General features: G+C 49.4%; 1 protein-coding gene and 1 long non-coding RNA gene across 3 annotated transcripts; one reads left to right on the top strand and one right to left on the bottom strand.

The window, feature by feature from the left end:
- Positions 1–77,180: 77,180 nt before the first annotated feature.
- Positions 77,181–224,210, bottom strand: LOC138473172 (uncharacterized). Its single transcript, XR_011268730.1, has 4 exons — positions 223,392–224,210; positions 172,169–172,234; positions 170,982–171,086; positions 77,181–77,533 (listed from the first exon to the last, which is right to left on the bottom strand). It is a non-coding gene; the product is annotated as an uncharacterized lncRNA (long non-coding RNA).
- On the top strand, positions 110,284–160,929 carry LOC138473171 (calcium homeostasis modulator protein 3-like). Of its 2 annotated transcripts, none has more exons than XM_069611717.1 (4): positions 110,284–110,505; positions 122,436–122,719; positions 156,304–156,559; positions 157,845–160,929. In XM_069611717.1, the coding sequence occupies exons 2-4, from the start codon at positions 122,442–122,444 to the stop codon at positions 158,220–158,222; spliced, it is 912 nt and encodes a 303-aa protein (XP_069467818.1). In that variant the 5' UTR covers positions 110,284–110,505; positions 122,436–122,441; the 3' UTR covers positions 158,223–160,929. The 2 variants fall into 2 exon arrangements, with proteins under 2 accessions (XP_069467818.1, XP_069467817.1); XM_069611716.1 differs by having other exon boundaries at positions 110,284–110,518.
- Positions 224,211–288,358: the final 64,148 nt, after the last annotated feature.

Genomic DNA, 288,358 nt, shown 5'->3' with positions numbered 1-288,358 from the left:
CCAACAGTGCACAAGAACATTAACGCTTTAATTAATGTAATGCTTTGCTATTACAAATGCCATGCCACAATGAAAACATGTCCAACTGGCTGCACAATGTAGACCAGTCTAGACATGTAATAACATATTACAGTAAAGCATGCCAGGTCACATTTAGACATACCTAGACTGGTTGCACCAAATGCCAGTCGGAGCAATAATACTTATCATGGTTATTTTATCAAGGATGCCCAGAAAAATATACAATGCTGCAGTAAGAAACGGCTGGACTGGTAGCATCCAAAGGCCAGTCTAGCCAGGTAATTCCACTTCGCAGGACTGCATTACCAGAGATCCCCAGTTAAAAAAGTCAAGCCAAACTAATAAATGACTTCAGTGGCTGCACCAAAATGCCTCTGTAGTCACTAATTTGTCAGATAAATCCTGTTTAGGCTGGACTTGGATGACATTACATTTTATCACACAATCCCTGCCCCGCCCCACCCCCACTCATCCCCTCTTCCTCCCATCCCCTTCCCCAACCCTCAAAATCAGCTTCTCGCCCCAGAATTACCTCCACATCCCTTTTCCTTGTCCCAGTGCTTACGTATGGGGCTACTTGGCTCATAGTTAAGTACTGGTATGAGGAAGAATGGGACTAGGAGTAATGAAGATTACAGGTAACTAAGCCAGGCATTACCCCCATGTCCCTCTACCTCATCCCAGTACTTCTGTATGAGTCAAAGTGCCTCATACACAAGTAGTGGGATGAGGAAGAATAGGGCTATGAGTAATGAAGATTACCAATAGGTAACCAAGGGATTAAACACAAGTAGTGGCGCAACACAATCGAGCTGACTGGGCTTCAGCCCTCCCCTACCGCCCCCCGCCCTGAAATGTTGGGCTATGTTGACTCGACCTGGCTAACCTACAGAGCCGTTGCTGGACAGAACAGGACACAGATGTTAAACGGCACCTGGGTTTCGCTGTTAAATGCCCAGCAATTACTTACCTAAAGCATTTCACTGTCAGTACCTGCATTCAAATGCATAATTATTTAGGCAATTGAAATCTTGATATGGGTTTAGTACTTGCATGCCAGAGAAGTGATTGGAAGGGTAGAGAGGGGACAGGAGCGGCTTATTCTCACAGCAGCCCATAAGTGATTGCTTTCAGACTTAAAGGAGAGAGTTAACTGCTTGTAACATTGAAGCAGCAATAGACTAGTCTCATTAGAATGCCTAAAGAAGTTTGCCCCTCCCCACCGCCCGTGAAGTTAGCATCTCTCTCAACATTTGAATGGTTAGCACCGCCCCCTGAAATGTAGGTTCATTACACCCCTGAACACAAGCACACACACCATTCAGCATACACACACATGCATACCCAGCCACCCACCATACATTTAAGTGTTTACCCTTTCACCATACAGGCACACACAGGCAGCCACCCATACATTTGAATGTGCACCCTTTCACCATACACTCACACACGCATGTGTCATAGGGTTGAGGGGAGCCCTGTTACTTCAAAAAGAAATGTTTTCTTTTTGAAGTCACTCCGTCTTCATAAAGAAATGATTATCGTTCAGGACCGAACCATAATGGAAATAATTTCTTAATGAAGGCAGAGTGACTTCAAAAAGAAACTATGGGCCTCATTACCAGTGTGGCGGTCCGGATACAAGGGTGCCGGTAAGCTTACCAGCACCCTTGTTTCCAGGCCACCACACTACAAGTCTGCCTGCAGGGGCAGTTGCGCCCGGCTGGTCTGAACCTGCCGGGCGCAACGGCCCCTGCAGGCAGAGTTGTCACAGAAGCACCGGCACCGTTAAAAATGGTGCCGGTGCTTCTGAGTCCCTAGTCCTATAAGACTCCACAGGAATGGGGACTTACCAAATCCGACGCTTGACTTCCTGCACCGCTGGGACTTGAAATGTCCCAGTAGCACCGGGCAGTCAGGCAGCAGATTCAGTGTTTCGGAGTTGGCGGCAACCCGCCAGTGGCACCAACTGGTTACAGCCGACCTCATAATGAGGCCCTATTTCTTTTTGAAGTCATAGAGCTCCCCCACCCCATGACCTGGAGGCCTCCAGCCTAGAGGCTTTCATGTCATGGGGTGGGGAGAGCCTTCGGACTTCAAAGAGAAAGTTTATTTTTGTAGTCTCTCTGCCTTCATAAAGAAATTATTTCCGTTATGCTGTAACAGAAATAGTTTTTTTATGAAGGCAGAGTGACAACAATTAGAATTTTTATAAATGTTTAGTCCAGGTGGCCCCCCTCCCAGACATGTGGTGGCGGGGCCCCCATACAGTGGGAGGTTCGGGGTGGCTCATTACACCAGTGCTGGGAGGCGTGGAGGGTAGCTCAGGGCAACGCGCTCGCCTTGGAAGGAAGACGATGCGAAGCAACACAGGTTCGATCCGTGGGTCTGTGCTTAGAAACCTTTGTGACCTCCGTCAAAACCGAAGCAAAAGCCACTGCCTGCCCGTAGTGAGGCACCACCATTCCATCATTGCAGCCTAGCCAAGCTAGACTCAGAAGTGCTGCCTGGAGGTGCCCGGTTACTCGTTCGGGGCACAGCAACACAGGAAAAGAAAAGAAAGGACACAGACGAAAAAACACAAGCACAACCACTGCAGCATGCAGTGCTGAATTTGTAAAAAGAATATGTACCATGGCCCAAATATTTTCGAGCACATCTGGAACACATAGAGGCGGGCAACTCCTGGTCCACTCTAGCCACCATCCACAGCAATTCCCCAGAGTGTCAGCATATTTAAGGTATAACCTGCAACATCTACTGGCTATTGCGGGTGATGGATACACTACAAATGGCAAATGTGCAATTTATAGATTCCAATCGACATATACTAACATAACATGCAAGTTTAAGGCAAATGTTTGAGTGATTTTCTAACTTCATCATTGTTAACTTTTTGCTCGGATTCAATAATCGGCAAGTGGAACATGTTGACCATCTAACCATAGAAAACAAAGTAAACATGCTTTGCTCTTATGGTAAATTAATTGACAAATACAGGAAAAATCATTCCTGAACTGATGAAAACTGCAGGAAAACGTTGTGTATAGTTTGGCGCTCTTGGCAGACACTCCTCTTAGGCAGTGCCTTTTTCCCTGGCTTTGCCCATTATTAAATAGGTAAGCTGTGAGGCTGCAGGTACAACAAAACGTCTTTATTGTTAATCTTCACAGTCCAATCATGTAATATGGTTAAAGCAGCTCCAACCTGCTTTTAATTCAATAACAGTTTCTTTTCATAACTAAACCTTCCAATCTAATACTGCAGTAGATTGGTTCTAGAATACAATGGATTGTGCTATCTAATCCATTTACATAAAAGCATACACAATGAACATTGAATGTATCCCTATATGCACATGGGGGTATACAACAGACCTCTTTCCTTTCTGTGAGGATAACTATCTATACCCCCCATATCGCCACCCTTTCCTTGCCCCACTTCTCACCATTGCTCAGCAGCACCGTATTCCCAAGATCTTTCATCACCAGCATGAGACCTGAATACTTCATACACCGTTTCTGCACTCTCCTCCCACACTTTACCTTCACCTCCGCTCCCTCTTGTATCAACTGTTCTTTCACACAATTTTTCTTATCATACCTTTCTTTTGATTTGACTTGATCACGCATCACTCTTTCCTGTATAACTTCTTGGGGCACCACGATCACCACCAAACAAAAAGCCATCCAACCTGGCTTAAGCCTCGAATTTGGCAGCCTCCTTCTCAATGCCTCAAACAGAGAAACTCCTGTATCCTGATGTGGTACAATCCTGTATTGCTTGACTCTCTCCATCACAGCCCGTGACCAGTCCCCACCCATTGCTATTCCAATGTGTATCACCTCCATGAAAGTCCTGTTGAACTTTTTCACGGTCGCATTACATTTTAGGGGTATCAGGTATTAAAATTGCGGCAAAAATGTCACCAGTAAAAAAAATCGCTGCAAAAATGCTGTGGTTTGACCTGGTAAAGATGTACCCCATTATACCATTTAAGGGGAGCGGGGGTTGCAGAGGTGTCCCCCGCTCCTCTTAAATGGTATAATGGGTACGGGGATTGCGGGGGTGTCCCCTGCATCCTTTACATGATTGTGGCAAAAAAGACACAGCATTTTTGCCGCAATATTTTGTATTCACAGCCAGTTTTACTGCAATTTTAAGACATGGAACCCTTTTAGGTTATACACTGCCGTTGTGGTATGCTCCACCCCGTTCTCCTTCAGAAATTCTTCCATTTCTCTACACACAAATTGCGGACCATTGTCTGAAACCAGCTTTCTTGGAAAACCTTCCCTCCAAAATACTCCTTACAAAAGATTCACAACCCTATGCACACTTATGTCTTTTACAACACAGACCTCAGGCCACTTGAATAACAGGTCCACAACCACAATTACATGAGCACTCTGATGTCCTCTTGCAGATATCGGCCCAAAATGTCCCCTGCTACCACATCCCAAACTGAATTGGGTGGTTCAATAATGTTCATAGGTGGTGTCCTAGCAACACGAATCTTATCACTATTTCTACAGCCCTCACATTCTTTTAAAAATGTCTCCACTTCCTCATCCAATCCAAGCCACCAGAAGTCCTGACAAATAAGATCTTTCGTCCTACACACACCAAGATGCCCCTAATGAGCTATCCCAAGTACAACTTCTCTCATTCCTTCCGGCACCACCATGTGGTCTCCTCGAGTCAAAATTCCTTTCTCCACGTTCAATTCATTCTTTATTCTCCTATATCCTCTCAACCGCTCATCCACACCTTCCAACGGCCATTCCTCCAGCACTTACCTCACAACCGTATTGTACAGCTCATCCCTTCCACACTTTTCTCTCCATTCCTTGAATTGAAGCTGTTTTTTTCTGCCACAAAGAAGGTGGCGTGCATGATTAAAGAAATGATGATTCAATGAGCTTATAAAAGAAATAAAGATATATTCTTTCTGTACCCCAGGCTGGTTCTTGGCTCGCGGTGGGCATGGGTGGGGGGGGGGCGGGATTTATGTGGCTCTATATTAGTTTTCAATAAGGCCAGCACTAAAAAATAAAAAACGCAAGTGTTATAGGGTTACTTGATTGGGGTTGGGAAGGAACCCCCCCCCCCCAGGTAAAGGATGGTCTCTCAATGTAACGCTACACAAGACATCCCAAACTCTTCTGTCTAGCTCCTTCTCAAAACTTTCACACTGCCAGACCAAGCCTGTAGGATTGCATAGCCATGTGCTCCCCCCACAAACTGCTCCTTTAGAGGGTCTGCAGCTGTTTCCTAGAATAAGAGCGTGGCTGAAATTGGCTGACCCTTATAGGCTCACCTGGGTCTGCTATGGTGTTTATGGGCCTGCCCAAGTGTTTATTTGGCCTGGCCCCAATCTTGGAAATTACCCCCTCCCCACACCCTTTTGCTGGAAAACACTGTCTGAGAAGTGCACAGCCTGAGAGAATACAGTTGTTAGGTATTTAAAAAGTGGTTATGAATTATGTGAAAACTATGCCTCGATCTCTTGAAATTGCAGCCTATTTCACTCACAATGTAGAATGCTGTATTGAGACGATGCTTTGGTAATATGTATCCAGGGGCGTTGCTAGGTCTGGAAAAGACCCGGGGCTACGCTCATTTTGGCACTGTCGGGACTGAGGGCTAGCTAGCCTTTTTGGTGGTAACCTCTGAGCTTCTATCACTCACACCTGTGAATGCAATTGGGAGAAATCAATTTGCATTATTATATCACTTGCGAATGACCTCTCTGGGTCTGTGATGTGGGTTCTGGTTTACCTCGGGCTGTTGGTCACAGTAACAGAGTATGTTTGATCAGGTCCTTTATTGCGAAGCAGAACGTCGGAGAGAGTGTGTGTTTGTTCATGCTGCCTGGTGATATAGGTCTGGCTACTAGGAGCTTCCAGCTCTTTAACATGGGTTGAGGGTCTGCGTAGATTACTCCTAAAGCTATAGTTTTGCTCAGAAGGGAGGTTTTTGCTTGAACCCGAGGAGACAGGATTGGTGGGGCTGAGTGGATGGGGTGCCCCACAGGCCATAGTGTTTCCTCTTCATTGGCCACTGTCTGGAGTAAAGCTGCCCTAGTGACTGCACTGTGCCAAATGATAGGGGATAAGGGTGGGTGACCAAGGGATCGTCTCCATACCATCCCCATGCATATTATCAATTGATTTAGGGAGGCCCCTAACCACTTTAGTCCCTACCCTGGAAGTCCACAGAGTCAAACAGGGGACTTCGTCAAACCAGACAAACACCTGCAAGGTCATGCCTATTGTGCAGCTGCTTCCTACACTGTACGCTGGTAAGCAACAGCCACCCCACCACCCTCTAGCACTAGATTTTCCAAAGTATCTCCTCACCCACAGACCAGTACAGCAGCCCAGGCAGAAAGGGCAAACCCCACAACAGGGGCAATCATTTCTTTTGAGCGATTGAGCCAGTATGATGAGTTGTCTGAGAGCCACGGGTTCAAAGGCCTTCTTCCATTAGTTTGATGTCATTAAAGTGAGTACTGTTGGTAACTCTGATTACTAGAACACAATAAGAAGGTTGACCAGCGGCAACATCTGGAGCAGGGCTCTGCGGCATAGGTCTTTGTAAAGATCTGACACATAGAGAATGCCAGAAAGTACTACAAATAGTCTGGTTCATTTTGAACTCGTATGGAGCATTCGGTGATATTTCGCCTGGACCTCCTTTCCTTGATAACATGTAGAGATGAATTACTGGATATGCTGCTCTTAAGAGGGGGTAAATTATAATGTACCTGTGTGACCCATGTCAAAACATTGAATTAATCCAGGGTTGTCCAACCCCAGGCTTTGAGGGCCGGTTCCATGCCTGGTTTTCCGGATACACCTCATTGATATTCATGAGACACATTTGCATTAAATGATTCTAAATGTATGCACATTTTTCCCCACAAGGAATATCCTGAAAATACGTCAGGATTCCTGCGCTCAAGGTCTGGAAATCGATTGAGCTTCCCAGGTTTTGGGAGGATCCTAACTCATTAAGCAAAGCCTCAATAAATACCATTACATTTAATGCATACTGATAAGCTAATAATACTAATAACAATCTACCCTTAGCATGCGTTTTTTACTCATGGAAAATGGCTGCAGATACATCTATGTGATGTAGCATTTCTTGTTTCTTGGTACCTTATACCGAGATATAAGAACACGGCATGTACAAGCCTGCTCGAGGAATCAAGTCTTGCGATCACTGCTGCATGCGGAAGTTATGTGCAGAACAGCCATACACCCTTTGACCCAGTTTCTTCATTTATGAATGCAGCCTTGCATCGTACAGAGAGAGTCATGCAATGAGTGTATTACCATACTTAATGTATCCAATTTTTCGTTATGCGTCTATCAGGATTGCTCTCTGCTAGTAATACTTTGATTAATTATATTGTTCTAGGTATGTTGATTATTTACTTTATATAAAAATGTCTTTGTTTTGTCTTACTAGGAAACAGTCGTTACACAGCCAAAGAGAACAAACGCGCATCACGTTTCTAGCTAGTAACGATGGTTTAATGATTTAAGAATATATTGTGCTTTACTGCCCCCGGGTGGTGAAATTAAGATTTGCATTGCTGAAACGAACCATTTTCAGTAGCTACAAAAACCGGGTTCATGACAAATCGAGCATAAACAAACATTGCTAAAGCCAATCGATCTGCTGGGTGGCTGAATGTGTGGGTAGGGATATGTTTTTATGTCAGCTTTTTTTTAAAGGGTTTTGCGGTTTAAGTTCCGTATATGTGTAGTTTTATGAGGGTATGTTGACGCATTGCGATATTCTCAGTTACTCTCACCATATTTCCAGCTAGTCCCAAAATAGGCCATTTATTGGCATGATGTGATTATACATTCCCACCAGTAAGCAGTCATAAATCCTAGCTTTAAAATGGGATGCCCAACACGTAGGCGACGGCCTCCTGTTCTCCCCTATGCCGAGCAGAACGAGGCAGGCAGGTGTAAATGGTGTGCCTAGGGCGACCCTATACCGAGCAGAACGAGGCAGGCAGGTGTAAATGGGGTGTCTGGGGTGACCCTATACCGAGCAGAACGAGGCAGGCAGGTGTAATGGTGTGTCTAGGGTGACCCTATACCGAGCACAACGAGGCAGGCAGGTGTAAATTGTGTGCCTAGGGTGACCCTATACCGAGCAGAACGAGGCAGGCAGGTGTAAATGGTGTGCCTAGGGTGACCCTATACCGAGCAGAACGAGGCAGGCAGGTGTAAATGGTGTGCCAAGGGTGACCCTATACCGAGCAGAACGAGGCAGGCAGGTGTAAATGGTGTGCCTAGGGTGACCCTATACCGAGCAGAACGAGGCAGGCAGGTGTAAATGGTGTGCCTAGGGTGACCCTATACCGAGCAGAACGAGGCAGGCAGGTGTAAATGGTGTGCCTAGGGTGACCCTATATCGAGCAGAACGAGGCAGGCAGGTGTAAATGGTGTGCCTAGGGTGACCCTATACCGAGCAGAACGAGGCAGGCAGGAGTAAATGGTGTGTCTAGGGTGACCCTATTCCGAGCAGAACGAGGCAGGCAGGTGTAAATGGTGTGCCTAGGGTGACCCTATAACGAGCAGAACGAGGCAGGGAGGTGTAAATGGGGTGTCTAGGGTGACCCTACTGAGCAGAACGAGGCAGGCAGCTGGAAATGGTGTGTCTAGGGTGACCCTATACTGAGCACAACGAGGCAGGCAGGTGTAAATGGTGTGCCTAGGGTGACCATATACCGAGCAGAACGAGGCAGGCAGGTGTAAATGGTGTGCCTAGGGTGACCCTATACCGAGCAGAACGAGGCAGACAGGTGTAAATGGTGTGCCTAGGGTGACCCTATACCGAGCAGAACGTGGCAGGCAGGTGTAAATGGTGTGCCTAGGGTGACCCTATACCGAGCAGAACGAGGCAGGCAGGTGTAAATGGTGTGCCTAGGGTGACCCTATACCGAGCAGAACGAGGCAGGCAGGTGTAAATGGTGTGCCTAGGGTGACCCTATACCGAGCAGAACGAGGCAGGCAGGTGTAAATGGTGTGCCAAGGGTGACCCTATACCGAGCAGAACGAGGCAGGCAGGTGTAAATGGGGTGTCTAGGGTGACCCTATACCGAGCACAACGAGGCAGGCAGGTGTAAATGGTGTGCCTAGGGTGACCCTATACCGAGCAGAACGAGGCAGGCAGGTGTAAATGGTGTGTCTAGGGTGACCCTATACCGAGCAGAACGAGGCAGGCAGGTGTAAATGGTGTGCCTAGGGTGACCCTATACCAAGCAGAACGAGGCAGGCAGGTGTAAATGGTGTGCCTAGGGTGACCCTATACCGAGCAGAACGAGGCAGGCAGGTGTAAATGGGGTGTCTGGGCTGACTCTATACCGAGCAGAACGAGGCAGGCAGGTGTAAATGGGGTGTCTGGGGTGACCCTATACCGAGCAGAACGAGGCAGACAGGTGTAAATGGTGTGTCTAGGGTGACCCTATACCGAGCAGAACGAGGCAGGCAGGTGTAAATTGGGTGTCTAGGGTGACCCTATACCGAGCAGAACGAGGCAGGCAGGTATAAAAGGGGTGTCTGGGGTGACCCTATACCGAGCAGAACGAGACAGGCAGGTGTAAATGGTGGGTCTAGGGTGAACCCTCCAGCAAAAAAAGAAATAAATATGCTATTGGTGCCTTTAATTGCCTTTGGCATTTTGAACTCTGTTTTTATTGCATATAACCAGTTCCACTATATTCACACATGCCAAAACAACCACATATGCAGTCACAATTACGCACACACACATACACACACTTATACATGCCCATGAAGCCACTTAATAAAATATTTCTGAAAGAAAGAAACAAGAGTCAATAGAAAAACAATGGGATATTTTAGCACAAGTGGTGAACACCAATAATCGCCGGCTATTTTGGAAGCTTGTAACTAAAGGCTGGGAAAAGGCGGGATTCCAAAAAGTGGGTTTTATAGATAAAGACAGTTGGGTGACGCACTTCCAGAACATTTGTTTTACACGGACATGGGGAAGGAGAATTGGTACCAAGTGGTGGGTTTGAAGGATACAATCACCTTCACTGAGGCAGAGAGTTCAGTGGCTATTGACCAATTGCAGAAGGGGAAAGCTCCGGGCCCTGATGGGCTGATCTCAGATGTGTCTGTGGGGTATGCTAATAGGTGGGTACCAATACTGGCAAAACTGTTTGAGGCAACTTGCGCAGTCACGATAGTCCCGACTCGGTTGAGGCACTGTTTAATAGTCCCAATTTTTAAGAAAGGTGAGGTGTAGGGTCCCCACTGCTACAGGCCTATTTCGCTACTGGATAGCTCAGCCAAAATGTATGCTAAGTGTATTCTTGGCAGGCCAGAAGATTGGGTTATAGAGAATAACTTCTTGCAGCCATCACAGGCAGGCTTCCGGAGTGGGTTTTCAACGTTGGACCACTGCTTTATTTTGTCTTCAGTTATAGACAAATATTGCAGACTCCGGGGCGAATCTGTGTATGCTGTCTTTATTGCAGACTCCGGGGCGAATCTGTGTATGCTGTCTTTATTGCAGACTCTGGGGCGAATCTGTGTATGCCGCCTTTATTGCAGACTCCGCGGCGAATCTGTGTATGCCGCCTTTATTGCAGACTCTGGGACGAATCTGTGTATGCTGCCTTTATAGATCTTGAAAAGCCCTTTGAAGCAATCAATAGGGGTACAGTGTGGAGGAATTTAGATCCAATATGGATCTCACCTAATTTATTAAGACAGATTCAACTCTGTTATGTTCAAACCACAACTGCAGTAAGCTATGGAGAAGTAGGAGCAAAGATACCCTGCTCGGAGACAAACAGTGGGGTAAAACAGGGGTGCCTGCTTGCTCCTCTCCTTTTCATACTTTTCATGTCAGACTTTGAGCCAGCCAGACACAGTAACACGGTGTGTCCACCCAGGCTGGATAATGAGGAATACAGCGCATGACTCTATGCTGATGACAGTTATTTTGGTGCTAACTCCGGCTGGCTTTAATCAAGGGTTCCAGTGTGCCATGGACTTCCTGGAAGCTCACAAATTAAAGCTAAATAAAAGTAAAACTAAAACCTTAATTTATGGAAAAAAGGAGAAATCTGTCGGGTGGGAAATAAGGGGGGAAGCCATTGGAGTAGTGGACTCATATATTTAACTGGGCCTACAGTTCGCAAGGAACGGACTTTGGATGGATCATATTAAAAATCAAGCGGACAGAGCTAAGGCTAGACTTAAAGGGCTACAAAGATTTAATTTAGAATACGGAGCCAGCAGACGAGACAAATGTATAGGAGTCTTTAAAATCAAGGTGACATCTCAGATATTGTATTGCAGTGAGATATGGGGCCACAGCAACTGTAATCCTTTGCAGATAGTCCAGACAAAATTGGGGCATCAAGTTTTCGGCTTACCACCAGGGTGCCTGAGCAGTGCGTTAAGAATCTAATTTCGGACTATAGAGTATTGCTTCAATGGCACAGACTAGACATCTGACATATGTCTCCCAGTTAAAACTGGGGCTTTCAAATGACCCAAACATACAGCTGGGCTTTGTAGTGATGGAGGCTGTCCTGGGTGTTATGTCATGTTGATTTATACCATGCACCGATACCACCGAAGGGCAGTCTCCAGGCGCTCACATGGCTCTGCAAGGAAGAGGACGGGGTTGATTAGTGAGGGAAGAGTGATAGGATAGGTCCAGAACCAGAAGAATCTGGCGTCTGTGTGTGTTGGCTTGCAGATGGTAGGTTGCATGCACTGGCTTGTTGTATCCATATGGGTAAGGTCCAATGCCTGGGATGTTTTCTGTGTGGCTGTTGTTGTGTTCGGGTGTGTCTGTGTGTTTTATGTGTAGATTGTTGGTATTTAGTGTCGTGCGCACTGGCTTGTTGTATCTGTATGGGTATGGTCCAATGCCTGGAATGTTTCTATGCGACTGTATGTTATGTTGGGGTGTGTTTGTGTGTTATATGTGTAGATTGGCAGGTGTTTAAGGTTGCGCACACTGGCTTGTTGTGTCCGTACGGGTAAAGTCCAGTGTCTGGGTTTGTTTGTTATAAGTGTGTGTTGCTTGTGTTGGGTATGTGCTAGGGTATAGGTTGGCTAGCCCAGTGGCCGTGTATAGTGTTTGGGTGGTGTGTTTGAGGAAGTAGAAGCGGGGTGGTTAGTGCTTTGGCTACTCGCTAAATTCTTTTATGTAGCAAATCTGTGCAGTCCTATCTGTTGTGACAAATTACTAATCTCCATAGTTCTATATAAATGTGACGCATGGTAAATATTCTCAATTCTATCTAAATGTGACTAATGGCTAAACTTCACTATTCTATCTGAGTGGGACGCGTAGCTAATCTTCACAAATCTATCTAAGTGTGGCGCATGGCTAAACTTCATAATTCTCTCTAAGTGTGATGCATGCTTGATCTTCACAGCTTTATCTGGAAGTGAGGCATGGTTGAACTTCACAATTCTATCTAGGTGTGATTCGTGGCTAATCTTCCCAATTCTATGAAAGTCTGATGCCTAGCTAAACTTCACAATTGTATCTGAATGGGACGCATGGCTAAACTCCACAATTCTATCTAAGTGTGACGCATGACTAAACTTCACAATTCTATCTAAGTGAGACTCATGGCTACACTTCACAATTCTATATAAGTGTGACGCATGGCTAAACTTCACAATTCTATCTAAGTGAGACTCATGGCTACACTTCACAATTCTATATAAGTGTGATGCATGGCTAAACTTCACCTGGACAGGAGGATGAACTCCTAAATTGGAGGCACAACAGTAAATGCAAAACACCTAGATATGAGATATCTGGATAGAGGGAGAATGCCTAAGTATGGGACACAACAGTAAAATAAAACCACCTAAAGGTTGGTACACAGCAGTGATAGGAATACTATTTACTAGCTGGCTAATTTTGGTATGCTAAGCTATGTAGGTAAGAAGAGTGGAAGAGCTTTTTGGAATACAGTGATTGCTGTACTCCCCACCCAGACCACACTTACCTTGTCAGTCGCTGCTGGGTGATGGCTGTCTACTGGCTTCACAGGCGAACACGGGCAAACGCGGATTGGAACTGCTTCTTCGGGAGCCGCCCTTTGCCTTGGGGCTCTTAGCTGAGGGCTGCCCATGCAGTGGCTGCCCTGGGGGTCGTTCTCAAAAGGGTTACTCGGGTAATCAGGGCTCCGGGGCGGGCGGCTACAGGAATAGGAAGCAGGGTGGGGTGCCACATGGGAAGGGGCTAGTGCACAAAGGTACACCTGACTGCCTCAGCCAATTGCTAAAGGGCTGGGTGAGGAAAGTAAACATTCCAGAAACAAACAAAGGTCTACAGCACCTAGCCAGGCCACTCCACAGGCACAACAGCAGACAAAACGGGTTGGGAGTGAAAGGGTGTGCATAAATCGGCATGGGGTAAGATAGGGTGCTGCCTTTGGGACCGCTTCACAGCTGAAAGTGGGACGGTCAACTCAGTCCAAGTAAAATTAGCAATTAAATGCTGGTCTAGAGAAAGAGCGTTGGTGACGGATGCAGATAGCGTTCAATCACTGCCTTCACTCGCAACGTGTGTAGAGGCTAAAGGGAGCCTCCTAGCCACTGGTCCTATTATCGGCCTTAATTCACCTGCAGGGAGAAGGTTATTGATTATGACCAGGCTAAATCTTCTTCCGCTTGCTAAAAGAACTAGCTGGAATAAGGCCTATTCAAAATGCCAATGTGACATGGGGTTCGATGAAGATCTGGTACATTTTCTTTTGATCTGCCCATTTTATGAAGTTGAAAGGATGGTGTGGTTAAAACCATACTTCCTAGGTTACAATATTAGATCTTGGAAGGAAGCCATGGCCTTAATCTTTTATTGTATTGACCCCAAGTTTCTTTATGATCTGATTACGTTCCTAAAGATGACCGAAAATATAAGATTGCTTAAAACACAATCTGTGCGTAGTGACTAATGATAGTCTTTGAAAGCTGATTGCGACCTATGGGGGATATCTGTAGAAATGTGGTTTATACTCAGTCCGTATATTATGGTTTTAATTTTGACTGTAAATAAGTTATCAGTTTATTTGTTGAATAACTGATCTTAACATGGATTGATTTTATTACGTATGAATTGTTAATGGAATAATCTGAATAAACTTTTAAACTGAAAACCCACTTAACTCTCACGCTTACATGCATACAAATGTGCCAGCGGCTGCACACACACAAATACAAACGCACACTAAGGCACATGAACACAAGAATGCATGCACACTCCCTGGCACAAATAATACACAAAGTCATACACTTGCATAGAGACACACACTACCATACACTGTAAATTACCATAATAAAGCCATGTGGCACTATGTTACTCCAAGGTACTCACTACATATGATTGACGCTAGGTGCTTATCACTCGCATGCCAGGTATTGGCATACCACTCCCAGGCATTCCCACCGTATGTTCACAGTGCCTAGGTACTCTCCTCATGTGCAATGTGTCACCAACTATGCTGAGTGTTCTCCCACTTCTCCTTTTTATATGCCAAGTACTGCCATGAAATCATCAGGTTAGAACAGCATATGCCAAGTATTTCCATCACATGACTTGTGCAAGACCCATATGCCAGGTACTGCCATGATATACCCATATTTTACATCTATGTTTGCTGAAGGAATGCTTCATGACAGACAGAGAGTACGACACACACGTTGGGCTGGCAGAAGCTTCCTTTCACCGTCTGATCAGAGGCTTGGTCAGCTCCTTAAAGGTTACAGATGTGCAGGAGGAAGCTTTCTTACACCGTCTGCTCAGAGGCTTGGTCAGCTCCTTGAAGGCTGCAGATGTGCAGGAGGAAGCTTCCTTACACCGTCTGCTCAGAGGCTTGGTCAGCTCTTTAAAGGCTGCAGATGTGCAGGAGGAAGCTTCCTTACACCGTCTGCTCAGAGGCTTGGTCATCTCCTTAAAGGTTGCATATGTGCAGGAGGAAGCTTCCTTACACTGTCTGCTCAGAGACTTGGTCAGCCTCCTAAAGGCTGCAGATGTGCAGGAGGAAGCTTCCTTACACCGTCTGCTCAGAGGTTTGGTCATCTCCTTAAAGGTTGCAGATGTGGAGGAGGAAGCTTCCTTACACCGTCTGCTCAGAGGCTTGGTCATCTCTTAAAGGTTGCAGATGTGCAGGAGGAAGCTTCCCTGCACGTCTGCTCAGAGGCTTGGTCAGCTCCTTAAAGGTTGCAGATGTGCAGGAGGAGGCTTCCTTACACTGTCTGCTCAGAGGCTTGGTCAGCTCCTTAAATGCTGCAGATGTGCAGGAGGAAGCTTTCTTACACCGTCTGCTCAGAGGCTTGGTCAGCTCCGTAAAGGTTGCAGATGTGCGGGAGGAAGCTGCCTTGCACGTCTGCTCAGAGGCTTGGTCAGCGCCTTAAAGGTTACAGATGTGGAGGAGGAAGCTTCCTTACACCGTCTGCTCAGAGGCTTGGTCATCTCCTTAAAGGTTGCAGATGTGCAGGAGGAAGCTGCCTTGCACGTCTGCTCAGAGGCTTGGTCAGCTCCTTAAAGGTTGCAGAAGTGCAGGAGGAAGCTTCCTTACACTGTCTGCTCAGAGGCTTGGTCAGCTCCTTAAAGGCTGCAGGTGTGCAGGGGGAAGCTTTCTTACACCGTCTGCTCAGAGGATTGGTCAGCTCCTTAAAGGCTGCAGATGTGGAGGAGGAAGCTTCCTTACAGCGTCTGCTCAGAGGCTTGGTCATCTCAAAGGTTGTAGATGTGCGGGAGGAAGCTGCCTTGCACGTCTGCTCAGAGGCTTGGTCATCTCATTAAAGGTTGCAGATGTGCAGGAGGAAGCTGCCTTGCACGTCTGCTCAAAGGCTTGGTCAGCTCCTTAAAGGTTGCAGAAGTGCAGGAGGAAGCTTCCTTACACTGTCTGCTCAGAGGCTTGGTCATCTCCTTAAAGGTTGCAGATGTGTGGGAGGAAGCTGCCTTGCACGTCTGCTCAGAGGCTTGGTCAGCTCCTTAAAGATTGCAGATGTGGAGGAGGAAGCTGCCTTGCACGTCTGCTCAAAGGCTTGGTCAGCTCCTTAAAGGTTGCAGAAGTGCAGGAGGAAGCTTCCTTACACTGTCTGCTCAGAGGATTGGTCAGCTCCTTAAAGGCTGCAGATGTGCAGGGGGAAACTGCCTTACACCGTCTGCTCAGAGGCTTGGTCAGCTCCTTAAAGGCTGCAGATGTGCAGGGGAAAACTTACTTACACCGTCTGCTCAGAGACTTGGTCAGCTCCTTAAAGGTTGCAGATGTGCAGGAGGAAGCTTCCTTACACCATCTGCTCAGAGGCTTGCTCAGCCCCTTAAATCTTGCATTGGTGCAGGAGGAAGCTTCCTTACACCGTCTGCTCAGAGGCTTGGTCATCTCCTTAAAGTTTGCGGATGTGCAGGAGGAAGCTTCCTTACACCATCTGCTCAGAGGCTTGGCCAGCTAATTAAAGGTTGCAGATGTGCAGGATGTTGTTGCCCATATTTTTGTGATCGATTCCCACCTGTGGCTTCTGTTAGATGAACTGGTCTATTATTATGCGAACAGAGCACTCGAGTGGGAGCACGGTGCTTTCCCACAGCAGCAGCAGCAGCCATGTTGGCGTCAGAAACATGGAACGCTTGCAACATTGCTGTCACCAAGTCTGCTCAACACCAACATCGCAGTCATACTGGACATGGATTACTTTGGCCGATGAATGTATCTTGGAAGATACAATCCCACCAATCAGAAAGCCACACTAAAATGGACTAGTCAAAAGCATATGTTCTTAACTGAGCAACACAGCACTATTAAGATAGTTGCAATCATTCTGCCAGAGAGCTTAAGCTCTTTGTAGCGTACCTAAAACAAAAAGCTGTTTACATATGTCCTTGGCACTGTTGCATAGAGTAAAATGGTATCCCATAAACCGTAGAACATCTCTGAGTGCAGCATATATAGGAACACATCTCCCGCCCAGACCCTGTCACCTGCTCTACCTGGGGAACAGCACGTGTCAGAGGATGGATGTGGTGACCTCATCAGAAGGAATGAGGAGGTTGGCAGTGGAAGTGCAGAACCACCCAGCTGCTGGTTTGGCGTGCACCCCAAATCAGTTAAAGCACCCTGAACCAGAAGCTACAGCCCTGCCAGCTATGACAAAAGGGTCCCAAGTGCATGGACCACATTTCATGCACTGCTCCTCTTCGGCACCCCCTGCTTCAAGATGAGACACTTTTCCCCTCCAAGAAGAGGCTTTCTCAAGGCAGCATGTTACCTATGTGAAGTGCTTAATTCTTAAAAAAATAACCAGGACCCACATAATTTCTAGCACTCGTGTGACACTGCGGGTGGGCAGTTCCCCACCAGTGCTGCCACCACCCAGAGCTGCTCCGCACAGTGTCGACATATTTGGGGTTACACTACTGCTCACACCTGCTCATTGTGGTTGATGGATGCACTGATTATCACCACTTCATAATTAAAGTGAGCATGAGACAATAAGTGCCGGGGCTCAAAAATAAGTTCCAGTACTGAGCCCTGGCAAACAGCTCCAGCACAGCCTATATGTGGAGAGTAAACAGTCCACAGCTCTTAAAGAGCATGTGCGCATTAACACCCACATCATTGTATGCAATTCTTAGATGGAACACATAAAGTGCCTAAAGTATACTAAGTATGTTACCTATGGTTGGAGACTAACTAGGCAACAGCTCTTAACGTGCATGCCTACCCCCCTCAATGTATCTAGTTATGAGATATGTGCAACATCAATGCATAAAGCGCCTAATGCACACCAAGCAGCCACTGTATCAAAATGAAAGCAAAATAAATAGCACTTCCACAGAAGTGTGAGAAGTAACGGCTCAAAGTTGTCACATATCTAATATATGCACATTCCCAATGGTCCCATGCATTAATAACATCAATTTAAATACATAATCCTACAATAAACCCGTGACAAAAATATACATCATCTCTCACAGGTGGACGCTGATTTAGGCTATCCCATAGGCTGCACCAATGGTGACAAGATAGTATTCATCACCAGAACACTTACACTGATGGTGAATGAATTCTTATTTTCATAATCACCAAATGCATCAAATTAAGAACATTTCTTCGTGTTCTTGTTCTTTTCTTTTAACCAATCTACCCACACTGATTCTTCCAAAAACATATATAGCATGGCATTCAAGGCAGTTAATACAAATTAAATATCTACATTTAAAAACCTTTTGATATAATAAGGCTACTAAGGTCAACGGAAGTAAAAGGAAAGGAATGGCCAGGACCCTAATTGCACATATTATTTCGTGAGGAATAAATGATAACCTTCGGCAATGTTATGATCATAAGGATTAATGTGTTAAATCTCATTGGCCATCTTGAGACTGGCCTCCTCCTGGTTAATTACTGATTTCCTCCCAAAGGGTTACATCGATTTCTCTTAATCGAAAGAATCTTAACTGGCTGTGATCACCACTGTGAGTACCTCTAAAATGCAACGGCGTAGGATCATGGTGTCTAGATTCTTAATTGCGCCTCTATAATCCCGACCCTGCAGTTTTGCTTTCCCAATGTGGAACTTCCAATGCATTGCCTTCCACTGGGACGCAGTTACATATAATCCCAGTAGTCAATTACAATACAGGAAACCCTTAAGGACACCTTGGAATTTCTTGTCCCTATCCCAACATTCTTGTATGCTATTAAGAGCATGGGGGCAGCCAGTTTCCACAACCATGTATTCACAATTCCCTTCCAAATTATCTCACCAACAGATCTTGTAGATCAGGGGATTTTCCAAAATTGATATTGGGGGGGTTCCCCAATTGAGGATTTGATGTCAGCATCGAGTTGTAACCCTCTCCAGAGTGAGTCACAATTTGTGAAAATCTGATTTGAGTGGTTAGAATAGTTGGTCAGGAATCTCACAGGAGAAACCTGTGTTTTACTGCTGCCTCTTTGTGTTTCAGCAAATCATCTCTTTTAACATTTTCAACCTTGAGTAGAGGCCTATCCAAAATCCACGAGGGGACAACCGCTGGCAGGAAATTAACTACTTATCCCCTTACATTGCATTTGAAAATCATAGTCTAAGATGCCATTCTTTGTCACGTTGAGCCATTTCCATACAGACGTTGCATTTTAAAGTCGGCCGACGTAGGCTACCTGGTTATAGAGCAGAGTTACCCGAGGTGGAATTGCTGTAAACCCCACTATCAATTTGTTTGTTTCAAGTGCATCTTTAAAGAATGGAAGCATGAGCACATCTCTTAATTTAGGGGGATTGTCCTTGCATTGCTGGTATTATGACTAATAATGATTACGTGTTTCCTTTAAGGTGGGGGCGGGGGAAGGTAAATGAATTCTACTGTGTGAATATATAGGACAGGAATTCCTCAAGGATGTCACCCACCAAAGCCATCAATTTACTGGTACATGATGTCAGTCAGGTAAGGCTGGAGGATTTTTGTAACCAGGAAATTAGTTCTAGGTGTTCTGCTTGAAAGGGATATTAATTCTGATGTGTGCCAACCTCGTGGAAGGCTGACTCCATTTGGCAGGATGTTCCCTCCAGGCTATTAACTTGGAAGCACCTGCATCAGATTACATTTAAGTGGGAGGAAAATGTGAAATGTTAGTTAGCCTCCAATGTTGGCTGTATGCCATCTTCTTAAGTCTCTTCCACTATTAGATTCTTTAAATCCCAGCTTCTCCTCTAGAACACAAAGTGATAATATGAAATAGGGCAAATCATTGAATCGTTCTTCTTTTCTTTACAAGCACCAGCAGCGGAGGAATGCCAGGCAAGCTGCAAGGCGAACATGGTGTTGGGAATAGAAAGACAAACGGGCTCCCCGATTGACATGGGATGGCATGCAGTACAGGTAAAGCAGGTGAAGGTAATTAAGTGGAGGACCTTCACGTGGCCGCCTACTCTCTAAGAACCTTGGGACTCCCGGAAGCCTATGATCCACCAGGAACTGCTACTTTCCACACCTCGTGTAAATGTCCCTCAAGGGTTACCAGCGCACCTCTGCCACATTGCCTAATGTCAAATCTAGGTGGTGTTACTCACTGCTGCTAGCCATATTGCCTCATCTAATCTAGATGCTACCACTGCATTTCTGCCTTATCTAATCTAGGTGTTACTAGTGCATTTCTGCCACATTGTCATTATTGCCTGTCAAATACAGGTGGTGCTACTCACTGCCGCTAGCCATATTGCCTCATCTAATCTAGATGCTACCACTGCATTTCTGCCACAGAACCTGATGTCTAATCTAGGTGCTATTTATTGTCTCTAGCCATATTGCCTCATCTAAACTAGGTGTTACTACTGCATCTCTGCTACACTGCCTCTTCTCAAATCTAGGTGTTGCTAGTGTATTTCTACAACATTGCCTGATGTCAAATCTAGGTGCTACCTATTGTCTCTAGCCATACTGCCTCACCTCAAACTTAGCTGTTACCAGTGTGTTTTTACAACATTGCCCAATGTCAAATCTAGGTGCTACTCATCGCCACTAGCCATATTGCCTCATCTCAAATCTAGGTGTTACTAGTGCGCCTTAGCAACAATGTCAACGCATGTAACCGGCCTAGGCTTGATTATATGCACTACTACTCACCCATCCAATCTGCTCGCTAGCTCACCTAATGCAATTGATATTAGCCTACCTGTGCAATTGATATTAGCCTACCTGTGCAATTGATATTAGCCTACCTGTGCAATTTGATATTAGCCTACCTGTGCAATTTGATACTGGCCTACTTGTGCAATTGATATCAGTCCACCTAATGCAATTGATATTAGCCTACCTGTGCAATTGATATTGGCCTACCTGTGCAATTGATATTAGCCACCTGTGCAATTGATATTAGCCTACCTGTGCAGTTGATACTGGACTACTTGTGCTATTGACACTAGCCTACTTGTGCAACTTATTTCTTTGCCTACCCTAACCCACTAGAGCAATTGTTGTACAATCAACACTAACCTGCTACTAGCCTACTAAGTGAATCTCACCTGACCCAAAACACCATCTGAGATCCCACGGCATAGCCCTGAACATGCTTGACAACCTGAGAACCCTACCTCTAGTATTTACATTCAGCCTCCTAGTCACTATGTCTCTAGCCACCCCCCTAACGCGCCCTCCTCTGGATAGAAATATGAGACTTAGATCCAGACTATCCCGGCTCTATGATCCTAAAAATACCAATAACCGTACAGTGTTACCCTCGCCTAACAACCGGATCCCGTCCAATATAGTAAAAAAAAACCTGGCTAGTCCCAATAAACCTGAAACCAAACCTCCCCCCTATCCCACAAATAAAGGCACACTATCCCTATCTGGATCACTTATCAACGCCAGATCCCTATTAGCCCATGCCTCTGAAATTGCAGATACATTGTACAATGAGAATCTAGACCTACTAGCCGTAACTGAAACTTGGCTCCATGAGGCGGCAGGTCCTGCCCTCATGCTAGCAAAACCCGAGGGCTACCAGATACTCAGAGTGGATAGGCCTAACTCTTGCGGTGGCGGCCTAGCTATCATCGCCAAAACTAGCCTCTCCATTAGACTTGCCACTCCAACTACATGTCCCTCATGCGAAGTTCTCACGGCTAAACTTCCCCTATCTAACAACCGTACTTTAACAATCCACCTGATATACAGACCTCCTGGCCCACTAGGAACTTTTGAGGAGGACCTCACAGATATCATAACTAGCAACACTAAAATCCACTCACAAACCCTGCTACTGGGGGATTTCAACCTCGACTTCAATGAGGCTGGAAACAAACACACCCAAGCTATAGCTGCACTTCTCAAAGATCACGGACTCTCACAAAAAGTACTATCCCCCACCCACATCAAAGGTAGAACCTTGGATTGGGTGGCTGACTCGAACTGTAACATTATTATTACAGATAATGTACCACAATTATGGTCCGACCATCACCTAATTACTTTCTCGGCCACACTCGACCTCCTTAGTCCTAAAACCATTGAGATGGCACCCCCACTCCCCAAAAGAAGCAAAAAGGACAGCACAGCAGAAAAACTACTCCCGCACCTCCTCCCTTCTCTGAATAACGTTAACAATAATGCTGACCCTAAATCTCTAGTGGAAATCTTCAATACTGCCATGTCCCAAGCCTTGGACTCCGCCTCCCCACTAAAAATAGGCAAAGCCAAACAAAAATCCCACCTCAACGCATGGTTCACACCTCAACTTAAAGAGTTGAGATTACAGAAAAGAAAATTGCAAACGATCTGGCGCCACTCCCTGACTACTGTCAATAAGGCTAAATTAACAGAACTCTCCAAATACTACAAAAAAGAAAGCCAACACAAAAAAAAATATATTCAATGATAGAATTGCAAAAGCTAGCTCCAACACTAAGGAACTTTTCTCCATCCTCTGTGAAATGGAAGTCCCAACTCCACCGCAGACACTGTCCCGAAGGACAAGCCATGGTGCACTGCAATTCGAAAAGCCCTCCTAAACAAAATCACTACTCTCCAACAGAAAATAGCAATCAAAAAAGCCTCTCTGCCCCCCTCCGAGCAACAACCATCCCCTGACACAGGGTGTAACACAACTACACCATTTATCTTTAAAGAAATCTCTATTCTTGACACGGAAAAAATCATTCTCTCTCTAAAACCATCTAACTGCAAGGGCGACAGTTGCCCGGCACAAATCATAAAGGATGCGGCTAGAGACCTTGCCCCATTTATCTCCAAGCTCATAAACGCCTCCTTTAAAACCAATACAGTACCTAATAACCTCAAAGAATCCTGGGTCCTCCCCCTGCTTAAAAAACAAACACTAGACCCTACCATCCCTACCAATTATAGACCAATTACCACTGTCCCCATTCTACTTAAAATTATTGATAGAGTAGCCTATATTCAAATTCAGGAATACCTAGAAGCTAATCACCTTCTAGGATCACGACAGTCTGGCTTCCGCCCACTCCACGGTACGGAAACTGCCTTGCTAGACCTTAAGACTCAAATTGGCAAGTTGAAGGACAAGGGACAAACAGCTATGCTACTTCTCCTGGACCTCTCTGCAGCGTTCGACCTAGTGGATCACGCAGTCTTATGTAACCATCTTAGGTCGGCGGCGCACTTCTCAGGGGAAGCCATAGCCTGGGTCCAATCCTTCCTGGCCAACAGGACAATGCGAGTCTTTTCCCCACAAACGGCTGCTGACCCAACTCAAATCTCCTGTGGAGTACCCCAAGGATCCTGTGTCTCACCCACTATGTATAACATCTTTACTAAGCCTTTGTTCGACAAATTGGACAGACTAGGTATCACCTACACAAATTACGCAGATGATACCCAGATCCTCATTCCCCTTTCGGGCAACTTTTTGGAGGACACAGCCTTAGTAAACAGAGTATACCTCCTCATTCAGGCCTGGATGGCATCTCACGGCCTCTGCCTGAATGACAATAAAACTGAGATACTAATCCTAGGCTCTGAAACTGACATAAAAAAACTTAGCCCTAACTATACCGCCTCCAATATCGACAACAATCTCATCAAGGTGATGCCAGTGGTCAAAACACTAGGCTTCTATCTTGATGCCACTCTCTCGCTTAAGAAACAAGTCAACTCACTTGCATCCTCCACAGCTTATACCTGTAAGCTTATCCGAGCTTGCAGACCATTCCTCTCTACCTCGAGTTGCATCACCCTCGCCAATGCCCTTGTAATGTCGAGATTAGACTACTGTAACGCTCTCTACTCAGGTGCCAACAAAAATATCATCGACAAAATACAAAGAATGCAAAATAACGCCCTAAGAGCAGCACTGAATATCCCTAGGAGAGAACACATCTCTGCTGCTAGAAGAGAGGTTCACTGGCTAAAAATATCTGACAGGATACTTCTAAAAACAGCCTCCCTTACCTCCAAATGCTTGAACAACATGGCCCCACCCTACCTTGCTGAAAGGATAAATAGAAGATCGTCCACACGTCCAACGAGAACAGCCAATGCCCATACCCTGGAAATGCCTACATTTAAACGTGTCACAGCTGGAGGATCTAGCTTCCCAGTTATTGCAGCACAAACTTGAATGCACTACAGTATGACCTCAGAAAGGAACAACCATATCCTAAATTTAGACTCAATGTAATTAAATGGCTACGAACGAATGACTGTTAGCTTACCTCCTCGGTACCTTGCATTCCTGTCTCTGCTGCATGTCTCTTAACTTGCTTCCTTCTGTATGCCACTGTATCCATCCTGGCAACCTATTTTCAAACTGTCTTGTATATTTTATGCTTCTTTGTACACATTATGTAACCAAGCTTAAGCTTTCTTAACCTTTACTGCGCCCGGCTAACTAATGGGTTTGGCGCGCAATACCAAATAAATAAACAAACAAACAAACAAACAAACATGTGCAGACTTGAACTCTGCTGGGGCAGGAATGTAAGAACCAGCAGACAGGCCTTCTCGGTGTACACCCCTAGAACCTGGAACCTCCTCCCCATCAACACAAGACTTGGCACTTTGCTTCTACATTGCAGGAAGGCGCATAGGACACTCCTCTTCAAAGAATGCCTCCTCTCCAACACCTAGGCCCACAACCCTTCTACTCCCCACCTATCCTGAGACAGGGTCAACTGCTCCCCAATGTTTCCTCCCTGGATGCTTGTAGATCCCTTCCTGGCAAACTGCCCGCCCTCTCCCCCTGTTGTCAGCTCCCCACTATCCTGTATTGACCTTTTGGAATCTGCTTCCCTTGCCATGTTCTTCCCTCTTTAACTTTTAAAGCGCTCTGTTGCTTCCCGAAGCTCGGGCCACATTCAATAAATATCCTAATAATAATGATAATAATAATGGCCAATGGATGTTCTCTTATGAACAATTACTTTACATTAGGAAACAGTGGGTCTCATTCTAAGCGACCTGGTATGAACAATGACTTTACAATAGGAAACGATGGGTCTCACTCTAAGTGATCTGGTATGCTAATACTGCCAGTATCTCTGAATGCCTCCTGTTTTACAGCTCTGCATAATTATGGATTTAGTAACCCATACAATTGAAAACCACACAATTTTGAGGGAATACTTCCATGAAAAGAGGCAGTAACAGTCCAATTAGAATGTATGCATGCAGTAATTCCGCCTATCCCCAACAGAGTCCTGGAGGGTATAACATAAGCCCTAAATTATAAGGCAAATAACTGTTCCAACTTGCGGTAATTGTTATTCATGTTGGCAGTAGGCAGTATTAGCACAGCTAATACCAGTAAACTTGTAATAAGTCCAAACAACCTCTTGCACTCTCAATGTTATTTAGGATGACATAACCCACAGCCAGCAGGGGGGTAGAGGGGGGGAAGGAACACCAACCAGAAACTTAACAACACCACATTCTCAAGCCATCCACATAGAATTTACCACACTCCCAATGAAACTCTTACAACAAGCGGGCATTCCCCCCATCCTGTGGCAATGACTGAAATCAGAATTCATCACATAGAAGAAAGAAATACTAATGCACTCTTTCTGCTCTGATTCACGGCACCGCCCCCTTTCTGACGTCACATGTTATGGGCTTCGGCGCCCCAAGGTATTCCTTTCTTCTTGCCATGAGTGTGGTGTGTTTGTGCATGCACGAGTATGTATGAGAGTGTGTGTATGTGAACATATGCAGGTGTGTAAGTGTGTGCATGCATATGTAATTGTGTGTTTGTGTGCCACTGTAGTTCTATATGAGATTGCATGTGTGGTTGCGTGGGCATGTGCACATATGGTGCTTGTGGGGAATGTGTTCTTTTGTGTGGGGGCGCACCACTTCAAGCAGTACCTATGTGTTGTGTCCTTTACATTTCGCATGAGGCATACGCCTCTGCTACAGGTCCTCATTGCTGAGTGTTGCTGTGGCTTGCTATGTTCTCATCCAGGTCGGTGGGGGGCGAGCCGGGCGACCGCCCGGGGCGCCACGCCCCCAGGGCACCATTAGCCCCTGCCATGCCAGCTTGGGGGAGTCTTTCAAAAGCTCCTCCAAGCTGGCGTAGCGGGAGAAGGCTCGGCAGGCGGGCTGTTGCTATTGTAGGGGAGGACTGGTCCAGGAGACCCCTCTCGCCTGCGTTTCTTCCCCAGGTGAGGGCTATGGCCCATTGGGCGTTCCCTCATGCCACCCGGGCCCAGGTGGTGGAGGGCTCACCCACTGGAGACATTGCCCACACGTATCGAATGCCCACATGTATTGATTACAACACAAATTTAGCTAGGCCCAAAAACCATTCTTTGCCCGGTAAAGATGGTGTGAGCTCAGCGCACTGCAGCGCGGCCCCCACCCTTGGAGAACATCCCTGTTGCCGCAGCACCCTGGCAGATCCGCTGCGAGCATGTTCCCACGAACAAGACGGACATGAGCTAGCGCAATACGCTAACATTGTAACAGTTCACCTCCCGCAGTGTACCATCACTATCAGCATGACCCGGCCAGCAGGCCTGAACAATGAGAAGAACAGTAAAATGGTCCTCTGATGGCAGACAGTCTTTATATATATGTATATATTAATGTCAAGACCTCTTGCATTATTTCTTTCTTCCACAAAATACAAATGCCTGTAGAATGTATTAAAATGAGAGAGTATGCTCCCATGATATAAGCTATGGCGAGCTCGCACCATTGCAGGTGGATGCCAATGATAAAGGAACGCTCCAGGGATCTGTTCGTTGCGTGTATCACTGGGCAGCCTACCTCACGTGGTTTCGCGCCATAACTAAAGCTAATGCTGCTAGAGTACACGAGAAAGCGGATGCAACTATACTATGAACTCATTAAAGAATGCGCGAGAGTGCACGTATCATGTGTGAATGTCTGAGCCCCTCATATGCCACCACCGTCACGAATGGTGGCGGGTCGTTTTCTATGTACTCCACTGATCTAACCACTACCTCATTTACTGCGAATGTATATGCATGTAACTGAAACACTGTAGCTGCTAGAGTGTAATGTACAAATATGATGCTCGAACTGGGTATAATCGAAACGCACCCAGCAAAGGTTAAATGCATGTTTTGACGTGATTTTAAATAAGTATTATAGAAAGTGTTCAAATGTTTGCGATGTCTTTACTTGTATTCAGCAACACACGAGGGAGATACCTTTGTGAAAGCGTACAAGGTCTCGATGTATCCCCCTCCCTCCCTCAGAAGGCTGCCAAGACATGAGAACAGAGCCCCGCTCTGCGTTATCACGCCTCCCCCGACCCGACTGGAGCCGCTTCAAAGACTTGTAGCCCCACTGCAGCACCCAAGGCCGCGGCCAGCCACCTGCATTATTTACAGCACAGTAGTAAACCTTAGTTTAAACTCAAGCACCCCCTCGTTAGCCCCACAACCCACCGGACTGTCTCAGACTTATGGCCCTGTGCAATCAGGACACCCAACACTTTGACAACACACAGCGAAACATCCATAACCACTTCTAACAAGACAGAAAGACCTGTACCACCAGCCCCAGTCCCCGAAGCTTAGCCCCTCGACCTACGGTCCCGGTCAACAGATCACGAGTAACCAGGCCACGATATATTATCTCCAGACCCCTCACAAGGTGCATTCCTCCTGTGTTGCATTAACCTATTGAAAGTTTTACTAAAGAGAATAGAACTGTAAATGACTGAATGACTGCAGTGTGCATGGCAGAGGGCAAGTAAGTCAGAAAAGGCATTCATCTCTGCCACAGGCCGCCTCGGCACGCCAACACCGCCCGGATGAACTCAAGCCGACCTGCCAGGCCCAGCCCAACCCACGAGGGTGACCAGTGACGTCCTCCAGCCAAGACCAACCACACCGCAGCAGCACCTATAGTTAGTCGTCGCCACCCAATCCCAAAGAACTTGTGCCCCCTATAGTATGTAGGTTTTGATGACGTTTTTTGTAAATATATACGCCTGTCTTTGCTATTGTCAGGCAGAGCGCTCTCGGAGTTTGCAGAGTTCTTTGCATGCCCAATTCTGATTGATAAACTCCCATTTACGCTCACCCGCACTCTGTCTTGGCCTTATTCCCATTTTGGGAGAGTCCTTCATTGTCTCTCATTGCGGGGAGGATCGTGCTGTCTGGGGACGCTTGCTTTCAGTGGTGACCCCGATAGCGTGATTTTTATTTCTTCCTAAACTCCTTATAACCGTCCCCGTTTGGCACGAGAATCTCCGGTCGAAAAGGGATACGCACGGTGAGCCGGCTCCGGGAGGCTGCCCGCCAACGGCGACCGGTACACTAAGAAGTGCGCACTCAATAGAGAGGGGGTACGGGATCCCGGTTGAAAAATCCCCTTTGAGTACCGCTCGCCGGAGCCGGGGCTGACTGTTGAGCTGACGGCGACACTGCCTGGACAGACCCAGTTTCGGAGAGTATCGGTTCAAGACGGGCACGTGAGTACTGAGTGCGAGCGATCTTAAGGGGAGCGGGAAGTGAAGTGTAGAACAGGAAACGAAGAGGGGGTACGCAGATCTACTAAAGATCATCTTAAAATTTCCTTGCTTTTTCTTTGCATATGGCCATTAGGATTAAGAGGTAAATAAGAGATAAAAGTGACGGGAACCTAGCTCCGAAAGGGGGTGGAAGGCGGCGCCGCATAGTGCTATCTTGACTAGTACTGGGAATATATGAAGACGTGGAGTATAAAATAAAAGTGTTCAGCAAAAGGGGACACTGAGAGTACATTAGTGACCGCTATTACTTTCTTCCTTTTTCTTAAGGGTAGGGGGGAGAATAAAAGAACTGTGATTAGCACAGACTTGGGGAGACAGTAAGAGAAACAAAGTCCTAATAGAAGGAGGGGAAAACAGGTTAATATCTATATATATATGCGCGCATCTAGATATTCAAATAAGGCGATTAGGGACAGCCGGCTAGGGAGGAAAGGGAGGGCAGCTTGAATGGTGAATGGTGCCAAGAGGTGTGTGCACCTCGTATGTGCTAGAAGAGATTTTGACGTTGTGAATGTGTGAACGATTATAAGTGCATAATAGTTAAATGGTCATGATAAGTGTGGTCGGATAAAAGTTTTTTTTTTCCTCTCTTCAGACAACGCCAATATAGTGGAGTGAGTGAGTACCTTTTTTGATTTCCAGTCTGACATTGTCAAACCAAAGGATGGGTTGCTCTTGTATGTGCCCCTCAAAAAGAACATAATAGACATTGTGTACGGCCAGTTTTGTATTGTACAGATAGGGAGGGGGAGAGCCCAAAGGGACCCAGCATTGAATGTGAAGTAAAATATAAAGAATAATATTTATACGACATTTACATTGTAGTTGCAAACACACTAGGCACATCAGCACTAGGAGGGCATAGAAATGGGGGCTGAAACACCCTTATCGCATATTTGTAAGAATCTCCCGGGGTACGTAGAGCGGATTAAAAAATATCACGACCAATGGGTGACCGAGCTAAAGGGGGAGGGGTTACCTCAGATTTGGCCCGAGGGAGGGTCATTTGATAAAAGTGTCCTGGATACAGTGGCCACATGCATTTATCTAAAATACAAAGGAAAGCAGCTGCAAAATAGGAGGGAAATATTAGATCTTTGGAGGTTATTTGGAGAGATACCACCGCCTAAGGCACCAGCACTAAATCCTGATCTCCCGTCCACCACAGACAATCCACTGTTAATACAAAGAGATGTCAAAGAAGGCTCAAGTGTAGCGCCACCAGTAGAGGTAATAAGTTTGTACCCGATAATAAAGAAGCCTGTGCCCGCAGAGGGGTACAGTGATCCCGCTTACATACCTCCCCCGAGAGATACTACACCCCTCCGGCCCACGGCACCTCCGCCATACGAAAGCACGAGGGAGCGAGCCCAGGCAGGCGCACAAAGGGTGGATATAGAGAAGCTCACAGATGATTTAGAATCAAGACTGACGATAGCAAAGGATGAGCTCTCGAGGATAAAAGACATATGCGAACGAACAGCACTAGATGCAACTAGATCAGGGCGTACGTCTAGAGCGCTAGGTGAAAATAGAAAGCCCGAAGAGGGGTGGAAAAAGGGCAAGATTTTGTTCAGAATTGAGGAAGAACCAACGCGAATAATAGAAGTAGGGCCCGGAGAAGGAGATGTTGTAAGTGAAGAAAGGAGGGGGGGAATTAGAGAAGAGTTGCTGTGTGATATAAGGGACGAGGTAGAAGAAAGCGAGAGGTTGAGTATGGCGATAGGAGGGGGAAGCGAAGGGGAGGAAGGTACGTGTTCACTGAGAACCTTGAATGATGAGTGGACGGGCGACTAAGGAACAGAGTGGGAAAAATGGCATCACTAGGGACATCAACAGCTCAAACGGGTCCGGACGGAACGACAAAAGCAAGGCTACAGCTCCCGTTGATACACAGGGGAGGAGGGAGGCCTAACTATATCCCATGGGCACAGATGGATAAAGCCAATTTATTAAAGCTATTGCCCCCGTTGTCAGGAGGGGCAAGTAAGTGGATATACGCCTTTGAGAAACATACTGCCGGGGTACCCCTAGCCATAGGAGATGTAAAAAGTCTACTCGTATCAGCAGTAGGTGACCAGGCTGAAAGGGTATGGGTTAAGGCCGGTTTCCCGGGAGTAACGTTAGACTGTGACCGCCATGATGGGGCATCCTTCAACACGGTGCGTGCCAGGGTGTGGGATGCCTTACGCGAAACATTCCCAGACACACCGGACTTGCAGTCAGTGATGCAGTGTACAATGAATGACGGGGAAGAGGCTATGGATTATATTTTTCGGGTCCAAGAGATGTGGAGAGCAGAAACGGGCACGCCCTGGTATCAATCGACATCTTTATTTTATTTTATTATAAAGAGAGGGCTCCCAAAGGAAGTGAGAAGGCGCTTGACAAGATAGCAGGTATTGAAGCAAAGGGATGGCCAGAAATTCAGAGCATAATAGTACACCATTGTAAAAGAATCAAGGAGAGGGAGAAGGAGGTGGCGCAGAAAAGATTGGCAGACGAGGCGAAGTTAGTACAGTCAAAGTTAGTGAAGGTTGCAGCAGCAGTAGCCGCGCTCCCACACAGTAGAGAGGGAGATGAGGAGGAGGAGGGGCTGATAGCACTCCAAGAAAGGGTGGCAACTAATTGGGCAGGACCAGCACAGCGGCAGTGGACTGAGCAAGAGCAAGGTGGAAGCCCACAGTGGCAAGAGTGGACCCCTCGAGGGGGACGAGGTGGGTACAGGGGCCGGAGAGGAGGCGGACAGGGGTATGGGGGAATGGGAGGAAATGGATGGCAGGGCCCTAGGGGCCCCCAAGGGAGTTGCTGGAACTGCGGACGATGGGGACATTACTCCAGGGAGTGCAGAAGTAGACAAAACAATGGGTTCCAGGAGGGGGAGAGTTATGGTCATCCACACCCGGGAAGCCCATACGGTCTCCCAATGGGACAGCAGCAACTAAGAAACCCCGGCCAGGGTACCACGGGCCAGCAACAAGGACACCAGTATAGGACACAGAACCACCCCCAAAACAACGACAGCATGCAATACATACCAGGTAACCCTTTCGCGACAACAGCAAACGGGGCCCCCGCGCCAGCGCCTTACAGCGGCATGTCGGTAGTTTCCGGAAATGTCTTTAATGAGGGAGGGGCGACGAGATACCCCGCATAGGACAGCCCACAGAGAACACTTGCGTGTCCAGTTCTATCCACCACCTACAATGCAGCAGAGGAACCATTGGTAGGGGCGCAGATAGGAGACAAGCAGTTTATATTCATGGTTGATTCGGGAGCGGGGAAATCATGTATCAGAGAGGGCCGATTCCCGTTATCTAACAGGAAGTTAGAGACGCAGGGGTTCTCTGGGGCTGTAGTTGAAGTTCCTTACACAGAAGCTTTGGATGTAACAGTGGGGGGTAAGACCGTGAAGGCACCCTTATTGTATTACGAACATTCCCCAATTAACTTGCTAGGGAGGGATCTCCTGAGTAAACTCAACATGACCATATCATTTACCGAGAGAGGGATAGTGTGTTCCACACCCGGGATATGCCCCTTGCGTGCAATGTTGCTAGTGCAAGCCCACACAACCACGCAGGAAATACGAGGACTGCCACAAAACGAGGAAATGTTTATCAAAGGGCTGAAGACTCTGGCCCTCATAATTCCCGAGCTGAGAAGCATGGACTGGAGGATCCCGGCGGAGTTCCTCTTCCGCCCCATAGTATGCCCCAACACAGCACCAGGATCAGTGGTATCGTTAGATTTGCACGCTGTGCAAGTGTCACCAAAAAGAATAGCTGTGATCGGAGTGGACGAGGAAGGGTGTGAGTGGCGCACAGTGCTATGCACAAACGCCAACATCGCCCTGCGAGAGGTAACAGATGAGGATCTCTTTTCAGACTCAGAAGGGGATGGTGAAATAGTGATGGAAATAGCGATGCCCTGTGATATTTTAATACAAGCAAGGGAGACTCCCGTCCAATTGATGACAGTGGTAGGTGCACCACCGTCGTTTTTTGATGATGACATGAGGCTCGTACCAAACAACTTATGGACAACAGGCCCCCATGATGTGGGACTGTTGCATGGAGTACAGCCTGTGGTAATAAAGCTAAAACAAGGAGCAATTTTACCACGAGTTAAACAGTATCCTCTGTCTCGTGAAGCTGAAGAGGGGATAAAAGAGACAATAAACGCCCTACTAGCACAAGGGATAATAGTGCCTTCAAACTCCCCATGTAACACTTGTATTTATCCGATCAAAAAAGCAAAAGGGGGGTCTTGGAGGATGATACAGGACTTACGCCCCCTCAATGATGTAATTCAGAAGGAGTTCCCTCTAGTCCCGAACCCCGCATCAATACTATGCAGCATCCCGAAAGTGGCATCACATTTCACAGTAGTGGATTTGAAGAACGCATTTTTCTCTATACCCCTGGCTGAAGAGAGTAGATACCTTACCGCCTTCACACTGGGGGGTAAAAGGTACGAGCATTGCAGATTACCACAGGGTTACTGCGAGAGCCCGAGCATCTTCAATCGCGTATTACATGAAGACCTAGGAAACCTATCAGTTGAGAGCACCATTATTCAGTACGTAGACGATTTACTAGTCTGCGCACGAAACGAAGAGACATGCAGAAAAGATTCCATAACATTATTGACTTTGCTGGCCAACAAGGGGTACAAAGTGGACAAGGGAAAGCTACAATACTGTCTGACAGAGGTCCTATACCTAGGACAGCTGATTTCGAGAGATGGAAAAAGAATAATACCAGACAGGGTGGAAGCCATAAGATTAGTACAAGAACCCACAACAGTAAAAGACATGCAGAAATTTCTGGGAATGTGCAATTACTGCCGAGCATGGATATTAGATTATGCGGCATACACTAGGCCCTTATTACAAGCATTAAAGGTGGCTCAACAGGAGAACAGGAAGGTGGAATGGACGGAAGAGATGAGTTCCTCCTTCCAAACACTAAAAGAGTTGATTTCAAGCGCCCCAGTACTCGCAAACCCAGATTATGGACGCGAGTTTTACCTATTCTCCCACTGCAAGGAACCACTGATGACAGCAGTCCTGACACAAAAAACATCCTTAGGACACAAGCCACTGGCTTACTATAGTGGCACTTTAGATGCCGTGATGCAGGGCCATTTCGCGTGCGAGCAATCACTCGCTGCAGCCGCGTTCGCGATTGAGAAAAGTGCCACAATAGTAATGGGCTGCCCTGTGACATTGTTTGTGGAACATTCATTATTTGCAATACTCGAGAGATCAAAAAGCACACTGACCACACAGCGGGCAACTGCCTACGAGATTATACTGTCCAGTGCCAACATCCATATAGTGAGATGCAAGACAGTGAACCCCGCCACATTCATTACAGAAACGTGCACGCTCGAAGACATGCAGAACCACGATTGCGCAACCTACACAGGAGGAAGTGGGGAGGAGACAGTGGTGTGTGAGAACGCTCTAAGCGAAGGGGAAGTGTACTTTGTGGATGGGTCCGCATCTATTGACACGGACACGGGAGAGAAACACGTTGGCATGGCAGTGGTGAGGTTAGAAGACGGCGAGTATGAAACACTGGTACAATATCGTCTCCCATCACATTACTCCGCGCAGGCAGCAGAACTGGTTGCACTCATAGAAGCACTACATGCAGCAAAGGGTTGTGCAGTGACAATATACACAGACTCAGCTTACATGACAACGACAGTACATGGAGGCCTAGCAAGATGGGGGCGGAGGGGCTTTAGGAGGGCAGATGGAACACCTGTACAGCATGCAGAATTGTTAAAAGAGTTAATTGAGGCCCTGAAAAACCCCACTGCAGTAGCAATAGTAAAGTGCCAAGCACATACGTCCAACACAGATGTTGTGTCTTTAGGGAACGCGGCAGCGGACGCTGCCGCCAAGGAGGCTTCCTATTTTCAGAAAAATGACACAGGTGAATACATGCTTAAGGACAAAACAAACGAAGAGCCCCCAGAGGGATATAATGTCATGCCCATACCACAAATAATAGAATTGCAGGAAGGAGCCAGTGCAGAGGAAAAACTATTGTGGACAAAGCGAGGGTGCAGCAAGTCAGGAACAGACCTGCTGTGGAGGCAAAATAATTCGGGGAAGGTGGTAATGCCAATTCAGCTACTAGAGATTGCATTTCAACAGCTACACTTCCCTGCACATAACACCAAACAACACATTGCAGCAGAAATACAGGAAGAATGGTTCGTGCCCTGCCTTCAGGAGCATGTGTCTCGATTGGCAATGGAATGTACAACATGCCAAATATACAATTCAGGGATGACATTACGCACTCTCCGGGGAACAATCCCTAAACCCATTGGCCCATTCAAGGAACTACACATAGATTACGCAGACATGGGGGAAAGGTGTAATGGTGCACGGTACATGATTGTGGTCGTGTGCCCATTTTCAAGGTGGGTGGAAGCAGGACCCTGCGCGCGCCCCAATGCCAAGAGCGCCGCCAAGTTCCTAGTAAGGGAAGTATTCCCGCGCTGGGGAATTTGTGACGTGATCCGCTCAGACAATGGCACTCATTTTGTGAATGAGCTTTTTAAGGAAGTGACTACATTGTTGGGAATAAAACATAAATTATGCTCAATTTATCATCCTCAAAGTAATGGCGTAGTGGAAAAGATGAACGGACTGTTGAAGGGCAGGTTATCAAAACTATGCTTTTCATTAAAAAAGAATTGGATTTACTGCCTACCGCTTGCGCTATTTGAGTTACGAAACCAGCCAAGCAAAGACCACCATTTGTCCCCGCACGAGATCGTGACCGGGAGACGGATGAACACTGCACATTCACCACTGCGCGAACACTCAGACGCTCACAGAAGCGCCGCGATATTGGGGGATGAGTTCACAGACTATTTAAAGAAACTGACAAGGGCAGCGCGCGTGATAGCAAAGCAATTGTCCCCACCCTTCACTAGAGAAGAGGGAAATGTAACAGGCGCTGTCACGGAGCCAGGGCAACAGCTACAGCTAATGCCAGGCGACTGGATATATGTCAGAAGTTTTGTGCGCCGGTGGAATGCACCACGATTCCATGGCCCATATGAAGTAATATTTTGCACGCCTACGGCGGTAAAGGTCAAAGGGTTGAGGTACTGGGTGCACTTGACCGATGTACGGAAGGCATATAGCAACGTACAAGAGGAGGTAAATGGGGAGGCACAGACAACAGCAAACGCTGCAACTGAGCAGAATGACTGAATACGAACTTGCGTGTATGTGCTGGTACTGAGTTTGAAGAAATGCACAACTGATAAAGATGCAAAAAAAAAAAAGAGGAAAATTTTGTTTTAACTTTCATCTTGTTGAGTGTGTATATATATATATATATATATACATATATAAAATGGAATGCTGAACTATGAACTTATATACACCCTTGTCTGTGAATACCCCTCCCCGCATCCCCACCCGCTCCCACTCCCCGTCACATGTATATTGGCGCTGATGGTGCCAACAAAATGTTTACATGTATGCACTCAATGCACTTTTATATCTTAAAACAGGAGCTTCCATGGCATCTAACGGGCGGCCTGCAACGGATAGATTTACTAGAATTAGAGAATGGTTAACTGTGAAATGTATATATTCGTATGAATGTGGACTATCTGCGTGCATTATATTGTTTTTTACATTATTATTTGGTCTGGTTACATACTGGTTCATAGCGTTCATCTCTATCGAGATGAACGAGGGGGGAGGGAGTAACACAACTACTGGGACCAATACAACTGCAAGTGTCAATGCAACTACAAGGGAAGGTGATTTTTTGATATGGGATGGAACTAAACTTGTGTGGGGCTACTATACTACGTCATCCAATGTTGCCATCTCACACGATGGAGGGCCAAAGGGTGAAAGACAAAACAACACACTGTCCCCACCTGAGATGTCCAATTACAATGCTCACAGCTTAAACGACCGAAATCCCTCTGCCATATCCTGGTTGTATAATACCCCCACCAGCCAACCTGCCCCCACGGCCATAGAGAATCAAAGAATGAGAGAAACACATGAAATATTATATGATGACTGGGTGAAGGGGGGCGGGAATGAGAAAGGGGGGTCTAGTTTGTCTCTTGCCCAGGGAATCGGGAAGAATATGAGGAATAAGAACAATAGACGGAAGAGGGAAGCAGGAAGGAGGAAGTATGATGAGTACTATGGGCTAGGTCTAGATAAGATGGAAGACCCACGACACCCCCACCAAACAAATAAGTGGTATGCAGACATGAGTGCCACAGCTAAACAAACAACAAACGAGAGCTGTTATGTTTGCTCCCTCATCCCTCACGCATCAGGTACACCCAAAGTACTGTTACCCAAAGAGTTGCCGATTATAGATGCCCAATGTCTCCTTCATCTCACGTTATGCAGGATTAAGAACACCTTCCAGGCACATGAAGTGACTTTTCAAATGCTGCAGAACGAGAAAACGTGCTACCCAAACCCGTCAGGGGTTATATGTCTGAAAGAACCATTTTTTGCAATCGAAGGGACACTTTTTTCTGACAACAAGTGGAAGAATGAAGAAGTAATGTGTAAAGCTGAAGCACTGAGGGGTGTGGCACCGGAGAAATTGCAATGGATAGAAGAAATATGCACACCCGTATGGAGAGAACACATTTCAAAACTAACCTGGGTTACGCCCATCGAAAAGCCTTTCAAGTTGCAGAATGAAATAGACTATGAACTATGTTTCAAAGGAGAGGGGAAAACGTCCATGGGGACAAACAAGAAGTGCAACAAAACCCTCACTATCCCAGACCTAAGAAAAGGGACTGCGGCCCTTATGGACACGTATTGGGTATGTGGAAACCAGGCATACCTACACCTCCCCCCGTCGTGGAGTGGCAGCTGCTCAATGGCCACTCTGCACTCAGCTCTAATGGTGATACCAGAAAGCCACATCGATGGAAGCAAAAGGACACAGGAACGCACACAACAGAGTGTGGCTCAACCAACTGCAGAACCACAAATGTATGTCCTGTCTTCTGGAAACAAGGGAGAGGTGCTGACCCGCAACAGACGAGCATCAAACTATATATCAAAGGCATCATCAGAATTATTGGCCCAGATCCCAGACAAATATCGATTATTCAGCTCAGCAGAAACATTCTTTGCCTCGCTCATATCAAGTGTCCAAGCAAGGGCTAACGCAAAATGGCTCCAGATAACCCGCTGGGAATTAATTCAGCAGGCGAACGACACCGAAGAAGGTTTTAACATAATAAAGGTCGAACTAAGAGCCTTGCGACTGATGACCATGCAAAACAGGTATGTCCTGGACCTGTTGACGGCGATGGACGGCGGTGTTTGCCGAAAAATAGGAAGTGCCTGCTGCACTTTCGTACCTTCTGAAGACGCAGAGAACGGCTCCCTGTCCCATGTGATCGAAGCAGTCCACAACCTAGGAGAAAAAATGAAGATGGAAGGCGGAGCAGAAGATAGTACATGGTTCGATAACCTCTTCTCCTGGGTCCCCTCATGGCTTGGAACAACGATGAAATTTTTGATGCCAGCTGTGGTGTTCCTCCTTTTGATTTTCTGCCTATGCCAGGTGGGTCTTCGAGTCTGTGCTAACGCAGTACCAAATGGTGCAATGATGATGGTGACAATGGGCAACTCACACGGTACAATAAAAACGGTGCAAGAAGCACAAGTGCAAACAGGGGTAGACAACACACCCAGGTACCAACTGGTGCCCATGTACCACGACAAGGATATTGTAGATAAGCTTTGGCACACCACCATCAAAGAGCCCCGCATACTAGAATGGTACGAGGAAGTGTGGGTAGATTTGGAAGGAGATGGTGGGTGCATATATCTTACGTGTACTCCAGATGAATACGCCAGGAGAGGTGAGAGTTTAAGGGGGGTGTGCAGAGCATGGATGCCTATCAAAGGAACTCCTGCATGGGATGAGGCGGTGATGGACGAAGCAGAATGTAGGAGGATAGAGGAGTTAAAGAATTCGTTACTTAAGTAACGAAAGGGGGGAAATGTAGGGGAGGACTGGTCCAGGAGACCCCTCTCGCCTGCGTTTCTTCCCCAGGTGAGGGCTATGGCCCATTGGGCGTTCCCTCATGCCACCCGGGCCCAGGTGGTGGAGGGCTCACCCACTCGAGACATTGCCCACACGTATCAAATGCCCACATGTATTGATTACAACACAAATTTAGCTAGGCCCAAAAACCATTCTTTGCCCGGTAAAGATGGTGTGAGCTCAGCGCACTGTAGCGCGGCCCCCACCCTTGGAGAACATCCCTGTTGCCGCAGCACCCTGGCAGATCCACTGCGAGCACGTTCCCACGAACAAGACGGACATGAGCTAGCGCAATACGCTAACATTGTAACAGTTCACCTCCCGCAGTGTACCATCACTATCAGCATGACCCGGCCAGCAGGCCTGAACAATGAGAAGAACAGTAAAATGGTCCTCTGATGGCAGACAGTCTTTATATATATGTATATATTAATGTCAAGACCTCTTGCATTATTTCTTTCTTCCACAAAATACAAATGCCTGTAGAATGTATTAAAATGAGAGAGTATGCTCCCATGATATAAGCTATGGCGAGCTCGCACCATTGCAGGTGGATGCCAATGATAAAGGAACGCTCCAGGGATCTGTTCGTTGCGTGTATCACTGGGCAGCCTACCTCACGTGGTTTCGCGCCATAACTAAAGCTAATGCTGCTAGAGTACACGAGAAAGCGGATGCAACTATACTATGAACTCATTAAAGAATGCGCGAGAGTGCACGTATCATGTGTGAATGTCTGAGCCCCTCATATGCCACCACCGTCACGAACGGTGGCGGGTCGTTTTCTATGTACTCCACTGATCTAACCACTACCTCATTTACTGCGAATGTATATGCATGTAACTGAAACACTGTAGCTGCTAGAGTGTAATGTACAAATATGATGCTCGAACTGGGTATAATCGAAACGCACCCAGCAAAGGTTAAATGCATGTTTTGACGTGATTTTAAATAAGTATTATAGAAAGTGTTCAAATGTTTGCGATGTCTTTACTTGTATTCAGCAACACACGAGGGAGATACCTTTGTGAAAGCGTACAAGGTCTCGATGTATCCCCCTCCCTCCCTCAGAAGGCTGCCAAGACATGAGAACAGAGCCCCGCTCTGCGTTATCACGCCTCCCCCGACCCGACTGGAGCCGCTTCAAAGACTTGTAGCCCCACTGCAGCACCCAAGGCCGCGGCCAGCCACCTGCATTATTTACAGCACAGTAGTAAACCTTAGTTTAAACTCAAGCACCCCCTCGTAAACCCCACAACCCACCGGACTGTCTCAGACTTATGGCCCTGTGCAATCAGGACACCCAACACTTTGACAACACACAGCGAAACATCCATAACCACTTCTAACAAGACAGAAAGACCTGTACCACCAGCCCCAGTCCCCGAAGCTTAGCCCCTCGACCTACGGTCCCGGTCAACAGATCACGAGTAACCAGGCCACGATATATTATCTCCAGACCCCTCACAAGGTGCATTCCTCCTGTGTTGCATTAACCTATTGAAAGATTTACTAAAGAGAATAGAACTGTAAATGACTGAATGACTGCAGTGTGCATGGCAGAGGGCAAGTAAGTCAGAAAAGGCATTCATCTCTGCCACAGGCCGCCTCGGCACGCCAACACCGCCCGGATGAACTCAAGCCGACCTGCCAGGCCCAGCCCAACCCACGAGGGTGACCAGTGACGTCCTCCAGCCAAGACCAACCACACCGCAGCAGCACCTATAGTTAGTCGTCGCCACCCAATCCCAAAGAACTTGTGCCCCCTATAGTATGTAGGTTTTGATGACGTTTTTTTGTAAATATATACGCCTGTCTTTGCTATTGTCAGGCAGAGCGCTCTCGGAGTTTGCAGAGTTCTTTGCATGCCCAATTCTGATTGATAAACTCCCATTTACGCTCACCCGCACTCTGTCTTGGCCTTATTCCCATTTTGGGAGAGTCCTTCATTGTCTCTCATTGCGGGGAGGATCGTGCTGTCTGGGGACGCTTGCTTTCACTATTAAATGCGCCTGCGGCGGCGGGCGCATTCGATGACAATAGGGTGCTCAGCAACCCATTGTCACCAAAGAAGCCCATCTGCCGTGAGCACCTTCAACAACAAAAGGCGCCATTAGCCCCTCCACCACACCAGCTCAGGGGAGTCTTTCAAGGGCTCCACCGAGCTGGCATAGTGGCAAAAGGCGTGGCAGGCTCCCCATTGTTAGTCAATGCGCCCGGGGCAGCGGAGCGCATTTAATAACAATACGGTGCTGATGCACATATTCATAGCATTACCTCCTCGCCGGAGCGGGGAGGTTTCTAAAAAAAAAAAGTGGCACTTCCTGGCCAGCCCCTGTTGACCAGGGGCGCATGGGGAAAGGGGGGGCGCCCATTTGCCCAGGGCGCTGCTGCCCCTAAGGGCGGCCCTGAGCACAACTACTGTGTAGAGCACAAGTCTGGTGAATGTAACAGCATATGTCCTTCCCCGATGGCCATTTCATTTTAAAACTCCGGGCGATCTTCTCTGCTGTTTCGGCTAAGGAGAGGTCATACCATTATCTTTGAGCAATAGTGCTTTAATACTCTCAGGCCATTTGCAATATGTGAAATGTATACACAAAAACATGAGTATGATTCAGAAATAACACCCATTATAAACAATGTGATAGTAACAAGTACGGGGGAGAAGAAGGGGGATCAGGGGGTGGGGTGACCAACGGAATCAGGATGAATGCAAGTGAGCTTGAGGATATACTGAGCAAAGTGGATTTTGTTTTACAGAACACGTGGCTCCCCATGAAGCATTCGCAAGAAGATGTCAAATTATACCAGAAGGTAGCACATTTAATTATTTGTATGCAAGGGCATAGTATGGAGAGTTGATCGGGTCATTCCATCTGTGGGATCAGGGCCAGGGGTTGTTACGTGGGGCTCACCTTAGGATTACTTTAACAAAGCTAATAGTTAGATATTCCTTCTGTTGGCCAGTCATCGAACGCAATTTGGAAGGTTTTGTGCTTGAATTCAGAATGTGTGCAGCGTGTGACTTAGTGATCAAACATGCAACTTTGTCACCAATAGAAGTCGCCGAGGGACCTTTGAAAAGGTAACAAACCATTCAGAATGTGGGTCCATAGTATAAGTAGTCAGCTGACAGGTATAACGCACTGTTCCAAATGGACCATTTTTCAAAATGGCGAGAAAACAGGGTTGTGAGTTCTGCAACAAGCCAAAACATGGTGATCAAGTTCATGAAATAATTTATATGCATCAAAGACTATAAAGAAAGCATAATAGGTAATGGAGTACAGCCTGTTTCTGTGTCCACGTTGGATCCGGAGAACTGTGCCATTTAACCTACATCCAATGTCCCCTTCCTTTTAAAGGTTCTGGACAAGGCTGCAAAAATGCAACTCCAGGATCACCTGGAGTCAAGGCAGTTGTTAGGAGATAGGCAATCAGGATTTCGCCATCACAGAAGCAGGGATATGTCACTGATCAAAAGTAAAAGAGAAGGACATGGCCATATAGGATGGTGCTGTAGCACTGTATCATCCCCTAAGTACCAGGGTGGCAGAGCGTTTGAACAGAGTCCAGAGGGAGAAGATGCAGACTGCGTTACACAATGGGGAAGATTTTCCAGATGCCGTGGGGCAAATGATGTTCATTTACAGGATCTGTCAAGAAACAGCCACTGGACTATCCCTTTTTGAAATCGTGCGTTGTAGAGTCACAACTATCTTATGCAAGCCCTGGTGGTCAATTAGGCAATGGAAGCTCTCAACGATGTCCATAATTGATGTAAGAAGGGTAAGAGCTATCTTTCTGGGAAACCAAAAGCTCATGACGTCCTATTATGTTGTGAGTAGGAGCACCAAGTCATGGTAGTCAGGGCAAGTGAGGTAGTCAAGATCAAATTGCCTTGACATAAAGAGGAAGTGTCCGCCAAGTGCAGTCAACTTGTGAGTATTATACATGTCTTGAAAAAGGTCATAAGAACTATTGATGGGTGCATTTGGAAAGTGGAAAGAGTTTCGAGATTTCCTGGGGTCACCTGTCTGAAGGAGATGGCAGGAAACCATAAGGTTCTGAATGTACTGGTTGGTGCAGGAAGTACTAGTACAGCTAAGAGAGACCTTCAGCCCTGGCATGTTTACCTGCCAAATGTACAGTGCCATGTTGACGGAGAAGTAAATGAGTCAGCTGAGTCATTTGACCTGCCTAGGTGCCTGGAGCATCTTCCTGCCCTCGAGAAGTTCCCTGATTCTTTCACAGGCATAGTCAAGCTGAGAGATCGTCCATCCAGGATTCCAGGCATTCCCATAGGTGAATCCTTCTGCAATGATGGTCGTGTTGTGTCATTTTAGGCATTCTAGGCTGAAAGGTCGGATGGGTGGTGTTATCTGTATTATTGCTTTGTTAAATTGATTATTGTTTTGTTCAAAGGGAAATGTGGTGTTTTCTTTAATGGTGACTTTTTCAGTAGAATACTGGAACGTGAAAATAAGAATTCTCCTCAGTCTTATAAGCCAGCTGATGTGGTGTGTGATCTGTTGGCTCCCATAAATCGTTTTCAGTCCTCCCAACCTGTGAAGTCTTCATGTCAGGTGGAGACGTGGGAGCAGGTCTGGAGGGTGGAGCTGACACCACAGTACATTGAGCAGCTCTGGGCTGGATGCACAGCTGACTGGGTATCAGAGAGACAGTGGGGCTCAGGGGATACAGAACCAGTCTTGGCAGATAGCTAGCATCTGATGCGGTCTGCAGCCTGGGAATGGAGCAAGGGCAGAGAAAAGGAACACAAACACCCCACGCAGGCTGCTGTCTGCCCATAGGGGAGGAGGAGGTGCACTAGGAAAATAATTTGAAACAGTATCAGCAGTGACAAGGACAGCAAACAGTGAGGCAGGCTGCTGCCAGCCCAGGGAGAAGCAGGAGGAGGGCTCGGGGAAATATGAAACTGCAGCGACAAGGACAGCAAACAGTGAGGCAGGCTGCTTCCTGCCCAGGGAGGAGGAGGAGGATGAGGGCTCGGGGAAATAATATGAAACCAAGTTTCAGCAGCGGCAAGGACAGCAAACAGTGAGGCAGGCTGCTGCCAGCTCAGGGAGAAGGAGGAGGGCTCAGGGAAATAATATGAAATGGAGCAGCAGCAGGGAAAAGGACCACAAACCACCTAGGCGGGCAGCAGACGGCACAGGGACCGTGTTAACCGTGTTCAGATTCACTCAATGAAGGACGCGGCACTGGAGGATAATGCACAACGTCTTTCTTTATTCATTCTCACAACGTAACTAACTTTTCCCTCTCCAACTCCTCCTCTTCCTTTCTCCGCTCCCTCTTCCCACCTGGAACTTGTCTCTTTCCTTAAAGGGACATGGATTTATAACACCACCCCCTGACAAATGTTCGAACGCCGGGCTTAACATTCTTCTTCCAAGCGAGCAGGTCTTCTAGTTGTGCACTGGGGCCTCGCGCTATGTTCACTGTGACCTGACGGCCCTGGTGTTTCGGGTGACTCTTGCACCAGGCGTCATGTTATCCCACATCTCTCTTGGCTCGGGGTATGGTTGGTATGGTTCTGGAAGGGGTAACTCGGGTTACTCTCTTTTGATGAGGTGTTTGAACTGTGAACTGTTCCTTGTGACTTCTCGTTCTGAGTTTTGGGCTGTCACCATGGTTCCTTTTAATGGTAACAATGTTTAGCGGTTTCTGTGAGTAGCTTGCATCTGTTTTCTTTGTCATGCTCTGTTGAACAAGTACTTCATCCCCAATTTAGAAATCTTTCCTTCTCATGTGTGAGTCAATTTTTACATGTTCTTTTCTGTCAGTGTCTCTCCTTATGATCTCTGCGTTCATTTCCTCTGGTGCACGGGTATTCCTCACGATACGAGTGAGTACATCATAGCGCATCATCAGTTCTGCGGGTGTCTTATTTGTGGCCTCATGCGGCTTGTTCCGATAGTCTCGTAGCAGCCTGCACAGTTCTTGATGTGGGTTGGTGGCTTCTATGCGGGCTCCCTGAATTCTCTTTTTAATGTAGGCCATGAATCGTTCGGCCATTCCATTGGCCTGTGGCCATCTGGAGGTGATCCTTTGATGTGTAAATCCCATGTGCTTTGCGAAAGCTGCAAATTCGTGACTGTTGAATGGGGGACCATTGTCAGATTTGATGGACCGTGGGATACCCCACTCACTGAGTACTTCATCGAATGTCGCTGCCACTTGGGGGTATGGTGTTGTTGTCACACTCTTGACGATAGGGAATCTGGAATATTTATCAATGAATAGTAAGAGTTATTCGCCCGATTCCATCATACCATAAAAATCGGCTGCCACTCTGTTACACGGCTGTTCTGGTATGTGAGTTGGCTGTAGCGGGACAGGGGCTTCTGCTCGTGCTGTGCATTGACATGGCAGTCAGTTCTTGACCCAGCTGTCTACCAGTGATTCCAGGAAGGGGGACCATACATGGCATCTGAGCTGTCTTTTTGTGTTCTCAGCTCCTCAGTGCCCTTCGTGTGCCGTTCTGATGACTTCGGCCTGAGATTTACAGGAATGACTAGTCAACACCGTCTTAGCAGAACGAAGTGGTCCTTGACTGCTAGTTCTGTATGTATTCTCGCAAGTCTTTCTAGTTCGTCTTTGCACACCCCCAGGTGAGTTTGGATTGCGCACTGGTAGTCCTTCCATTTGTTGTTGCATGTCAGGCTGATGGCCAGTGCCATGGACGGTTCGGCTGCGGATGCAGCTGCAATGGCCTCAAGTGATATTGAGGGTGGTAATGCGTTGGCAGCCACGTAATTGATGTATTCCGTGTCACCGCCACGGGTGGTCGGTGGTCCCGCTGAGTGACGGGAGAGGTAGTCTGCCGGATTCTGGTCACGTCCCGCCCTGTGGAGGATGATATAGTCATATTCCTGCAATCTGATGCCCCATCTTTCAATCCTGGGCGCCCTCTCTGTACATGGGTTGCCAAAAAGGGATAGCCGCACCTGATGGTCGCACCTGATGGTCGGCGATTAGCACAAATCTTTTTCCGATGATGAAATTATGGAAGTGTTCGCAAGCCCAGACTGCCGCCAGGCTCTCGATCTCGGCTTGCGAGTATGCAGACTCTGTGGAAGATAGGGCTCTGCTCGTGTAGGTGACAATGTGTCTGGGGTGTGTGTCGGCACCGCTTGTCTGTGCTATGATGGCTCCAAGTCCCACGGGGCTTGCGTCAACTGTAATTTCAGTGTGCCAGTTGGGATCGAAGTAAGCCAGGCGGCGCGCCTCAGCCAGGGCCATCTTTATGGAGTCGAATGCTCTCTGGCAGTCCATAGACCATGCAAACGTTGAATCTTTCTACAGCAACCTCATCAGGGGTTCTGTGAGGTACGCATAGTGTGGGATGTAGCATGCACAGTAGCCGGCCATACAGAGCAGCGATCGTCCATCTGCCGCTTGCATTGTTTCTCGGAGGTTGATGATAGTGCTGATCTTGTCGGGGTCAGGTGTCATGCTGTCATCGGAGACTATATGGCCAAATTTCATTTGTTTTCTGTTGGTGAACCTGCACTTTTCTAGGCTGAGTGTCAGGCCTGCCTCATGCAGTGCTGCGCATGTCACCAGTAGAGCTGCGTTGTGGTCCTCTTGTGATGTGCCTAAGACAAGGATATCATTGCTGTAGTTGAGCGCGCCCTTGATCGGCATAATTACTTGCCTTCTGGCCTCTTGGAAAATTTAGGCCGTGGATGAGATGCCGAAGTTCAATGAGCGCTATTCACCCGGAGGCGGGTGATACATTTCTTTTTTTTTTTTTTATTTTTTTTATTTAAAGTGTAGTATTTTAGTTTGCATTTAAACTTTTATCACACTTTCCGTTTCAATTTGATTCCTCTTTTTTCCTTTCGTTTCATCATGACTATCTTTACGACCGTCACCTCCTAAGGTATATGTTTGTTTGTTCACTTGATGTGTCCAGATGTTTGCATGTTTTCCTCTGCTAGTTCATCATCTTTTTCTTTGAGGATTTTGTCCAAAAAGTTTATACCCGCACACGAGAATCGGGGATTATGTCCTTGAATAAAATAGTCCCATCGTTCCTCATCATTACATTGTGTTGTATTTGACATATACCTTGATAACAAGCGCTTTCTGTCCTTTGAAACGGCGGTGCAGTTCATCATAAGATGCATCGGAGTCTCTAGTTGACACTCTTTTTGACAAAACCTGCAGCGCCCCTCATTACTACCTCTTCCTCCCGTTCTATTTTTATATTCGTTTGTTGGGTAAACTCCCAACCGGATTTTTAATAATGTTGCTCTATGTGCGTATGATGGAAATTTTAATAGATACTCTGGAAGCACGTTTCTTTTTCTATGTTCAGCTGCCATGGTGTTTATGTTCCTTAACTTCATTTTGGCCTCTCTTGTTGCAATCCAGTCCTGTCTCATGAGCTTTTCTTTTACTTTGTTGGGGTTTGTGATCAGTTCTTCTTTGGATGAGTCCATTTGTGTTAGTACTTGGGACCATTCTCTTTTCCAATGATTAAGGTAAGTTGAGCTTTTGTCTACTCCTTTAGTAGCCAGTATTTTATAACTCTCGGCCGGGCTAGTTTCACATATTTTTCTCAACAGGCATAAAGATTTCCATTTCATTGTGGCTTCAAGAGACTCGAGGCCCAGTTCCGCTCTTATTGCCACTATCGGAGTGCTCCTCGGAAGCTTCAATACTGGTTTCCAATTGCACTTTCCAGTTTCGACCATATTTTGTATGATAGATTCAGACCGGCTTCACTTCCGTGTGCTAAGGACGGCAGGACTTTTTGGACATAGAACAATCTTACTGGTGCCAATGAAAATTTTCCGTATTTGCCATCTAGGACCCTTCCTTGTGCACTTAGGTTTCTGACTTTTACAAGCAGAGTTTCTACCCAGCTCTTTTCCACCGTAGAGGCGTTGAGTCCTATTCCTAGGTATTTTATCATCTGTATTCGTTCAAGAGGTTCTCCTGCTATATGCCATTTAAATTTTTTCATTATGGCTTTGTTCTTACCGTTTATAGTCAGGATCTTTGATTTTCCCACATTGATCACCAGGTCATTTTTTTGCATGTAGGTTTGTAGGTTGTTTATGAGTCTTTGCAGCCCGATTCTTGTTTCATCTAGTAATACTATGTCGTCTGCATAGCATAAAATCGCCACTTCCTGATTGTTAATTTTTGGACTGAAATGTCTTGTGCATGATGTTATTTCTGGAATGTCGGCTATAAACAGTTTAAACAATGTTGCTGCAAGCGGGCAACCTTGCTTCACTCCCTTGTTGATTCTGATGTTGGCCGTCAAATCCCCTCGGTCGTTTACTCTGATTTGGGTGGTTGTGTTTTGGTGTAACGCCCTTATTGGGTTCAGTAATTCCGCAGGGCAAGACCAAGATTTTAACTTTTCCCATAGCTTTCTTCTGTTTACAGTGTCAAAAGCTTGGCTTAGATCAATAAAGGCCAAATGTAGTTCTTTTTTGAATTCTATTGCGTTGGTTTTTAGCATAGATATAATAAACAGGTTTAGGTCTGTTCCTGTACGCTTTGTAAACCCTGTTTGGCGCGGGTCGATGATGTTATTCGTCTCTGCCCATATTGTCAGGTTTTTCTGTAAGTCTGCTGCAAAAAGCTTTCCTGTGGATGCTAGTAACAAAATAGGTCGGTAATTTATAGGCAAATCACGTTGACCCTTTTTATATAAAGGCACTGTTATGCTTTTTGTCCATGTTTCTGGAATCTTTCTTTGTAGTACAATTCTCTTGAATAAGATGTTTATTATCTCTGCCCATGATTTTGGGTCTTTCTTCAGATGGATATTCGTCAGCCGGTCAGGGCCAGCAGAAGAGGAGTCTTTTAATTTCCGAATTGCGATTTCAATTTCTTTCTCGTCCATCATTTTCATCCATGGAAGTGTTGTTATCTCTTCTGATAAGTCTACGTCGTCAGCCCTGGCAGCGAAGACTTCTGTGTAATGTTTTATCCAATCATTCTCAGATACACCACATATTAATCTACTTTGATGGTTCAAGGTACAATTATTTATTAGGTCCCATGTTTCTCTGGTGTTGGAGTTTTGTAGAGTTTTTAGCATTAGTTCCCCTTGCTCTTGAAGTCGTCTTGTTTTAAAGTCTGTGAGCCAGTTTTTATATTGATTTCGGAGTACTTTGATGTTCCTTTGTTTGTCTATATTTGAATCTTTTATGCTTTTTTTACAAACTCTTGATTCCTTTCTTAGTTGTTTCCTCCTTTCAACTAATTCTCTGCTGTATTTGTGCTTGTGTGTTAATGCATCAGTTTTAAGTCCTGAGCTCGTTGTTTTATAGGCTTCTAGTAATATTTCGTAATTGAGGTGTCCCGTCGTATTATTTTCTGGTTCTACGAAGACCTCTTTCAGCGAAAGAATGTTTTTCATTGTTAGCCTTAATCGATTTGCCGACGGATTTAAGGCTAGATTAGTGCAGTTCCCGTAAGGTTTTTTATTCTCTCTCCTCCATGATGTTTTAAGGATGTTATGGTCACTGTCATTTTGAAGTAGTATTTCAAAGTATTCTATTTCCAACATCAGGGGTAGAGAGACCCAAATGTAATCTATTGTTGTGGATGCTTGGCCATTCGACCACGTGTGTTTCCCTGGAATATCACCACGTGTTTGACCATTTAGCATATGCAGGTTAAAACCTTTTGTCATCTGTGCCCATCTGGCCGCGTTTGATTTTCCCATCTGCAGTTCTTCTAGTCGCGGAAGCCCGTTTTTTGTCAGACATTTTATGTTTAGATCACCACATAAGATTATTTGGCAAGTTGAGTTTTGTTCCCTTCTTTTGACTATAATGTCTGTAATTGCTTGCAGGAACTGGATGGTTGTTGTTCCTGCTGGGTTCCAATAAACGTTTATCACTAATAATGAAGACATTTCCACCATCTTGGAGTCACTATCGGTTTCTAACAAAGTCCATTGTATAAGGTGGGTTGCATTGCCTTTCTCCGTGATCCGCCATCCACTTCCCTTCCTTATTAATGTAATTAGACCGGCATAGGGTCTCCCATCTCGTTCTTTTTTTGCGGGGTTCATGGCGATCTCGAAGTTTCTGCATGCCGGCATTTCACGTATCCAGGTCTCCTGTAAACATATTATTGTGGCGTTGTTCAGAAGTGAGTTCTCCTTTGTCATCAAGTGCTTAAATCCCCTCGTATTCCAGGAGACCAGTGATTCCTCATTTCTTGTTTCCGATTTTCTTTGCTATCGGTCGTTTCCATCTGAGGATAGGGAACTAGCTAACCATAGCCAGTCTTCTTGGAGCTCTACCTTCCTTTTCAGACTGTCTTTTCTGTCCCAATTTATTTTTTCTCTTTTTCTTATATCGCCTTTCACCGATTCCTCAAGTGCTCCCTTCTTGTTTGCCACTGTTATTTTGAAATTTTCTTTTAGTATTCTGTCCGCTCCCTTTTGCGGTACTGGAGTTTTTGATGCTCTTTTTTGTTCACGTGGTATTTGCTCATTTCTCTTGTTGTCATCTGTTTTTGGAATATTTAAGACTTCTCGAATCTCATAGCCTCGTTTCAGCAACTCTTTTCCGTCTTTTAAAATTAGTTCTTTGAGAGTTCTTGATTTCAGATGTAGGACAACTTTGTCCACGCGTTCTTCGTCAATGTATTCAACCACCGCTATATCTTCATTTCTTAGCTTTCTTAGTTTGTCCACACAATGAAGCAGGGCTATGACATTTTTCCGGTTTAGGTTTTTTCCTTCGTTTTCTTCAAGCAAGTTTTCGACCAGCACCTTTTTGGGAGACTGGACTCTTTCGTTTTGTTGATTTTTCATATGATTGCGATTCTGTATATTGGACTGGTTTATCCTCGGGTGCTTTGGATTCCATGGATTATACGTTTCTCCCGATAGGTTGCTCTTGATATTTGCTTTTTCAATCGGTAATTTTTCCCAGTTAATTCTATTTCTTTTTTCATCTAATGTTAGAAATCCTGAACATTCATGGTAATTGTCATCGTCCGAATCCAAAAACGAGCTTTCATCGTCCTCCTTTTTTTTTCTTCCCCTCGTAGTGGACTTACTTCGATTTGTGCTTGACGTGGAGACTCTACCACTTCCGATATATTTTGCCTGTTGTTTGCTTCCACCTCTTCTATGTAGAAAGAGGCATCCTCGATCAAATCTCTTGAATTATCTTGCGACTCTAGGACGCTTTCTTCGTCCTCATTGATCAGCACTACATGCCTTTCCCTTTGTTTGGGAGGCGATTGGGTTGTTCGTTCTAATTCTTTACTTAAGTTCACGTCTTCATTTTCGCTTGTTTGTTTGACGTTCTTAAATATTGACCGTATGCCTTTTGTAAATCCTTCTCCTTTTTTTGAGATTTTCGGGATTCTCTTAACTTTAGCCTCTACTGTTTTAGTTATTTTGAGTGTTTTTTTGGATGTTTTTATTGCTTTGACCGTGTTTTTGTGTTGGGTCTCCTGCCCTTGTTTAGGACCAAACACGGGATAGTGCTCGTCTTTGTTCAAATTTTTCTTTATACTCTCGTTGTCTCTTATTTCGGCTAAGAGATCGTCGTCTCGTTTTGTCTTGTTGTTCTTCCTCGGGTCTTCAACGAGGCCTTCAGCGATTATTTCCTTACAATTCAAGTTTTCGCTGGCGCTACTTTGTCGAATTCTTGAGTCGTCTGGGTCTTGCACTCTAATTTTTGCTAACTTGACTTTATTCGTTTTTGCACTATGTGTTAGTACTGGGCCGTCTTCTTGATTTTCTTTATCATATCCCTCGCGACTACTTGTATCGGGTCTAATTTCCGCCATGACCGTTTGTTTGGTGGATGCAACCTGGCTCTGGAGTTTTTGATTCCTCTCTGCAGACTCAATGGATTTCCGCATCCATTTTAGTGAGTCTAGCAGGGCGTTTGTCAAGATGTCTTTTTCTTGTCTATCTCCACTTGCCAGGTCAAACAGTCTCCTTTGCCATGCTGCTGAGGTTTCTGCTTCTTGATTTAACCTTGCTTCCAGTTTTGAAGCTATTATTTCTTGGGCAGTTAGCTTGGTGAGCATTAGAGCTACGAGAGCGTTATTGTCCTTAACATTTTCACTGATGGATTCGTACAGTTTCATGTATGGAGCTAATGAGATTGTTAAGGCGGCCATTATGTTATTCTGCAATTGTGTTCCTGTTTGTGGGAATGAAGATGGATCTACAAGTACTTCTTCGTTGGTATTTATACTCTCTTTTGTGTTTCCTGTTGGGTTTTTTTTAAAACTTTGCGAATTAATGATGTTTTGAGACTTTCTTTGTAGTGGACATTCCTCTGTTTGTGTTGCGGTGCATCTCGTAGTGGTATTTTCGCACGTCTTTTCCCCTTGTTGCATTTGTGCGTCAAGGAACCGGCGCCTTTTTTCGAATGTTGAATGCAAGCATCTTTTGTCAGTTGGTGAATATGTCAATAAGTCATCATCTTCATAATTAAGAAAATGTTGGGATCTTATTGCCCTACACGGGGTCTTATCTGTCCGAAATCCATATGTGCTGGTCGTTGTTTTTATTCTTGCTCCCAGGTCTTTAGATTCGCCTCTCCCTGGAGAGGGACTGCTTTCCTGGCAGTGTTTTAATCTATTACCTGTTGTTATTCTTTTCATTGTGTTTGCTTCCATTGTTTTGATAAAATGTTCTCTCCATTCGTGTTCTCCAATCTCTTCAGCAATTGAGTTTTCCTGACCACCATTTTTAAGAGAGGGTCTTTTCCCGATTAGGGGGGAATGCAGTTTTTTCTTTGCTGATTGAAGAAGCTGGTTTGTCTGTCTGTGTGGGTCAGTCCCCTCTTTCTGACTAAGTCCACTATTCTGGGATCTTTGCTTGATTAGTGATTCCAGTTTTTTGTAATCATTCTCATTTGGTCCTACTTCCGTTTGTGCCTTTTTGTTATTTGATTGTTCTTTGGAGACATTCAAGTCATCGTGTGGTATCCTGCTGTTGTCGATCTTATGGTTCTCTCCTTTTTCACTTGTTGATAGTATTTCGGACGCATCTGAGTAAACTGAATCATCCAAGTCTTTATTATGTGGTTGTATTACTTTTCCGGTGTTGTTTGCGCTAGTAATATCTTTATCTTCGATTGACGTTGGTACTTTATTGTTTTGATTTTGCTGTAACAGAGTTTCTGGAGGCTGTACTCCATCATGTTCACTGTTTGTCGTTGTTAGGCTATCCTCGTTCCTTTCTTCCACGGGAAGGTTTGCTCTTATTTCGTCTTCTTCCATTCTCAAGTCAGTTCTATTTTGCTGAGCTTCCAACAACACTCCAATATCTGTTAGTTCGGCGTCTGTCACGTTTAGGAGTTCAGCTGTCATTGGTGCTGTGGGAACTGAGTCTTCACAGTGTGAATCGTTTTCGTTTGCACACTGCTGTATTGCTACATTTTCTTTTATACTTGTATTTGTGTGTGCGATTGATGATGCTGTCAATGTTGTCAATTTGAATGGGTTGGTATTCGTATCTCGTTTGATTGCTTCCCTCCTCTGTACCCTCCCTCCCATCTCTATGATTTCTGAGTTTTTGGGCAAGTCGGTATTCGATATTCTGGGAAAGGCAGCAATCTTACCTCTTTCTTTTTGTATATCGTGTATAAACTCCAGCCTCTCTCGTTGTTGCAGTGGGAGTCTTGAGGTTGCTCTTGTAAGTGGGCGGGCTGTGGCCCCTCCTGTAGAGATGTTACTACTGTCTTCTGTTACTGATGTTACCGAGGCCATCGTTCTATGCCTCACTTTGTGGTTCTCTTGTTGAATTTGGGCACAGCCCTTATGCCGCAAGATTTGTTTGAATTACGTTTCCTTCCCTGCAGGTGTTTATAACATTGGTGACACCGTTTTACGTTCGAGAGGGGATCAAAGTAAATGAATCTCCGCAGTCTCCCCGGATGAAGGTGGTGCGCCCCAGCGCCAAACAGCGGCACAACAGCCAACGCCCTCTACCCCTGTCGGGCTGAACGCCGCGAGGGTGAACGCGGCTGCGTTATGAGGACACTTCCGATCACGTGATGGATCACGTGGGTTCCAGCAGGCTCCGCCCCCTCCAGGGAACGAAGCAACGACCAGCAAGAGTCGCCGCTGACTCGCAGTGCTGTGGGTCGCTCTGCAAATCCAGATGGTCTGGTAAGTGATACAAGTGCTACAAGTGTCTCCTTCTAATGAAAACGCACCGCTCGACTGAACGCGGCTGCGTTATGAGGACACTTCCGATCACGTGATGGATCACGTGGGTTCCAGCAGGCTCCGCCCCCTCCAGGGAACGAAGCAACGACCAGCAAGAGTCGCCGCTGACTCGCAGTGCTGTGGGTCGCTCTGCAAATCCAGATGGTCTGGTAAGTGATACAAGTGCTACAAGTGTCTCCTTCTAATGAAAACGCACCGCTCGACTGAACGCGGCTGCGTTATGAGGACACTTCCGATCACGTGATGGATCACGTGGGTTCCAGCAGGCTCCGCCCCCTCCAGGGAACGAAGCAACGACCAGCAAGAGTCGCCGCTGACTCGCAGTGCTGTGGGTCGCTCTGCAAATCCAGATGGTCTGGTAAGTGATACAAGTGCTACAAGTGTCTCCTTCTAATGAAAACGCACCGCTCGACTGAACGCGGCTGCGTTATGAGGACACTTCCGATCACGTGATGGATCACGTGGGTTCCAGCAGGCTCCGCCCCCTCCAGGGAACGAAGCAACGACCAGCAAGAGTCGCCGCTGACTCGCAGTGCTGTGGGTCGCTCTGCAAATCCAGATGGTCTGGTAAGTGATACAAGTGCTACAAGTGTCTCCTTCTAATGAAAACGCACCGCTCGACTGAACGCGGCTGCGTTATGAGGACACTTCCGATCACGTGATGGATCACGTGGGTTCCAGCAGGCTCCGCCCCCTCCAGGGAACGAAGCAACGACCAGCAAGAGTCGCCGCTGACTCGCAGTGCTGTGGGTCGCTCTGCAAATCCAGATGATTTGGTAAGTGATACAAGTGCTACAAGTGCTACAAGTGTCTCCTTCTAATTCGTTAACGGTCTCTTCTGTTCTTTGCGTACACTGGTTAAACATGTACCTTTCATAGTCTCAATTGGGCTCAATGATGAGTTTCCTGTTGAGGGAAGTGATCAGCGTGGCAAAGTCTGTCAGCTACTCCAGGGGAATGGTCTTCACAATGGTCTTTATTTTGCTGCCAACGAGTTTGATGAACATGTCGTGCAGGTTTGGCGATTTCTCCTCACCAGCCGCTTTCACAAAGAGGTTGAAGTCTTCAATCCATTCGATCCACCTCGGCCCTTTATGAGCTTGAGGCGTCATGGTGAATGGGAGCGGCTTACGCAGCAAGGCCACCTTGGACGTGGGAGTGGGAGGCGGTGTTCCTGGGTTGCTCATGTTGGCAGGTGTTCGAGTTGTGGTGTAGGCCGCAATTGCAAGCTGGCTCTATGTTGTAATTGGCATGGCTGCCTCTCAGGAAGTGCTGCCGTTGTTAATAAAATGGCACAGATGGGTGTTCCTTCCACTGGTGTGTTCTGGGCCTTGGTAAAGTGGAGTTACTGCTGCTGCCTTTTGTGCAGTGTGTTGTGGGTCCCCTAGGTGTGGAGGCTTAGCTGGCTTGCCAGTGGGACAGGCTTGATGTCTTTGATTTGATCGTGCCCAGCATGTGGCGAGAAGAGAAAGAAAAGTATGTTTTTTTTCTTTTTTTTCTTGGCTGGTCCCCTGTGGGGCGATGGCAGGCTGGATTGTTGGCGTGGACACCGTTTCTGACGGATGGGGGAGGCGCTGCTTGCACTTACTGCTTTGTCTGGGTATTTGCAGCGTGCGCAGCTGCCATGTGTCTCCCCGGCCACTGGCGGACTGCCGCGAGGCAACATGCGACAGATGTCCATTGCTCTGGGATGAGGGACGTCGCAATGGCGTGAAGTTAACATTCGCCCTGGGTTGGGCGTGGCACTGGAGCTGGTGGCACACATGTGTGGGCAGGATTGCCTCATGGTGTGGCGTTACCCGGGATCGCAGGCCCCCTGCGTGTCTGTGGAGGAGGCAGGATCGCCTCGAAAGGTTGAGCGGGGCAGTAGGATCACTAGCCGGCTTTCGGGACTCCAGTTTGCGGGAAAATTCCTCGTCGACAGTTGTTAACCGTGTTCAGAGTCACTCAATGAAGGATGCGACACCAGAGGATAATGCACTACCTCTTTCTTTATTCATTCGCATGACGGAACTAACTTTTCTCTCTCCAACTCCTCCTCTTCCTTTCTACGCTCCCGCTTCCTGCTTCCCGCTTCCCGCCTAGAGCTTGTCTCTTCTCTTAAAGGGACAGGGACTTATAACAGACCACATCAGGAAAACAAAGGCTGCCAGCAAAGGTGGCACTGGAGAAACGTAAAGGTGCATCTTTATTCAGGTGGACACAAATCTTAAAAACATCCCCTGGTGACCTTGGTTTGGCGGGAATGTTTGGGTAGTTGGTGGGGCAACACGTTGCCATGGCTATGGTGTGCTGTGGTTGGGCAGTATTTAAAGTAACTGCATGCACATCCTCCTCCTTTGCAGGCCATCTATTCACTCACATTCCATACAATAGTTTTTACCATAGGTATTGGCTTCTGCCTATGCAGCAAAATAAAAAAGAAATAGTAAAGGAATTGGTGGACAAAAAGATCCTAATGTTACTAATGGTACAAAGTAAAATCTACAAATGTTGAAAATGCCAACAGTAGAGAACTGTACAAACACTGTCCCCAAATTAACTATTTTCCTAATGCAAACTGAGTTCATACCACTACAAATAGAGCTCATCTCAAACTACACAGCTACTTCAGAACAATCTTGCTAAACATAGAAATGCTGCATTGTACCGAATATTTAAGGCAAGCTTGGTGATGTTGGCGCGTTAAGGTTTAATTTGTGGTTGGATGGAATGGGGGCCTCATAGTTAAGGAGGGGTAACTTCCAACACCCGCTGAATTGCAGGGGTTTTGTGGTGGTAAATAGAATTCTTAAAGTCACTTCAAGTAACTTTTTTTCACTGAATTTCAAGGGTTTTGTTGCATCAGATTGTTTCACCTTAGCAGTGCTTTAAGTAAGTTTCTCTGAATGTCAAGGGTTTTGTTATGCTATAAGTCCACCACCTGTAAATCAGCCTTATTTCTCTGATAACATAACTGATGTCATATAATTGTTTATCAATATATGTTCTTCAGCTATGCAACATTTGGTTTATCAAGTATTTCATCTTTTTGTGTGTCCACTAGGTAAGAATGGATTATTAATGTACTGTGACCAGGAAGAGTGAGGAGGGGGCAATGGGTAACTTTGATGAGAAAGAGTGATGTGTTTGTAGTGGGGTACTGTGAAGAGGAAGAATGTGGGTGGTAGTTCAGTACTGTGATGAGGAAGAGTGAGATGGTGGTAGAAGGATGCTGTGACGAAGAGTGAGTTGGTGGTAGTGGGGTACTGTGATGAGGGAGAGTGAAGTGTGTTAATGGTGTACTGTGATGAGGAAGAGTGACATGGTGGTAGTGGGGACTGTGATGAAGAGGAGTGAGGTGGTGGTAGTGGGGGACTGTGATAAGGAAGAGTGAGTTGGTGTTAATGATGTGCTGTGATGAGGAAGGGTGACATGGTGGTAGTTAGGTACTGTGGCGAGGAAGAGTGATGCAGTGGTAGTGGGGCACTGTGACGAGGAAGAGTGAGTTGGTGTTAATGTGTGCTGTGATGAGGAAGAGTGACATGGTGTTAGTGGGGTCTGTGATGAGGAAGAGTGAGCTGGTCGCAGTGGCGGACTGCGACGAGGAAGAGTGAGTTGGTGGTGTGTACTGTGATGAGGTACAGTGACGTGGTGGTAGTGGGGTCTGTGATGATGAGAGTGAGGTGGTGGTTTTGGGGGACTGTGACAAGGAAGAGTGAGTTGGTGTTATTGTGTGCTGTAATGACGAAGATTGACATGGTGGTAGTGTGGACTAGCGTGAGGAAAAGTGAAATGGTAGTTGGGTACTGAGACGAGGAAGAGTGATCTAGTGGTAGTGGGGGGCTATGAGGTGAAAGAGTGAGATGTGGAAGGGTGCAAAAGGAGGAGGCTGACATAAAGGTGGCATATTTGTGGGCAAAGACTTTTATTCAGTGAAAAAGAGAAGCAAAAACCTACCTATCCCTATCTCTGGGGGGTGGGGGAGCTTTCCTTGCCTCAACTAAAAAAATCTGAGGTGACTGTCAGGATGTCTGCCAATTCAAAATGTCCACCGTCCTGTGTCATGAAAACCTCGCTTTTGACTCTCACACTAGAAACTATAAAGTAGATATGTTCTGGTCGATCCCAGTAGAATGACTCCCTTCTCCTGGGTTCAAATACCTGATTTGTTGTAACAGCCCTATTGAGCTCAAAACAGTCTCATGTCTCACACGTTGTCAGAGGGTATGGCTCCCATCGCCTGCTAGTAATGTTCAAAACAATACTTCTCAAGTGTTATCAGGGGGAATGGCTCCCTTCCCCTGATATTAGAGTCCCAGATCCTCTTGTTGGGTCAAGAGAATGACTCCCTTTTCCTGACATACATTGGGGGAATTGCTTCCTTCCACATGCCTTCTTGGTCTCTACTGCCTTTCTTGGCTACCAGGAGAATGACTCTCTTCTCCTGGTATCTTGCTCTAGGTTCATCACAACTAGGGTGAATGACTCCCTTACCTTGGCCTTTTCTCCATCAGGCTTCACACCTACAGCACCCAATTCTGGTTTAACCTCTTCTTTGACTTGGCACACTTCCCTGCCACGTACTGCCACGAGGAAGATGACTTTTATCTCTATCTGGTATTGGATCCCAGACCCTGGTTTCTCTTTTGCCTAGTTTTTGAATTGGTCCACTTGTTTCACCACCCTGCCAAGTACTGCCATGAGGAAGATGACTCGTATCTCTATCTTGCTCTCTATTGTTGTGGTCCTCAACCCTTTTCCGACGGTTAGTGGCCTTGGAGCTACGACCAACATGAGGAACACATCTTCAGATGCAAATGTCACATTCTCTCACATTGGGGTCCTTGACCATTCTCTGGTCGTCAGTGGTTTTGGTACTGTCTCTGACACAAAGAAGATTTCCTCTCATGCAAAGTTCACTTGTACTTCCTTTCAAATTAGGGGACTGGTGCCTGTCCATGTTTCCCTATGTGCTGTTATTCGGTTGCCAGGAACCTCTTGTGCCCCCACTGGTCTCCGGTATCTCCTAGGGTCTGAACTGGCCTTGTCTTGGTCTTCCGTGTCTTCTGACATCTTTGGGGTCGCTGTGGTGGCTCTGCAGGCTTTGGCTCCTTGCAGTTACAGCACCTGTTACGAACTGTGCGGCCCACCTCCTCCTGGAGGCCATGCTACTGCCTCGACAGCTTCTTGAAGGGTCTTGTGTCAGACTTGCTAGAGACGCGTCTCCTCCACTGATGGCGTCCCGGCCTCCAGCCATTTGAATCTCCTACGCCAAACAGCTTCCAGGAATGCTGTTGCTTCCGGGATGGCTTGACATTGTGTCAAGTCCCTCTTCGGTTCTAAAGTCTGTACAGATATGTTTTGTCCTGGAAGTCTAAAACGCTTCTCTGAGTTCACTGAAGTGCTCTTCCTGCATCTGTGCATCCTCTTTGTGCCAGTACCTGTCTTCCAGGTATTCTTCTTCGTCACAGTACCAGAAGTGCTAGCAAGTGGAGGTTGGCTAAAAGATGATAAAGGGTTTTGGAAGGTTAGGTTCGGGATACTGTGCCTAATTCTACTCAGGTGTTTGTCCTTTTCCTCTGGGGGCGGAGTCGCTCTCCATGAGATTCTCCCGCATTGTACCACCCCGAGAGGGACTATCAGTTAGTGGCCTCACATCCCAGGCATCATGGAAAGGGGCTCCCCCTCGGGGAGAAGTGACGACATCTGATGAATTGTCGCAGTTGGTAGTGGGGTACTGTGACAAGGAAGAGTGACGTGGTGGTAGTGCGGGACTGTGATGAGGAAGAGTGATGTGGTGGTAGTGGGATATTTTGATGATGAAGAGTTATGCAGTGGTAGTGGGGGACTGTGTCAAAGAAGAGTGAGGTGGTGGTAGTGGGCTGCTGTGATGATGAAGCGGGATGTGGGGGTAAACGTAAGATTTCCATTGTATATAGGTAAGATTACTATTCCGAACTGGGACAGGAAGAGATATTTAGGGGTTCAGGCAGGATTTCTAACTAAGCACTGTGACAAAGAAGAGAGATGTAAGACAATGAAGATATCTTCTCTGTGATGTCAGTAGTGAACCAATATTTTCACTGTTAAGTCACGTGAAAAACTTGCTCAATGAAAACAAAGTATATATTAAATAAGCATTGGCTTCCCATGGTCTTTCATTGCACACGTTTTGTCAATGTAATTCATTAAATAAAAGCTTTTTTAGCAAAATTAACACCCCAAAAAGACTAGTAGCCTCCTAATACCTCCTACCACACATTTTAAGTTCATTTAGGAAGCAATTCCTGTATTTCATTAACATTAAAAAACGAAATGCTTCCTAAATAAACTAAAAATACTCCTCTCCCCCTAAGTAGCAATCACAGTGATTTCAACATCTCAATATATTATAGGTTTGAAGTATTTACAATTTTATTTGCCACTCAAAAATGTAGCGAGATCTCAGAAAAAACTTTGAAACAAAGACACAATCCCCAAACCCCAAACCTTCACAAATTATTCGTTCTTAGCCTGAACACAAGCTCCCTAGCCTCAAAGCTATGCACATTACAGCCTTTATATTATTTTAGGGCAGGTTCCCAAAACGATTCTAAATTCAAATAGAAATTTCCATAATGGCAGATTTTCAGAACTGATAAACCTTGGACCCAGCATTGCATCATCTGCGATATAACTAACATTTTGCATACAAGCACACCCCGCTCTATGTAAAATTAAAAACAAGCTACTGGATGGATTTACACCAAACCATCAAAGAATTTCCTTCAAGTTCTGCAGGGCCCGGTTTCAAATTACAAATGTCAAAGGTCGTGCTGGTCTGTCCTAACTCAAAAGTCATTAGTCACTGAATTTTACGCAGTTGCCATGGATGATAGGTTTCTCCTTAACTATAGGGTGACTAACTTTGCCCAATGATAAATATATATATATATATATATCACATATATAAAAAACGTATATACATATGTATTGAAAAAACTGTGCTAAATGGACATTATGATTGGAGCACAAAATAACCAAATCCCACAAACTGACAAGATATTGTTAAAAAAAGAACCGTAACTCAGCAGCTGGTGATGTCTCTTGTATTCATTCCCATGGTAAATCAGATCTTAAAAACAATCTTTACAGTTTATTCAAGCTTTGTTTTGTATTTGGCCACAAATGCATTTGAAGGTTGCCCTTAAGATGTGTGAGGTACCATTCGTTTTTCTAGCTGTTTTTGTTGCTCATGCACTGTATGAAGTGTGGCTGAGTGCATGTGATTTGTGTTGGCATAAGCATCAATGGCAGTGCATGGGGCCGACTGATGCTTAGTTGTTTTATAATACATGGCAGCCTGCAATATCTGTATAAAAGCCTGGAAGTAATTCTCTTATTACAGGCTAGTTGTGAAGGGGGTGGATGAAAATATCGTATATGAAAGACTGAATGCACAAATAGTGTGCATTTGGTCTAGTGTAAAATACTACCAAAATACCGAACTAGGGGAGCAGGGGTTGCAGGGTTGTCCCCCACTCCCCTAGTTTGGTATTATGATCTGGGGTGTTTGCGGGTGTGTCCCCGCATACAATACATGTGTTGCAGGGAGCACAAAAAACCCCCAAAATTTGGAATTACAAAATGCGGACTAGTGGTGTCCGTGATTTTGTAGTTCGATCTTTTTATTTATGTTTTTATAACGTACATCCAGTTGTGACATCACAAATGACCTGTAATAAGAAAATGGCATCACAAGTTATTGCGCTTTAGTTGTGATGCCGCAATGCCTCCTGGTTGAGCCAGCAGAGAGAATTTCAGCTGTCTCTGCATCACTTAATTAAATCCATGAAAAGCTTTTCAAATTCCTTACTTGCAGAACAGTTTTCTGTGTCACTTTAGAGACATTAATTGACAGGGAACTGTTTATGATCGAACGTTAAATTTGTGCACTGCTGGAGTTTAACACGTGAGCAAGAATCTGCATGTTATTACTGATTTTAAAGTACAAAAAACACATTTGATTAAACTGCTTGAACTATTTTTTGTGCTAAACATTAGGAGCTGCATTTTTGCTTTTTTCTTTTTTCTTTTTTCTTTTTTTGTTTACATCCAAACAGATTCTCTATTGATTATATGGATCAGCAAATGGTTTACGTCATATTATGCACGAGAGAAGGTATTTAAGGGAATTACAGTGTGTGGCCATGTATTATAAGGAATAAAATACCCCTTACCATACATAAAAAAGATATTGCAAGTTATGTTGGGGTTCCGTGAAAATATAAAGGCACTCGGCCTTCCGTTTCATTCCTCAGTGACTTGCAATATCCTTCTAACGTCAGGCAGGGGGTACACAATGGCGATGGGAGAGTTATAGCTGTTTTAGGTACCGGCAATTGCATTGCAATCATAACATGCCTTTAACAAAGCTTTTTCACTGAATGCCAATGTTTTTTTAAGGTAAAAATACCCATAAGGTCCATTTAACAATATTTTTTCACCAGATTTTTTAAAGAGAAACCTGGGTATTGCGCCATGAAGCACTTGCATCTAGGCGCGTTTTAAATGCCATATCATATCACGTCATATCATATCATATCATCTTTCCCTAATATATTTCACTCATTTTCTAGGGTTATTTAATGTGTGTTTACCAGTTATTAGAGGATATGTTTCGACCTAAGCGGCACCTTGAACAAGATATGTAATATTAAACAAGTAAAACTAGCATAAAAGAACAGAAAAGAAATCTGAAACGACAATGAATACCAAACATCCATGGCATCATCAAGAGACAAAACCAGTGTAGACCCTGCTGTCAGGAGGGGGAGGAGCCAATCATATCTCCGAAAGTCAACAGTGACAGTAACCCAGGTCGCATGGCATCTCCTTCTCAAAAAAGTCTCAGATAAGTCAGGGAGAGGGAAATCCTTCAGGAATTGATATAATTTTAAAAAGTAGAGGAGCACTGCTCCTAACCGCTCCCGCCCACTTCGACGACTGGATAAACCCCCCACCACCACCAGGAGCAAGATGGTCACTGTATTCTACACCTGACTCTCCAGTACTCAAGTCATCAGAGGGTGCAGTCATTTGGGCGATAATCCAGACAGGAAAGTTGTTTTTGGTCCTGTGTGTTATGGCTTCTATTCAGGGTTAGTATTCACAGGGAATAGGCTGGTGGCAGGGGGAGCAAGTCATTTTCCTCTGTTAGTGATGTTGTGGCAATGTGGCAATGGTTCCATTTCAAGCAGTTGGATTGTTGTAATCTGTTATTGGTGCCAATTCATGATGCTAGATATCAGCCACGCCCTTTAGCGACACATGGTCCCACCCACCCCCCTCTCTTCCTGAGTACCTCAAATTTTCAACGTTCATGTGCTGTTCCTACTGCTGCATTATATTAGTCACAGGGTAGGCCTTCTAGGAGGTCCATCTGCAGTGGAGCAATGACCACTGGGCAGCTTGGACTTTAGCCCCCCAGCCCTGAAACTTTGCGTTGATTTGGCTTGGTTGACCAACAGCGCTGTGGCAGGACAAGACAGGATGCGACAATAAACAGTGACTGCTGCTGCATAATTAACAAAGACTTGACAGTTTCTAAGGTAAAGTATTTCATTGTTAGCAGTTGCATTCGTATGCATACATTTCTAGACAATTTAAATCATGACGGGAGTTGGTACTTGCATGTCAGGGAAGTGATTGGAAGGGTAGGGTGGACAGGAGACAGCTAATTCTCACAGCAGTCCTATATGGGGACAGGAGATAGCTTATTCTCACAACAGTTCTTAAGTGTGTAGTTTCAGACATGAAGGAGAGAGTTAACAGCTTGTAATATTGAAGCTGCACCAGAATTGTCTCATTAGAATATGTAAAGAAGCTAGATTCCCCACACAGTAAGCCTTCCCCTCCCCCGCAGTCTCTCAAGTGAGCCCCTCTCCCTCATTTGAAGGGTTCATACCCCCAACCCTGCAATTGTAGCCTAGGTGCCCCCCGTCCACCATCACAGCCATCATGCAGACCTCCACATATGGGCCTCACAAGGGACCCCTATGGCATCCTTCATTTCCACCACTCCTCAAGCCTCTCCTTTATCTGTAAAGCCGTGTGCGCGTGTTCAAGTGACCTCCCTGACATGCAGGCAGCTCTGCATTCGGCTACCACAATTTCTTAGAGCACACATGTTTCTGCTCCACTCACTGCATGCTGTACTCCAAAGGGATGCATGTTTCTCCGCCCCACTCTGACACTGCACTCTCCGTTACTGCCGCTATGACAGCCGATCTATGAGTAAAGCTAGAACACACTTGATTCCAGGGGAGTTCACATGTGAATTTCCCAGGGGGTGCCCAGATATAGGGAAGTTACATCACTGGTAGTGATATCACCACGCTTCCACTTAGAACCGTGGGAACATTGGCTAGCATGTACTGCATATACAAAAGTCAAGTAAGAAGGAGATGTAAGCCTTCCAGTTACATTCTAGTAAGCCGTCACTGCCCCTACTCCACCCTTCTATAATCATTCAGGTTGTAGCAGCCCTCAAAATGTGGAGCCCTCAAGGCTAGCATGGGAAAGCAACATGCCCGCTAGACAGAAGGTCCCACCGCAAGGAGGATGATAAAAAGTCCACTTGTTGAGGCAGCAAGGAGGGAGTTTAGATTCCTTTATTTAAGTCTTCAGGTAGAACAGTTCAGGCTACAGTGAAGGATAGGAGCTTAGAGTAGTAAGTAAAGCAGGAGATATTGATGAGCCCATTGACTTGCACCACCCAGGCTAAATCATTCTAACTGCCTATGCTGAAACACAGACCTTCAAATGAAGACGTATAAACATTACAAGCATATAGGGTACATTCTTTTTTTTTTATTGATTCTGCTGAAATTAATCAACTTTTCAATATTTTTCACATAGGATAATATTATACATTCATAATAATAATCAGATTCAAACTAAAATAAATCTATCAAAACAAAAACAAAAAACAAATATAACATAAAATTTCACATATTCAAATCAAGCAATTTCAATTGCATACATGACAAATAAAGAGATTAAAATGTGATCACCTTGGAAACACAAATCCATGGCATCATGAAAGATAGTTATATATTATTACTCGTTCCGACTGTGTCAGCTTATCTGTACATATCGCTATTCATAACTGTTTATTATTCAAGAAGTGGTGGGTAGAACTGTTCCTAAATTCGTAGATTAAGGCATAATTGACCCAATTTATCTGTCAAAGTTGTCTAACGAATTTCAAGAATGCAGCATTAGTGGATTTAAAAAATGTGACCGTTGCAATATGAATAGCAGTGGATGAAGTACATAAAATAACTGCCCACCTTCTCTCTTCGTATATGACCAAGGTAGGAGCAGTGTTTTTCAAAGTACTTCAATCGCAACAAGATGAGAGCAGGACAAATCGAGATCAGATGCTCCAAAATCTCTTTACACAATTGATCTTTACAATAGCGGCAGAAGTTCTGGTCCATAGAGAATACCTTTAGTGTGGCTAGCAAATCTCTTGAATAGATGAGCGAATCCTTGGAGATGGTGATTTACAAAGATAAGGTTCCAAAATGTGATTTTTTTTTTTGTCTCCAAATGGATTGCTAGCAAAATATTTATATTTCATGCACATGTTTCTTGTCTCAATTCAGTCCGTTTGATATATTTTCCACTTGGCTTTATCAGGATTAGAGACAAGAGTTTCAATAGAGACATCAGCCAGAGCAAGGATCCGATAGATGCCTCTTATCCAACCTTGTATGAACACATTGCGATGAAAACAAATAGGTTGACAACACCTTCAACATCACATTCAAATTAGTTGCTCCCAAGGCAGCACAATTCCTGTTCTCCAGATATGCAAGACCCTCAATAGTTTCTTAAGTTCTAAGACTGAAGCTATCCATAGAGATATTTAGAGCAATTGTACTAACATAAGAACACTCAGTATAGAAGACTTGCTACTGGCACTGCTTGGTTTTACTTCAACCCTCTTTCCATTCATCATATTCGTCTTAATTGATTATCCTGTTGCTTAAAAATATCCTTGAATCCTTCCATTACAAGAAACTCTAGACTTATCACACATTTGTTACGAGTGTCAAAAATCTTTGAAAAATCAAGGAATACTAGACATTTTTCATTCTGGGTTACAGCGTAGGCCTGTAATAAAATCTTTATTTCTGTTTTGGATGGTATCCTATTGAATGCAAACTAGAGGCGTCTCTTTCGTCCTCTCTCTTCTGGTGAAGCTTGACCACTCAGCTGCATTGGATGCTGTTGACCACTCAGCTGCATTGGATGCTGTTAATTGTGATATTTGTATGTCCCATCTGACGTCTGCAGGACGGATAGCTCAAGCGCCTGCCATCTGGTTACAGTCTTTTTTCAAAAAGTGTGTTCAGAGGGTGAATTGGGACCTTTCCTCTCTACCCCTGTCGATATCAATTGTGGAGTACCACAGGGATCCCCACCTTCTTCCCTTCTACTCAATGTTTATATTTGTCCTCTGCTAAATAACTTTTATTAAATACATCCTTACGTATCATTCATATACTGATGAGACCCAGGCCAATCTTAGGAAGATTTTGAAATGTTCTTAGACTGCTCAAAGGATATCGGGTCCTGAATGGCTCTGAATGGACGTCAGTGAAACACATCCCAAACTGAGGCTATGATCCTAGGTCACTACCATTTACTTGATGGATCTCGGAAATGTTCTCTCCCACCGCACTCCCTGGAATTCAGAATAGAGTGAGGAACATCCCTGATTGTTGAAGGAAGGGACTTTACAGGTGCCCTCAATTGTGGAAATTCTGTGCCTTGTCTAAGCAGATATTTTGAAATTGTCCTGAATTACAAAGTTAGCGTCATCGTTTTTGATTACCACGACCAGCGCTTTGCCTACCATGAAGAGGCTTTTATCGATGGTGTGGCCACACCTTTGACCATTGTGTTAAGAGTTCTTTCATATCCATTCTAGCCCCATCATGGACAAGTTTATTTCAAGAAGCTCTTGATCACAGACAATCTGAGTGCAATGTTAACATTGAAGTTTGAAGGTTCGAAGTTTGGCAGGGCCAAGGCAATCTCTGAAATCTCTGAAATAACTACCGTTGAGTCCAGGTCAGTTGTATTGGTTGGAAATTCTAGTCAGCTGCAAAGTAGACCACCAGTAGGGAGTCAGCATGTGGGGCCAAATGCGAAAGAGGTGGGAGGGGGGGGTGGAGTGGCCAAAATGGCAGTTTGAAGATGCATAACTTATTGTTTGGGTCCTACATTATAGCAATCACCTTAGCTTCGAGGAGCAGACAGGGCCGGTAACGGTCCGCCAGCCTGAACCTTTGCAGGGAGGTGGAAAGCAAAGGCCCTGGTGAGGACTCTAGGCTTTTACTTACCCAGTACACCCCTGGATAAGGAGGGGTGACACATATTCGCACCTTGCAAATTGTGTCAATGTTTTTTTGGCCAGGAGAAGGGGTCCGGAAATATTACACAAGCCAGATCTCCCTTAAAAAAAAAAAAAAGATAACCATGGCCATGGTAAAAAGAAAAGGGAACAAGTCCTTTTTCTAATTCTATTGCAGGCCTGGTGTGGCTGCTGGAGGATGAGACCCGGGTCCGCTGGTAAGTAAGAGGGGCAGGGGGGTTTGTGATGAGCTGGGGGATCAGGAGATTAGGGATGGGTTCGGATAGGGACTGGGGTCAGGTGTGCTGATAAAAACATGGCGGTATACCGGGAAAGGGCGTGGGTTACTGGTGTAATGCGGATAAACACTGGCAGTTCAGCCTGCATTACCAACCACCCAATTGGCTGAGCACCCTTGCCCGGATCGGAATAACGCTTGGTTTAAGTATTATATATAAAGAAAAGAAAATATCGTTTCTGGATGATTCCCTGGCCATTCAGATGAGCAATCGTTGAGCAACAAACTGACCAGTGCCTGACTTTTTTCTATTTTTAATAAAAGAGTTCCTGATTTATGAATTAATTTCAGCAACAAGCATGGTTTGCCTTCTCTGACGTACTACAGAAACGTTCTCTTGTTTATGTAATACTCAGTGGCATTCTTACAGGCAAAACCATTTCCTCCAGTAAACAAAATTGTGTTAGAGTTTGTCACATTTGATCTATGACATGGTAAAGCGCATCTCGATTCTACGCACATAACATTTGTAGAAATTGCTAAATTAAGCAGCACATCCCAATGATCAGGGGACGCATGCCTCAATGATTGAGGAAGTGGCGGTGGTGTTAAATGAAATTCTTAACACTTTCTTGCACACGCAGCCGAGCAGGGCATCACGACTCAGCTTAGGACTGGGGAAGGATGGCTCGCGACCCTGCAGTTGAAACCTAACTGCCCCGCGCTTGAAATCCTCATTAAATGGCCCTGACTGCGGTGCTTGACTACACACATGAAAGGAACATGTTCTGACAACGTGTTTAATCCCCGCAGCTTCTGCTTCTCAGATGCGGAAGTTGACCTTATCCTCGCACACTAAGCGCTATGCTGGCTTCCATACTGCCTGGACTTGTGCGCAATGTCGTTAGATTTACATACTTTAATAATGAAGCCCTCATTCATAAACATTCTGAAAGGTAACCGGGCATAAAAGGTGCCTATGTCATCTGAGATTGATATATATGCGCTAATAAAAAATACCTGTGTATACATCAATGCATTTTATAGGAAAGCGTGGAGGCGAGTATTATGCAGTCTCTTTTCCTCGTGTTGTTAGTTTTATATTTTTGCAAAATCGAACTTTATCTCCCATAATGCATCTATGTTGCCTCCATCAATCACAGAGATCCTAACAGTATCACTCTATCTCTCACCCTCAAACTTCCTCTTTTCTTGCTGCTCTGCAGAAGAGTACATTATTCATCTGGCACTTGTTCAAAAGCCTTATATTATGTATAGAAAATGTATTATGATGGGACTTTTCACAACACCCTTCCTTTTACTTGTGTGCATTGAATTTGCATTTGTATTTGGTTTTATATAACTGCCCTTGCTAGGAAGCAAAGGAGCTTTGCACATATTGTTGAGATGTTGCGGCAATGGGGGTGGGATGTAAAGCAAGCAGCCTAGGTGCAACCTAGTTATTGACTAAAGAGTATGGTCTTGAGTTCCTTCCTGAGCTGGAAGAGTTTTGGCACTGTTCCAAGTGGGCCACAGTGATTGCTGTAGGCTAAGTCTACCTTAATGAACCAATCCTGAGGTCCCTACCAACAATCTCCTGTATGTGTGAGGTCATAACAAGAGTGCTGTGCAACAAAAAGGTAAAGGCGTGAAAACATGTAATACTAAGTCCCACACATCTTTCTGTTTGTTGTGGATCAAATGGTCCCTCTGGTTAATGGAGCTCTTTGTGGTTCCTGAATAAAGCGGCAGGTCTCCCTTGAAGGTGTGGCAAGATGAGACTTTCTGGCGCTGTCAATTCACATACTCGTACCTTCTGAACGGGTTCTCCATGCTGGGATGACTACTGTTAACACATAGTCCCAGACATGACATTTCACTGTCAATCGATACTGAGGGCGGGAGCTGGCATCAGGTTGACACAGTGCATATGAAAGGGTGTTGGGGTTTCCCGTCTCCTTTGTTAGCCTCTGCAGCCAGGCCCCATGTGGGCCTGTTTTAATTAAACTCTGATTAGTATGTAGATGCTGCCACCAGCTGTAGGGCTTAACAAAATGACAGGGCGGATCCATGGGGCCTTTGTTAGTTAATTAGCCTGACCATGGCAGGGGGAAGGTTTGGCCCTCACCCATCTGAGATGACATGGTATACTCCTGGCTGTCATGACCCAATTAAATATAACAATGGGGGACTGCGCCTGTAGGCTGTGTCCACCCAGAGTACATGGATCTATGTGTATATCGTGCGGTGAGTATGGGAAAATGTGCACGGATTAGCCCCACACATATTCCGGAGGTTGATTTACCATCATTCAATATCATTTAAAAAAATTTAAAACCAAAGGGTGCACACACCAACCGTGCGGATGGTCGAATTCCTTGCAGGCATACCAGGAAGGGGAGGTGTGGGTGTTAGGAGGACATTACGGTAGGAGTTTGGTGTGAGCTGGCAGTTCAGAAAGTCGTCTGTGAATGGAGTTTGGAGAAACTAAGGATATAGTAGAAGAGACTGGCGTTAAGAGGGGGAGAAGAGACCTCATGGGGTGGTAGGAGGAAGATATCAGGAGTTGGTATGAGAGAGATCCTAGGAGTTGGTAGGAGGGTGGCATCATGAGGTGATTGGAGGGAGACATCAGGAGATGGTGGGACGATGACACCCCGAGGTGGCTGAAGGGAAACATCACAAAAGCAGTAGATGGTAGACATCAGGTGGGGGTAGGAAGAAGACACAGGGTAAAGAAGTTCGGTCGGCATGGTTTGATGGTTTTGGATTCAATGGGTGGGATATTCTGGGAGGAGTGCTTCAGTGCAAGCACATAGATTCATTATTATTACAGCGGTGGCCAATTTACAGCTGCAGTTAAGCCATTTACTCTCAGAACACTGCTTTGAAATAACACTGGTATGCCCTTCACAGAACAACATTGGATGTTACTGCTTGATAGAGCTATCTCAAACAGATCCCAGGAGGATGTGTTTTGAGCATGGTGGGGCAGGTTGTGTGGGACTAGCACGGACCGGGGCGGTCAATGGGTGGTGTGACGAATCTAGCAATATCGTCACTGATTCTCTGGAGGAAAGCTTCCCTTACATGGCCAGGGAAAGGCAGAAGCTACCTGACTCTGACCCTAGGGGTGACTATCTGTGGGAGGACCATGTAGGGGAGAATAAACTCCAGTGGGACAGAATAAAAACATTATATCAGAATAACCCTTCACCTGTATTCACTGACACCCATTTGCCTTTTCAACATTCTTGTATAGTATATTGTAATTCAAACATAGAATTTCCAATTATAACCAATTACCAACCTTATTTGCATTTATCTCTACTCAACCGTACTGAGACGAGGAAGTGTTATGGAGTAAGGAAGATCACTAGAAGCTAACGCCAGGTTCTAGTGTTTGGAGAAGATTAATGATTGCCGGGAGATTCAAAAGAGATGCACCTGAATCCAGCGAGAGTCTCGAGCCACCCAGAGCTGGTTGGAACATGGAAGGAAAAGAGCTGAGCAAGCCAAGAGAGAGGCAGAAGCTGTTTGCTACTTGTTCTGATGCCGGTCAGGACACCAGAGACAAAGATTCTAAGAAGCAGCACAGAGGCTGACATGAAGGGTGTGCAGGGAGACCGAGCCGAAAGAAGCTCACGGCTTGATGACTGTGGGCAGCTGGAGACACCTGGGGCAAAGAAAAGCAACGCAGTAGCTGACCGGCTGATTTTATTTTTTATTTATTTTTTAATTTATAAAGCGCACAGCAGCCCTCGGCCATCGTTGCACTGTGACAAGAATAGTTTCTTAGTTCCATCACAAGAATACTTCCTTAGTTACATCACAAGAATACTTTCTTAGTTACAGAATACTTTCTAAGTTACATCACAAGAATATTTGTGATGGGAGAGCCAGCCTTTAAGTTGTAAAGGCGGCTGCGGCGGCATCGCACGAGGTTATAAATTGAAAGGTCCGTGTACCTGTAAGGGGAAAGTCGGCCCTCCTGAGAGAGGGTGGATACATCCTCACAAACGGTTACAGTTGCTAAGTCCAGCAATAGGAAAATGCATGGTGCCTACCGCATGTAGTAGGGAGGCATAATACACAGATGCGAAAGTCAGACAGTGGCACAGCTGCATAGGCAGCCAGGGGAGGTGGGGGCACACCAGACATCACAGACAGCCAGGGGGGGTAGGCTAGGGTAGACCGTAATACAGTGATCTCTAATGTAAGAACGTTTGAGCTAAGTACAGTTTAGGCAGCACATTGAATGATTTAAAAAGCATCACTGTGAATGAACATAACAACAACCAGAAAACATACTCCTGTCTGAATACATTGTAACAAACATTGATGGGACACACGCCTAGTAAGCGGACCGGGAGAGAAGCAGAAGACACAAGATGTGCCAAAGTCGCCCTGTAAGCCCAGGGAGATTGGATGGGTTACCGGGGGGCAGGAAGGCCAATGCTGCATCGCAGTGATAATGTGGGAGAGCCCAATTGAACATATTAAGGAAACTGACAAGGATGAGCACATTGTTAAGAAACGGGTGGTGACCCGGTATTTCAAAGAAAGGTTTAATACATATGTGGACAGTGTTAAAGGTGGGTTAGAGACCCAATGCTTGAGACAAAGATTTTATACATATGCGAACAGTGTTAAAGGTAGGTCGGAGACCCAATGATTGAGAGGAAAATGTTATGCAATTGTGAATAGTGTTGAGAGAGGGTCGGAGACCCAACACTTGAAAAGAGGAATTAAAACAGAAACAAACTATGTCAAGAGGGTCAGTAACCCAATATTGGAAAAACATTGTCACATGGATAAAAGAAAGAGTGAATGGAGAAAGGAAAAGCCATGTGAGGTTAGTGAACGAGGAGACAGTGAGTCAGGAATTCACACTCCACAGAAGAAGACAAAAAGAAGTAAAGTTATATACTGGCAGGAGAGTAAACCAGAAGTACGAAAAGGAGGTAAAGTGATATCCTGGCAGGAGAATAAACCATGAGTGAGAAAAGCAGTGGCAGATTTCAGGCAAAGGACCCTGTGGGCAACAATGAGAGGGGGCCCCAGGTGGGCAGTTCATGGAGGCAGAGCCTAGAGTGGGTGGAGTTGCACAATGATGAACTTTAGGGACAATTGCTTATTTTTTTGAAGTTGTGTTTTTTACAGTTTTCTGTGTGTGGGGGTCTGACTCTAGCTCGAGACAGCTGTGCCTCATCACCAGTTTCCTCTGTCAATGGTGGTAATATTGAATGATCACGCCTGCAGCTAATGTTGGAAATTATATGGTTCAAGGTAATGGGCAAGAACATGGGCAATGGGAAGGGACATTACAAGAGGTGATATTACGGGGTAGTTCCAGCTTCATGCAGAACCATTTTGTCCCCAGAGATCTTACCCCACACACTGGAAATGTCATTGCACATCACAGACTTAAAGGAGTTAACCTTTTAATCTCAAAACATACCAGGGTTACCTTTGTTTGTGGGTGCTGCTTATAGCACTTGTAAGACCCCTTAACGCTAACCCACCACCTACATATCTCCTCCAGCTCCACAGAGCCCTGCTGCAGGGCAGTGAATGGATATTGAGAGGGAATAAGGCCAGGCTAGTGAGGGCGAAAAGCAGAGAAGAAGCAGGTAACATGAACACTGATGGGAGAGTGGAGAATGAAGGAGGGCAGAAGTGTGAGGGACAGATTGCGTATGAGGCAAGGCAGGAGGTAAGGTGATTGAACAGAGCCAGGTGAGGGTAAAAGGGGGAATGGGTACAGAGAATGAACGAGGGCAGGAGAATGGGGCAATAGTTAATGAGGCACAAGAGTGGGGGAAATGCAGGGTAGAGTGGATTAAAGGGAGGGGAAATAGAGAGCAGGAGGTTGAGGAGTGCAAGGAGAATGGGGAATAATAGAGTTCTAAAGAGTCAGGGAGAAGTGAAGAGTGAGGGGTGGCAGGAGAAAGGGAGAGAAGGGAGGCAAGTGAGTAAGAAATGGTGACTGGAGGGGCAGCAATGTAAAGCCAACTGGTGTGACGCGGGTAAACGAGGGAGGGGAAAATTGAGTGAAGGAAGGCAGGTGAGTATGCGAATAGCAGCAAAATGAGGAAGAGAGCAGGATCTTTATAACAAAGAACTTTTGGCAGAAATTGAGAAAGAAAAAGGCAGGAGGATTAAGGGAATGAGGCAAGAACAGGGGATGACGTGGTGTTCAGACAGCAGGAAAGAGTAGGATAGTAGAGAGGAGATTGATGGTAAGGAAAATAGAGGGGTGTAAAAAGAATGTTGTATGGGAGAAAAAGGAAGCAGGAGGGGAAGGACTAAAAGGGGAGCATATTTGTGATGCGAGGTGAGCAGGTGCTTTCCCTAGGTGCCTACCTATACGCAGTCACAGCTGCAATAGATAAATGAACAGGGAAACAATTAAAATGCAGCCACTTAGATAAGGTTGTATTGAAATGGGCCAAAACGATCTACATGGTTGGTGAAAATCCCCTTTGTGCGAGTTCTCTGTGTTCACCTTATACCAAGTTGGCAGCTAAAGAAGCCCAAATGAAACCCAAGGTCGGGGAACAGGGCTGGGTGTGTCTGTAGGGTGACCAACCATCCTGCTTTTTGCGGGACTGTCCCAATTTCACTGGCAGTGTCCCGTGTCTCACACACAGCCAGCTCGGGACAGGAATAAGGCCTGCCTTTTCTCTTCTGACACAGGATAAGCTGTCCAAAGTCTTCCCAGCTCACACTTTTCATGTGATAGTTAAAAGCGCAGGGAAGCACAGCGCCTTTCCCACTGCTCCCCCAGGATCCCCAGGTTCAGCTTTTTGTCAACCTCATTTCAATAAACCAATTAGAGGTTGATGATCCAGACACAGGTGTGCCTGGCAAAGGGCTGTTGTCCCTCAGAAGGTGCAATTGGTGGGTGATAATAAATGGAAGGGGAGTATAACGCTGCATGCTATGTAAAATAATGGCTCAAGAAGATTACCTTATATTGAATTCCCTTTCACTGTGATTACCTGTTTATAAAACCAATTGATATTGTATTTAGGTCCACATTCCTTTGCAGGCTGCTACTGCAATTGTGCATTCAGGGAGGCGAATATAAAGCAATGTATGTCTTTTTGCTTGACCTATTTCTATAACAATGTATATAATGTCAGGTTGGTTTCTTATGTGATTTGTGTACTTTTCAAGGCATTGATAGAAAAATGAATTCTGTGACCTATCACTGGGAAGATATATAGTCAAGTGCTTAAATCACAGCGCAGGTCCAAATACTGATTTCACCATTTTAGCGAAATGCGTGAGTCTGGGCAAATCATTTAATCAGCTGAGATTGGGTGTCACTCAAAGCGATTTAGTTTGCAATTTTTCCTATGAAGAAAAACCCTCATGGTTTACTAAACTATTGAGTTTTTTTGAAACATTTAATTATTGCGCATGATTACAATACATTTCAACAACAATAGTAATCATATTTATTACATGGGTTTGATATTTCACACTGCAGCTCTGTATGTATTCGAACTTTAACTCACTGCTGTCGCCAGCACTCTTGCAGGTAAGAAACAGTCGAAAGTTCTCCCATATATCGCTGTGCCGGCAAGAGGATTCTTGGAGACTTATATAAACGTTTTCAATGTCATTAGACCATATCATGTCAAAACATCCAGTTTTCCAGTGTAGGCACCTCTTCATGTCCATCGCATGTTAACAAACTTACATCTGGTCGGGTTTAAATTTCCAGTATAACCCAGTATGCATACTGAGGATGACCACCCTAGCTGTTGACCAATTATATCATTCAGCGTTTGACACACATTTTCTCAATATAATGTTAGAGCTGAGCAATCCCACAACATATGAAGTACATCTGCATCCTCGTTCCCACATCCCAGGCATTTTCCCTCTGAGGTGGGGAACAGTTTCTTGAAACCAGCAGGAGTATAATGTGTTCTGTTGAGTATTCTGAATTGTATTAATCTATACCTGTAGTTCATAGATACTTGTTTCATCAATCTGCATATCTGTGTCCAATGTATATCTGTGAAAGTAGTGCCATGATATCTTTCCCGTTTACACCTAACATCAACAGTCTGCAGTGTTTGAGATGTTTGTGCGGCTTTGTATAACCATGATATCGATTTCTTCCCCCCATTCTGTCACAGTATGTAATTAAGGCATGGGTCAGACACGGGTTCTAAAGGGAATGCCGGCCACACCTTAGCCATCACTGAGTGAATCTGATTGTAATGAAACCGTTGAAGTGGCGTGTCTCCTATATGCACCTCGATCGTGCCATGCAATAAAAGTGCCTTCTTGAAACATGTCACCCAGTGTCCTGATCCCAGCCTCCCTCCAGTGAGTTGCCAGCAGCTTATCCCGCATGGGTTTCAAGGCAGTCAGGTCCAATTAGAGGCATGGCTTTATTATATAGTGCTGCCCCCTCTGGGTCAAGTGGGTGTGTTTTTTGATACCCAATGCCTGCGATCAGATACACCATCGGGCCAGGTAGTGCGCTATGCCTCTCCAGTCTTGGGTGCAGTGGTCCTGGATCCTGTTCCACCCAGTACATTGCAAAATGTGCTGTCAAATAATGTAATTCAATGTCGGGGGCCGAGAGACCCCCGGCCTCATACGGTTGTGTGAGTCGTTACCATTGCACGCAGACTTGTCCGTTCCAAACGAAGGAGGAGCACAACCTAGCAATGTCATAAAAAAATGATCTGCCTGGTCACAATGGTATATTGCAGAATCGATATAGGAATTTAGGTAGAATAGACATTTCCACTAGTGCAAGCCGCCCTGCTAGTGATATAGGGACGTGTTTCCACCTTTCTAGTTTTACAGCAATTTTTGTCAACAGATTGTCATAGTTAAGGAATTTAATCAGGGTAGGGGAGCGTGCTATTTCAATGCCTACACATCGAATATTCAGGGGTGACCAGCGTAAGCCAAAGGTATTCCTTGGTTCTTGGGTATTTTACGTCCAGTGGGAACATTTCAGACTTACTACTGTTTAAGTGCAGGCCTGAGTGTCTACCGAACTCGCATACCGCTGTCAGTATTCTCTGCAAATGATGCTCAGGGTCCATTACATATAGCATGATGTCATCTGCATGAAGCGTTATAAGTTCAGACTGGCCCTTCATCTGAAGGCCCTTGTGCTTGAAGCAGGCACGCATAAGGTCCGCTAACGGTTCTATGATTAAAGCAAATAATAAAGGTGATAGCGGGCATCCTTGCCTAGTGCCTTACCCCAGCAATAATGTGGGGGAGAGTATGCCGTTAGTATAGACTGTGGCCTATCGGTGGGATTCATCTCTCTCTTGCATGCATCCTTCTGTCCACGCGCTCTCAGCGTGCACCTTGAAATCTTTTTTTTTTCCAGCCGATTCTGCTAAGTTGAAACCAGTCGCTCTCGGCATGCACCTGAAACCCATTTTTCAGCTGTTCTGCAAAACTGAAACCACACGCTCTCGGCATGCACCCGGAACACATTTTTCAGCTGTTCTGCAAAACTGAAAACTCGCACTCTTGGCGTGCACCTGGAACACATGTTTCAGCTGTTCTGCAAAGCTGAAACCACGCACTCTCGCCGTGAACCTTGAAATCAATACCGGCTGTTCTTCAGGCAGAATGGCTAATCCCCCACACTAACGTGAGATGGGGGTTTAGATTCTATTAAAGACAAGGAGGCGATTATTATGCATTACAGTCTTTACTCTGAAACCACAGCAGCAAAGAAAAAACTTTTACAAACAAAAAAGTTGTAAAGCACAGAACCAAATAGAGTTCAATGTCACTGTAGGGGAGCTCCCCAATCCATCATGGAGGACAGATCATGCCCTGCAGGAGACCAATGAGCTGGGACCCTTCCTTATATAAGTCCATTACTCTAATCCCAATTCCTCTTTCTGTAGCTGTCTTGAACCAACGTCCACTGCACAGATCAGATGATAAACAATGAAGGCAAATCCAGCGAAGCTCTCGTACCACGCACTCCATAACTTGTAACTGTGAGCCACACTCCTGATCAGAACCTCAACTCGTGGCTGTAAGAACAACAAGCAAGAAGGGTGGGTGGTTGGGAAAAACAACAAACCAAAAAATGTTCTCTCTTGAACCACCTGTGTACGTGCGTGTCACAATTGTCATATCATATCATACCCAGGGCGGTTGGGTGTTATAATAATCGCCTCCTTGTCTTTAATAGAATCTAAACCCCCATCTCACGTTAGTGTGGGGCATTAGCCATTCTATGACAAGACAGGAGGCTCATATTATGCAAGTTCAAAGCCTTGCATCTCATTAGTACAACATGATCCATACAATAGGGCTAATATAATAAAACAATATAATAAAATAATAGGAAAGGAAAAAACATTTTTATTGCTTTAAAATGCATTCATTAAATCAATCAGCTGACCGCAAGAGAATTGCCCAAGACTAAGTTGCCCGAAAAACTGTCTTATAAGGCATCGCAAATCTATTGCAAGAAAATAGGAAATTGTGCCAATTCCAGCGTTCCTTACAGGCCGCCCAAACCAACTGGTTACAGAGGGGAAAAATCCTTGAACCAAGTTTTCCTATACTAATACGTTAGGACAAAACTCATCTGAAATAAACGCCTCTGTTGTCCAATGAAACGTTTAAAACACTTAATTCATACCATCTTTGGGACCCCAGAAAGCAAAGAAAAATAAGCACCTAGCTCTCCTGGAAATAAAGAATGCTACCCCATGGGGGTGAAAGTCTTGTAGGTTTCATCCCATGCATAAAAGGAAGATAGCGCATTAGAAACAGGAATGTCACATAACTACACTGGGGAACCCAGAGGAAAAGACAATCTTCAAAGAGATAAAATGGGAGAAAAAGTCATTTTATAAATTTGGAACAGGACGACTCATCCTGAGCGGAGCTTAAAAGCAACAGACCTAACCCACAATTGTCTTCAGACATATGTGTATACTAAGGAGGGATGTCGACTGGACACAGAAGCAGAATGCAAGAGAGGGCCCTACCTGAGAAACTAAACCTGTCAAACCGCCAACACAGAGACCTTCAGACCTCCTGAACACTTGAAGAAGAACTCTGCTACCATGACAAGAGGCAGATATTTAAAAAACCTTATCCTTAAGAGGCCAAACTTGTCAAGGAGAAAAATGTATCTTACATCCAATCGCAACCATTATAGTGATATCTGAACCCCCTTGTAGATATGCCCGGTGCTTGAACCTTGTTCCCTCCTCCCTGGTGATAAATCCCCTAGAGGATCATAAACTAACCGAAGGAGGACACCAAAATTCCAAAGTCTTAACAAGACTCTAAACTGCAAAGAAGTGATCACTAAATAGTTAAACTGAAGTTGCACACCAGAAGAGGTTGAACCTCTATTTCAGTCAATTTGGAGAGCCTTGAAGCTCACAGCACCAAAGGCTGGCACCCTATTGAAAAAACAAACTCTTGTGAAAACCCAAAGGTCCACCCGCCATGCAGGTGACTAGGAGAATCAAGTCATTAACGAAATAGAATATCCCAGCCCTCTGGGAATCGTAGTGGCAGACACCTTCTGATAGTTAATGTAGAGATGTTGGAACGCACCGTGATAGAGGGTCAAAATAACTTGGAAGGGAGATTAGTATCACTCCCAGACCCCTCTATCCCAAGGGATATTGAGCCTTCACAAATGAGGAGAACCCTCCCCCACTTAACCAAGGAAAAAAAGACCTTCAGACCTCCTGAACACTTGAAGAAGAACTCTGCTACCATGACAAGAGGCAGATATTTAAAAAACCTGATCCTTAAGAGGCCAAACTTGTCAAGGAGAAAAATGTATCTTACATCCAATCGCAACCATTATAGTGATATCTGAACCCCCTTGTAGATATGCCCGGTGCTTGAACCTTGTTCCCTCCTCCCTGGTGATAAATCCCCTAGAGGATCATAAACTAACTGAAGGAGGACACCAAAATTCCAAAGTCTTAACAAGACTCTAAACTGCAAAGAAGTGATCACTAAATAGTTAAACTGAAGTTGCACACCAGAAGAGGTTGAACCTCTATTTCAGTCAATTTGGAGAGCCTTGAAGCTCACAGCACCCCAGGCTGGCACCCTATTGAAAAAACAAACTCTTGTGAAAACCCAAAGGTCCACCCGCCATGCAGGTGACTAGGAGAATCAAGTCATTAACGAAATAGAATATCCCAGCCCTCTGGGAATCGTAGTGGCAGACACCTTCTGATAGTTAATGTAGAGATGTTGGAACGCACCGTGATAGAGGGTCATAATAACTTGGAAGGGAGATTAGTATCACTCCCAGACCCCTCTATCCCAAGGGATATTGAGCCTTCACAAATGAGGAGAACCCTCCCCCACTTAACCAAGGAAAAAAAAAAAACCTTCCACCCCAGAAGAAGGCTACCCTGAGGACCACATTAAACCCCACTTTTACACCCTTAAGAGAAATAAATATACTCTAGCACCTCTAATCAATCCCCTGACCGAGGATAGGCTCCGCTTAACCTATTGAAATACCAGGAATTAGCACAAAGGAAAGTAACTGACAGGAGGGAAATGCTCAGTGCGAGTCTGCACTGGCCCCGAGTCCGAACTCTTGTACAAGGAAAAAACCAGCAAACCATCGGGAGATACTCCAAGAGGTGTATATCATGAAACAATCTCCACCAGGGATGACGAGCATGGGAATGAGGGGGAAAAGAACTCAGGGAAAATTATCAATGCCTCGTAAATGCAGGTTGTGAAAGAAATCTGGGACCACTGTCCCTTCAACCCTGAGGCCTGAGTCTCTGTATTCTTGTGAGGCTGACTGGCCACTAAGGGAATCAGGGGAATGAAAAAATTAAGCACATTGTCCATAGCAAAACAGTACTTATACAATACTACGAACCCTCAGGTATACGAGTGGTGCATATCACTTGAACGGTGTGTGGCGTGAGGTGTTCACTTATCGATCTCATCAGGATAAAAGACTGATTTAGACTCTTCCAAAATTAGGAACCTGTATCAGTAAGGTCAGCACGGATGTGAAAAACCAGCACTCTATTCAGTGCACTGTAAAAAATATATATGTCTATATATACAACGAAGAGGTTAAGCAACGCTTTTGAGGGTACAGAAGCCTGCTTGAACTCCTCGAGCAGAGGAGAAAGTGCAACACACTGTTAGACTGTTAATTGAACCACAGGCCAAGTTTTGGGAGGAAAACCATGGGCAAGCGTCATAAAGATATTATTTGGCAACTCGTTTATCTGATATCATCAAGTGTTTCCCAAACACTTCCTCCAAGTAGAACATGGTTGCTCAACTCCATGCAACAAACTGAACAGTTACCCTCGAGGACCCTGACTCCACCAATAGTCCAATAGACTAATGAATGTCCAAAGGGATAAATAGCAAGGGAAACCCCATCCCCACTAAAGAGAGCCTCAAGCTCTGCAGACCTCAATAGAGGCATAACGCATCATCTTTTCTTCCTCATGTTGGGAAAAAATACTGCAGCGTAATCAGCACAGGTATTGTGTGGAGCAATTGATATTGGGGAAAGCAAAACCTAATGAAAGGACTGAGTTGTCCTGAAACTAACTATGGTAAAGGGCGACAGAATTTAACTAAAAGACGAAGGTCAACACCAGTGGCTAGAGAGGAAGGTACAACCCCCCAAATGGGTTTCTTTACAACAACCTCCACACACTCTTTTCTTTAAAGTATGTAATTAATAGATAATATAAAATATATAAAATAAAATAAATAACATATAAAGTATCCAAAGAAGAGGGGTTACGCCCTCACAAGGGTCCGAACTTCCGGCCCTTATAGAAGGTGATACTTACTGAGCCATACGGGCTACTGACAATTCTGAAAACGCAAATGTGTTCCAGGCAACACTTAAACATAATGTTTAGCAAAAGAGTACACTGAGTAAGTGCACCTCAACTGCACACCCCAGCAGGGCGTGGCAACCAGCAGTACACGAGGGGGTACCTCGCAATAGAATCCAGGCAAAGCCTGAAACCGAGCAGGTTACGGCATGTTTACAGGAAAAAACAACGACATCTGCCTTATGCAGCACCTAAACAAAGCTGCAGACCTGAAGGGAGGAAGACACTGAGAAAGTGCACCACCAACTGCTTGCCCGAGTATGGCGTGATACTCAGCAGTACACGAGGGGTAACCTCTCATTAGAACTCAGGCAGACCCTGAAACCAACAGGTTATGGCACACACCGGTTAAGGTATTTACTAAAGTTGCCGACTTTAAGGGAGGAAACACTGAGCAAGTGTACCTCCAACTGCTCACCCAAGCAGGGTGTGGAACCAGCAGTATATGAGGGGTCTCCTCGCAGAAACACAGGCAAACCTGCTACCGAACAGGTGACTGCACCTTCCCAAGGAAGATTACGACCACTGCCTAAACAAAAGAAACTGTCAAGCTTAAGGGAGGAATACACTGAGCAAGTGTATCTTAAACTGCTCACCCGGGAAGGGTGTAGTAACCAGAAGTACACAAGGGGTTAACCTCGCAATAGAAGTCTGGCAGAACCTGAAACCGAACAGGTTATGGCACCCACTTAATAATAAGTAAATAAACAGCAGAAATATCAATATAACACAAAATAAAATATCAAATTTCAAAATATAGATATAAATACATATATACATTCATGTAAATACAGATACATAAAATCTACACAACCACATCCACCTGGGAATACTGCCAAAGGCGGGCAGCGAACCGAGGCCCCTCGGCCTGGTAATCCTGCAACCCTCTCCTTGAGCTATGTCTCTTGTGTGCCGAAACATCTATATAAATTAAGAAATGTAGAAATGCAAGCATTCAACTCTAAAGAGAGGACACAGCTGCTCTTTGCAGGAATGCTCATGGAAGTTACTCCCATCAAACAAGGGTCTAGCAAACTGCCCCCACCCAGCCGGATCCACAGGACAGGCCTAGCCTGTATGCATCTAATGACAATGCGCGCGCAGCGCGTAAACATAAAACACACACGCGCGTGAAGTGATAACCACAAGAAGCTGCAACCTTTACAGTCGTGGAAAATGCGCGCTGGTTCCTACAGTCGCTTATAGAACAAACTTGTAGAAAAACAAAACTTCCCCCAAGTGCAAAGAATTTCACGTGCTCCCAAACCACCTGTGGGAAACGTGCGCTGGCTCCGGGGACTGGAGCAGCTGCTAAAGATAACAAACTGCCTGGAGGGAAAGAATTTCACACTTCGTCGCCGCCTGATTTATGAGGCAGGGCGTGAACATGGGAAGAACGCCGCTCAGGGCTGAAGAAATACAAACAAACACTGCAGAAGCAGAAGGCTCGAATCCGAGCGTTACAATGTATGAATGTGACCTGCAGGTCAGCGTTCACACGCGAACACGGCACTCAGCCAGTTACCAACGGAACATGAAAAATACATGACCATTTCCACAGTACAGTGTAATAATATAACATAAATAACATAAATAAATAGCACTCTAAACTCCATAATTCCACCTTAAGGAAAGAACTAGGAGGAGTTGACTTAGCTGTGGATTTCAGCAGCAAAGAAAGAGGAATTGGAATTAGAGTAATGGTCTTATATAAGGAAGGGTCCCAGCTCATTGGTCTCCTGCAGGCCATGACCTGTCCTCCATGATGGATTGGGGAGCTCCCCTACAGTGACATTGAACTCTATTTGGTTCTGTGCTTTACAACTTTTTTGTTTGTAAAAGTTTTTTCTTTGCTGCTGTGGTTTCAGAGTAAAGATTGTAATTCATAATATGAGCCTCCTGTCTTGTCATAGAATCCACACTCTCTGCGCGCTCCTAATCTCGGACCTGCCATGATAAAACATCTCCACGGCCTGCTGGGATATCTCTCCCACTAGGTAAGCCTTGTGGCCCTCATTGTTTGTCACAGGCCCCCCCAAGCTCTGAATGAACAGCACATTGGCATTGTTTTTGTAAAAGAAAAAAAAAGTTAACATTTTTCTCGAGCGTACTAATACGCAGCAACATGTTCTTAAAATCACATGGTTAGAAACACATGTTTTTCGCACAGCGTTTAGCTGTAGGTGCTCTTGATTAGCAGAATCTGCAAGAATTTGCCCACCATTACAGAAGCCTGAATCCTATTCCAAGATGGCTGGGTGATGTTACAGCAGCCTGTGCAGCCTGGCCTGGCCCCCTGTTCATTGGCTACCTCTTCTCTTACTACCAATCTGTGGGACCCGGAGGCGGCAGCCGGCCTGTTTTCAAAGGCCCACTTCTAAGGCCCCTGTCTGCTGTCTGGACGCTACATGAAGCGACTTCAACAACCTGACCCTCCCTGAGGTTGCTACCTCACTCAGCTATGAAACTGGACTACGAAGACTCTCTTACTTCCCTCATTATGGGTTAGTCCCTCCTTCTGTTTGCCTTTTCTTTCCCTTCTTGGGACCTTTACTCCCTTCCCTGCTTGCGCAAACTGATCTCCCTGTTATGCTCTTTAATGCACTCACTCTTTCCAGCACTTACCTCTAACCTCTGATTCATAACTCATCTCTTTACTCACAGTGCCTTAGCATTTAGTTTTGAAATTCAAATTTGGGTGTGTTTTTCATTTAGGTTTGAAAGTCAAAATTGGGTGTGTTTTTCATTTAGCTTTGCAAGTCATATTTGGGTGTGTTTTTCATTTAACTTTGAAAGTCAAATTTGGGTGTGTTTTTCATTTAGCGTTGAAAGTCAAATTTGGGTGTGTTTTTTCAATTAACTTTGAAAGTGAAATTGGGGTGTGTTTTTCATTTAACTTTGAAAGTCAAATTTGGGTGTGTTTTCCATTTAACTTTGAAAGTCAAACTTAGGTGTGTTTTTTCATTTAACTTTGTCCATTCATTATTACCTTCTAGCCCAGTGACTGTCCCATACCGCTGTACTTGCATACTTCTCCCATTGCCCCCTCTCTGCACTCACCCATAGCGCTATCTGTTGCTCCTATCTACTCCAACTGCTTCTCTATCAGCTATCCCTCCCTTCTCACTAAGTCTGGGAAGAAGTTTTTTAAAAAGGATATCTTGGCCTCCAACCCAGGTCTCCCCATCACTGATACCTTCTCCAGCACCTCTTACAGACTTACCCTCACTGATATTCTCTTTGTTGTTCCTTTGTCAGATCTATGGACCCCTCATATAATCTCTGTGCTCTGTCATGTCTCCTCCTCTCCCATTAATGGTGGCATCTGCTGGGAAGTCCTCATGGATTCCTTTGACTCCTCTAGAGTCATTAATGTCTACCTAAATGGCACTGTTATGGTCCAAGGCTCTCAGGCCAATCTCCTTCTCTTCGATAGGCGATTCACTCGCCTCATCAACTTCCTTTCATCTTCAGCTATCCGCCCCTCTCCCCCTTGGCTACGTTACCCTCTCTTCCCTCCTCCTCTGCCCTTTCTCGGGCTCCCACCACACCTCGACAGGCCGTACATCTGATTTGCACCCCTCCCCGGAAGGTCTTTAAGGCTGGCAACCTTCCTCATCTTGCCACCCTAAACTTTTGCTCTGCTGTCAAACACTCCTCTGACATCTGCCACCTCTTAGAAGAACTTTACCTTGATGTCCTCGGTCTTACTGAGACATGGTTCACGGCCAGCTCTGTCACAAGCTTTGACACTCTCCTCCCTGAGGGTTATAAGATCCTCTCTGCGCCCATATCCACCTGTCCCGGAGGGGGTGTAGCCCTGATCCTTCCTGAGTGGATTCCTGCCTCTATAATCCCCACTCAGACTTACTCCTCTTCCGAATGCCTTGTCTGCAGGCTCTCTCTCTCTCCTAGCCACTCTCTTATGGTTGCCAATCTCTACCAGCCCCCTGGTGAAATCACCTCTTTTCTCTCTGAGTGGGCAGACCTCTCCTCCTCCCTCCTGGCCTCAACCACTCAACTCATCCTTCTTGGTGACCTCAACATCCATCTTGATTCTCCCTGTTCCTCATCTGTGCTCTTTCACGACCTCTGCGATTCCCTCTCTCTCTCTATGCTCCCCTCTGGTCAGACTCACTCTGAAGGTCACACACTTGATGCCTTGATCTCCTCTGGCCTCCCCCTCTCTATTCTTCTGATCACTCCTCTCTCCTGGAGCGATCACTATCTCCTCTCCTCTCATCTCTCCCTCTCTTCCCCCCAAGCCAAGCCTACCTCAAGATTGCCACCTACCTTCTCGGACATCCGGCCCATGAAGGGTGTGTCAGTTGAGGCTTTTGCTGCCTCCTTGTCTCCACCCCCTCCACCTCTGGCTGACTCACACCCTGGCACAGCCCTATCCCTGCTCTACTCCTCTATTTCTGATACTCTTGATGCTCTTGCCCCTGTCATGAGGATCCGTTTTAAGCCCAAAGCCAATTGCAATTCTTGGTATGACTCCGGCCTAGCTACACTTAAACGTAAATGTAGGGTGGCTGGGAGGAAATGGAGGGCTTCTTGTTCATCCTCTGACAAACTGGCCTGTCGCCTGCTCCAAAGGCAATACCGACTCTCTGTCCATACCAAGAAGAGAGTCCACATTCAAGCCTGCATCTCTGCGGCATCTAACAACTCGGCTGAACTCTTTCAAATCTGCAATGAGCTGGCCAACCCTGTTGCAGTCTCAACCTCTCCTCTTGCCTCCCAGGCTCTTTGTAATGCCCTTGTCTCTCACTTTAGCTCTAAAACCCAGGACATCCTGTCTACTCTCTCCTCCTCTCTCCCTCCTCTCCCCGTCCGTCTACGCCTGCTAACCCACCTTCAGCTAGCCCCCCACCCTCATTCTCATCCTTTCCCCTTTTCTCCCCTGATGAGGTCACTAGAAAAGTCTGATCTATGAAAGCCTCATCAAAACAAGTTTATCCCTGATTCTCTAAAACCATCAAGGACCATATTGATACCCTCGCTCCTGCCCTTGCTGATTTATGCAACCTCTCCTTTTCCTAAGGATCCTTCCCCTCCCCTCTGAAGCACTCCCTTGTGCATCCTCTCCTCAAGAAAGCCACAGCTGATCCTTCTTGTCCGGCTAACTATTGCCCAATTTCCATTACTCCCTTTTTGGATAAACTCCTGGAAAAGCTGCCCATCTCTCAGCTTAACCTTCATTCTGACTCAGTGGGCTCTCTCCATGACCACCAATATGGCTTCAGAGCTGCCAAAAGCACGGAAACCGCTCTCCTGAACATTTGTGAAGACCTGCTCTCCAACCTTGACTCTCACATTCCCTCTGTCCTCATCTTACTTGATATCTCTTCTGCCTTTGACGCGGTCAACAATATCACCCTGCTCAACCATCTCTGTGACAACCTGGGTTTCACGACCTCTTTCCTCTCTGATCGACCCTCCCAGGTCCAATTGGTGTCTTTCCTATCATCTATCTCCCTCTCTACCTGTGGTGTTCTCCAGGGATCTAACCGCTCGCCCTGGCTTTTCCCCTGATACCTGGCAACTCTCTCCCGCTGCATTGCCATTTTCTGCTCATATTTCCAGTGCTATGCGGACGACACTCAACTCATTTTCAGGCTTCCCTCTGCCGCCTTCTTCCCCTCTCTCATCTCTGATGACCTAACTGCCAGTCAAGCTTGGTGTGCCACCAGCGATCTTTGTCTAAATGCCAACAAGACCAAGATCCTCCTCATCAGTACACCTTCACCATGTTTTCCCCTCACTCTCTGGTCGGCCTCCCTTGGCCCTCCTCCTACCCCTACCTGTGAGGCTACGAACCTCGGGGTAATCTTTGACTCGACACTCTCCTTCTCCTCTCACATCTAAGACATCTCTAAAAAGTCTAACTTCCTACTGCACCTCCTCAAAGGTACTCTGCCTTTCCTCTCCATCCCCCAGAAGCTCACTGTCTCCCAAGCTCTGGTTCTCTCTAGGTTTGACTACTGTAACATCCTCTTTCTAAATCTACCTCCCTCCACTCTCTGCCCTTTACAACTAATCCAGAACAGGACTGCAAACCTTGTCCTTGGCCTCAAGACCTGGGATAGTATCTCTCCAGCCCTCAAATCTCTTCATTGGCTCCCAGTGGATGCAAGGATAACTTTTAAAACCCTCTGGATTGTTCACAAGGCTTTCTGGGGCCAGGGTCCAAAATACCTTCAGCTATCCATCCGTAAGTACCTCCCCTGTCAAGCTCTTCACTCCTCTACCTCTAACTCCCTTAGGGTCAGTCGTTTTTCAAAGAAACAAGCTGGGGGTAGATCTCTGTCTTCGGCTGGGGCCTCCCTTTGGAACAGCCTCCCCACCACTCTGAAACTGGAGGAGAACCATCTCCAGTTCAGGAAGCACCTCAAGACTTTCCTCTTTACTTCTGCCTTTGCCCCACTTCTCCCCTGCTGATCTGTTTTCTCTCTTGGCACTGTGCACCTGGCCACCCTCTGTCCCCCGGGCCCAGGTACCTGCTCACTCTGCCACCCTCCTACACTGCCCCCAGGCCACCCCTTGCACTGGGGTCTGTATCTGTAACCATATAGTCCCCCACCCTGCTTATTCTCCTGCACTTATCAGATATTCCCTGTTGGCTAAACCCAGCACTTGTCATTTGCTGGCTGCACTAACACCATTTAAAGCCTTATGTATTTATTTTGGTGGTCAGTCATTTTTCCGAAAAAAAATGTCGAATGACAATTTTTTTGAAAAAATAATGTTGAAAAAAAAAATGTCGGATTCCGTTTTTTTAAATTATATATTTATTTTGGGGTCCGGGAGTAAGAAAAAATGGGTAAAACAAAAAAAAAATCAAAAAATGGGGGTTGGGGGGGAACCCCCCCATTTCGAATAAAAAACGTATTAAAAAAAAATGTGACATTTTTTTTTCGACATTTTTTTTCTCAAAAAATGACTCGACATTTTTGCATTCGAAAAAATGACTATAAACCATTTATTTTATTTATTATAATTTATTTGTCTCTCTTCTGTTCAGCACTTTCCACTTCTCCCCATCCATTCACTTTTCCCCTTTTTCCCTTTCCCATGCACTTGCTCGTTCTCAATGTCACTGGGCCTAGTAAGATCGTTGTTTTGTTCTCCCTTATTCCCCTCCCACGCCTTGTTGCGCTCTTAAACACTTGTGTATGAGCGCAATATAATTAAAATATCATATGAAATCAGTACAACATCTTCACCCACTTCATAAAATTAGGCCCAACCCCATAGTTGTCCAGTGTCCTGAACAAGAAGGGCCAGGACACTGTGTCGAATGCCTTCTGCATATCCTGGGAAACCGTGACCCCCTGACTATCCTGAGGTGTCTGTGTCATAATATTAAACATTTGGCGTAAGTTCAATGCCGTCAACCTCCTCGGTATGAAGCTGGCCTGGTCCTCATGAACCAATTGATGCATCATGGGATTCAGCTGTGAGGCCACTATTTTTGCAAATATTTTGGTGTCTATATAAACCAGTGACAGTGGCCTGAATGACCCACGTTCATTTGGAACTTTTTCAGGTTTAAGCAATAAAATAATGATAGGCTCTCGCACAGGCTCCGGCAGGGTCCCATTCATCAGGGCTTCAGACCAGACCTGCATCAGCCTAGGGGCCAACACATCTGTGAACTCTTTTCAGAATTCCGGTCCCAACCAATCAAACCCTGAGGCTTTCCCTCTCGGGAGATCTTTAATGGCTTTTTCAACCTAGAACCGACTTATGGGCTCTTCTACTGAGTTACGTGCTTCTGCTGATAGAATCTTAGGTATCTTGGCAAATTTCTCGTCAATTTCTGCCTCCTTTGTTTCCCCTTTCGAGGTGTATAATGCTGAGTAGAAATAATAGAATACCTAATTTATTTCAGTGTCAAGGTTGTCTATAGATCTGTCATGACGGGTTATGCAGAGGTATTGGAATTGCCCTTTTTGTCCCTATCTGTACCAGCTAGCAGCTTCCCAGGTCTGTCTGCTTCTCCATAGCACTGCGCTGCAGCTTGTCTGTCAAAATAGCATAGCTCCCTAGCTATATCATGGTACTTGTCCAAAGTTATTTTAATATCCGACTTCATCGCAGTGGACGGGTCGCATGCCTACTTTTGTTATAATTGTGTTAGCGTGTCCTTGCATCTTTTCGACTCATCCCTAATATCTTGTAACCCCATGTTCTGTGGAAATAGCTATACACCTAATATATACTGCCATAGTGTAGCCTGTGAAGTTACTGACCCCTCCTTGATTTCAAAATAGCTAATAATATGTTCTTTTATGTTTGAACTGAACACCAGGTCTTCCAGGGCAGCAGGGTTAAAGCGCCATTGTGATTTAGCAGCTACATCACCAGGGATGTGTAATGATAACAGTATTGGTGAATGGTTATACAGCGTTCTGGGCAAAATACGGCTTTCCGCCACCCAGTTCAACAGCCTATAAGCAACCAGCCATAAGTCAATTTGTGAGCGCATGCCATGTACTGATTAGTAGTATGAGTACTTGCGTTGGGAGGCAGTGCGGGCTGCATTGGACAGGACCCTAACTGATGAGGACGTACGGTCCAGCTGCAGATCCCATGTGGTGTTGAAGTCCCCCACACAGATAACAAGGGCAGTGGGGTATTTAGCACATTCTTTAAACATTCCTTTATAGAAGTCTGGATCATCAACATTCGGGCCATACAGACTAAGTAGCAAAACCTCATGGCACCCCAACTTGCCATGCACGAATACAAATCTACCTAGATCATCGCTAACAGTTTTAAGATGCACAAAGTGGAGGGACCTGTGTATCAAGATCATAACACTGTGCGCACGAGTGGAGTATGATGTGGAACATTTTTGATCACCCCAGCCCGGGGCCACACGTTGTGCTTGCTGGTCCACCATGTGCGTTTCTTGTAGATATAATAATTTAACAACCAGTCTGTTAGCGTAAGACAGAACTTTCTGTGTCTTTATTGGAGACTCCAGCCCACGCACATTCCAGTTTAGCAGCTTTATAATGGAAGTCCCTTTGACAGTTGATGCCATCTTATGCAGTTTTATTTACCATTCTTAGCAGTGTATCCATCCATGCAATTACAAATACCAACCTTGGCACCATGTGCATTTTATAACTTTTACATCCCAACTTTCCCATTGACACCACCACCCCGCACTCATGTTAACCTGAACTTTGACTATGTGTTCCCCCAATACCTTATCCAATCCTACCCTCCCCCGCCCGACAACAGACTGTACTCGCATAGGGGGGGAAACTGCCGCTGATACGTGTGGAGGACTCTGTACATGTCCTTGTGGGACCATGACCTTATAACTCTTGAACATGCTAACCGTTACCATTAACACATCATTGTGGAGATAGTAAGTGCGGGTGTTCCAAAACAGCTTATCAGGACATCTCAGATCCGGGCCCTGATGGTAGAGGGATTTGGGCTTCTATAAACGGTATTGCCTTCTCAGGGAACGTGAAGAAGTACGTTTTGTTTTTAAACTATATACGAAGCCTGGCATGGTAGAGCATGGTATATGCAATCCCTCTCTCCCTGCAGAGTTTCTTAGCTCCAACAAACGTTTGCCTTACCTGCTGCATGGCTGTAGTATAATCAGAGAAGATATGCACAGTATTAGATCCTAACTTCAACTCTTGTGTTTCTCGAGCCGCTCTCAATGCCAGATCCCTGTCTCTATAGTTCATCAGGCGGGCAATGATTGGTCTCGGGTATCCTCCTGGTCTGGGTTTCGCAGGGCACTATCTTGAACAGTGGAGACCAACCAGGATCTGCCATGAGTTCTCTTAGCAGCTCCTCCACAACTTTTTCCATTGAGCCAATGAATGCGTCTTCATGTACCCCTATGATACGTACGTTGATCTGCCGCGATCTCGCCTGCAAGTCCTCACATTTAGCTGTCTTTGCGCTCATATCTATGGCTAGTGTTGTCACATTACCCTGTAGAGCCGTCACTGCATCCCCTGTACCACTAATTCGATTCTCAGCCTCAGTTATACTTTGAGTGGCTTTTTCCAATTGTTTGCAGATTGATGCAATATTGGATGTGATTCCTTCTAACTTGTCGTTTATTGCTGCAAAACCACGTTGCATAGTGTCCATGATGCCCTGTAGATCTATCGGAGGTGTGGTTTGTGGTTCCTCCCCTGATGCCAAGTTGCTAGGACCCTCTCCTGACATTGTTGCAGACTTAGGAGTGGGCTTTGTGAATTTGTCAATCGTGCCGCTCTTTTTGTTGCTGCTCCTTTTGTCATGGTTGCCTCAGACGTGCTGTCAGCAGCTTGCTTTCCCTGGTTCATTAAGGTCAGCCCACTTGATGGTTTGCTTGGAGTACGGGGAGGAGCCCCACTTTTCCAATTCTGTATGGGCTATTCACGTCTGCCAAATAACCTGACTTGAAAAGGTGGGGTAATAATGCTGCAATCATTTTTTTAAATACTTCTTTAGACATCCAATGTGGTCTTTATTCAGCCACTGAAACCATTTGAGTCGGCATAGCAAGTAGAGAGGACAAGCATCTAGCAGGGATATCAGCAGTGTCAAGGCGGTATTGCTGAGTCTCCTTTAAGTCCAGGACAGCCCCGTGCCATGCCCTAGGTTTGCGGCTTATCCCAGTGCGCGGTTCTGACTCGTGCGACGTGTGCGGCCAGAGTTGAACAAGATATAGTCCCTCAAGATTGGTGCCAGGAGCCTGCCCCCCAATAATGCAGAGAGGCTTGCTTAAGTAATGTTACTTCAGCCGGGAGATGGCCACCTGAAGAATACGAGGGACGGCAGGCAGCAGTCAGGCCGACGCCAATCTTCAGTAACTCACTCTGTCGGGCCCCCAGTTGGATGAGCATGCCTAACTGAAGGCGGGGCGGTGCACGGGTGCCCTCTGCCACCCGTGCCCTCCGGCTGCCCGCACACTCCTCAGCGTGCCCCCCCACCGCGGTAATGTACTCACTTCCACTGTACGGGTGATCACCGTCTCAACCAAGTACACCACCCGTTCAGGGCACTGCTGTTGCGACCCACCATCACGTCACTCCCCTTCTCAACAATCTGGGCTGCAGCCAGCCCCAGGACCCCCCAGGGATGCTGTTCCTCTTCACCGCCTCAAGAGGCCTGTCTCCCCTGAGATTCACAGCGATTTTGCACCCATCAAGGATTAGTCAGAACCTGATTTTCCGGCAGGTTTCATCCACAGTAGCCGCAGGGATTCAATTCAGGCCCTCCACACGATGCGAAGCTCAGGCACGGTACGCCATCTTGGCAGTCCACACAACAGCGCCCCCCACTAAACTATGGAGTTGTTGCATTTTTATAATAGTGAATATTTATGTATTGAACAGCACATTATTTTAATGTATCTACCATCAGTGTCCTAGATTACTGAAGACTGATGCAACTGCTTGTAATGTTATTTACTGTGATGTCACTTTGATCATGTCAATCCATATTGTGCAAATTAGGGTTCTGCATATCTTTTGCTGGACAGGTCCGGAAGACAAATTAGAACATATCAGTGCCTTGTAGGCCTAACATTCCCACAGTGTTGTGATTTATTTCTTTGTATGAGTTCAAGAGCCTCTGGGAAGATGATGGGGGGGGCAAGCAGCTGCCCCTATTTTGGCTACTACACAGCAACATATTTCTTACTTTATGGCATTAAATGTGCACTTTGCCTTGTGTGCATGTTACAGGCTGCCCTTTGCCGGCTACTGTCACCTTAACTGAAGACTTTAAATGTGCACTTTGTAGCAGGTTACAGACTGGCTTTTGATATCACCCAACATCCAGCAGTGTTATCACCTCTTTTCCTCTGGTTTCATCTGCGTTAGCACCTTGCTGACAGAACAATTACTAACTTTGTTAGTTGCGGTTTAGTATTTCAGGTCCACTCTGGCTGCCTGCCCCTTGAGATCAAAGAGCATTCTAATTTAAGGAACCCAAGGGTGCCACATACTGTGTCCACCCCTCTAACTGTAATCAAGTGGGGCCTGTTCATATTGAAATGGGCTCCCACAAGCCATGACAAATGTTTAGCTGGGTCCTGTGAGAGAGCGCTTAAGACTTCTCTTTGTTTTTCCACTGTGCCTGACTGCCATCAAGGAGGGATGAGGGTGTGTGTGTTGTGGCTGGTGTGAAGATATTTAGAAGGTGCCACCAGGACACAGCAGGCCCGCTCCCTCTTTGTCTATCATACAAGTGCTATATCTGCTCCTGGAGAAAAGGAAGTGAAGTGATATCCTGGCAGGAGAGTGCACCAGGACTGAGAAAAGGAAGTGAAGTGATATCCTGGCAGGAGAGTAAACCAGGAGTGAGGAGAAAAGTGAAGGAATATCCTGGCAGGAGAAGTAAACCAAGAGTGAACAGAGAAGTGAACCTGAAATTGTGATACAAGAGGGAGGATTCATACACCTTTTAAGGATCAATAAGAAAGTCACAAATATCCTGACAGGAGTGTATACCAGTAATAGAAAGAGCACTGAGATGAGATTGTGAACTGTGATAAAGTAACATTTAAACTACCAGAAATATTCTAGGGGAAGGGGACCCCCTTTCCTGGTGGAAATGTATTTCTTTTCTGTGTTTGTACCTTAGGAACTCTACATTGAGAACTTTGAAAGAAAACTACAAGCATCAGAATTCCCTTGTGTACATTATACTGAGTTTAGAGTGTAAGGGCCAGTTTAGGAGTTTTGGACACAGGACAGAGAACACTCTTTTGTTTAACATACTGACACAGAGGTTCCTTAGCTTTCTGCGGCAGGGGAACCCCTTTTAGGATTAGGGACATATAGGATTCATCCCAACCCTTTTTATTATTCTCTGGAAATAAACGTCTGACACAGTGGCATATTAAGCTTTGGCTAGAGTCTTACTCTTGATCCCTTAAAGTTGATAAAGAAAACTAAACAACACCTGGAGGCTGTGAATACCTCCTCACACCTCATCTCTTTCTTATCTTTACATCTCATAACAATAGTTTCGACTTACAGGAAGTGCTTTCAGTGCCAAATAATAGTCAAAACAAAAAAATAGTGGTTGCTCTCGAAAATATGGAAAGAATGAAGAGAGCCTAAAATCTGCAGTAGAGTTTCTAAAATGATCAAGTAACTGAGTGGGTTGCAGGAGGAAGGAAAAACAGGAACCCCTGTTTTGGCATCTATGAGACAAGGTAAAAGCCAACAAAATGGTGCAAGAATGTGAAGCATGGAGGGGAGAAGACATTTGGGATTATACCTCATTTGACAAAGCGAAGGAGTAAGAATCCTGCCAAAAAGATGAAAACTGATTGTTTCAAATTAAAGTCATACTAGTTTTGTCTAATTATGTATTTGATTGATATCACTCCCCTATACAGTGGAAATGAATATACATGTCCATGATGCTGACCTCTTCATCAAAAAGAAACCCTTACATTCTACAAATGGGGCACTAGGCACCTGAAGTGGCCACCAAGCAAAATCTATCGAGAGCATCCTTGTGTGGGAAATGCTAAAAATACCAAGACATTTCAGCACCACTGGAGAATTTGAAATCACAGCAAAATCGGCCTGTGAACTGTTCAAAAACAGACTCTTGAATATAACTTTAAACAGCTATGGAACAAGCCTCCAGTACTGGGAGAGAGACACTACATAGACCCTAGCTAAATAAATTCAAGGGTCGGGAATCTGTTTGTTTCATCAGCCCGGAGGATAGCCCAGGGGCAATGCGCTCGTCTTGAAAACAAGACTACACTCAGCAGCATGAGTTCAATATTTTATTGGAAACAAAGCTACACTGAGCAGCCCAGTATCGATACCCAGTCCCGGAACCGTGCTTAGAGGCTGGAGTCACGATTTAAGAAACCAATTCAATGTAATTTGTTTTTATGCCATCGGGTATGACCAGTAGCCACTTGTTTAGAATCCTTTGCAAACATTGGTCTATAGAGCCACACCTAATGGATTGTACAGCTATGAAACCAGCAGCCACGAATAAGAAGGCATTGTCCCAGATACCATAAAATCAACACAGTGGCAACAAACACTACAACCTGGTTACTTTTAAATGTTATAAGTGAAAAGCCTGTGAGCCAGCTCCAAAGGCAACCCAATCTTTGCTGTGTGGCACCACTGGTGAATTCAAATCACATCCTTTACAAATAATCACTCTAAATTAGTTATTTATTCAATTGAATGCCTTTCTGGTGGTGCATGAATTGAAAACAGCAGGCCCAGATGAAACAATATTGGAAACCATATAATCCACCATCAGTCTGGAGGACAGCATCCACCTACTAGCAAATGACTTGACACTCATTTTGAGAAGAACCACAGCGACATCTAATTGCGTAGAACTGAACAGGTGAGTCTGTCAATATGCAAGAACTATAAAATACTACATACCTGACAAAAGGAATGCAAATTGATAAACAACCTTCATTACTCTTACCAAACACTTTACTATCACATGTTCTCCACCAATAACTTGTCTGTCCATTAATGTGCTTACAATGATTCTCTGTCACAAGAACTCCCAAAAAAACATTGTTGGGACCAACATATTTTTTCTCCTACTTATCAGCAACCTCAACAGACTCTAGCATTGGTTTAATTATATATATAAAAAAAACGCCATTCCTACTATTATTATTATTCTTATTCTTATTCTTATTATTATTATTGCATGTGGAGAAAGTGCTGGATAGTGGGAGAAAAAAACATTGTTTTCTTGACAATGTTCTTTTCTTACTAAATTGGTTACTTATTTCACCCATCTTTAGCAAGTGCTCAAGTCATTTTCAATGTTTAAAATATGAATGCACGCAAGAACCATACAATGTCATCTTTTTTCACTACCTCTCCCAATATGGCAGCTATATAAACAAACGCCAGTCCTACAATTCGTGGAGAAAGCGATAGTGGGAGAAAAGAAATATTCTTTCCCTGACAATGTTTTTTGTTTCTAAATTGGGTGGTGCTTGCATCCATCTTCAAGAAGTCCTCAAGTTATTTTCCAATGTTTAATGTGCGCATGAACCGTAAAAGGTACTCTTTTTCGCTGCCTGTCCAATATGGCAGCTATATAAACAAACTTCGCTGTGTTTTTTACTGCAGATTTTTAAACAAATAACTGATCTCTTTTTATTTTTTACTCCCATCCCCTTTAATTTTTAATATATTCCCAAACACCCACACACCAAATATATATTTTTCTAAAAATTTCGATGAGTTTTTTTCGGTAAGAAATCTGAGGTGAAGACCCCTGGGGAAAAAACATCCCGCGATGAAAGGACGTCGTACCAGTGCTACAATAGGTGGATAAACTGCTGAATAGTTGGAGAAAACATTGTTTGTTTTTTCCAGGAGATTTTGACTGTATACTGTTTACAAATAAGGCATGCTAGTCTTTCTTCTTTAAACATATATGTATTTTAATTCATAAATTCACAAATCAGTGTGTTTTTAATAACAATGACTAAATTAGGTACTTCTTGCATCTACGTCCAGCAAGCGCTCAAGTAATTTTCCAATGTTTAACATGCTAATGCCCACATGAATAATAAAAGGTAGTCTTTTTCACTGCCTGTCCCAATGTGGCAGCTGTGGAGAAACAGGGTGGCATTCATCCATGCCAGGTATGCACAGTTGTGACACAATTTTACAATGGGTGACACTTTTTTCTTTATATGTATTGCAAATAGCACTTTCTGTCTCTCCGGGGCACCAATCACCCTTTTATATTCTACAGCAAGACACATTTTGAACAACAGGAAGGCTAACAGGTACCGTCTTCTTTTAAAACACTTACTCCTACATCCCGTCCCCTTTCCTCCATACTTATGGGACATCTCTCCGTCCTGTGGGACGGGACCGGAGCACTTTTGTAAAAAAGCATCCAAAATGTTTCCAAAAATGTTGTCCTTCCTCTCTTTCCCACCTTGGCTCCACCCCGCGCATTGCCCATCTGTCCTTTTCTCCGCTCGTTCGGGACTGGACTCACTTGCATCCTCAGAAGATTTTCTTCCCTTTTTTCCTCTCTGGCTCTCGTTAGCGATCGTGTACTAGTCGGTCTATGTCGTTCAAACTAGACTTTCCAGATTGTTCATCGTGTCACCGTCGTTTCACGAGGTCGGATCCCCATCCTCTTTGTTTAGAGAGCTTGGGTCTGGATCACCGTTGGGACTCCTGTTTTTACTGCGACTCCTTTTCGGTCCGGGCACTTCAATGTCGGTTGGAGCGGTGGGAGGTGGTGTTCCGACGAACTCCTCCTTCACATTTTCAGGCGTTCACCGACGAGAAGAAGAAACGCCCGGTAAGTTCTTTACTTTTCAGAGCACCCCGGCCGGGGGATACCTTTCCGGGTTCCTCTCGGGCCGGGAGGGGCGTTGTTTGCTCTGCTACCGGGGTTCACCCTGAGGTGCCCGTTGGGCCTAATAATTGTACCGGAGTTTTCTCCGATGGTCTCTGTAAGGGGCCTGTGGATACCGGAGCACGCTCCGAGGCCCCTCCTGTTGGGGCTGTTTGTAGACCCAGTTCTACTGAGTCGTGAGGTACCGGAGCTGACTCTGAGGCCTCTCTGTTGGCTTCCCTCAAAAATAAGACCAGGGTGCGCCCCGAGGCTTTGGGTGGGCTTGCTGTTACCGAACGGATGTTCGAGGCCCGCGCAGATAAGCCTGTTACCGGACCTAGGTCTGAGGTCCCTCGTTCAGAGGCTAAAGCTACCAACAGTTCTGAGAGGCCTGACAAGGCCTTGTCGCTGAAAGCTGTTTCTCACCGTTCCCGCTCTTACGGCGATACCAGATCTGTTGAGGGGGCAAAGAAGGAAAGTTCTTCTTTTACCGGCAGTGCCGAGGTCCTTCCTTTGAAGGCTAATTTGGCGGTTGGTATGTCACAAAAACATTCCAGGCCTCACAGAACCGGCTCTGCCAAGGTCCCTTATGTTAAGGCTAAAGTTAGCTAAAGTGATCCATCGACGGGGACCCCTGCCTCACTTCCTCACGTGCCGCAGTTCCCCTCAGATGTTGACAAAATGGCGCCCTTCCCACCACGACCGTGGCGGCCATTTTGGGTGCTACACCTACAACTACGCCATTGGCCTCAGGTGTAGGGCTTGCCCCCTTGGGTGAACCTAGAGTCCCTTGTGCGCATCCCTATCGGCCAGTTTATGAATGGAATGCTCGGATGCCTCTTCCGCACAATGTTTCGTTGCCTGCAGGGGCGGCACCGTTGATTTATGTGGATACGTCGGTGGAGGGGCCCGTATGGCATCCGTCCCTGTTACTTCCGTGGATTTGTCCACCTCATGAGAGGCCTCCTCAGGTTCAGAAGCAGTCCCCGGAGGAAGCTTTATTTGGTAAATTTCAGACGCTTATTCATACCGACTCCATGAGGGAGTATTTCAAAGGGCTTTTTAGGGAGATATGTCCTCCCGCCCCTCCGGCTCCACCTGTTCCTCCAGTTTTTCCGCCGGCGCCTCCCTTCCCTACGGTGCTTCCCCCGAATCTTCCGCCTTTGCCCCCATTGTCCCCTGTGGACAAGGCAGCGCCCGACACGGTTCAGCAGGATCCTGATCTGTCGGATGACGCACAAGGCGATCAGGACAGCGAGGACCTTCCCCGCTCTATCATAGCTTTTCATGATCACTGGACATGATGAACTTCTTAGATGTTCCAGTGCCTGAGGCACCCGCTCTGCAGGAGGGCGTGCTTTCTGGGGCGTTCACCCTGTCTCCCTTGGAGCGTACCAGCCTGTTCTTGCAGAAGGATGTTCTGGCCGAGGTCCGTAGAGTCTGGGAAAAGCCACACTCTGGACTTTTTGTCAATAAGAAAATTGATGCGAGATATAGGCTGCATTCTTTGGAAGAGGTGGCCCTGTCGTCTTGTCCGTCCCCCTCCTCCACAGTGGTGGCTGCGGCCACTTTGCAGTCCAGGCCTGCAGCATCCTCTTCCACGATGGCTACTCAGGTTCTGGGAAAGGAGGGCAAACTCCTCGACTCCCTCGGGAGGAAAATCTTTGCTAACTCGGCCTTGCAGCTCAGGCAGGCCAACGCTGAATTGATATTAGCGGGAGCTAACATACGGATGTGCAAAGGTCTGTCAGAGTTTGAGGAGTTTATCCCGGTCGAGAAGCTGGAAGACTTTAAAGGAGGTCTTTCCGACGCCAGGGTCTTGGCCCAGGATCTCCTGGAGGCTGCGGCTCATCACATGGACACCTCGGCTCGGGGCCTTATGCTGGGGGTTGATACCTCACGGCAGGCATGGGTGCATGCAACTAAATTTTCAAAAGAAGTGCAGGACAAGGTGTTGGACTTTCCGTTCGATGGGAAGGAGCTCTTTCATGCTACAACAGATGTAGAGCTCATCAAGACGAAGGATAGCACTCAGACAGCTAAGTCCTTGTCTGTCTTGGTTAAGGCTCCTTTCAAAACCCAGAGACCGTTGTCGCAAAGTCGACCTTCCTCTGGCTTTAGGGGCTTCATCGACCGCAAGTCTCGCAGAGGGGATTCCCCTGCAGGGAATACCCGCCGTAGGCAACAACGGACGCGGTTTTTCTCCCGCTCCTCAGCCTCCTCCTCAGGTTCAGGTGGCACCGCCACCGATAAACCTACTAAATGAGGGCTTTCCACGCTCGCACGAGACCCCGGTGGGTGGACGCATTGTGTCTGATTGGGAGGCGTGGTAGGCCATCACAGAAGACAGATGGGTCTTGTCAGTCGCTCGAGCGGGCTTCCGCTTACCTCTACCCCGTACCCCACCCCTGAACCCTCCTTTTCAGCTGTCGGGCTCGCCCTCCCTCAAAGCCGAGGTTCAGAAACTTCTGGACCTCAGAGCTCTGGAACCCGTTCCCCTTGGGGAGCGAGGGGAGGGCTTCTACTCCCGGCTGTTCACGGTGCCCAAACCCAACCAGGCTGTACTGCGCACCATCCTAGACCTTTCCCAGTTCAATAATTTCCTACCCCAAGAGAAATTCAAGATGATCACGCCCAGCCAGATACGGTCCTCCTTGCAGATGGGCGATTGGCTCAGCGTTGTGGATCTTCAGGATGCGTACATGCATATCCTGATTTGGAACCCACACAGGAGATATCTCCGCTTCTCTTTGGGAGAGGAGCACTTCCAGTTTCGAGTGCTTCCTTTTGGCCTCAGCTCGGTGCCGCGTGTCTTCATGAAGATGGTGTCGGTGATTATGGCCTATCTTCGTCTCCAGGGTATCCATGTGTATCCATATTTGGACGACTGGCTCTTATGCAGCCCTTGTCCGCTGGCAGCAGCGGGCAATCTCCAGTCTCTCCTTCAGCTCCTGTTCCATCTTGGGCTGTCGGTGAACTGGCGGAAATCTTCCATGACGGTCTCGCAGGACCTGATTTTCCTGGGTTTTCGCTGGAACACGATCGACTGCAGGGTGTACCTGACCGGGGACAGAATGGCGGATCTGTTAGCCACGTGTCAGATGTTTGCGCAGTCGGAGAGCATGTTGGCCTGGTGGTTCCAGACGCTTCTGGGCCTCATGGCCTCGTGTGTGCTGGCTCTTCCTCTTGCTCGTCACAAGATGAGACAGACCCAGCTGGCTCTTCGGAGTTCCTGTCGTCAGGCTGTGGACCCGGATTCCAAGCTGATAATGATTCCAGATTCCATGAGAGTGGACCTGGATTGGTGGTCATCTCTCAGCAACCTGTCGGTGGGTGCGGGGTTTCAGGACCCAGCCCCCACGGTGACAATCACGACGGACTCCTCCCTTCTGGGGTGGGGTGCGACGTTAGATCTTCTTCAGGTTTCGGACCTCTGGTTGCCTCAGGACAAGCTCCTGCACATAAATCATGTGGAGCTTCTGGCGATCTTCCTAGCGCTCAGGGCGTTCAGACCGCTCATTGCCAACAGGCTGGTCCGCATACGCACGGACAATGTGGTGTCAATGTATTACATCAACAAGCAAAGAGGAACAAAGTCTCCCCCCCTCGTGGACCTGTCCATCCAGATATGGGAGTGGGCCGTGCTTCATGGTGTCTGGCTGCTTGCAGTGCACATCCCGGGCCAGCTGAATGTCACAGCGGATGCCCTCAGCCGGCGGACAGTGGTCAGCTACGAGTGGGAGTTGAAGGCAGAGGTCCTCTCATGGATTTTCTTGCGTTGCGGCACACCGGAGGTGGACCTCTTCGCTACGGCGGTAAACAAGAAGCTTCCTCATTATGCCTCCAGAGGGGGGCTGGGAGCCTCCTCTCTGGGCGATGCTCTCGAGATTCCATGGCACAACATGAGAGCTTACGTCTTCCCGCCTCTGCCTCTAGTCCATCGGGCGATTTTGAAACTGAAGAACTCGGTGAACTGTTCCCTTCTACTCATAGCCCTGTGGTGGTCGGCCAGGTTTTGGTTCTCTGAACTTCAACACCTGTCGGTGTATCCGCCGATCAGGTTACCAGTGACCCCCGATCTTCTTCATCAAGGGGAACAGCAGATGTGGCACCCTTCCCCACAATCGCTCAGCTTGGCGGCATGGTGCCTGAGTTCAAGTCTTTAGAGCATCTTAACTTGTCTACGGATAACATGCGGATTATCCAGGCAGCCAGGAAACCCTTGACCAGATCCCAATACAGGAGTAAATGGCTCAGGTTTTGTCATTGGTGTTTGGAAAAGCAGTTGGATCCAAGGGTTGCTACGATTGACACGGTGCTGTCCTTCGTGTCCTCCCTAGCAGAGTCGGGTGTTCATGTTCTGTCATGCAGAACTTACCTTTCAGCGGTTTCCACTTATCTTTCTACAGACCAATGCTCTTATTCTCTGAGTAATCCAGTGGTTAAGAGGCATTTTGCTGGCTTGACACGTCTCTACCCTCCGGTTCGTAGCCCGCACCCGCCGTGGGACCTAAATGTAGTCCTGACGGCACTGTGCCATAAACCCTTTGAACCAATGGCCATGGTGGACCTCAAGTACCTATCCTGGAAAGTGTCCTTTCTGATTGCCGTTACGTCAGCGAGGAGAGTGAGTGAGCTCCAGGCCTTGTCAGTGGAGCATCCTTTCTTGATTTTTCACAATGACAAGGTAGTCCTACGGATAAACCCGGCCTTTCTACCAAAGGTGGTAACTGAATTCCATATGAATCAGTCGATCTCCCTACCGGTCTTTTTTCCGAACCCTGCCTCAGAGGCTGAAAGGGTTCTGCACTGTCTTGATGTCAGAAGGGCTCTTAAGTTCTACCTTGACAGGACTTCCGAGCTTAGGAGTTCTTCTCAACTTTTTGTGACCTTCGGCAACCCTCAGGGTAAGCAAGCATCTAAGGCGACTATTTCTCGGTGGATCGCCGCCTGCATCACGAAGTCTTTCACCTTCCAAGGGCTGAAACCTCCTAAGGGTATTCACGCACACCTGGTGCGGGGCAAGGCAGCTGAGGTTACTTTTCAGAAATATGTCCCCTGGGAGTCCATCGCTAGGGCAGCTACTTGGGCCTCCCCATCTGCTTTTTGTAAGCATTATTGTCTTGACATGAGCTCAAGAGCTGATGCTCAGTTTGGTCAGGCTGTGCTGAAGAACCTTTTTCAGTAAGGGGTATTTCCATCCACCCGTAGTTCCTGTTAGGAGTGCTTGGGAATCTCCCATAAGTATGGAGGAAAGGGGACGGGACGTAGGAGTATAATCAGGTTACTCACCGTAGTGAACACCTTACTCCTAGTCCATAGTCCCCTTTCCTCCATAGAGGAAGGACATAATTTTGTGAAAAATTTTGGATGCTTTTTTACAAAAGTGCTCCGGTCCCGTCCCACAGGACGGAGAGATGTCCCATTAGTATGGAGGAAAGGGGACTATGGGCTAGGAGTAAGGTGGTTACTACGGTGAGTAACCTTGTTATTTGTAATGTTGAAACCTTCAGATGTTTCAAGCACCACAAGCTTCGTATTAACTCTGTGATAAGGTGCTTTATTCAAGTAGAAATAACGGTCCTCCATTCTTCAAATCACTCCCAATATTTAGAAGCCCTGAATAAGTGCCCTAAAAGTGTGAAACATGCATTGACTTCTACAGCAGATGGCTTGAATATCATATTTGTTTGGCATAATTTGAATAGTGCCAGAATCATCACCTTTAGTCATCCTCAAAGCTCATAGGTACCAAAAGCAACGTGAGGAGTGTGGATAACCACTAAGATCAGAGAAAAGAGGTACATACACGTGAACTTTATCATGTTATTTTATAGAGCGTTTATGCTGCAGCAAATCGTCACTGTACGAGCCTCGAGTGCCTATGCTTGTCTGGAAGGGTATTCATTGTGACCGCACGAACGTTACCTAGGCTTTAGCCTGAAAAAGGCAGAAAATTGAGCAGGGGGAGATAAGATGATGGACAAGAAGGTACCAAGACGAGGTTGGGGGTTGCAGTGGGTGAAAGAATGTTTTGTGATGTCGTGGGCACAGGTAGGTCCTGTAAGGTGGACCATAGATCGATAATGCTGAAAAAGGTGATGTTCTCAGGTGCATTGGATTACACGCATTAGACAGATTTGAAAAGTAATAGAAAATGAGTAAGCAAGCCGTGGGATGCATGATGTGCTTAAGTGTGCTAAAGTTAACTTAGTTAACTGATCAGGTTGCTCTAGGATGCACCCACTCTCAGGCAGGGTATATTAGTATTGCTCTTCTTTGTCTTGTTTTTATGTTTGTTTCCCCCTGTGTTTGTGTAAGTGCCCCAATGCCTGCGGGCTGTATGTGCTATAGAAATAAATAAATAAATAAAGCATGCTTTGAACCAAGGTGGCCTATTTGTCCGGGCTTGCATTTAAATATCATCGTAGGGAAAACTCTGGAATAGTGGGATTGCATTAAAACCTATCAAAAGCCCAATACATGTTCTCCACATAAGGCTCAAGAGAAAATGGTGATCTGGGCAGCTGATACATGGGTTAACGCTTTAAAATCAACAGGCAGGTGGCACTGCATTAAAACCTGTCAAAACACACATTAATTTGCTCCAAAACAGTTACTCAAAAGATTTCATTTCCAAATCCCCTTTTCCTTTAAGCGGTGTCCAGCAAGTTCCCTGGAGAGCATGTAGACTTCAGTATGTATCCTGGAGGGAGCATGTAGACAGAGGTTTAAACGCCCTCCCTCCGATTCTGTGCCAGAAACGCATACACCCACCACCCAAAGACAGCACCTGCCTTCAACCTAGCAGCATGGGCTAATCTGCTCATTTCAAGGTGCTAAGTCCAGATTTTTAAGAGAAGAAATTGTAGAGGAATGTGCACTGCTAATGTGAGGATGTCGGACTGCTGAGCTACCCTGAGGCCGGCCAGTGCAATATGCTGAGACCATTATGGGAGATAAGATACCAAATGAGCGCAAGGTAACAATGCGGAGGTAGACAGCCAAATGACTGAAACCAGTGTACTTTAGAAAGGGGAGCGGAGTAAAGCGGGTGGAAAGAGATGCAGTCACCAGATTCAATCAAACTGAGCTGTGGTTAGGGTCTGCATTGGCTTCACACATTCATGGCAATGCAAGGACACCTACTAGTCAACTGATTCTTTTAACGGTTCCACCTTCAGGACCTTTCTGAAGGAAGGATGGCTTGATTCATCTCTCAGCATAGTAGTTGAACTGTTCCAGGTTCCCGGCTCAGCACTCCAAGGGTTTTGACACCATGCTTTTCTCTTTTAACTTTTTGTGGGCTGAGGATATGCCTGCTGGGCCTAGATACCCAAGTTACTGCTCACTGATGAGGCCCAACAAGGCCAAAACATGTTTGGGGATGCTTGTGGTCTCGTGCAGAAGGGATGTGACTAAGTATCCTGGGCTGGACTGCCCCTTTTGGGGTGGGACCAAGCCTGATTTGCGTATGGTCTTTCCCCTTTTTTAATAGCTTGGCAGGCGAAGAACGATGGTCTGGAGGGTTGCCCAGAGCAATGACAGAGGTTAAGATTCATTCAAAACCTTCCAGCCATCACCTCTTTTGTTTTGGATATGCAATTTGGACAACTAGGTATTTTTGGATGCAGTACAGTGCAGTCCAGATTTTGTAGGTAGTTTAGGCCTTTGCTCCAGAGGAATCTTTGTACGAAACAAATAACTTTGAACTTAATTTTGGCTGCCACAGGGAGCCAGTGAAAGAGTCTAATTCCTGCCTGACGTCACCCTGCTTATTCAGGTTGAGTGCCAATTTAGTTGCTTAATTGTGTTCTGTCTGGAGCCCGGCCTTGTTTTGGGAGGACAGAATACACGACATGCAGTAGCCTAACAGTGGGATCACTAAGGAATGAGTCTGTTCAATGCAACGACTTGTTTGTACGAGAGACAGTATTTTACTTACCGCCAAAAGGTGCAAATTGACCACCGTGGCTACTGCATTGACTTGAGGGACGAAGGAAAGCTCTGCATCTAAGCTGACCCCAACACTTTTTACATTGGGGGATGGGGAATTGGCATTTCACAGTAGAACAGGCCATTGGAAAGGGAGAGTGGTGCCTCGCCCAGGTGGAGACTCTAATTGAGATGAACTGGAGCGGAGGAAGCTCTCTTTAATCCAATGACAGGTATAATCCAGACATTATGGGCCTGATTCATGGAACGTTTTCCTATGGGATTGTGCCATTATAAAACACTTCCATGAATCAGGCCCTTATGTGATGTGATTTACCCCCTCCTTTTCCAGACTTAGATGAACGTGGAAGTCATCCACATACATCTGGAGCATGGGTACTTACCTAAACATATCCTAATAATTATACTTCGTTTTTTATATAGCGCTTGAATCTAAAGCGCTTTACATAGGACATATTTACATACATATTTATTACTACCCAATCTAAATTAGCTCTCGTTTGTGAGCTGGTGTGGTTCCAGTCTCCTTTATCTGCATTACTGCCCCCTCTTCAGGAAACCCTCTTTGGCTCTTTCTCTCTGCTAACCTTTGCCCTATTTCCCTCCTCCTTGCTCTGGCTAAAATGCTAAAGGCCCATTTTACTGCTCATCTGCTTAATCTGACGGAGGAGAACTCTGCTTAATCCACTACAGATGAGACTGTGCTGGTGGCTGCCTTTGAAGACCCCCGTCAAGTGATGGATTTCAGTGAAGTTGGAGCTCGACTGACCCAGGCCCTGGGCCGCATGAAAGGCGGGACGATAGAGGATCTGGGAGTTTAGGCACGGTGTGGGGGAAAATGGCGCAAAAGCGTAAGGAGGGGCATCCGAATGGCGCCACAAGAAACAAAAGCCCAGGAAGGGCAGGAAACAGCACCTGGGATGGTGCGAAATGTAACAGCAAGGGGTCAGGGGGTAACCCGGCCGCCCCCAAGAAGGAACAAAAGGCCGGGGGGTATAATTAAGCCTGGAAAAGGAGAGGCGGCACAAACCAGGTAAGAGCTCACCTCTCTCGGGTAGGCTCTTAGTGCCTGGATAACAGGGATGTCATTTGGGGGTCACCAGAGGTCGCAACTGCAACCTCTGTGGTCTCCCTTGCGACCTCTGTGGTCACCCTTGCGACCTCTAGAAAAAAAAAGAAAAAAAAATATTGTTTTTTTAAAAACTTTTTTTTTTTTTTGTAATGCAAGCTCATGGGCTGTGGCCAGCACCATGTGGCTCTTTAGTTTTGGAGTGGCTGGCTTTCTTGTTAAAGCCCCTTAAGAAAAGAAGAAAAAGAAGAAAAGGATTGACACAAGTCTAACACTTTCAGCACTGACCCTAAATAAGAAAGATTAGGAATACCAAATAAAGTCTTTCTGGAATTCTATACAATAATTGATACTCATTAAAGGTTTATTTCAGGCACACTTCAGGGGGTGAGTCACTGATTTAGTCTGTTCTTAAGCGTAAGTGCTATATAACAACACATCATCATTTGGTCATGGTGCTTGCATTCACAGTAATTTGGTAATATGGGCCAATACACACTGATCTTAACGATTCATATGGCGATCCATTCTTGTATGAAATGTACATCACATTATAGTGATATCGTAACCATATTTTTTGTAGTGTACAATGCTATGCGATAGCACTTCCTGTTTTGTCAACGGGTGAAAGGTCGCGTTCCATCGCATCCCGCAATATCACTTCGGGGTGGGATCAAATGACATCACTTCCTGTGATGTCACCAGGGGTCAAGGGTCGTGTGATGTCACTTCCACTACCCCTGGCATTTTGGTGAAATGACGTCCCTGCTGGATAAGGGGAAGGAAAAACGTTTGCCACCCAACCCACCCTACAAGAATAACGGAAGAAGAAGGGTGCAGGCAGGAGCAGGTACGCCCAGTACTCTTTCGGTACACGGTCCAAAAAGAAGTAAGAACGCCGAGTAGTCTTTCGGTACACGGTCCAAGAAACGAAGGAGCAGGCAGAAGAAGGAACACCGAGTACTCTTTCGGTACACGGTCCATGATATGTCGTAGGCGGCATGTGCCCAGGAACGAAGGCCCAGGGATAACAAGGACTCAGGAGGAGCCTTGGGCAACTTCGGGACTGGACACAAGGTGCCCAAAAGCATATGGCAGTGTAATTATTTTGTTGTGTTGTATTTTCTGTAAGAAAATAAAATGCCTACGTCCTACAACTTTTCCATACACATGAGTTGTCTGTGATTTATTACTTAGGTAGGGATCTGGTAAGAGAAGCAAAGTGAACCCACACTACTCAGCCTATGATGTTGGATCTGTCTGCTGCCTTTCAAACTGTCCACCATGAAATTCTTGTTAATTGTCTCCAATCCCTCGGTGTCTGTGGCACCGCGCATAGCGGGCTCTGCTACTTCCTGTCAGGCAGGAAGTGGTGTCTCTTCTTTCTCCTGTGTGGCACCCAATCTCGTACTCTCCCCGGCAGTTCTTTTGCAACTCTGCGCTCTTCCACTGGCAGTGCTCCTCCTGTCCTATGGGTGAATTTGTTACACATATGCTGACGGCATCCTCCTTATCCGGCTGTACAGTGTAAATTGGACAGCATTGCTCAGAAATACCAGCACTACCTCAGAGAGGATGATCACTAATAGCCCAAAGTTTAAAGCCAATAAGACAGAGTCATGCTAGTGCTGATGGCGCTACATTCGGGGCCCGTCTCTTGCCTAATGCCATAGGCCCCTGCACGGTGTCTATATTACTGCAGTCATGAACTTGTTCTGCCGGACTACAGGCTGAGCCAGCTGCTACTCACCCAGAATGCAGCAGCCTGTAGACACTTGATCGTGCCCTGGCCACACTGGCTTCCTTTGAGGCACGAGTTGCTGTTTAAGGTGCTCTGTATGGTCCAGGTTCTTGCTTCCTCTCCTCCTGTCTCACTCACTACCTCCCCCCCAGTGCCCTTCACTCAGCAGGGAAATTGCATCTGAATATGCTCCAGTTCTGCAGGTCCCACACGGGTGGCACATCTTTTCCAGCCCTTGCTCTTCCTAAGTGGCAAGCCCTACCTCATTCACGTCTTTCCATCCGCCATTTTCTTTAGTTTCACCAGTTCCTAGAGAGCTGTTTCTCTTTGCGTTGCTTTTCGGTAAACCCTTGACGTCTGCCTAAGCATGTTTTGCCCCAGCGTGAAGAAAGACACTAATGGGAATACAGGTGCTCTGGAAGCGCAGCAAGGCCACCAATAGTGGCAGATGGGAACTATACAAGACACATTACAAATGGTTAGCAAGATAGCTCAGCAGGTTGAGCGTTTGCTGCTGTGATGTATGTGATCTGCAGGACGCAGATTCAAATCTCAGCAAGGCCAACTTTGGTTTGGGTGATAATTGTATGTAAAATGTTCTATGTAAAGCACTTTGGCGAAAGTTCTATATGTAATGTAATGCAATTTGTCATTTGTATAGTGCCTTTTTCCATTGGTATGGCCTCAATGCACTGTAGGGGAACACCGTTGGGGATCGAAGTCCGTGGTATGGGAGATTCGTCAGAGGAGTTTAGAATGCGTGTGTAAATTTTAGCTAAAACAAAGGTAGGCAGGGGTGGCCAAGTCCCTGCTAGAGACCTTGGTCGAGCTGGCTTGTGGATGGCTGTCGTGAGGTTGTCGGGAGGGTATGCAAGTGCAGGAGAATGATTATGTGTCCAGCTAGACTGAATTGTTGATGTGGGACATAGCTGCATTCTAATGGCATGGGCGATGTGTATTCCTGTAGCGTATGATTGCAGAGGGGCGCGGGTGGGTGGTCGTGCCTGCAGCTATCTTCCATCTACACGGAGTGCGATACGTACCTGTGTGTCCTGGCTGGTTTCTTGTTTCGTTGACGTGGCGCGCATCACGCGGCCGTGGCGTCTATTCTCTGCGTCGCTTTGTACGTTCTTTGAGGGTCTTATTGCTGCCTTGCCCTATCTGAAAAAGCGGTTAAAATAACCCGAGGGGCGGAATGGATTCGTCAGGTTGGGGAGGGGTCGGGGAGCCAGGCCTTGAGGGTCTTCCGGAAGGCAAAGTGATCCTCTAAGTGGTGGAAGCTAGGGGGATATAAATAACAACTCAGTATCATAAGTACTTTGGTTCATGGTAGCAAAACCTGGCATATGGTGCTAGCACCTTGGTACATGATGGCATTATCTGGCCATTATTATGAGTACCTAGGCTATGATGGAAATAGTTCACAAATGTTCTGAGCTCCGGGGCAAGTGACGGCAATGCCTGGCAACAGCCTATTTAATACCAATACGACTGCTAAAACGATTGGTCTGATCAGTACGTGTTTATATATGTATGTATAGCACTCGCTGCACTGGTTGAGCTTTGCAGCTTCGTAGCACTGTGAAGATCATGTGCTACAATGTCACTGTGGCAGTCACTTCATAGGAGAAACGTGAAAGCTCGCACACGATTTCTCAGATCAGTGATGGAACAGCAAACTCCAGGACTCCAGATTCGTTCACCTCTTCACAGCTCCAAGTGGAAAAACCTGTTAGACGAATAGCGCTGGAGAGGTGGGACCGAGTCCTCTTCACGCTGCCTGTGGGGCATGTGTCGCGCTGAACACCCGATGCACTGCTTCATATCTGCACTGCCAGGTCCTGCACCCACCAGTGAAGCTGCTTCTCAGTAGAAAGAGTCAGCAAGCAAGAGCCCGGGCGCCGCAAGTGAAGAGGAATAGACTGGCGAAGAAGGGCGATTCTCTCACCCACTTACACCAGGCGCTGCTGAGCATCCCCGGAGCCGGGCAGACATCAGAGGGTAACGTAGCACGGTGGGTGTGCCACCGGAGGGAAGGGCTGCCGGGCATAGCCGGTGCGCTCGATGCCATGGACAACGTTCTGGCTGGCAGTGCCACCTCTAACCCCAGGCAGCCTGGTGATGACCCGAGGTAGTAGAGAGCAGCTTGGTTATGCGGAGCCCCGCCACCCTGGAGTAGAAATACTGTTGCCATAATTGCTTATATCTTCTAATGAAGCAGTCACTGTGCCTCGTGGCCCCACGGGACATGCTCAGGCCCCCTAGGGGGCCAGCACCACAGTTTGAGAGACAGCAGTGAGCAGGTAGACAGACCGATGGACTAGACAGATGTATGAATAGGAGAGGTTAGGCATTTAGACTGATGTATTGATAGGCAGATGGACAGATAGATGGATGGACTGACGGTCGGATAGCTAGATAGAATGATAGATAGATGGATGGACTGACGGGCGAATATATAGACAACAGACCAGGCCTGGCTCCAGCAGGGGGGCCAAGGGGGCCAGGCCCCCCCAAGGTTACCTCTGGGCCCCCCAAGACAGGGAGCCTTGCCATTGGTTTTAAACACCACTGAGGGGAGGGTGGCAGACTGGGGGATTTCGCTCTAAATGTGCTGCAGCCATTACAGAGCGATTAACATTCTGAATTAACATTCCGCAAAAAAGGAGCAATACAGGCTGATACAAGAAGCCCAGGAGGTGGGTCCAAGAGATCCAAGGAGTCAGTGTACTCTTTGCAGTATAACTGCACTTCTGGCGCAATTCGCTGGGGATTTGTTTGCTTGCCCTGGGCAATGATGTATGCCTCACAGCCGTTAATGCAGCAATGACAAAGGAGGTGGAGGGCCATTCACACCTCTGTAGCACACCCATTTAAGCAGGCTGCATATAATTATGAGAGAAGATCCTGTGTTGCTATTTTTAAACTGCAAGGTTCATCTTACTTACGTTCCAATGCTCAAAACTGAAATCACAAGTTGATTTCTGTAATTTAAAGTATCTTTATTTTTGTTGTAATATAAAGTTATTCCCATTATGCTTAATAACATGGTTAGCTGTATTAAACAATAAATGACAGGTGATGTTGCTTGCACACAGATGTATGCAGCAGGTGCATCAATCAAAGCGGGGCACTTACAAATTACATTCAAAGTATACATTCTGTTGCATTAACTACTTGAATATAAGTGAAATTATGAGATTTGTAGCGAGGAAAATGTCATTCTTGAGGGGGGAGTGTAGTCAAATCAAAAAATGATAGATGCAAGGCTTTGAAATAAACATTACTACTATCATTACTGTCGACAGCTTTCCATGCCATTATTCTTTAGTATGTCTGTGCAATTACAGTAGGAAACATGCCATTAGTAAATACATCTTGGTTTGCCACCAAAAGATGCAGTGTAATCTCAACTGCTTAGCCAGGTCTCTTCTGCACTGGAACACAAGCAGTCACAGGCATTTTTATGTCTTGTGGTCTAGCAGTTTGGGCAGGGCTGCTCACCTTAGAGGCATGGCCAAGGCTGATTTGCAAACATTGGTGTGGAAGACAGACCAGTGCAATGCCAGTGATTATTACTTGTTCAGAGACTTACATCCATCCTTTTTTAGTTTTGGCTATTAGGTGTAAGCCAGAACTCTTGCATTCGATCCAGATATAAAGGAGACGGAATGTGAGGAAGCACACATATCCTATGGGCACGTTTCGTAATTTATCCACTCATTGACTGCACATTGCCATGTTAATCCCTAAGGCGTTCCCATCAACTACCTGCCTCTCCCTCCCAAAACATACCCTCTTCGGAACTGTTTGAGCATGTACTATCACAAAGTAACACAAACCATACGGCATAGGGCCTGTCAGTGTTCTATCTAAGTATACTTTCGAGTGTTTAATGACTTCATTTCTTCTGTATATGAGCTCCTGGTGTCATAGAAATATCTTAAAAATGTGTGCCATCAGCCAATTGATTTATAAGCAATTTGTGTGTCTTTGCATCTTTTCATTGCACTAGTGTCCTGTCTAAACCGAGCACTCGCAAAGCCAACAGTGTTGTCTTGTGTATAGTATTAGACAGACGTTTGCCAGGCAATGACATCATATGCCCATGTTCTCGCATGATTTTCCAGCTGTTCCCCATCTTAGAGCCAGGTGGTACCCTCATGGCACAGTGCCTGGCAAATGCCTATCCAATGCCTACTCAAAAGTGTGTTTGCCACGATGTGGAGGCCATGCTAGCTACATCTATAGAATCAAGCTACACCTCACTGTGTAGGTCCAACAGGACCCTACCTGAACATGTCAAAGATGGCACGTGTGGACCATTTTCTGATGATCTTCTCATGCATACTTAGCAATGGGGTTCCGACTAAAATAGAATGCATCTTTGTCTGTGCGGAACCTTAGCATACCCTGCCAGAACCTTTCATGATTCGAACTGATAAGTACTGACTATTTGAGTAACTATTTACAGAGTTTGCATGCAAACAGAATACATGATGTGTATTGTGGGTCCTGTTTGGAAAGTATGATGTAACTGCTGGGTGCTAAGGGTTTAGGCAGGACTGGGAATGGACATGGTTTACTGTGGGATCCCACTAGTGCTGGGGAATGGGGGGGGGGGCTGAATGGGAGCAGTATTCCCCCCCGACCCCCGCCAATAAACATATACCTCTCAGACGAGTAATCATGAACATCAGGAAAATAACACAAGAGTAGAGCATTTCAAAGAACATCTAAATATTTTCTGAAGAGCGCAATCTGAGTTGGATTTCATAGTCTGACAAAGGGCGTAGGTCCATCAGGCCCCTGCTCTCCTTCTCTCGCCTCAAAGAAAAACAGCCACGGCTCCACAGGACCTCCCAGCGAGCTCTTATCTTTTTAACCTGTCTCACCAGCAGAATATTTACAACAGTAAGTGATTAGAGATCAGAAAATGTGACTGGTAGTGACCATTGCTGTGGCACTTTTTCTTAAAATTATATAAGGTTTTAATAAGCTATTTAAGTGTGATTGTTGGGTGATTAGAAATAATGGGGAACAGAACAAACTGTGTGAAACAATGAGCTTGTCATGCATTTTATTTCATTTTTTGTCTGTATGATATGTTTTGTAAATTCTTACTACTTTGCATGCTGGAGCTTTCAGGCTTCCGTGCAGGATGGGGAAAAAGCAACAATCATAGGGGGTAATTTTCCAAGTCCAGCGAAGAGGAAAAAGTGGCACTAAAAGAATTTACTGCCACTTTTTATGCACAGCAGGATTTTTTATGATTTGGCAGATAAAGTTGAATAGAAGAGCAGATGTAACACATTCACTTGTTCTTAAAAGTCACCCTGTCCAATGAGATTGTTTTCCATCAGTATATATTTTTATGCTGGCGGAAAGCCAATACATTCCTATGGAATCCACCTGACTTTTACACCTGGTAAAAGCAGGCAGATTGCAAAGGAATCTATTGTAGATGGCTCCCACAATTGTTAATTGTGGAAAGGACTTACACTTTTCCAGACACGTAGTGGAAATGTGAAGAGAAAGTTATTTTGCCTATGTTTTACTATTTACTTTTCCCATAATTGGTAGAATAAATTAAAATGGCACAGAGAGACCCTTTTACAAAAATGTGCATACAGGAGGTATCCCTTCCATGAAATTCAGGATTCAAAAGAAAATGACCCCCTTACTCGTTTTCATCACCACTTAACCAAAGTGTGTGATCTTGGGCACACCATTTGATCTCACTATGCCTTACCTGCCAAAATTAGGTGGCCCTAGAAGTCATTCAATTCACCCTATAAGCTATTCCAAAAAAGGCTCATTCATGGTTGAACAGATAGGCAACGCAGGGGTCAGGGCCCGCCAAGGAGGCACCCACACATCCTTCTTTGGAAAATATAAGGCTGCATTTTCCGAACAAAATTGTTACATTTAATAGAAAATCAACAAAAACATGTCAAACAAGAAGTTATCATGGACAATTGCATATTATAAACAGTATGTATCACACAATGATATAAAAGGGTGCGACACGAGAGCAGAGACCCCTTCTCTCTGCCACGCCGCACCAGGAACACTAACAGGAGGCCAGAAACCTCTCAACTTGTATTGCTTGCCTCTTGATTCCACACTCCTTGACCTGGCTCTCATGCATGGTAGCATTCCACCTCCTCCCTGGCCTGCTGGGAGTACAGTGTTCTGGGCGGCATTGTTGAATAGACACCATCAGAGATGCAATAAGGACTGGGAGCCTCGTTCCTACGCCCTCGCAAAGTAGGAGGAAGCATCTTCCTCTATTATCTTTGGCTAGGCCAAGGAGACATGGTGGGAGTAGGTTGAGTAGTTGGGTATGATGTAAATGGAGGTCAGGGAGATAGGACAGATGCTGGAAATTCATCCCTCCTCACCAAGGGGGAGTCACCCCCTTTGGGACTAGGAGGGTGAGCTCTCTATGCAAGACCCTTGCTAGGGGACAAGGCAAGCGGGATCCCATTGGGGGTGATGCCTCTTTTGCAAATAAGGAATCTTTAAGTAAGGATTTTGTTTCACCTTGCTTTACTTCAAACTCCCAAGTGTGTGTTGGTCTTATGGGAAACACACAGAGGAATCGTGTCCAGGGCCCCTTGAAAGGGATTGGCTTGGTTTCTGACCTGTATTGACGCCCATTTCTGAAGACCGGAACCAATGGAAACTTTCCTTCAGTTCCAGGGATGTACATAAAGACAGCTGGACACTAGTAGAAGGAGCTAGAATCAGCGGGAGAGCGAGAAATGCCAGCTTGTGTGAGCGTGCAGAAGAGGAAGTCTCTCCCGAGCAGGCAGAGGTGAGCCAAAGAGACATGTATGGTGCTGAGCACCCAGGGCAGTCTATATTATGCTGCCACTTCGACAAAGGCAGGGAGCCCGACAAGCTCTGGGCTGCGGAGGAAGGAAGCACAACCAGGCCAGACTAAACGCACTAGCGTCCTGCCTTTCTGACACCATGGTCCCAGAGAAGAAGATGGGACACAAGGAAGTCGACTGTGCAGGGCAGAGCCGGGCTGAGTGCAGGGATCCATGCTGGACACAGAGACCGCCTCCACGAACGAGCACCGCCACTGGACAGAAGGTCTGAGGCGCCGCAGGAGGAGCAGGTGGAAGGCGGTGAGGCCACACCGTAGCGCACACAAAGCTGATAATCTGAACACATCAGAAAGGGGTGAGAGAAGCAAGAACCAAAACAGTGCTGAGCAAGCCATTAGCCCACACCAGGCTATTCATCTGAATACCCCAGGAGGAGATGATGGAAGCCATAATCAAATCAGGGCTAAGCAGGCCCAAAACCCACACTGGGCTGAAAATCCAAATAACCCAGGGCGGGGTGAGAGAAACCACAACCAATGCAGGGCTCAGCAGGTCCGTAGCCTATCAGAGGATGGAAGTAGAATATCCCACCAGGGATAAAGATAAGGTTTTGTTTTTGTGAATAATGACCTATCCAGATCAGAAGAACCTGTTAAGTTGATGCGAATACAGGAGAAACTAGAAACTGTTCTGACTGGCAGATAAGGCTATGGCTTTGCCAAGAGGAAACTGAGAGAGATTTATTTTGTTGTTGGTACTGCTACAGCAACCGGAAGTCTGAGAAAGACTTTGAGAACTCTTTGATGGGGGTCAGAAAACCAGCCACCACTAATCTACCTAAGGGTGAGTAACCCAATCCAAAATTATAAGTTATTTTGTCTTTTTCTTTCATAATGGTAGGGCAGATGTTAGGGTAGAATAATTTGTGACAGAGGATTCTTTGTAAGACATCCTCATGAGCACCCGTTTGTTGTTTTTTAGGAATAGGGACTGCATCCTAGAAGTAGGGTTTAGAGCAGGAATGTTCTTTATTTTAAATAAAACGCCTTGTCCAAACATGTCTTCCGGTCCATCTCCTATGTCTGACTTACCACAAAGAGCTTATGGAAGGTGACTGGGTGAAAGGTGAAAGAGGCATGGATTGAATAGAAAGAGGAAAGCAGATGGGAAGGGAAGATAGGTAGATTGATATTATCACACTATTTTTCTTGCTTCTCTTTTGCTCTGTAGTGTAGCTAAATAATAGCACTTTTATTTTTACTATTTAAAGGGCAGAACTAGGTCGAGAGCAGCAGAGCACTGTACGAAATGTGGGTAGCCAGCATTTGGACTGGCATCTTTTAACAGTAGCGAGGTACTGTGAGGTCTGTGCGTCAGTATGTTCATACATTGGAATCAGTCCTTGGTCAGGTGTTGTTGAAAGAACAATGTTTTGAGAGATTTGTGAAATTGGAGAATTGTGGGGGCATTCCGAGCTGACACCGGGATAGAGTTCCAGAGGGTGGGTGCAAGACAAGAGAAGGATTGTTTGCGGGTCCTCCCTTTGTGAAAGAAGAGAAAACAATATATAATTTTTGAGAGCAGAAGACTTTGTAAGGGGTACTGGAGAGCATGTGATTTTTTAAGGGGTCGAGGGGGAGAGCAAATTTCCCACTTGAACAAATTGAGTGTTCCTGGACAAATCACGTTGTCAGCAAAACCTGGTGAGGTGACCACGATGTGTAGCAAACCTAAACACACAACTCCAATAGTAGAAAAAGAGAACCTAAAAAACAGGGAACATTTATAGCACTTGTGACAGCCATTAACTTCCTCCACCCTAAATCCTCACCTACCCAGGGCCTACCATCAGTTGTACCCAGCCCTTTGCTTTAAATCTGCCACTAAGTGTAATTCTGCCACTGGGTGTAATTCCAGCAAGCCTCCTGATCCAAAATTCATGTTGGTTTACGGTACGTGTCTCCTCCCCGGTCCTAACAACCTGGATTTGAATCCAGGCTTCTGTATCTTTTTAAAGCAGTCCAACAGACTAAAGAAATTCAATGGTGTGAATTGTCCTGGGAGGATAGCTTAACGGCAACGTGCATGCCTTGGAAGCAAGACGATACTAAGCAACACAGGTTCGATCCCGGGTCCACGCTTAGAAACCTCTGGGTGTTTAAGCGCATTATAAATAGGCACCTACGACAAAAAAAAAAAAAACAATTATGCAACTGAAAAAACGAACAATTCCTGTAACAGCGCCTCGATGTCCGTGGGCTGTATGAGCGCTTTAAAAATGCAAAAATAAAAATTTATTTTTGCACATCAAGGAAGACATTTTTGCTGGACCATGCATCTGGGAAACATGACTCAATGCCATTACTTTCTTTAGGGTACTCCTACATACACCCATTCCCAATGGAAATTGGGCCCCCCTGATCACAAACCTGGCCCCCCCCAGATGTAAATTCCTGGAGCCGGGCCTGCAACAGACTGATAGACAGATAGATGGATCGGCGTATAGATAGATAGATAAATGGACAGACACGCAGACAAAGGTAGATACATAGGCAGGCAGATCGATAGAAGAATAACTGGTGGACTTTTTATATATGGCCCACAATATTGCCTTACTTATGTTGTACAAAGTTAAAGAATTGCAACACGTCTACTAAGATACTCTAAAGGGGGTAATTCACATTCCTAAACGAATTATAATTTAGTCTGATATAATTATGCTTTATTTGTTAACATGAAAGGTCTCATTTGGATTTGCAGAATCACTAACCTTACTTTATTTATAACAAGATCTCATTTGGATTTACACAATTAAATACTTTATTCCTTCACAAGCGACATCTAGTGTGCATGATGTTTTTGAAGATGATCTGTTGTACAGTAATAGGGTGTATTTGATTCCAGATAAATGTAATATGGTTTCATACAGTGACAGGGTGTATTTGTTTATCATATATATGCCATATGGATTCATAGAGTTATAGGGTGCATTCGATTACCAGATAAATGTCATATGGTTTCATACAGTGATAGGGTGTATTTGTTTATCAGATATATGCCATATGGATTCATAGAGTTATAGGGTGCATTCGATTACCAGATAAATGTCAAATGGTTTCATACAGTGATAGGGTGTATTTGTTTATCAGATATATGCCATATGGATTCATAGAGTTATAGGGTGCATTCGATTACCAGATACGTGTCATATGGTTTCATACAGTGATTGGGTGTATTTATTTACCAGGTATGTCATATGGACTCACACAGTGATAGACTGCATTTGTTCACCAGATATATATGCCATATGAATTCATACAATGATAGGGTGCATTTGATTACCAGGTACATGTCATATGGATTCATACAGTGATAGACTGCATTTGTTCACCAGATATATATGCCATATGGATTCATACAGTGATGGGGTGCATTTGATTACCAGATAAATGCCATATGGTTTCATACAGTGATTGGGTGTATTTATTTACCAGATATGTCATATGGATTCATACAGTGATAGGGTGCATTTGGTTACAATCCATACAATGATAAGGATGCACTTCTTTACCAGATATGTCCTATGGATTCATACAGCGGTAGGGTGTATTTGTGTACAAGACAAGCTCCGATCCACCCCAGTAACTGTGTTGCTGACCACCCGCTACAGCCCAAATCTTTGCCCCATCCCAAACCACCTTTCAGCATACTACATGTTTCCCGCTACCCTTAAATAGTGACTGTTGTAACGGTTTATTGAGAGGCCACCATCAACACAGGGAGTTCCTTCCCTCCCCGCTCAAAGCGTCACGAAACAAACTGTTTAACAGATTCTTTTATCCAGCCCTACTTCAGTCACATCATGCCCCTTGGCTCCCTGCCCCCTGAGCTAAAAATGAGTGAAGAACCAGGCCGGTATACAGGAAATAAATTAGTATTTATTTAAATTAAAAGTAATAGAAATCACACTGAACTACATGCGCCACCTTCTTGGTGGCACACCATTAACTTCTTGTTACACAAATCAATTACACAAATCAGTTAACAAAATAAAAATCACAATTCTTTAATCTCTCAAAATCTCACTTCAAGAAAAAATTAAACTTATCAATAACCAAAACAATGATAAATGTAGTGCTGTGCAATTTTGATTTTCCCACAGACTTAAAAGGCTAGCAGTAGGGTTTCAAGATTTCCACAAAGGCATGTGGCAATTATGATTTCACACACTTTTGATTTTAAATAATCACACAGTGATTTAGCAGTTTGTTTTTCAGGCCAACCCCCTTCCTTTGGTCTGTGTTGGGGAAGTCAGACAGAACCCCCTGTCCCCTCCTTTGGTCTATGTTGGGGAAGTCAGACAGAAAAATGTGAATGGTTTGGGGAATTTTGGATTTCAAACCTCCTCCACTGAAAGGCCTATGTTGGGGAAACTGGATGTTAATAATTGGGATGATTTGTTGAGAATTTAGGATTTTCAGCCCCCCCCCAATCCCCACTTGAATGTCCCGGGAGGATGGCTCAGCGGCAGCGTGCGCGTCTTGGAAACAAGACAACATGAAGCAACAACAGGTTCGATCCCCGGGTCCGCGCTTAGAAACCTCTGGGTGTTTAAGCGCGTTATAAATACGTAACTAAGCCAAAAAAAAAAACAAACACAATTACGCAACTAAGAAAAAAAAACTATTCCTGTAACAGCGCCTCGATGCCTGTGGGCTGTGTGAGCGCTTTATAAATGTAAAAAAATAATAATAATAATAATGCCTGTGTTAGGGGAAAGTTGGGCAAAAAGATTGGACTGATTTAAGAACAAAGACACCCCCTTCCTTAAAGAAGTCAGGGTCAACAGGACAAAAAGGATTACCCAATTAAAAAATGGAATGATAGGCTGTAATTTTTCAGTGCACACTGGGAAGTGAGCTTTGTTAATTTCGAATTTTAACAGAAATCACCCGTAGTGTTCCACCAAATGGTGAATTAAATTAATCTTTTTAGTCAAGTAGGCTAAGGATCTACACATTTTTGCCCCCACCCCTATAAAGGGAAAGGATTTAAGGCAAGCAGACTGCCCCACCTTTTGGTTTCTTAGTGCTTAGTTCTACTTACATAGAAAGCCTCTGTTTAAAGTTCAGCAAAGCCAGTTGCCATTTAGAACACTCTGTAAAGATAGGACAGGGGTCTGGTCACTCAACTCTCAAGGACGGCCTCCCGCTCTCCACCATAGGACCCAGTGAGCTTTTAAGCCTTCCCAGAAATAGACCGCTCCACCCAGATGCACTCTGAGCTATCTACTCTGGTGTTTCCTTGCACCTGCCAGATGGTAAGTTTCAGCAGCCCTCATGATGGTACATTTCCACAGCTCTCCCTTCCTCCTAGTGTAGTCCCCCTCATATAGCAGCAATTACACCATCAAGTTTACAATCTTGGCAAAATACTCTGCAAGAGTTCTCACAACTAGGATGGACAGTTACCCTTCCCTCTACTCCCAATTCCAGCCTCCCTCTCACGATTGGTTCAGGGGTCTGGATCAACATATGGCAATTCTCATGTGTTTCTTCTGTCAAATGTTTGGCAAAAACTAATTATGTAGCAAAACTTCATAATTTTACTAGCAACTGCCATAATATATATTTTCCTTTTCAGTTAATCATGGGGAATTGCCAGGTCCGCCCCATGTTGCACAGCTGTTTAGCAATTATCTGCTGTTTTCACAGAGAGCATAATAGTTAGGAGCATGTAATATATTAGCCATATTCAAAATTTTATCCTCCACCCGTTCACCAACTCTCACATTTGAAACATTTTCAGATCAGCCAGAAACTCATTTTAGATGGGCATTACAGTTCCCTGAGTCGCAGGTGGATGAATTTCATATCACTAAAAATCGCCTGGAAATTACATAAAACATGACACATAAATAAAGAAAATCTGACTTATGGTTGCTGGGAAACGGCCTAAATGGTAATAGTCCTTTTAAATTAATAGTACATCTTTCTGTGGGGCAAGTGGCAATTCTCCTGCCACCGGGCCATTTGTTCTCACTGAGCCCACCTGAACCCAGAGTTTTTTTATCAGTCTCTTTGTGTTGGAAGCTTGCTCTTTGAAGTTGGAGATTCAGCCTCTCTTAATTGTAGCTCGCCATCTGCACACCTCCTATCTACATTCTGGTCATGCTCCAGCTAAGGCCAGTTGTCTCTGCACAGCGCCCAGCCTTCAGGGACAACACCTTTTAGAAAGGCCATATTTTATGGCAGTTGTAATTACTAGGATGCCAGCACTCCAGTGTTCAAGTTATTTGTGACATGTGTCCCACAGCCAGCATAAGGGTTTGCCTTTGGCCTATAGATACTGTTCCCTGGAAAACAGTGACTTTTCAAATGTCTGCTGGTATTTTGTATGCTAAACATAATATATATTACATTTTGTCAACACACACCATGTCTTTTTCCCTGACATTATTTTGTTAACAGTGGTACATTTATCGCATTCATAACTCCAAACACACATGCAAAACCGTTTTTGTGTCAGTGTTTAAAAATCTTGATTTTCAGGTGAAAGGGACCTTCAGTTTGGGGCCTTTGAATGCACCGTACACTGTTCCCTACTACTCTAATTATATGCATGTAATACATTCTATGGTTTAAGGACGGTTGCCCACTGTAACCATCTAATGTCTGACTATAACCCCTACTGAGGTACAGTGCTTCTTTGCCTCCGGAAACTAGGTTTGCGCTCAATACATTCTCACTGTGAAATTTATTTGATAAGCCTAAAAGAAATCTAACATGTATTCATACTGCCATATACTTAGCTTGTTTGCAGGAAAGATCTAATCTGTATTTATATTATCATGCACCGTATTTGTTTGTAAGAGAAATCAAAGGTGAATTTATATATCTATTTAGTATTTTCATTTACAATAGAGCACTGATATGGGCTCATGAAAACACATGCTTTATTTATTTATAGGAGTGATTGAATATAAATTTATATAACCATGTATTTTATTGTAGTTTATTTGTTTAAAAGAGAGTCCTGAGATGAATGGATATAATCATATACTCTGTGTGTCTTTATTTACATCTTCCACAGCACAACATGGAGCACGTCTTAAAATACTTGCAGTCCACCTCAGAGTCCACCATGAACGTGATCTGTGGGATCGTCATCCTGATCGCCATGAAGATCTTCATCACCTTTGAATTCAAGTGCCCGTGCCTACCGAGCTTTAATAGGATCTATGGACTGGGCGCCATGGTCCTGCCGCCGCTGATATTCTTCCTCATTGGGGTGCTCATCAACAAGTACACCATCATGCTCCTGGAGGAGATGGTGAGACCCCCGGGCCCGAGAGAGAAAAATAAGGCTGTCTCAAAGTAAGGGAATACATAGGCGCTATTTAGCATTGTTCATTATGTGCATGTTTCTGAGTTCAGTGTGTGGAACAGCATTGGAATACAGCCCGGAACTTCGAAGAACATTTGTGATGATTGCTAATATTGTGGCAATAAGCTGGGTGTGCATGTTAAGTATGTATAGCACTTCCTTTCCATACCTCAGAGCACAGAGCATTAGAATGGCAGAGCAAGTACCATGGATCTCCTTGCATGGTCTTGGACAGTCTAACCCCGGAGTCTACAACCTTTGGCCATCCAGATGTTTTGGACTACAATCCCCATCAGCTCTAGCCCCCCATTGTCAATGGGGAGGGATCTTAGGAGTTGTGGTCCAAAACATCTGGAGAGCCATAGGCTGCAGAGCTGTGAATCTCACTCATAGGCAGGTGTTCCAACTTCCTTTGTAATCAAAATATGTTCTGTGGGGGCCTATCAGATGGATTAATTGTCACACAGGTAGTTTATGGTGTCACAGTGCCACTGTTTTCATGATGATATATTGAACTACCTTGTAATTAACTAGCTGTGTAGGTTACATTTATCAATCAATCTACAAATTCAGGGGACTCTAAATGCGCTATAATTCAGTATGTTTTGAACATGTAGTACTCAACAACAATGTTATCAATGTATTTTAAACTAACTAATATCAACAATTAGTTCATCCAGTAGCATCATATTTTTGCTTACAAGGAATAGAAAGTATCCATTGTTGCCGATTTAGACAAATTAGAAAATCTTTTGCCAAAAATAAGAAAAGATCAATTTCGAAATTGAGACAATATGGGCCTACACGTGTTTCACACTTATTTTGCTTCCAATGTTGATACATTGTTGTATACTAATTTGTTAAAAATATACTGAATATTAGCGTGTGTTGAGTCCCTTGAAGTTGTAGATTGCCTTTTAGATTGAGTCATGGATGGAATTGTCTCTCATTGTAATGTAAATATATTCCGATTGCGGCAAGGGCGTCCTTTGGGGGAAGCCGGAAGGCTTTGTGGGAGCGGGTTGAGGTAAGTTGGGAGGATGAGGGGGGAGTGTGGTGGCGGGCCGCATAGCAGGAGGTAGGTTTCCCTCCAAAATTGACAGGGGAGGGAGGAGAGAGGCTAAAGACCGACCTTGCGGGGGACGGCCTTTGTGACTGCCTTCAGCAAAGTCAGTCTTTTGTTTGTGGGGTTTAGACTCCGAACCATATATTCATGTGAACTCCTTTTGATGTGTTGTATTTTGATCTGTTCAAAGGGACAGAATTATTGTATCTAAATGAATGATAAGGAAAAAAACACATAGAGAAGAGTTCTGCTTTCATTGTTTTTTTGATCAGTTTGTCATCTTCCGCTAAAGAGTCTTATGGCAAGAAGAGAAGACAGAAAGAGGAAGCCAACCTGTTCACCCCCAACCGCCCCCCCCCAATGGGTTACCACCTCAATCTTGCATCTACAAATGCACCAGCTGCTCTGAGACTTTCCCATCCCTGCTGCATATCCCACTCCCATTCCTTAGCCAATTGTATCTGGCTGGGTTTAGTTTATGGCTAGGCCTGGGAAGGCTTCAGAATTCACAGTTTCATCTGTGGTTTACGGTCCTCCCCTATGAGCCGTGTGTATTATGGGACATGTAGTCATGTGAGATGCCTATTGGGTGAAGTGGAGTGAATGCTTAGCTAAGAGCATTTGTGTCAGGATCTCTGTCTGTGGCCAGGAGAGGGTAGAATAGTTTAGCAATTTGGGCCTGGTCATTGAACACAATTTCTTCCCAGAACACTTTATCAATAATCTGCATCATGTGACATGCCCAAGATAAAAACACTCTATGCAGTCATTTTGGGGTGAAAGGAGAGCACAATGAAAGTGTTTCTGTGCTTTTACAAACAAGGTGTAGGAGGGCAGCAAAGCAGAGTTTGCATTTCTGCGTTGCTTTTCTCCTCCATCTTGGACAAGCACTCTGTTTTATGCCTGCATGAGATTTTCATACAGGCATAAAACCAAAGGATTCCTATGAAATACACCTTGGTTTTGAACCTGCTAAAGACGAGGGAGATTCCCAAGGAATCCAATATGAATTGCCATCTGCACAGCGTAATTTGCAGGCAGCGTTTTATCTCTCACAAAGCACAGCGTAAAAGTGAAGAGTATGAGATGAGAATGTATAATGCGCCTGTACACAAGTGTTTCTATGTGCGACAAGACAAGGTAGGGAGACAAGGTATGGAGACACAGGGAGGACGAAACAACGATCTTACTAGGCCTTGTGTCATTCAGATCGTGCAAGTGCAAGGGGGCTGAGGGAGAAGGAAAGTGCAGTCAGGGCAGCAATGCTTTGGGTAAATGCAGCCTGGGGAGCCAGTTAGGGAAGTGCAAGTGGGGAGGGAGTGGGTGTAGGGTTACAGATGCAGCCCCTAAATGCACAGAGGCCTGGAGGCAGTGCAGGTGCTTGCTGGTTGTGAAAGAAGCTTGGTGCCCATTAGGTGCAGAGGGTAGCCAGGCGACCGTCTAGCGCAGCAGAAAGGTGGTCAGCAGGGCAGAGTAAGAAAGAAAGCAGAAGTAAAAAGGAAGGACTTCATCTGCTTCCAGAACCTAAGGTGTTCCTGCTCGAGTTTGAGAGGTGCAGGGAGGCCATTCCAGAGGGAGGCTCCCGCAGAGGAGAGAGAACTACCTCCAGCTCTCTGCCTGGAGAAGCGTCTAACTGTCAGAGAGTTAGAGGTAGCTGAGCCAAGGGCTCAGAAAAGAAGATTTCTAGGAAGAGAGTTGGATGAAGTGCGGGCCCAGCCCCAGAATGCCTTGTGGACAATACAGAGGGTCTTGAACTTGATTATTGCAACCACCAGGAGCCAGTGGAGAGATTTTAGGGCTGGAGAGATACAATCCCTGGGCTTGAGGCCAAGGACAAGTCTCGCAGTCCTGTTCTGGATGTGTTGCAGGAGGCAGAGAGTAGAGGAAGGCAGGTTGAGATAGAGGCTGTTGCAGTAGTCCAGCCGAGAGTGAACCAGGGCTCTGTAGAGGTTGAGCTTCTGGAGGAAAGTGGGACAAGGAAGAATACCTCTGAGGAGGTTCAGCTGGTAGTGGGACCTCTTTGAGAGCTCCATGATGTGCTGGGAGAAGGAGATAGTGGAGTTGAAGATTACCCCAAGGTTTTTTTTGCCTCACAGGAAGGTGAAGGGAGAGGGCCCAAGGAGGGCCTCTTTGGACATCTGCCACTGCATGGCTTCCCAATGCCTCGTGAAGGGGGTCCCAATGAGCAGGGGTCCCAATGAGGAGGATCCCTGTCTTGCTGGCATTGAGGCAGAGATCGTTGCAGGCACACCATTTCTGAATCGTGGATAGACAGTCAGGAATGAGCGAGAGAGGGGAGGAGACTGCCGGGAGCCTGAAGGAGAGCTGTGTGTCATCCGCATAATACAGAAAGTTTGAGGAGAAGGTAGAGGTTAGGTGGGCCAAAGGGGCCACTTAGAGGTTGAAAATCAAGGGAGGGGAGGAGACTGGCGGGAGCCTGAAGGAGAGCTGTGTGTCATCCGCATAATACTGAAAGTTAGAGGAGAAGGTAGAGGTTAGGTAGGCCAAAGGGGCCACTTAGAGGTTGAAAAGCCAGGGTGAGAGGTTGGAGCCCTGGGGAACACCACATGTGGAGAGAGAGGTGGTGGAGAGAAAGGACCCCAGTTGGACCTGAGAGGGAAGGTCCAGGAGGAAGGAAGTCAACCAGGCAAGGGCCTGATCCGTGATGCCCAGGTTCTCACAGAGACGATTGATCAGGATGGCATGGTTGACCATGTCAAAAGCAGAGGAAAGATCAAAGGGTATAAGGACTGAAGGAAGGTTAGAATCTAGATTAGTGAGCAGGTCTTCATGGGTGTTCAGGAGAGCAGTTTATGTGCCTCTTGCTGCTCTGAAGCCAGACTGATGGTCATGGAGACAACCAACAGATTCAGTGTGGAGAGTGAACTGGGAGATGGGCAGATTTTCCAGGAGTTTGCACAACAAAGGAGTGATAGAGATTGGGCGGTTGTTTGCCAGACAGGAAGGATCGGCGGAAGGGTTCTTCAGGATGTGATGCACAAGGGAGTGCTTAACGGAGGAGGGGAAAGTTCCAGTGGCAAAAGAATGTTTGCAGAAATCGGCCAAGGCTAGAGTGAGGGTGTCAATGTGGTCCTTGAAGGTTCTGGAGGAGCAGGGGGGCAGCTGCTTGGATGACACTTTCATAGATCAGACTTGTCTAGAAACGTCATCAGGAGTGATCACAGAGAAGGAGAAGAAAGGAGGAGGAGCGGGAGAGGCAGCCAAGGGAGGGCCAGGAGAGGGAGTGGAAGAGGAAAGAGAAGAGGAGAGAGAGGGCAGGATGTCCTGGAGTTTAGTAGAAAAGTGAGAGGCCAGAGCCATGCAGAGGTCCTGAGAGGGAACATTTGAGGTCGAGTTTGGCCATGGTGTTAGAGGGTGAATAGATGTGGGCTTGGATGTAGGCTCTCTTATTGGACAGTACAGAGAGTCTGTATTGCCTTTGTATGGGCGACAGACCAGTTTGTCAAAGGATGTGCCAGATGCTCTCCACTTACTCTCAGCCACCCTACACTTGCATTTTGGGGTGGCGAGGTCAGAGTCATAGGACATCGAGAGTGTTAGTGATAGAATGATGCTGGTTAGAGAGGGCTATGTCAGAGTTTGAGTCAGCTGCAGGAGATGGAGAAGTAGCAGCAAAGGCCTCCACTGACACACACTTCATGGGTCGGAAGACCGAGAAGGTTAGTGGCAGTGCTGGGGTAGGCTGGACCAGAGGGTAGAATAGAGAGAGAGAGAGAGAGAGAGAGAGAGAGAGAGTGTTGCAGAGATTGCAGAAGAGAACCAAGGAGGGATTGGAAGCATCCAGGTGGATGTTGAGGTCTCCAAGAAGGAGACGTTTAGAGGTAGAGGCAAGGAGAGAAGAAGAGAGGTCAGCCCATTCAGAGAGGACGAGGGTGGCCTGTAGATGGTGGCCACAGTTAGAGAGATGCCAGGAGAAATAGAGAGCCTGCAGACCAGGCATTCAAAAGAGGAGTAGGCCTGTGTAGGGATGACAAAGGCAGTGACCCACTCCAGAAATATCAGGGCTACTCTGCTTTCAGGACAGTTGGCTCTGGGTTCAGAGAGGATCTTGTAGCCCTCACAGAGGAGAGAGTCAAAACTCATGATAGAACTGGCCATGAACCATGTCACAGTGAGAGCAAGGACATCCAGGTTGAGTTCTTCAAGAAGGTGACAGATGTCAGAGGAGTGTTTGACAGCCGAAAGAGAGTTGAGAGTAGAGACATGGAGCAGGTTGCCACATTGGAAAGACTTCCTTGAAGGAGTACAGGCTTGAGGTAGGCCCTGCTTAGGTGGAATTGGGGGCTGAGGGTGGGCAGAGGAGGAAGAGGAGTGTGCCAGAGAGGTGGCCGAAGGAGTAGCAGGTGAAGGCAGGAAGTTGATAAGACACTGGAAACACCTATCAAAAAGCAGGAGCTTGGGCTGAAGGTCCAGAAGCAAGCCAGTGCCATTCAGATAGACATTAATGATAGACCTCCTACCTAGTGTCACCATTAAGGGGAGAGGAGGAAAATGGTGAGAGAACAGAGACCATATGAAGGGTCAATAGTTCTGGAGAGGGAACGACAAAGAGGATGTCAGTGAGAGTCTGGAGGAAGCACTGGTGAAGGTATCAGCAATAGGGAGGCCTGGGTTGGAGACCAGGATGTCCCTTTTGAACTTCTTCCTCCCAGACTTATTGAGAGGGTCAGGGTTGGAGATAGAGTAGCAGTTAGCGACGATAGGGGAGATAGAGAGCACCATAGAGGGTGCTAGGAGGACAGTAGGTGAGGAAGGGGGAAGAGAGAAGGCGAGACACAGAGCACAGGATAAGCAGAAGGGACTAGCAAGGGTCAGACACTATGCAGCATAGAGAGGAATAGACAGTGATGAACAGCAGTACACAAGCCCAGTGGGGTGGGAACCCAGAGGGGGTGGGAGCCTAGTGGGCAACACAGCAGCAATGCAGAACATCCAGATTCAACTTTTCCAAAGTGGCTAAAAAACGGCCACTTATTAACACAGCAGCAATGCAAAACACACAGATTCAACTTTTCCAAAGTGGCTTAAAAACAGGCACTTATTAACACAGCAGCAGTGCAAAACACCCAGATTCAACTTTTCCAAAGTGGCTAAAAAACAGGCACTTATTAACACAGCAGCAATGCAAAACACACAGATTCAACTTTTTCAAAGTGGCTAAAAAACGGCCACTTATTAACACAGCAGCAATGCAAGATGGTACTGTCCTATGAGACTACGGAAGGGCTAATCAACAAGTGCCTAAGATGCTTGTGTGAGGATATGTATACAACAAGAGTGAGACAGGTGTGTATGACAGTTAGAAATCTTGCAGTGAGTACTGCACCAGCCTGGCTACTTACCTGATGGGTTGCAGCAGGGTGATGACTGCAGGTTCCATGCTACCAGGCAGACACCGGCAGACATCATTGGAGCTGCAGACACTGGAGCTGCCCTTAGCCTCAGGCCCTTCGCCGTAGGGCTGCAACGGACAGTGGGCTGCCCTAGGGACAACAAACCTAGTGCCCAATCAGGACTGGGAGAAGGAGGAGAAGGAGGCACAAGGGGAGGGCAAGGGGGAAGGAAGGCCACAAGGTTGCGAGGCGGCTAAGGGTCACACAATATGAGGATAAAATTAGAATTTCAGTCAGATTATGCAGTTTTGCAATTATGCATGTAGATGGAGCCAGCATGCAGCAATAAATCACAAAACAACTCACGGGCAGAGCGCTCGCCCACCAAGTCACCGTGTGGTTCAGCCAGCAAATGGGAAAATGGGCTTTCACCTTCATTTACTCTTCATGATTTCATGCCGCTCTGTGAGTGTTTGAAACAACATGCAGGGGAATAGGAACATGTAAGTGCAAGTGTTGGTGTCCCCATGCATGCAATTAGCAATTTCTTGCAGCACAAACTCATAAATCTACTATAATTCGCTGTGCCGATTGATGACAAGACCTAGAACCAGAATCTGTGCTTTTTAGCACTACATTATAATTAATCTTATGGGTATTTGGAATGTCTAATATGTAGATTTGCAGAGAACATCAGGGAGATTTTCAGAGAATGTTGAAGAGATGACCTGGGTACGTCGGGGAAATTGGAAGGGAGTAACCGTACATTGGTAAAACATCTGGGACAAAACAAATCAAATCCATAGGGAGAATTAAAGAGATTTGGGACTTTTAATGTTATCAGGAGTCCTTCCTACTGAGGTATGCAGAGTGCATTCTAGCAGATGTACTGACGTTTAGAAATAATCCATACTTTTCTTTCACGTCCATTTCTTCAACTAGTACTTTTTGTCCACTTCCATCAGTGTGACCTTCTCACAGCTGAAACAGTAGTAGCAAGTAGAATACAACGTTGTTCTGATGGAACACCAGGCGACTTAGACATAAACATCAGTGGCACTCCAGAGACCATTACAGAGATTTGGAAGTAATGCCAGAAAGATTTGGAGGGAACACCAGTGAGATGTGCTGGATGCCTCAAGGAGATTCTCTGCAGATGTCAGGGTGGATGGGAGGTAAATGTAGAAAAATGTTAACAAAATGTCTGAGAAAATAGCACAGTGTTGAAGCTGCTTGAGTGAGAGTGGGACATGCAAAGCTGGAGTGGTCCCTCCTACTCTGGCAGGATTTATATTGGGACGTGGACGGTGGCATCCATTCTTTAACACGCGGTTATGTAGTGAGGGCCCTTAATACCTTTCTGTTACTTTTTTGTTGTTGACATTTCACTTTTTGCTGTGTTCTCTGTGAGGGTTCAGAAATGTGAGGCAGACAACTTTGTATAGGTTTTTCATAAAATGCCGTTTTATTAACTTAAAAGGGTTTGATAAACGCCTCCCCATCCATACCCTAAAGAGAATTTCCCTGCATATCAAAATAAATAAAAGGAAACTGTCCCTCACACTTACACATGCAACAAACATATGAATGGCAATTCAAAATATAATGAAACCACAGTTATGTCAAACATATACTTAATAACTGTTTCTCCTTGTGACCTGGATAATGCTCCCTTCCCCAGATTCAAAGCAGGAATTTGTATCCACAGTTCAAAATAGAAATGTTCAGTGTTATAGTTCTGTTAATAATGTTCTTGCTCCAAAAGTCACTCAATGGGATTCCACAACAGTTCCAACAGAAATAACAAGTGTTTGTTTCTCGACTTGTAAACAAAGGAGTTCAATACAACTTCTTTTAAGAACCAAAATACTTCCACAGTTCCTTAATAGCAACATAAATGGTTTGTCAGGATGATTTCACAAAGCTCAAAATATCATGTAGTGTTCTTGCCACTTCTCCAGCATTGGATCTTTCATGGATTCACATGCTTAGAATATTCCCCGTCGTCAGACTGGGAACCTTCGGTAAATTTATAAAGACGTTTTCCCTAGGAAAAAATGTTGACACTTTTGTGTCCTATCTATGTCGTTTTGGGACGCGTACGCCTGCACCAATAGGACGTAGCTGTAAAAATATCTCCGCCCCTGCGGCTCCCTTCAGATTTTAACCGTCTTTCAAAGTAGTGGGATCACCTCGTGTCATCTGCTATTTTACAAGGTTGTTTTTTCGTCTCTTTCCCAATGTCTGGGAAGGCTCTATTCCGTCTGTGTGCTACATGCGGATTAAAAAAGGTGTACGAAGGAGATGGACATATGGACTGTCTATATTGTCTCCACCCTCATCATTCGGCATACACATTTTGAAATTTGTAAAGGCTTCTCGCAGAAGACCCTGAAAGACCGAAAAAGACGGCTGGTGACGTGGCTGAATGACGGAGGGGGGGTGTACCCCCCTCAGAGGTAGGCTCTACACATAGTTTGGCCTTGAGGGCTAAATCTCCGGTGGTCTCCCGCTGTTCTGTATCTGCAGAACCTCCGGCGAAGAAGGCGTGTTCGACGGAGAAAAGTTCCTCTGAGAAACATTCTACGAGGGAATTGTCATCAAAAACAAAAGCTTCGTCTTCTTCCTCCTCATCAAAAAAGGAGAGAAAAGACCTGTCAAAAACCTCCTCGGTGACCATCATAGGTCATCCTCGAGTCAAGATTTGTCGAAACACAAGTCAAGCTCAAAAAAGGCAGGAGCGCCTCAGGATTCTGCACATCATCCACTGTTGTTGTCGATGGGAGTTTGATCGCCGACGCCCTCCTTACCATTGGCGCAGATCGTCCCTTCAGTAGCTCCCTCGAGTCAGACGACGGCGACGACTGTCGAGAAGTTGGCATCGTCGACGGAGGCTCCGCAGGAAGGCTGGCGACCGGCGGTGTACGATCCGATCTTACCAGAGACCCTGTTGCAGCAGGAGGCGGCTTTTTCCATATCATCCATGGAAGATGACCGTGAACCAGTGGTTGGACCTACGGAGCTTGGATTACAAGGGGTCAGCTCGCTGACGCTCTCGAGTGGGCGAAGTATCCCAGTTACAGCTCCTTTACTCAATCCTTAGGCTGTGTTATCCCTGGAGGTATTGTCTAAATTACAGACTCTATTGAGTAAACTGGATGCGAAGTTACCTCAAGTTGGTGCTCCGGCAGGGCTACATACTACACCAGCCGACAATGAGCCAGGTTCTTCTCACCGGCCGATGGCTATGGCATCAACAGCCGTTCTGGTTCATGAAGATCCTCCATGCTCGCGCCCGGAGGAAGGAGAACTACCAGAGTCCGAGTCGTAACGAGAAGAGTCTTTATCAGATATATCTTCATCCCCTTCTAGGGACCTGACATGGGAGTTGGAGGTGAGATGGAAGCTCCAAGAAGTCCGGCTCAACCGTCACCGCCGGATGACATTGGTTCCTTCCACACAATGATGGGTAAGGCATGTACCGAGTTTGGCCTGGCCCAGGAAAAAGAAAAGAAAGACTGCTTCTTGTTTGATCATATGGGGAAGAGGAGAAAGTCAGTATTTTCGGTTCCCATTTTAGATCATGTATGGCAAGAGGGGTTACGGACAATGCGCCATTCATTCTCGGAGCCTGCGGTTAAAGGTAGACTGGAAAAGAAATGTAAAGCTCCCGAGTCTACTCCAAAATGTTTGTCTTCTCAACCTTCTCCGGAATCGGTGGTATCGGCAGCTGCTGCAAGAAAGGCAAGGTCACAACATAAATGTACAACTCCTCCGGATAGCGAGGCCAGGAGACAAGATGCCTTTGGCAAGAAGAAGGTAGTGTCGATAGGATCAACAACGGTGAAGGCAGCCAACTCTCTGGCTATTATGGCGAGATATGACAGAGAGATGTGGCATTGTTTAGCACCCATACTGAAACATCTACCGGATGAACATAGAAAATCTGCTATGTTGCTGGTGCGTGAGGGGGAAGAGGTGTCAAATCACTCAATAAACATCGCTGTAGACCTGGCGGAATCAGGTTTCAAACAAATTAACAATGGAGTGGTTTTGAGGAGGCAAGCCTGGCTCAAATGCACAAACTTTCGACCAGAAGTACAATATAAAGTGCTTGATATGCCTTTATAAGGGGAACAGCTATTTGGAGAGAAAGTGGACGAGGCCTTGAAAGGCATGAAAGAAGCCTCGGACACGGCACGCTCTCTTGGAGCCCTTCAGAGTGGCAGAAGTTTTAGTTCGTTTCGCCCCTTTAGAAGAGCGTCAGGAAATTCCCGATTCGTGTCATCCAGGGACCGGACCTTCAGTAGGCCGTCGTATTCCTCTCAAGGCTATAGGCGGGCTTCCCAAACTGCTCGAAGAGGTCGAGACTATCAAGCTTCAAGAAGAAGAGGAGGTTATCCATCGTCGACGAAGGACAAACAGTCAAAGAACCAGCAATGACGAGTTTCAGAACGTCCTGGGAGGCAGGGTGTCTCACCGTGTCGACGAGTGGGAGAAGATAACATCAGACCGGTGGGTATTGGACACAGTGAAGCTAGGCCATTCTTTGCAGTTCAAAAGCAGGCCATCGCACATTCCACCAGTGTTTTCGGCTCAGCCCCATCTGCAAATATTACAACAAGAAGTAGTGCTTATGCTACAAAAAGGGGCTATAGAATTGGTCCCGGTGTCTGAGAGAGGTCAAGGAGTTTACTCCCGAAACTTCGGTGTAAAAAAACCCAACGGCAAGTGGCGTCCCATTCTAGATCTTCGAGATCTCAACAAGACACTAAAAAATCTGAAGTTCAAGATGCTCACACTTCAGGAAGTTATCCGATCTATCCAGCAGGGGGACTTTCTGGCGTTGTTAGATCTGCAGGATGCATATTTTCATATGCCAATGCGTCAACGATGCAGAAGGTTCCTGAGGTTTGTAGTCGGACGGACTAACTATCAGTTCAAAGTACTCCCATTCGGATTAAAGTCCTCTCCCAGGACGTTCACAAATTGCTTAGCTCCGGTAGCAGCTTGGTTAAGAAAACAAGGTCATCATGTTTACCCTTATCTGGATGATTGGTTGGTAAGGGGGTCGTCCCCAATAAAGACACAAGCAAGTCTAAAGGCCACCAGGCAATTTCTGCAACAGTTAGTATTTGCGGTCAACTTCGAAGAGTCCTCCTTAACTCCCTCAAGGAACCTAGTGTTTTTGGGTGCGGAGTTCGAGACTCAGTCAGGGTTGGTGAAACCATCTGTGGAGAGGGTTCACAAGCTCAGGTTACAGGCAAAAGACTGGAAAGTCAACACCAGAGTGTCGGTGAGGAGATATATGTCACTACTAGGGGCCATGGCATCGTGTATCCCCTTAGTAAGCAACTGTCGTCTCTTCATGAGGCCATTTCAAGAATTCCTGGCAGAACGAGGGTCCCAGAGTCAGGGGCTTTGGTCGGACAAATTGACTATCAGCAACAAGCTTCTACGAGCACTTCGATACCCTGTAGGAGCCAGAATTTCAAATGACGATAGTGACGGATACTTCTCTGACTGGATGGGGAGCGTATCGGGGATCTCTACAAGTGCAAGGTCTGTGGTCATCGGAAGAGTCAGCCCTTCCTATCAACGTGCTGGAATTGAGGGCAGTACGTTGGGCCCTGAAATCCTTTCTACCACACATAAAAGGATAGGTAGTGAGAATATTGACAACAATATGACGACAATGTTCTACCTAAGAAAGCAAGGAGGTACTCGTTCCAGGACTCTCTCGACCGAAGCTCAAGAAATATGGCATTGGGCTCTAAAACAAAATATAAGTATATTGGCCTACCACCTGCCGGGAGTAAAAAATTTACAAGCGGACTCTCTCAGCAGAGAGATGAATCAGCTGCACAAATGGGAATTGGACGACCACCAGCTGGCGAAGGTTTTCAAAAAATGGGGACAACCTTCCATGGATCTCTTCGCGATGAGAGAGAACAAATGAGAGAGAACAAGAAATGTGCACAGTACATTCTCCTTCCCGTGGACGGACAGGTTTGTGTACGCTTTTCCCCCATTTCCACTCATATGGCGGACTCTGCAATGGATTCACAGATACCCGTGTCGGGTGATCTTAGTGGCTCCTTACTGGGTGAGACAGTCTTGGTTCTCGGACCTGCTCCAGCTATCGATAGCGCAACCGGTGAGGTTCCAGAAGATTTCGAACCTTCTGTCTCGGGACAAGGGAACAGTGTGGCATCAAGATCCGGACGGTCTCAGCCTGACAGCCTGGCTCCTGACTTCTCAGAGTTTGGTACCCTAACCATTTCATCGGACTGCCGTTGAATTTTGCAAGCCGCACGGGCTGCCTCCACGAATACTTCGTATGCATGTAAGTGGAGGAGATTCTGCATGTGGTATAAGGATCAACCAGGTTTGGAGCCTCTGAATATCGTTCCGGAGCAGCTTCTTCCATATTTGCTGCATTTAACAGAAAGAGGTCTGTCTTTTTCATCGATAAAGGTTCATCTGGCAGCCATTTCGAGATTCACTCGTAAAAGGCATTCATCACCACTGTTTAGTGATCGGCTGGTTAAACACTTTATGAAAGGTTTATTTCGTACTTTTCCCCCAATTAAAAAGTTTCCTTCGAACTGGAGTCTTAACCTAGTATTGACAGAATTAATGAAAGCTCCTTTTGAACCTATGTCGTCTTCGTCTTTAAAATTCTTATTGTGGAAGTTGGCTTTTTTGGTGGCTATCACTTCGGCACAATGAATTTCGGAACTACAAGCATTAGTCATTGATCTTCCATATTTGAGATTTTTCAAAGACAAGGTGGTGTTGGCGACCAACCCTCATTTCATACCAAAAATTCCAACTGTCTTCCATAAACATTTGTCTATTGTACTACCGACATTCTTCACAACCCCTTCATCTGTCGCGGAAAAAGCTCTCCATACATTGGATGTGAAAAGAGCTCTAAAGTTTTACCTTCATCGTACTCAAGAATTTAGAGATACAAAACAACTATTTGTGGCTTATGGCCCTTCGGCAAAAGGAAAAGAAATCTCAAAACAAGGACTGGCTCGGTGGGTCTCGTCGACGATTGCCTTTTGTCACTCGAAAGCGGGAAAGCCGCTGGACAAGCGTCCAAGAGCCCATTCCACGAGATCCACTTCATCTTCAGCGGCATTGTGGGCCGGGATTCCACTGGGAGATATCTGTCAGGTGGCATCCTGGTCGGTGCCACATACATTTACCCGCCATTATTGCCTCGAACAGCAACATGAAGGAGATATACAATGGGACGAGCAGTCCTACGTCATCTGTTTCAGTCAGGTAAGTCCTATACAGGGGTATATCCTTCGATCAATATATTGTAATGTATTTGATTGTTTAAGGTTAGTGTGTAACCGCTGAAAGTTTCTCAATGACAAGCGACATGTGTGGTTATGATGGTATTGGTTTGCATTCACACCGCCAAATCAGGAGTACTGCTATAAAATCTATTCTAAGCATGTGAATCCATGAAAGATACAATGCTGGAGAAGGGAATAGTTTCTTACCTGTAACTCCATTTCTCCAGCATTGGTATCTTTCATGGATTCACATGCGCCCTCCGGCCTCCCCTGTATGCAAACAGTTATACCCCAGACTACTTTGGGGGGTTAAAATCTGAAGGGAGCCGCGGGGGCGGGGATATTTATACGGCTATGTCCTATTGGCGCAGGCGTACGCGGCCCAAAATTACATTTATCCTAGGGAAAACGTCCTTATAAATATACCGAGGGTTACCAGTCTGACGACGGGGAATATTCTAAGCATGTGAATCCATGAAAGATACCAATGCTGGAGAAAATGAGTTACAGGTAAGAAACTATTCCCTTCTTCTTCTCCACAGTCTTTAACCAGAACACAGTAGTTTAATATCTTCTAGCTGGTCTGCTCACCTGCTATCACTACAAGGTCCTTGCCCTGGTATACTCACCTGCCAGAACTAAAGAAACTCCTAACACTACTGCAAGTACTTTTGTTGTTAAGTTTGCTTCAAACAATTTTGTAAGGTCTTTGACTTTCAATAACTTAATTAATGAACAATTCTTCTAAAAAGACATGAACTAAATTGGTGCTGTTTATGCCACATGTAATGCAGACTATGCTCCTCTCCTCCTGAATGCTGGCCATCAGGAGGGCAGCTCTTCTGCCACGCTTGTTTTCTCACTCCTGCATCAACCAACTGCTGATATGGCTTTTTTATCACCCTTTCTCTTCTTTGGATTAACAATGCTTGTTTTGGTCTTTCTCAACCTCTTCTTTTCTATGACAATAAAGAATATATAATTTGTTTGCTTCTTAATTGCCCTTTTTATGGCAATATCGGTTGTTGTTAATGTCTTTTACTATTGTCCTCTCTTGGCTTTGGCAATAGTGTTTTTCTTATCTTTAGAATTACATGTGTCCCCAATGTTCTTATTCTGCCACTTTAACTGGTAAGCATCAGTTTGGTATGTAAAGTTATTTCCAATCTGCCCCTTCCACTTCTTTGCATTAGTTTGGTATTCAATATTGAAAATGCAGGCTAGCTGGCGATTACGGAGCGTTCCGGGGTAAGATTCAACTAGTGAACTCACCAGGTGCTGCATATGCGTCCACCCGCTTCCCTGCGTCCACGTCTTCTGCTTTCTCTGCTTCCCTTTACATGGTAAGTTGATTTCTTCTGCTCCCTGCGGCCTACTTGGGAAAGGAGCGATCCTCGCTTCACGAGCACTCGCCTGCCACCAGAGCACACTTCACTTTGAGGAAAGCATTTTGGATGAACGCTTCCTGCCACACAGCCTCTGCACAAGAGATCCTCAGGGGAAAAGCCCTCTGGAATAACACTTTCCACCAAACAAAGTGCTTAAGGATAGAGACCCTCACAAAACTGGCATCCACTTCCCATGTAGCGGCGGCTCTGGCGTCTCTACTTCCCCTCAGCTTCTACGGCACGGAGTGTTCGTGAGCATGTGAATCCATGCCAGACCCATGCTGGAGAACAATAGTTACAGTTAAGTAACTTGTTCCATTTCAACTTCTACTTAAAACCCCTGCCCACAATCACCTGTTCATACAATCTTACTTCCTAAAACAATGCAGACGACACTCAGATCATCCTTAAAATCCCAAAATCTCAAGGCTCTGGCAGTCCGGACCTGTCATCATGCCTCTTGGATATTGACCACTGGATGATGACCATCCACCTCAACCTTAACCCTGGGAAAACTGAAATACTAGTTTGCGTGAAAACAGCCCTCCTTCCTCAACCGATTCCGTGGCCTCAATATTTAGGACAAGCACCGGCAACTTGAAAAGTGGTAAACCTTGGATGCACATTGGACACAAGCTTATCCCTCACCCAACACACCACCTCCATATCTAATACCTGCTTCTGCCCTCTTCAGAGTCTCAGGTGCATTTTCCCTTACCTCACGTATCTCCACCATTTTTCGACCATCAACTCCATCATCCTATCCCGCCTACACTACACAAATTGCCTCTACCTAGGTGCTCCAGGGTTTCAAATAAGGAAACTCCAAAGAATCAAAAACGCGGCAGCACAATTGCTCATTAACCTACCCCCCAGAGAACACATCAGCCCCACGCTAAAAGTCCTCCATTGGCTCCCGATTGGTCAACGCACTACCTTTAAAGCCATGTGCATCACCCACAACAACAGCCCTGAATTCCTTCAAGACAAAATCCTGCCCTACCAGCCCTCAAGGAATCTAAGATATCACAGCATATCGCCTAGTGGTCCCACCTCACAACTGCTCCAGGCTGGTTGGGTCCTCGTTCTCCGTCCAAGAACAAATTATCTGGAACTCCCTACCCCTACACATTTGCAACACTGAAAATCACCTGAAATTCAGAAAGGCCCTAAAAATGTGGCTCCTCCCAACTTTCCCCTGAACTTCTCCCCCTCTCTAAACTACACTGTTGAACCCAACATCTCTATACACCAATCACATGACTGATTCCGGCAGCATTTGCAGCGGCTCACCTTGACAAACTGTCGGCCCATGCACAACATTCCTACCCGATAAATACCACATGGAAGCCAGCAGCATTTGCGGAGGCACACCGCAATAAACCTTACTCCTCGTCCAACTACAACACGAACAACGGCAGCATTTGCATCACCTCCCCTTGACAAACTATTGCCCCATGCACATCAACTCCACTACCTGACAAATACACCAGGGAAGCCAGCAGGTTACGCTATGGCACACCGCAATAAACCTCACTCGCCGATCAGACTTTCGCACCAGAGAGACCACAAATAATGAGACAGTAATTTAAACATTATGTGGCGACCTGAACGTTTTGACGAGGCTAAGGAATTAATAACTAACTTACCAATAAATGCAACAACAAAGGTTACAATAGGTCTCTTCTGGAGGGAGGAACTAAAAAAAGAAACATCTACATAATCAATGGTCACTTAAACAGGGACATCACTCCAACCACAACATGGAAGAGAGGGGACAAAGCCAAACTTTTGGATTACGCATTCGCCACACAAAGTCTTCTGGGAAAGCTGGGATCTATGGAGGTAATAAAAATCACACAAATGATCACATTCTTATACAGATAAAGGGAAATCAATGGGTTGAAGGAAACCCCCACTCAAATCAATTGCAATCCCTCCCGAACTTGGAACTTACGCCAGGCAGAACCACTTAAGGATCAACAACACAGGGCTGGATCGCCTTACAGACTTTTCAACAACTGGCTATATTAAAGATGAAGCAGGAAATCCCCTGTCAATTCTGGAATACCCATTGGTGCTAAAATCATTTGAAGTCAAAAGAAGATCACGAAATAGAAGAGAATATTCAGCAGTGCACGTATTGAGCCAGGAAATAGCGGATAGGAAGAAAGCGTTAAATAAATTACACAAAACTCACGGAAAATTTGCAACACCCGCATCCACTGAGGCAGTCAGGCGGTGCGATCAATCACTCAAAACTGGTTAAAATACCATAGAAGCCGGTTATTTCAATTGGATGGTGAGAACATGTTAAACCTGCTAGCTACAAAGAACATAGCTGGAAGGTGCACCTTGCAGTCTAGTGCCTCCAAATTCCTCTTCCTCATTCCAGTACTTTGGGCATTGTGGGACTTGAAGTCTCCTGTGTTACAGCCAGCTTTTCCTTCTTGAGTTTCAATTTTACAATAGCTGCTTAATAGTGTAGGGTCTCTGGGAAAGTTGGTAAAGGTAATATCCCATTCCTCCTGACCTGGTCCCCACCCATGTGATCCTCCCGCAGAACACCACTCACAGGGTCAGGATCAGGAAGCGTCTGCCTTTCCCTGGACACATGGGACGGGTCCCAGGCCAGGTTTTCTGTGGGAATCAGCTCTGATTCATCACATGTCACAGCTCCCTTTCTCTCTCCTGTGATGATTTCTTTTAACCTTCTCTCCTCTTTCTATGTGTGCAGCTTTAAACCACACCCTCCTACCCTCTTTCTCTCCCTCTGTCTCTCTCTGTCATTCTCTGTTTCTCTCTATCTTTCTGCAGTTCATCTCATCCTACTCTCTTGTTATCTGCTCCCTCATTTCCTTACCCTCCCCGTCTTTCCTTTTTTAGCACCCCAAACTCTCATCTCCTTCTATAACTCTTCTCATGTCTTTCCATAGTCACAGTCTGTCTCCCACAACCTTGCTCTGGTATTTATTGCTTTTATTACCTACAGGGGCAAGTAAACATCCCTAAAACTGCTGTAAACATTACAGCTTTGTGGGTGATGGGAATGGGACCACTGGCGTGACGTGGGCCCCGCCACCACCTGGGAAGGGGCCCCTTTGAACTAAACCATTTTTTTTTTATTTGTAGTCAATCTGCCTTCATAAAGAATTGATTTCTGTTACAGAATACAAAAATAAACTATATTTTTTTGAAGTCTAAGGGCTCCTGCCTACCCCATGACATGGAAGTCTCTAGGCTGGAGGCCTCCATGCCATGGGGTGGTGAAGCTCTATGACTTCAAAAATAAATAGTTTCCATTATGGTTCAGTGTTTAACGGAAATAACTTCTTTATGAAGACGGACTGACTTCAAAAAGAAACCATTTCTTTTTGTAGTAATAGAGCTCCCCTCAACCCCATTACGCTTGCGTGTGTGATTGTATGGGTGCACACTTAAATGTATAGGTGGCTGCTAGTGTGAGTGTATGGTGAAAGGTTGCACAATTAAATGTATGAGTGGATGGGTGGATGTGTTGAGTGTATGGTGAAAGGGTGCACACTTAAAGGTATGGGTGGCTGCCTGGGTGTGCCTTTATGGTGAAAGGGCACACACTTAAATGTGTAGGTGGCTGCGTGTGTGAATGTATGGTGAAAGGGTGCAGACTTTAAATATCTAGGTGGCTGCCTGTGTGAGTGTATGGTGAAAGGGTGAACACTTAAATGTATGGATGGCTGCCTGGCTGTGTGTGCCAGTATGGTGAAAGGGTGCACACTTAAATGTATGGGTGGCTACCTCGGTGTGCCTGTACGGTGAACGGGAGCACACTTAAATGTATGGTTGGCTGCCTGCGTGAGTCTATGGTGAAAGGGTGCACACTTAAATGTATGGGTGGTTGCCTGTGTCAATGTATGGTGAAAGGACGCACAATTAAATGTATGGGCGGCTGGGTGTGCATGTCGAGTGTATAGTGAAAGGGTGCACACTTAAATGAATGGGTGGCTGCCTGGTTGTGCCTGAATGATGAAAAGGGTGCACACTTAAATGTATATGTGACTGCCTGTGTGAGTGTATGGTGAAAGGGTGCACACTTAAATGTGTGGGTGTATGCCTGGGTGTGTGTGCCAGTGTGTTGAAAGGGTGCACACTTAAATGTATGGGTGGCTACCTCAGTGTGCCTGTACGGTGAACGGGTGCACACTTAAATGTATGGTTGGCTGCCTGCGTGTGCCTGTATGGTGAAAGGGTACACACTTAAATGTATGGGTGGCTGGGTGTGCATGTGTGTGTATGGTGAATGGTGTGTGTGCTTGTGTTCAGGGGCGCAACACAACCTACATTTCGAAGGGATTGTGTCCTCCGACGTATTCCTTATCTTAGATATCTCTTTCCAGCTTTGCTGGCCTCGGAAATTTTTTCTCTCTACAGGGCGCTGCGCGTCGACGTCCGCCGAGTCGATGTCCCTCGACAGCCACCGTATCGACGTCGACGTCATCCTGCCTATAAAGGCCGCGCGCAGCGTCCGTTGCTCAGTTCTGTTTTTCCGCGCTTACTCAGTGCCTCGGAATATCGTTGCTGAGTTTCGTAGATATATTATTCCATTTTCCTCGAGATATTCGATCCATACTCGATGGCTTCCTCGTCTGAACCGACGACCCCTCGGTCCGGCTTTAAAAAATGCCGAGACTGTGGAAAAAAGATGTCGCTAACGGACCCTCACAGGGTCTGTCTGTGGTGTTTGGGAGCTGAACACCATTGTTCGGAGTGTGAGGACTGTATGTCCATGACAGCTAAAGCCCTGAAGGAGTGTAGGGGGAAGCTGGAAAAAGGTAAGACTTCTAAAGCTTCTTCTTCCTCGACAAAGTCGAGACATTCGTCTCCTCGTCACCATTCGCGCTCCAGGTCTCGAAGCGGGTCCCATCATTCTTCGAGATCGAAGCACTCGAAAAGTAGACCCCGAAGATCCCCTTCTTCGTCCTCCTCTTCCTCTGTTTCACCTAAGAGAATCCCTTGCCCAACGAAGCATAGTTCCCGGGCTGAATGGGAGGAATTCCGAAAAAATATGATGAGCGTCTTCGAGAAAGCGGCCTCGACCCCCTCGAAGACTGCCGAGAGCGATGCTCTGGTCGAAAGACCCGAAGGTCCAAAATGCTGCGAGTCGCAACACCCGGCGAAGGAAGCTTCTCGAGCGCGTCATGAACCCTTGAGTAAAGCAAAGACCTCGAATCCTTCTTCGAAGGTTCCGTTGACGCCGTCGACGAAGGTTCCGTCGAAGCCGAGGTCAGTGTCTTCGACGCCGTTGTCGAAGGGACCTTCGACACACGGGTCTGTCGACTCGACGCCATCCTCAACACCGGCGTCGATGCCAAGGAAAGTCACGGTTGCGGCGCACCCAGTGGCTATTCCAGGTCTTCGATGTCGATGTCGTCGAGATTGTCGATATCCTCGAGCAGAATTCCAATTCTATCGAAGACCTCGAGGCCTCCACCTTTGTTTTCGACGCCACTTTCGAAGCCTTCGACGTCGGCGTTGACGACATCAACGTTTTCGAGGCCGATTACGACAAGTTTGGCACCCTCTGCTTTGGAGATGGGTTTCACACCCTTTGTGAGCTCAGACCAATTGAGAACAATGTCTTCAATTATGGAAGAGGGAGAACTGTCTGATCAAGAAGAGCCATTTGTGTTGCAGGGATCTGCAACCCCAGTTCAAGAGGAGTTATCCTCAGAGGAACGCAGATTAAAGGAACTCCATGAGGCAAGTGGTTTAGACACTTCCCCAGAGGTGGAGTTCGCTAGGCCAGACCCGGGGGAGCATGCTGAAACCCCTTATAGAGCCTTAATGGCCGGGATTACAGCATTTATGGGGTGGTCAACACCTTCACCGGCTTTCCAACAGGATGACCTCACGGATATTCTTGATAAAGGTCCACAGGAGGATCCTGTAGTACCTTTTCATAAAGCTCTTCAAAGAAAAATAATGACGAACTGGGAAACCCCAGATGTCGTCCCGGCAGTAAATAAAAAACTGTCTGCTAAATACAGGGTATCTTCTGCAGACCCGGAGTTTTTGTCCAAACACCCATCCCCAGAAAGTCTGGTGGTACAGGCAGCATCTTCTACTGACATCAAGACTGCTTACCCTACCGTCCCACAGGACAGGGACGATAAGAAATACGATGCTATGGCTAAGAAAGTCTTTTCGGCATGTAGCATGGCGTTAAAATCTATTAATGCTACTTGCACCCTTGCTAGATTTAGCCATACACTTTGGGAGTGTGCTTCTACAGCGGCTGACTGCATCCCGGAGGGAGAAGAAAGGGAGGCGGTCCTAAATATCATAAGGGACGGTAAAGACGCTATGTGCGAATCCCTCCAGACGGGCATTGACTCGGCTGACAGTATCAGCAGAGCAATGGCGGCAAGTACAACAACCAGGAGATTTGCTTGGTTGAGAAAGTCTGGTTTTGCCCCAGATGTGCAAGCCAGGCTCTTGAACATGCCATTTGATGGCTCTTCTTTGTTTGGGAAAAAGGCGGATGACAGTTTAGAAAAACTGCAAACATCAAAGGCAGCAGCAAAATCCCTAGGCGCTGCAATCCGTCAGACAACTTTTCGTCCCACAGGAACCTCTGCGAGAGGCAAGTCCTTTCGCTTCTACTCCGCATTCGGAAGAGGTAGAGGACGACCGGCTCAAAGGGGACAAAGAAGAACTACCCGAGGTGGACGGGGTAGATATTCAAAAGCCGCAGCAACAGCAGGTGCCTCTTTACCATCGGCATCTGCATCAGCCGCCCCTAAACCACTCTGAGGACTTCCCTCACAAGACACCTGTAGGAGGCAGGTTAACTCAACATCTGGCGGAATGGCAGGCTATCACGTCAGATGCTTGGGCATTGGAGACAGTTGCACAAGGTTACTGCCTGCCTCTCCTACGCATACCTCAGAGTCATCCACCGGGGATCAGCTCTCAAAAAGCTCCAGATCCGCTCCTCTTGCAGGAAATTTTAGACCTGCTAGAGAAAGGTGCCATAGAACCGGTACCTGTAGCAGAGAGGAACAAGGGCTGGTACTCCCCTTACTTTCTCATACCAAAGAAAGACGGAGGACTGAGACCCATCTTGGACTTGCGGGAATTGAACAAATTACTCAGGAAAGACAAATTCAAGATGGTAACTCTCTCTCAGATCCTTCAGGTCCTTCAGTTCCAGGACTGGTTGGTATCTCTGGACCTTCAGGATGCTTATTTCCATGTGCCAATCCATCTCAAACACAGGAAATACCTGAGGTTCGCAATTGGCAACTCTCATTATCAATTTCGAGTTCTGCCATTTGGGCTGACCTCCGCCCCGAGGGCCTTCATCAAGTTAATGTCGGTAGTGGCTGCAAGTCTAAGGAGGGAAGGGATTCACATCTACCCCTACCTGGACGATTGGTTGATCAGAGCTGTATCTTCGGAACAAGCTCAGATCCAGCTAGATTATGTTTGCCACTCCCTTCACAGACTGGGCTTCTCCCTCAATTTAAAGAAGTCACAAATGATACCATCGCAGAGACTCCAGTTCATCGGAGCGATCCTGGACACTTCCCTGGGAAAAGCCTCGCCACCAGAGGTGAGGGGTCAAGATATTCTACAGATGGTCACCAAGTTTCAAAATGCCAGCCGTCTCCCAGCCTTCGACTTTTTGAGGTTTCTAGGCCTCATGGCATCCCGCATTTTCCTAGTGCCAGAGGCTCGCCTGAGAATGAGATCTCTCCAGTGGGCACTGAGAACTCAGTGGTCACAATTCTCAGGGAGAATGACAGATCTTCTTCAGGTTCCCGACAGGGTGGCTCGAGACCTTCAGTGGTGGGCCTGTCAGGGGAACATTCTGAAAGGTGAGCAGTTTTGGCAACCTTGGCCGGAGATAACAGTAGTCACGGATGCCTCACTTACGGGGTGGGGAGCCCACGCCAACGACTTGACGATCAGCGGTCATTGGTCTCCATCGGAGTCCAGACTACATATCAACCTGTTAGAGCTGAGGGCCATCAGACTTGCGCTGAAGGCTTTTCTGCCATCTGTACAAGGAAAGAATGTCCTGATAATGACGGACAACACAGTGGCCATGCATTACCTCAACAAAAGAGGAGGCGTAGGATCACTACCACTGTGCAGAGAGGCGATGCAGCTCTGGTTTTGGGCAATCCAAGAAGGAATCTCTCTATCGGCAGTTCACCTAGCCGGAGAGAAGAACTTGACAGCGGACGCTCTGAGCAGGCAGAGCACAGTCTCCCACGAGTCCTTCAAGAGATCTTCGCCCTTTGGGGAACCCCTCAGGTGGATCTGTTCGCCACCAGTGTCAACAGGAAGTGCGATCTGTTCTGTTCAAGGAAATTTCCCCCGAGAGGAGCTCTGGGAGACGCATTCGTAGTGGACTGGGAGTTTCCACTCCTGTACGCGTTTCCACCAGTCCCTGTCATTCCTCAAATGATCAGGAGGTTGAGAAGATTCCAGAAAACCATGATTCTAATTGCCCCGGATTGGGCCAGGAGAACGTGGTACCCGGACCTTCTAGACTTGTCCATCTGCCCTCCAATTCGACTTCCACTCAGAGAAAATCTGTTCTCACAGAAGGGAGGTCAGGTTCTCCATCCAGACATCAAAACCCTCAACCTTCACGCTTGGCTTCTGAAAGGCTGAGGTACAAGGATTGGGACCTCCCTGATGACGTTATGGAGGTGTTGCTTTCGGCAAGAAGGCCAGCAACAAAATCTTTATACCGCTGCCGTTGGAACAGATTTTGCAGCTGGTGTAGAGAAGAGAATATCGACCCCTTTTCATGTGGTACACCAACGGTGTTATCCTTTCTACTCTACTTGGCAAATTCAGGCCTTCAAGTTGGCACTATCAAGGGCTATCTCGCAGCGCTATCCATCTTTAAGCGCACTGCGGAAGAACCATCCCATTTCAAGTTACCCTTGGTAATACAGTTTCTAAAGGGGTTAACTAACGTTTATCCCCCAAGACCATTCCAGGTTCCCCTATGGGATTTAAATTTAGTCCTAACTTTCCTGATGGGCACACCTTTCGAACCACTCCACTCTTGTTCGTTAAGGTTTCTTACCCTTAAGACTGTTTTATTAGTAGCACTTACATCTGCTAGAAGGGTGAGCGAGTTACAAGCTCTTTCTTGTAAACCCCCTCATACAATCTTTCACAAAGACAAAGTTGTTCTGCAAGTGAAGCCTAATTTCCTCCCAAAGGTGGTTTCTGAATTTCATATCACACAGAAGATTACCCTTCATCTTTCCTTTCTATCCTCCTCCCCATCCGGGGAAAGAGGAAGAGAGATTACCCAGGCTGGACCCAAGAAGGGCTTTAAGTTTTTACATTAGTAGACTGGCTAGAATAAGACAAGCAGACCAGCTGTTTGTAGGCTACGCAGGTCACAAACTGGGGCTACCGATAACTAAGCAGACCATTTCCAGATGGATTATTTTAGCCATTTTGGAATGTTATAAACTGGCAGGAAAAGAGCCCCCTCAAAATCTTAGGGCTCATTCGACCAGAGGTATCGCAGCTTCATCGGCCCTCAAAAGAGGAGTGCCGGTTCGAGACATAGGTGCGGCTGCCACATGGTCGTCCGTCCATACCTTTACACGGTTTTACAACTTGGAATCCTCCTCCAGTCAGGAAACTAGGTTTGGAAGGGCAGTATTGCACTCTATTCATCAATAAGAGGAAGCATGAAGTCAGTACTCCCACCTCCAATAACAGAATACGGCTATGGGAGCCTATCTAAGATAAGGAATACGTCGGAGGACACGATCCCTTCGAAGAACAAGTTACTTCTTACCTTGTAACATTCTTTCGATGGGATGTTCCTCCGACGTATTCCTTATCGACCCTCCCATCCATCCCCGCAGTACTACTTCCCTTGTTGTTGCAGCTTACGCTCCTTCAGGGTGATTAGTCTAGTCCAGAAAGAATTATTGTGGGCTACAAAACGGAACTGAGCAACGGACGCTGCGCGCAGCCTTTATAGGCAGGATGACGTCGACGTCGATACGGCGGCTGTCGAGGGACATCGACTCGGCGGACGTCGACGCGCTGCGCCCTCTAGAGAGAAAACATTTCCGAGGCCAGCAAAGCTGGAAAGAGATATCTAAGATAAGGAATACGTCGGAGGAACATATCCCATCGAAAGAACGTTACAAGGTAAGAAGTAACTTGTTCTTTCAGGGGTGTTAACCCTTCATATGTTGAGAGAGGTGCTAACTTCACAGGTGGTGGAGGAGGGGCACACTTATTTGTGTGGGGCATCTAACTTCTTTATGCATTCTAATGAGTCTATTCTAGTGCCGCTTCAATGTTACAAGCAGTTATCTCTCTCCTTTAAGTTTGAAAGCACCCACTTATGGACTGCTGTGAGAATAAGCAGTCTCCTGTCCCCTCTCTACCCTTCCAATCACTTCCCTGGCATGCAAGTACTAAACCCACATCACAATTTCAATTGCGTAAAGAATTATGCAGTTGAATGCAGGTACTAACAGTGAAATGCTTTACGTTAGTAATTGCTGGGCCTTTGTTAACAGCAAAACCCAGGTGCCGTTTAACATCTTATCCCCTTGTGTATTATTAATAGGATCCTCCTTGGTCTCATTGGCCACACAATAATTAGTGGTGAAACACGTGTAGAGGGCTACAAAGGACTATAGGCAACTCAATACAAGGAGACCAAAGAGGATACTTTTAATAATACTCAAGAGGATACAGCGATTATTAGCAGCAAATAAACATCTGCTTTAACTTAAGACAGATAACCTCAAATGGGTCAACTTTAACATAACACACCCCTGGACCAACTTGGGAAGGACAACCCCTACATGGAGAAACCTTCTCACACAAACAATGCAACAAATGTAGTCTCTGAATTAATCTAATTCAGTCCAATTCAAGTACGATAACCTGTTCTTAAATCCTTCAGCACTAAATTCAATTGTAGTCGTAAAGTGTTTTTTTTCACCTTTTTTTGCAATCTAACCACATAACCCATGTATCCATTGTGGCATGGCGTTTTTTAATAGCAAAACATTATATTAATTAAAGCATTCATGTTCCTGTGCACTGTTGGTGACTTGCATGTATTGGATTTTTGGATTGGTGCTACCCTACAAAACAATTGCAAACGCTCTGGCCTTTTAGCCAATTATTCTCAGAAAGTATGCTGTATAATGCATTAAAACCCATATTTATATCTTTCTCCGACACCAGTGTGCGGCGTACCCCTGCAGCAGCACGTTCCTGCGTATTGCACAAGCGTGGTAATCTATGCCGGCCCAGAGTTTGGCACCACCCGTGATTTATTGCCTCAGCATGGCTTGCCGGGTGGCCCCCAAATTTAGTGTTACGCCACTGAATAGGGCCTGCGATTGGTCTGAGGTTTTTCAGACTACGATTGCCTCTCACAAGCTAAATGGTGGTCAACCTCCAATGGTTCTGTGCATCAAAGTTATGTAATCCCTGACCACCATTTTGAAAACAGATGCTACATTTCTTCTGGCTGCTGGCTCCAGACCGGTATCACTGGGGTCTGTGGTTGCCATCCTCTTGCAGTGGTAGGATTCCCTTGCATCACCGTGAACTCCTGCAGTTTGATGCAGGCTATGCTCACAAGGAACACTCGCATCCCAATTCCTTGTTGCCCACAGATGTACATTCTTAGTGACATGTGGCTCGTGAAACGCCATTGTCGCAGGTCTATGTGCATCTGGGAATGAGAAACACAGAAGCACCGGCACTTAAAAACGGTGCCAGCGCCTCCATTACAGTCTGCTTACTGTGGCCACTGTGCCCGGCAGGGTCAGACTTGCTGGGCACAGCAACTCCGGCAGACAGACCCGTAGTGTGCCGGTCCAGTAACAACAATGCCGGTAGGCTTATCGGCACCAATGTTACCGGACCGGCACACTTGTAATGAGGCCCAATATGTGTTTTAATGCAATATAAAGCACACTTGCTGAGAAAAATTGGCTAAAAAGCAAGAGTGTTTGCAATTGTTTTGTAAGGTAACAACAATCCAATACAAGCAAGTCACCAACAATGCACAGTAACATTAATGCTTTGCTATTAAAAATGCATGCCACATTGAAAACATGTCCCACAATGTAGACCAGTGTGGAGACATAATAGCATTACAGTAAAGCATGCCAGGCCACATTTAGACATACCTAGACTGGTTGCACCAAAATGCCAGTCGAAGCAAAACACTCATCCAGAAGAGAGCACACATTCAAGCCCGGGTCTATGCAGCCTCAAACAACACGGCCGAACTCTTTAAAATCTGTAAGGAACTGGTCAATCCTGTTGCGGTCTCTACCTCTCCTGTTCCCTCCCAGGCCCTCTGTATGGCTCTGGCTAAAACTCACAACATACTGTTCTCTATCTCCTCTTCCTCTCCCTCTTCCTCTCTCGGCCCCCCTTTGGCCATCTCTACCTCTCCTCCTCCTTTCTCCTCTTTCTCTCTGACAACACCTGATGAGGTTTCTAGACAAGTCCGATCTATGAAAGTGTCATCCAAACAGGTGCTCCCCTGCTCCTCCAGAACCATCAAGGACCATATTGAAACCCTCGCTCCAGCCTTGGCCGATTTCTGTAATCACTCTTTTGCCACTGCAACGTTCCCCTCTCTGCTTAAGCACTCCCTTGTGCAATCACTCCTCAAGAAGCTATATGCCAATCCTACCTGTCCGGCAAACTATCGCCCAATCTCCATCAGCCCTTTCCTGGGAAAACTCTTGGAAAAGCTGGCCATCTCCCATCTTACTCTCCACACTGAATCTGTTGGTTGTCTCCATGACCATCAGTCTGGTTTAAGAGCTTCCAGAGGCACGGAAACTGCTCTCTTGAACAACCGTGAAGATCTGTTCTCTAACCTTGATTCCTGCATTCCTTCTGTCCTCATCCTCCTTGATCTTTCCTCTGCTTTCGACATGTTAACCACGTCATCCTGATCAATCGACTACATGAGAATCTGGGCATCACGGATCAGGCCCTGGAGTGGCTGACCTCATTCCTCTTCGACTACCCCTTCCAGCTCCAACTTGGTCCCTTTCTTTCTGCCACCTCTCTCTCTACCTGTGGCGTTCCCCAGGACTCTATCCTCTCACCCTGGTTTTTCAACCTCTACTTGGCCCTTTCTCAACCTGATCTCTACCTTCTCCCCTAACTTTGAGTGTTATGCAGATGACACTCAGTTTTCCTTCAGGCTTTTCTCTTCCCTCGCTCATTCCTGACTGTCTATCGGCAATTCAGTATTGGTGCGCCTCCAACAATCTCTGACTTAATGCCAGTAAGACAGAGATCCTTCTCACTGGGACCCCTGCCCGTGCTTTCCCTCTCTCACTCTCTCCACCCACCGTGGGTCCTCTCCTTTGCCTTCCTGCAAGGAAAACAACCTTGGTGTCATCTTTGACTCCACTCTCTCTTTCTCTCCTCACATCTCGGCCATCGCCAAGAAGCCCCACTACCAGTGGCTCCCCATCAAAGGGATTCTTCCCTTTCTCACTTTCCCCCAGAAGCTCACTGTCTCCAGAGCCCTGTTTCTCTCTAATCTGGACTACTGAAACACCCTCTTTCTCAATCTATGAACAGTATGATGGTGGGTAAAGGGCCTGTGTTTGCGCTCTGCCTACCTCTGAAGTATGGGTGGGATTGAGCTGCGTTACTGGCATCAAGGGCCAGGTGTACCCACTAACACCTGGTAAATAGAATATGTGGCGTGGGTTTGATGTTCTTGTCGTGCTCTGCCCTGTTAAACTGATTAATGATTAAGTTGTGTTCCTTGCTAGAAGCTCTTAAATAAATCACCAATACATTAAATTGTATGTATACATTCAATTTATACAGTATGATATTATGCTTGTTGATCAGCCGACACGTGTTTCGACAAGACACGTGTTTCGACAAAGAGTCGTTTTCAAGACTGACATCATAATACAAAGTAAAGATTTTTTTGGAATTATATCACAAAATATGTCATGTTTGATTCACATGTAAAAAGAAATATTGCATCAAAATTGAAATAAAAAAAGATTAGACCTGAGTTGTTTACATACCAAAGTTTCATCACAGTGTACAAAAGAAGTAGAGAGATGTCCAGAAAAGGGCAAAGAGAAAATGTTTTTTGTTTAGAAATGTTATATGATGTCAACATAACCAATAAATATCAATACATTTCGGTATTGGGCTTGTGAGGAGAGCGAACTGAAGTGACAACAAAACTTAAAGCCCCGCCTAATTGTGAAGTCAGATCATTGTGACAGAAATAGATTGTGTATCCAAATTTCCGGAATGGGAAACGCTCTACATCAGGTGCGCGTACCCCCATTTGTTTGTGGATATTCTTTAGTCTTGTCAAGAGTTTATACTCTCCTATGGCATCACAGGTAGAGCACCAATCAAGACTTCTAAGACACCTGCAGGAGGTTCAAACCCGGCAAACAGAGTTTGTCAGTGCAACTAAGCATATGGATATTAGAAAAAACACTTGTATCCTTTTTGTACAGCTCAAATAAAGAATCGCTAGGTTGCTTAACAAACTTGCAACAGAGTAATATTCTTCTCCACCAAACTGGCACATTTAAAGAAGTTAAGCCCAGCTCATATCGTACTGCAGCCATCGGTATTGACTTTGGGAGAGATAAACATCTTTCCAGAACATGCCCTTGAAATAAGCACATTCCACATCAATCAAAAAATGGTGGATTTCAAGACCATAGAGAATCCCAGGAATCTCCTTTGCATTGTAACATTTTAAAATAGGTCGAATCGAAAACTTTCAATATCTTTTATTAACATTTTTAATTTGCATATCAAAAGTTTTGCTTTCTCATACAGATTTGTCAACAGTTCATTTTCGCATGGGGTGGAAGAGATCTTAGAACCCAGATATTTAAAATCTCTGACTAGATCTAATTTCCTGTCTTCTAACCATCAATTATTACACACCTGTCTTCGTTCAGCTGTAAAGGTCTTGTTCACATTAATCTGTAATTCATTCATACCAAACTCCTGGAACGAGTTCAACAGCCTTTGTAGCCTATTTGGGTACGATTCATTAAAATAATATTGTCGGCATATGTCAAACAGTGCATCCTGACCAAACTTATAATTGGAGCAATAGAAATTCATTAAGATCCGCTAAATATACATTAAAAAGCAATGGGGCCAGAATGCACCCCTGACGCAGGCCTCTAGTGATAGATACTGCTTTTGTTAAACTCCCCTCACGGTCAAGACGGACCCTTAATGCAGGAGCAGTGTGTAAGTATTTAACTATATTCAACAGCCCCCTAGGTACACCCTAGTATTCCATTTTAGTCCCAAAAGGTTCACGATTTATACAATCAAATGCTAGGGATAAATTTATTGTGGGAACAAGCATTTCTGGACCTGCCTTATCCCACGGCAATCTCTGAATCGTGTCCATGACCATCCTGCAAGGAAGGTGCCTTCACTAGCCCCAAAACCCACCTTGTTCACCTGGTTCACCTTCAGGATGTCATTCAGATTTGCCCATTTTTGTAGCTCCCTCAAGACCAATGTTGAAAGAATCATAGAATCTACGTCTAATAAAGCAATTGGTCTGTAATTTGTTAGTTCGCTATGATTACCTTTCTCAAAGATGGAAACCATGTGGGCAAATTTCCGGGTGGCAGGTGTCTGTTTAAGCTCTACGATTGAGTTAAATAATTCATTTAATATGAGTGCCCACAGATGGGCATTATTTTTTAGGACCATATTGCACAGGCCATTATGCCCTGGGGCTCTCGAAGTAACTGCTCTCCTTAATTACCTCTTCAATATCACTAAAATCATACCGTATAGCCCAGGCGTTTCCCAGTATCTGCATAACCTGTCATAAATTAAGATGTACCATAAAGGTGTGAGAAATATCCAACCACAGATTCAGGAATAGGATTCATTTGCACTAGTGCTCAAAGTGATCCCTATTATTAACTAACTTCCAGTAGTTTATATCAGTCTTCTCAAGAATAGCCATTAACAGGATTTACCCCTCTTTTTGATACATTAGTGCACAGTAGACTTTGACTCATTTTTATATTTTTGTTTTTCTCTCCTTAGCAATTCCATTGTATGACCCCTGTCTGCATAACTCTTCCTAATCCATTTTATACCAATTCACAGGAGTTTCTGGGCTTCTGGTAGATCTTTATGGAAGTGCCAAGGGTGCATGATCTTAGGACTTCTAACAGGCTTGTGATAGAATAGTAGATGTTGTTACATAGCTGAGAATCTTTCTATTCTACTAGTCTCTATTATAGTACTTTCTTTTTGCTGATATATCACCTCCTTCACTCGGTTATTAAACCTAGCAACGTTGCGAGACATCCATACAAGCCTATTCTTGCCTCTCGCAACATCAACTGAATAACCAAGTTGAGGACTATTTCCGAGTTCTAGGTTAGGGAAATTAACACCTAATCTATGATGGTCACTAGGAGAACCAGTTATGACATCAAAATCCCTAAACTCTCGCCATAAATTCTAAGAGACAACAATAAAGTCAAAGTGAGATGATACCAATACAGGTGGTATATTGAGCCTTTTTTAATTGCTTTTGTTATTTGAAAGTATAAACAAGTTCCAACTTTTTTTTAAAACATGCACACTTTCTGCCATATTTAGCCTGCTTCGTATAGTATCTGGATCTTTTTTCTGTCTAACAGGTAGGAGAGAGTTCATCATTATCTAAGCAGGCTGTGTTACAATTCCCTGCTAAGATTATGTTACTCACATTTACCTTCCCTGACCACGCTAACAGAATGTGTGCCAAAGTATCAAACATTTCATTTATCGGAACATCCTGATATTTCCAGTAGATGTTATAACTAATAATGTACACCCCATTCGTTCCAATTCCACCTCAGTAGCAAGAACATAGTAAGTTCTCTCATTCAACAGTTGAGCACCTTGTAAACCTTTTGAACAAATTGCAGTCAACAAACCACCGCTAGAACTAACCTTCAACCCTTTGGTTGCTTTTTGTTGACGATAAAACCACGTAAAATCACTTCTTCTATGAGAAAGATTTCCTGGAATAAATTAATTACATAATCATACAACTCTCCACACAGTATTTAATATGAATTTGAATCCCATTGTATTCCGATAGCAAATGTTACAACCTAGGCCTCTTTACCCCTTACTTTGCTCCTAAAATAGACAGGGACCCTGGTAACTAGGACCAATCATCTACTCGATTTACCTCCTCATTGAACTCTCCTTTACTGTAACGTTTCGAGATGAAAAAAGTGGCCCCTGTTGAGCAAGTTATAGTTATAGGAGGAAGAGAGGTATTACATTTCCTGGAATGATCTTGCAATTTATTTCTCTGGACATAGAGGTCAATTCCTCGCTGTCTTATTTCATCCACTGTCGCCAAAATAAAATCTCTCACTATACAGGACTAACAATTGCCACCAAATCTGTTCTATATTCATCCTAGAAGCCTACCGATGCAATGTCGTTGGTGGAAATAGTCCTAAGCGTAGGTATATCATGAAGTGATGCTTCAGTTCAAAACGATCTTATCTTCATGGGGAAATATTACCTGCATTATTAAACCTGAATCATCAAAGCTACCAAAGACATTTCTATTAGTCATGAACATCTCCCCTTTTCCCTCACATACTCCCTTAAATCCCATTAGACCGCCTTTTCTCATAAACCTCCTCACGGGGGATCATGGTGCGAAATGTTGTGAGTGAAGTCATGCTAATACACAAGGATGAACCAGGGAAGTCTCCATGGTCACGGTACAACAGCATACCTGTATTTCAACACGTCCCTTTAAAGCTCATCAAAGCATGGCTCATGCTGAAAGTTGCTCAGCATGGTCTCACCTAACCATGACCATGCTGAGCAATGTCTGCAACATTCAGATCTTTGCAGTATCCGCTTTGGACCCCTTGAGCTCTATAGCTCTCTGGGGTGCATGCCAGATTTGAATCTTAATTGGGTAAGCCATGAATCATCATCTTTGGCTCTTGCGTGAAATCTTAGCCTAAGCACCTTATTTTGTCATGGTATACAGTAATCCCTGCCAAGTGATGCTTAAGGATGCTAAATGAGAGGAGATGGTGATTGCAGAGTCTTTTCTCTATTTCTTAATAGCTGAACATATTGCATAGGGATTTTGTAAATAAATTTTGAAATACATCTGCATTTGCCTTAAAAAAGCTAATGGTAAAAAGCAGATCAAGCTTTTCTCAAAATTCAGTTTGTGAAAAGAGTTATCGTCAAATTCCAATTAAAATTTGCTTTATTTCGAATAAAATACTATAATCCCTAAAAGCAGGTTATCATCAGTAATTAATAGAGGCTGCAACAATACATGTACTGTAGTTTTGAACAGAAATTATTTTAATATGGCTTCCTAACTGTTGTCTTATTCAAAAACAGGCGTTTCTTCATATCAATGATGGTGCGGGCTCTGGCAGCGCCCATCATGTGGATCCTCATCTCGCTCCTCGATGGCAAGTTCGTCATCTGTGCCTTCAGCGAGTCGGTTGACCCGGAACCTTTTCTGAGCCTGTCCAATGCTACAGGGATAGACGTGGCGCTGCTGCTTGCCAAGATACCCTGCAAGGAAATGGAGCCGCTGAGGAATACCACGATAAGGAAAGCTGCGGCCAGATACCTCAAGTTCCTATCACAGGTAGGCCTGCTACATGCTTAAAACACAATTTATTAGCAAACCAGCATTGACTATGCCAACAGTTGTGGCTTTTGTGTATGCATGGGTTATGCTTTTGCTAGGCACTGCCGTCATCATACTAACGGGCCACTAATGGAAGCAGCTGGAAAGTGGTGCGAGCACCTGAGCATATAATAGAAGGTCCTGGCAAATGCCTAGCTAATGCCTATACGCTAGCCAACAATGCTAGCTTTGTCAATGCTTGTTCTTAACAGGACTTCAGTGAATGACATGGATACCTCTTATAAATCGATTGGCTGAAGGCACACTTCATTAAGAACAGTTTTTACACCACCAGCATGTTCACAGCGTCAATTAAGCTGTTAACTCTGAGAAGATTGCTGGAAAAACCACTGGTAGACCCTTCGAACACAGCGTTTAATATTACTGCTTGATAAAGCTAGGTCAAAGAGATCCCAGGAGGATGTGTTTTGATAGGGGAGGGGCAGGAAGTGGCTGGGAATGGCCATGGGCAGTCAATGGGTTGGTAAGAAACCAAACACCTACAGGCTCTGAGACCCTCCTCATATGCCCATGTCATTTGTAGCTGTACTCCTATGCAATAGTTTTGGCTTATAGGTGCCACTTTAGTGCCACTTTAGCCAAAACAATAAAGGATTCAAGGAGAAAAGTGAAGCATCCAAGCGCTGTACTTAAAAGTTTAAATAAAATACTATATAAAAGGAATGAAAAAAGACCGTAAAGTCTCCTGGTAAATAGTTGCCGGAAGGATATTATCTATCTAAACAATTTGTTAGTGTTATTAATAAGCCTTCCCAGCTTCAGCAATTATCAGCTATGTGCGAGTAGTCATCCGCTGAGACTTGTGCAAATTTTTGCGATGGTAAATGGCGCTCATCTGTTGAGGCCTGTCCTCTTCATGTCCATTGAAATTGGCATGCCTATCACATCGCTACAGCCAGTGGGTTGAGAGAGTTGTGAGGTGTATTGTATTAACAAAAGTCAATACGGCAGCAGGCCCCTAGTTCAAACAGCCTATCTGGGATGCAGGGAAACTAGAGGCCACTGGCTATCAAAACCCAGTAGACCACTTTATTACCACTAGTAGTCTGGAGATTTTCCTTTTAGTTTTTATTTGATGTAGTACTGCTGAAATCAGAGCTAATATTCTCTTATTTTTCGGACTAAAGGAATGCACATAATGTTGGTTTGAATATAGTTGTCATGCAGTAACAATAGTTGAACTTTTGCTGATCAAGTCTTTGCTCTTTTCCCCTTTCTTTAGGCCATTGGGTTGAGTACCATTCTCCTTTTCATTTTTCTCGGTGCAATGGGACGCGTCGTAGGCCCTTTGTTCAGCAGTCCAGCCTCCGTCCAAGCCCGCTACTGGGCTTGCTATTCAGACATGGAACAGAAATACTTTGAGGAGGCCTGCATAAAGCAGAACTATGACTATGCCGACGATAACATGAAATGTTTCTTTGAATCTTATGCAAAGAGTAGGCGCAAAACTCCTAGCAGCTCGTTGGGTGAAATGGAGGTCTTTGCAGAGAAACGCGACTTCTACCCAGTGCCATACCCCGACCACCTGATGAAGATCCTGGAAACGTGGTGCGAATGCAAGCCAGCGGTAGCCATCCGAACCAATGAAGCGCCATTCTGAAGAATGGAGATCTTTCCGGATCCCAAAACAGCGATGTAGTTGGATGAATGCACTGGTAGTCTTATGTAAACATATGAGAGGCTTTGTTGAGCACATACTTAAGGAAAGAACACTTCATTGACTGGTTGCACTCTGCACTCCACATTTCCTCCCTGACATACGTACAGGAGATGATTTTAACATCTCATTTTTTAATGCAGAATTTTTGGATAGCGTCAATCGAAACCATTGTAGACATTGTAACTGCTATATATACCAAACGTGTATTAGATTACAGAGCTTGGCGCGCCCCTTTCCAGCTAGCTCCCCTCTTTACTGACGTTCTGCCAGTATATAAGCAAAGTATAAGGTCTAACCTCACAAATCAGTAAAGTGTTTAATCTTGTTCCTAGAGTATCCGTGTGCAAACCTCCCCAAATACAATAACCAACGCTCTAATAGGTTAGCACATTAAAGAGTTAAGTGCTGAAGAGTTTCTAACTGCCCTGTTTTCCAGAATTGGCAAAACCTCGTTTTAGGTAACAGGCCGATACGCAGCCTACATTTTAAAAGCTACGTCTGAAGTAACAGGGAAGAGGATTTAAGAATATAGGGTAAAGGCACCCCGAAACCTTCTGAGGTGCACCTACATTCTCTATATAATTGTAGGTGTTGTATATATTCCCAACTTTCAATATTATCCCATTGCTTTAGCTTTTTTTGAAGACCAATTTGTCTATCTCGGGATCAATTGACCCCTGTATTAAAATGTAATCACACGTTTTCATAAAATTCTTCAAAGATAAGTCTGGGTCCTCACAGTGAATCGTCCCCAGTTTATTAAAATGGGTTCCTCGTTGTGATCCGTAATTTTGAAATATAACCTTAGCCTATTACATTTATAAATACACCACGAAGAGTTTAACTCTATCTCTAAGCGTGTAGCTCCTATAGGCACTGAAGTTAGGGGAGTCAGAAATTAGTGCAATAATTTATCTCGGAGTACCCCAAGCCACTTCTTTATCGTCATAGGTAGAAGTTCCAGACCGTACATTATCTTTGGTGTTACTCCAGTCTTATAAATCTCCATCAGGGGAGCAAGGGAGTAGAAGCAGAATTTAGCATGAATTTGCTTCATTTGTATAATAAAAGCCTCAATCCCCCCAACTAACCTTTCCTTTACTGTCACTAGGTGTTTTCTTGAGACAAAAATGAAGCTCACATAAACCAGCGCATGGACCTCTTCTATCAACTTGCCGTTTATGCTCCAGGTGCAGGCTTTAAACTTTTCCCTTTTATTATAGAGTAAAACATGCAATGTCTCCTGATTAATTACAAGGTTGTTTTTCTCTGTCCCTGATGGTCCAATGCATTTAGTGCCCTCTGTAAACCAATGGCCGTCATATCAAAGAGCACCAAATCATCCGCATACGCCATCCACCCACATCCAAAGAACCCAGTTTTGGATGGAAGGGGACCGCTTTCTGAAGAGCACTTGGAAGATCGGAGATGTATAAATTGAAAAAGGTCAGGCCAATACACAGCCTTGCCATAAACCCGATTCCGCCCTTGTCTCTATGGACAGGTCCCCATTGGAATGTACTCAAATTCACACAGTATTGTAAGAGTAGAATAACATTCACATATTTAGAAGGCTAGGCGGAATACCCCATTGGACCAATTTGCTCCACAGTTTTCTCTTCCTCTATGCACTCTATCAAACGCTGCAGACATATCTAAGCTTGGCAGATACAATGATTTAGTTCTATCCTGTGCCATCTTAGTATGGCATAAGGTAAAGATAAGTCCACTCAGTGAGGTGCCCATACCCTTCCTAAATCCTGTTTGGAAGATACTTGTTCTATCCATCCATTTAAATACATTCTTTAAAATAAACCCTCCTAAAATCGTGCTCATGGAGTCAATCAAAGAAATTGGGTGATAGCACTTTGGATGCTGTTCCAAGCCTTTTTTTTAAATAAATTGGGACTGTTATTGATTTGTAGCAAGTGGGATGTACTGTTGAGTTCTGTGCTGTTTGTCCAAATAAATAGAGAAGAATATTTTACCATAGTAACAAAATATTTCTCTTTAACACCTGATTGGAGATGCCATCCGGGTCGCATGCCTTCGAATTTTTTAGTTTCCCTACAGCTATTATCACATATTCCGAATCACATTTTAATTCCCAAGGCAAAAGTACTAGGTCCAATTTACCACATGCCAAGAGAGCTGGGTTGTCAACATTCTCCTCCATTAATATAGTTGGCTTGAATCGACGTTTGGGATGCTTCATGACCATTAAGTATTTTCCATATTCCCCTATTATCCTATGCAACCAACAGTTTAATCATATTTTGGTTACTTTGAATATACCTTAGAAATGTATGTGTTTTATGCCAATTTTAAAATTTCTGTTTTATGCAACGACGCTGCCTAAACTTCTCTTCACACCTTAAGCCATTATCACGTGTAATGTTCCAAATCTCACATTCATAGATCTTTTTCTGTCTCTTACCTGTATGTCAAACACATACTGATAGGATACATTCAGTGGGAATTGCCTCCAACTAATCTCTGATTCCAGCTCCCCCGTCCAATTTCTGAGAGTAGTACAAAAGTGCTGCGGAAAGCAAAACAATGCTTTTTCTAGCTGGTTCCAAGAAACCCAGTAATTGTCAACTTTCAGATTAAAATGACCAATTTTGGCACCCACTCAAGCCAACTATTCCCTTGGTTATTAATTGATTGATTTTTGCACATCTTTGCACATCATCGTTTTCATCCATGCCGCCACATGTGTCCTTCCAAAAGCATATTGCCCGGGGTCCTGTAAAGATGGCCGCCACGTAAGGCATTGATTGTCGTTGCCTCACATTGCCTTCGTAACCACTGATGCTAGCTGTTTGGCTGCCCGACCTTCTTTCAGCCAACCCGTAGGACCAGCAGGCGTAATCCGGCCCTCCAGCAAAGGCCCACTGCAAAGGCTCTTGTCCCGAGCCTGTCGGAGCCGGGAGGAACAGGAGTAATGCAGGAAACACTAAGGTAAGCTCTAAAACCACCATAAACCCACTACTAATTGGTACAATCCCTACTACGCATGTTGGACTTGCTGCTTCTACCTATAAACCCCAACCCTACTGTAATCACTGTCTTTCCACCTTGACTATGCCAATATTGCCATTCTGTGTCCTGGAAACTCTTCACATTCCTACCTTTCCAATTACCAAAGTCGCTTACCTATGTTGGTAACAGACCTATGCTAAGCGGTCCCCAGGTGTACACAGTGCCGCTGCGGTGCACTGCTCTATGGTCGTAACCTTGCCTAGTGATATCCTGTGAATGTTATACTGCCTAGTTATACCCTTTGTTTGCAATACTGCCCAGCTCATTCTTTTGAGAAAATCAAAATCGTTCCCATTGTTGATAATGGACCCTGCATGCCCAGTGTGGTCCCCCAGGTGTTCACACTGCCGCCGCTGTGCCTTATTCTATGTTTGTAGCATTGCCTAGCTATATCCTTTGACTGTAACACTGCCTAGCTATATCCTTGTTTGTATTACTGCTTAGTTCATTCCTGATTGAGACAACTAAATCATCCCCCAATGTTGGTATCAGACCGCATGCCTAACGTGTTCCCCAGGTGTTTACACTGCCGCTGCTGTGTGTGATTCTTTGATTGAAACTTTGCCTATTTATATCCTATGACTGTAACAATACATTACTCATTATTTTCTGATAACTAAAGTCATTTGTGAATATTGTGAAGAGACATGTACATGCCAAATCAGTCACTAGATGTTTTAGATTGCTGCTACTGCTCCGAAACAGACCTCTATCTATGCGGATTGCGGCCTGCAGATACATAGAATACGACACACAGCCACTTTTGTGACTGAATTCCCACCAATACCTCAGTGGATCCTGACATAAATTGGAGGCTAATGCTGTTTTGCTCAGTACAGCTGCACTTGTAAACCTGTTTGTTTGCCAGCCACACACAGTCCCACTTCTCCACATCCCACTTACTCTGCGCCCACCCCTAACTTGTTTCTATTCCCCTTACAAACCAGCCTTTCGGGTGACTCGTCATCCACCTTCTTAGTCAGCGCACACCAGCCCCCAGGGTGCATAACAAAAGACAGCCACACGTGCCCACTCCTCTCCACAGTTCAATGCCACCCAGCTCCTGCGCTCCCTGCTCCATCACTCGTGACATGGCCCTGAGACTGCCTAAATCAGATGACATCCCCCAAACTCCCATCCTACCCTCCTTCTCCAGCCCCCCAAAAAACCACACACTCAGAAAGTCTATGCCAAAGTTAGCCACCCAGATTACTTAGCCCGCAGACTAACTATTCTGAGGTGTCGCACTGAGCCTAGCCTACACCAAGTGCGCCCTAGGCCACCAGCTCATAGAAACCAGCTACTGGGCCTGCGCTTGTCACATACTTTACTTTAATGCATTTATATAGCGCGGCCATAGACCCGAAGGCGTGAGGGCGCTACATGACATATACAACGAACACAGAAGATGATTTTTTGGAGACAGCTCAGAGTAATTTAGTTGAAAAGATGGGTTTTCAATCGTTTTTTGAATATTTCTAGAGAGTCAATGGATCTCATTTCCAGGGGAAAGCATTCCAAGCCCTTGGTCCAATGGAGAAAAAGGCTGAATTGGCTACTCTGGCAGTATGGCACTTTGGTTCAGACAAAAGGTGCAGATTATTTGACCTTAATGTTCTCAAGGTTTGAAAGAGAAATCTAGATGCCACGGGCAGCCAGTGGAGCTCTCGTCTTGCCGTCGTAACATGATCTCTGTATTTAAGTTTCATGATGGCTCTAATAGCCCCATTTTGACATATTTGCAGCCTATTACAATCAGACTTATTGGGTCCCATGAGAAGGCTAGAGCAATAATCTATTTTTGAGCCTACTATTGCTCTAGCAATGGTCTCTGCATTATCCTGAGATCTAAGAGGCCTTAGATGCGCTAGGAGTTTAATATAATATGCGCATGACGATACCAGACTACTGACATGCTGTTTCATAGTCATGTGTTGATCAAAGGTCACTCCCAGTGTTTTCACTTTTTTTAGGGGTTCAATGGATTCTTCTCCCAACTGGAAGTTATAATATTGTGAACCAAGTTTGTTAATAGTGTGTGGAGAGCCTATGACAAGCAATTCGGTTTTTGATTTATTCAGGGCCAACTTATTGTGGACCATCCAGGTTTAAATTAGAGTAAAGACTCTGTTGACATACCTCAGCCCCCATGAAACCCAAGTCACACTCACATCCACCCCACCCCACCAACCACATGCTCCCCACTTCCCTGCCGGCAACCATCTTTGGTCCACCCAAGTCATTCCTAGGCACACTCACCACCAATCCAAGCACTCCCCCCACTCCACTCCAATGTGCCCTCATAAACGCACGCTCTCTACCAGCCCAAACTACGGAGATCTGTGACCTACTCACCAACCTCACCTGGCCCTCCTCGCTGTTACAGAAACTTGGCTTCACGAAGCAGCATTACCTGCTATCTCACTAGCCCTTCCACCAGGCTACACTATACTCCGGCAGGACAAATTGCATATGAAAGGAGGTGGAGTAGCGCTCATAGTCAAGGAATCATTGTCCCTCAGACAAATAAACTCCCCACTGGAAGGCAATTCAGACTCCATGGCCGTCAAACTGTCCCTCTCCCCTAACTGCACTATTGCCATTCAAATTGTATACCGACCCCCAGGCCCATCCGCAGACTTTCAGGAAAACCTACTCCAACTGCTAGGTGAGAACCTAAAAACTACCACCAAAACCATCCTACTGGGTGACCTAAACCTTGGCCTTAATGACCCTAAAGACAAGCAAGCCAAATCACTTCAGGACATGGGATTCCTGCAACGAGTCACTAACCCCTCTCACTCTAAAGGTCACATTCTAGATTGGGTGGCGGACCATAACTGCTCCACCGCCATCAGCTCCAACACCCCATGCCCCTGGACCGACCACCTCCTGATTCACTTTTCCATCTACACCTCCGCCAAAGCCACTAAACCTAACACTCCCTCACCACCAGCACAAGTTAGGCGCACCCGTAAACCAACCAAAGACAAGCTCCTAACTCTTCTGGAGGATCCAGCCCTCTAGCCTCCTTTCCCCAATGATCCCCTGGTCTTAGCAGAATTATATAATCTCACGCTCAAAAAAGCAGTTGATTCCATAGCTCCTCTAGAAAGAAAGAAAGCCAAAGTGTTGAGGCACGCTAACTCCTGGTACACATCAGAACTTCAGGAACTACTTACCCTCAAGCGTATCGCGCTGACCAAGTGTCAATCTAATCCCAAGACTCCTCTGAAGAAGAATACAAGAAACTGTCCACCCACTACAAAAAGGCCATTATCCTAGCCAAATCCACCTCGAGAATTACGAAGGTCAAATCTGAATCCAAGGAAATGTTTGCTATATTCAGGGAACTTGCTACCCCTGCCCCTAGCACCCAAGACATTGTGAAAGATGAATCCTGGTGCTCAAGCATTCAAACAGCTGTGCTCAATAAAATGGACCTCCTGCAGAACAAAATTCGTTCTGACCTTAATGTTTTGACCAGCTTTGACCCGCCCATCTCACCCACAAAAAACACCCACTCCCAGGAGAAGGCACTCTTTTCCTTCAGAGATGTCTCAGAACCCGAAGTCCTAGCCCTCCTTAAACACATAAAACCTTCCAACTGCAAGGGTGATAGTGTCCTTCCAATATAATCAAAGACTGCACAGAAACCCTAGCACCTCTCCTGACAGCATTCATAAATGCCTCATTCATAACTGGCATTGTCCCACCATGCCTTAAAGAGGCTGGGTACGCCCTCTCTTGAAAAAACCTTCTCTAGATCCTTCCTCACCCAACAATTACCGCTCATCACCACCAGTACCATTCCTGCAAAAAATTCTCAACAAAGCTGCATGTACCCAGATCCAGCAATTCCTTGAAACCAATGGCATCCTAAGAAAGAGGCAGTCAGGTTTCTGCCCAGGCCACAGAAATGAATCTGCCTTACTGGATCTAAAAAACGAGCTAGCTGAAATAATTGACAAAGGCAAACCAGCTCGTCTCCTCCTTCTGGATTTGTCTGCGCCTTTGACATTGTGTGCCATAAGACCCTATGCAGACATCTCACAAATTCAGCCCAATTCTCCCCTGAAGCCACTTCTTGGATCACCTCTTTCCTTGAAGGGAGAGCAATGACGATTTTCTCAGATCAGGCTTGCGTGGCACCCACCACCATTCACTGCAGAGTCCCACAGGGTTCCTGCACTTCACCCACCCTGTATAATATATTTACCAAACCTCTCTTCGACAAGCTGGATGCTCTCGGCATAGCATACACAAACTATGCCGACGACATCCAGGTCCTCCTCCAACTCTCTGGCTCTTACGAAAAAGATGCAGAGACTCTGCACAAGACTTATGCTACCATCCAAGCCTGGATGGCAGCCAACCGGGCTCAGTCTCAACGGGGATAAAACCGAAATCCTCCTGGTCAGCTCCAATGAAACGCTTAATAAACTCAATAAACAATACAGCTCATTCAGCATAGACAACACACAAATCACTGTCTCAGCCTCAGTAAAGACTCTGGGGTGTACCTCGATTCCACACTCTCCATGACACGCCAGGTAAGCGCCATTGCTTCCTCGTCTTCATTCACAACGAAATTGATCAATGCAGTTAAACTCTACCTATCTACGCAGAACTGTCTCTCAATAGCCAGAGCCACCATTGGGGCAAAACGTGACTACTGCAACGTTCTTTTTGCTGGCACCTCAGCTAAAAATCTCAACACACCTCAAATCATTCAAAATAATGTGCTCAGAGCGGCCCTGAACATTCCCAAGAGGGAGCATATCTTCCATGAAATGCGCCCTGCACACTGGCTCCCCGTCAAAGAACACATCATATTCAAGACCCTAGCCATAACCCACAAATGCCTCTCGTTCACAGCCTCCTTGTATCTTTCAGAAAAGGTAGTCAGAGCCAGCTCTGCCAGACCCAAATGATCACACTACTCCAACCAGCTGAACATACTCACCTACAAAAGGGCCAAAGCAGCGGCTCCAGATTCCCATTCTTAGCTCCAAAACAATGGAATGCCCTCCCAAATACCCGTAAGAATGAAACCTCCCACATGTCCTTCCGTAAAGCACTAAAAACAAAACTCTTTAACTAAATCCACACTACATCCTGTTTCCAGAAAGGTACTAGTTGTTTCCGGTTCCCCTGTAACCAATGAACCGCAAAGCCCCCGACCCATTGTTACATGTCACGCTGAACTACCACTTGTCTGGTATTAGGTTCATTGTAACCACGAACCACAGACAGGCTGTCTTGCCAGGCTGTCTTTTCTTCTGTTTCTTGTAACCAAGTAAGCTTTGCTTGTAATAGCGCCACGATGCCCAACGGCTGATTTGTGAGCTTTATAAATGTAATAAATAAATAAATTAATTAATTGGGGTAGCAGTTAACATTACCATTCGGGAGATGAAATTTCAGTATCAACATTGCGTGATCTCTTTTTGAATTTCGCTTTACCAACAGTGAGGTAACACTATCAATCATCGTATCCGTTATGAACATTTGGGCTTCATCAGGAGCTGGGCGGTATCCCAGCAGTAAATCTGCTGGAATACTGCCCCACGCAACTACCGTTAGTACCACTTGGTCTGGCGGTATTAGCAGTGGCAGTGTAAATCCCCATTTATTTTAGTCCGCAGGACTCGATGGGGCATTTACTGCGCCAGTAATTGCGCTGCAGTAATTGCACCGAAAATGGGAGGAAAGTCGGCGCATTTATCTTCAGCTAAGAGCTAGAGTTGAATCCTCCAACTTCCCCAAAACCTGTGACTGGGAAGTGAGGTAATGCAGCGGTAATGAAATTACCACTGCATTTTTACTGCAGCGCCCAACTCCTGATCAGGCCCAAAGTCAACTGTGGAGTGGGAGAACGGGCCAAACCATGACATTCTCGATCACCATTAACCTACCGATTTATCCTACCCAAGCCCATTTCTTCATTAATTTGGACGTAACAGGCCAGCAGTCATAAGGAAGTCTTTTACCCAAGTGGATAGGGAGTAAAAAGGAGCAGGTTTATGAATATGTCTTCCCAAGGGAGAAAGAACTTGGACCTGGAGGAAAGAGGAGGAATATGCTAAAGAAGAGAAAGAAAATAAGACCGCACAGACAAAGGCTGGTCTGTGGCTCACAGGACGAATGCGTCAGCTAAAGGGACCTGTGTTTCACCTGGATTGATAAAGTTACAATAAAAAACTATTATCAGTCTACAGCACCTAGCAACCCTTCAAGAGGACAACGCTCATTCTACAAATACACTGGTTACTTTAAAAAATACTGTTGGAAAAATGTAAAGCACAGGGTAAAAGACAGGTCATACAAAATCTGTCTCCTGTAAACGAAGTAAGAGGGCATTACAAAATCTCTCAGGCAGGTGCTTTCCATGCAGTAGTAGCCTGAATGGAGCGGGAAGACCATCCATTACTGGACACCTTATTTCAGGGATCTACAACCTTAGGCTCTCCTATTGGTTTGGACTACTAATTGCATCATCCCTACCCAGCATAGCTAAGGTGAGGTATCTGAGGGTACCATATCTATAGAGCCGCAGGTTGCAGACGCAACAGTATTTCTTTAATAAGGATATACTGATATACCGAAACCATAACATTTCTTGTGTCAGTTCTTATAATAAAGGTTTATTCGAAGGATTCATTCAAGGTTTTTATATAAAATCCATAGTAATCACTCAAAACATTATTGAAAACAGATATTAATATGAAAGTACATCATTTGCATTAGGGAGAGTTCAATAATAGGTGTCCATCATCACATCTCAATCATATCACAATAATTGCAATACTCAATCACTCAATGCACTAATAAGGTGTTGCTGGGCGGAAAAGAAAGGTTTAAGTAGAAGACAACACAGATCCAAGTTGCCAGCACATATTTATCTGTGGCATGAAGGTCAAAACAGATACATCATAAGGGACTATGATTTAGACTAATGTCCAGATGGAAAAGAGGCCTACTAGTTTCAGCAAGCAGCTAACAAATAATAACAACAGACCAGAGCCTTCATCAGGACCTAAATCATATATAGGGTAACATAGAAATACAACTGAGACCCATACAATCCAGCCATATGTCAGTGCGGCTGTTATAAGGCATGTGGGTTGCTGTGTCTGATGAGAAACTATGCGGACAGGCAGACCAATGTCGCTCAAATGGTCTTTCAGGGAAGATCATATTCTCGTTCCCTTTCACATGGATGATCATGATTTATCCTCCAAAGTTACTGCAGATGGGGAGCAAGCAGACAACAAAAGAACAACAGACCATTTCATTTTGTAGCCCAAATGTCGCCTCAGTTATGTATCATCACTGTATATAATTAATTAAAATGTATTTCAATTTAAAAATCAATTGCTGCTCGCAGTTCTGGTGGGCCTCGAGGTGGAGGTGCACTTCCAAAGTTCACTTTACAGTATCCAGCGCATCATTAATAATGGAGGCACTCTATGGTTCTGGGGGGCCGAGAGTTGCAGTACTATCAGATTGATGATGATAATTGCATCATTTCTCTGAGGTCACACATCTGGTTTTCTGACCATGGTGTCGAGCTACTTGGCAGATGACTACAAAGAACTTTGTCAAACCTTTACAAACCAAGGCCTAGAATTTAGATTGCTAACATCTTTTTGTTCAATCTGTTTATTGGGAAGAGCAAGACAATAGAACGCAACCCATTCCTTATGAGGCAGCCTCCCACAAGCACACCACTCCCACGAACCCTAATTCACTGATTTTCTCCTTCAGTACAATGTTAAAGACCACCAATTTATTATCCGTGATTAGCACGTTTTGCCAAAATAAATATTCATGTCTGTTTGCAACTGCGCTGACTTGTAAATGTCCCTTGTCCCCACACATTTTAACTGCTCAACGCACTACTGTAAGACCAGAACATAAAGTATTGCATATGGGATCAAAACTCACAGGTCTCCTAAAGTTTTAATAGTCGGCCATTTTGAAATGGCTAGCATTTAAAGGGAGAACCACCAGTGACGGCTCATCAATAAGGGGTACAATGGGGTGTCGAACCGCCACCCCTTATGAAGGAGCCAAACCAACACTGTGAAAACCCTGAGCACCCCCTCAGCTGCAACTATCATCTGAGGATGTGGTACTGGACTGGCTTTGGTGTTAATGAAGGGCGGTTTCCCTTGGCTTACAGTACCTCATACATCACATGTCCAATGTGCTGGGCAAAGTTGGTGTCATTTTGATTACCCAGCCTTACATGCCCAGTTGGGCACCCAGGCTAGGGTACTACAGGCCCAGAAATTCCTAGGGGATGCTCCTGCCCATCCCCTCATGTCTGGTGGGCCTTTCGGTGGTGGGTTGATGGTGCTTCAGCTCTACCACGCACTTCAACAGCCAAGAATGGAGAGGTGTATTGTTGAAACCTCCCCCGGCTTCATAGTTCCTGTCTGGGGGCTTTGTGGAGCCTTGGGGCCACCAAGAGCAGCGTGTGTAGTGATGGCGGGAGTCATGAGCTATGGCGGAGCAGAGATGTCCCATAGGCAAGTTTTTATGTGTCTTTGCCAAATAAATTGTTATATGCTCAACTAACAAACTGCTGTTATATATCTATATCCATATATTTGAAGGCCCTATGTGGCATCAGTAAACAGTGTGCAGGGGACGGGAGGGCCCCACTTTTTGGGTCCTCTTCTATTTTCTCTTTTCTGATTTAGGCTTTGTGCCAAGGCCTTTTTTCCTCCCCCGCACCTTTAAATTCTTAAACCAGCTCTTCTGTACATATAATGATGATTTGAATTTCTATATCAATTGTTACCAGGTGTGCACCACTGTCAGCATTTAAGTTTTTATGTGTACCTGCATGCAAAGGGTTGTGTCTGTGTAAACGCAAGTGTGAATGTTTTCACATGTGAATGAGGGTACAGTGTGCATGTTGTTGCATACGATACGGGTGTGTGAATGCCATGTGAACATGAGTGCATGTGGGCTGGGGGAAGAGGGATACTGATTGGGGGTGTGGAGCTCGGGCTAGGGTGTTCACTGGGTCCCAGTGCCAAACTGAAACATTACTATTTCTGCTGCAATTAAGGGCAAAGCCAACATAAGTGTTCTTACGTGTGAATACTGGCCTACATTGGCAAAGCTACTATAGACATTTTTTCTTACAGCGGCATGTCATGTTTACTCGTATTATGGTCAAAGCCTCAAACCAATGGATGGCATCCCCTTTTATCTTCGTAGGCACCTGGGGAACAATATTGATATTGAATGCGAAGCTGGTGCCTCACGAATATTATTAAATTATTTCAATGGGTGTTCTGGGAGCAAGCAAGGGAAACCCACGGGCAGGAATTTACATATAATTCAATTTAATTTGTTCATAAAAAGTTTTATTATTTTCTTATCAAGTATTGATTTTTATAAAAATTATTTCCCATATGAACGCCATTCTAGAAAACAATTCATTGAACATTAATGCAAATGAGCATAAAGATAAGATGTACTGCAAATTAGCTTAAACTGTGCAAATGTGCAAACTTTATATGCAATGTGAATTTAAACGTGCTGCAATAGCAGCCAAAAGACAAAACATATTCAATAGTGCAAACATCACTAAAAAGAACCCAATCGAACGATTGATCTTTTTCTGTCCCTTACCTTTATGTCAAACACATACTGATAGGGTAAATTCAGTCGGTGTTGCCTCCAACTAATCTCCGATTCCAGCTCTCCCACCCAATTCCTGAAAGTAGTAGAAAAGTGCTGGGGAAAGCAATTCTGGAGATTTAATTCAGTATCAACATTGCGTGATCACTTTTAGAATTTCTCTTCACCAAAAGTGAAGCAACAGTATCTATCATCGTATCCATTATGAACATAAAGTCACCTGTGGAGAAGGAGAACGGGTCAAACCATGTGGCCTGACATTCTCGATCAGATACAACAAAAAGAGACAGTAGGCTATTTAAACGACACAAAGGTTCTGCCCATGATACACATATAAATTCTAAACTAAGGAACCAGTGTGTCTCTTCCTTCTCTAGGCCTCCCTTCTTGCTCTTATGTACTCACTTAGTCCATGTACCAAATAGGTACTGATTATTGCACAAATGATTTTGCAATGTATATATTAAAGAAATCATTTTCATTAGTAATCATTAGCACAAAAAGAATATCTCAAAAACACAATCTTCATAAAACCCAATGTGGTTAAAAACCTTTAGAGTACAATATAAACAATCATAAAACAATGCATATTTGTAAACCGTACATGTGAATACATAACTTGGTTCGGTTTATCTCATCACAGTGGTCTTTGACCCACTGTGGGTAGATCAACCCTAAAGTGCAAAGTGCAAAGTCAACAGTAGTAATAATGAAAAGTGTAGTGCAAATTCTGCGTTGGAACTTTTAAGGATCTTCTTGCATCTAGGTACCCTTACATCTTGTCACTAGAATACAATACCTCACTCCTTTCTTAATGAAAGGCATCACCCAATTAGTATCTTTGGTTACACAACACTGTTATTTGGTTACAGTGCTCAACACCCAACTTGTTTCGTTCTACTTGGGCTATTTTGCTCTAATTGAGAGAACTTCTTCAGGGGACCAACGTAATCCCACTACATACAAAAAAACACAACAATTTGACTCCTTAGATCCTGATTGGGAATGTATCCCTCAAGACAATTCTCTTTACACCTTGAGGTCGAGGAGGGGGCAGCACAGTTGAGAAGGGAGAGGAAAGAAAAAAGAAGAGGAAAACGTAGAAATTACCACATTGTGTCTAATGTTAGCTACAAAAAAGTTTCAAAGGCACTTAATTCTGCCTTCTACACACTTACCATGCACCGATTGATTTTTGATCCTGCGCATGGGAATATACAGGTGTCCTTTTACTGGACTTCTCCCTGCGGAAACAACATAGAAATCTGGATATAAACAATACTGTGGGTAATCTGTCTACATCCTGCCACATCTACTTCTACAGAAAAAGGCAGTTCATTGTTTTAAAAAAAATATATATATGTATTTCAGAATGTATGTTAGGTACATCTCACTCAGCTCAATCACCGCCAATGTTCTGTTCTATACTCATATAGATGTACATATATGTGTTGTCGTGGTAACATAATTAATTTTAAACAGTTTACCTTGCTCAAACGCAGTGTTTCTTCTAAGACTTCCAAATGGACCTGATTCTGTTTGTTTTTTTGTTTTATTTTGCTTTAGACAAGGTCCTCTCTGTCTCAGGCTGTTGTCCGTGCTCACTGTTGATCCATGCCAGCACTGGAAAACAATGTACGCGGTCTATTTAAAATTATAATCACCATGGCTCGAGTATTCTCTTTCTAATGATCGGATTATCTTTCAGTCAGCCGCTCCCTTACTCTATCCGTGATTTAATCACCCATCTGCTCACCGTTCATCTGTTGGCGGGGTTCGCATATTCCTGTAATTCTGTCCTCCTCTCCTCGTAGTTGTGTGGTTTGTGTTCTCCGTCACTCTCCATTCCCATCGTTTCCTTGGCGGCGTCGTTCTTAAATCACATGACCTAGCCTTGAGAGAACGGGACCTTGCGGCGGGCAACCTCCTAACTTCCAATCGCGAACTAGCGTTGGTCTACGTAGGCCTGACATCCACTCTCTTTACCGAATGAAGTACCACCCATCTCAAGTGTGGTCCCCATGTCAAAGAAGATTATTATATAAATATATAATATATAATCTTCCATATTTCAAATCTTAATTTACTGTTGTTAGCCTCCACTACGTTGGAAATCCAGAACATCAATATCCCTAGTCAGCCGACAATAGGAACCACACTCGTCGCGCACCACATCTACTGTGCGAGAAAAAGCTTATCTCTGCAGGGGACACTAATACAATCATCACTGTCAACCCATGCCTGGTACTGCTAGTGATAAGATGAGTTTTCACTTGTGATACATTATCAGAGATGGTATGTAACCTGACGGTTGCTTTCTTTGTATTTTTTATATATGACCTCTGCTACCTCAACACTTCAACCAATCTACCTGTTCATTGAGACCAATCTCAGATACATTAGTTAGGAAGATTAGCCATTGTTCACAATTAAAAAGCCTTTTGTTAAAGCTTGAATAAGAGGGAATATTTTTTCACTTGGAGCAATACCGTCCATCGTAATGTGTCATGCCCATGTTCCATTGATAGGAAATGTCCTACCAAAGGCACTGTAATCACTTTATTCTTGATATTGCTCTGATGTTCACTAATCCTTATTTTCACCTTCCGTTCAGTCATACCAATGTAGATTTTTGAACAAGGGTACCAAATTGCATACACCACATTCGATGAGTTGCAATTTGTGAAGTGTATTTGGGACCAAGGTTTAGCAAGACCTATGTCCACTTCTGATGATCTTGAGGTAAACTTGCAATTTACACATCCACTGCACTGTGAATGTCCTTTTATTGTTGGAAGTCCCTAGCTTTCGGTGATGCTTTGTTGTTTGTGTGGTCGTACTGAGAGGTCATTTTTTGTTAATAGTTCTTTCAAATTTGACGTCCGTTTAAAAGCACAAAGTGGTTTCTCCAATGGATATTCTCCTCTTTGCAGGATATGCCAATTTTTCTTGATAATTCCAATTACCTTGTTGGATTTTGGGGTAAAGGTACTCACAAACACCATCTTGGAATTATTAAGATCTCTAGTTCTGTATTCCAAAAGGGCTTCTTGATTATTGTGTTTCGACCTTTTCAAAGCCCTTTCGACAATCTTGTGTGGGTATTTCCTAGCTTCCAATTTGGAGCATAGCTCTTCTGCTTCAATTTGAAATGTACTGGTATGTTTACTATTCCGCTTTAAATGCAAAAATTGGCCAAATGGTAGATTCTCCGTTGTATGTCGGGGATGGAAGCTATCGAAACGCAACAGTACGTTCCGATCGGTTGGTTTGTGAAAGGGTTGAACTTGAAGTATTTTCTTTTGAGCATCTGTACTGATGGTAATGTCTAAATAATTCACCTCAGTGTTGTCACACATTGAGGAGAATTTCAAGTGTGGGCTCTATTTGTTAATCCATTCCATAAATAGAGACAAATATAACTCTGTACCAATCCCAAATGATCAGAATGTCGTCTACAAACCTTCTCCAGAGAGAGATATGATCGAAGAAGGGATTAGTTTCTTGATAAATGACTTGGGTTTCGAAATATTCCACATAAAGATTTGCTGCTGTCGGAGCCACCGAAGAGCCATTGCTGTTCCATGGATCTGATGGTACAAGTCTTGATTGAACATGAAGTAATTCTCAATTAAACCCATCTCGGCGCACCACAAGATAAAACTGTTTGGAGTTGTTCCCGTAGTCCTTTGTCAATAGTGTCTCTTCCAACACAGCCAACGTGTCTTTTTGGGGAATGCAGTATCTAAACTCACCAACAGCTGTTTATCTTTATCAAACCTTAACCCTTCAAAGTAATGACTTCTAATGTATCTTGGATATAGGAAAACATTGTTGATATGTAAGGTTTCAGAAACTTGTCTGCATATTTGGACAAAGGTTCTAGTAAAGAGCCGTTCCCGACATTACCGGGCGGCCCGGGGGATTTCTTAGAGATTAGAGGATCTTTAGAAGAGTGTAATATTTCAGTATCACTATTTTTTCCACTTTCAAAAATTCATATTCTTGTTGACAACTCCATTCCCTCTCTAATGCTTTGCTCACTTTGTCATTAATTATATTCTGTAGCCGATTAGTCGGGTCTTCTGTGATCAACTGATAGAAAGAGCTGTCTGAGAGCTGTCTGGTACACTCATCAATATATGCGACTCTATTCTGTATTTCCACAGCTCCACCTTTATCTGCTTTTCGTATGACAATGTTGGAATTCTGAGCAAGGCTTTTCACTGCCTTTCTTTCCAAATTGCTGAAATTCTGAAATATACCAACATCTGCCTCTTGTTCTAGACTATGGAGATCTTCCCAGACCCTTCTTGCAAAGACTATTGCTTCTGACATTCTCGATCACCATTAACATTCTCATTTATCCTACTCAAGCTCCATTTCCTCATAGATTTGGACCATAACAAGCCAGCAGTCATAAGGAACTCTTTTACCCAAGTCTAAAAAGTAGCAGGTTTATTGGTATGTCTTCCCAAGGGAGAAATAACTTGGACATGGAAGAAAGAGGATGAATATACTAAAGAAGAGAGAGAAAATAAGAGCACACAGATAAAGGCTGGTCTGTGGGTCAGTGGACGAATGCATCAACTAAAAGTGATGTTTGTAGTATTGAATATGTGTTGTCTTTTGGCTGCAGCATGCTTGTCTTCTATAAGAAAATAATACAACTTTTAATGAACAAATTACAATGAATAATTTATAAATTCTTGACTGTGGGTTTCAATTGCTTGTTCCTGGAGCATCTCTTGAAATAATTTAGTAATATTCGTGAGGCACCAGCTTTGTATTTAACGTCATTATGGTCAAAGCCGACATAATGAGACTTCTCATGAGGCACTACTTCACTACATCATTGTAGCCAGTATGGACATGCTTTCCTACAGTGGTATGGCATTTTTACTGGATTTATAGGCAAAACTACTATGGTGAGTATTGTTATGTGGGGATACAGGCATCCATTGGTGCAGCCAGTCTGGATATGTTTTCTTACAGTGGCATGGCATCTTTACTGGCATTATAGGCAAAGCCGATATGGTGAGTGTTTTTATGTGGGAATACAGACCTTCATTGGTGTAGCTAGTCTGGATATGTTTTCCTGCATTAGCCTGGCATTTTTACTGGTATTTATAGGCAAAGCCATCATGATGAGTGTTCTTTTATGGGAATATTGGCCTACATTATGCAGCCAGGATCGGCATGTTTTCCTAAAGTGGGATGGCATTACTTATCACTGTTGGTGACCTGCTCCACTAGATTTTCTTTCATGTATTAACCTAGACAACCAACTGAAAGCTCTGTGGGTTTTAACCCAATTGTTCACAAAAGGTTTGCTGCAAAATACGCTATTATAACTCACTAGTTTACAAGCATTCTCTGGGTGAAACTGTCCCCCACCCCAAACTCACGTGGTCAGTTTGGACTTGTTCGCTATGCTCAGTCGGTAGTGCGGTTTCATGGGAAGTGTATATGCCACTCCAAAGAAAGAATTCCCCATACGCCATTGGCAGCTGGCCACCTCACTTGCCTGCAATTAAGGATTTACAGTGCATTGAACTCCCACTTCTGTCCTGGTTTAAACAGTGGTCTTTGTAACTCTCTCTGTCTTACAGGAGTTGCCACAGGGACCTCAGCAGTGCAGAATTCTCTGGAAATTTACCAGGCTCATGAATATTTTGAATACCCGCACATAAATGCTCTCACCAACGAGCCACATTTGTGGAATATGTTTGACCTGTTTTTGTATGTAGCAATCTTTGTGATCAAATCTTAAGCTTGATTTCCCAGGACTCAAGAATAGTTGTGGAACTTAAGGAACTAATGAAATCACATTTTAATTTTATCTACATAAGTATCTGATAACTGAATCAAAGATGAGTCATGGATACATTCCAATGAGTTTAAACAATCCAAATCTAATGACTGCACAGATGAATGTATGCTATTTTTGGGCATCTTTTACATCAAAAAACACAACAGTGCGGGTGTTGTTGAAAATGGCAGTTGCATGAGGAGAGGGCACGTTTGAAGTGAAGGGAACGGGTATTGTTGAATCTTGAACATTAAATATGTTTACTTGAGAATACTTTTGATTGTCCCAATACCTATCCTGAACCATTTCTTAACCCTTTTACCACTGATCCTACAAGCCCTTAATCATCTACCACTGCTTCCTAACCCTCTCAGTTGGAAACCTTGTGCCAAATTGATGCGGTGTGAGATATTTTGGTTGCATATGGCTCCCCTGACAGGTCCGCGTAGCGGCCCATCAAGCAAGATCATTTAGTTTTTGATCATTCTCATTAGAGGACTTCTCCGATTGTTGACTAAGTTTGAATGCATAGTATCAGATGGGTTTCCCTAAAAAATGAGTATTGTCTTCCTCCTTTTAGAATATACCAGAGGGAAAGGCAGTGTGGGGGTCAGAAATGAGAGATGGACACAAGGTTGTTGAATTCTTACGTAAATACATTTTTATTTTTAAAAAAATGGGTTGTCAAAAGGCCTCTGTGGCCGTATTTCTAAAGAGGAATGTCCCTACCCTGAAACTAAACTAAGGATCTGTCTGTGTCAGGATGTCAATAACTGAAAAGCCGTCCTTGTGTCCAAAACAACCTATCCTGACCCTTACACTTATAAAGAATCAACAAAAGGTACAAGCAAATGTCTTAAAGTAGATGTTAGAAAAAGTGTTTGAAACCAAAGGTGTAAGAATGGCTCCAACAAAAATGTCTCTAAGGTAAAGACCCTTGGATCCAAAAGGTGGTTCCCTTCCCCTAGATGTTTAAACCGGATGGCAAACTATCTCCTTAGCTTAGTTCTTGTTCAACTAAAAAGTTCTGTTCAAGTAAAAACGTTCTGTAATAGTCTTTCTGTGAAAGTTCTTGTATCTTGGCAGATTACCTGGTATATTCCCCAGCCAGGAATTTTTATACAATTTTCAGCTGCCTGACATACTCGCCTACCAGGACTTCTTTTTATGATTCTCCGATCACCTGCTGTACTCTCCTGGCAGGAATCTTTGTACCAATTCAACTGCCTGTTATACTCACTTGCTGTGACTTCTTATATGTTTCACGGCTCCTTGATGTACCACAACAGCATATACCAAGTGGTGCTTGGTATATCTATTTGTGGTAAAATTTTACTCAAATGCACTTGCTCAAGATTCTTCCCCAAATTGGCATCTCATGCATCTGTATTTATATTTGGGTCTGCCTTTACACTTTGTCTTGTCTGCATTCAAACATTCTTTTTATTCAGACTTGCCTTTGCACTTTGCCTGGGATTGCTAATGCATAAAATATACAATGGTAAAGCTTTACCATTGTATATTTTATGCATTAGCAATCGTGTACCATTCAATTGGTTCCCAGCTGCTTTGGGCAGACTCACCGGTCTTTTCCAGTGTCTCTGACATTGCTCGTGCCGCTGCATTATGGCTTCTTCTTCTGCCTTCCAGGTTGGAGTGTGCGGATGCTCCCCCAGCATCGGCACAGCTCTGTGGTTACCTGCTAGCTCTGCCCCTCGGCCTGGGATGAAGTCTGCTGCCTTGTTGACCGGCCGAACCTCCAGGAGCTCATGCACTGCCCCCGGCATCTCCACAACCCTTCTTGCTCACACGCAGCGTCACTCTCCCTGACCCGGCGGCCTTCTCTGCTTCACCAGCTCTCTCGGTGTGCCTCATGCCTAGGAGCCACAGCATTGATGGCAGTGTTCCCTTCTGCACTGCTCGCTGCACCTCTCCCTGCTCTAATGCAGTTGCCATTTTTAAATGTCCCGCTGATTGTAGGTTTGGAAAACCAATTAGTCTCCATGTTACACTTCAAAATCATGTCACTCGGCACAAACTTCCTTGTTTCCTCCTCATCTCAGTACCTGAGCGATTGTGGGAGTTGAAGTCCATAACTTTCTTTGGGCTTTTAACTTCTGGATGGTTTCTGTCACGGTTTTCACAAAAAGGCACATCAAGAACAAAAGGTGTTATGTGTGAGTTGTGGGTGTTTGGGTGAACGGTGGGGGCCTGACTAGAATGAGAATAGGCCATTAAGAGCTTGGGTATCAGAGGGTCTTCCTCAAAGGGAAGAGGTGGAACACTATAACTACTCCATGGACATCTCCATGGACATGACATCTCCCTGATAGTTGTCTACTCCCATGTGATCCTCCCTCATATAACCACCCCACGGTCAGGATCAGGTAGCAGCTGCTGTCCCCTGGCCACATGGGAAGAGGTCACCGCTGGGGATACCGCGATGGCTCCATTGGATTCATCACAGCAGTCAAAAGAGATCTTGGTTGGCTACAGATTCTGCCAGGAGCTTTTCTGGCACCTTATATATGCAAGATTGCTTCTTGGCCTGAACATTTATCATGAGCAAGGACAAACCTAGCAATTGTCCTCGAGAGAGAGAGAGAGAGTCCTTATTGTCAAGAAGAAGTAGCAGTCAACCTAAAATACCCTGGTGGACACAATACATTTTAATGTTGCAATGCATACTTTCTTTTTGCAAAGTAATTTCCATCAATGAAAAGATTGTTTCTATTTGATAAGTCCTTTTCAGGTCAGAGAACACAATATCAGTACTCCCCAGTGTGGCTCCCACTGGTGATGCTCTGGTGCAAAAACACCAACCCTATAGTGCAAGAAGAAATAAGGCAGTTATTTCCTGTTTGAAAGTTGTGTGTATGTTGGGTTCCTTGCGCCTGACCATTTTATTAAAGCACACATGAAGTTGATATATAGTTATTTTATTGGTTTTGAATCAAAAACATTTTATTTATTTAGATAGTGCCAACATAATCCATTTGCATGTACGTGCAATTGTTTCGCCCTTACCCGGGCTTTCTCAAGGCACAGCTACAGTTAGAGTTTGTGTGAAACAGTATAATGTGTGTTTGAGACAATTGGTACACTTCTGCACAAGGTTTTACACATGGTACATATATTTAGTAAACCAATATTCCAGTTTTGCTAAAACCAAGTAAGTATACACTTTTCATATATATACATACATTCTTGTCTAAGCAGTTGATAATCAATGGTTGTGCATTTAGGGCTCTATGAAATAAAGTCGGTGCTTGTCTTCCAATAATTTTGCATTTAGAAAATGTTCTAAGGTTTCTTCTTAGAGCTGCTTGTATAGACTAGAAGGTATGTATATATATGAAAAGTGTATACTTACTTGGATTTTGCGAAACTGGAATATTGGTTTACTTAATATATGTACCATGTGTAAAAAGTGTGCAGAAGTGTTCCAATTGTCTCAAACACACATTATACTGTATCACACAGACTCTAACAGTAACTGTGCCTTGAGAAAGCCCGGGTAAGGGCGAAACAATTGCATGTGCCTCCAAATGGAGAATGTTGGCACATTCTAAATAATTAAAATGTTTTGGTTCAAAACCAATACAAGGATTACTTATAAACGTCATGTATAATAATGTGTGCTTTAATAAAAGGGTCAGGCACAAGGACCCCAACAGACCGACAACTTTCTTACTTTATACACTGACTGACTAGTGGATTGCAGTCATTGTTGGGCTCTGCAGCCAGACCATACCCCCCACTTAGAGAAATCTTCAGAAACTATAAATGGACATAAACTCTCTTACTGAAGCTCGAGGGGAGGTGCACTGGATAGTGTCCACTCCAACAAAACCATTGTTACTTCCTGTTTGTTTGCAGAAGGAATATTTTAAAACATTTAGGGACTCAGACAGGTATGCAACGGTTGCCAGACATTTGGTCGAAAAAAATTGGTCGACCAGACAAATGGTCGAACCAATTTGGTCGAAAACCAAATGGTCGAAATTTTTATTTTTTTTATTTTAACCCTTTTTTTTATTTTTTTGGGGGGGTCCCCCCCAACCCCCTTTTTTTCTCTAAAAACCCCTTTTTTAACTAAACGAAAACCCGAAAAATAAATATATAAATAAATAAAAAATTCGACCATTTGGTTTTCGACCAAATTGCATCGACCAAATTGCAGTCGACCAGTTTTTTTTCGACGAATTGACTGGACACCGTATGCAACTGATCTGGAAGGCTGGATGTGGCTGACACACCATTTATGACCTCTAGCATTTTAACATTTATTTACTAAACCTGGAAAAATAGAACATACATTGTTGGTCCACCCGCCCATAAGAAATCCCACAGATGAGAGTCATCAAATAATCCAGTCTTGGAAGGCCATTCTTCCAGGTAACTAGTTTACCTATATTCTGTGTACCTGTGAAATGAGCTGTTAAGAAGTTGGGTCAGAAACTGATCATTTTTGGTTTTGTCACATTTGGTGGAGTTATCGCCACCTATGTGGCAAAGCATTGCCAACATAAAAGAGAGAGGAAGGGATGGTGCAAATCAGGATATCTGAAATTGCTGCATCACAAACTGTTCATTTCTGTCTCCTGTAGCCATTTAAACAAATGAGGGGATGTATTTTAATGATTGTGCCAATCACAAGTCCCTTTGGAAAGCACATGCTTTCATCCCCTTCAGCAGTAGAGTGATCCTTCCTTTGTCAATAAGTATTTCCTGGTTATAATATGGCCGGGCAATATTGTGTGCCTGTAATGCACTTAAATCAGGGAGGTGTTTTGCCTGACCATGAGATGGCCACCTGGTCTTGGCACTTCGCCCTTATTCTCTATGGAAGCATTTCCCGGTTCTAATTTGGCCAGACAACATTGTGTGCCTGTAATGTACTTTAATCAGGGAGATGTTTTGCCTGACCCTAAGATGACCGCCTGGTCTCAGTGTTGGTGTCATCTTCAGCATGAGAAGGAGGGGGAACGGCGTGAGTAACGATGAGTAGAGCAGGTGAGTGCATTGTCATTCTCAACCCCCAGCCTCCTTTTCAACCCTTTTCTCGCCCCCCAGCACCTTTCTCATCCCCTTGTTCACCCGTTTTCTCTGCCCCACCCCTTTTCCTAGCTCCGTTTTTCAACCCTTTTCTCTGCCCTAGAGCCTTTCCCTCAGCCCCAGAGGCCTTCCCTCAGCCTCCCCAGATCCCTTTCTTCAGCCCCAGAGTCCTTCCCCAGCCCCAGAGCCCTTTTCACCCCTTTTCTTGGCCCCCAGTACCCTTCTTCAGCCTTTCCCTTGCCCCCAGTGAGCCCCTTTTCACCCGTTCCCTCAGCCCCTGAAGCGCTTCCCTGTACCCCCAGAGCCGTACCCTTGGCCCCCATAGTACTTTTCCACCCTTCCCTCAGCTCCAGAGCCCTTTCTTGAGTCCCCAGAGCCCTTTCCTTGCCCCCAGAACCCATTTGTCAACCCTTTCCACGGCTCCTGAGCCCTTTCGCACCCCTTCCCTTAGCCCTAGAGCCCTTCCCTCGACCTCAACGCCATTTTTCAACCCTTTCATCTGCCCCTGAGCCCTTTTTCAACCCTTTCCTTGGTCCCAGAGCACTTTTCCAGACCTTTCCTTGGGCCCCAGTCCCCTTTCTCAGCGCTTTCCTCAGCCCCAGAGCCCACATAGAGCCCTTATTCACCCCTTTTCTCATCCCCAGGCCCCTTTTCCTCCTTTTTTCTATGTCCCCAGCCCCTGACACAGCCCCCTCCAGTGTTTTGCACAGCCATTTCCCTGGCTTGACACGCATTCACGCATTTGGCCCTAAGAGCCAAACCAGACCCCTGCTTCGTTTGTGCTTACCCAAAACCCTCTTTCTGCTCTCCCAGTACCTGATCCTGGTTTGTGGTCCCCCACCACCCCAATCATGTTTTGTGCGAACCCTCAGCCCTCTACCCTATTTCGTGCTACTCTAGCACACTGGCCCTTTTGTGCCTACCCCAAGCAACCCCAGAGACCCTCTTGCTCACTCCTACTCTCCCTCTTACCATCTCTCGTGCTCTTTTTCTCCACTTCACCCCCAAGCCTATCTCTCTTTTCCACTCGCTGGCTTTCTTTCTCTCTCACTAATCCTCTCTTTCCCTGTCCTCCTAACTCTCTTTTGTGCTTACACCCATCCCGACCAAGACCCTGCTTTGTGCTTACCCTTAACCCGCCCCCTCTTTAGTGATCCCCAGCATCCGACAATCTCTTGTGCTTCGCCCCAAACCCACAACACTCTTGTGCATCCTTTTTTGTGCTCCCCCTCCACCGTAACCCTCTTTTGTACGTAAACACAATGCTTGTTTGTGCTCCCCCACCCTGCCCCTCTTTTGTGCTTACCCTCAACCCCACAACCCTCTCTTTTGCTCCCCCATCACTACGATCCTCGATTGCACTCCCCCAGTATCCAAACCCTCTTTCATGCTCCCTAGCACCCGACCCTCTTTCATGCTCGCCTAGCACCCCAGACCTCCCTCAAGAACCCCAATCCTCTTTTGTGCTCCCCAGAACCCAGACTCTCATTTATGTTTCTCCCCAACCTCATGACCCTCTTGTGTGCTTCCCCCAACCCTATGACCCTTTTATGTTTACCCCAACCCAATGACCCTCATTTACGCTCCCCAACTTCTGACACTCTTTTGTGACCCATCGCCTACCCCCTCTCTGCCCATCACCCATCCCCTGCCCCCTTTCTGCCCTCACTCCCTCTCTGCCCTCACCCACTTTCTGCTACACCACCCCACCCCCACCCACCCGCTCTCTGCCTTCATCCTAGCTCTCTGTCCCATACTCCCCCACTCACACACTCTGAATCATTCCTCTCTGCCCACACCCTACCACCAACCCTCCTTACTTTAACCCTGCTTACCCCCACCAACCCTAGCTCATGCATGCCTAATATGCCCACCCCGGCCTCCAATCCAATATTAACCTGCTCACTCCCATCTTAGCTCACCCCTGCTCCAGAACTCCAGATACTACCTGAAATCTCCATACTCAATTTAAAAGTTCCACACATGTCTGCAAGTTCGTGTTTGCGGACACAAAACATTAGTAATAGAAATTGTTAAATGACTTTGATACACAGCAGCGAAGAGAATCCTTTCCACAAAATATATAATGAGTGTTATGTGCCTGCAAACAGTAACTTGCAAACATATTTGGGGGTAAATAGAGCCCAAGATCCTGATTCACAGACCGTTTTTCAACTTGATTTTGCCATTATAAAACGCTTCTGTGAATCAGGCCCCAAGTATTTACTTATTCATATAAAATGCAATCAACAACTTCAAATGCCAAAACTATTGGCTTTGCCAATTTTTGTTATGGACATGGTTGCAATGACAATACCCTTCTATGCACTTGGAACTAGGTCATAGTGATAAATTCAATGAATGATGGGGGTAAATGCCTAGCACATCAATTTGAAACGTTATTTTGAAAATATCTATTTCCAGTTGAGCCCGATTAAGAGCCCTTATCTTTTGTTTTCATGTCATTTTAATTGAAAACTAGCACCCAATAAAAACATGTATGATATTATTATGATATGACATATTTTATTTATATCTTGCTCATTCACAAGTGTTTCAGAGCGCGATATCATACGTACAGCATTTTAATATCACAGCCGTTTTAATAGAGGTAATGAAATAAAAATAAATACACCTACAACCCCTCACTGCCTGACCCCGTCTCAAGTTTTCTCTAAAACAGGCAACCAAACAAATAGAAAATAAGCAAACATTAAAAGTACACATGTCCAAGAGCTAAATTTGGTAAGACAGGTAAAACCATTCTTTTGTGTTTTAATGAAAAACATATAGGGACCCCAATACCTCTAAAACAGCTGGAAGAGAGTTATGCACAGTATGAGTTCGTTTTTCTCACTTCAACTTTCCCCACCAATTGGTGTACCAGGAATCAGTTAGATGCTATTGGCGTTCATGCTACCAGTAAACCTTTAGTAATTAGTGGACCTCTGCCCGTGAAAGTACGTCCCAACAAAAAGACCTCTAGTTTTAAGTTTGGACTATTAGGTGGCGCGGAAAGCGCTAGCTTAAAAGCCAAAACTATTGTCATTAACATAAGAGCTTCGAATATGGGCTTTGAAAGTGGGTCTGTAATGCTTTTCCAATGGGGATGATATTTGAGGAGGGATACAAAGTAGTACACCCACCCATTCCCTGGCCCTAGCCAATGTAATCCCTTTGGCTAATCCCACCCATTCCTGCCCACCTGGGAACTCAAATTTTGAGTGAGCTCTGCCATGGAGGAAGCCATATTAGATGACTGTCTCTAAGGAAGCTCTCTGGAAACAAGCTGGCCACCTTTGAATGGTAAATTTACCATGCATCTTCGAATCTGGTTGGACACAAAGGTCAAAACTGTTGGCTGTGTCAATGCTTGTTTAGTTTGTAATTATTATTGCTGTAAATAATAAAAGCCTCCAGACAATTTTCTATTACACACAAAATGGTGCAGAGTTTTTTGTAACAGGTTAGGAGTAAGCAAGAGAGTGAGGGTGCCTGCACTACTAAGCCCTTAATGGGAAAGAGAAGTGAGGCCCCCAAAGGTACAATGTAGCTCACTGTTGCACCCTCAGCTGCAGGTTCCTGTCAGCAGCTGAAGAAAAGCTCTGGCTGGTGGAGGAAGACCCCTGGCACTGACACATGCGAGGAAGCAGAGAGGGGCGCACTGGCAAGGAAGACAGTACCAGCAGCAGTTCATTAAGTCTGCTCCTACACCTGATGTTTCTACTCTTTCTCGCTGGATTCGCTCTGTTTGCCATCCTCGAAGCGGTCTCAGCATATCAGCTGCAGGTAATAGGCGGTGCTGTTTTCATGGCTGCGTCCGGGCTCCCACAGATGCACAATGCCCCTGCTCTGCTGCAGGGGTCTGTGTAGCTCCTGCTGTTGGAGGGTATTGTAACGCTCACCTGATTCCCGTAGAGGCGCCGGTCTTGACTGGGCGTATACCGTATCTTCAAAGGTGATGTGTAACACACGGCTGGCTCTTTGGGCTGGACCTCTGTGCACTGTATGTCTGACTTGAAGGGTAAGATGTCTTAGTTAAGTGAACGCTGTGCTCTCCATCTGCCTCGGGGCAGGGGGCTGTAACCAGTTTCTTCTGGATAAGGGGAGCAGGCCTCTTGACTTCAGAGGACTGCTGTCCGTCGTTTACTGCACGAACGGTAAGTTTCGAGTAATTCTAATGTCTTTAAAGTCTTTAGTAATGATGTCTCTTGTTTTGCAGGGTTCCGGCGATGGCGGATGACGGGCTGAAGTGAGTTGAAGATGGAGCCCGTGTGATGAATAGAAGCGCCTGGAAGCACGTAAGTAAGCGCTTGTTGCCTGCTTCACTATGCGCTCTAACTGTCTTTTTATTTTGCAGGTACGAGTTCGGAGCGGCTGCAGGGTGCTGGAATACCCACTGGGTTAGATGTGGAAAGGAGTAATGGCACGTGAGTATTAAAGTTCCCCAAAGTCTTTAAACGCACCTTGTTTTGTCTTTCAGATGCGGGATGCAGCGCCGAAGGCCTCCGGAGCGTGCGAAGAGTTGGTAAGCTTTTGTCTTTCAGATGCCGGAATGCAGTGTGAAGACCTCCGGAGCGCACGAAGAGTAGGTAAGCCTTTGTCTTTCAGATGCCGGAATGCAGCGCGAGGCGTTGGTGACAGCCGATGGACCAGGTAAGTGAAGAGCTGTCACTGAAGACCGTAATGCTAACCTGTTCTTTCTTGTCTTTATAGGTGTTGCTAAAGACTGGATTCAGGATGGTAAGCCTTTTTCCTTAGGCCCAGGATCAGATGCAGAAGACACGATGAGCGTTCTGCTGCAGAGGATGCAGAATAACGCAAAGCAAGATTCATCCATCGGGTGTGGTTTAAATAGCCTCCTGTAGTGCTTAGGTGTCTCCTTCCACAGCCACGCCTAAGAAAAGAGTTCCTGCTTTCCAGAAGAGTTCCAGTGTTCTGAATCTAGGGAGTGGCTCCTGCCCCACCCAACAGGAAAAGTAGTTCCAAACAGAAGAGGATCAGAGGCTCAACTGGCAGGCAAGTAAGCAGCATGGTCTGCTGCAGGTAAGTCCACCCAAGCATTATGAGCCCGGCGCTTCCAGCGCTGGGACTGGGCATATTTATGAGCCTGGTGCCACTGGCGCCAGGACTGGGTCCAAAAGGTCCCAATTGGGACTGGTTGGCACTCGGAACCTGGGTTATGGATCTGCTTCCAAGGGAGTTGGGAAAACCCTGACCTTTTGGAAGCAGAGATCATGACAGTACCCCCCCTCAAGGCCCCTCCCAAACCGGGCTTCTCCGGGGGTTTTGGCTTGTCAGGAAATGTTCGGTGAAATCTTTTGATTAGGCGAGGAGCGTGGACATATTCAGCAGGTTCCCAGGATTTCTCTTGGGGCCGTAGCCTTTCCAGTCAATTAGGTAAAATAGTGTAGATTTGGAGATCTTGGAGTCCAGAATGCTTTTGACTTCAAACTCGAGTTCTCCATCAACTAGGATAGGTTTTGGAGATTTAGTTAGTCGGGTTTGAGGTTGCACGGGTTTTAATAGAGAGACGTGGAAGACCGGATGTATCTTCATGTGCGGGGGCAAGTCCAACTTGACCGCTACTGGGTTTACTATGGTAGTGATGGAATAGGGACCAAGGTATCTTGGGTTGAATGTGCGTGGCTCTTTTAGAGGTAGATATTTGGTGGATAACCAGACTTGATCTCCTACTTGATATTGAGGGGCTTCCTTCCGATGTTGATCTGCTCCTTTCTTGTATTGTTCTTTAGCCCTTTGAAGGTGAGAAACAGCTTCCTTAAAGGCTTGGGTGATTGTAGAATGCAGGTAGTCTACTGCTGGTGTTTCAAGATCTTGGAGGGGATCCAACTCCGAGGTTCGAGGGTGACTGCCGTACAAAAGAAAAAACAGGGTTTTCCCAGTTCCCGAATGGACAGAGTTATTGTAGGCATATTCGGCTATCCAAAGGATGTCTTTCCAAGTTTTTTCAGTTTGTTGCAGCATGCAGCGTAAATACTGTTCCAGAGTTTGATTGGTCCTCTCGGTTTGTCCGTCGGTCTGAGGGTGGTGACTGGTCGATAGTCTCACATCAATTTGAGCCGATCGACAACAACTTTGCCAAAAATGAGAAATAAATTGACTACCTCGATCCGAAATTAGAACCGAAGGAAAACCGTGCAGTCGGACGATGTTTTCGAGAAATTCTCGGGCCAGAGTTGCTGCTGTTGGCAAGCCTTTGAGCGGAATGAAATGTGCCATCTTGGAGAATAAGTCCACGATTACTAGAATCGTATTGTATCCGGAGCATGGAGGTAGATCGGTGATGAAGTCCATAGAAAGCGTATGCCAAGGGCGAGGTGGGATGTCAATAGGGCGTAAGAGGCCTGCTGGTCTTTCCTTTCGACTCTTGTTTTGGGCGCATACTCCACAGGACATTATAAAGTCTCTGATATCTTTTTTCCAAGACGGCCACCAGAAGTAGCGCTTGATCTTTTCTGAGGTCTTGGCCATACCGGGATGTCCTTCCATTAAAGAATCGTGATAACAAAAGATTACTTTTTTCTGTAAATCTGTGCTGGGTAGGTATAATCGTTCTTGGAAATACAATAAGTTGTCCTTTACTGCAAAGTCCTTTCCCTGCAGATGCCAATTCTGTATGTCTGCTGGAGTTACAAGTTGCCTGGCTTTATCCTTAACTTCCTCTATGGATTCTGTGGCGATTACACCCAGAATTCTTTGTTCGGGAATGATTGGTACAGGTTTAGGGTTGATCAAGTGTTCTTCCACTCCCATCCGAGAAAGGGCATCAGCTTTACCGTTCTTTGTACCAGGTCGATAGGTAATTATGAAGTCAAACTCGGCAAAGAATAATGCCAAACGGAGTTGTCTAGAGGATTGGGCTTTTGCGGTTTTCAAATATTGCAGGTTTCGGTGATCCGTAATCACAGTAACGGTGTGTCGGGCCCCCAGCAGATAATGCCGCCAAGCCTTAAAGGCAGACTTGATAGCCAGAAGTTCCTTGTCAGTAATCGTGTAATTGATTTCAGGAGGCGAGAATTTGCGGGACCAAAATGCCACGGGATGCAACTGATTGGTTAGCGGGTCCTTTTGTGATAGAACTGCCCCCATGGCAAGGCTTGAAGCATCAGTTTCCACAATGTAGGGGAGTTCGGGGCGAGGGTGTTTTAAGATTGGTGCAGAGATAAATTTAGTCTTCAAATCCTGGAAAGCTTTTTCCGCCTCGGTAGACCATTCAAAACGTTTGTTTTTCTTTAACAAGGCAGTGATGGGCTGGACTATTCGAGAGAATTCGGGGATAAACCTGCGGTAAAAGTTAGCGAAGCCTAACATGCTTTGCACACCTTTTACGGAGGATGGTGATGGCCATTTGAGAACTGCATCGACCTTCTTTGAATCCATACGCATTCCGCCAGGTGATAATATGAATCCCAAGAATTCAACTTCAGTCACGTTGAAAACACATTTTTCCAACTTAGCGAAAAGTTTGTGTTGACGCAATCTTTCGAGGACCATTTTCACGTGTTTCCGATGTTCAGATTCCGATGAAGAATAAACGAGGATGTCGTCAATGTAAACAACAACACACACATCTATGAGCTCTCTGAGGACATCGTTCATAAAATATTGAAAGGCGGCCGGGGCATTGCAAAGTCCGAAGGGCATGACCTGATATTCAAATAGCCCATACTTGGTGCGGAAGGCCGTCTTCCATTCATCGCCCTCTTTTACTCGTACCAAGTGGTAAGCTCCTCTAAGATCCAGCTTTGTATATATGCATGCTTTTCTGACTTGGTCCAGGAGTTCAGGGATCAAAGGTAACGGATATCTATTCTTAACGGTGATCTGGTTCAGGGAGCGATAATCTATACAAGTTCTAAGGTCTCCTTCCTTTTTTGGAACGAAGAACAAAGCTGAAGAAGCAGGGGACTTGGAAGGACGAATAAACCCATTTGCCAGGTATTGATCCAGGTATTGTCGAAGGTGAAGGTTCTCAGGCTCGGTGAGGGCATAAATTCTACTACAAGGAGGAGTAGATCCAGGTATCAGGTCTATCTGGCAGTCATAAGACCTATGAGGAGGTAGAGAGTTAGCCTGATCCTTCCGGAAAACATCTTGGTATTCTAGGTATTCGGGAGGTAACTGGGGAGTCTCTGAAGAAATTGCTGCCAGTGCAACACCAGGTGGAAGGTGACAAGTAGAGACACATTCTGGAAACTGGACCGTTCTTGCTCGCCAATCGATCAGAGGATTGTGTTTCTCTAACCAAGGTATTCCTAGAATAATCTGAAACTGAGGGGCCTTGATCACATCGAACACGATCTTCTCATGGTGTCCATCTTGACTTACTAGCGTCACCTCTTGAGTGGTATGCGTTACTGGCCCGGAGGCTATCTCCGTACCATCCACCGTAGTAATGACGTCCTTTACAGCCTTGGGACAAAGAGTTAGATTCATCCTCAAAACCATTTCATGATCCACATAATTGCCGATGGCACCGCTGTCGACGTAAGCTTCAATTGCATGTAATCGATCCGGATTATCAGGGCTAATGAGGACCATAGGTATCACGAAATGCGAGGTCACGGAACTGGTTTTCACGCTCGGCAAGAGGACCTCTATTCTTGTCGGGCGAGGTCGTTTCCCTGCTCAGAGTTTGTAACTTTGGTAACTGCAGCTCCTACTGCCTTCTTGGCAGGTTTCACGGGACAGTCTCGAAGAAAGTGCCCTGAGTTTCCGCAATAGAGGCATAATTGCAACTGTTTTCTCCTTTCCCGCTCCTTTTGTGTTAGAGGACCTTTCAGACCCCCTATTTGCATGGGTTCCCCGGAGTCTACTCCTTTGGAAGGAGTTGGCGGCTTGGAAAATACTCGAGCATCAAACTTGGAACGATCGGCCTTCCTGTTCTGCAGTCTGTGATCTATTTGAACGACTAAGTCTATATAGTCCGAACAATCTTGTGGGGGATTCACTACTTGGGCTAACACATCCTTGAGCTCTCCACGTAGACCTCTATAAAACAGCGTAATCCTTTTGTCCTCAGGCCATTGAGTTTCCACTATCAGTCTGTTGAAAGACGCAATATAAGCCAAAAGGTCTTGATTACCTTGTCGCAACGAAAGAAGCTCATTGTCCAAGGCCTGCCCCTGTGAATGTCTTGCGAACAGTTTTTCCATACTGAGCTGAAAAGCTTGAAAATCATGGAGGACCGGATCATCTTGATTTACTAGAGGGATCGACCAGTCTGCCGCATTGCCACTAAGGTACGAAAGCACGAAAGCTACTTTAGCTTGATCAGTTGGAAAGGCTGCTGGCCGGCATAAGAAATGCAACCGGCACTGATTGATAAATACTGCAAACCTCTTTGGGTCACCAGAAAATCGTTCGGGCGGAGCCAGAGGTACATTCCCAGGTAGGTTGATCTGCACTGGATTCATAGAGGATGTAGAAGGAAGATTTCCCCCAGATGCGGGTAACGGGGTCTGTCCGGCTTGTGACTGTAGCAATTGTCTAGCGAGATCATCTGTTCGCTCCTTGGAAATAATCAGTTCCCTTCTTAGAGCGTTCGTTTCCTGACGGGCTGCATGCACTTCTGCCCTTAGTTCCCCAAGTAACTGGGCTAGCTGGTCGGTATCCGAGGTTTCCATAGCGCCTGGACGGGAGTTTTGTGGTAGGCTTTGCGTTCTGTAACGCTCACCTGATTCCCGTAGAGGCGCCGGTCTTGACTGGGCGTATACCGTATCTTCAAAGGTGATGTGTAACACACGGCTGGCTCTTTGGGCTGGACCTCTGTGCACTGTATGTCTGACTTGAAGGGTAAGATGTCTTAGGTAAGTGAACGCTGTGCTCTCCATCTGCCTCGGGGCAGGGTGCTGTAACCAGTTTCTTCACTGGATAAGGGGAGCAGGCCTCTTGACTTCAGAGGACTGCTGTCCGTCGTTTACTGCACGAACGGTAAGTTTCGAGTAATTCTAATGTCTTTAAAGTCTTTAGTAATGATGTCTCTTGTTTTGCAGGGTTCCGGCGATGGCGGATGACGGGCTGAAGTGAGTTGAAGATGGAGCCCGTGTGATGAATAGAAGCGCCTGGAAGCACGTAAGTAAGCGCTTCACGATGCGCTCTAACTGTCTTTTTATTTTGCAGGTAAAAGTTCGGAGCGGCTGCAGGGTGCCGGAATACCCACTGGGTTAGATGTGGAAAGGAGTAATGGCACGTGAGTATTAAAGTTCCCCAAAGTCTTTAAACGCACCTTGTTTTGTCTTTCAGATGCGGGATGCAGCGCCGAAGGCCTCCGGAGCGTGCGAAGAGTTGGTAAGCTTTTGTCTTTCAGATGCCGGAATGCAGTGTGAAGACCTCCGGAGCGCACGAAGAGTAGGTAAGCCTTTGTCTTTCAGATGCCGGAATGCAGCGCGAGGCGTTGGTGACAGCCGATGGACCAGGTAAGTGAAGAGCTGTCACTGAAGACCGTAATGCTAACCTGTTCTTTCTTGTCTTTATAGGTGTTGCTAAAGACTGGATTCAGGATGGTAAGCCTTTTTCCTTAGGCCCAGGATCAGATGCAGAAGACACGATGAGCGTTCTGCTGCAGAGGATGCAGAATAACGCAAAGCAAGATTCATCCATCGGGTGTGGTTTAAATAGCCTCCTGTAGTGCTTAGGTAACTCCTTCCACAGCCACGCCTAAGAAAAGAGTTCCTGCTTTCCAGAAGAGTTCCAGTGTTCTGAATCTAGGGAGTGGCTCCTGCCCCACCCAACAGGAAAAGTAGTTCCAAACAGAAGAGGATCAGAGGCTCAACTGGCAGGCAAGTAAGCAGCATGGTCTGCTGCAGGTAAGTCCACCCAAGCATTATGAGCCCGGCGCTTCCAGCGCTGGGACTGGGCATATTTATGAGCCTGGTGCCACTGGCGCCAGGACTGGGTCCAAAAGGTCCCAATTGGGACTGGTTGGCACTCGGAACATGGGTTAAGGATCTGCTTCCAAGGGAGTTGGGAAAACCCTGACCTTTTGGAAGCAGAGATCATGACAGGTATTACACATATCTTTTTGCCACTGATTCGGGGGGGTACAGGGATCTAACAGGGGTCTGAGGCTGTGTTTTGTGGATCATTCTGTCAGGCATACCCAGGTTTCCTCGGAAAGGGAGGGGGTGGAATTGCAACGTGTAATTTATTTGCTCAATTGTCCCGGGCAGAGCCTTAGTTTCTGGGGGGGTCGGGCGATATAATGTGGTTCCCCAACCCCCTTTTTCATCTTGGAAACATCTTTGGAAATTAATTGTTTCCTTTTTTGTAAGTGCGTTTGTATGTTCCATTAAACATGGTCTGTTTTGCAGGTCCTGGAGCTGCCACTCTTTGTATTGCTGCCCCATGGTGTGTGCCCGTCCCATACCTGCCTAACCTCCGGTATTTTCCCGGAGACTCAGGAATTTTAGCCATTTCTCCGGGTCTCCAGGAAAGACTCTGGAATCTTAGGAATTTTTTATGGGAAAAAGCTTTAAGTGATTGCTTTTTCTTAATGCTTGCAGGACTTCGCCGCCACGGAATCTCTGCCTGAGTGTGGCTTTGTCTCTGCAGCAATGACTGTAACGCTTCCAGCACATTGGCAAAAAGAATGCAGGTGAAGCAAAATAACGCACGTTTATTTTGCTTCACCTTTCATTCTTTTTTGCCGACTTTCAATGCGAACTCGCGTTTATTTTGCTTTCATTCTTTTTGCCCACGTTACCAGGGCTGAAGTCGAGTGTACGTGTATGTCGGTGGGTGGACAGAGTCCACTCACATTTTTAAGAGGGTGGACTCAGCCCCATTGAACCACAGCCATCAGGTTTGCAGGCTAGACAACTCACCACTGCACTAAATAACCTGATGAAATACAACTACAGTGAAATGTCCAATTTCAGTACTGCAAAATTCTGGGAAAAACTTTGTGTTGGTTCTTGGACTTTACATGTGCACATTTTAACGTGTTGATTTTATGGGTGGTTGTGAAAAGGCAATTTAATGAAATATGCATATTTCACATTGAACTGCAAATGTCTGACTTCACATCACACTACAACAGAGTTTACCTTTTTGACATGTGGGCGGAGCCATGTGAAAATGGGCGGAGTTTTGTGTGACTGTGGGTGGGGCATAAATCTCAGGAATTTTGATTTTCAAATGTAGGCAGGTATGCCATCTCCCAGATCTTTCACTCTTTCTTTGCAGTGAGTGATTCACGGGAATCTCAAAACCCAGGGAGAGGGGCTGGCAAGGAAATATTTCTGCTGGATGGGGGACCCCTGTGGCAAATGCAGTGTAAAGACCATTGGTAATTGTCAGCTCACTTATAACCGTTCATTGATTACTTGGGTGATTACTGTATTCTTTGGGACCATCAAACTCAATTATCAATCATCCCAACGGAATAGAAATAAGGGCAGGTGCCTGGCATTCTCTGTTCTCCTTAATGCTACAGCTGTCTGACTGAGATTTTGGGAGGTGGACTTCAGCGTTGCACCACCTCCTTGTGCATCCCAGGAGGGACTGCATGCTGCCTCCCCTCAGCGCTCCCGCTTGTCTCGTGGAGAGATAACATGAGGGGAGGAATTGGATCTGTTGTCCCTGTGAGCTTGCCTGAGGCAGTACGTTGTTGCAGCATGTGGCAAAGCTACTGGCTCCGAGTCCCTGCCCGGATTGGCAGAAATAAAACAACTGAGGCATTGTATGCAGTCCTTTAAGTGGGCTGGGGCCCTGCCGGGGCAAAAGTGAGGCTGAGCCGGGGCACTCTGGTCCCACCACTTGACGACGGGACATTGTCCTGCCACAGCTGCGACGGGAAATGAGCCCGCAATCATCAAATCAGGCAGCTGTGACTGACAGAAGTGCAGGGCAGTCACAGCTTCGCTCAAACTAGTTTGCGCAAAGCTGTGGCTGACTCGCACTTGTGTTAGTCACAACTCAGGAAACGCATAGCGTCCCACCCACCATTAACACCCTTTTGTTGATCCATTTACAGTCTAGGGTTGAGAGTAACAGGCACCATAGGAGTGGAGACAAAAGGGTGTTAATGTTGACCCATTAACCCCATGACGGGACTGAAAACGTGCCAAGCCTTCTATGGCACAGCTTGGTTTTGGACTTAAAATAAAAAAACATCCAGCAGTTACTTATACACATTTAAGTCTGTTGCAGTTTTCAATTTGGATGTTGTGGAACAGACTTGGGTATGGAAGTGTTTTAAATGATGGTCGTTTATAGTTTGAAGCATCCTAGCAATCAAAACGTTGTCAAATTAATGTCATACAATTGCCTTTTCTCCTCAACGGCTTCTTGTTTAGGCAAATGTCTGTTCTTGTTTGGACAACTCGGTTTTTCAGGTCCAGTAATTGGAGAGGGTTCTCGTGCTAGCAAACGGGAACCTCTGAAAAAGTACCCGCCAACAAACCCTCCCATACAACGCGAAATATGCACGCAGTGCAGTGTTTGAGATCAAGGTATTAGTTGCTTCATTTAATGAGTGATCAAAATAAAGCCTTGGTGTGGCTAATCGATGTGTGGTTGGGGGTTACTGCGTCTGGTTGGGGTGACTAGTCCAATAACATGCATTTGCTTCTGACAACGTTCACTTCCAATAAGGTCTGTGGCGTGCTTCTGTCAGTCTAGAAAAATGGATACCTCTACTTTGTGACCGCAAACGTATTTTGGTGGCCGTGGGCCAACCTTCTCATGCACGATATGACAGAATATAGGTTTTCGAGTTTGCCAATGAACGGCCATTTTGATATAACAAGAATCGCCATTTTGTTTTCTAAACATTGCGCATTGCTTTCTCTTCCTATTGCTTCGCAGTATATTTTCTGCTTACACTGCTCGACTGTAAAACATTGTTGTCTGCATGTAAAAAGGACAAGGCTGCAGGGCCGTGAGGATAACAAGAGTTTGTTGAAACACAACGTAGGCAGCGCCAGGAAGAATGCCCGGCTCCCTCCCGAATGTAGCCTTGAAGCAGAGCTGCAGGGCATTTAATCATTTTGCAGCTGCCAGCCAGTCTCGTTATATGGTAGAATATGTTAGAATAATACAGCTAAAGGCTTGAATTATGCTCTTCTTACGCCCCCCCTTTACTGAGCCCCGTTAGAGCGTGTCGGCTCCCAGGACACGAATAGCACCTCATAGATAGCAAGGTCTGAAATGCAACTATCCCCCCGTATGTAGCTAGCTTCCAAGAACAGAAGCGCTGTGTTCTGTTCAACAACTGAAAGATGCCTCCGCACTCACAAATTGCATATTGTTACTAGAATAGATGTTTGAAGGTGTCATAGTTATCGGAGATGTCCATCATCACACCAAGTTCAAAGAAACCCAATAAAGGGGGGTGTTAAACATGTCACAGCTGATTGTTTGATATGCATTTTGTATATATGTAACTGATGTACGTAATTCACTCTCTTGCGTCCCTCGAGGTCTAGAGATACACTTCGCGGGGCGTGAGACCGAGTTGGCCAACTGAGACTTTTGCTTTACAATAAACCCTAGCTTTGGGAATACAACCTCGTGTCTGACGTATCTATCGTGTGGGTTGACTCGCCTTTTTTCAATAGACGTTAGGGACCCCTAGGGGCCCCTTTCAAGATGGCGCCCAACGTGGGGCCCTCCCCCACTTGTTCCATTGCATAACGTTGTAATTGAGTAAGGCGGAGAACGGCGAGGATGGGACGATCGAGCCGCGATCAAGAGGTGTTCGGGGCACCCTGTAGAAGTGATGAGAGACTCCTTTGCAGATCTGCACACATCTGATCCCTGATCGACATGCCTGGCTAGACAACAGGGAGGCGAGGGTCCCGAAATGAGGCGGAAGCCAAGAAACGCAGACACAACGTCATTTGGTGCGTCAGTATACAGACGACTTGATCTATCAGATGAGTCATTCCCCGATTCGAAGTAATCCTGATATTGGTTGAGAGTTGACTTTGCAAAATCAAACGCCCTAGGTAAGGTTGATTAACCAGGGGGAAGGTTGAAACATGCCTGGGGTATTGTCCACCCTAGGGTTTTTTTCCGCTGTGGTAGACAATCTTTGGAAGATGGCCAAATTGTACCACCTCGGGGAACGCCGGCGTATGAGATGTATGTGAAGTATGGAGTGGGTGCGATAATATTCTGTGAGACTTGGCATAGGCAAACCAGAAAGTAACAAGACCATCAGTGGCCGATTAATGGTAGTTTGAGATAGTGAGAATAGATAACTTGGAAAGGGTGTTGATAAGAAAGAAAGCGCGTCCTGCAGCATTTGAAACTATTAAAGGCTGGAGAAGGGAAGCAATGCTCCGATTTAAAAGCAGAGCGAAGCATGCACGCAGGCATAAATCGAAAGGTGAAGTAGCGGAAGAGAAAGAAGAGGAGGAGTGGACTGAGAGTCTAAGAAGGGCAGGTAGGCGTGACCAGTTGAATATAGAAAAAATATATCCACAACGAGAATTACACATAGCAGATGAATTGATAGAAAACATATTGACCCATACAAAACAAGGCACAACATCAGAAGTGAGGCCAGACACGTCAGTAGCTATTGCCCAAAACCCCGCCCGTAGCCCAAGCTCTCCCTCCGGTAGCTCAAGTCCTCCCACAGCCACAGACCGCGCATGTAGCACTTCCTATTAGCCAACCAGGCCCACAACAGACACCCCCTGTTCCCATTGTCCGATTCGCACCTCCCGCCTCAGACACAGACTCGGTACCGTCTGTTCCTCCCGGGGTTGAAGTTGAAACCGCGGGGGCAAGAGGCGGGACTGACCAACGGGGATGCACGAGGGTAACTCGGAGCGCGATCAGCAAAGAAAGGAAGGTGGAATTGCAGCAACAGGCAGAGATGTATATAGACGGGAATGATGGGACGACAACATTGGCTTTGATATATGACTTCCGAAGAAGCAACGAAAGACAGGTAGTGTTGGAATGCATGGGTGAATATTTGGTGGAGAAATGGAAACAGTTAATTGGGAAATTACCACCGCAGCGATTGTTAGATTTGAATGCATTAGCACGCTGTAGGGAGAGGGATGAAGAAGTGAGAGAACATGTATATGGACTTTTTGAACTTAAAGATGAATTAGATAATGATTATGCCGAAATGTTTACTACACCTGGGTACAGGAGTAGGGATATCGGGAGACATCGGAAGGGAAAAAAGGGGTCAAATAATAAACGGCAGCAGTTACCATCACCGGGGCAGAAGGAAATGGTGGACAAATTATTTTTTTTTTTTTTAAATTTCTTTATTGGTTTTACAACATCAGAAAAATCAATCATTAATCAGTGCAATATTCGTAGACCTGAACAGCAGGTCTTAACTATCCCAACCACCCCGTCCCTCCCCCCCCCCACCGAGACCCCATTGGAACTCTCAAGAGAAAAGCGTCTCAGGCTCGTATCTCGTCAGGGCCACTTGGACTGTTCGGGGTGCTATCCAATGACACTGGGTGGAGTAATGGCGTCGTTAAAGCCACCCATCGGTTCAAATCTGCGCTAGAGTCCAGTCTCTGTGTTTGGATTGCCGTTTCCCAAGCCGCCGTCTCAGCAGCTATCCATTTTTTGAGGTCATTCCACCAGAGGGCCCTGTTCGGTCCCCTTGCACTCTTCCAGCTCATGGCGATACGTCTTTTCGCTGTTATATATGCCAAGTCCTTGAGTTTATTTAGGGGCTTGTTCTTGCTGGTCCGTCGGTAGCTTCCCAATATACAGGCTGCCGGCTCATCGGTCACCAGCTCGATCTCAGCGGTCGCCATTTTTTCCCTTACGCCGCTCCAGAACTGCTGAACTGTCGGGCAGCTCCAGAACATGTGGGTCATTCCCGCCCTAGGCTCATGGCATTTGGGGCATGTTTGAATTGTGGCTCCCTTGAAGTTCGATATAACTTCGGGCGTGAGGTAGGCTCTGTTGGTGACATATAGTTGTATGAGTTGGAGGCGGGCATTCCTAGAGATTGCCTTGTGGTAGTGTGTTATTTTCTCCCATGATTTGTCCTCAAATTCGATCCCCAATTCGCTCTCCCATCTACCCTTGCTTTTCAATACGTCATTTGTCGTGCTCTGCAGGAGAGTTTCGTATATTCTGGAGGTTTCATGGCCTCCTTCAGCAGCGTTTAGCAACAGTTCGATAGCCTCGTTTTCCTGAAACCGATTGGCGGCCTCCGGCCATCTCTCCTTCAGGGCTGTCATTACTGCTCCATATAGCAGAAACTGGCCCGGTGGCAGGCCAGTGGATTCGCAGAGGTCGCCGAAAGCCACAAATTCTTGCTCTTGGATGAGGTCCCCGAGCACTGCTACACCATATGGTTCCCACAGCGTGCGTGTGTCCACGTGACCCCATGAGGATTTCGCCATGACAGCTGCGATGGGGATCTGTGGGGAATACGGGTCCGCCACCCCTATTGCCTTGCAAGCCCTTCTCCAAAGCTGAGTCCCAAGTTTGATCAGGTAAGGGAGGCGTTGCGTGTTTCCCAATCTAACCCAGAGTAGGTCCCTGAGTAGCAGTCTCGGCAGGGCTGGCTGGAGGAGTCTAGTGTCAGCAGTGGTCTCATCTGCCATCCAGTGCATTACGTGCCTTAATTGGCTAGCCAGGAAGTACAGCTCAAAGTTGGGGATTTTTAGTCCCCCCTTCTCATAAGGCCTCCGAAGAATGTCTAGTGCCACCCTGTGCCTGCCACCCTGCCACAGAAATCCCCTGCAGAGCTTGGACAGATCTCTAAAGAAGGTAGAGGGGATGTTAAAGGGTACATTGGTAAAGCAGTGCAGTAAGCGTGGGAGCGCCACCATCTTGAGGAGACCCGCTCGCCCGGCCATTGAAAGTGGGAGCTTCCCCCAGAACCCCATGGATTTCTCTAGCGCGTCCTTTGCCCTGACCGTATTAAGAATGTGTTCAGTGTTTGGGTGGCGATGGATGGTGATCCCCAGGTATCTAAAGGACGTGGCTTGCCATTGGAGGGCTAGCGGAGGCAGGGAGCCATACTCCTCACTGTGGAGAGCAGCTAGGGGGTAGAGACAGGACTTGTCTTTATTTATCTGTATGCCCGTAAGTGTGTGGAAGCAGTCCAGTGTCTCTAGGATGTAGGGCAGGCGGAGCTCGGGATCATGCAGGTAGAGCAGCATATCATCTGCGTACATAGAAATAAGGTGTGATACCCCATCTAGCTTGATGCCTCCGTCCCCGTACTCCTGGCGGAGGTACGCGGCCACCGGTTCTGCGGCTATGATGTAGAGCATGGGGGACAGGGGGCATCCTTGCCGTGTACCTCTGTGGAGGGGCCATTTACCGGAGTAGGTCCTGTTAGTACGGACCCTGGCAGTGGGGCGAGTGTAAAGCAATTGGGTCCATTTAAGGAAGGCAGGTCCAACCCCCATCTTGACCATGGTGGCGTACAACCAATCCCATCTGATCGAATCAAAGGCCTTAGTGGCATCGAGTGATGCCACAGCGTACTTCTGGGGCTTCCCTTCGGTGCTATGTATGATGTGGTGCAGTCTACGTAAATTTTCGGTGATGGAGCGTCCTGGCACGTATCCCGTCTGGTCTTGGTGGATCAGAAGGGGGAGTGCTCTGCGCAATCTGCTTGCTAATAGTGCCGCGAGTATTTTGCTATCGACATTTAGCATAGAGAGCGGTCTATATGCTCCACACTCCATCCCATCTTTGCCAGGCTTTAGTATAGGGATTATTATTGCCTCGCTCATAGAATCCGGGAGGGAGCCCCGCTCAAAGGCCTCGTTGTATACCTGTGCGAGCAAGGGGGCGAGGGTCTCCTCATATGTCTTATAAAATTCCCCGGGGAGGCCGTCCATACCCGGCGTTTTACCCGAGGGTAGTGTTCTGATTATAGCCTTCACCTCGTCAGGTGTAATGGGGTCGTCTAGGGCTTCCGTCATCTGTGGATCCAATCTGGGTAACTGTATGCAGTCTAGGGCGTCTTCGATTCCGGTGGCCGACGAAAGGGGGGTCTGGGAGTAGAGGTCGCGATAAAACTCGGAGAAAACCTCATTGATCTCTACCTGTGTGTGCGCAGTGCCGCCATCAGGTTTACGCACGTGACAGATAGGGGCGCTGGGGGTCTCTCTTTTATATAGCCAGGCAAGGAGTCTGCCAGGTTTGTCTCCTAGGGCGTGTGACCTTTCAACGTGCTTAGTGTAACTCAGTTTCCCGAGTGTCTCCCAGTGGGTCAGACAGGCCTGTCGCAGTTGAATCATTTCTCGCAGGCTCTCGGGGGTTACGTCCGCTTTGCTTTCTAGCTCGCCCAGTTTCCCCTCTGCCTCCGCCAGGGAGTTCGCGACAGTTCTCTGGGCTCCCCCCACCGCCATCAGCATGTCCCCTCTCATGACCACCTTATATGCCTCCCACGCGGTACCAATGCTGTCTACGCTACCCAGGTTAACCCGCCAGTATTCATCTGTGCTGTTCTGTATGTGGTCCCGGAAGGCTACATCTAGCAGGGCCTCAGCTCGTAGTCTCCACGTGGGAACCGGGGGTCTAGGCGGGTGCATCTCCCATGTGACCGTTAAGGGGGAGTGGTCCGACAGGACCCTAGGCAGGTACTGTGCATCGCTGAAAGTGGCCTGCCACTCGCAACTGACCAACATGTAGTCCAGCCTAGTGTAGACTTTGTGTGGTGGGGAGTAGAAAGAGTACTCACGCTTCTCCGGGCCCAGCTCCCTCCACAGATCGCAGAGCGAGAGTTGAGTCATTAGCTTAAGCAACACTTTGGCTGGGGGGGACGGGCGGGAGTGTTTGGCATCAGATCTGTCCCTGAGCGGGTCGAGGGTGCAATTGTGGTCCCCACCCCAGATCACCGTGGAATTTGCGTGAGGGCCTAGTCTGGTGTATAGGGAATGGAAGAAGGGGGTGGCATCATGGTTTGGGGCATAGGTGCTAACCAGGCACAGCTCCCTCCCCTCCACTGTACCCCGCACCAGGGCCATCCTACCTTCATCATCCGTCTTGGTGTCCGTTATCCTGAAAGGGACGGTCGGGTCTATCCATATCAAAACCCCCCTTGCGTATGAGGAGTAGGAGGATCCAATCAGGGTCCCTCGCCATGTCTTGGCCAGGGCTTTCAGTTTCTCCTCTGTTAAATGTGTTTCCTGGATCATGGCAATCCTGACTTTACAGCGCCTTAAGTATGTGTGTATCCTGCGTTGTTTCACGTAACTGTTCATGCCTCTGACGTTCCACGTCATTATTTTAATCGTTCCGGCCATGAGCATGGTTGGGTCCAATGTTCCCCCACTGTCTCGGGCGGGGGTTTAGTTGGCAATGTATCTGTGATAAGGATGTCCTGGGGTCTCGGCGTTTCCCTTTCAAAGTCCCAACGTGGGTGCAACTCCTCTGCGATTCCCTCCCCCCCAATAAACTTCCCAAACAAAAAACTGGTCTAACGGAGGAAACCCCGTCATGACTGTCCCGTTTCCGCTCCTTAGGACCAAACATGGCCGTCGGGTGCCCTACGGGCGGGTAAACGTACCCTAAAAGAGGAATAGAACTCCAGGGGGTTGAGGGAGCTGGTGCTTCAGTGTTCCGCGTGGTATGATCCGTTCAGTTGCTTGTAGGGCGCGATTCCGTGTCGTTGTGCATCTGTGGAAGAGCTCTTTTCATTATAGTTACGATGGGTGGTTCAATTCTGCTTACGTCTCTTATCTTCGATGTCTGGCAGTTGTTGCTCGTCCATCCAGTCACGAGCGAGTGCCGGGGTGTCGAACAGGAGTGCCCTGTTGTTGTGTAGCACCTTTAGCCTGGAGGGGTACAGGAGCATGTATTTCACCCCGGCCGCTTTCAATCTAGCCTTAGTGTATATGAACTGGGCCCTGTTCATCTGTACTTGGAACGTGTAATCCGGGTAGATCGCAATCTTGGCCGAGTTCCTCTGGATCTGTCCTCCCGAGCGCGAGAAGGCCAGGATGACCTCGCGGTCTCTGTAATTTAGCACCTTCGCTATCATGGGCCTGGGTGGGGCGCCCGGTGGCGGTTTCTTAGCGAGTGATCTGTGGGCCCTCTCTATGGTGAATCCCTGTGAAAGTTTCCCCGCTCCGATCTCTTGTAGCAGGAGATTTTCTACGTAGTCGGTGGGGTCTGAGCCCTCTATGCCTTCAGGTAGGCCTAGCAGCCGGATGTTATTTCGGCGGGCCCTCCCTTCGGCCTCCTCCGCCCTGTCTTCCAGATTCTTAACTCTCTGCCGTAGGCCGTCTACATCGTGTAGGAGTTGGGCCTTTGCTTCAGTATTTTCTCGTACCTGGGTCTCCAACGTCTCGGTCCTGTCCGCTAGCGCACGGACGTCTTGGCGCAGGAGCCCCAGGTCGATGGCCACGGCATCTATCTTGTTCACTATCGTTGCTTGGAATGAAGCGATGGCCTCCATAAGTTGGGTGTTGCTGGGTTCGGTCGGCGCCGCAGCGGGGCCCGGGTCCTTATTAGCCGTCGTTGCTTCGGGGCACCCAGGGGCTGGGTGGTCGTTGGCCGCATACACATCCAGGGTGGTCTGTCGCTGTTTAGATTTGGCTCCCCTGCCCGTAGATCTGTCTAGGCTGGCCATGTTTGCAGGTCCCTGGCGGGAGGGCCGCGCGCCTGTGTTCTTCCCTCGCCTCAGCGGGCGGGCCCGGTTCACTCTCCAGTCCCCGTCGGACCCCACCGCGGGGCCGCTATATCTGCCCTCGCAGGGACCGTCTCGAACCCGGCGAGGCCTCCCTCGATCTTCCTCCGGAGCCTCTTCTCTCTCACTTGCGGTGGGGGCCCGTCCCCTTCGCGGATCTCTAGGCCAGCGCGGGGCTCCACGGGCTTAGCAGGAGGCGGCCGCCATCTTGGTCTCAGATTACGCCGTTGTTCGCAAGCCGCGTTTGGGTCTTTTAGGGCCGCGATTTCCTTGTGTGAGAAGTCCAGGGGCCTCCTGCAGGCTTCCACCACTCCTTCGATGTTTCTGCGGGCTCAAGTGTAGCTTAAGTGTCCCGTAAAGCAGCTTATCGATGTCCTTCGAGCGGAGCTCACCGGAGACGCGTCCACTCTACATGGCGGTTAGCCACGCCCCCCATGGTGGACAAATTATTGTTGCTAAAACAGATGGGGGCAGACTTGAATGAATGCCTATTGAAAACACGGGTACTACTGCAGCAAGTAGTAGGACACACTGTAGGGAGAGGGAATGCACAAGGAAGGAGTAATTTGAATATGCATGGGGGTACAGTGGGACCAAATCAGTGTGCGTATTGTAAGGAGGAAGGACATTGGCGAGCGCAATGCCGCATCTACAGAATAGAAATGGGTCTGGTCAGAGGAGACAGCATAGAGGACACCAAGGAGCGAATGGACCAAATAGGAATAGTATGCAGCAGCATCACAATAACGGAGGTAATCAAAACCAAGGCCAAAACCAAAATGCCCCAAACCAGAGTCAGGGACAGCAAAACCAACAGTCTGGAAACCAGAGTGGGGGAAACAGAGGAAAGAGTGGGAACGTTTTCGATACACAGCCAAACACGTATTACAGTAACAGCAATGATTACACATCGGACGAGAGGACCCTATGTAGAAATGAGAGTCGGGAATGAGGAGCACCGCTTTCTTGTAGACACAGGAGCGCAGAAGTGTTCAATAGACCACCACTTGGTTCCGGATATACCACTGTCAGGGCAAAATAATGTTTCCGTAGGGTTCGCAGGTACACCAGTCATAAACCCAGTGTCCAAACCAGTCCCAGTTACAATAGGACCATTTACTGAACATTGTCCTTTCCTTTTAACAGAAAATTGTGGGGAGAACTTGTTGGGATTAAATTTGTTGAAAAAATTAGGTTCCGTTATACATTGCACGGCAGACGGGGTGTTCCTAACAATTTGGCCACACGATGCCCCTGTGTCAGAATTCATGTCCGAAACTTTACCAGGAAAACTAAGTAAAGTGCCAACCTGTATATGGGCAATGCATGACAATGATGTAGGATGCTTAAAGATAGAGCCAGTAAAAATCATTTTGAAAGAAGGTGTTACCCTACCGCGAATTCCCCAATACAGAATTTCAGCTGAAGGTGAGAAAGGATTGAAGAGTATTGTTACAGATTTGGTGAAATTAGGGGTAATCGAGGAAATTACAGGCAGTACATGCAACAGCCCGATTCTTCCAGTTTACCATACCGTTTTATAATTGATTTGCGCGCATTAAACAAGGTAGTAGATCCACAATTTCCTTTAGTGCCAGATGTCACAACAATATTGACAATGATACCTGTTTCAGCAGAATATTTTAGTGTAGTGGATTTGAAAAACGCGTTCTTCAGCATTCCACTGGACAAGGACAGCAGATATTTGTTTGTGTTCACATTAGGAGGACGATCATTTACATTCACGCGGATTCCGCAAGGTTACACGGAAAGTCCAAGTATTTACAGTAGAGCATTAACAGAGCAGCTAGACATGCTAGAATTACCAGTGGGTTGTGTACTCTTGCAATACATAACGATCTATTGTTAGCTGCAGACACAGAGGAGATTTGTAAAGAAAGCACTGTATTACTACTGTCACACCTAGCGGCACATGGCCATAAAGCTAGTTTGAAGAAATTTCAATATAATCGAAAGGAGATGGCCTATTTAGGCTACCTACTTTCGAAAGAAGGGAGAAGGCTAACGCCAGAACGCATAGAAAGTATTTCTTGTATGCCTATTCCAAAGACACAAAAAGGAGTCAGAGCCATAATAGGCATGGCTTCATATTGCCGACAATGGATTGGTAATTTTGCGTTAATTGTGAAACCGATGGTGAATTTGACTAAAAAAGATGCGGTTATGCCTTTACAGTGGGATGAGGAATGTCAGAAAGCATTTGATGAATTGAAAACTGCATTATGCTCGGCTCCTGTTTTGGGCACGCCGAATTATGAGAAGGTTTTTAGACTGTTTGTGTGTGAAAGTGAAGGATGTGCATTGGCGGTTTTGACACAGGAACAAGGTGGAAGAAATAGGCCATGCAGCTATTTTTCTTCTGCGCTGGACACTGTAGCGCGCGCACTACCACGATGTTTGCGATCTGTAGCGGCAGCTGCTGCGTCAGTGAAACAAATGGAAGGGATGGTATTGGGGCACACTTTAATTCTGATGGTGCCACATGCCATAGACGTTCTATTAAATAGGACACAGACGCAACACCTCACCTCTGCTAGATTGACAAGATATGAGATTATCTTGTTCGCGCCCCAAATTATGAGGGGTAGCGCTTTGAATCCTGCAGAATTAATGCCACTACCCATAAAAGAAATTGGGGAGGATGAATCACCTCCCCACGATTGCTTAATGGTCACTTAGGAAGAAACCAAGGCGAGAGTTCATTTAAGTGATACCCCACAGAAAGAGCCAGATGGAGAGTTATTTTGTGAAGGCTCATGTTTTAAATTACCAGATGCCACGATAACTGCCACATATGCTATCACTACCCTAGAGAGTGTTGTAGAAAGCAAAAGAATTCCCTACAATTCGGCACAAGCTGCAGAGATAATAGCATTAACCAGAGCCTGCGAGATTTCTGAAAATGTGAATGTGAATGTATATATACTGATAGCCAGTATGCTTTTGGGGTGGTTCGTAACTTTGGTCGACTCTGGGCTGAGAGAGGGTTTTTGACATCACATGGCGCCAGAATTCAACATGGCCCTTTGATTGTACGATTTCTGTCTGCACTCACGCTTCCAAAGCGCCTAGCAATAGTGAAATGCGAGGCAAACAAAAAGATAACATGCAAAGTAGGAGAGGGAAACGCGTTTGCAGACAGAATTGCGAAACAAACTGCCACTGATTTAAATACCAAAATGATGACGGTTCAGACTGAGGAAGTGCCCTGTCAAAGAAATGCAGGCCGAAGCTACGGCCGATGAAATACAATGGTGCGCAGAGGGCTCTGCTGAGTTAGATCTGGAAGGTTGTTGGGTGGACAAGGGAACTAGAAACTGGATGTTGCCAAATTCGTATGTGACTGCAATGGTCACAATGGCCCACAGCCCTACTCACATCTGTGCGAAAAAGATAATACAGCCCCTTTCTACAGTATGGCAGAATGTAAACATAAAAAAGAATGCAGAGAGGTTGGTGCAGAGCTGTATCACATGTTTGCAACACAATGTAGGAAAGGGAACAGTGACTCCAATAGGCAGTTTTGGCCCGCCCTCTATGCCATTTGAGGTTATCCATTTTGATTTCATAGAGATGGAGAGATGCCAAAATTTAAAATACGTCTTAGTGGTGATCTGTGCATTCAGTAAGTGGGTGGAGGCATATCCCTTGAAGGACTGCACAGCAATGAGCACGGCAAAAGTAATGCTTAAGGAATACTTTTCCAGATTTGGCTTGCCCCATGCCCTATGGTCCGATAATGGACCACATTTTGTGGGCGCAGTGTTGTTACATATATGTGCGGGTCTTCACATTGATAAGAGATTCCATAGTTCAAGGCATCCGAGTTCAGCCGGTCTTGTGGAGAGGCACAACGGGATTCTCAAATCAAAGATTAGCAAGATTTGTGCGGGAAACAAGTTGAGTTGGGTGGATGCATTACCAATAGCACTATTATGCATGCGTACGTCTGTACAGGCTAAAATTGGGCTCTCCCTGTACAAGATTGTGATGGGGAGGCTAGCAAATGTATGGCGCGCACCCGAGCGAGTCCCCGTGGAGTCCCCGCTTTGCCGCTACACGCTGCTGCAGTCTGCTCTGCTCTGGATATTGCATTTGCAAAACTTCTGTGGACTACAACGCCCAGCAGGCTTTGTGCTGGTCCCTGTTGGAGGCGGGCCTACATAAGCCTCGAGCCGCGCGCACCGCGCGCGCGCACCCGAGCGAGTCCCCGTGGAGTCCCCGCTTTGCCGCTTCGCCGCGGCGTACGGGGCACCACGGGGCCTTTGTTTTCTTTTTTTTTTTTTTTTCTTATTCTTAAACGGTAGAGCATTTTACCACACAGTCTGTTCTGGTCATAAAACTTGTGACGTTATATTTAAATCATGACCACTAAAAGAAACGAAATCTATCGTCTTACAACCGATATGCCCACGAACACACGGCTTCGAATAATGTCAGAAACCCAGCCTTTGCTGGTCGCGTCGGCGGTCGAAAGACTTCCACCAAGTCCTGCAGGAAATATATCTGTTCCACGCCTGTCCAACACTTTGCTCGAATCAAATGCAAATCAAAGGAAAAAATGAAAAAACCACCGATGGATAATGTTGACATTCGGAAATATGGCTTCGGGGCGCAGTGTGGAACGACTACCCCAGCTCCCCTGACTAATCAGATGGTAACTGCTGCGCATGTTAATGATATTATTAATATTGTACCAATTAACTCTGAAATAGGTAGTGGGGGTGAGCGGGTGCTCACATCAGATGACAACTTAAATTTAAAAGAGACACTGGAAACCTCTAAAACGCCTGCCTCTATGTCAGACAGTATGCTTTTAAAAAATGCCTCGTCTGGTGTTGTGCAACCTGGAGCTGCTGCAACATTTGAAAAACCAAGTGAATTAACAAATGCTCTAGAGAATAACAACTCGGATTGCTCGGCTAGAGCAGAGGGCTCTAAATTATCACAATCTCCAGATATGTTCCATCGTCCTGATTGTGACCTATCGACTCTGGAGGTATCATTCATACCACCAACTCCACGAAGATCGAATAATATTCTTACGAGTCTTGAAAGATCTCCTACTAATCCCAAATCTGAAAATCTGACTTTGGAAGTCATGAACATAGCATTAATGGCTCTTGCGAAGCTCTTTGAATCAGTGGATAGCACCTTAAAGTGCCTCACTGCTAATGTTAATACTCTTGAAAATAATCAAACCAAACTATTATCAGAGATGCCCTTTTTACATGATGACATTAATGTAAAAATAAATAATGTCACTCATTTACAACAAAAAATAGCCGAGTCTCTGGCCCAGAAGCCGAGTTGTACATTAAAAGAAAGTGTGATTGGGACCTGTATAAGCACTCAAACTATAGAAGACCCAGATTGTCAAATCGTAGAAATTATTATGGACTCTCAAATTTGTCTTGAATCACACAAATCCAGTGTTCCACACACTTCCAAGACAGCGGTTCCCTTTGTACCAGGTATCATAGTAGAAAAAATGGCACCTCAAGAACTTGTCATATTGCCCTCCGTTGAACGTTCTTCAGCACAAAAAGAAAATAATAAACTGGAATGTGCTCAAACACATAAAATGACCTACTCTGTCTTTGACAAAAAAACTATCAATGAAGTGAATGAGAATCTCTCAAAAAAAAAGAGCTCTAACCAAATGGCTGCAAAAAAAACAAAAAATATGAAAACTGTAAAAGCAACAGCCTCTCCATCTATCAAACAATTTGTCAATAATATCACAAGGGCGAATTCTAGATCAACAACAGCAGCGAACCTCATAACTAAAAAATATGTTGCTCTAGCAAAATCTAAGAAGCCAAAAAACATCGTTAGCACTCAGTCAGTGGGAATGATCATGGATCATCCTCCATTGAACGATTTGATCACATTGGCAGAGGGACAACAAACCGCAATTAAAAACAAAGATCATAGTCCACTAATCTCTGTCCCACTCATCAATTCTAGCATTGATCTTAACGCAGTGACTGAAAGCTTATCTTTTAGAATTCAAAATAAACACGCCTGTGTGCCTTCGAGAACCACTGTTGAAAAAACAAATGCAGTGAGTGTCCCAAATACAAAAGTGACAGATGTAGTTGCATCATCAAGAAAAGCATTAAGGGAGGAAATTGATTTATATCTGGAGACACGTAAATTTGACCCCCCAGTCTTTCCAATCATAACTAATGGTCCAGCAAAATTTTCGACTCTTAATTATCCGGATCCTGTATCTTATGCGATGCCTAGTGAATCAATAAAGCCATCAGTAAAACGAGTATCGTTTGCTGACTCATTGTCATATGCTGATGAGAAAACAACACGAGAGGGGTTTGTTAATAATAACATGTCACAATCAGATCTAAATGAAATTAAAGAGTCCATTGCACGCCTATGGATGCTAAATTCCAAAGCTCAAATGCAAAACTATCCAAAAGATGAAAAATTCAAAAAACAACCAAACCTACATCATTTTGCTAACCAAGAAGTGACAGACCCAAAGCTTACTTCTGATAAACCAACAAAGTCTGGCAGAAGACAGCAAACAAAAGTAGAAAACAGACACTCCTTGCTCTTAACGGCACGAGAAGATCTAACTACATCATACAACATGAATCGACAAAGTATTCTTAGACTTTTCTCGGATGTGAAATCCTTGCGAGAGATCGACTCTAATGATATTGATCAGATTGAATTCCCCCGCAGTGAGGATCTGACAACAGTCCTTATATGGTGTCGGTCTCTAATTATTCATAACATCATTTGGGCTGCCCGGGACGAACTATTTGATTTAGGATTTGCACTCTCATGCAATAACAAAGATGAAGGACCTATCAAATCTTGCTTGAAGTCTACCCATAGATTCCAACCATACATCCCTAAACATAGAAATGAAACTAATACACCTATGTACAAGAACCCAAATGTCATTACTAGAGTATAACTAGATCGAAATAGGGAGCAGATTGATTTGTCGGTGCTAAGTTGGAACACTCAAGGTTTCTCTCATTTTATTAATAACCCTGAAAGCATACTGGGTGATTATGATTTGGTTTTTTTACAAGAGACTTGGCTGTCCACTGCACCAACTTGGAACAATTACGATATATTACTTGAACCAGCATTGTGTGCTTTGAGAGGTAGACCTATGTCAGGTCTGCTTATTGCATCAAATTCTCTAGCAAATATCCACCTTTCTCCATTGCCTTTTAGCAACCCGTTCATCCAATGCTCCTATATTTCGGTTAGTTCTCTTAAAATTGCTTGTATTAATGTTTATTGGAATCCAATGGCCATTACAACTGCCAAGTTTTTGAAAGATATAACAGATGTCCTGGAAAATGTTATGCTTGTGCGAGAAATTGTATATTTTGTTATTGCAGGCGACTTGAATTTGCATCTTCTTAACAAAGAAACTTTAAAAGATCTTGAGCGTATAAGATTATGGAACAAATTCATGAAGACATGGAATTTAATTATGCTGAATGGCACAAGTGCAGTGGATTCACCTCCATTACCGACATGGCATAGCCAAAAACAGTCAGCAATCATTGATTTTATTTTTGTTTCCAGAAATATATTCGCGCAGACTACCGATTTTGCCATCAAATCATCGCAATACAGTGACCACTGTCCATTAACATTTAAGATCATGCTGACCCCAGTACCGATTGTAGAAAGTCAATCGCTTATGGGCAAATACGAAACTAATAATTCTCTAAATTGATTAAAATGGTCTCACGAGTCCTTAACATGCTATCGTGACCATATAAGATCTTATGCAGAAATCTCTCAAATGTCAGTAGAATCATATAGATTGGTTCCTTTTGATCTTATGCAATTATATGCCACAAAACAAAACATCAAACTAAAGTCCGCTCAACCATATGACACTGCAATTCACACTAGGAAAGCTCTGTTTAAAACACAAAAGCGACAAGCTCTCAAACTAGCTCCACCTTTAAAGATTCACACATTAAGAGCTATCAAAACTGCATATAGAAATTGGATAAAAGAATACAAAATAACAAAGCAACAAAAAGAAGGAGAAGCTATGTTAGACCAAATTAAGAACAAAAATACAGCACAAATTTGGCAATTCCTAAACTCAGTAACCAACGTATCGCAAGTATCATCTCATATAAATGGAGTGTCGGAAAACGATTGGTGCAACCATTTTTCATCCATATATCTTGCTCCAACCGTAAGCGAGCCCTCGGACATTATAGTGTCACCTTTTACTTTAAAATTTGATCAAGATGACATTTTTTATTATATTAATAAAACAAGCATGTCACGGGCTCCTGGGCCTGATGGACTCTCGAACGCAGTCTTAAAGAAACATATCGATATGTGGGCACCAATTTTGTACTCACTTTTTCAACTAATCATATACCTTCAAAAAATTCCAAGTTCCTGGACACATTCTATCATTGTCCCTATCTATAAAAAAGGAGATAGGCAAAATCCTTTGAGCTATCGACCTATTGCCTTATTGGATGTACCGGGAAAAATCTTCTGTAGGCTAATATTACATGATCTGAACAATTGGTCTCTCCAGTATAAGCGTAGAGACCCGTTTCAATCGGGTTTTGTAGCAGGTCTCGGAACAGCTATTAATCTGACCATTCTTAATGCAATTAAACAATCCTATGCCATGCGAAAGCAACCCTTATATGTTGCATTTGTGGACTTCCGCATGGCATTTGATTCCGTTGACCGAGTGCGTCTTTTGAGGAAATTGGCGTATTATGGTTGCCCAGGGAGACTGTTAAAAATTGTGAGTTTGCTACACTCTAACACTTCTGTCCAGGTGAAACTTAATTTAGAGGGCCTGTTATCTAAATCTATCCCAACTGAGAGGGGGCTCAAGCAAGGATGCATACTCGCCTCTACTCTTTTCAATCTATTTTTGCTTGATTTGGCGGACGATCTCGCGGTGGCACAATCTGATCCCCCAAAGTTGGGAAATCAAGCTGTTGCTTGGCTTCTTTATGCTGACGATCTAGTCCTCATTTCCCAAACTCCCAGTGGGCTCCAACATTTATTAAATGTCCTCGATCTTTATGTGACAAAAAATAATCTCACAGTGAATGAACATAAGACGCAAATTATTATTCTTGGGAAACCAAAGTCGTCTCTACGGACTAAATATACATGGTCGATATGCAATAAAAAATTGCAGATCGTGAACGAATATAAATATCTAGGAGTATATTTTAACAACTTTGCCTCAGAAAATGCACTTGAGACAACAATTCAAACCAAATTAACAGGTTTAATTTCACAGGCCAGAATAATTCATGCAAGATTTGGTAAGTTTACTTGCATTCCGATCATGAAATTTTACCAGCAAAAGGTAATACCTGTTCTTATATATGGTTTGGAATCTCTGCTCCCACGAACTCTCAAATTCTGGAATGGTATTGAAGCAAAATTTTGGAAACGAGTATTTGGACTGCCCAAGTCCACACCGAACATGTTACTGAGATTTGAATTTGGCCTGCTGTCCATTCATGTTCAAGTTACATGGAAAATGTGCACCCTTCTAAGAAAATGTCTTATGGGGATAAATAAGCGAGATAGCCTTGCCATTTTAGCAAATTACCTTTTATTCTCCACTCACTTATTTCCACAAAGATGGAGAACACATGTTATGAATGCCCTTGCTGAAGCACATATATCAATTGATCTATTGATTACAAATCCGAATCGAGCGAAGACTAAAATGTATAAGACCGATTGGATAACCACTCAAGAAAAATGCCTAAGACTAAAAGATTTTAATAGATCTCTCTTTGGTCACAAGGAATTTGGTAGCATGGCTGAATATCTCATTAAATGTCCATCTGTAAATTTAAGAACGAAAATCTTGCGTTTTAATCTATGGCCAGTCAATGAAATTTTGGTAAGACGTGGTGTGGTCACAAAGAAGCAGAGCCATTGTCGGTTTTGTAATGATAAATCTCAAACAGAAACGCTTGCTCATATCATTGTCCAATGTAATGCCTTTGTTCCACATCGATTTAAACTGATGAAAGAAATGACATGGCAACATGTCAGTCGATCCTATGATGAAATATGGTGTGAAATTTTCAGTGCAAGAAAAATATCGATCAGCATTGCTGCTATACAATTACTTGACATAGCATTTCCTTATGCAAAAAGAATTTCCTAAAAGTTGCACTTTTTGTACCTGAAAATAGGGAAAAAATACTTATTTGTAATTTTATATAGTTATTTTTATATGTTGTAACTAAATGTTGATTTTATCTGTTTATCTGTAAAAATGAAAATTTGTAAAGTTGTACTAACAACTAAATCAAATAAAAAAATAAAATAAAAAAAAAAGTATGGTGCGCACCACAGCGAAAACGACTTAGTGAGGTAGAACATCCTGTGCTTAGTACTTATTGTGGCCTTTTAATGCAGAAATTGCGTTTGATTCATCAGCAGGTGCAGGAGGCATTACCAGTCAGATACACCGGTCCGGGGCACGCGCTGGAGCCAGGAGACTGGGTGCTGCTAAAGAATTTTGAAAGAAAATCATCGTTAGCACCCAGGTGGCGCGGGCCCTATCAAGTACTCTTCGCAACGCAGATGGCAATAAGGGTGGATGGAAGGAAGTCGTGGATCCATACCACCCATGCCAAAAAGATTCCAACTTCACTGAAAGACTTGCCTGACCCAGATGACCGGAAAGAGACAGCGGTCCCAGAAACGGAAGAAACTATTGCCAGTAGGCAGCCACCAAATCTGCCAAAATGAGAAGTGAAACTCGAACCAAAGCCTGAGACGATTGCCAAAGAGGGGGAAGGGCAAAGAGTGCCCCAACTTTGCCCAGCAGAATCGACATCACTGCTGGCCAACACGAAATCTGCCTTGCATATACCAGCAGAAACAAATCATGTACCCCTTTGGCGTCCACCAGCACTTGCCAACACGCCAAAGAACGGATCTGCATCATTGGCGCGGTGCACACCAGCACCTGCAGTAGCGCCACAGGCTGACTTTGAGCCTGAATCTGGAAGTGCACCGGCACTGTTCACGGATCACACGATACCAGGAGTGAGGCAATACAACTTGCGGCCTCGAAAGACAAAGTGATCTGCAGTTCTTTTTTGGTGTTTATGTCAACCTCTGGTTCAGCTCATGGACGGAGAAGGAACTAGAGGTGTAGAGGAGAGAAGCGTTAGAATTGTGCAAGTCGGACAATTCAAGACTCAAACATGACACATGCAATTCTGAAGAAAGCAAATTGCTGGGTATGTGCCCATTTACCACAGCATGCTGGGAAAGGAATAGGGTGGTATGTACAGCCATTACCATTAAGTTCTGCATGTAGTGCATCTTTAGGTGCAATGTTTTATGGGAAATGGAATGAGAGTAGTACGGGTCAATTAGACAGAACCAACATGAATGAGTTTGAGGAGATAATAATGAAGCCTGTGGGTTGTTCCATTTTCCATAAAGCACAAGTAATGGCCCCAGAGCCCACGAGGAAAAGTACACGAAAGATACCACGACAAAATAGACGAGATAGATTGTCCCCACCAGAAAAGACATCTGTAATGACGTTTCGTGTAAGAACAGAAGGGGACAAAGATGCAATCCCCCCATCTTACACAGTAAATTATAGCCCAAGAACTGTCACTTTTTGTCTAAAAAAGAAAGGCTCTTTTTCAGTCGGATTATATACTGGATGCATGAATACAGTGGTATTAAAATGGGAAATAGAACCAGTATATGTAGGTGATGCAGTTTATTTTATATGAGGAGAGAAAGCATATCCTTGGTTGCCCAGAAACTGGGGAGGTATATGTTACCTAGGTCTACTGTTCCCAGGAGTATTCCTCTTAGAAACAGCAGACATGGCCAGACTATCCAGAACTAAAGTCAAAAGGACTGACGAGGGTGTTTTGATAGCAACTGATGTAGCAAAATCATTAATTCCATTCTTAGGGCAGATAGTGAACTCCTATAATATAAGGCAGCTGTCCAGAATACTAAAAAATACCATAAACACAACAACAGATATACTATTTAACATGACGTTGGAAGAAAGAGGAATCAGGTTAATGACGCTGCAAAATAGAATGGCTCTCAATGTAATCCTGGTTGATCGTGGGGGAATTTGCAAAATAGTGGGATCAGCGTGTTGCGTTTATGTCGATGACTATTCCCCTACGATCTTTGAAGCGATAAAGAAAATGCATGTCCTAAGCTCTGAACTGCCTACTGAAGAAGGAGGCTGGGGAATAGGATCTTGGTTTTGGGGAATACTACGTTCTTGCGCATGGAAGTTGATTTCAATATTAGTAGTGGTGTTTGGAATATTCCTAACGTGCTGTTGTTGCATACATTGCCTACCAATAGTTTGCGCTGAGGTAACTGAGGGATGTACGGAAGGATGTATGCATATGATGACAAAGAAAAAACAACCTCATGGTCGAGCTGACCAAGACCCAAATGAGATGAAAACAGTAAAAGAGTTGATGGCAATAGATATTGATGAAGACGATGATGTTTACGATAGCATGAAAAATTCAGACATAAGTACTTCAGACTCATCATCACTAGAGGAGGTTTGACCATGTGATTCAAGTGGCATTTCACCCGGCTGGTGTCCGGTGAACTCAATTTCGTGTTAAGTGACTACATCTGCAGCGCAAATTTTCCACTTGCATGGTTAATCTGTCCTTTTTTGGTGGGCGGGGGGATGTTTATAAGCTCCGGTGTTGTTATTTTTACAAGCCCAAACACACACACCATACACAAAATTGCAAATGTCAGTAGACAGATGCACACCCTCCAACCATTTTCAATACAATTTGCGTATTCAAACACCACTCAATCCCTTTCAAGGAATAACCTGCTTAAAAAAGGAGTGATTTCTAGACAGGACCTTGTTTTTGTGAAATTTCTTTTCATTTTGTTCGTAAACTGATTATCATGAAAATATATCTACAAAATATACTATAAGATTTATGAATTGTCCATGCTTAAAAACCAACTATATATAGCATAGATATATCACACCAACCAGTGAACACGTATCACACGTCATTCATCCCATCTACTTTCATCCCCATTCATACCCAAAACCTTTCGTACCTGTGCAAAACAAAGCAATGTGAGCTATTCTAAAAACAGCATATCTATATTGTAGATATTTCACTGCTGGATATTTGTTTGTTTTCGAATAAAGTGCATCAGCCTCAGTCCTAGACGTGGAATATGTTATCAAGCTTGTTTACAACATATAATTGCCGCACTTTTCTTTCTATATAAACCCAAGTCAGAGTAAACTCCCAAAGGGGGTTGGGTGTAGGTTATGTCTACTCGAGTTTCGGGCAACTAGACGATAGTACAATTTCCATCTAGCGCACCTCATCAGGACACATACCGCCTCTGCCACGCTCCTCCTCTGCTCCCACCCTCTCTTCCTCACACAGTCATAACCGTCTCTTATTTATTACACAACGCCCCCCTGCAAGCAGGCATTGTGCTCTTCACTCAAGAGGACACCCCAGTGCATTTAAAAACAGAACCATTTGTAAACGTTTCTGTTTGCTTGTTGGGGTGGGGGCATATGAGGGTCCCCGGTAGTGCACTTTCGTAGCCAACATCTTCCACCTTTCACCTCACCCTGTCGGCAGCACACCCACGTGCAGGCGCTGGGCTCTGCAACCATGACCTGGCCGTATTCGGCAAGGGCAGTGGTATACAAACCTTTTAATGTCGAGCCCCCTGAGTAAAAAATTTGTTGGTAGGCCCCCCTCCCCGAATACAGGGATTGCTTGTATGTTATATTACAATCAGTCAAATTTCGCTCTTTTTAAAAAGCCTCACCCTCAACAGTGCAATTCAATTATTTGCCCATGACCACACATTTTGTTTGTAGCAGCAGTGTTGCAGTATGCGCTTAGTTATGTAGAAGAGACCACCCCTGTTAATTTTTACATGCTCTTCTTTAGGCCATGCCTTCAAGTTTTAGGCCACGCCCATCAGGCAAGCCACGCCCCCAAATGAGCCCCTCCTCAATTTCTTACCCCAATTGAAGCACTGATTGTATGCCATGGTGGTGGTATTGTATATCCATAGGAGGGGGTGGCGACAGAAAGAAACAAAGTTTAAGTTTCTATCAGGGTATCACGCAATGTTCTTCTGGTACAATGGAATTGCGGTCACGGTCAGTCGTAATTTGTGTGTACGTGTTCTGTTCTTGACGGCACTGTGATGCCTCCAGGATTCTATACAGAGGTAATTCAGTATATGGCAAATGCTCATCGGGCCCCACGTATTAAAACCCTGTAGCATAGCTGGCGTGTATCATTCCTTCTGATTCCAGAGGCACACCTGCTCTTTACTCAGTTGGTTAATGCACTCAACGCCGAGATCCGTGTGTATGTAACCTACAGGCCATGAATTTCAACGCCACATCTAGACTCTGCATTTCATCCTTCTAAGGGCTCTATTATTGGCTCCTTTGAGTCAGGTGATGGTGACATGTGTACTCACACCATGCTTCGAGTGTTACGTTTAATCATTGACCTAAATGTATAGTCTGTGTGTGGCTTTCTGTTTTTTGTAGTTTGTGCTATTGGGTGGCGCTTGCTGTTCCTATAAGCCAAAACTATTTCATTAGCGTACTGACAGGGAGAAATGGCATATGAGGAGGGACACAGAGCTTGTAGGTGCTGCTTTGGTTATTCGCCCACCCATTTGCTGCCCATTCTAATCCATACGGCATTTCCCACGCAGTTCCTGCCCCTCCACATCCAAAACACCTCCTCATGGGAACTCTTTCAGCTGGCTTCAATCAAGCCTTACCAGCAAACTTTGCACTGAAATGCCTGCCAGTGTTTTTCAAATGCATTTAATGACTTATTTGGAGCTATAAACCGCTACTGTTGTAATAAGTGTCTAAGCCAGGCCTGACCTCAGCCACATTTTTAAGTTCTATGCGTGTCCTTCACTGAAGTCCTAAAGCCCAAGGTGTTAGCATTGCCAATGCTTGTTTTGGAACAGGAGACACAACAATACTTCCTAATGCCCTCAACAGTGCATCGATCGAAAATATAACCAACTTAGACGCGATCACCAAATTTGCAAATATGTGCCTGCTCCCACAAAATCCCACCAGAACATGCCTGCTCGATCTTGTGAATTGTGTTTTGCTTGATATTGGGTAATAGTCCAGCAGGCAGTCATATTATACCCGTGTTAAGTGTTGAACTCTAATAAAAGCCTTCCTTCCCCGCTGCCACACTCTCATCCAGGTGACTTTCCCCAACTCTTGCCCAAGTCAGAGTGCAAAACCATAAGACATTTTGGCAATTAGCACTCATAAGAAATCAGAAGAAGCTTGTATTCCATTGCATACTATTTTGCCAAATTCGATTCCATCAAATTCATTTTTGCATTTTTCACACTGCAATGTCGAGGGCGCGGGGTATAAATTCAGGTGGGGTGTGAGGGGAGCTGGAGGGCTCTCCCCTCGCATTATTTTGTGGGGAAAAATGCAACAAGAATAAAAATAGATACAATTGAATCTGGCAAAACAGATTCCATGAATCATGTAGACCCATAACAAATCTATGCATCCCCAGAGGAAAAAAAGAGTTTCTCAAACCAGTTAGTTGTCTTGTGGTACTGCTTTAAATGTACCTGAAAAGGTCCCACTGTCGAAGCTGGATGTTACAGAGGTGTTCTCCTTTGTTCACCACAATGAGTGGTTTAAGTCATCAAAGGGGCCAATCTCCCCCATATAAAAAGGTGGGATATAAATGTGCAGCCTCCCTCTAGCACTCAAACCGCTTTTGCCGTCATTCTTCGGTGTATGATAAATTGATGCTGCCGCTCCTGGAAAGGTAGAGGAAATTTAGATGCCTCCTTGTCCCAAATGTGCATGCCTACTGCCAAGGAGAGGGGCGTACACATGGCGATGGGTCTATCCCTCTTAGGAGGCCATGACATGAAATAAAGGGGGCAACCAGCAACAAGTTCTTCAGTGTCTTTCCATAGCTTCCAAAGATGAGCCAGCCGTTGAGAGAATGCAGAAGTGCTGCCAGATACTACCTAATACACAGTGCACAAGACCAAACCCCTGTATCTGTTGATTTATTATGTATCTGCTAGCAATTCTACTGTGTAACCTCCTCTCGTAAATATTGCATCACATCTGAAGCAGGGAGACCTAAACATGGCCCTCATTGTATCTATCCCACTCTCATCTCGGCGGCAGAGAAATGATAGGTGTACATAATTCCTGGGTCCATACTCTCCATCATCGATGTATCGCAGGTGTGAGAAACGCTGTTCACTCAGACAGCCATTTGGACCCCATTGTGATGGCATCACTGAAGATATAAGCCTGCAGTCAATGGATCAGGTAGACTGACTGAGACCATGCACTAGCCGATGACGTCACGACTAACACCATGACATAGATGCGTTAGACATGAAGCACACAGACACTTTGATTGCTGGCAGACACGGAGAACATGCTTATGACTCACTTAGATAGACGACAGACACACTCTTGCTATGCAGAAACCGCAAATTGCACAAGAATACATATGAACTGCTGGCTGTTGCTAAACGCAACTAACATGGGTGTCCATGTAAATCAAGATGGAAGCCACGAGTACTTTCAAGTGAATGGAATGAGCTGAAAGGACTCACAAATACAGGGAGAGGCTGACAGGCTAATCCTGCAGAGACGCGCAGACCAGGCATCCAGTGCAGCCACTATGCATACCCTTGCCAAGGACACTGGTGTGGGGGGTGGTTTCAAGTTAACAGAAGAGATAGGACACCTGCGTGTGTAATAAGCTGTACATCCTCGTAAATACAAGCAGGAGAAGTCAAGTTCGCGCTACCTGAATATGTGATCTGAACCTGGAAGACAGAGCCTATTCCTTCGTGCCAGGCTAAGGTAGCTGTTCCCATCCAACCAAAGGCAGAATGATTCAAAAGTAGTACCAGGTTCAAAGCCAAATGTTCTGTCTCAAGGCCTAGGAGATCAGAGATGATACCTTGTTGAGAACTTGCAGAACCTTCAGGCCCGTTCTCACCACCTTGAATAGTTGCACTTGGCCTGGTAACTTTCCAAAGCTCCATGGCTAAGAACACCCTCTTTGTCCAATCCCTATTCATCTTCCACATTAAGCTCACACTTGTGTTGCATCACCCAATCACAGCACTCTAACCTGACATGTTTTTAATTGTAACTTTTAGGAGGTGGTCGCAGGAGGAGCCACAATATATGTTTTATCCAATCAAGGCACTAATCCCCTATGCAATATATACTTAGTCTACCTTATTAACCAATCCTGCTGTGCGTTAGGTTTTTCGGATGTATCTTTATTTTTGTGATGTCACACAGCATCAAAACGGGACGACAGGCTCAAGATGGATGAGAGAGTATTGGAGAATGCTCTATTGTCCACGTCTCAATCCCAGTAGATGGTTTTTAAAGAAAACTGTACATTTTTTGTCACTTGGCTGGACTTTTGCGTTTTTGTCCCTGTGAATTTCCTCGGCCCAGTTCCTCTTGCTTGTAATCCGGGACATTGATAATTCCCCTGCCTTCATTTGGGTGGTAGCAGAGGACGGTCGCTAATATTCCCGGCAATTATTACAGTTTTTTCCCACCACGTGCCTGAAGGGATGCGTTGTGACCTACGAGGGCCAGATTAAAAACCACTCTTATTATGACGATGTTGTTAATGTAATTTGATTGGCCTCATTTTGCATAAAATGCAAATTGCACTGAGGGGGCCGCCTAGGTTGGCACTTATGTGCACTTCAGTGCCCTGTGTGTAGTTTCCATCATTTGCACTACAAAGCGAAAATAATATTATTATACCTGCCTAAAACAGGTCTGCACTACGTTTTGCACTTCATGGTGCAAGAAAGTGTAAATACCTCCCACAATGTGCAATTGTGGGAGGCATTTGCAATGAGCATCTATGGAATCCGCCGCCTTTTGGCAGGTGCTAAATACTAGCAGATTCATTAGGAATCAAAGTTTTCTGCCACCGTGAAAACGACATGTGGAAAACAATGGCCCTCATTACGACCCAGGCGGTAAGGGGTTTACGCCGGCGTAAACATCGCCGACCCTTACCGCCTGAGTACGAGTTCCCTTAGCGCCATGGCGGATTTAACACCTGCTTTTAGCAGGTGTTAAAATCCATGGCGCTAAGGGACCTTGTTGTTAATTACGCCACCGTAATTTACGGTGGCGTAATTAACGCCTTCCCCACTCCCAATATGCCCTATGGGGCAAAAATGGGAATGGGGAAGGGTAAATGGGGATTGGGGACTTACCGCCCCGCCAAGGTCGGAATGGGGCGGTAAGTCCGCCAACCACCATGGCGGAGTTGGCAACTTAGCGCCATGGACCATGGTGCTAATAGCACCATGGTTCTCCGCCAAGGTCGTAATGAGGGCCAATGTGTTTTTGTTGGCAGAGTGGAGAAAGGAGGCAGAAATGGTGAGCCCATTCCATGTCCACACACAGCCTGCAAAAATGAGGAAAATGCCCTGCAGCAAAACAAAGGAGTAAAGCCAGGTGTTCTGCACCTGCTTGGAACACCTATTTATGCATTCTGCGAACTTAGACAATGAGCCCCTGACTATTTTGCTGTTGTTTTCAGTTATATTAGCACCTGGCAGGGATGGTCAGGGAGTATCCAAGTCCATCAAGAAACTTGCAAGGTGGGCCATACCTCTTGGCATTGCCTGCACTCCGAGCATCCTCAAGAGTTGGAGGGCACCATCTTCCGTTTCGGGGTGAAAAGCCCTTGGATGCCTACATCCACTTGCCCCCACCTCCCTCATCCAATTCCCTTCCCACCGGCCTTACCTACGGCTGCCTCGTGCCTCGCCGGTTTTGGAACACTTGCTGTGTCGGGCCTTCCCCTCCGCAGCAATGCTCACAATGGAAAGGGAGAAGGAACTGGAAAACTGAAGAGAGACCTAGGCTGATCAGCCTTCCGTGTGGGATGCACACCCTATTTGCCATGCTGGGTTGGCTTAAAGATGATTTGAAGGTAGAAAGGACTTTTTGTAAAAACCTTCTAGGTTCAAGTTTAACATACGCACAAATGTTCAGTAGTTTTGTGGTTTACAGGTTCAAGTGATTTATTCAATTGTATTAAAGTGCAGATGCAGAAAAATACCAATGCATTTCGGACTGAACAGAGAGTCCTTCATCAGGCCCTCATTTTTGCGCCTGATCCATAGTTAATCAATCCATATTTACATAACACATCAGAAGCCCATAGTGTGCAGTATTATTAGCAAATATGAACAATGTTCACATGTAGGTCAGCAGAACCAGTCATGGCATATCACATTTGCATCCAATGAAACATAGTACACCGGGGTTCGGTGTGTAATTCATTTAGAGAAGGAACATTCAAAAGTGCCAGGCCACAAAACAGACATGTACAACAAGTAACAACATTTAAGAGAACATGAAGAAGCACGTTAGATCGCTTACATTTCCTTGTTACTTTCTGTCACGTTTAAACCTTTAACATTTTTAAACATGGCATGCGTACCGTTCTAATTGTGGTGCTATAGCGTCTTCATTTTCTCCTTACTGTGCTCATATCCAGGGGTGTTGCTAGGTCTGGAAAAGATCAGGGGCTAAGCTAATGTCGGGACTGCCGGGACTCGGGGCTAGGTAACTTTTGGTTGTAGCCCCTGAGATTCTATCCGGGGCTACAACCAAAAGACCCAGGGCTTTAGCCCCTTAAGCCCCCCCCCCAGCAACGCCTCTGCTCATATCCCTCCTGCTAGTGAGGTGATTGTGCTATTTATCTGTCTTGTAAATCGGTGTATTATCGTCAAGTCGGTATGCGGTTTGAAGAAATACCTTAGTGGGCGGGAAAACGCGTGTCTATGAAGATCTGTGCAGAACGCATCTTATGGATTGTCCGCGAGTCCACATCGTTATGTGGGCGTGGTCTGGTTGAGGACCACGGGCGCCTGGAGAGACAAGGACGTGACGTTGGGGCTAGGGAGGGGCGTGCACGGGTTTCTGGCAGTTGTCGATTGTGTTGAATAAAGGTAGTTGCATATCAGCTTGGCTCCGTGTTTTATTACGTGAGCCTGCAGGCCCCGCCGCCTCAGGCTTCAACAATGGCGACGAGGGGTGCCCAAACCACTCGTGCCTGGGAGTGAGGCCTGCCGTCAGGCAGTTGAGCGTGTCGGCGCGCCTCCCACCAACGGCTCCAGCTGAAGTAGAACCCGCCGCATAGGCACGAGGACCGCGTGTACATCAGGCAAGGCACGCGGAACCCATTACGGCTTGTGGCTGCCCCGGCGCCTCACCAGCATAGCAACAGGAGAGCCGCTGTACAGCCGCACGATATACGCGTGCGACGGGCACAGCACGTGCAGTAGTTGTAAATCACTGCCGCCCCGCCGCCCCATATGAACGGCAACAGTAGAGCCGACACGGCCTTAAAGGGACCATATCAAGGGAACAATATCTCACGAACGTAACGCAGAAAGGAAACGTGTCACACAGCTGCTGAGGCACACATGATAAACCCCATGCAAGGGACATAAGACCACGGAAATTACACAATACGGCAAATAACACATTTGCTGAAGAGCAAACGCCATCAGAAGGACTTCACTTGCACCAGCACCTAATCAGACACCTGAAAAGTACCAAGTACAGCGCACAAGCACTGTGCATCCCACAGGAGACCATCAATCTCAACAACTAAAGCGACAGAACAGAAGGTTTTACAAAGCACAGACGCAACCATGTCTGACACGGCACAAGCCACCGCGTCTTCATCAGGAAGCGCAGATGCACAAGGAGATGGCCAACAGGCACAGGCAGCAAGTGGTACGGCACAAGTCATGCACATGCCAAGACCATTTGAAATAAGAGACACATCAAACCTAGGACCCCGCTGGACCACTTGGCTGCGAGATTTTAAGTTCTAAGCTGGGGCCATAGGACCAAAAGATGATGACTTAAAAACACTTTGTTCATGGCAGTGGGGCCAGCGGTAAGAGATATTGGCCCTCATTACGACCCTGGCGGAAATCGAAAAACGATGGCGGAAATGCAATACCGCCATCGAATAGCGCTCGGTGCGACTATGACCCGTCACCGCAAAGTACGAAGCCATTAGCGACACCGTAGTGAACGCCAACGCTAACTGCACCAAGCACGCGCGCGCGGGCCATGCCAAACCGCAAACACCACCATGGTGCAACGGTACGCCAATTCCGACCCTAGCGGACATGTACCTAACGCCATCAGGCATGGCGGAATGTACCATTCCGCCATGGCGAGAAGTACGGCATCGCGAATCAACCGTAAACGGCCCCACTGAGTGCCTGTACACCGCTCCCTGCCCACAAAGTACAACTCCCCGTAGGTGCAATGAAGCCACAATGCAACCATTGAAATGTACAAGTCACCCATGCATGCCAACGAACAAAAGAAACACAACAGGGGCCAATGGGAGCTGCAGGGCACAGATGGCACGAATACAGAAGCCATCCCAATGGACATGACCACAGTCCCCCACCAAGAAACGCACGCAAACACAGGCACCTGTGACCAGCAATATTCCGAAAACCACATCATTCAACCAGTCCACCTGGCTGACCGGCATCTGTTACACAAAACCCAATCCCCCGCCCCTGAGCATGACAACATTCAAACTGGCATATTGGCAGCCCCCATCCCTGACCTCACTGGGCTTCGTAGTCAAACGCGCACAGCACAGTACCACGCAACTAAACCCCGAAGCTGGAACCCAATGCAGATCTCCTCACAATACATCGCCCCCCAAATAGGCATATGCCACATCACTTGCAAAGAAAAACGCTACACGGGCCAAATCAGAATAGAAATTTATGCACATCAAAATCACCAAGCACATACAGCCATCAGGCCATGAAATCCAAAACACCAATCACCATTGTGGGCTGCTTCCGCAAGAAATGACCAGCCACTACCTGTGTGTCGCCCTGTTCCCCCATGGTACACAGAGCCACATTCACGTACGAAAAGGCAACATGGAAGCGCACAGAACCACAGGGCCGTCCCAATGGGGAGGCACTAGTCCAGCTGAAAGGCCGAAATGTTGCTCCGAGCCACCAGTACTGCGTAAGGGCATGTGGCCCATTGGCGATCGTCCCATAAGATCGTAATGCTGCTCCACTGATTAACACGAAGCAGCAGGTGTCGGGAGTAAAATCCATCTGCAGGAGTGGCATACAGATGGCAGTGGCAAAAGGGGAGGAGATACCTGTCAACCAAAAGAAAAGAAAAAGAACAGAATGGCCATCAGAACTACATACCAACAACTCACTTCAATGATCACACGAAATCCACAGCCATATGCATGCTAGCCCACTCCAAAGGAACATCACCACCCCAAAACCACTTGCGACTCATAACCATCTATATCGAGGTGCAAACACCATCACAAACGAGTGTCTGAGGGCGCCTCGAGACAGGGAGGGCTCAACAAGGCCAGATGGACGATGGTCCCACTATGGCAGCCCTGCATCACATAGCGTAGGGGAGGCGGATAGATCCCAAGAAGCCCTGTACATGGCAAACTCTGTATCAAATCACCTGCCCATGCATCCATCCATCATTCCCTCATCCCGGGATCAAAATGCCTGAATAATTACTCACATGACATTAGAAACATCCATTGAGTCTGTGCGTTATGCAGCCTGCTAAATCCACAGTGCCCCAGCCCGTAATTCCAGTGTTGTGAAGTTACATGTATTTGGGAACGGACGGCCTCATCGCCCACGTAGCTATTGCGCATCCCAAACTATTCATATCAATCATTGCTCCCTCGCCATGGGCCCTGTCTCAAGGACATAGAACAATAGAACGTTACATTTGCAGTCAGACCTGTGGGCATCTCCTCGCCGCTAGCTGGAAACCGAAAGCGCCGCCCTTCGAATTCCTCATTTGCAACATCACGTCGAAAAGGCATCTGTGGCCGTTTGAAATCACTAATTATCCCATCGAGTGCGGCTGTGTGTGAAAATGGCAACTGCCTTCACCCACGAATGGGACGCCCCGCCCGTCGTTGCAACTCGGTACAGTGATGCATGAGGGCCCACCGTCACTCGAGTACTACGTTCCACTGACCCTTCACAAGTCTGTTCGCGACTGCACAGATAGTATGTGAAACAATGGGACCACAGCAGAATGAACATATCAACCAATCTTACACGGCCATCGGGTACAAATACATGATTGCAATAGCAAGATACAATTCCCCGAATTGCAGCGTTGTGCGCGGGACGTGCTCGGCCAAAGGGGAGAGCAGTTTGCACAGGTGGAATCAATCACCACAGGTGGAGGCCATACAGCCTGAAAACACATAAATTGCACAGCCAGTCTCCTCCCACAACCACACCGAAATGCTACCGGCAGGACTCGCGATGTTGGCCCTGGGGGACCTGATAGCACTGCAAGTGCTCCGACTCCAAGAAGTAGACGAACACCAACTACAACCAGCCGCACGGAGGAGACGCAGGAGGAGGAGGAGGCCAAGGCAGGGCCAGCAAGGCCCACCAGCACAGCCACTACCACCACGCAGGCAGCCCGCAATTCAACGCCTCCGAGCACATCCGTTCAACCTCACTGATGAGCAGATCCACACCCTCTACCGTCTGGACCGGGACACCATAGCCGCCATTGTGGACATGACACAGGCTGACCTTGTCAGCATGATAGATAGCCCAACCGCCATCCCACCCCAACTGAAGGTGGTGTCTGTACTACACTTCCTGGCCACAGGCACCTACCAGCACACAGTCGGACAGTTGCATGGCATTTCTCAGCCACTGTTCTCACGGACACTATTGCAAGTGCTCGATGCCCTCCTGAAGCACGCAGACGACTACATCTCTCTACCACGCTCGGAGCAGGAAATTACCAACACAAAAGTGGGATTCCATGCACTTGCCGGCATACCGGGTTGCATTGGTGCCATCGACTGCACCCATGTTGAATTGGTCGTCCCACATGCCATGGAGGCCCAGTACCGCAACCGAAAACAATTTCATTCCCTGAATGTACAGATGGTGTGTGACTCCAACAGGATCATTACACATTGTTGTGCCCGATTCCCTGGATCAACCCATGATTCTATGGTCTTGAGGAACTCTACAATACCACGCTACATGGAACGACACGCAGGGAACAGATCCTGGCTACTCGGTGAGTCTCATTACATGCATGATGATGTGGGGTATGTGAATTGTCAATGACCTGCCAGGAAGGGGGGGGGGGGGGTGTGCGTACGTATCAATGGCATTCCACATCATACGTTTCTCGTCCACATACAGGTGATGCTGGATATCCACTGAAGAGATGGCTCCTCACACCAGTCCGGAACCCACGGGACCAGCATGAGGAGGACTACAACCATGCCCACTCACGTACCCGTGTAGTCATAGAACAGGCATTCGGCCTACTGAAGACCCGTTTCCGCTGCCTCAGCAGGTCTGGCGGGGCACTCCTGTACCGCCATGAGAAGGTTGCAAAGATGGTCATGGCATGTGTCATGCTCCACAACATGTGCGTACGTAGAAATGTGCCCATGCCCCCTGACGCAGAACTGCAAGCACCTGATGATGGTCATGATGAGGGTGGGGATGTGGCAGCACCTCATGGAGTCTGCGAGGCACCGGAGGGCCGTGACATTCGTCAGCATCTCATTGATGTATGCTTCTAGCACTCACGCCTGGTGGCTGATACATGGACACGGGACTCGTGGCACTGCGTGTGTCTGGGACATGCACAATATGGACTGTACGCCTATGATGGCCTAGTACACAAAGATCAATGTCCACACTTCTCATTGGTTGATCGTGCACTTTTTATGGCATATGTGATATCCTGTTGAACACCCTATCGACCCGCCACCCAAGTGAGCCCAACACACCCCCTCCACCCTCCTACCTCCCCCCCGAACACCAGTGTCCAAAGATGCTCATTGTCAGTGGGCTGTCGCTATTGCATGCCCCCTCTGCGGGTATCAGGGGCACCCCTGCCTGTGGAGCGCAGGTTCCTTCCTGATCTACGTTGGGGGCTGCCCTGGACGGAACTTGCAACGGATGATGTGTCTGCCTGCTCACGTCCATGCATGTCCCTAAGGGTTTGCGAGAGCTCAGTGAGCACACGGCGCACTGCGGCAAGTTCGGCACATACGTCTTTGGACGTCGCATGCAGTTCCCCCCTCAGGCTCTCGGTGCTACTCTCCATTTGGACTCTCAGGCTCTCGGTGCTACTCTCAATTTGTGCCCTTAGCGTCTCTGTACCTCTCTCCATTTCTGCCCTAAGTGTCTCTGTTGATGTTTCTATGTCTGCCTTGGTGCCCCCACATTCATCGGCATGGCCCTTGAGGAGTGTGGCCATTTGCTGCTGTTGGACGATTAACTTGTCGAGGGACTGTTGCCTCTGCTGGGCCATGGCCATTTGCGGTGGTGTCACAGAGGGGCTGTTGTCCTCATGTTGCCTTGCCACAGGGCTTGTGGGGGATGGCCAGTCGTCGTCTTGTGGCTGCACCTGCGTGGTATCCTCATGTTGTACGGGATGGGACAGACAGGGGGATTGGGACAGGTCATGGATGGATCTGACCTCGACATCCCCGTCTTCTGTGTCCGAGCATGCTGCCATCAATGGGGTGTCACCTATGGTGCTGCTGCCACCAGAGGCAGTGCCTTCTGTGGCATCCATTGGGGGGACCTGTGGTGGTGGTGTTGTGGCCATGCTGGCTGCTGGGGTGCCTGTTGATGTTCCCTCCTCTGTGCTGCCACCTGATTTGTGCTGCTGCCGTGTCTTGATGCGTGCAGCTGAGGTGGAGGGTCTCTGGCCGTTGGTCTTGGCCCTCTTTGCAGGTGTGCTGGTAGGGGTGTCCTGTAGCTCGTCGTTTGGATCGGACCCTGTGGTGGAGTAAAGGAGGGCGAGGGTTATTGATGGGTCAGTGGGAATTGGAATGGCATTGTATCACATGCATTGGGGTGGTACCTGAGGGTGATTTGGGTCGGGGTCTTGGAGGTGCTTTGATTTGTGTGTGGAGTGAGGGTGCAGTTGTTTGGCAGCCTGCAGTTAGGGTGTGCCTGCTGCACGTGTAGTGCGTGTATTAGGGGTTTTTAATTATTTATGTATTTATTGTGGGTTTTGACGTGCGCTTTCAGGCCGATGTGTGTGGACGTTCTCCTGGACATGTGTTTCTGTTGCACTATGTGGACGCATGGTACTTCACATGGTTGGACTTTGTGGATTTGGCATTGTTTTATCTGGCCCACCTACCTGAATCTTCGGATGTCTGCACTCCTTTCTCCATCCCTCCGACTCCCTCTATGCTCTCCATTCCGATGGTGGAGGCACAGATTTCTTCCCAGGGGGTCAACTTGATGGGTGATTCAGGACCTCCCCCGGTGGCTGTGGCAATGTTGCGGTTGGCAGAGAGTATGCTGCGGACGCGTATCCGCAGGTCGTCCCATCGCTTGCGGCATTGCTGTGGGGTGCGGGGTGCGGTCCCCACCGCACTTACCCGCTGTGCCACCAGAGCCCATATGGCCTTCTTGTTTGCAAGTGCCGTCCTGGTCATTTGCGTGGAGAAGACGACGGCTGCATTCTCCTGGAGGGTCTCTGTTAGCACGGTGAGTTCCTCACGGGAGAAGTGGACCTGCCGCTTGCGGTCGCACGCTTTCTTCGCTACTTTTCCCATTTTTCGTGGTTTCGCTAGGGTGGTTGACGGGTTGGGGTGTGTTTCAGGGTAGTGATTTTAGTGGTTGTGTGGTTTTGGTGTTTTTATAGGTGTACGCCGGGATGTTTCCCGTTCCGGGCCCATGTTTTAACTTCCGTTTCCGTATATTTCCGGGCACCGTACTTTCCGGTAGGCGCACACTGCGGTGACCGCTAAGAGGGGTGGCGGTATTGCACCTAGGGCGCCGTACGGCGGCGGTGTGGGCCGTTTTGGGGTTATTTCCGCCATCGCAGACTTTGCACTTCCGCCGTGGCGTGGTGCTCGTGCCCGATGGGTCGGAATGGGCCGCACTTTGCTCCTTCGTACAATGGCGGAAACGCTATTTACGCTGTGGCGCTCCGGTCAGTCGCTTTCCGCAAGGGTCGTAATGAGGGCCATTGCGGGCGAACTACTCAACGTCGACACGGTAACGTACAGAGAGCTCCATGATAAACTCTCACAATACTTCACACCACACACCAATATTGACTATGAGCACCACATATTCCACACCACAAGGCAAGAGAAAGGCAAATCTATGGACAATTTTGTTATGTGACTCCACATTAAATTGAAGCACTGTGAATTTCATAGATACTCAAAAGGGGAAGCACTGAGATCGCAGGTCATCGCGGGATGTTTGTCACAACCATTCTGCAAACAACTTTTACAAAAACAAAGATCTCTGGACGAGATTCTAGAGCTCGCTCGCATGGAAGCTGCGGTAGAGTCACAACTAGACAATCTGGGCAAGGTCACCATCCAACAACCCACAAGCAACCCTGACCCCATCAATAAACTATACTTAGCCCCCAATCAGGGAGGCAAGTGCCCGGATGCCACCTGCTACATATGCGGGTATGAATACCCGCACATGGGTGAATGCCCTGCCATGGGGCAGCAAAGCGCCTCTTGCGGGGTATGGACCATTATAGAGCAATGTGCAAAAACTCACCAGGCCCCGCCAGGCACAAACACCGCATTCAGGACAGGCGAAGACCAGCGCGACGCAGCCCGCCAACTACAAGGAGGGAGGATGAACAAGCCACATCCCAAAGGGAGGACAGAGACCGCACGGGTCCACCTCTCTGTGAGAACAGGCGATCACATGAAGGGTCCAGACGCTTTCAAAGGAGGCGCTTTGTTCGCTATATCGAGATGTGCTCCCCTACCAGCAGCGACACCCCATCGTCATAAGACGACCAGAGAAAGAAGGGGTATGTATGGGCACTCAACAACAGCATGGCCACCCAACACAGTCCAACCCTCATGCTGCACGTTAATAATACCCCGTTGGAATTCCTGATTGACACAGGAGCAACAGTCAACATCATAAGCGAACAAGCGTATGAATCACTCACCCCACCACCGATGTTCAAATAGACCACAGTAGACATCTACCCATATGGGGAAACAACGCCACTACCATGCAAAGATATGATCACGGCCTGGTGCACACACAAAGATCACACAGCTAAAATCCCACTGCACATCATAAAAACGGAAGTGAACAGCGGGTGCATCCTGAGCTTCCGCACCGCAGTCGAGATGGGTCTAGTACATATATTGTATCAAATGATGGCCCACAAGTACTTTGCCAAGATGGAAACCATCGAGCAAACATTTCCCAAACTATTCAAGGGCCTTGGAAAACTGAAAAACGGAAAGGTACATCTGCACATGAACCCGAGCATTGAACCAGTGGCGCAACACTACCGCGGCATACCACTCAACATTCAGCGTCAAGTAGAGGAGGAATTGGACAAACTTATCAAAATGAATGTTATTGAACCCGTCTCGGGCCCCACACCCTGGGTATCACCCATTGTCCCTGTCCCAAAGAAATCCCCTGATGGATCCATACGCCTGTGCATTGACATGCGGAGAGCCAACGTAGCCATTGAAAGAGAAAGACACCAATCACCCCGAATAACAGACATGGTCCACCTCCTAAATGGAGCAAAAATATTCTCCAAACTGGACTTAACGAAAGGCTACCACCAGATAGAAATAGCTCCCGAATCCAGATATATCACCACATTTGTGACGCACCTCGGCTTGTTCCAGTATAAACGACTCAGTTTTGGCATCTCGTCCGCAGCCGAGATATTCCAGGATGAAATACACAGGGTAATCAGACATGTCCCCAACTGTCTAAATTATTCTGATGATGTACTCGTGTACGGCAGAACACAAGAGGAACACGACAGAGCACTGCATAGGGTGTGTCAGGCCCTGGAAGAAGTGGGACTCACACTGAATAAAACAAAGTGTGAATTCTCCAAAGGAGCGCTGAGATTCATTGGGCACATCTTCTCCGAAAAAGGGATGCGCCCAGACCCGGACAAAGTCGCAGCACTTAACTCCGCCCCGCCACCCAAAAACACGTCGGATCTACGTTCATTTCTAGGGCTAGCCAGTTATTGCTCCAGATACTTAAAAGATTACACCACCATAAGTAACCCGCTATGTCTACTCACACGCAAAGACGTTTCATTCACATGGTCCGCAGAGTGCCAGAAGGCATTTGAGAACATCAGGAACGCCATTTCACAGGCGGAAGACATGGCATATTTCGACGCCCAGAGAGACACCGAAATCATTGTGGATTCCAGCCCTGTAGGACTCGGCGCCATACTTACCCAGAAAGATCTCATGGATCCGCCAAATATCTACATCGTGGCCTACGCCAGCAGGAGTCTCACCCCCACAGAACAGGCGTATTCCCAAGCGGAAAAGGAAAGCTTGGCAGTAGTATGGGCATGCGAGTATTTCCACCTGTTCTTATTCGGCAAGAAATTCACAATAGTAACAGACCATCAGGCGCTACTAACCATCTACGGCGACCCAAGAGCACGAATGCCCCCAAGGATAGCGGGGTGGGGCTTACGCCTTCAAGACTATAAATTCACGGTGGTACATCACCCAGGAAAGCATGAAAACCCAGCAGACTACCTATCCCGACACCCCACGGGGCCAGCAGAATCACAGCCCTCCATAGCTGATGCGTACATAAATTACATAATACATCATCTGCAACCCCTGCCGGTAGGGTGGCTGGAGCTCAACAAACACTCCGAACAAGACCGAGCACTCCAAATCGTACATCACTGCTTGCTATCAAACAAGAAAACACTCGTGAGACAACAAGCCAGATCTGAAACTGAATCCGTGCGAGAGGACGTCAAATGGCTCGATCAGGTGCGAGACGAACTGACGATGGTTGAAGATCACATAGTGCTCAAAGGATGCAAAGTAGTGATCCCAAAGGAACTCCGGGAACGGACAGTGCATTTGGCACATGAGGGCCATAGAGGAGTGGTAGCTACCAAGCGCCTCCTCTGTCAAAAAGTGTGGTTTCCACAACTCGACAAGCTGGTAGACAACATCGTGGGGGGATGCCACATCTGCGTGCAAGTAGCCCCACCCCCACACCCCAACCCACTACAAATGTCGCCGCTGCCAAAACAGGTATGGGAGGAACTCGCAGTGGACCTCTTTGGGCCCCTCAGAGATGGCACCCATGTAGTAGTGCTCATGGATGAGCACTCACGTTTCCCGGACGCGCAGATAGTGTAAAGCAGTGTGACTGCCAGTGCCATCCCGGCCCTGGACCGAATGCTGTCGGCTTATGGAATACCAAAAATCATAAAGTCAGACAATGGCCCCACATTTGCAAGTCACGAATTTCACAACTTTGCCAAATACATGGGATTCCAATACCGCAAGATCACCCCGAGATGGCCGCAGGCAAATGGCATGGTCGAAAGGTTCATGGCCAGCATTAAGAGAACCCTCCAGATAGCCAACATTCAAAACAAATCTTTCGAACAGGTCATCAACCAATTGCTGAGAGAATACCGACACACACCTCACAGCACAACAGGGATATGTCCCGCGGACCTAATGTTTCGAAGACCAATTAAGACGAGACTACCGGAAGATCCCAGGACACCTGAAATGACAAGGCTGGAGCTAGAAGCCAAAGAGAATGACGAAACGTCCAAGGCAAAGATGAAAGAGGCTGCAGACCGCAAAAGACGAGCCAGAGAAGCACCTGTACAGGTGGGGGAAGAAGTGTGGCTTCGGCAACCGAAGATGAGGAAGGAAAATGCCACGTTTGCACCCACCCCCCTCATTGTGACACACAAGAAAGGCACAATGATAACCGCACAAGGAAATGACTGCTCGTCAGTAACCAGAAACGTATCATACTTCATACGCGTGGCCCCCAACCTTAACGAGGCGATGCAAAGGACAGTGAAAGCGAAGAAGAAAGAGTGAGGGATGAGCCATACCAAGGAGATGGAGAAGAGTCCGAAGGAGAGCGGACCACTGAACTCCCTACAAGGGAGTGGACACCTCACGGCGCCCGCAGAGGAGCCGCATGAAGCCAATCTGCCTCTCAGAAGAAATGGGGTAAGGACGTTGATGCTAAAAAGGGGGGAGATGTCCGCGAATCCACATCGTTCTGTGGGCGTGGTCTGGTTGAGGGCCACGGGCGCGCGGAGAGACAAGGACGTTGGGGCTAGGGAGGGGCGGGCACGGGTTTCCGGCAGTTGCCGATTGTGTTGAATAAAGGTAGTTGCATATCAGCTTGGCTCTGTGTTTTATTACATGAGCCTGCAGGCCCCGCCGCCTCAGGCTTCAACATGGATCTTCATAGACACGCGTTTTCCAAATCTCTAAGATACTAAATGTACAGAACGCATGTTGCGAGGTGACGACAGGATGTCCAAGGCAGAGGCAAGCTCTGATCCCTAACCATCCCAAGGGAACTTTGGGGTGACCTGCTGATGGAGCAAGACCTGCCTCTCTGCCAGCCACGGCGGTACCCAGGACCTCACTGTCATGACCTTTGCCCCTGGCCCTCACTGGCAAGTCAGCCTTCCAGTTAGGGCCAGGTCAAAGGCCTTAAAACCTCTTCCAAGACTCTCTTGGAGTCAGTCCTGGCACCTTTGGCGCCAGGCTCATAACCATCATGAAGACCAACATTAGAATGGGACTATTTACTTGGGACTATTTAACTTGGGGGGGGTTCAGCCAACATGGAGGCACACACATAGCTCAGTTACAAGGAACTGAGCTATGCGGTCTAGTCTTTTGGGTGTGGCAGGCCTGGGACTACTTTACCTGGACTACTTTGGGTGTGGCAGGCCTGGGACTATTTTACTATTTAAACCACACCCAAACAGCAGAACATGCTTTGCGTTATTCTGCTGTGGGCAGCGTAACACTCACCGTGTCCAGTTCTTTGATGCCAGCTTACCTGAAACCAAGGACCTGCAGAGAGAGAAAGAACACTACGAAACTTACCTGGAACAGTATCCTGTCTTCAATCCATTGCTGACTTCAGTTCCACTCACCTGAAGGTACGAACTCCATCATCCGGCACCGCATGCATCCTGGAATACCATAACCTGGAAAGAGGAGAAGGAAAGACAGCATTAGGAAGCGTTTACTCACGTTTCCTCCCGAATGAAGAAAGCCACACAATTCTTACCTGGGTAGTCATCTCCTGGTCAGTATCATTGCTGGGATATTACGGCGCTCGGCGAGGAACATCGCAACCTGCAAGGAGAGAAAAGACACAGGTTAGCAATATAAAAGGCGAAACAGCACCGTGCATCGCGCATTACTCACCGTACAGCCTCGCGCACACTGCGCTTTCGCCTACCGGCCCATGCTCATCTTCAAACTGCATGACAACACCAAAATACCTTTCCATACCTAAAAGGAAAGAAGCAAGACGTTATTATTCGAACGAAACGGAACATAAGAACTGCATATAAAGACTGTTAAGCAGCAAACCTACGGAGTCGCAGCAGGCCTGGATTCCCACAGGGGGGTTTGCACCAGTGAAGTAACTTGGTCGCTGCTCGCCCCCACATCTACGTGCCCCTGCCATGAGGAGCAGGACCGAGAATCCACCTTTTACAATATTAAGACCCATCTTTAACCAGAGGCATTACCATGGGACCGGGAGAGGGTTCGAGAGTGCAAATCATCCAACCAGGGCTGGGTGGCATCCCCGTGGATACCAGATGACCGTAACACTCACCTCATTGAAGTATCCCTGTGTTTGGGAGCATGTGAAAAGGACTCATCTCGTCCCTGAGCCTCTGTATTGGAACTCACAGCACATTGTAAGCCAAAACAGCCAGTATCCTAGTGTGTTTACCGGTAAACTGCTATGAGTTATGTTTCAAGTACCGTTTGACACATTTTTACAACCAGGAACCTCCAGTGCTTCCTTTTGCACTCTCCTGATCTTGAATTGCTCGCACAGCACCAAGAAGTGCGGTTCTGTGCTGCCGGACCACCAAGAACCAAGAAAGGCATTATTGGCTGCTAACTGCCCTCTTGGTCCATCTTTGAGCCCTAGAAACTGGCTAGGTCACATTAATCAACGTTTGCATCCAAGATCATGGGCCTCATTACAAGTTTGCCGGTCTGGAAACAACAGTACTGATAAACCTGCTGGTACCATTGTTTCCGGACTGGCAAACTGACTTCTGCAAGCAGGTGCCTTTCAGCGGTAGAACGGCACCTGCTCGCAGAACTCAACGGATGCACCGGCACCATTCATGAATTCATGAATGGTGCCGGTGCATCCGTCCTCCCCATTCCCATTAAGTCCAATGGGGGCTCAAATGGGAATGGGCAGTAATAATTACCGGCACCCGGCAAGGGGGATTTAACAGGTCCGCTGGGGCTGTAATGCCCCGGTAATTCCCCAATCCCGGGTGCCAGTAAATTCATGACTCCAGTGGCAGCCGTGCCGGTATCTGTGTTCTTTACTTCAGGGATGGGTTTTATGTGGTGTTTTTCTAGTTAGTTATTATTGTACAAGGGGCCTCATTATGAGTGTCCCGGTCCGGAAACAACAGTGCTGGTAAGCCTACTGCCACCGTTGTTTCTGGATCGGCACACTTTGACTCTGCAGGCAGTGCCGTCCAGCCCGCCAGGGTAAGACCTGGCGGGCAGCGGGGCACCCACCCACGAAGTTTCACGGAAGCACAGTGCTTCCGTGTTCACATTCCCATTGAGGGTTGTGGGACTCAATGGGAATGGGGAATTACAAAATTACTGGCTCCTGACTTCCCAGACGCCAGACTCGGAATAGCTTGGTTTCACCGGGAAGTCTGGTAGCGGTTATTCATTGCGAGTCCGACGGCCACCTGCCGGTTTTACCAGCACAGTTACCGCCAGACCCGTAATGAGGCTCATGGTGTGCTTAATTAAAGTAGATATATTTTTATAGAACCTTGATTGGACATTCCTTTATTTTGCACTGTTATACTTTGCTCTTTGGGTGGCTACTGAAGTACATTCACACCACTCGTGAGAGTATAGTCTTCCCTTGGCCGCTGTAACCATAAAAGGTGAACGAGAGGTAGCTATTAACTAAGCCTTGTTTACCTTCATGATTGTGTTGGCTCTTGCTTTGTAGACGTGTGAGGGCTTGTGGGCGTTTTAGCCTCTACTTATTATGACAGGGCTAGCGTTGTTGCCCTGTCAGACTAGAGGGAGCAGCCCAGCCCAACCGAACCTTGGTGCCCGAGTGCAGGCAGGCCCTCTCCCCACCCTACCTTACCTACTCAAATGGCAGCCTTGAGACCGCCACAGGGCCCAGGAAAATCGGCAGCATCGCTGCCAGCCCCAGCGCCATGGGATGCGAGGAAAGTAGAGTGCATTATGCCACAGGCTGCAGCAAGCATCACAACTAAGTAGGAGAGACTGAATAGTATGAGCAACAGTGAGTGGGAGAATAGAAGTAACTATCATTGTAGAGTGAGGAAGAGATTACAACAGGAGAATAGCATAGGTAGCAGGAGGTGGCAATAATAGTAGTGAAGGAGTTAAGAAGTAACAAGAGAAGCACGATCAAAGGGTGGAGCTGGAAAAGTGTAGAGAGAGATTGGAGGGCCTTTTAGTACAGTGGGAGGAGAACATCTTGGGACCCATAGTAGAGCAGGGTAAGGAGAAATTGGGTGTGAGAGATAGAGGAGTGATACCAGGAAAAAGAAGGCACCATCCCAAACTTCCTAGAGTACTAAGTGGGCTAAGCCAGGCAAAGATTAGAACGTCTCCAGGGAGTTAGTGAACGTGTTAGGGAAAACATCAGCATCAGCCTTAGCCAGAAATGGAACAGATAGGTGTCCCTATTGGCAAGCTACTAGGGAAAACCGGCAGGAACTAGTTAGGGAGGGACGACCCTAGTGCCACATTCCCAGAGATCCTGGTAGACCCAAAAGGCCTTTCTACAAGCCTGGAACCAGCCTTTGTCTATATTTTGTAAATAAACACCCTTGGAACTTGTTGTGGAGTCATCATGGTTTTTTGTTGAGGGCCGCCCGTCTCACCCTTGAAGTGAAGAAGCCAATTATTCACAGTGTGCAAACTCAGGATCTTGGAGACAATGGGCCAGATTCTCAAATATGTGTGCAAATGAAAGCAGCGCAGAGAATTTGCTCCTTTCATTTGCTCTCATAACTGAAAAGCATTGGTCACCTTATTCACAAAGGTGACCTGAGCATTTCGTGAGGGGCTTGACAATGTGCTATCCAGCCCCCTCGCATACATTAGTGTTGGGAGCATGACAGGTTCCAAGCAACCATGTGGTTTCTGGGAACGCATTTCAATGACATAAGTCGATAAACGGCCCGCCTTGGTGAAATGACTGAAAAGAAAGCATTTCCAACCCCTTTTGGCGAATGGAAATGCTAGTGTAACAGCCACGGTTTCAACAGTGGCAGTCACACTTCAGAAAATGACAGGGCCAGGAATGGCCTATGTGGCAAAACACTGCTAATTTAAGACAGAAACTTGAGTGCTCAAAATCGGCACATCATAACTGGAAACGCGAAGGCATTAAAATGCCGAACCAGAAAATTTTATTTTTTGTTTCCCTGTGCCAGTTAAACCGATGCATGGGTGTTTTAAAATATTTCCACCAATCAGGAGACTTGTTTGACATCACATGCGTTCCCTGTACTGGCGAAGTGATCCTCCCTTTGCCTGCTCACTCACTGGTGTCAGAATGCATTTCAAGCTGTGAGTGTATGTGTGAGGAAGCCTATGTATTTATGAAAAAGTAAAGCTATAGCATCATATGGCTCGAACCTGTGGGCAACAGAGGACACAACTAGTCTCCAAATCGAGGAAAACAGTTTTTTAAACTACTTGGGCTTCTGAATTCGGGCCCTTCTTTCTCCAGGCATAGAGAATTGGGAGTGGCTTGTCTTCCAGAAGATCTAGCGCATTGACCAGTTAAGGTTTGGTTAAGGTCCTGGATAAATGAGAAAGAGACACATACCCATCACATTGTATGTCACATTCCTGCCTCAGAAATAACTTGTTTATTGATTCCATGGCTCGCTTTTGTGAAAAAACATGTCATGATTGCTAATACCACCTCATGTTTTTCGAATCCATTATTAATTTCAGAGTCATGTTCCAAGACTGTAGATCAGAAATGTACTCTCCAACTCAGCACAGACCTTGAGTTTAAGGAAATTCTTAAACCTGCAAATCGTGCGCATATCATTGTATCCACTGAAAGAATCCAAGATCATTTGATTTGCCCTAATTTGAAATTTGAATGAACCTTGATTACAGGGACAAGATTCAACTGTTACCACTCAGGGTAGTAATGGGAAAATGGTCTTTGCTAGCAATGTAACAGAGAGACATCTCTCCTGTCTACTGTGTAACACCCCCAGCGAAGATCTGATGTATTTTTTATATTTCTGCCCAGCATACACTAATATCAAGGAGAACACTCTAACAGGGTAATTCATAGAAATTCGCACAAAAGTGGCGCACGCGGCTGTTGCACAGTGTCCCCGTGCGATACACTGCGCCAGCCGCGTGCGAAAAAATCCTTTTCATCGCACAGCGTATTCATGGATTTTAGCCTCCGAAACCAGCCGTGGCGCAGAGTGGCGCAGCGACCCTGCAGCAGCGCCAGTTACGCCCCCAAGAACGCCCTCGCGCAAGGAAAGCCTTCAAAATTCACAAATCATCGCAAAGGGCTGCGCTAACCCTGGACCAGTTCACAGGGCTGCCAAACAGCAAACGCCAAGCGGGGAACGTGTATTTCAGTGGTTTCGCGGGAAGTTTCACACGCGATTGTCCTGGGTATGTGTACATCAGGGGTGCGTGGGAAGTAACACACGCGATTCCATCAGGGCACGTGTATTCCAGGGGTGCGCGGGAAGTATCACACGCAAAAACAGCAGGGTACGTGCATTTCAGGGGTGCGCGGGAAGTATCACACGCGATTCCATCAGGGTACGTGGCAGCAGGGTACGTGTATTCCAGGGGTGCGTGGGAAGTATCACACGCAAAAGCAGCAGGGTACGTGCATTTCAGGGGTGCGCGGGAAGCATCACACGCGATTCCATCAGGGTACGTGGCAGCAGGGTACGTATATTCCAGGGGTGTGCGGGAAGTATCACACGCAAAAGCAGCAGGGTACGTGTATTTCAGGGGTGTGCAGGAAGTATCACACGCGATTCCATCAGGGTACGTGTATTCCAGGGGTGCGCGGGGAGCACCACACGTGAATTGCACGTGTGGGTCCTCCCAGGTGTTCCCTCCACACCCTCCACGGCCCCTGCAGGCAGCCGACACCACAGGGGCCTACCCTGCCCATGTCCCGCAGCCAGCCCATCCACCATGCCCATGCCCCCCAGCCGACCCACATGTCACCTTGCACTACTGCCTACCAACGCATGTCCCCCTGCACCCCCAGCCCCCAGGGGCACCCTCCACCAGGCCCCCACTCATGTCCAACTCATGTCTCCCTGCACCCCCACCCCCCAGCATCCAGGGGCAGCCTCCACCAGGCCCCCACTCATGTCTCCCACCACCCCCCACACCCCAGCATCCAGGGACACCCTCCACCAGGCCCCACTCATGTCTCCCACCACCTCCACCCCCCAGCAGTGCGGGGCACCCTCCACCAGGCCCCCGCACATGTCTCCCATCACCCCCACCCCCCAGCAGTGCAGGGGCACCCTCCACCAGGCCCCCACTCATGTCTCCCACCACCCCCCACCCCCCAGCAGTGCAGGGGCACCCTCCACCAGGCCCCCACTCATGTCTCCCACCGCCCCCACCCCCCAGCAGTGCAGGGGCAGCCTCCACCAGGCCCCCACTCATGTCTCCCACCACCCCCACCCCCAGCAGTGCAGGGGCACCCTCCACCAGGCCCCCACTCATGTCTCCCACCACCCCCACCCCCCAGCAGTGCAGGGGCAGCCTCCACCAGGCCCCCACTCATGTCTCCCACCACCCCCACCCGCCAGCAGTGCAGGGGCACCCTCCACCAGGCCCCCGCACATGTCTCCCATTGTCTCCCATCACCCCCACCCCCCAGCAGTGCAGGGGCACCCTCCACCAGGCCCCACTCATGTCTCCCACCACCCCCACCCCCCAGCAGTGCAGGGGCACCCTCCACCAGGCCCACACTCATGTCTCCCATCACCCCCACCCCCCAGCAGTGCAGGGCACCCTCCACCAGGCCCCCACTCATGTCTCCCAGCACCCCCACCCCCCAGCATCCAGGGGCACCCTCCACCAGGCCCCCACTCATGTCTCCCATCACCCCACCCCCCAGCAGTGCAGGGGCAGCCTCCACCAGCCCCCACTCATGTCTCCCACCACCCCCACCCCCCAGCGTCCAGGGGCACCCTCCACCAGGCCCCCACTCATGTCTCCCACCACCCCCACCCCCCAGCAGTGCAGGGCACCCTCCACCAGGCCCCCACACATGTTTCCCATCACCCCCACCCCCCAGCAGTGCAGGGGCACCCTCCACCAGGCCCCCACTCATGTCTCCCATCACCCCCGCCCCCAGCAGTGCAGGGGCACCCTCCACCAGGCCCCCACTCATGTCTCACACCACCCCCACCCCCCAGCAGTGCAGGGGCAGCCTCCACCAGGCCCCCACTCATATCTCCCACCACCCCCACCCCCCAGCATCCAGGGGCACCCTCCACCAGGCCCCCACTCATGTCTCCCACCACCCCCACCCCCCAGCAGTGCAGGGCACCCTCCACCAGGCCCCCACACATGTCTCCCACCACCCCCACCCCCCGGCAGTGCAGGGGCACCCTCCACCAGGCACCCACTCATGTCTCCCATCACCCCCACCCCCCAGCAGTGCAGGGAACCCTCCACCAGGCCCCCACTCATGTCTCCCATCACCCCCACCCCCCAGCTTCCAGGGGCACCCTCCACCAGGCCCCCACACATGTCTCCCACCACCCCTACCCCCCAGCAGTGCAGGGCACCCCCCACCAGGCCCCCACTCATGTCTCCCATCACCCCCACCCCCCAGCAGTGCAGGGAACCCTCCACCAGGCCCCCACTCATGTCTCCCAGCACCCCCACCCCCCAGCATCCAGGGGCACCCTCCACCAGGCCCCCACTCATGTCTCCCATCACCCCACCCCCCAGCAGTGCAGGGGCAGCCTCCACCAGGCCCCCACTCATGTCTCCCACCACCCCCACCCCCCAGCGTCCAGGGGCACCCTCCACCAGGCCCCCACTCATGTCTCCCACCACCCCCACCCCCCAGCAGTGCAGGGCACCCTCCACCAGGCCCCCACACATGTCTCCCATCACCGCCACCCCCCAGCAGTGCAGGGGCACCCTCCACCAGGCCCCCACTCATGTCTCCCATCACCCCCGCCCCCAGCAGTGCAGGGGCACCTTCCACCAGGCCCCCACTCATGTCTCACACCACCCCCACCCCCCGGAAGTGCAGGGGCACCCTCCACCAGGCACCCACTCATGTCTCCCATCACCCCCACCCCCCAGCAGTGCAGGGAACCCTCCACCAGGCCCCCACTCATGTCTCCCATCACCCCCACCCCCCAGCTTCCAGGGGCACCCTCCACCAGGCCCCCACTCATGTCTCCCATCACCTCCACCCCCCAGCAGTGCAGGGCACCCTCCACCAGGCCCCCACTCATGTCTCCCAGCACCCCCACCCCCCAGCATCCAGGGGCACCCTCCACCAGGCCCCCACTCATGTCTCCCACCACCCCCACCCCCCAGCAGTGCAGGGGCACCCTCCACCAGGCCCCCACTCATGTCTCCCATCACCCCCACCCCCCAGCAGTGCAGGGCACCCTCCACCAGGCCCCCACTCATGTCTCCCAGCACCCCCACCCCCCAGCATCCAGGGGCACCCTCCACCAGGCCCCCACTCATGTCTCACACCACCCCCACCCCCCAGCAGTGCAGGGGCAGCCTCCACCAGGCCCCCACTCATGTCTCCCACCACCCCCACCCCCCAGCATCCAGGGGCACCCTCCACCAGGCCCCCACTCATGTCTCCCACCACCCCCACCCCGCAGCAGTGCAGGGCACCCTCCACCAGGCCCCCACACATGTCTCCCACCACCCCCACCCCCCGGCAGTGCAGGGGCACCCTCCACCAGGCACCCCCTCATGTCTCCCATCACCCCACCCCCAGCAGTGCAGGGAACCCTCCACCAGGCCCCCACTCATGTCTCCCATCACCCCCACCCCCCAGCTTCAGGGGCACCCTCCACCAGGCCCTCACTCATGTCTCCCACCACCCCTACCCCCCCCAGCAGTGCAGGGCACCCCCCACCAGGCCCCCCACACATGTCTCTGACCACCCCCACCCCCCAGCAGTGCAGGGGGCACCCTCCACCAGGCCCCCACTCATGTCGCCCATCACCCCCACCCCCCAGCAGTGCAGGGCACCCTCCACCAGGCCCCCACTCATGTCTCCCAGCACCCCCACCCCCCAGCATCCAGGGGCACCCTCCACCAGGCCCCCACTCATGTCTCCCATCACCCCCACCCCCCAGCAGTGCAGGGGCAGCCTCCACCAGGCCCCCACTAGTGTCTACCACCACCCCCACCCCCAGCAGTGCAGGGGCAGCCTCCACCAGGCCCCCACTCATGTCTACCACCACCCCCACCCCCCAGCAGTGCAGGGCACCCTCCACCAGGCCCCCACTCATGTCTCCCACTACCCCCACCCCCCAGCATCCAGGGGCACCCTCCACCAGGCCCCCACTCATGTCTCCACCACCCCCAACCCCTCAGCAGTGTAGGGGCAGCCTCCACCAGGCCCCCACTCATGTCTCCCACCACCCCCACCCCCCAGCATCCCAGGGGCACCCCTCCACCAGGCCCCCACTCATGTCTCCCATCACCCCCACCCCCCAACAGGGCAGGGCACCCTCCACCAGGCCCCCACACATGTCTCCCCCATCACCCCCACCCCCCAGCAGTGCAGGGGCACCCTCCACCAGGCCCCCACTCATGTCTCCCATCACCCCCGCCCCCAGCAGTGCAGGGGCACCCTCCACCAGGCCCCCACTCATGTCTCACACCACCCCCACCCCCCAGCAGTGCAGGGGCAGCCTCCACCAGGCCCCCACTCATATCTCCCACCACCCCCACCCCCCAGCATCCAGGGGCACCCTCCACCAGGCCCCCCACTCATGTCTCCCACCACCCCCACCCCCCAGCAGTGCAGGGCACCCTCCACCAGGCCCCCACACATGTCTCCCACCACCCCCACCCCCCGGAAGTGCAGGGGCACCCTCCACCAGGCACCCACTCATGTCTCCCATCACCCCACCCCCCAGCAGTGCAGGGAACCCTCCACCAGGCCCCCACTCATGTCTCCCACTACCCCACCCCCAGCATCCAGGGGCACCCTCCACCAGGCCCCCACTCATGTCTCCCACCACCCCCACCCCTCAGGAGTGTAGGGGCAGCCTCCACCAGGCCCCCAATCATGTCTCCCACCACCCCTACCCCCCAGCAGTGCAGGGCACCCCCCACCAGGCCCCCACACATGTCTCTGACCACCCCCACCCCCCAGCAGTGCAGGGGCACCCTCCACCAGGCCCCCACTCATGTCTCCCATCACCCCCACCCCCCAGCAGTGCAGGGCACCCTCCACCAGGCCCCCACTCATGTCTCCCAGCCACCCCCACCCCCCAGCATCCAGGGGCACCCTCCACCAGGCCCCCACTCATGTCTCCCACCACCCCCACCCCCCAGCAGTGCAGGGGCACCCTCCACCAGGCCCCACTCATGTCTCCCATCACCCCCACCCCCCAGCAGTGCAGAGCACCCTCCACCAGGCCCCCACTCATGTCTCCCAGCACCCCCCACCCCCCAGCATCCAGGGGCACCCTCCACCAGGCCCCACTCATGTCTCCCATCACCCCACCCCCCAGCAGTGCAGGGGCAGCCTCCACCAGGCCCCCACTCATGTCTCCCACCACCCCCACCCCCCAGCGTCCAGGGGCACCCTCCACCCAGGCCCCCACTCATGTCTCCCACCACCCTCACCCCCCCAGCAGTGCAGGGCACCCTCCACCAGGCCCCCACACATTTCTCCCATCACCCCCACCCCCCAGCAGTGCCAGGGGCACCCTCCACCAGGCCCCCACTCATGTCTCCCATCACCCCCGCCCCAGCAGTGCAGGGGCACCCTTCACCAGGCCCCCACTCATGTCTCACACCACCCCCACCCCCCAGCAGTGCAGGGGCAGCCTCCACCAGGCCCCCACTCATGTCTCCCACCACCCCCACCCCCCAGCATCCAGGGGCACCCTCCACCAGGCCCCCACTCATGTCTCCCACCACCCCCACCCCCCAGCAGTGCAGGGCACCCTCCACCAGGCCCCCACACATGTCTCCCACCACCCCCACCCCCCGGCAGTGCAGGGGCACCCTCCACCAGGCACCCACTCATGTCTCCCATCACCCCCACCCCCCAGCAGTGCAGGGAACCCTCCACCAGGCCCCCACTCATGTCTCCCATCACCCCCACCCCCCAGCTTCCAGGTGCACCCTCCACCAGGCCCCCACTCATGTCTCCCACCCCCCCTACCCCCCAGCAGTGCAGGGCACCCCCCACCAGGCCCCCACACATGTCTCTGACCACCCCCACCCCCCAGCAGTGCAGGGCACCCTCCACCAGGCCCCCACTCATGTCTCCCATCACCCCCACCCCCCAGCAGTGCAGGGGCACCTTCCACCAGGCCCCCACTCATGTCTCCCACCACCCCCACCCCCCAGCAGTGCAGGGGCACCCTCCACCAGGCCCCCACTCATGTCTCCCACCGCCCCCACCCCCCAGCAGTGCAGGGGCAGCCTCCACCAGGCCCCCACTCATGTCTCCCACCACCCCCACCCCCAGCAGTGCAGGGGCACCCTCCACCAGGCCCCCACTCATGTCCCCCACCACCCCCACCCCCCAGCAGTGCAGGGGCAGCCTCCACCAGGCCCCCACTCATGTCTCCCACCACCCCCACCCGCCAGCAGTGCAGGGGCACCCTCCACCAGGCCCCCGCACATGTCTCCCATTGTCTCCCATCATCCCCACCCCCCAGCAGTGCAGGGGCACCCTCCACCAGGCCCCACTCATGTCTCCCACCACCCCCACCCCCCAGCAGTGCAGGGGCACCCTCCACCAGGCCCACACTCATGTCTCCCATCACCCCCACCCCCCAGCAGTGCAGGGCACCCTCCACCAGGCCCCCACTCATGTCTCCCAGCACCCCCACCCCCCAGCATCCAGGGGCACCCTCCACCAGGCCCCCACTCATGTCTCCCATCACCCCACCCCCCAGCAGTGCAGGGGCAGCCTCCACCAGCCCCCCACTCATGTCTCCCACCACCCCCACCCCCCAGCGTCCAGGGGCACCCTCCACCAGGCCCCCACTCTTGTCTCCCACCACCCCCACCCCCCAGCAGTGCAGGGCACCCTCCACCAGGCCCCCACACATGTCTCCCATCACCCCCACCCCCCAGCAGTGCAGGGGCACCCTCCACCAGGCCCCCACTCATGTCTCCCATCACCCCCGCCCCCAGCAGTGCAGGGGCACCCTCCACCAGGCCCCCACTCATGTCTCCCACCACCCCCACCCCCCAGCAGTGCAGGGGCAGCCTCCACCAGGCCCCCACTCATATCTCCCACCACCCCCACCCCCCAGCATCCAGGGGCACCCTCCACCAGGCCCCCACTCATGTCTCCCACCACCCCCACCCCCCAGCAGTGCAGGGCACCCTCCACCAGGCCCCCACACATGTCTCCCACCACCCCCACCCCCCGGCAGTGCAGGGGCACCCTCCACCAGGCACCCACTCATGTCTCCCATCACCCCCACCCCCCAGCAGTGCAGGGAACCCTCCACCAGGCCCCCACTCATGTCTCCCATCACCCCACCCCCCAGCTTCCAGGGGCACCCTCCACCAGGCCCCCACTCATGTCTCCCACCACCCCTACCCCCCAGCAGTGCAGGGCACCCCCCACCAGGCCCCCACTCATGTCTCCCATCACCCCCACCCCCCAGCAGTGCAGGGCACCCTCCACCAGGCCCCCACTCATGTCTCCCAGCACCCCCACCCCCCAGCATCCAGGGGCACCCTCCACCAGGCCCCCACTCATGTCTCCCATCACCCCACCCCCCAGCAGTGCAGGGGCAGCCTCCACCAGGCCCCCACTCATGTCTCCCACCACCCCCACCCCCCAGCGTCCAGGGGCACCCTCCACCAGGCCCCCACTCATGTCTCCCACCACCCCCACCCCCCAGCAGTGCAGGGCACCCTCCACCAGGCCCCCACACATGTCTCCCATCACCCCCACCCCCCAGCAGTGCAGGGGCACCCTCCACCAGGCCCCCATTCATGTCTCCCATCACCCCCGCCCCCAGCAGTGCAGGGGCACCCTCCACCAGGCCCCCACTCATGTCTCACACCACCCCCACCCCCCGGAAGTGCAGGGGCACCCTCCACCAGGCACCCACTCATGTCTCCCATCACCCCCACCCCCCAGCAGTGCAGGGAACCCTCCACCAGGCCCCCACTCATGTCTCCCATCACCCCCACCCCCCAGCTTCCAGGGGCACCCTCCACCAGGCCCCCACTCATGTCTCCCATCACCCCCACCCCCCAGCAGTGCAGGGCACCCTCCACCAGGCCCCCACTCATGTCTCCCAGCACCCCCACCCCCCAGCATCCAGGGGCACCCTCCACCAGGCCCCCACTCATGTCTCCCACCACCCCCACCCCCCAGCAGTGCAGGGGCACCCTCCACCAGGCCCCGACTCATGTCTCCCATCACCCCCACCCCCCAGCAGTGCAGGGCACCCTCCACCAGGCCCCCACTCATGTCTCCCAGCACCCCCACCCCCCAGCATCCAGGGGCACCCTCCACCAGGCCCCCACTCATGTCTCCCATCACCCCACCCCCCAGCAGTGCAGGGGCAGCCTCCACCAGGCCCCCACTCATGTCTCCCACCACCCCCACCCCCCAGCGTCCAGGGGCACCCTCCACCAGGCCCCCACTCATGTCTCCCACCACCCCCACCCCCCAGCAGTGCAAGGCACCCTCCACCAGGCCCCCACACATGTCTCCCATCACCCCCACCCCCCAGCAGTGCAGGGGCACCTTCCACCAGGCCCCCACTCATGTCTCCCACCACCCCCACCCCCCAGCAGTGCAGGGGCACCCTCCACCAGGCCCCCACTCATGTCTCCCACCGCCCCCACCCCCCAGCAGTGCAGGGGCAGCCTCCACCAGGCCCCCACTCATGTCTCCCACCACCCCCACCCCCAGCAGTGCAGGGGCACCCTCCACCAGGCCCCCACTCATGTCCCCTACCACCCCCACCCCCCAGCAGTGCAGGGGCAGCCTCCACCAGGCCCCCACTCATGTCTCCCACCACCCCCACCCGCCAGCAGTGCAGGGGCACCCTCCACCAGGCCCCCGCACATGTCTCCCATTGTCTCCCATCATCCCCACCCCCCAGCAGTGCAGGGGCACCCTCCACCAGGCCCCACTCATGTCTCCCACCACCCCCACCCCCCAGCAGTGCAGGGGCACCCTCCACCAGGCCCACACTCATGTCTCCCATCACCCCCACCCCCCAGCAGTGCAGGGCACCCTCCACCAGGCCCCCACTCATGTCTCCCAGCACCCCCACCCCCCAGCATCCAGGGGCACCCTCCACCAGGCCCCCACTCATGTCTCCCATCACCCCACCCCCCAGCAGTGCAGGGGCAGCCTCCACCAGCCCCCCACTCATGTCTCCCACCACCCCCACCCCCCAGCGTCCAGGGGCACCCTCCACCAGGCCCCCACTCTTGTCTCCCACCACCCCCACCCCCCAGCAGTGCAGGGCACCCTCCACCAGGCCCCCACACATGTCTCCCATCACCCCCACCCCCCAGCAGTGCAGGGGCACCCTCCACCAGGCCCCCACTCATGTCTCCCACCACCCCCACCCCCCAGCAGTGCAGGGCACCCTCCACCAGGCCCCCACACATGTCTCCCATCACCCCCACCCCCCAGCAGTGCAGGGGCACCCTCCACCAGGCACCCACTCATGTCTCCCATCACCCCCACCCCCCAGCAGTGCAGGGAACCCTCCACCAGGCCCCCACTCATGTCTCCCATCACCCCACCCCCCAGCTTCCAGGGGCACCCTCCACCAGGCCCCCACTCATGTCTCCCACCACCCCTACCCCCCAGCAGTGCAGGGCACCCCCCACCAGGCCCCCACTCATGTCTCCCATCACCCCCACCCCCCAGCAGTGCAGGGCACCCTCCACCAGGCCCCCACTCATGTCTCCCAGCACCCCCACCCCCCAGCATCCAGGGGCACCCTCCACCAGGCCCCCACTCATGTCTCCCATCACCCCACCCCCCAGCAGTGCAGGGGCAGCCTCCACCAGGCCCCCACTCATGTCTCCCACCACCCCCACCCCCCAGCGTCCAGGGGCACCCTCTACCAGGCCCCCACTCATGTCTCCCACCACCCCCACCCCCCAGCAGTGCAGGGCACCCTCCACCAGGCCCCCACACATGTCTCCCATCACCCCCACCCCCCAGCAGTGCAGGGGCACCCTCCACCAGGCCCCCATTCATGTCTCCCATCACCCCCGCCCCCAGCAGTGCAGGGGCACCCTCCACCAGGCCCCCACTCATGTCTCACACCACCCCCACCCCCCGGAAGTGCAGGGGCACCCTCCACCAGGCACCCACTCATGTCTCCCATCACCCCCACCCCCCAGCAGTGCAGGGAACCCTCCACCAGGCCCCCACTCATGTCTCCCATCACCCCCACCCCCCAGCTTCCAGGGGCACCCTCCACCAGGCCCCCACTCATGTCTCCCATCACCCCCACCCCCCAGCAGTGCAGGGCACCCTCCACCAGGCCCCCACTCATGTCTCCCAGCACCCCCACCCCCCAGCATCCAGGGGCACCCTCCACCAGGCCCCCACTCATGTCTCCCACCACCCCCACCCCCCAGCAGTGCAGGGGCACCCTCCACCAGGCCCCGACTCATGTCTCCCATCACCCCCACCCCCCAGCAGTGCAGGGCACCCTCCACCAGGCCCCCACTCATGTCTCCCAGCACCCCCACCCCCCAGCATCCAGGGGCACCCTCCACCAGGCCCCCACTCATGTCTCCCATCACCCCACCCCCCAGCAGTGCAGGGGCAGCCTCCACCAGGCCCCCACTCATGTCTCCCACCACCCCCACCCCCCAGCGTCCAGGGGCACCCTCCACCAGGCCCCCACTCATGTCTCCCACCACCCCCACCCCCCAGCAGTGCAAGGCACCCTCCACCAGGCCCCCACACATGTCTCCCATCACCCCCACCCCCCAGCAGTGCAGGGGCACCCTCCACCAGGCCCCCACTCATGTCTCCCATCACCCCCGCCCCCAGCAGTGCAGGGGCACCCTCCACCAGGCCCCCACTCATGTCTCACACCACCCCCACCCCCCAGCAGTGCAGGGGCAGCCTCCACCAGGCCCCCACTCATGTCTCCCACCACCCCCACCCCCCAGCATCCAGGGGCACCCTCCACCAGGCCCCCACTCATGTCTCCCACCACCCCCACCCCCCAGCAGTGCAGGGCACCCTCCACCAGGCCCCCACACATGTCTCCCACCACCCCCACCCCCCGGCAGTGCAGGGGCACCCTCCACCAGGCACCCACTCATGTCTCCCATCACCCCCACCCCCCAGCAGTGCAGGGAACCCTCCTCCAGGCCCCCACTCATGTCTCCCATCACCCCCACCCCCCAGGTACCAGGGGCACCCTCCACCAGGCCCTCACTCATGTCTCCCACCACCCCTACCCCCCCCAGCAGTGCAGGGCACCCCCCACCAGGCCCCCACACATGTCTCTGACCACCCCCACCCCCCAGCAGTGCAGGGGCACCCTCCACCAGGCCCCCACTCATGTCTCCCATCACCCCCACCCCCCAGCAGTGCAGGGCACCCTCCACCAGGCCCCCACTCATGTCTCCCAGCACCCCCACCCCCCAGCATCCAGGGGCACCCTCCACCAGGCCCCCACTCATGTCTCCCATCACCCCCACCCCCCAGCAGTGCAGGGGCAGCCTCCACCAGGCCCCCACTCATGTCTACCACCACCCCCACCCCCAGCAGTGCAGGGGCAGCCTCCACCAGGCCCCCACTCATGTCTACCACCACCCCCACCCCCCAGCAGTGCAGGGCACCCTCCACCAGGCCCCCACTCATGTCTCCCACTACCCCCAGCCCCCAGCATCCAGGGGCACCCTCCACCAGGCCCCCACTCATGTCTCCCACCACCCCCACCCCTCAGCAGTGTAGGGGCAGCCTCCACCAGGCCCCCACTCATGTCTCCCACCACCCCCACCCCCCAGCATCCAGGGGCACCCTCCACCAGGCCCCCACTCATGTCTCCCATCACCCCCACCCCCCAACAGGGCAGGGCACCCTCCACCAGGCCCCCACACATGTCTCCCATCACCCCCACCCCCCAGCAGTGCAGGGGCACCCTCCACCAGGCCCCCACTCATGTCTCCCATCACCCCCGCCCCCAGCAGTGCAGGGGCACCCTCCACCAGGCCCCCACTCATGTCTCCCACCACCCCCACCCCTCAGCAGTGTAGGGGCAGCCTCCACCAGGCCCCCAATCATGTCTCCCACCACCCCTACCCCCCAGCAGTGCAGGGCACCCCCCACCAGGCCCCCACACATGTCTCTGACCACCCCCACCCCCCAGCAGTGCAGGGGCACCCTCCACCAGGCCCCCACTCATGTCTCCCATCACCCCCACCCCCCAGCAGTGCAGGGCACCCTCCACCAGGCCCCCACTCATGTCTCCCAGCACCCCCACCCCCCAGCATCCAGGGGCACCCTCCACCAGGCCCCCACTCATGTCTCCCACCACCCCCACCCCCCAGCAGTGCAGGGGCACCCTCCACCAGGCCCCCACTCATGTCTCCCATCACCCCCACCCCCCAGCAGTGCAGGGCACCCTCCGCCAGGCCCCCACTCATGTCTCCCAGCACCCCCACCCCCCAGCATCCAGGGGCACCCTCCACCAGGCCCCCACTCATGTCTCCCATCACCCCACCCCCCAGCAGTGCAGGGGCAGCCTCCACCAGGCCCCCACTCATGTCTCCCACCACCCCCACCCCCCAGCGTCCAGGGGCACCCTCCACCAGGCCCCCACTCATGTCTCCCACCACCCCCACCCCCCAGCAGTGCAGGGCACCCTCCACCAGGCCCCCACACATTTCTCCCATCACCCCCACCCCCCAGCAGTGCAGGGGCACCCTCCACCAGGCCCCCACTCATGTCTCCCATCACCCCCGCCCCCAGCAGTGCAGGGGCACCCTCCACCAGGCCCCCACTCATGTCTCACACCACCCCCACCCCCCAGCAGTGCAGGGGCAGCCTCCACCAGGCCCCCACTCATGTCTCCCACCACCCCACCCCCCAGCATCCAGGGGCACCCTCCACCAGGCCCCCACTCATGTCTCCCACCACCCCCACCCCCCAGCAGTGCAGGGCACCCTCCACCAGGCCCCCACACATGTCTCCCACCACCCCCACCCCCCGGCAGTGCAGGGGCACCCTCCACCAGGCCCCCACTCATGTCTCCCATCACCCCCACCCCCCAGCAGTGCAGGGCACCCTCCACCAGGCCCCCACTCATGTCTCCCAGCACCCCCACCCCCCAGCATCCAGGGGCACCCTCCACCAGGCCCCCACTCATGTCTCCCACCACCCCCACCCCCCAGCAGTGCAGGGGCACCCTCCACCAGGCCCCCACTCATGTCTCCCATCACCCCCACCCCCCAGCAGTGCAGGGCACCCTCCACCAGGCCCCCACTCATGTCTCCCAGCACCCCCACCCCCCAGCATCCAGGGGCACCCTCCACCAGGCCCCCACTCATGTCTCCCATCACCCCACCCCCCAGCAGTGCAGGGGCAGCCTCCACCAGGCCCCCACTCATGTCTCCCACCACCCCCACCCCCCAGCGTCCAGGGGCACCCTCCACCAGGCCCCCACTCATGTCTCCCACCACCCCCACCCCCCAGCAGTGCAGGGCACCCTCCACCAGGCCCCCACACATTTCTCCCATCACCCCCACCCCCCAGCAGTGCAGGGGCACCCTCCACCAGGCCCCCACTCATGTCTCCCATCACCCCCGCCCCCAGCAGTGCAGGGGCACCCTCCACCAGGCCCCCACTCATGTCTCACACCACCCCCACCCCCCAGCAGTGCAGGGGCAGCCTCCACCAGGCCCCCACTCATGTCTCCCACCACCCCCACCCCCCAGCATCCAGGGGCACCCTCCACCAGGCCCCCACTCATGTCTCCCACCACCCCCACCCCCCAGCAGTGCAGGGCACCCTCCACCAGGCCCCCACACATGTCTCCCACCACCCCCACCCCCCGGCAGTGCAGGGGCACCCTCCACCAGGCACCCACTCATGTCTCCCATCACCCCCACCCCCCAGCAGTGCAGGGAACCCTCCACCAGGCCCCCACTCATGTCTCCCATCACCCCCACCCCCCAGCTTCCAGGGGCACCCTCCACCAGGCCCCCACTCATGTCTCCCACCACCCCTACCCCCCAGCAGTGCAGGGCACCCCCCACCAGGCCCCCACACATGTCTCTGACCACCCCCACCCCCCAGCAGTGCAGGGCACCCTCCACCAGGCCCCCACTCATGTCTCCCATCACCCCCACCCCCCAGCAGTGCAGGGGCACCCTCCACCAGGCCCCCACTCATGTCTCCCACCACCCCCACCCCCAGCAGTGCAGGGGCACCCTCCACCAGGCCCCCACTCATGTCTCCCACCGCCCCCACCCCCCAGCAGTGCAGGGGCAGCCTCCACCAGGCCCCCACTCATGTCTCCCACCACCCCCACCCCCAGCAGTGCAGGGGCACCCTCCACCAGGCCCCCACTCATGTCTCCCACCACCCCCACCCCCCAGCAGTGCAGGGGCAGCCTCCACCAGGCCCCCACTCATGTCTCCCAGCACCCCCACCCCCCAGCATCCAGGGGCACCCTCCACCAGGCCCCCACTCATGTCTCCCATCACCCCCACCCCCCAGCAGTGCAGGGGCAGCCTCCACCAGGCCCCCACTCATGTCTCCCACTACCCCCACCCCCAGCATCCAGGGGCACCCTCCACCAGGCCCCCACTCATGTCTCCCACCACCCCCACCCCTCAGCAGTGTAGGGGCAGCCTCCACCAGGCCCCCACTCATGTCTCCCACCACCCCCACCCCCCAGCATCCAGGGGCACCCTCCACCAGGCCCCCACTCATGTCTCCCACCACCCCCACCCCCCAGCAGTGCAGGGCACCCTCCACCAGGCCCCCACACATGTCTCCCATTGTCTCCCATCACCCCCACCCCCCAGCAGTGCAGGGGCACCCTCCACCAGGCCCCCACTCATGTCTCCCACCACCCCCACCCCCCAGCAGTGCAGGGGCACCCTCCACCAGGCCCCCACTCATGTCTCCCATCACCCCCACCCCCCAACAGGGCAGGGCACCCTCCACCAGGCCCCCACTCATGTCCAACTCATGTATCCCTGCACCCCTACCCCCCAGCATCCAGGGGCAGCCTCCACCAGGCCCCCACTCATGTCTCCCATCACCCCACCCCCCAGCAGTGCAGGGGCAGCCTCCACCAGGCCCCCACTCATGTCTCCCACCACCCCCACCCCCCAGCATCCAGGGGCACCCTCCACCAGGCCCCCACTCATGTCTCCCACCACCCCCACCCCCAGCAGTGCAGGGAACCCTCCACCAGGCCCCCACACATGTCTCCCATCACCCCCACCCCCCAGCAGTGCAGGGGCACCCTCCACCAGGCCCCCACTCATGTCTCCCATTACCCCCGCCCCCCAGCAGTGCAGGGGCACCCTCCACCAGGCCCCCACTCATGTCTCCCACCACCCCCACCCCCCAGCAGTGCAGGGGCAGCCTCCACCAGGCCCCCACTTATGTCTACCACCACCCCCACCCCCCAGCAGTGCAGGGCACCCTCCACCAGGCTCCCACTCATGTCCAACTCATGTCTCCCTGCACCCCTACCCCCCAGCATCCAGGGGCAGCCTCCACCAGGCCCCCACTCATGTCTCCCTGCACCCCCACCCCCCAGCAGTGCAGGGGCAGCCTCCACCAGGCCCCCACTCATGTCTCCCACCACCCCCACCCCCCAGCATCCAGGGGCACCCTCCACCAGGCCCCCACTCATGTCTCCCATCACCCCCACCCTCCAGCAGTGCAGGGGCACCCTCCACCAGGCCCCCACTCATGTCCAACTCATTTCTCCCTACACCCCTACACCCCAGCATCCAGGGGCACCCTCCACCAGGCTCCCACTCATGTCTCCCACCACCCCCACCCCCAGCAGTGCAGGGCACCCTCCACCATGCCCCCACACATGTCTCCCATCACCCCCACGCCCCAGCAGTGCAGGGGCACCCCCCACTAGGCCCCCACTCATGTCTCCCACCACCCCCACTCCCCAGCAATGCAGGGGCACCCTCCACCAGGCCCCCACTCATGTCTCCCACCACCCCCACCCCCCAGCAGTGCAGGGGCAGCCTCCACCAGGCCCCCACTCATGTCTACCACCACCCGCACCCCCCAGCAGTGCAGGGCACCCTCCACCAGGCCCCCACTCATGTCCAACTCATGTCTCCCTGCACCCCCACCCCCCCAGCATCCAGGGGCAGCCTCCACCAGGCCCCCACTCATGTCTCCCTGCACCCCCACCCCCCAGCAGTGCAGGGGCAGCCTCCACCAGGCCCACACTCATGTCTCCCACCACCCCCACCCCCCAGCATCCAGGGACACCCTCCACCAGGCCCCCACTCATGTCTCCCACCCCCCCCACCCCCCAGCAGTGCAGGGCACCCTCCACCAGGCCCCCACACATGTCTCCCATCACCCCACACCCCAGCAGTGCAGGGGCACCCTCCACCAGGCCCCCACTCATGTCTCCCACCACCCGCACCCCCCAGCAGTGCCCCCACTCATGTCTCCCACCACCCCCACCCCGCAGCAGTCCCCCCACCCCCCAGCAGTGCAGGGGCAGCCTCCACCAGGCCCCCGCTCATGTCTCCCACCACCCCCACCCCCCAGCATCCAGGGGCACCCTCCACCAGGCCCCCACTCATGTCTCCAACCACCACCACCCCCCAGCAATTCAGGGGCATCCTCCACCAGGCCCCCACTCATGTCTCCCATCACCCCCACCCCCCAGCAGTGCAGGGCACCCTCCACCAGGCCCCCACTAATGTCTCCCAGCACCCCCACCCCCCAGCATCCAGGGGCACCCTCCACCAGGCCCCCACTCATGTCTCCCATCACCCCACCCCCCAGCAGTGCAGGGGCAGCCTCCACCAGGCCCCCACTCATGTCTCCCACCACCCCCACCCCCCAGCATCCAGGGGCACCCTCCACCAGGCCCCCACTCATGTCTCCCACCACCCCCACCCCCCAGCATTGCAGGGCACCCTCCACCAGGCCCCCACACATGTCTCCCATCACCCCCACCCCCCAGCAGTGCAGGGGCACCCTCCACCAGGCCCCCACTCATGTCTCCCATCACCCCCGCCCCCCAGCAGTGCAGGGGCACCCTCCACCAGGCCCCCACTCATGTCTCCCACCACCCCCACCCCCCAGCATCCAGGGGCACCCTCCACCAGGCCCCCACTCATGTCTCCCACCACCCCCACCCCCCAGCAGTGCAGGGAACCCTCCACCAGGCCCCTACACATGTCTCCCATTGTCTCCCATCACCCCCGCCCCCCAGCAGTGCAGGGGCACCCTCCACCAGGCCCCCACTCATGTCTCCCACCACCCCCACCCCCCAGCAGTGCTGGGGCAGCCTCCACCAGGCCCCCACTCATGTCTACCACCACCCCCACCCCCAGCATCCACGGGCACCCTCCACCAGGCCCCCACTCATGTCTCCCACCACCCCCACCCCCCAGCAGTGCAGGGCACCCTCCACCAGGCCCCCACTCATGTCCAACTCATGTCTCCCTGCACCCCCACCCCCCCAGCATCCAGGGGCAGCCTCCACCTGGCCCCCACTCATGTCTCCCTGCACCCCCACCCCCCAGCAGTGCAGGGGCAGCCTCCACCAGGCCCCCAATCATGTCTCCCACCCCCCCCACCCCCCAGCATCCAGGGGCACCCTCCACCAGGCCCCCACTCATGTCTCCCACCACCACCACCCCCCCAGCAGTGCAGGGCACCCTCCACCAGGCCCCCACACATGTCTCCCATCACCCCCACACCCCAGCAGTGCAGGGGCACCCTCCACCAGGCCCCCACTCATGTCTCCCACCACCCCCACCCCCCAGCAGTGCAGGGGCACCCTCCACCAGGCCCCCACTCATGTCTCCCACCACCCCCACCCCTCAGCAGTGCAGGGGCAGCCTCCACCAGGCCCCCACTCATGTCTCCCACCACCCCCACCCCCCAGCATCCAGGGGCACCCTCCACCAGGCCCCCATTCATGTCTCCCACCACCCCCACCCCCCAGCAGTGCAGGGCACCCTCCACCAGGCCCCCACACATGTCTCCGACCACCATCACCGCCCAGCAGTGCAGGGGCACCCTCCACGAGACCCCCACTCATGTCTCCCATCACTCCCACCCCCCAGCAGTGCAGGGCACCCTCCACCAGGCCCCCACTCATGTCTCCCAGCACCCCCATCCCCCAGCATCCAGGGGCACCCTCCACCAGGCCCCCACTCATGTCCCCCATCACCCCCACCCCCCAGCAGTGCAGGGGCAGCCTCCACCAGGCCCCCACTCATGTCTACCACCACCCCCACCCCCCAACAGTGCAGGGGCAGCCTACACCAGGCCCCCACTCATGTTTACCACCACCCCCACCCCCAGCAGTGCAGGGCACCCTCCACCAGGCCCCCACTCATGTCTCCCTCCACCCCCACCCCCCAGCATCCAGGGGCAGCCTCCACCAGGCTCCCACTCATGTCTCCCACCACCCCCACCCCCCAGCAGTGCAGGGGCATCCTCCACCAGGCCCCCACTCATGTCTCCCACCACCCCCACCCCCCTGCATCCAGGGGCACCCTCCACCAGGCCCCCACTCATGTCTCCCACCACCCCCACCCCCCAGCAGGGCAGGGGCAGCCTCCACCAGGCCCCACTCATGTCTACCACCACCCCCACCCCCCAGCAGTGCAGGGCACCCTCCACCAAGCCCCCACTCATGTCTCCCACCACCCCCACCCCCCAGCATCCAGGGGCAACCTCCAACAGGCCCCCACTCATGTCTACCATCACCCCCACCCCCAACAATGCAGGGGCAGCCTCCACCAGGCCCCCACTCATGTCTACCACCACCCCCACCCCCCAGCAGTGCAGGGAACCCTCCACCAGGCCCCCACACATGTCTCCCATCACCCCCACCCCCCAGCAGTGCAGGGGCACCCTCCACCAGGCCCCCACTCATGTCTCCCATCACCCCCGCCCCCCAGCAGTGCAGGGGCACCCTCCACCAGGCCCCCACTCATGTCTCCCATCACCCCCGCCCCCAGCAGTGCAGGGGCACCCTCCACCAGGCCCCCACTCATGTCTCACACCACCCCCACCCCCCAGCAGTGCAGGGGCAGCCTCCACCAGGCCCCCACTCATGTCTCCCACCACCCCCACCCCCCAGCATCCAGGGGCACCCTCCACCAGGCCCCCACTCATGTCTCCCACCACCCCCACCCCCCAGCAGTGCAGGGCACCCTCCACCAGGCCCCCACACATGTCTCCCACCACCCCCACCCCCCGGCAGTGCAGGGGCACCCTCCACCAGGCACCCACTCATGTCTCCCATCACCCCCACCCCCCAGCAGTGCAGGGAACCCTCCACCAGGCCCCCACTCATGTCTCCCATCACCCCCACCCCCCAGCTTCCAGGTGCACCCTCCACCAGGCCCCCACTCATGTCTCCCACCCCCCCTACCCCCCAGCAGTGCAGGGCACCCCCCACCAGGCCCCCACACATGTCTCTGACCACCCCCACCCCCCAGCAGTGCAGGGCACCCTCCACCAGGCCCCCACTCATGTCTCCCATCACCCCCACCCCCCAGCAGTGCAGGGGCACCTTCCACCAGGCCCCCACTCATGTCTCCCACCACCCCCACCCCCCAGCAGTGCAGGGGCACCCTCCACCAGGCCCCCACTCATGTCTCCCACCGCCCCCACCCCCCAGCAGTGCAGGGGCAGCCTCCACCAGGCCCCCACTCATGTCTCCCACCACCCCCACCCCCAGCAGTGCAGGGGCACCCTCCACCAGGCCCCCACTCATGTCCCCCACCACCCCCACCCCCCAGCAGTGCAGGGGCAGCCTCCACCAGGCCCCCACTCATGTCTCCCACCACCCCCACCCGCCAGCAGTGCAGGGGCACCCTCCACCAGGCCCCCGCACATGTCTCCCATTGTCTCCCATCATCCCCACCCCCCAGCAGTGCAGGGGCACCCTCCACCAGACCCCACTCATGTCTCCCACCACCCCCACCCCCCAGCAGTGCAGGGGCACCCTCCACCAGGCCCACACTCATGTCTCCCATCACCCCCACCCCCCAGCAGTGCAGGGCACCCTCCACCAGGCCCCCACTCATGTCTCCCAGCACCCCCACCCCCCAGCATCCAGGGGCACCCTCCACCAGGCCCCCACTCATGTCTCCCATCACCCCACCCCCCAGCAGTGCAGGGGCAGCCTCCACCAGCCCCCCACTCATGTCTCCCACCACCCCCACCCCCCAGCGTCCAGGGGCACCCTCCACCAGGCCCCCACTCATGTCTCCCACCACCCCCACCCCCCAGCAGTGCAGGGCACCCTCCACCAGGCCCCCACACATGTCTCCCATCACCCCCACCCCCCAGCAGTGCAGGGGCACCCTCCACCAGGCCCCCACTCATGTCTCCCATCACCCCCGCCCCCAGCAGTGCAGGGGCACCCTCCACCAGGCCCCCACTCATGTCTCCCACCACCCCCACCCCCCAGCAGTGCAGGGGCAGCTTCCACCAGGCCCCCACTCATATCTCCCACCACCCCTACCCCCCAGCATCCAGGGGCACCCTCCACCAGGCCCCCACTCATGTCTCCCACCACCCCCACCCCCCAGCAGTGCAGGGCACCCTCCACCAGGCCCCCACACATGTCTCCCACCACCCCCACCCCCCGGCAGTGCAGGGGCACCCTCCACCAGGCACCCACTCATGTCTCCCATCACCCCCACCCCCCAGCAGTGCAGGGAACCCTCCACCAGGCCCCCACTCATGTCTCCCATCACCCCACCCCCCAGCTTCCAGGGGCACCCTCCACCAGGCCCCCACTCATGTCTCCCACCACCCCTACCCCCCAGCAGTGCAGGGCACCCCCCACCAGGCCCCCACTCATGTCTCCCATCACCCCCACCCCCCAGCAGTGCAGGGCACCCTCCACCAGGCCCCCACTCATGTCTCCCAGCACCCCCACCCCCCAGCATCCAGGGGCACCCTCCACCAGGCCCCCACTCATGTCTCCCATCACCCCACCCCCCAGCAGTGCAGGGGCAGCCTCCACCAGGCCCCCACTCATGTCTCCCACCACCCCCACCCCCCAGCGTCCAGGGGCACCCTCCACCAGGCCCCCACTCATGTCTCCCACCACCCCCACCCCCCAGCAGTGCAGGGCACCCTCCACCAGGCCCCCACTCATGTCTCCCATCACCCCCACCCCCCAGCAGTGCAGGGGCACCCTCCACCAGGCCCCCACTCATGTCTCCCATCACCCCCGCCCCCAGCAGTGCAGGGGCACCCTCCACCAGGCCCCCACTCATGTCTCACACCACCCCCACCCCCCGGAAGTGCAGGGGCACCCTCCACCAGGCACCCACTCATGTCTCCCATCACCCCCACCCCCCAGCAGTGCAGGGAACCCTCCACCAGGCCCCCACTCATGTCTCCCATCACCCCCACCCCCCAGCTTCCAGGGGCACCCTCCACCAGGCCCCCACTCATGTCTCCCATCACCCCCACCCCCCAGCAGTGCAGGGCACCCTCCACCAGGCCCCCACTCATGTCTCCCAGCACCCCCACCCCCCAGCATCCAGGGGCACCCTCCACCAGGCCCCCACTCATGTCTCCCACCACCCCCACCCCCCAGCAGTGCAGGGGCACCCTCCACCAGGCCCCCACTCATGTCTCCCATCACCCCCACCCCCCAGCAGTGCAGGGCACCCTCCACCAGGCCCCCACTCATGTCTCCCAGCACCCCCACCCCCCAGCATCCAGGGGCACCCTCCACCAGGCCCCCACTCATGTCTCCCATCACCCCACCCCCCAGCAGTGCAGGGGCAGCCTCCACCAGGCCCCCACTCATGTCTCCCACCACCCCCACCCCCCAGCGTCCAGGGGCACCCTCCACCAGGCCCCCACTCATGTCTCCCACCACCCCCACCCCCCAGCAGTGCAAGGCACCCTCCACCAGGCCCCCACACATGTCTCCCATCACCCCCACCCCCCAGCAGTGCAGGGGCACCCTCCACCAGGCCCCCACTCATGTCTCCCATCACCCCCGCCCCCAGCAGTGCAGGGGCACCCTCCACCAGGCCCCCACTCATGTCTCACACCACCCCCACCCCCCAGCAGTGCAGGGGCAGCCTCCACCAGGCCCCCACTCATGTCTCCCACCACCCCCACCCCCCAGCATCCAGGGGCACCCTCCACCAGGCCCCCACTCATGTCTCCCACCACCCCCACCCCCCAGCAGTGCAGGGCACCCTCCACCAGGCCCCCACACATGTCTCCCACCACCCCCACCCCCCGGCAGTGCAGGGGCACCCTCCACCAGGCACCCACTCATGTCTCCCATCACCCCCACCCCCCAGCAGTGCAGGGAACCCCCCACCAGGCCCCCACACATGTCTCTGACCACCCCCACCCCCCAGCAGTGCAGGGGCACCCTCCACCAGGCCCCCACTCATGTCTCCCATCACCCCCACCCCCCAGCAGTGCAGGGCACCCTCCACCAGGCCCCCACTCATGTCTCCCATCACCCCCACACCCCAGGTTCCAGGGGCACCCTCCACCAGGCCCTCACTCATGTCTCCCACCACCCCTACCCCCCCCCAGCAGTGCAGGGCACCCCCCACCAGGCCCCCACACATGTCTCTGACCACCCCCACCCCCCAGCAGTGCAGGGGCACCCTCCACCAGGCCCCCACTCATGTCTCCCATCACCCCCACCCCCCAGCAGTGCAGGGCACCCTCCACCAGGCCCCCACTCATGTCTCCCAGCACCCCCACCCCTCAGCATCCAGGGGCACCCTCCACCAGGCCCCCACTCATGTCTCCCATCACCCCCACCCCCCAGCAGTGCAGGGGCAGCCTCCACCAGGCCCCCACTCATGTCTACCACCACCCCCACCCCCAGCAGTGCAGGGGCAGCCTCCACCAGGCCCCCACTCATGTCTACCACCACCCCCACCCCCCAGCAGTGCAGGGCACCCTCCACCAGGCCCCCACTCATGTCTCCCACTACCCCCACCCCCCAGCATCCAGGGGCACCCTCCACCAGGCCCCCACTCATGTCTCCCACCACCCCCACCCCTCAGCAGTGTAGGGGCAGCCTCCACCAGGCCCCCACTCATGTCTCCCACCACCCCCACCCCCCAGCATCCAGGGGCACCCTCCACCAGGCCCCCACTCATGTCTCCCATCACCCCCACCCCCCAACAGGGCAGGGCACCCTCCACCAGGCCCCCACACATGTCTCCCATCACCCCCACCCCCCAGCAGTGCAGGGGCACCCTCCACCAGGCCCCCACTCATGTCTCCCATCACCCCCGCCCCCAGCAGTGCAGGGGCACCCTCCACCAGGCCCCCACTCATGTCTCCCACCACCCCCACCCCTCAGCAGTGTAGGGGCAGCCTCCACCAGGCCCCCAATCATGTCTCCCACCACCCCTACCCCCCAGCAGTGCAGGGCACCCCCCACCAGGCCCCCACACATGTCTCTGACCACCCCCACCCCCCAGCAGTGCAGGGGCACCCTCCACCAGGCCCCCACTCATGTCTCCCATCACCCCCACCCCCCAGCAGTGCAGGGCACCCTCCACCAGGCCCCCACTCATGTCTCCCAGCACCCCCACCCCCCAGCATCCAGGGGCACCCTCCACCAGGCCCCCACTCATGTCTCCCACCACCCCCACCCCCCAGCAGTGCAGGGGCACCCTCCACCAGGCCCCCACTCATGTCTCCCATCACCCCCACCCCCCAGCAGTGCAGGGCACCCTCCACCAGGCCCCCACTCATGTCTCCCAGCACCCCCACCCCCCAGCATCCAGGGGCACCCTCCACCAGGCCCCCACTCATGTCTCCCATCACCCCACCCCCCAGCAGTGCAGGGGCAGCCTCCACCAGGCCCCCACTCATGTCTCCCACCACCCCCACCCCCCAGCGTCCAGGGGCACCCTCCACCAGGCCCCCACTCATGTCTCCCACCACCCCCACCCCCCAGCAGTGCAGGGCACCCTCCACCAGGCCCCCACACATTTCTCCCATCACCCCCACCCCCCAGCAGTGCAGGGGCACCCTCCACCAGGCCCCCACTCATGTCTCCCATCACCCACGCCCCCAGCAGTGCAGGGGCACCCTCCACCAGGCCCCCACTCATGTCTCACACCACCCCCACCCCCCAGCAGTGCAGGGGCAGCCTCCACCAGGCCCCCACTCATGTCTCCCACCACCCCCACCCCCCAGCATCCAGGGGCACCCTCCACCAGGCCCCCACTCATGTCTCCCACCACCCCCACCCCCCAGCAGTGCAGGGCACCCTCCACCAGGCCCCCACACATGTCTCCCACCACCCCCACCCCCCGGCAGTGCAGGGGCACCCTCCACCAGGCCCCCACTCATGTCTCCCATCACCCCCACCCCCCAGCAGTGCAGGGCACCCTCCACCAGGCCCCCACTCATGTCTCCCAGCACCCCCACCCCCCAGCATCCAGGGGCACCCTCCACCAGGCCCCCACTCATGTCTCCCACCACCCCCACCCCCCAGCAGTGCAGGGGCACCCTCCACCAGGCCCCCACTCATGTCTCCCATCACCCCCACCCCCCAGCAGTGCAGGGCACCCTTCACCAGGCCCCCACTCATGTCTCCCAGCACCCCCACCCCCCAGCATCCAGGGGCACCCTCCACCAGGCCCCCACTCATGTCTCCCATCACCCCACCCCCCAGCAGTGCAGGGGCAGCCTCCACCAGGCCCCCACTCATGTCTCCCACCACCCCCACCCCCCAGCGTCCAGGGGCACCCTCCACCAGGCCCCCACTCATGTCTCCCACCACCCCCACCCCCCAGCAGTGCAGGGCACCCTCCACCAGGCCCCCACACATTTCTCCCATCACCCCCACCCCCCAGCAGTGCAGGGGCACCCTCCACCAGGCCCCCACTCATGTCTCCCATCACCCCCGCCCCCAGCAGTGCAGGGGCACCCTCCACCAGGCCCCCACTCATGTCTCACACCACCCCCACCCCCCAGCAGTGCAGGGGGAGCCTCCACCAGGCCCCCACTCATGTCTCCCACCACCCCCACCCCCCAGCATCCAGGGGCACCCTCCACCAGGCCCCCACTCATGTCTCCCACCACCCCCACCCCCCAGCAGTGCAGGGCACCCTCCACCAGGCCCCCACACATGTCTCCCACCACCCCCACCCCCCGGCAGTGCAGGGGCACCCTCCACCAGGCACCCACTCATGTCTCCCATCACCCCCACCCCCCAGCAGTGCAGGGAACCCTCCACCAGGCCCCCACTCATGTCTCCCATCACCCCCACCCCCCAGCTTCCAGGGGCACCCTCCACCAGGCCCCCACTCATGTCTCCCACCACCCCTACCCCCCAGCAGTGCAGGGCACCCCCCACCAGGCCCCCACACATGTCTCTGACCACCCCCACCCCCCAGCAGTGCAGGGCACCCTCCACCAGGCCCCCACTCATGTCTCCCATCACCCCCACCCCCCAGCAGTGCAGGGGCACCCTCCACCAGGCCCCCACTCATGCCTCCCACCACCCCCACCCCCCAGCAGTGCAGGGGCACCCTCCACCAGGCCCCCACTCATGTCTCCCACCGCCCCCACCCCCCAGCAGTGCAGGGGCAGCCTCCACCAGGCCCCCACTCATGTCTCCCACCACCCCCACCCCCAGCAGTGCAGGGGCACCCTCCACCAGGCCCCCACTCATGTCTCCCACCACCCCCACCCCCCAGCAGTGCAGGGGCAGCCTCCACCAGGCCCCCACTCATGTCTCCCAGCACCCCCACCCCCCAGCATCCAGGGGCACCCTCCACCAGGCCCCCACTCATGTCTCCCATCACCCCCACCCCCCAGCAGTGCAGGGGCAGCCTCCACCAGGCCCCCACTCATGTCTCCCACTACCCCCACCCCCAGCTTCCAGGGGCACCCTCCACCAGGCCCCCACTCATGTCTCCCACCACCCCCACCCCTCAGCAGTGTAGGGGCAGCCTCCACCAGGCCCCCACTCATGTCTCCCACCACCCCCACCCCCCAGCATCCAGGGGCACCCTCCACCAGGCCCCCACTCATGTCTCCCACCACCCCCACCCCCCAGCAGTGCAGGGCACCCTCCACCAGGCCCCCACACATGTCTCCCATTGTCTCCCATCACCCCCACCCCCCAGCAGTGCAGAGGCACCCTCCACCAGGCCCCCACTCATGTCTCCCACCACCCCCACCCCCAGCAGTGCAGGGGCACCCTCCACCAGGCCCCCACTCATGTCTCCCATCACCCCCACCCCCCAACAGGGCAGGGCACCCTCCACCAGGCCCCCACTCATGTCCAACTCATGTATCCCTGCACCCCTACCCCCCAGCATCCAGGGGCAGCCTCCACCAGGCCCCCACTCATGTCTCCCATCACCCCACCCCCCAGCAGTGCAGGGGCAGCCTCCACCAGGCCCCCACTCATGTCTCCCACCACCCCCACCCCCCAGCATCCAGGGGCACCCTCCACCAGGCCCCCACTCATGTCTCCCACCACCCCCACCCCCAGCAGTGCAGGGAACCCTCCACCAGGCCCCCACACATGTCTCCCATCACCCCCACCCCCCAGCAGTGCAGGGGCACCCTCCACCAGGCCCCCACTCATGTCTCCCGTTACCCCCGCCCCCCAGCAGTGCAGGGGCACCCTCCACCAGGCCCCCACTCATGTCTCCCACCACCCCCACCCCCCAGCAGTGCAAGGGCAGCCTCCACCAGGCCCCCACTTATGTCTACCACCACCCCCACCCCCCAGCAGTGCAGGGCACCCTCCACCAGGCTCCCACTCATGTCCAACTCATGTCTCCCTGCACCCCTACCCCCCAGCATCCAGGGGCAGCCTCCACCAGGCCCCCACTCATGTCTCCCTGCACCCCCCCCCCCAGCAGTGCAGGGGCAGCCTCCACCAGGCCCCCACTCATGTCTCCCACCACCCCCACCCCCCAGCATCCAGGGGCACCCTCCACCAGGCCCCCACTCATGTCTCCCATCACCCCCACCCTCCAGCAGTGCAGGGGCACCCTCCACCAGGCCCCCACTCATGTCCAACTCATTTCTCCCTACACCCCTTCACCCCAGCATCCAGGGGCACCCTCCACCAGGCTCCCACTCATGTCTCCCACCACCCCCACCCCCAGCAGTGCAGGGCACCCTCCACCATGCCCCCACACATGTCTCCCATCACCCCCACGCCCCAGCAGTGCAGGGGCACCCCCCACTAGGCCCCCACTCATGTCTCCCACCACCCCCACTCCCCAGCAATGCAGGGGCACCCTCCACCAGGCCCCCACTCATGTCTCCCACCACCCCCACCCCCCAGCAGTGCAGGGGCAGCCTCCACCAGGCCCCCACTCATGTCTACCACCACCTGCACCCCCCAGCAGTGCAGGGCACCCTCCACCAGGCCCCCACTCATGTCCAACTCATGTCTCCCTGCACCCCCACCCCCCCAGCATCCAGGGGCAGCCTCCACCAGGCCCCCACTCATGTCTCCCTGCACCCCCACCCCCCAGCAGTGCAGGGGCAGCCTCCACCAGGCCCACACTCATGTCTCCCACCACCCCCACCCCCCAGCATCCAGGGATACCCTCCACCAGGCCCCCACTCATGTCTCCCACCACCCCCACCCCCCAGCAGTGCAGGGCACCCTCCACCAGGCCCCCACACATGTCTCCCATCACCCCACACCCCAGCAGTGCAGGGGCACCCTCCACCAGGCCCCCACTCATGTCTCCCACCACCCGCACCCCCCAGCAGTGCCCCCACTCATGTCTCCCACCACCCCCACCCCGCAGCAGTCCCCCCACCCCCCAGCAGTGCAGGGGCAGCCTCCACCAGGCCCCCGCTCATGTCTCCCACCACCCCCACCCCCCAGCATCCAGGGGCACCCTCCACCAGGCCCCCACTCATGTCTCCAACCACCCCCACCCCCCAGCAATTCAGGGGCATCCTCCACCAGGCCCCCACTCATGTCTCCCATCACCCCCACCCCCCAGCAGTGCAGGGCACCCTCCACCAGGCCCCCACTCATGTCCCCCATCACCCCACCCCCCAGCAGTGCAGGGGCAGCCTCCACCAGGCCCCCACTCATGTCTTCCACCACCCCCACCCCCCAGCATCCAGGGGCACCCTCCACCAGGCCCCCACTCATGTCTCCCACCACCCCCACCCCCCAGCATTGCAGGGCACCCTCCACCAGGCCCCCACACATGTCTCCCATCACCCCCACCCCCCAGCAGTGCAGGGGCACCCTCCACCAGGCCCCCACTCATGTCTCCCATCACCCCCGCCCCCCAGCAGTGCAGGGGCACCCTCCACCAGGCCCCCACTCATGTCTCCCACCACCCCCCACCCCCCAGCATCCAGGGGCACCCTCCACCAGGCCCCCACTCATGTCTCCCACCACCCCCACCCCCCAGCAGTGCAGGGAACCCTCCACCAGGCCCCCACACATGTCTCCCATTGTCTCCCATCACCCCCGCCCCCCAGCAGTGCAGGGGCACCCTCCACCAGGCCCCCACTCATGTCTCCCACCACCCCCACCCCCCAGCAGTGCTGGGGCAGCCTCCACCAGGCCCCCACTCATGTCTACCACCACCCCCACCCCCAGCATCCAGGGGCACCCTCCACCAGGCCCCCACTCATGTCTCCCACCACCCCCACCCCCCAGCAGTGCAGGGCACCCTCCACCAGGCCCCCACTCATGTCCAACTCATGTCTCCCTGCACCCCTACCCCCCAGCATCCAGGGGCAGCCTCCACCTGGCCCCCACTCATGTCTCCCTGCACCCCCACCCCCCAGCAGTGCAGGGGCAGCCTCCACCAGTCCCCCAATCATGTCTCCCACCCCCCCCACCCCCCAGCATCCAGGGGCACCCTCCACCAGGCCCCCACTCATGTCTCCCACCACCACCACCCCCCCAGCAGTGCAGGGCACCCTCCACCAGGCCCCCACACATGTCTCCCATCACCCCCACACCCCAGCAGTGCAGGGGCACCCTCCACCAGGCCCCCACTCATGTCTCCCACCACCCCCACCCCCCAGCAGTGCAGGGGCACCCTCCACCAGGCCCCCACACATGTCTCCCATCACCCCCACACCCCAGCAGTGCAGGGGCACCCTCCACCAGGCCCCCATTCATGTCTCCCACCACCCCCACCCCCCAGCAGTGCAGGGCACCCTCCACCAGGCCCCCACACATGTCTCTGACCACCATCACCGCCCAGCAGTGCAGGGGCACCCTCCACGAGACCCCCACTCATGTCTCCCATCACTCCCACCCCCCAGCAGTGCAGGGCACCCTCCACCAGGCCCCCACTCATGTCTCCCAGCACCCCCATCCCCCAGCATCCAGGGGCACCCTCCACCAGGCCCCCACTCATGTCCCCCATCACCCCCACCCCCCAGCAGTGCAGGGGCAGCCTCCACCAGGCCCCCACTCATGTCTACCACCACCCCCACCCCCCAACAGTGCAGGGGCAGCCTACACCAGGCCCCCACTCATGTTTACCACCACCCCCACCCCCCAGCAGTGCAGGGCACCCTCCACCAGGCCCCCACTCATGTCTCCCTCCACCCCCACCCCCCAGCATCCAGGGGCAGCCTCCACCAGGCTCCCACTCATGTCTCCCACCACCCCCACCCCCCAGCAGTGCAGGGGCAGCCTCCACCAGGCCCCCACTCATGTCTCCCACCACCCCCACCCCCCTGCATCCAGGGGCACCCTCCACCAGGCCCCCACTCATGTCTCCCACCACCCCCACCCCCCAGCAGGGCAGGGGCAGGCTCCACCAGGCCCCACTCATGTCTACCACCACCCCCACCCCCCAGCAGTGCAGGGCACCCTCCACCAAGCCCCCACTCATGTCTCCCACCACCCCCACCCCCCAGCATCCAGGGCAACCTCCAACAGGCCCCCACACATGTCTACCACCACCCCCACCCCCAACAGTGCAGGGGCAGCCTCCACCAGGCCCCCACTCATGTCTACCACCACCCCCACCCCCCAGCAGTGCAGGGAACCCTCCACCAGGCCCCCACACATGTCTCCCATCACCCCCACCCCCCAGCAGTGCAGGGGCACCCTCCACCAGGCCCCCACTCATGTCTCCCATCACCCCCGCCCCCCAGCAGTGCAGGGGCACCCTCCACCAGGCCCCCACTCATGTCTCCCACCACCCCCACCCCCCAGCAGTGCAGGGGCACCCTCCACCAGGCCACCACTCATGTCTCCCACCACCCCCACCCCCCAGCAGTGCAGGGCACCCTCCAGAAGGCCCCCACTCATGTCCAACTCATGTCTCCCTGCACCCCTACCCCCCAGCATCCAGGGGCAGCCTCCACCAGGCCCCCACTCATGTCTCCCACCACCCCCACCCCCCAGCATCCAGGGGCACCCTCCACCAGGCCCCCACTCATGTCTCCCACCACCCCCACCCTCCAGCAGTGCAGGGGCACCCTCCACCATGCCCCCACTCATGTCCAACTCATGTCTCCCTACACCCCTACACCCCAGCATCCAGGGGCACCCTCCACCAGGCCCCCACTCATGTCTCCCACCACCCCCACCCCCTACAGTGAAGGGCACCCTCCACCAGGCCCCCACACATGTCTCCTATCACCCCCACCCCCCAGCAGTGCAGGGGCACCCCCCACTAGGCCCCCACTCATGTCTCCCACCACCCCCACTCCGCAGCAATGCAGGGGCACCCTCCGCCAGGCCCCCACTCATGTCTCCCACCACCCCCACCCCCAGCAGTGCAGGGGCAGCCTCCACCAGGCAGTGGCGCCGCCAGTAATCATTTATAGGGGTGGCCTGATGAGGCCACAGGAAATTTTGGGGTGGCACACCAAAACAAACAAATAACTGAATTTCTTGGGCCTAGGTCCAAAATACCTTCAACTTTCCTTCCGTAAATACCTTCCCACTCGAGCTCTTCTCTCCTCCACCTCCAACTCCCTCAGCGTCTGTCGCTTTGCCAAGCAACGAGTGTGTGGCAGATCTCTTTCCTCAGCAGGGGCCTTCCTCTGGAACAGCCTCCCTGCCACTCTGAAACTTGAGGAGAACCATCTCTGGTTCCGGAAGCACCTCAAGACCTTCCTCTTTGCTTCTACCTTCGCCCCCCCTCTCCCCTGCTGATCTGTCTGCTTTGGCACAAAGCACCTGGTTTTCCCACTGCTTTCGGGCCCAGGTCCATGCCCACCCAGCCACTCACGCGCACTGCCCCTGGCAACACCTACACTTGGGTCTGTATCTGTTACCCTACAGTCCCCTTTCCTGAATTTACCAGGCACCCCTTATCTGCGCCCAAAACCTGAGCTTGCCACCTTGCTGGCTGCACTACCTTTTGTATTGTTGTACCTCTTGCTCAGCACTTTCCATTTTTCCCCTCTCCCTTGCACTTCCCCGCTTCCCCTCTCCCTTACACTTTTCCCCCTTCCGTCCCCCCTGCACTTGCACATTCTAAATGTCACTAGGCCAAGTAAGATCGTTGTTTTGTCTTCCCTTGTTCCCCTCCCTTGCCTTCCCTTGTTCCCCTCCCTTGCCTTGTCGCGCTCTGAAACACTTGTGTATGAGCGCAATACAAATAAAATATCATATCATAGCCAGAGAATCCTCTAAATTCTCACTCATAAGTTTTTAATTGCCAACATGTCTATCGAATATGGTGCACTCAGCAGGGTTTGACTTATGTAGGAATAGAATACTAGATGTATCTTTCCATTGGAATGCATTTACGATGGGAATGCACCCAGTGGTACATTTTACGCATTGGTCTCCACAAAAGCATCTTAGGGAAGTCAGGTTGATGGTAAGATGAGGGTCTACCTAAAGGCTTATTTTCAGTTTCTGAAATGGCAGCTCTTCTGCCATCCCCAATTTAGTTTTCAGAATGTTACCTGTAAGTTTGAGCAACACATCTTTCCTTTACTATTTTTTGTTTCATTGAGAACACATACCAGGTAAAGTCACCACCTGCCAGTGTGCATAAAACAAACCCAGGCAGTTCAAAGGTGAGACTTTCTTAGGAATACTCTTATTCTTCAGGTAGTGGGTGGGATTGGCCTCAGGAATTAGCATGGCCATGGGCAGTCAGTGGGCTGGTAAATAAAATGCCCTCAAGTGTCCCCCCTCACAAGTCCTGTTCTTCCTAATTGTACTCCATTTCAATAGTTTCATCGTACAGCTAAAATTTAAAATAGAATGAAGTAAAACGAAGGTAAAAGTGAACCTCTCTGGTCAGTTGCCCCTCTGGTCCTTGGTTGGTCTGGTGAACTCTCCTCTGGTCCTTGGTTCACTTCTAGGTGCACCTTTGGTCCATCCCTCCTTTGGTTTTTGGCTCTCTGGTGAGTTGGTGGCAAAAACAAGAAGCAAAACGCTTCAATTTTCTGTCAATCATACAAACAGGTACCTTAGCTCCCCGAAACGCACATAACCAGTGCTGCACACAGCTGACAAAATATCTAAAACGGTCACCGTACAGAGCCATATCTTTTAAGATCTGCACTCATCAATTTTGTAACAAAGGAATCTTGGCCTGATCCCTCTTCTGCCGCATTAGCCCCCTACCCTATTACTTACAGATTCTGAAGCTCCTAGAAAGTGTGAAAATGGCTGATGGTGTGAAATGAAAGACTCAATATCATAGCATAACAGGACAATTAAATAACATGCCATAGCAGCCACTTAGTCTATATGTAATCCGAGCACTGGACATGTTACACGTTATTACAGGGAACACTCCCCAAAAAGAATGTTATGGTGCAAGTGGCACCATTTACTACACCTGTCCGTTTTTGAGGATAGCCTAAATTATGCTTCTAAAAGTAAGTTTGATGTTTACGGACAGGTCTGCAGATCAGAAAATGTATGTATGAATAGTAAGCACCCGCTCGTCACTTTTGTCCCCCACAATTCGGGCACAGCACGCCAAAATAAAACAAATTTTACTTGATTGTCTGCACATAGCGATGGACATCCTGAAGGATACGGCCTCGAGTATAGGGAAGTACCTGCTTACTGTGTTACCTGTACGCTTTATGCAAATGATCACATGTGGCTGCACTATTTGGAACATATACATCGCTTGCGTTGAATGCGGCGCAGGGTCATTTTAAACCGCGCACTCTGCACATCTCTTGCATGGGAAAGGTACATTTCTGAAAAATGCACTGAAGCAGAGACTGTCAAATACCACATAACACTGCCCGAACATCCCTCATCTTTCAAAAGTTGCCGTGTCTTCATCAGGTCGGATTTATGCTGGTCATTGCATTGCACTAAGCAGATTTCTTACTTTAACAGAGTAACGCTTTGCGCTGGTCCAGCCAGTATATGCCTTTAGCCCAAAGGCGTACGCCGCATGTGTGAAATACGTTAAGCAGATGGGATGGGTCACAGTGTGTTTTGCAATGGGAATATCTCATTGAAAAACGCTTTGTGCATCAGGCTCACATATTGATCTCCAAGTGGGAGCAGGTCGCTAGACTACACAGTTCAGTGCAAAAAAAAAAAAAATAATAATGTTTTTGCTTGATTTTTCGCTGGGGTGGCCGATAGGGGGGCCAGCATTTTTATAAGGGTGGCCGTGCCCCCCCCCTGGCCACCCCTTGGCGGCGCCCCTGCCACCAGGCCCCCACTCATGTCTACCACCACCCCCACCCCCAGCAGTGCAGGGCACCCTCCACCAGGCCCCCACTCATGTCCAACTAATGTCTCCCTCCACCCACACCCCCCCAGCATCCAGGGGCAGCCTCCACCAGGCCCCCACTCATGTCTCCCTGCACCCCCACTCCCCAGCAGTGCAGGGGCAGCCTCCACCAGGCCCCCACTCATGTCTCCCACCACCCCCACCCCCCAGCATCCAGGGACACCCTCCACCAGGCCCCCACTCATGTCTCCCACCACCCCCACCCCCCAGCAGTGCAGGGCACCCTCCACCAGGCCCCCACACATGTCTCCCATCACCCCCACACCCCAGCAGTGCAGGGGCACCCTCCACCAGGCCCCCACTCATGTCTCCCACCACCCCCACCTCCCAGCAGTGCCCCCACTCATGTCTCCCACCACCCCCACCCCCCAGCAGTCCCCTCCCACCCCCCAGCAGTGCAGGGGCAGCCTCCACCAGGCCCCCACTCATGTCTCCCACCACCCCCACCCCCAGCATCCAGGGGCACCCTCCACCAGGCCCCCACTCATGTCTCCCACCACCCCCACCCCCCAGCAGTGCAGGGCACCCTCCACCAGGCCCCCACACATGTCTCCCATTGACTCCCATCACCCCCACCCCCCAGCAGTGCAGAGGCACCCTCCACCAGGCCCCCACTCATGTCTCCCACCACCCCCACCCCCCAGCAGTGCAGGGGCACCCTCCACCAGGCCCCCACTCATGTCTCCCATCACCCCCACCCCCCAGCAGTGCAGGGCACCCTCCACCAGGCCCCCACTCATGTCTCCCAGCACCCCCACCCCCCAGCATCCAGGGGCACCCTCCACCAGGCCTCCACTCATGTCTCCCATCACCCCACCCCCCAGCAGTGCAGGGGCAGCCTCCACCAGGCCCCCACTCATGTCTCCCACCACCCCCACCCCCCAGCATCCAGGGGCACCCTCCACCAGGCCCCCACTCATGTCTCCCACCACCCCCACCCCCCAGCATTGCAGGGCATGCTCCACCAGGCCCCCACACATGTCTCCCATCACCCCCACCCCCCAGCAGTGCAGGGGCACCCTCCACCAGGCCCCCACACATGTCTCCGACCACCCCCACCCCCCAGCAGTGCAGGGGCACCCTCCACGAGGCCCCCACTCATGTCTCCCATCACCCCCACCCCCCAGCAGTGCAGGGCACCCTCCACCAGGCCCCCACTCATGTCTCCCAGCACCCCCACCCCCCAGCATCCAGGGGCACCCTCCACCAGGCCCCCACTCATGTCTCCCATCACCCCCACCCCCCAGCAGTGCAGGGGCAGCCTCCACCAGGCCCCCACTCATGTCTACCACCACCCCCACCCCCCAACAGTGCAGGGGCAGCCTACACCAGGCCCCCACTCATGTTTACCACCACCCCACCCCCCAGCAGTGCAGGGCACCCTCCACCAGGCCCCCACTCATGTCTCCCACCACCCCCACCCCCCAGCATCCAGGGGCAGCCTCCACCAGGCCCCCACTCATGTCTCCCACCACCCCCACCCCCCAGCAGTGCAGGGGCAGCCTCCACCAGGCCCCCACTCATGTCTCCCACCACCCCCACCCCCCTGCATCCAGGGGCACCCTCCACCAGGCCCCCACTCATGTCTCCCACCACCCCCACCCCCCAGCAGGGCAGGGGCAGCCTCCACCAGGCCCCCACTCATGTCTACCACCACCCCCACCCCCCAGCAGTGCAGGGCACCCTCCACCAAGCCCCCACTCATGTCTCCCACCACCCCGACCCCCCAGCATCCAGGGGCACCCTCCACCAGGCCCCCACTCATGTCTACCACCACCCCCACCCCCAACAGTGCAGGGGCAGCCTCCACCAGGCCCCCACTCATGTCTACCACCACCCCCACCCCCCAGCAGTGCAGGGAACCCTCCACCAGGCCCCCACACATGTCTCCCATCACCCCCACCCCCCAGCAGTGCAGGGGTACCCTCCACCAGGCCCCCACTCATGTCTCCCATCACCCCCGCCCCCCAGCAGTGCAGGGGCACCCTCCACCAGGCCCCCACTCATGTCTCCCACCACCCCCACCCCCCAGCAGTGCAGGGGCACCCTCCACCAGGCCCCCACTCATGTCTCCCACCACCCCCACCCCCCAGCAGTGCAGGGCACCCTCCACCAGGCCCCCACTCATGTCCAACTCATGTCTCCCTGCACCCCTACCCCCCAGCATCCAGGGGCAGCCTCCACCAGGCCCCCACTCATGTCTCCCACCACCCCCACCCCCCAGCATCCAGGGGCACCCTCCACCAGGCCCCCACTCATGTCTCCCACCACCCCCACCCTCCAGCAGTGCAGGGGCACCCTCCACCAGGCCCCCACTCATGTCCAACTCATGTCTCCCTACACCCCAGCATCCAGGGGCACCCTCCACCAGGCCCCCACTCATGTCTCCCACCACCCCCACCCCCAACAGTGCAGGGCACCCGCCACCAGGCCCCCACACATGTCTCCCATCACCCCCATCCCCCAGCAGTGCAGGGGCACCCCCCACTAGGCCCCCACTCATGTCTCCCACCACCCCCACTCCCCAGCAATGCAGGGGCACCCACCGCCAGGCCCCCACTCATGTCTCCCACCACCCCCACCCCCCAGCAGTGCAGGGGCAGCCTCCACCAGGCAGTGGCGCCGCCAGTAATCATTTATAGGGGTGGCCTGATGAGGCCACAGGAAATTTTGGGGTGGCACACCAAAACAAACAAATAACTGAATTTCTTGGGCCTAGGTCCAAAATACCTTCAACTTTCCTTCCGTAAATACCTTCCCACTCGAGCTCTTCTCTCCTCCACCTCCAACTCCCTCAGCGTCTGTCGCTTTGCCAAGCAACGAGTGTGTGGCAGATCTCTTTCCTCAGCAGGGGCCTTCCTCTGGAACAGCCTCCCTGCCACTCTGAAACTTGAGGAGAACCATCTCTGGTTCCGGAAGCACCTCAAGACCTTCCTCTTTGCTTCTACCTTCGCCCCCCTCTCCCCTGCTGATCTGTCTGCTTTGGCACAAAGCACCTGGTTTTCCCACTGCTTTCGGGCCCAGGTCCATGCCCACCCAGCCACTCACGCGCACTGCCCCTGGCAACACCTGCACTTGGGTCTGTATCTGTTACCTTACAGTCCCCTTACCTGAATTTACCAGGCACCCCTTATCTGCGCCCAAAACCTGAGCTTGCCACCTTGCTGGCTGCACTACCTTTTGTATTGTTGTACCTCTTGCTCAGCACTTTCCACTTTTCCCCTCTCCCTTGCACTTCCCCGCTTCCCCTCTCCCTTACACTTTTCCCCCTTCCGTCCCCCCTGCACTTGCACATTCTAAATGTCACTAGGCCAAGTAAGATCGTTGTTTTGTCTTCCCTTGTTCCCCTCCCTTGCCTTCCCTTGTTCCCCTCCCTTGCCTTGTCGCGCTCTGAAACACTTGTGTATGAGCGCAATACAAATAAAATATCATATCATAGCCAGAGAATCCTCTAAATTCTCACTCACAAGTTTTTAATTGCCAACATGCCTATCGAATATGGTGCACTCAGCAGGGTTTGACTTATGTAGGAATAGAATACTAGATGTATCTTTCCATTGGAATGCATTTACGATGGGAATGCACCCAGTGGTACATTTTACGCATTGGTCTCCACAAAAGCATCTTAGGGAAGTCAGGTTGATGGTAAGATGAGGGTCTACCTAAAGGCTTATTTTCAGTTTCTGAAATGGCAGCTCTTCTGCTATCCCCAATTTAGTTTTCAGAATGTTACCTGTAAGTTTGAGCAACACATCGTTCCTTTACTATTTTTTGTTTCATTGAGAACACATACCAGGTAAAGTCACCACCTGCCAGTGTGCATCAAACAAACCCAGGCAGTTCAAAGGTGAGACTTTCTTAGGAATACTCTTATTCTTCAGGTAGTGGGTGGGATTGGCCTCAGGAATTAGCATGGCCATGGGCAGTCAGTGGGCTGGTAAATAAAATGCCCTCAAGTGTCCCCCCTCACAAGTCCTGTTCTTCCTAATTGTACTCCATTTCAATAGTTTCATCGTACAGCTAAAATTTAAAATAGAATGAAGTAAAACGAAGGTAAAAGTGAACCTCTCTGGTCAGTTGCCCCTCTGGTCCTTGGTTGGTCTGGTGAACTCTCCTCTGGTCCTTGGTTCACTTCTAGGTGCACCTTTGGTCCATCCCTCCTTTGGTTTTTGGCTCTCTGGTGAGTTGGTGGCAAAAACAAGAAGCAAAACGCTTCAATTTTCTGTCAATCATACAAACAGGTACCTTAGCTCCCCGAAACGCCCATAACCAGTGCTGCACACAGCTGACAAAATATCTAAAACGGTCACCGTACAGAGCCATATCTTTTAAGATCTGCACTCATCAATTTTGTAACAAAGCAATCTTGGCCTGATCCCTCTTCTGCCGCATTAGTCCCCTACCCTATTACTTACAGATTCTGAAGCTCCTAGAAAGTGTGAAAATGGCTGATGGTGTGAAATGAAAGACTCAATATCATAGCATAACAGGACAATTAAATAACATGCCATAGCAGCCACTTAGTCTATATGTAATCCGAGCACTGGACATGTTACACGTTATTACAGGGAACACTCCCCAAAAAGAATGTTATGGTGCAAGTGGCACCATTTACTACACCCGTCCAGTTTTGAGGATAGCCTAAATTATGCTTCTAAAAGTAAGTTTGATGTTTACGGACAGGTCTGCAGATCAGAAAATGTATGTATGAATAGTAAGCACCCGCTCGTCACTTTTGTCCCCCACAATTCGGGCACAGCACGCCAAAATAAAACAAATTTTACTTGATTGTCTGCACATAGCGATGGACATCCGGAAGGATACGGCCTGGAGTATAGGGAAGTACCTGCTTACTGTGTTACCTGTACGCTTGATGCAAATGATCACATGTGGCTGCACTATTTGGAACATATACATCACTTGCGTTGAAGGCGGCGCAGGGTCATTTTAAACCGCGCACTCTGCACATCTCTTGCATGGGAAAGGTACATTTCTGAAAAATGCACTGAAGCAGAGACTGTCAAATACCACATAACACTGCCCGAACATCCCTCATCTTTCAAAAGTTGCCGTGTCTTCATCAGGTCGGATTTATGCTGGTCATTGCATTGCACTAAGCAGATTTCTTACTTTAACAGAGTAACGCTTTGCGCTGGTCCAGCCAGTATATGCCTTTAGCCCAAAGGCGTACGCTGCATGTGTGAAATACGTTAAGCAGATGGGATGGGTCACAGTGCGTTTTGCAATGGGAATATCTCATTGAAAAACGCTTTGTGCATCAGGCTCACATATTGATCTCCAAGTGGGAGCAGGTCGCTAGACTACACAGTTCAGTGCAAAAATAAAAAATAATAATGTTTTTGCTTGCTTTTTCGCTGGGGTGGCCGATAGGGGGGCCAGCATTTTTATAAGGGTGGCCGTGCCCCCCCCTGGCCACCCCTTGGCGGCGCCCCTGCCACCAGGCCCCCACTCATCTCTACCACCACCCCCACCCCCACCCCCAGCAGTGCAGGGCACCCTCCACCAGGCCCCCACTCATGTCCAACTCATGTCTCCCTGCACCCCCACCCCCCCAGCATCCAGGGGCAGCCTCCACCAGGCCCCCACTCATGTCTCCCTGCACCCCCACCCCCAGCAGTGCAGGGGCAGCCTCCACCAGCCCCCCACTCATGTCTCCCACCACCCCCACCCCCCAGCATCCAGGGACACCCTCCACCAGGCCCCCACTCATGTCTCCCACCACCCCCACCCCCCAGCAGTGCAGGGCACCCTCCACCAGGCCCCCACTCATGTCTCCCACCACCCCCACCCCCCAGCAGTGCCCCCACTCATGTCTCCCACCACCCCCACCCCCCAGCAGTCCCCTCCCACCCCCCAGCAGTGCAGGGGCAGCCTCCACCAGGCCCCCACTCATGTCTCCCACCACCCCCACCCCCAGCATCCAGGGGCACCCTCCACCAGGCCCCCACTCATGTCTCCCACCACCCCCACCCCCCAGCAGTGCAGGGCACCCTCCACCAGGCCCCCACACATGTCTCCCATCACCCCCACACCCCAGCAGTGCAGGGGCACCCTCCACCAGGCCCCCACTCATGTCTCCCACCACCCCCACCCCCCAGCAGTGCCCCCACTCATGTCTCCCACCACCCCCACCCCCCAGCAGTCCCCTCCCACCCCCCAGCAGTGCAGGGGCAGCCTCCACCAGGCCCCCACTCATGTCTCCCACCACCCCCACCCCCAGCATCCAGGGGCACCCTCCACCAGGCCCCCACTCATGTCTCCCACCACCCCCACCCCCCAGCAGTGCAGGGCACCCTCCACCAGGCCCCCACACATGTCTCCCATTGACTCCCATCACCCCCACCCCCCAGCAGTGCAGGGGCACCCTCCACCAGGCCCCCACTCATGTCTCCCACCACCCCCACCCCCCAGCAGTGCAGGGGCACCCTCCACCAGGCCCCCACTCATGTCTCCCATCACCCCCACCCCCCAGCAGTGCAGGGCACCCTCCACCAGGCCCCCACTCATGTCTCCCATCACCCCACCCCCCAGCATTGCAGGGCATGCTCCACCAGGCCCCCACACATGTCTCCCATCACCCCCACCCCCCAGCAGTGCAGGGGCACCCTCCACCAGGCCCCCACTCATGTCTCTCATCACCCCGCCCCCCAGCAGTGCAGGGGCACCCTCCACCAGGCCCCCGCTCATGTCTCCCCCCACCCCCCAGCAGTGCAGGGGCAGCCTCCACCAGGCCCCCACTCATGTCTCCCACCACCCCCACCCCCCAGCATCCAGGGGCAACCTCCACCAGGCACCCACTCATGTCTCCCATCACCCCCACCCCCCAGCAGTGCAGGGAACCCTCCACCAGGCCCCACTCATGTTTCCCATCACCCCCACCCCCCAGCAGTGCAGGGAACCCTCCACCAGGCCCCCACTCATGCCTCCCATCACCCCCACCCCCCAGCAGGTCAGGGAACCCTCCACCAGGCCCCCACTCATGTTTCCCATCACCCCCACCCCCCAGCATACAGGGGCACCCTCCACCAGGCCCCCACTCATGACTCCCACCACCCCCACCCCCCAGCAGTGCAGGGCACCCTCCACCAGGCCCCCACACATGTCTCTGACCACCCCCACCCCCCAGCAGTGCAGGGTCACCCTCCACCAGGCCCCCACTCATGTCTCCCATCTCCCCCACCCCCCAGCAGTGCAGGGCACCCTCCACCAGGCCCCCACTCATGTCTCCCAGCACCCCCACCCCCCAGCATCCAGGGGCACCCACCACCAGGCCCCCACTCATGTCTCCCATCACCCCCACCCCCCAGCAGTGCAGGGGCAGCCTCCACCAGGCCCCCACTCATGTCTACCACCACCCCCACCCCCCAGCAGTGCAGGGGCAGCCTCCACCAGGCCCCCACTCATGTCTACCACCACCCCCACCCCAGCAGTGCAGGGCACCCTCCACCAGGCCCCCACTCATGTCTCCCACCACCCCCACCCCCCAGCATCCAGGGGCGCCCTCCACCAGGCCCCCACTCATGTCTCCCACCACCCCCACCCCCCAGCAGTGCAGGGCACCCTCCACCAGGCCCCCACACATGTCTCCCATTGTCTCCCATCACCCCCACCCCCCAGCAGTGCAGGGGCACCCTCCACCAGGCCCCCACTCATGTCTCCCACCACCCCCACCACCCAGCAGTGCAGGGGCACCCTCCACCAGGCCCCCACTCATGTCTCCCATCACCCCCACCCCCCAACAGTGCAGGGCACCCTCCACCAGGCCCCCACTCATGTCTCCCATCACCCCACTCCCCAGCAGTGCAGGGGCAGCCTCCACCAGGCCCCCACTCATGTCTCCCACCACCCCCACCCCCCAGCAGTGCAGGGCACCCTCCACCAGGCCCCCACACATGTCTCTGACCACCCCCACCCCCCAGCAGTGCAGGGTCACCCTCCACCAGGCCCCCACTCATGTCTCCCATCTCCCCCACCCCCCAGCAGTGCAGGGCACCCTCCACCAGGCCCCCACTCATGTCTCCCATCACCCCACCCCCCAGCAGTGCAGGGGCAGCCTCCACCAGGCCCCCACTCATGTCTCCCACCACCGCCCAGCATCCAGGGGCACCCTCCACCAGGCCCCCACTTATGTCTCCCACCACCCCCACCCCCCAGCAGTGCAGGGCACCCTCCACCAGGCCCCCACACATGTCACCCATCACCCCTACCCCCCAGCAGTGCAGGGGCACCCTCCACCAGGCCCCCACTCATGTCTCCCATCACCCCCGCCCCCCAGCAGTGCAGGGGCACCCTCCACCAGGCCCCCACTCATGTCTCCCACCACCCCCACCCCCCAGCAGTGCAGGGGCAGCCTCCACCAGGCCCCCACTCATGTCTCCCATCACCCCCACACTCCAGCAGTGCAGGGGCACCCCCCACCAGGCCCCCACTCATGTCTCCCACCACCCCCACCCCCCAGCATCCAGGGGCACCCTCCACCAGGCCCCCACGCATGTCTCCCACCACCCCCACCCCCCAGCAGTGCAGGGCACCCTCCACCAGGCCCCCCCACATGTCTCCCCTCACCCCCACCCCCCAGCAGTGCAGGGGCACCCTCCACCAGGCCCCCACTCATGTCCAACTCATGTCTCCCTGCACCCCTACACCCCAGCATCCAGGGGCACCCTCCACCAGGCCCCCACTCATGTCTCCCACCGCCCCCACCCCCAGCAGTGCAGGGCACCCTCCACCAGGCCCCCACACATGTCTCCCATCACCCCCACCCCCCAGCAGTGCAGGGGCACCCCCCACCAGGCCCCCACTCATGTCTCCCACCACCCCCACTCCCCAGCAGTGCAGGGGCACCCTCCACCATGCCCCCACTCATGTCTCCCAACACCCCCACCCCCCAGCAGTGCAGGGGCAGCCTCCACCAGGCCCCCACTCATGTCTACCACCACCCCCACCCCCCAGCAGTGCAGGGCACCCTCCACCAGGCCCCCACTCTTGTCCAACTCATGTCTCCCTGCACCCCCACCCCCCCAGCATCCAGGGGCAGCCTCCACCAGGCCCCCACCCATGTCTCCCTGCACCCCCACCCCCCAGCAGTGCAGGGGCAGCCTCCACCAGGCCCCCACTCATGTCTCCCACCACCCCCACCCCCCAGCATCCAGAGACACCCTCCACCAGGCCCCCACTCATGTCTCCCACCACCCCCACCCCCCAGCAGTGCAGGGGCACCCTCCACCAGGCCCCCACTCATGTCTCCCACCACCCCCACCCCCCAGCAGTGCCCCCACTCATGTCTCCCACCACCCCCACCCCCCAGCAGTGCCCCCACCCCCCAGCAGTGCAGGGGCAGCCTCCACCAGGCCCCCACTCATGTCTCCCACCACCCCACCCCCCAGCATCCAGGGGCACCCTCCACCAGGCCCCCACTCATGTCTCCCACCACCCCCACCCCCCATCAGTGCAGGGCACCCTCCACTAGGCCCCCACACATATCTCCCATTGTCTCCCATCACCCCCACCCCCCAGCAGTGCAGGGGCACCCTCCACCAGGCCCCCACTCATGTCTCCCACCACCCCCACCCCCCAGCAGCGCAGGGGCACCCTCCACCAGGCCCCACTCATGTCTCCCATCACCCCCACCCCCCAGCAGTGCAGGGCACCCTCCACCAGGCCCCCACTCATGTCTCACAGCACCCCCACCCCCCAGCATCCAGGGGCACCCTCCACCAGGCCCCCACTCATGTCTCCCATCACCCCACCCCCAGCAGTGCAGGGGCAGCCTCCACCAGGCCCCCACTCATGTCTCCCACCACCCCCACCCCCCAGCAGTGCAGGGCACCCTCCACCAGGCCCCCACACATGTCTCCCACCACCCCCACCCCCTGGCAGTGCAGGGGCACCCTCCACCAGGCACCCACTCATTTCTCCCATCACCCCCACCCCCCAGCAGTGCAGGGAACCCTCCACCAGGCCCCCACTCATGTCTCCCATCACCCCCACCCCCCAGCATCAAGGGGCACCCTCCACCAGGCCCCCACTCATGTCTCCCACCACCCCCACCCCCCAGCAGTGCAGGGCACCCTCCGCCAGGCCCCCACACATGTCTCCGACCACCCCCACCCCCAGCAGTGCAGGGGTCCCCTCCACCAGGCCCCCACTCATGTCTACCACCACCCCCACCCCCCAGCAGTGCAGGGGCAGCCTCCACCAGGCCCCCACTCATGTCTCCCACCACCCCCACCCCCAGCATCCAGGGGCACCCTCCACCAGGCCCCCACTCATGTCTCCCACCACCCCCACCCCCCAGCAGTGCAGGGGCAGCCTCCACCAGGCCCCCACTCATGTCTCCCACCACCCTCACCCCCCAGCAGTGCAGGGCACCCTCCACCAGGCCCCCACACATGTCTCTGACCACCCCCACCCCCCAGCAGTGCAGGGTCACCCTCCACCAGGCCCCCACTCATGTCTTCCATCACCCCCACCCCCCAGCAGTGCAGGGGCACCCTCCACCAGGCCCCCACTCATGTCTCCCACCACCCCCACCCCTCAGCAGTGCAGGGGCAGCCTCCACCAGGCCCCCACTCATGTCTCCCACCACCCCCATCCCCCAGCATCCAGGGGCACCCTCCACCAGGCCCCCACTCATGTCTCCCACCACCCCCACCCCCCAGCAGTGCAGGGCACCCTCCACCAGGCCCCCACACATGTCTCCCATCACCCCCATCCCCCAGCAGTGCAGGGGCACCCTCCACCAGGCCCCCACTCATGTCTCCCACCACCCCCACCCCCCAGCAGTGCAGGGGCAGCCTCCACCAGGCCCCCACTCATGTCTACCACCACCCCCACCCCCCAGCAGTGCAGGGCACCCTCCACCAGGCCCCCACTCATGTCCAACTCATGTCTCCCTGCACCCCTACCCCCCAGCATCCAGGGGCAGCCTCCACCAGGCCCCCACTCATGTCTCCCACCACCCCCACCCCCCAGCAGTGCAGGGGCACCCTCCACCAGGCCCCCACTCATGTCCGACTCATGTCTCCCTGCACCCCTACACCCCAGCATCCAGGGGCACCCTCCACCAGACCCCCACTCATGTCTCCCACCGCCCCCACCCCCAGCAGTGCAGGGCACCCTCCACCAGGCCCCCACACATGTCTCCCATCACCCCCACCCCCCAGCAGTGCAGGGGCAGCCTCCACCAGGCCCCCACTCATGTCTACCAACACCCCCACCCCCCAGCAGTGCAGGGCACCCTCCACCAGGCCCCCACTCATGTCCAACTCATGTCTCCCTGCACCCCCACCCCCCAGCAGTGCAGGGGCAGCCTCCACCAGGCCCCCACTCATGTCTCCCACCACCCCACCCCCCAGCATCCAGAGACACCCTCCACCAGGCCCCCACTCATGTCTCCCACCACCCCCACCCCCCAGCAGTGCAGGGGCACCCTCCACCAGGCCCCCACTCATGTCTCCCACCACCCCCACCCCCCAGCAGGGCCCCCACTCATGTCTCCCACCACCCCCACCCCCCAGCAGTGCCCCCACCCCCCAGCAGTGCAGGGGCAGCCTCCACCAGGCCCCCACTCATGTCTCCCACCACCCCACCCCCCAGCATCCAGGGGCACCCTCCACCAGGCCCCCACTCATGTCTCCCACCACCCCCACCCCCCATCAGTGCAGGGCACCCTCCACCAGGCCCCCACACATATCTCCCACCACCCCCACCCCCCAGCAGCGCAGGGGCACCCTCCACCAGACCCCACTCATGTCTCCCATCACCCCCACCCCCCACCAGTGCAGGGCACCCTCCACCAGGCCCCCACTCATGTCTCCCAGCACCCCCACCCCCCAGCATCCAGGGGCACCCTCCACCAGGCCCCCACTCATGTCTCCCATCACCCCACCCCCCAGCAGTGCAGGGGCAGCCTCCACCAGGCCCCCACTCATGTCTCCCACCACCCCCACCTCCCTGCATCCAGGGGCACCCTCCACCAGGCCCCCACTCATGTCTCCCACCACCCCCACCACCCAGCAGTGCGGGGCACCCTCCACCAGGCCCCCACACATGTCTCCCATCACCCCCACCCCCCATCAGTGCAGGGGCACCCTCCACCAGGCCCCCACTCATGTCTCCCATCACCCCCGCCCCCCAGCAGTGCAGGGGCACCCTCCACCAGGCCCCCACTCATGTCTCCCACCACCCCCACCCCCCAGCAGTGCAGGGGCAGCCTCCACCAGGCCCCCACTCATGTCTCCCACCACCCCCACCCCCCAGCATCCAGGGGCAGCCTCCACCAGGCCCCCACTCATGTCTCCCACCACCCCCACCCCCAGCAGTGCAGGGCACCCTCCACCAGGCCCCCACACATGTCTCCCACCACCCCCACCCCCCGGCAGTGCAGGGGCACCCTCCACCAGGCACCCACTCATTTCTCCCATCACCCCCACCCCCCAGCAGTGCAGGGAACCCTCCACCAGGCCCCCACTCATGTCTCCCATCACCCCCCCCCCAGCATCCAGGGGCACCCTCCACCAGGCCCCCACTCATGTCTCCCACCACCCCCACCCCCCAGCAGTGCAGGGCACCCTCCGCCAGGCCCCCACACATGTCTCCGACCACCCCCACCCCCAGCAGTGCAGGGGTCCCCTCCACCAGGCCCCCACTCATGTCTACCACCACCCCCACCCCCCAGCAGTGCAGGGGCAGCCTCCACCAGGCCCCCACTCATATCTCCCACCACCCCCACCCCCAGCATCCAGGGGCACCCTCCACCAGGCCCCCACTCATGTCTCCCACCACCCCCACCCCCCAGCAGTGCAGGGGCAGCCTCCACCAGGCCCCCACTCATGTCTCCCACCACCCCCACCCCCCAGCAGTGCAGGGCACCCTCCACCAGGCCCCCACACATGTCTCTGACCACCCCCAACCCCCAGCAGTGCAGGGTCACCCTCCACCAGGCCCCCACTCATGTCTCCCATCACCCCCACCCCCCAGCTGTGCAGGGCACCCTCCACCAGGCCCCCACTCATGTCTCCCAGCACCCCCACCCCCCAGCATCCAGGGGCACCCACCACCAGGCTCCCACTCATGTCTCCCATCACCCCCACCCCCCAGCAGTGCAGGGGCAGCCTCCACCAGGCCCCCACTCATGTCTACCACCACCCCACCCCCCAGCAGTGCAGGGGCAGCCTCCACCAGGCCCCCACTCATGTCTACCACCACCCCCACCCCCAGCAGTTCAGGGCACCCTCCACCAGGCCCCCACTCATGTCTCCCACCACCCCCACCCCCCAGCATCCAGGGGCACCCTCCACCAGGCCCCCACTCATGTCTCCCACCACCCCCGCCCCCCAGCAGTGCAGGGCACCCTCCACCAGGCCCCCACACATGTCTCCCATTGTCTCCCACCACCCCCACCCCCCAGCAGTGCAGGGCACCCTCCACCAGGCCCCCACTCATGTCTCCCATCACCCCCACCCCCCAACAGTGCAGGGCACCCTCCACCAGGCCCCCACTCATGTCTCCCATCACCCCACCCCCCAGCAGTGCAGGGGCAGCCTCCACCAGGCCCCCACTCATGTCTCCCACCACCCCCATCCCCCAGCATCCAGGGGCACCCTCCACCAGGCCCCCACTCATGTCTCCCACCACCCCCAGCCCCCCGCAGTGCAGGGCACCCTCCACCAGGCCCCCACACATGTCTCCCATCACCCCCACCCCCAGCAGTGCAGGGGCATCCTCCACCAGGCCCCCACTCATGTCTCCCACCACCCCCACCCCCAGCAGTGCAGGGGCAGCCTCCACCAGGCCCCCACTCATGTCTCCCATCACCCCCACCCCCCAACAGTGCAGGGCACCCTCCACCAGGCCCCCACTCATGTCTCCCATCACCCCACCCCACAGCAGTGCAGGGGCAGCCTCCACCAGGCCCCCACTCATGTCTCCCACCACCCCCATCCCCCAGAATCCAGGGGCACCCTCCACCAGGCCCCCACTCATGTCTCCCACCACCCCCAGCCCCCCGCAGTGCAGGGCACCCTCCACCAGGCCCCCACACATGTCTCCCATCACCCCCACCCCCAGCAGTGCAGGGGCATCCTCCACCAGGCCCCCACTCATGTCTCCCACCACCCCCACCCCCAGCAGTGCAGGGGCAGCCTCCACCAGGCCCCCACTCATGTCTCCCATCACCCCATCCCCCAGCATCCAGGGGCACCCTCCACCAGGCCCCCACTCATGTCTCCCACCACCCCCAGCCCCCCGCAGTGCAGGGCACCCTCCACCAGGCCCCCACACATGTCTCCCATTGTCTCCCACCACCCCCACCCCCCAGCAGTGCAGGGCACCCTCCACCAGGCCCCCACTCATGTCTCCCATCACCCCCACCCCCCAACAGTGCAGGGCACCCTCCACCAGGCCCCCACTCATGTCTCCCATCACCCCACCCCCC

The sequence above is a fragment of the Ambystoma mexicanum genome, chromosome 8 (genome assembly GCF_040938575.1).
Source record: "Ambystoma mexicanum isolate Mex_15411 chromosome 8, UKY_AmexF1_1, whole genome shotgun sequence".
NCBI lineage: Eukaryota > Metazoa > Chordata > Amphibia > Caudata > Ambystomatidae > Ambystoma > Ambystoma mexicanum.
The sequence above is the reverse complement of the archived record's forward strand: the minus strand, read 5'-3'. Positions and strand labels throughout refer to the sequence as shown.

Bases quoted from the DNA above. Each gene is read 5' to 3' on its own strand.
- LOC138473171 (XM_069611717.1), top strand. From the start codon at position 122,442: ATGGAGCACGTCTTAAAATACTTGCAGTCCACCTCAGAGTCCACCATG. The intron at 122,720-156,303 runs GTAAGGGAATAC...ATTCAAAAACAG, and splicing joins AAAAATAAGGCTGTCTCAAA to GCGTTTCTTCATATCAATGA. The intron at 156,560-157,844 runs GTAGGCCTGCTA...CCCTTTCTTTAG, and splicing joins ACCTCAAGTTCCTATCACAG to GCCATTGGGTTGAGTACCAT.